This window comes from Dendrobates tinctorius, unplaced genomic scaffold, assembly GCF_039654945.1.
Source record: "Dendrobates tinctorius isolate UK_male_01 unplaced genomic scaffold, ASM3965494v1 ptg000219l, whole genome shotgun sequence".
Taxonomy (NCBI): Eukaryota; Metazoa; Chordata; class Amphibia; order Anura; family Dendrobatidae; genus Dendrobates; species Dendrobates tinctorius.
Genome location: NW_027361886.1, coordinates 5,470,078 through 5,758,435, shown reverse-complemented (window position 1 = coordinate 5,758,435; position 288,358 = coordinate 5,470,078). Strand labels below are relative to the sequence as shown.

General features: G+C 45.9%; 2 protein-coding genes across 3 annotated transcripts; one reads left to right on the top strand and one right to left on the bottom strand.

Moving 5' to 3' along the window:
* Positions 1–66,324: 66,324 nt before the first annotated feature.
* On the bottom strand, positions 66,325–163,069 carry MAU2 (MAU2 sister chromatid cohesion factor). Of its 2 annotated transcripts, none has more exons than XM_073555136.1 (19): positions 162,959–163,069; positions 124,822–124,839; positions 123,381–123,446; positions 121,533–121,628; positions 121,357–121,451; positions 108,078–108,105; positions 106,913–107,068; positions 106,126–106,272; positions 105,243–105,333; positions 94,519–94,622; positions 94,351–94,428; positions 88,479–88,544; positions 88,054–88,137; positions 85,406–85,455; positions 82,931–83,008; positions 82,484–82,595; positions 73,949–74,039; positions 72,871–72,998; positions 66,325–67,148 (listed from the first exon to the last, which is right to left on the bottom strand). In XM_073555136.1, the coding sequence occupies exons 1-19, from the start codon at positions 163,052–163,054 to the stop codon at positions 67,074–67,076; spliced, it is 1,659 nt and encodes a 552-aa protein (XP_073411237.1). In that variant the 5' UTR covers positions 163,055–163,069; the 3' UTR covers positions 66,325–67,073. The 2 variants fall into 2 exon arrangements, with proteins under 2 accessions (XP_073411237.1, XP_073411236.1); XM_073555135.1 differs by lacking the exon at positions 162,959–163,069 and adding an exon at positions 130,582–131,143.
* Positions 163,070–163,073: 4 nt separating this feature from the next.
* SUGP1 (SURP and G-patch domain containing 1) lies at positions 163,074–241,234 on the top strand. The gene is made up of 14 exons (XM_073555134.1): positions 163,074–163,200; positions 182,605–182,770; positions 186,737–186,834; positions 192,682–192,900; positions 195,457–195,580; positions 204,761–204,861; positions 226,430–226,547; positions 228,446–228,768; positions 228,856–228,962; positions 230,436–230,613; positions 231,020–231,126; positions 235,849–235,994; positions 238,964–239,093; positions 240,983–241,234. The coding sequence occupies exons 1-14, from the start codon at positions 163,074–163,076 to the stop codon at positions 241,007–241,009; spliced, it is 1,971 nt and encodes a 656-aa protein (XP_073411235.1). The 3' UTR covers positions 241,010–241,234.
* Positions 241,235–288,358: the final 47,124 nt, after the last annotated feature.

Genomic DNA, 288,358 nt, shown 5'->3' with positions numbered 1-288,358 from the left:
ACCAATGAAATGCAATCTTCCTTTGAATGGTAGTGTAATAAAATCAGAACAGCCCAAACTTCTAAGACACCTCATCAAAGAAGGAGGGTGAATCTAGAAGAAACACAACCTACTCCTCCTTCAGTGTTGCTTAAAATCCTTCAGCTGAAGTTGATCCTGATACTATCTTAGAAGCACTCTTTAAATCCTCAGGGTCATCATTATTCATCTAACCACCTGCATTTAAGATTAAGCTCTGATGACACCAACACATCTTGGAGATTATAATAAGAGAGATTCACAATTCACATATGGGCCCAGAGACTACTTTAAAAACAAAAAAAAAAAATCATTTTTTTTTTTTTTTTTTTAGCGCTGATGATCAACAGCAGGTAGTTGATGTTTGCAGGAGTCTGGCATGACAGTTTATACTGTTCCCAGCATTGTAGTACACCTTCGTTGTGGTGCATTTGCGCTATTGCATCATGAACTTCCATTTTCCCCTTGCTCTAGCATTGTGATACAGCATGATTATGGTTCTACTGTTCTGTCAAGGGAGGCTAAATAAATGTTGAATACCTTGTTTATTTTTCTTCAATAATCTGTTTCAACTCACAAGATAATGTTTGTTGTTTTGTAGTTTTAGTATCTGGATTCCTACAAAAGGATCTCAAGACCTTCATATTCCTTTAAATGGTTGGGGAATTACTAAGTGTCCACCTACCGTGTTTTAGACAAATACATTTTTTATGCCTAATTAATGTTTCACACTGTACAAATGTAATCCAGAACTGTTCAATCGTAGGCAGTGCTTATTGCCCTGCGGATGAAGCATTTTGTAACATCTGTGATCTGAAGACAGAGAAATGCTGAAGAGAAATAGATCACGGTAATAGTGATCTAACTACTGAGATGTGTACAGAGGAATGCTGGGAGGACACAGATTGTGGTTTTCTATCAAATTCATCTGCATTTAAATTTTTTTAGGTAATGCTGATACTTAAAAAAAAAAACTTACTCTAGTTTTGGCAGGGTGCAGTGCCATACCACGACTGTAATGGGGTCTTCCTATCTCGGGTACCTCTTTCAGTACCACCCCCGTGTTTCCGGACGTCCACTCTGCTTTGGCTGGAGTCTGAATGAAGGACGCTGGCTGGAATTCCTTGGTTACATAGGCGCATATAAAAGATCACTGCTTCTCCACGTATTTCCAGTCTGACAACACTTTACTCACAGGACACAGAATATATCACACAGATACAGAGGGCAGGCCAATAGAAAAGCGGCAGGTCAGACATACATCACAAAAGCCGCAGGTGGCCGGAGCCTGCCGATGTTTATTTTGGGAGTTACAAAGGTGGGGGAGGGGGGTGGCTGGGCGCAGCCTGTGGGCTGGTACATTAGGGACATGCATCTCCCATGGAACCTATTATACATACATATAACTGCACAACATAATCTGGGTGCCGAGTGGTTCTGTAACACGGCTCCCCTTTTCAGCGACGTGATCGGCATACACAGTCTGATCCTTAACGGATCGGTTTGGGGATGACCGAATTTTATGGGGTTGGTACAAGTTCCGTTTGTCGACTTAGTCCATCGGCGTTACCGTTTTGTTTGCCGCGTCGGTAGTGGATGGTGAAGTCCAGAGGTTGTAGGGCTAAACTCCACCGCAGCAATCTGGTGTTGTCTCCGGAGACCCGATTAAGCCAAACTAGGGGATTATGGTCCGTTAGGAGGGAAAACTGTCGTCCATACAAATATGGTTGCAACTTTTTGAGTGCCCATACTACCGCCAGGCACTCCTCGATGGCTGCATAGCTTACTTCACGGGGCAGTAGTTTCCGACTCAGGTAAGCTACCGGGTGTTTTTGGCCGTTCGGCCCGACTTGGCTAAGCACTGCCCCCAATCCAAACATAGAAGCGTCTGTGTGAACCAGTAAACGTTTAGTTGGATCGGGTGCGGCCAATACAGGGGTATTGGTGAGGGCAGCCTTTAGTTGGCGGAAGGCTTCCTCACACTCTGGGGTCCAGGTTACCTGGCGGGGTTGGTTCTTACGGGTCAGATCAGTGAGGGGCTTGGCTACGCTGCTGTAATTGGGAACAAATTTCCTGTAATACCCCGCTGTCCCTAGAAACGCCATGACCTGGGTTTTAGTGTGTGGGGTGGGCCATTTGGCTATGGCTTCAATCTTGGCTGGTTCTGGTTGCTGTTTCCCACTTCCCACCCAATGCCCTAAATACTGAACCTCTGCTTTGCCCACGTGACATTTGTTTGGGTTCAGGGTGATTCCGGCCTGGTGGATCCTGTCCAATACTGTCTCTAGGGTGATTTAGATGCTCTTCCCATGTCGCACTGTAGATGGCGATGTCGTCCAGGTAGGCACAAGCATAGTCCTGGAGACCATCCAGAAGCCGGTCAGCCAGCCTTTGGAAGGTCGCCAGGGCATTCTTCATCCCGAATGGCATAACTCGAAACTGGAATAAGCCGAACGGGGTGACAAATGCCAACTTGGGAATAGCGTCAGGACTAAGGGGAATCTGCCAGTAGCCTTTGCATAGATCGATGGTGGTCAAATACTTTGCCCCCGCCAGCCGGTCTAACAACTCATCCACACACGGCATGGGATATGCATCCGTCACTGTTTTCTCATTGAGCTTACGATAGTCTACACAAAACCGTGTAGTCCCATCCTTCTTGGGCACTAACACTACAGGGGATGCCCAAGGACTATCTGACTCTTCAATGACCCCTAAACGCAACATCTCTTGTATCTCTTGTCGCATCCCCTCTTGTACAGACTCAGGGACGCGGAAGGGGTTTTGTCGCAGGGGGGTCTGATCCTGGGTCTCAACCTTGTGTTGTGCCAGGCGAGTGTACCCTGGTCTCCCCGAAAACATCCTCTGTCGCTGCCTCAACAACTCCTCCACCTGCTGTCTCTCCCAGGGGCCTAGGTCTTCACCCAAGTGTACCTGGTCCCATGTTTTAGACTGAGTCCTTTCCCCTAAGACATCTGTCAAGGGAAGCCAGGATTAATCCTCTGCTTCAGGTGCACAGATGGCTACTACCTCTTCAGGACGCTCCCGGTAGGGCTTCAGCATATTCACGTGGAACATGCGGATAACCCTGGGGTCGTCACAATCGGCGACATTATAGGTTGTGTCGGCTATTTTCCCCACTACCTGGTAGGGCCCCTGCTATGCAGCTTGGAACTTGTTCTGCTTAGTGGGCTCTAACACCAGGACATTCTGTCCTATTTCCAAGGTGCGCTCTCTGGCCCTCCGATCATACCATACGCGCTGGCGCCGCTGGGTTGCCTGCATGTTCCCACGTACAGCCTGGGTCAGCTCCTGTAGGCGGTCCTGGAATTCCAGCACATAGGGTACAATAGGTACTCCTTCTATGAGGCCCTCCCCTTCCCAGTGTTCTAGCACTAAGTCTAGGGGTCCCCTTACCCGTCTCCCGTATACCAGCTCGAACGGGGAGAACCACGTGGATTCTTGGGCACCTCCCAATAGGCAAACAGGAGGTGTGGCAAGAATTTCTCCCAGTCCCTGTAGGTCCTGGTAAAAGTCCCAATGAACTGTTTTAATGTCCCGTTAAAGCGTTCACACAACCCATTGGTTTGCGGGTGGTACGGGGAGCTTCTAATGGACTTTACGCCGCACTTCCACAGTTGGTTGGTCACCTCTGCTGTAAACTGGGTAGCCTGGTCCGAGATAATCTCCCGGGGAAATCCAACTCGTGAGAAAACCTGGAGCAGGGCGGCCGCCACCGTCTCTGCCAGTATGTTAGGTAACGCAACCGCCTCTGGATACCGTGTGGCATAATCTACCACTGTCAATATATACCTTTTCCCTGACGGACTGGGTTTGGCTAACGGCCCTATCAGATCGACCACTACTCGGCTAAATGGTTCCTCCACAATGGGGAGGGGGCGTAATTTGGCCTTGCATCGATCCCCCCTCTTGCCAATGCGCTGGCAACTGTCACAGGTTTGGCAGTTCTGACGAACATCATAGGTTACCCCCGGCCAAAAGAAGTTTTGTGTCAGACGATGCCTGGTGCGACTGACGCCGAAGTGCCCGGCCAAGGGTATGTCATGAGAGATTCGCAATAACTCCTGCCTATACTTCTTGGGAACTATCAGCTGTCGTTTTATAGTGGAGCTCGTCCCTGTGTGGTGCTGCTCTGTGATCCGGTAGAGGAGTCCCTGCTTCCATACAAACTGTTCCCCTTCCAATACTCCTCTCCCCTCCTGTGCCTTCCCACGATATCCCTCTAATGAAGGATCCTCAAGTAACTCCCTCTTAAATTCATCTGGGGTGGCCCAAGAAATGTGTCTGGCTATGGGAATACGTGTAGGGCTGGGATGTCTTACCTGGGCCTCCTCTGAGTGTGATTCCGCCTCCGCAGCTCAAGCTTGTCTCCGGGTGGTCACAGGATATGTCTCAGCCAGAGGGGCAACCGAGAATGCAGACAACATGGGCCCCAAGTGGTTTCCCAGCAAGACGTCTGCAGGCAAATCCTCCATCAAGCCGACCTCAACAAGGCCATCCCCGACTCCCCAGTTCAGATGAATCCTGGCAGTGGGCAGTGAGATGTATAGCTCCCCCTGCTACACGGACTGCCACTGTCCGGTCCGTCTTCTCTTGGTCCCGGACGAGATGAGGCTTCACAAGTGTCAAATTTTCCCTGGAATCCAGGGCCGGCCCGAGAGATTACGGCGCCCTAGGCGAAACTATTTTGTTGCACCCCTACTATTCTTGGCAGTAGATGAAAACTTGGGATATAAATTTAGGAGCAAAATAAACCACAACAACAATGATTAATTAACTCTCCTAACTCTTTAATCTTCTGAGAAGTTGTATAGGACAAATACAGCGTCGGACTGGCCCACCGGAGAACCGGAGGATTCTCCGGTGGGCCCTGGCATCTGGTGGGCCCTGGCACCTGCTGGCATACAGGGCCAGCAGTTGCCTAGGCCCCCCGCTGCTCCAGGGGCCCCCAGCCAGTGGTGAGTCGCACACCATGCAGCTGCTATGGGGGCCCCTGCCAGCGGAGCAGCAGCGGGTGTCAGGAGGCAGGAGCCCCTGTCCCCGCTGCTAAAGAGAAATGAATATTCACTGCGAAGCAGTGAATATCATTTCAGGTCTCCACACCCCCAGAGGCCCCGCCCCCAGCCCAGTAAGCCGCTCTGCAGACTACAGCTGTAAATCAGGGCCGGCGCCGCCCTCAGTCCTCTCTGCTCCTGACTCACAGCCAGTGCGCGATGACGTCACTACATCGCGCACCCGCTGTGTGTCTGGCAGAGGGGGCAGCTCCTGACACTGAAGCCGGCTGCCGGAATCAGCGTGGGAGCGAGGAGGAGAGGTGAGTATTGTGTTTTGTTTTTTTTTTTTATATCTCTCTCGCTCTCTCTATCTGTCTCTCTCTATCTATATCTCTATATATCTCTCTATCTCTCTTATATCTATCTATCTTTCTATCTCTATCTATCTATTATCTATATCTATCTATCTCTATCTATTATCTATATCTATCTATTTCTATATCTATCTCTATCTATCGCTCTATCTTTATATCTATCTTTCTATCTCTACATCTCTCTCTATATCTATCTCTATATCTTTCTATATATATCTATCTATCTATCTATCTCTATATCTATCTTACTCTATCTATCTCTATATCTATTATCTCTATATTTATTATCTATCTAGCTACCATCTATATCTATCTTTATCTATATATATATATCTCTAACTAATATCTATATCTATCTATCTCTATACCTATCTATCTATTTATCTATCCGTTATCTATCTCTATATCTTTTCTCTGTATCTATCTATCTCTATATCTATATCTCTCGCTATCTATCGCTCTATCTCTATATCTATATCTATCTCTATATCTATCTTTATATCTATATCTATCTCTATCTATCTCTATATCTATCTCTATATCTATTTCTCTCTATATCTATCTCTATATCTCTCTCTATAGCTATCTATCTATATATCTCTATCTATCTCTATATCTATCTCTCTGTATATCTATCTATCCCTCTATCTCTATATCTATCTTTATCTATTTATCTCTATATATTTTCTCTGTATCTATCTCTCTCTATATCTATATCTATCTATCTCTATATCTATTATCTCTATATCTATTTCTCTCTATATCTCTCTCTATATCTATCTATTTATCTCTCTCTGTATATCTATCTTTCTATCTCTATATCTATCTCTATATCTATCTATCTCTATCTATTATCTATATCTATCTCTATCTATCTATCGCTCTATCTCTATATCTATCTTTCTATCTCTACATCTATCTCTATATCTATCTATCTATCTCTATATCTATCTATATCTATATCTATCTATTATGTCTATCTATCTAGCTATCTCTATTATCTATATCTACCTATCTCTATATCTTTCTATCTTACTCTATCTCTATATCTATCTGTTATCTCTATATTTATTATCTATCTCTATCTATTATCTATATATATATATCTATCTCTCTATCTATTTATCGATCTCTGTATCTATCTCTCTCTATATCTATCTCTCTCTATCTCTATCTATCTTTATATCTATATCTATCTATCTCTATATCTATCTATTATCTCTATATCTATCTACCTATCTATCTCTATATCTATCTCTATATCTATATCTGTTTCTCTCTATATCTATCTCTTTATCTCTCTCTCTATAGCTATCTATATATTATCTCTATATCTATCTATCTCTATATCTATCTATCTATCTCTATATCCATATCTATCTCTATATCTATCTATCTATCTATCTATCTCTATATCTATCTATCTCTATATCTATCTTTCTATCTAACACTATATCTCTATATCTATCTCTATATCTCATTATCTATCTATCTCTATCTCTCTCTTTATCTATCTATTGATCTATCCATCTATCTCTATATCTATCTATTATATCTATCTATTATCTCTATTATTTATATCTATCTATCCATCTATCTATCTAGCTATCTCTATCTATCTCTATATCTCTCTCTATATCTATCTATCTATCTTTCTAACTCTATATCTATCTATCTCTATACATATCTCTATATCTAGCTATTATCTCTATATCTATCTCTATATCTATCTTTCTATATCTATCTGTCTCTATATCTATCTCTATATCTATCTATCTATCTATCTATCTATCTCTATATCTATCTATCTCTATATCTATCTATCTCTATATATATCTCTATATCTATTTTTATTTATAGCCATCTATCTATATATATTTATCTCTATATCTATATATGTCTATATTATTATTATTATTATTATATCTGTATATCTCTATCTATTATCTATCTCTATCTATTAATCTATCTATCTCTATATCTTTCTATCTATAGCTATCTATCTATCTCTATATCTATCTATCTATCCATTATCTATTTTCTATCTATCTCTATATCTATCTACCTATCGATCTATCTATCTATCTATATTTCTTTCTATATCTATCTTTCTATCTATCTCTATCTATCTCTATGAATCTTTCTATCTATATCTATCCATTATCTACTTTCTATCCATTATCTACTATCTATCTCTATATCTATCTATTTCTACATCTATCTTTCTATCTATATCTATCTAACTCTATATCTATATATCTATATAGCATTATACCCTATGAGGGGGCAGCATTATACCCTATGAGGGGGTGCATTATACCCTATGAGGGGGGCAGCATTATACCCTATGAGGGGGTGCATTATTCCCTATGAGGGGGTGCATTTTACCCTATGAGGGGGTGCATTATACCCTATGAGGGGGCAGCATTATACCCTATGAGGGGGTGCATTATTCCCTATGAGGGGGTGCATTATACCCTATGAGGAGGCAGCATTATACCCTATGAGGAGGCAGCATTATACCCTATGAGGAGGGCAGCATTATTCCCTATGAGGGGGGCAGCATTATTCCCTATGAGGGGGGCAGTATTATACCCTATGAGGGGGGCAGTATTATACCCTATGAGGGGGGCAGTATTATACCCTATGAGGGGGCAGCATTATACCCTATGAGGGGGTGCATTATTCCCTATGAGGGGGGCAGTATTATACCCTATGAGGGGGGCAGTATTATACCCTATGAGGGGGCAGCATTATACCCTATGAGGGGGTGCATTATTCCCTATGAGGGGGTGCATTATACCCTATGAGGGGGGCAGCATTATACCCTATGAGGGGGGCAGTATTATACCCTATGAGGGGGTGCATTATACCCTATGAGGGGGTGCATTATACCCTATGAGGGGGTGCATTATTCCCTATGAGGGGGGCAGTATTATATTCTATGAGATGGCTGCATTATATTCTATGAGATGGCTGCATTATACCCTATGAGGGGGGCAGTATTATACCCTATGAGGGGGGCAGCATTATACCCTATGAGGGGGGCAGTATTATACCCTATGAGGGGGTGCATTATACCCTATGAGGGGGTGCATTATACCCTATGAGGGGGTGCATTATTCCCTATGAGGGGGGCAGTATTATACCCTATGAGGGGGGCAGTATTATATTCTATGAGATGGCTGCATTATACTATGTGAGGGGGCTGCTTTATATTCTATGAGGGGGCTACCCCAACTCCTGCTACATAATTAAGACATGTACAACCTTATATTATACCCGGATATTAGCGTGTTTTACCGCATAATTGGTGGTCTGGTATTTAACTCTATGCAGCTACATAGTGGGCCCCAAGAATGATTTTCTCTGGTGGGCCCAAGGTGTTCCAGTCCGACGCTGGACAAATATATAGAAAGTAATCAATAACACAAAACAAAAACGACCATAGGTAATTAAAATTTTTCTTTCCTTGCCTTTTTTTTTAAAAGGATGACACTAAGTCACCGAGATTAATTTGTTTAGCAACTTCAGATTCTATCGAAATTGTTGCCAACCCAACCAACCTCTCTTGCGTCATATTTGCCCTTAAATATGTACACTTTTCTTTCCATCCCTAAAACTTTTTGCCTTTTGAAAAGATTTTTTATAATTTTTTCTACTTTTTCTCTGGCGCCCCCTTTGGGTCGGCGCCCTAGGCGGCTGCCTAGTTCGCCTATACGTTCGGGCCGGCCCTGCCGGAGTCTCTTAGTCCCTGCATACGTTTCCCATTAACCCACACGACCTGTCGATGCTGTTGTCGATTATCTGCCCGGGCTGCCTGCACGGGGTCTACTTCATGCAGCACTTCCTCCATCTCTTCTACCCCTTGGTTAGTCGTTGCCCCCAATGCCGGGTCAGCTTCGCCTTGGTAGCAGTGTACAGCAGCCCGGCTGAAGGTAGCTGTTCCCGCCTTTGGCCACTGGGTATGCTGAGTCCGGTTGGGACATTGTCTTTGCAGGTGGCCCAGCTGACGGCAGGTGTGGCAGCGCGCCCCAGGGGGACTGTGGTAGGCCGGGTTTCTAGCTGGTCCCCCTACAATCTTCGGTGGTTTGTTACCCTCCAGATCCATGGGTGGGCCCCTAGTAACCATCTTTGATCCGGACAACTGAGGCCTCCTGGAATCATGATGTTCATCGGCCAGACGAGCGGCTTCCTCCAGAGTCGTTGGCCGCCTGTCCCGAAGCCATTCCTGTGTTTCGGGGGTTAGTCCATTAAAGAATCGTTCTAACAAGAAGAGCTGGAGGACGTCCTCCTTAGTGGTTGCTTGGCTCCCTTGTACCCACTGTAGCAGTGACCACCGTAATTTACAGGCCCATTCAGCGTGGGTATCGGTTACGCGTTTTATAAGTCCACGGAACCTTTGGCAGTATGCCTCTGGTGTCAGCGCATACCGGGCCAAGATCACTTCTTTGATCCGCTCATAGTCCATACAGTCCTCATCAGGTACCGTGCGATAGGCGTCCACTGCCCGGCCTGTCAGGTTGCTGACCAGAATCTGAACCTGTTCCTCCGGCTTTACTTGATGAAGGGCACACTGCCGCTCAGCGTCCTGCAGAAAGCCATCAATGTCTTCCTCTGCCTCCCCCAACTGTCGGAAGGCATTATACTGGATCTTTTTGTGTCTTACTGTTGAAGGTACCTGGGCGAAGGCCAGAGCTCCGCCTGCTCGCTGACTCTCCTCTCTCCACTCTGCCATCTCCATCTTGGCCAGCTCCACTTTGGTCCGCTCTGCCATCTCCATCTTGGCAAGCTCTATCCTGGTCCGCTCGGCCATCTTTTCCTTCAGATCAGTACGCACATCAGCTATCACCTCTCATATGATCTCTACTGCAGGGTTCGGGCCATAGAACGCCAGTCTGTTCTTTACCTCCCTCTGGAATTCAGTCTCCTCCATGTTCACACTGGGGGGCGCTGCACTGTCGTGTTCCATGATGGCTGCTATAAAATCCGCTTTTGTTTTGTTGCTGGCGATCAACCCTCGGGCTTCCACCAGATCTTTTAATGTAGTCCTCTTTAACTTCTGGTAGTTATTTTCCATTCATTCCTTTCCTCCTCTAGAAGGGGTATCATATCCCGCTGGCTGCCACCAGTGTAACGGGGTCTTCCTATCTCTGGTACCTCTTTCAGTACCACCTCGTGTTTCTGCTTTGGCTGGAGTCTGAATGAAGGACGCTGGCTGGAATTCCTTGGTTACATGGGCACATATAAAAGATCACTGCTTCTCCATGTATTTCCAGTCTGACAACACTTTACTCACAGGACACAGAATATAACACACAGATACAGAGGGCAGGCCAATAGAAAAGCGGCAGGCCAGACATACATCACAAAACCCGCAGATGGCCGGAGCCTGACGATGTTTACTGTGGGAATTACAAAGGTGGGGGAGGGGGGCGGCTGGGCGCAGCCTGTGGGCTGATACATTAGGGACATGCATCTCCCATGGAACCTATTATACATACATATAACTGCACAACATATTCTGGGTGCCGAGTGGTTCTGTAACACGTAACAACGACTATCTATTTGCTTTTCCTGTCCAACCCTATAATTTTTTAAAATTGATATTTATTTGGACTCCTCATTGGGAGGGGGGAGACACAAGAAATGATAGGTGAACTCTGCTGAGACCACAAACACCCCTTTGCAAACAATAACGTGGCTGTTGTATCACGGAACACGTTCACCCTGGTGTTCTAGTGGTGTTGTCTGAAGAGACGTGGAGGATGTGTGGTATCCCACAAAGTGACCATTTCTACTGGATACTGGATATATTGTGTGTTTTCATACAAATGCTGTGCATTTTTATGTGAACTCTGCCTTTTAAATACTTCGTGAGATTTGCTGACAAGCAGCACAAAAAGGGTTAATCCTCTACTCCAAGGCTTGATCAGGTGACCCAGCTCTGTTTTAATATGCAGAAGGTTTCAGGCCCCCATGGAATTGTTTTGGTTGTGTCTTAGCCTTATTATTCCCACAATTTCTCGGTGCCCAAAATAAAAAAAATACAGGCAAGATAATTGAAAGTGGGCTATCTCCATCAGACGCCTCACCTATCTGTGGGCTACAAATTGTGGCATTTGAGTCCTCCATTGAACTGTTTTTCCTCTGTCTTACCCTAGTTATTGACACCAGCTTGCTGAAAAAATTTTTTTTTACCAACAGGATAGATATTTTAAACTGTGGTTTACATGACAACGGATCACATATCAGCCATTTGTAGTGAACGTGGAAAATATTGTAGTCCATTTAAAATGGCCAAGGCATGTGGCAAGGGACGGGGAAGGGGACGTAATGGTGATGGTGCATGCAGAGGCCGAGCTGAAATTGGGCAACTTTTCCATTTATAGATTTGGGCCTATCGCCTGGTCCACTTGAAGCGGGGCAAGATGATATTGCATGTAGCGATGCCCAAATATTTGAGCATCCACCATCACACTAAGGCGACGGTGGGAATGTGTCACAAGAGGTGGACAATGATGAGACACAATTTCCAGAAAGTCAGGAGGAGGACCAGGGTACGTAAGTGGAAGACGAGGTGGTGGATGATATTATTATTATTCATTTTTATAGCACCATTTATTCCATGGTGCTTTACATGTAAAAAAGGGGCATACATTGACAAGTACACTAAACATAAGCAATACAAGGCACACGCAAGTACAGAAGGAGAGAGGACCCTTCCCGCGAGAGCTCACAGTCTTCAGGGGGTGGGTGAGGATAGACTAGTGGAGGGTAGAGCAGGTCGTGCGGCGGTTCAGTAGACTGAGGATTACTGCAGGTTGTAGACTTGTTGGAAGAGGTGGTTCTTCAAGTTTGTATTGAATGTTTCCATGGTAGGCAAAAGTCTGATGTGTTTTGGTAGAGAGTTACAGAGTATGAGTGAAGCATGGGAGAAGTCTTGTATGCGATTGTGGGAAGCAGGGTTCCCTAACTCCAGTCCTCAAGGCCCACCAACAGATCATGTTTTCAGGATTTCCTTAGTATTGCTCAGGTAATAATTGCATCACCTGTGCAATACAAAGGAAATCCTGAAAACATGATCTATTGGTGAGCCTTGAGGACTGGAGTTGGGGAACCCTGGTGGGAAGAATAGATAAGAGGGCAGTAGAGAAGGAGATCTTGAGAGGATCGAAGGTAGCGTGTAGGTAAGTACCGGGAGACCATGTCACAGATGTATGGAGGAGACAGGTTGTGGATGGCTTTGTATGTCATAGTTTTACGGTTTAGAGAGAAGAGGATGGGGAAGAACGGTGAGACAGGTGGATTAGTCGTGCAGCAGAGTTTAGGATAGATTGGAGTGGTGCAAGAGTGCTAGAGGGCAGGCCAGAGGGTAGAAGGATGCAATAGTCGAGGCGGGAGATGATGAGGGCGTGCACAAACATTTTTGCAGTTTCTTGGTCAAGGAATGTACGGATCCGTGAAATGTTTTTGAATTGTAGTGAGCAGGAGGAGGCAAGGGCTTGGATATGTGGCTTGAAAGAGAGGGAAGAGTCGACGATCGCCCCGAGGCACCGAGCATGCAGGACTGGTGAATGTGAGCAGCCATTGACACTGCTGGATAGGTCTGGTGGAGGGGTAGTGTGAGATGGGTGAAAAAAAGATGGATTTTTGGTTCTTACCATAAAATCTCTTTCTTGGAGCCTTCATTGGGGGACACAGATTACCATGGGTGTATGCTGCTGCTGCTAGGAGGCTGACACTATGCAAAACAAGAAAATTAGCTCCTCCCCAGCAGTATAAACCCACCGACAGGCACCAAGTACTTCAGTTGGTGAGAAAGCAGTAGGAGAAGCAACGAAAAACTCTAAACATATGTACCAACCCAACAAGGGACTCAAAGACCCAACACAATACAACTTAAACAGGGAGGGAGCTGTGTCCCCCAATGAAGGCTCCAAGAAAGAGATTTTACGGTAAGAACCAAAAATCCATCTTTCTTTATCGCCTTATTGGGGGACACAGATTACCATGGGACAATCCAAAGCAGTCCCAAGGGCGGGAACAGCAATAAAGGAACGAAAGAACAGGAAGGGCTTAGGTCGGCCGGTGCGCCACCGCCGCCTGCAGAACCTTCCTACCAACAACTGCATCAAACGAGGCCTTGGTATGAACCCTGTAGAACCTCGCAAAAGTGTGCAAAGATGACCAGGTCGCGGCCCTGCAAATTTGTAAAGCCAAAGCCTGGTGTCGAACGGCCCACGAAGCTGCTACAGCCCGGGTGGAATGAGCTCTCACTCCCGGAGGGGGCCGTTTTTCCTGAAGTCGGTACGCTTCCAGAATGGTAGAACGAATCCAGCGAGCGATTATTGATTTGGATGCCGGAAGCCCTTTCCGGCGACCTTCAGAGATGGCCAGCAAGGAATCGGACTGACGAAGTGAAGCGGTCCTGGCGAGATAGACACGCAAGGCAATAACTACATCCAGTTTGTGGAGTGACTTCTCTAGAGGGTGAGAAGGAGCAGGACAAAAGGAGGGGAGAACGATGTCCTCGTTAATGTGGAAAGAGGATACCACCTTTTGAAGAAAGGAAGGAACGGGCCTGAGGACGACCTTATCCTGATGGAGAATCAGGTAAGGGGAACGACATGATAAGGCCGCCAATTCGGAAACTCTTCTGATGGATGTAATGGCAAAAAGGTTTCTTTCCATGAGAGAAAGGATAAAGGAATGTCCAGGATAGGCTCGAACGGCACCTTTTGGAGAGCGCTAAGCACGAGATTGAGATCCCACGGGTCTATCGGCGAATGATGAGGAGGAGCCATATGGGCGACCCCTTGGAGAAAGGTCTTAACCTGCGGTAAGGAAGCAAGCTCTCTCTGGAAGAGGATAGACAGAGCGGAGACCTGGCCCTTGAGGGTACTGAGGGACAGACCCGCATCTAAGATAGACTGGAGGAAACCAAGTATAGATGGAACAGAAAATGACATTGGAAAGACTTTTTTATCGTCGCACCAACGGAAAAAAGCCTTCCAGTACCTATGGTAAATGCAGGAAGAGGCTGGTTTTCTGGCTCTGATCATAGTCTGAATGACCTGGTTGGACAAACCTGATTCTCTCAGGATCGCGGCCTCAACGGCAATGCCGTTAAACTCAGAGACTGAGAATTCTCGTGGTAAAGGGGGCCTTGCGAGAGTAGATCTGGACGGTCTGGGAGCCTCCAGGGGACGTCCGCGAGCATGTTCACCAGCTCCGCATACCAAGGCCGTCTTGGCCAGTCTGGAGCCACCAGAATCACTGGGATGCCTTCCGATTTTATCATCTTGACCAATCTTGGGATTAGGGCAAGAGGCGGAAACAGATAAGGAAGTTGGAACTGAGACCACGGAATTACTAGGGTGTTGCAAGCGACGGCCAGAAGGTCCCTAGACCTGGCTACGAAGCGTGGAACCTTGTGGTTCATCCGAGATGCCATGAGGTCGACATCCAGTGAGCCCCAGCGCTGGCATATCTGATTGAAGACTGTGGGATGAAGAGCCCATTCGCCTGATTCTAGGCCTTGATGACTCAGGAAGTTGGCCGCCCAATTTTCCACCCCTAGAATGTTAACGGCGGAGATCGCCGGAACGTAACGTTCTGCCCAGCGCAATATCTTTGCCACTTCTGACATTACTTGCCTGCTGCGCGTGCCCCCCTGGTGGTTTATGTACGCCACAGCCGTGGCGTTGTCCGATTGAATGCGGACTGGCTTGCCCACGAGGAGAGGCTGCCAGCGGAGAAGGGCAAGGAAGATTGCTCTGATCTTCAGAAGATTGATGGGGAGGAGAGCTTCCTGTGAATTCCAGCGTCCTTGGGCCGTTTTCTGATGGAAAACCGCTCCCCGTCCTAGAAGCCTGGCATCGGTGGTGATGACTTGCCACTGAAGCGGAAGAAAGGACCTCCCTTGTAGAACTGACGCTGGCAATACCCACCAAGTCAGGGATTGCCTCACTCTGAGAGGGAGGAGAATGGGGCGGTCCCGAGACAACGTGGTTTTCTCCCAGGCTGAAAGAAGGGACAGCTGGAGGGGGCGAAGGTGAAATTGTGCAAAGGGCACTGCTTCCATGGAGGCTACCATCTTCCCCAGAACCTTCATGCAGGATCGAAGGGGAATGGGCGTTAGTCATTTTAGGGTTCAAATTCCCTTGGAAAGAGCTGCAAATTTTTCTCTCGGAAGAAACACCCGGGCTAGATTCGTGTCGAATTCCATGCCCAAAAAGGTCAGCCGCTGGGTGGGGTTCAGGATGGACTTCTCTTTGTTGACTATCCATCCGAGACGTGCAAGAGTATCCAGAGTTGTGTGAAGGCTTTGGAGGCAGTCTCGGCGGGACGACCCCTTGATCAACAGATCATCCAAATAAGGGATAATGAGAATCCCCCTGGAACGAAGAATGGCCATGACAGATGCTATCACCTTCGTGAAGACACGGGGAGCGGAAGCTAGACCGAAGGGTAGGGCCGTGAACTGGTAGTGATTTTCCTGAATCGCAAATCGAAGATATTTCTGATGTTGGAAACAAATAGGGATGTGAAGATAGGCATCCTGTATGTCCACAGAGCAGAGAAATTCTCCGGGTTCCATTGAGGCTATCACCGATTGAAGGGACTCCATTTTGAAATGGAGAATCTTCACGTGACGATTGAGCAATTTGAGGTCCAGGATTGGACGAAGGGAACCGTCTTTCTTTGGGACTACGAAAAGATTTGAGTAGAACCCTGAAAACCATTCGTGTGGAAGAACGGGAACTATAACTCCGGCGGAAAGAAGGGAGGAGACGGCCTGAAGGAACCCTGGAATCTGGGACCGCTGTCTTGGAGGTCGAGACCGGAAAAACCGTCTGTTTGGGGGGGAAGCAAATTCGATCTTGTATCCGGAAGCGACGATCTCCCTGACCCAAGCGTCGTCAACAACAGACAGCCAAGCGTCCATGAAAAAGGAAAGTCTGCCTCTCACCCTGGAAGAACTTCCAGGTGGGGGTGACCCGTCACTTGGAGGAAAACCTACCGGCACAGGAGCCTGAAGACCTGGAGTACTGTCCTCTAGACCTCCAGTGGGGAGCGGGTTTGTACGAAGGTTTTTTCTGCTCTCGCTCCCTAGAGGCGGAGGGCCGGTCTTGCTGGGCAGATCTGTCTGTGGAAGAAAAGGAACGAAAGGGCCTAAATGGCCTAAAACCTTTTCTGTTAAAAAAGCGTTTAGGCCGAGACTGGGGAAGAGAAGTGCTTTTACCGCCAGTGGCATCGGAGATTATCTGATCCAGCTTGGCTCCAAAGAGGCTCGAACCATGGAAAGCCAGGTTGGTAAGCGACTTCTTAGAGGTGGTATCTGCATTCCATGACTTAAGCCAAAGGACCTGGCGTATGGCTACTACTTTATGTTGCTGTTAGCCCTTGCTAGGGGCCCGGCCGCATCCAAGGAGGCGGCCAACAGGTACTTACCCGCTTGATTAAATTGATCTTATAGATCTGTCATCTCCTCTTGCGGGGCTGTCGCTAAGATGCCCTTGCGAAGAATTTTTGCCCAAGCCGAAATGACTTTCGCCACCCAGGAGGATGCGAAAATAGGACAGAGGGAGGCGCCGGATGCCTCAAAAATTGATTTGGCCTGCGATTCTGTCTGTCTGTTGGATCTTTAAGCGATGCCCCATCTGGAAGGGATAGAACCTCTTTAGAGGCTATTCGGGAAACTGGGGGATCCACCTCGGGAGCCTTGGTCCACTTTGAGAGCAGGTCCGCATCAAAAGGGTACAGCACATCTAAGTACCTGCGGCCTGAGAAACATTGCTCAGGGTGCTCCCAGTGTTTGGATAGGGTAGTATCGAACTCTTTGTGATTGGGAAAGGTTCGAGATAGAGGCCTTGCACATTTAAAGAGAACAGAGCATTCCTGAGGGGGAGCCTTATCTTGCTTAATTTTAAGGGTTTGGAAGATAGCCGAAATGAGACTATCGACCATGTCCCGTGTTTTAGATACATTGTCTGCTTCTGAGCTAGATCCAGATTGAGAATCATCGCCTGACCTAAGGTCGTCTTCTGAGGAAGGAGAAGGAAACTTGGGTGAAGCAGAAGGACCCTGCGAGCTGGAGGGCGAAGTAGACAGAGCTCGCTTCCTAGAACTCCTGCCCGGTCTGTCCCTCTGAAGGTCGCTGTCAGGTGCGGACGACTCACCATGAGAGGCTGTCGGTGCACAGATGGCTGTAGATAGCTGAGGTAAAAGTTCTAAGACCTGGACCAGGGACTGACAGACTTTAGTCAGATCAGAGACCGACAGACATTACAACGGCCCACTCTGGGGGAGGTGCAGTGTCCTCATCCCGGGACTCTGTGTGCTCCTGAGAGGCAGACATAGTTGAAGGACTGCAGGACGGGCAGAAGGGGGACGACTGACCTGATGCCCACTTCTTTTTACAGCGTGCACAGGCGTAGTGGTAGCGGTGGGCCTGAAACAGAGATCCCTTGAAGGGTTGGGCATAAGTAAACTGCGTTTTATGGCCGCACGAGTTAGGAAGGAAACTGCAGAGGGGAGCTAATTTGAGCCTCAGAGCATAGCCTACCGAGTTTCAGACGTGCAGCAGGACGCTGAAGTGTCCCCCAAGCAGCGCAGGGAGAGAAGTGAAAACCAGGAAAGGGTGGATGATGGACTTGGTGGGCGGAGCTTAGCGGCTGTGCCGCGATTGGATAGAGGCAGCAGGGGGGAGCGGTAAAGAGGGGGCTGACATAGCAAAAGAGAAAGGAGCCCTGTGATGGGCTAGTAAAGGCGCAAAGAAAGCGCGCTCAGAGAGGAGGAGGGAGCGCGCTGAGAGCGGGAACTTTGAAAACGAAAGTGAAAGTAAAAAAGCGCTGCAGCCCCGTGCCTGAGATCTATTCGGAGGAAGAATAATGCCGATAATCTAAAGGTACTATGCCCATAGATTCCCCGCTGTGGACCCCTGGAATAATAAAAGCATTGTCCTGTGTCCCCCTGAATGGTGGGCACTGTACTGCATAAGGAAAGTGCCCCTGACTGGGGTGCCTTTCCTCCCCTCCCCTTCCCTTAGGGTTAATAGAGCTGGCCCACCCACGTCATGGTCTGGGGTGGGTACTTAATGTTATAGGGCCAATAGGGATAAGGAAGGGGTTAGTACAGCCCCTTCCTGTAGTTATAATGGACCAGATCCGAGGCCGCCCTCCCTCTTTCCTCCTGGCAGCAGATTCTGGAAGTGCTTGTGGAGCACTGTCCATCGGTACTATGGCAGACCCTCTTTTGGAGGCCCTGCGCTTGCGTGTCCTGCAGGAGGGAGAGTCATGGCTACAGAGTTTCCTCGCGGGGATCGATGCTCACCTGGCGTCCCCACGGGCTGCAGCTTCTCCAGAGGTGCCCGGTCCTGGAGCGGTTTCACCGCAGTCAGGTCTGGCCGCTGCCGCGGTGTCACAAAAGCCGGCGGCGGTGGGGGAGGTGGGAGGCAGGCGGTCCGTGCGGCGATCCCACCCTCCTGTTCGGCTGCGCGATGCCTCGCCGGCGCTGGCCGGAGTTTCTCGGTGGCGCGCGGCTAGGCAGAAGTCGCCGCCCCCAGACTTCCGGTCTGGAGAAGCTGAGCGCGCAGCCGCGCCAACACGTGGAAATAGGGGGCGCCGGTCCAGCGTTAGGCAATCGCGGGGGGTTAGGGAATCTAGAGGCCCCATTCAAGCACTTAGCGGAGCGGGAGGGGTTGGGAGGGATCTGGGCCGGGCGGTGAGGGGGATTACGAGCAGTGGGATATCCGGTGCCATTATGGGAGGGAGGAATAGTGCAACCTCTTCCGGCTCAGCAGAGGAGCAGGGCACTGAGCAGCCGGGGGTGGGAGCTCAGGGGAGGGGCAGTCTGTCACCGGCTCCTGTTGCGGGGGCGGTCCACACATCATCCCCCGCAGATTTGATTGCGCCGGGTACTATAGTGCCTGCGGCGGCACAGCAGCATGGCGGCACGCAAGGGGTTGGGGGTCAGAGCCAGGCCCCTGCTTCTGCTTTAGCTGGGGGTAGTAGGGAGGCTTCAGTTAGTGCGGCAGTGGTTGATTCCCCCGCGAGGAGGAGGCAAAGTAGGCGTAGATGCCGGGGATCCTCCTCCTTCTCTTCCTCTTACTCATCATCCCCTCAGTCGCGCCGTCACGGGCACCACGCATCACAGCGTCGCCATAAGAGATCAAGGCACTCAGGCCGCAGGGGTTCCTCTAGTGGTCGTCGCCGTCCCCGGTCCTCGAGACGTGGCTCTCCATCTTCAGTGTCAGAGGTGTCCAGCGCGTCTGTGAGTCCCGAGCGAGTCCGTGGTCCTCCTTCCGAGCACCGGGAGTCAAGGGCCCAATCAAGGACTTCCAGCCTGGTCGAGGCGAGAGCAACTCCCGAGGCTACAAGTCGCGGCGTCATCATTCCGGCGGGTCATCCGGGAGCCGGAGTTCCTCCATCTATGGGAGTCCCTCCTCCGACGGTGAATCCGGGTGAGTGTTCCCTGTTGGGTTCTCCAAGTGTGGATACTACAGCTATGTTATCTGTGTTGCAAGCGTTGCTCGGGCAATTGCCCCCCGGAGCTAGTACGACGAAGGAGTGTCAAAAGGGGGTTGCCCCGTTGGCGGGGGTGTATAAGGATACCATGTTTTGTGGGGTTAGTGCACTTGGGTCGCACATTGATGATGATACTAAAAAGAAGATTTGGAGTAACGATTATATAGATATTTGGTCGTTGGTTTCGGTGGACCAACACACAGTGGACAAAGAAAGGAGGCCGGGTGAGAGGTTTTCGGAGAGAGTGCGTCCAAAGGTGGCTAAAACTATGAATAATTGGTTGCAAGCTTTCGCTGTACTGGGTTGCATTATAGGACAGGAGCACCCGAGCCGCTGTTCTGAGTTGTTTATCTACCAGGATATGATCTACAACTCATATAAGGCTCACGGGGGTTCAGCTTGGTGGAGGTACGATGAGGAATTTAGGAGGCGGTTAGCCCTTCACCCGGAAATCGGATGGGGGGTGAAGGCGACTGAGGTTTGGTTGCGCCTTATGATGACTCAGAAGCAGTACCCCTTTCCGTCAGCGGCTGCTGGACAAGGATCAACAGGTTCCAGTTCAGTGGTCGTGCGGAGACCCGGTACCTGTTGGTTGTTTAATGATGGACACTGTCGGTTTTACGGCCTCTGCAAATTCCGACATGAGTGTTCGGCATGTGGAGGTTCTCACCCGGCGTCTAAGTGTTCCCGCCCTGCGGGAAAGCTGCCGGTCAAGCCACAGCAAACTGAGAGGAAAGACGCCGGTGAACATAGTCGCGATGGCACCATGGTTAGACCGTTATCCTAACAAGGAGGCTGCAGGTATGCTGCGTTTTGGTTTTTCGGAAGGTTTTTCATCCCGTTTAAATTGCACAGGTCCCCCGGTTTTGCGGCAAATTTGAAGTCTGCTCGCGAACACCCAGATGTTCTGGTGGCAAAAGTGCAGAAGGAGGTAGCCCTGGGTAGAATGGCCGGTCCGTTCGTATCCCCGCCTTTTCAGGATTTTAGAGTATCGCCTCTGGGAGTGGTGCCTAAAAAAGATCCTGGTTCCTTTCGATTGATTCACCATTTGTCTCACCCAAGAGGGACTTCAGTGAATGATGGTATTTCGCCTGATGATGCGTCGGTATCTTATGCATCCTTCGACAGGGCTGTGGCTTTGATTAGGACCGCGGGGGAAGGAGCCTGGTTGGCGAAGTCTGATATCGATTCGGCTTTTCGTTTGTTGCCGGTTCATCCGGATTGCTTTCATCTGTTGGGTTGTCAGGTAGAAGGAGAGTTTTATTTTGATATGTGTCTTCCCATGGGATGTTCTATTTCGTGTTATTATTTTGAACTTTTTAGTTCGTTTTTGGAGTGGGTAGTGAGATGGGAATCGGGCAGTAGATCCGTCACTCACTACCTGGATGATTTTCTTTTTGTCGGCCCGAACGACTCTGAGATGTAGTAATTTGCTTTCCACATTTACGTCAATCGCGCGGACGATTGGTGTGCCTTTGTCACCAGAGAAGACCATCGGTCCGGTTCACACTTTGTCTTTTTAAGGCATCGAAATTGATACGGTAGCAATGGAGTACCGACTGCCGGGGGACAAGGTTCAGAAGTTGGTCTCGTTGATTGAGGGTTTCATGGCAGTTCGGAAGGTTACTCTCTTGCAGATGCAATCTCTGTTGGGGTTGTTGGTATTTGCGAGTAGAGTAATGCCGGTTGGTAGGGTTTTTTCACGTCGGCTGTCGTTGGCTACGAAAGGGGTCTCCAGCCCACATCACAGGGTGCGGGTTACAAGGGCCATGAAGGCAGATTTGGAGGTTTGGCTTTCCTTTTTGAACACATTCAATGGTCACACTTGCTTTATGTTACCGTGCCGGACGGCACAGGATTTGAATTTGTTTACGTCTGGGGATGGTGGCGCTGGTTTTACGTCGGGATTTGGGAATCGCTTGTGTCAGGAGAATTGGCCGGAGTTTTGGGTCAGGTTGGGTTTTTGTGATGACAGGACCATGTGTGCGATTTTTCCTATCGTTGTTTTGATTGAGTTGTGGGGTGATTTGCTGTGCAATCAGGAAATTCATTGGAGGACGGTTAATCCTGGGGTGGCTCGTTGCCTCAATCATTTCTCGTCTAGGTTTCCGCCGGTCTTGTGCCTTCTTCGTAGACTGGCTTTGCGGCGCTGTTTGAAATTCAACATTTGGCTTCGGGCTCAACTGGTACAAGGCCCCGATGTTTTGCTGCTTAACGATACTGATTTTTCTGACTTGCAGGTTTCCAAGGATCCTGGTCCCAATCTCCGTTGGGAAGTTTTCAGTTGCCCGCAGATTCTGTGGGACGTGGTCAGGAACAATTGATGTCCCTGGTTCGTTCCTCTGTGTCCCAGTCGACTTGGCGAGCATATGGTAAGGCATGGATGGAATGGTGTCAGTTGGCGGGTCACAGGCCTGTTCAGATGTGTGAGTGTTCGAGATTGCAAGTTACGGTGGAGTACGTGTGTCATTTGCATAGTAAGGGTCTATCTGGTACGTCAGTGCAGCAGCGCTTGTCCGGTGTTGCTTTCCACTTTCAGTTATTGGGTTGGTCCGATGTTACAAAATGTTTCATTGTTCGGCAGGCTATGAAGGGTTGGAGGAGGGTTCAGACTAGTAATGAGTGTAGGCGTCCGGTGTCCCTTGCCCTTCTTAGCCAACTCATAGGTATTACTGATAAAGTGTGCAATTCTGCGTTTGAGGCAGCCCTTGTGTCTGCCGCTTTTGGCTTGGCATTTTTGGGGCATTAAGGGTTGGGGAATTGGTTCCGCGTTCGAAGCTGCATTTGGGGTGTGGTTTGCGGTTTGCGGATGTGGTGTTCTTGGATGAGTCGGTGCGTGTGAGAATACGTAAATCGAAGACTGATCCTTTGGGTAGGGGTTCATGGGTTTTGCTACGGGCGGCCAGATTCCCACTGTGCCCGGTCGCTTTGCTTAAGGAGTATGTGTCTATGCGAATGGGAGGTAGTTTTTTCTTTGCGCATGCTGATCATTTACCTTTAACTAGGTATCAATTTCAGGCTGTGTTCAATAGATGTTTGAAGGGGTTAGGAGTTCCAGCTGGTGAGTATGGCACCCATTCTTTCCGCATTGGGGCAGCTACAGAAGCGGCTAAGGAGGGTCTTCCTGATGCTGAAGTTCAGAGGATTGGGAGGTGGAAATCAGCATGCTTTGCTCGTTACATTCGTCCAGATTTGTTATATTAACTATTTCTTTCTCTGCAGATTCCGTCAGACCGACTGTATGGTTGCTGGGACATTCCTACATTTTCTGGGCTGCGCAGCGTGCGGAGTGTCGCCCAGGTGGACGGCACCTTGGATTTCGGGACGTGGCTTTCATGTGGAGAGGCATTAGGGGCCTGCAGTGGCCGCAAATTTTACCGGAGGTTGTTTCGATCGCAAGAGGAGCTCGGGGGCCGAGCATTTTGGTGTTACATGCGGGGGGCAACGATCTGTGCTCGTACAAGGTGGCGGAGCTGCTAACTATGATGCGGGCTGATATGGAACGGTTTCATAGTTTTTTCCAGGAAATGGTGCTGGTTTGGTCGGAGATTGTTCCGAGGGCGGTGTGGCAAGGGGCTCGTGATGGTATGGCAGTTGAACGTTCAAGGAGGTCTATCAATGCCCGTATCTCTAGGTTCGTGCGGGAGAGGTTCGGTGTGGTTGTTCGCCACAGACAACTTGAAGGAAATAACAGTGCTCTGCTAAGGCCTGATGGGGTACATTTGAACGAGATCGGGCTTGATATCTTTCTATCTGGTCTGCAGGATGGAATAGAGCAAGCTTTGCTATTGATGGGTGGGGGTCGGAGTCCTGTTTAGAAACAGGATCCTCCGTGGCGGTGAAAGAAGCAATGGCACAAAGCTACGGCTTGCTGGCCGACTTGCCTGCGAATACAGAACAGGGAATTTGGCAGCGAGCGCGTGTTAAGAGAAGCTAAGTGCCTCTAAAATGTTTGTTTGAGAAAACATTCAATAAAGCTGTGACCGACTTTCACCCATCATTTGGTTTCAGAGTTTGATTTTGGTTAAGTGGGGTAGAGGAAACGTTATTGGGGTTTTAGCCCTGAGTCACAACAGTCTGGTGGGCACTGTACTGCATAAGGAAAGTGCCCCTGACTGGGGTGCCTTTCCTCCCCTCCCCTTCCCTTAGGGTTAATAGAGCTGGCCCACCCACGTCATGGTCTGGGGTGGGTACTTAATGTTATAGGGCCAATAGGGATAAGGAAGGGGTTAGTACAGCCCCTTCCTGTAGTTATAATGGACCAGATCCGAGGCCGCCCTCCCTCTTTCCTCCTGGCAGCAGATTCTGGAATGGCTTGTCCCACCCTCCCTCCCCTTTTGTTATGATTGTTTACTGATGTTCATTCTGTTCTGTTTATTGTAGTTTCAAGTCACAGCGGTGAAAGAAGCAATGGCACAAAGCTACGGCTTGCTGGCCGACTTGCCTGCGAATACAGAACAGGGCATTTGGCAGCGAGCGCGTGTTAAGAGAAGCTAAGTGCCTCTATAATGTTTGTTTGAGAAAACATTCAATAAAGCTGTGACCGACTTTCACCCATCATTTGGTTTCAGAGTTTGATTTTGGTTAAGTGGGGTAGAGGAAACGTTATTGGGGTTTTAGCCCTGAGTCACAACAGTCTAGAGAGGCGCGCGGCTGAGGACATCGGCGCGTGGCAGGAGGGGGAAAAGGGCGGTAGATTCAAAACAGGGAACGCTGTAGCTGCTACTGGAGCTTCTCTGGTGAAAATGCGGGGCTGGAGGGATCGTACAGACACTCACCTGACGTCCCTGAAGATGATGACCACAGGGGCCCACGAGTAGAAGGCAAGCCGCTGGGGAAGGTCCTCTGTACCCGCATCCTGCAGAAGACGGCATTAACTCCTTGCTGGGAGAGAAGATTGCACCACTTGTGACCGACGTCTTCCTCTCAGCCCTGACCCGAGAGAGGAGTGATGAGGGGGATTGGCAAGGACCGGCCACCTGTCAACAGCCCATAGCAACAGAAGGTGATAGGGAAAAGGTCCTGCCTGCGGTACTGAGAGTTGCGATGTGGGTGACACCACACTGCTCGCTCAGCCGCCTGATATGGGAAAGCAGGGTGAGACTTACACCCTGTTTCCCGACGTGAATCTGAAAAATAAATGAGAATTGATTAATACGTTCAACTAAAAACCTAAGGGAAAACTTAACTGCGGATCTGGGGAGATCCCGGTCCGCCTCCTACAGACACTAAGCAAAAACTGAAGTACTTGGTGCCTGTCGGTGGGTATATACTGCCGGGGAGCAGCTAATTTTCTTGTTTTGCATAGGGTCAGCCTCCTAGCAGCAGCAGCATACACCCATGGTAATCTATGTCCCCCAATAAGGCGATAAAGAAAAAGCGAGCAGAAAAGAAGGATAAAATAGCGGACAGACATTGTGGCATTTTGGTCAGGAAGGAGGTGATGTCAGGTCCAGATAGGTCGATCTGCGTGTCATCGGCGTAGAGCTGATATTGCAAACTATGTATTCTATGAGCTTTCCCAGGCCAAAGGCGTAGATGGAGAAGAGTAGGGATCCTAGAACTGAGCCTTGGGAAACACTGACAGACAGGGGGAAAGGTGAGGAGGTGTGTGGGAGGAGAAACTGAATGTCACCGTAACACAACGGAAGTTGGCAGTACAACTGTTAGGTGTTCCCCAGTCTGTTTTTTAAAGACTCTGCCAATAACTCCAAACAGTCCATTTTCACCACCTACCATGTCCGCATCAGCAGGGATAGCAAAAATACCAGCCTGACCACCACATCAGGCACATAGTAGCAAAGCACCTGACTTTTTTAGCCGAACCCCAGGGTCCATTAATAGTGTCTGCGGGTGATACCACTACTTGTTCCACTGTTGTGCATGCAAGTCAATCCCCTGTGCATGTTGCATGCGAAGATGCCTCCTGCAAAACACATTTGAAAGGTTGACTCACCAAAACCCTGACTAATGCACTAGCAGGATGCAGCAGACCTCCATTGATAATAGCCGGGGCAGCACAGGTGCAAACCACTGATGAGAACAGCCAGTAACCCAAGAGGGTCTGGCTGCCTAGTGGAAAAAATGCACACAAATAGGGCTTGCATAGGACATCAGTCACACAGATAAGTGTGGTGCAAAGTTTTTGCAGATCATTTTTGTAGGATGCAGCTATACCTACCTCTTCATGTTGGCTTGGTTTTCTCTGTGTGATGCATATATATAGTGCTGAGCAGCCCGCCTGCTAATACTATGGGCGTCGATAATAGTCTGTTCAGACACTTTGCACCTCACTTATCTGTGTGACTGATGTCCTATGCAAGCCCTATTTGTGTGCATTTTTTCCACTAGGCAGCCAGACCCTCTTGGGTTACTGGCTGTTCTCATCAGTGGTATGCACCTGTGCTGCCCCAGCCTTTATCAATGGAGGTCTGCTGCATCCTGCTAGTGCATTAGTCAGGGTTTTGGTGAGTCAACCTTTCAAATGTGTTTTTTTTTTAATTTTTGGGAATTTTTTCCTTATGTGGCCAGCGAAAATGCCTCCTGCCCTGCATCTGTAGTTGCACACAGTCAACTAGCACCATCAACAAGCACGTCCATGTCCTTGTCCCAGCGCAACATTCATTTGTCCCTACCCCAGTCCTTGGAACGCAAGCGAAAATACGCAGCCAACGCCCCACTTGCTACACTACTAAATTCCCACATTACTCAACTGCTTGCGCTCTAAATGTTGCCTTTTAGGCTCGTGGAGACGGACGTTTTCCCCAACATTATTGCGGTGGCAGTCCCAAAGTAGTCGGTCCCCAGCCGCTTCTATTTCTCCCGCTCTGCCGTCGCAGCATTACACAAGCACGTGTCCCACAACATTACCCGGGCCCTCAAGCATGCTGGGAAAGTCCACCTAACCACGGACACATGGACAATTGCTTGTGGGCAGGGACGGTACATCTCGCTGACGGCACATTGGGTTAACATAGTGGAAGCCGGGACTCAGTCAGACCTTGTGAGACCATGTCACAGATGTATGGAGGAGACAGGTTGTGGATGGCTATGTATGTCATAGATAGGGTTTTGAACTGTAGCTTCTGGGCGATAGGAGGCCAGTGAAGGGCCTGGCAGAGAGGAGAGGCTGTGGAATAACGGTACTTTGGATGGAACACGTCCTCACGACGCCGAGGATTGTGGGCGTTACATCAGTCTGGGTTGTCACCACAGTCTACAGTTCCTGCACCTCCTCCTCTTCAGCCTCCATCTCCGAAATGACCACATCAGTCACAAGCTGGAAGCACTGCAGCACTGCCTCAACCAAGCGGCAACAGGCTGTGCTGAAGCTAATATGCTTAGGTGACAAACCGCACAATGCTGAAGAGTTGTGGACAGCTCTGAAAGAGCAGGCAGATCTGTGGCTGATACCGCTGAACCTACAGCCAGGTATGGTCGAGTGCGACAATGCCGGCACCTGTTGTTGGCTTTGAGGCGAGGCGAGCTCACACACGTACCATGCCTGGCCCATGTGCTTAACCTCATTGTTCAACGGTTTCTCAAAAGCTACCCGGAGCTGCCAGATCTGGTTGTGAAAGTATGCCTGTGTGCCCATTTTAGAAAGTTAGCACCATCTTCAGCCGCCCTTGCCGTGCTTCAGCAGCGTTTGCAGTTTCCGGCTCACCGATTGGTGTGTGATGTCCCCGTGCGTTGGAATTCTAAACTGCATAAGTTGGAAAGGATTTATGAGTAGAAGAGGGCAGTTGTTGACTACCAGCCTCAACAAGGATGGCGGTATTCAGTTCATACTCTGAACAAAAGACCTCAGGAGTGGACATGGATGTCAGACATATGTACCATCCTCCAAAACTTTTAAGACTCCACCAAGATGGTGAGCAGCGATAACACCATAATTAGCGTCACCACCTGCTTCTTTCTCTGTGTTCTAATAATAATAATCGTTATTTGTATAGCGCCAACATATTCCACAGCGCTTTACAGTTTAACAGTTTCAAACATTACAGTCATAAGTAACAACGTTAACAATAATACAATAATTAATTAAAGCAAAATAAAAAGACTCTGCTTGTGAGAGCTTACAATCTACAATGAGGTGGAGGATATACAAAGTACTGGTGTGTATTTACAATGATGTATTTACAATGATGGTCCAGCCATCTTGAGGGAGTAGGGGGTAGATGGATATAGTGAATGGGCTACACACACACATAAAATTACTTTGATTAGAGAACGTGATAGGCTGCTCTGAACAAATGTGTTTTGAGGGAGCGCCTAAAACTGCAAGTTGTGGCTGGTCCTAATTTTTGGGGGTAGAGCATTCCATAGGATTGTATCGCAGGAGATACACTCACTGGCCACTTTATTAGGTACACCATGCTAGTAATGGGTTGGACCCCCTTTTGCCTTCAGAACTGCCTCAATTCTTCGTGGCAGAGATTCAACAAGGTGCTGGAAGCATTCCTCAGAGATTTTGGACCATATTGACATGATGGCATCACACAGTTGGCGCAGATTTGTCGGCTGCACATCCCTGATGCGAATCTCCCGTTCCACCACATCCCAAAGATGCTCTATTGGATTGAGATCTGGTGACTGAGGAGGCCATTTGAGTACAGTGAACTCATTGTCATGTTCAAGAAACCAATCTGAGATGATTCGAGCTTTATGACATGGCGCATTATCCTGCTGAAAGTAGCCATCAGATGTTGGGTACATTGTGGTCATAAAGGGATGGACATGGTCAGCAACAATACTCAGGTAGGCTGTGGCGTTGCAACGATGCTCAATTGGTACCAAGGGGCCCAAAGAGTGCCAAGAAAAAATTCCCCACACCATGACACCACCACCACCAGCCTGAACCGTTGATACAAGGCTGGATGGATCCATGCTTTCATGTTGTTTACGCCAAATTCTGACCCTACCATCCGAATGTCGCAGCAGAAATCGAGACTCATCAGACCAGGCAACGTTTTTCCAATCTTCTACTGTCCAATTTCGATGAGCTTGTGCAAATTGTAGCCTCAGTTTCCTGTTCTTAGCTGAGAGGAGTGGTACCCAGTGTGGTCTTCTGCTGCTGTAGCCCATCTGCCTCAAAGTTCGACGCACTGTGCGTTCAGAGATGCTCTTCTGCCTACCTTGGTTGTAACGGGTGGCAATTTGAGTCACTGTTGCCTTTCTATCAGCTCGAACCAGTATGCCCATTCTCCTCTGACCTCTGGCATCAACAAGGCATTTCCGGCCACAGAACTGCCGCTCACTGGATTTTTTTTCTTTTTCGGACCATTCTCTGTAAACCCTAGAGATGGTTGTGCATGAAAATCCCAGTAGATCAGCAGTTTCTGAAATACTCAGACCAGCCCTTCTGGCACCAACAATCATGCCACGTTCAAAGGCACTCAAATCACCTTTCTTCCCCATACTGATGCTCAGTTTGAACTGCAGGAGATTGTCTTGACCATGTCTACATGCCTAAATGCACTGAGTTGCCGCCATGTGATTGGCTGATTAGAAATTAAGTCTTAACACAGTTGGACAGGTGTACCTAATAAAGTGGCCAGTGAGTGTAGTTATCGCAGGAGGTTAGTCGAAAGTCATTTGCAGAGTGCAGCGATTTGCTAGGAAGATAGACAGAAATGAGGGAGGAGATGTAAGGGGGTGCCGCACTGTGGAGAGCTTTGTGGGTGAAAATAAGTATTTTGAATTGGATCCTATAAAGAACAGGCAGCCAGTGTAATGAAGCAAGAAATCATACAAGGTGATTACACACAGCCCAGCCTCATCTTATCCCAACGTGGATTGAGTGACAATGAGGAAGAGGAGGAGGAAGAACAGGAGCTAGTTTCATGTGCTAAAGATGGTTCTACAAGCACAACAGTCATACCGTCTGTTCAGCATGGATAGCCTGAGGATAGGGAGGAGGAGAGCATGGTCAGTCTTCCTCTTGGTGAGGATACGGAAGTCTTGCCTGTTAGCAGTCTGGGATGCATGGCTGAGTTTGTTACACTGCCTTTCCCGTGACCCTCGCGTTCTCCAAATTTTGGTTGACAGGCAATACTGATTGATGACACTTCTAGACCCACACTACAAGGAGATTTTATATTTCTTATTCCAGAGGCAGACAGGTGTTCTAAAATGTTGGAGTACCAGAGGGCCTTTCTTGTGGAGTTATTAAAAAAATTCCCATCTGAAAACACTGGCGGTAGAGGTCACAGTTCGTTGAACAACCAAGGAGTACAGGTGAGAGACACAACTCCAATCCAGCAGAGGCAGTGGCAAAATTCTGGGACGGTTTTCTCAGACCCTCCCATCGCCTTGGCCCTGAGGCGTGGGGTACTCTCACAAGGAGTGCAAAGTTTTGGAAGATGCTGAGGGAGTACCTTGCTGACCGTACCAACGTCCTCCATGATTCCTCTGTGCCTTATAATTATTGGTTATCCAAGCTGGACATGTAGCATGAACCGGCTCTCTCTACTGCGCATGTGCACTGTACTCACGGTCACAGAGCACACAGCACCTCGCTCTCTGGTGGTCACTGGGCACACAGCGCCTCGCTCTCTGGCAGTACCACTGTTAGCAGCGGGAGCCAATGGAAACAGTCCTTCGCGGCGCAAGGACGGAGCACGCTGACATGTGACCAAATATTCAAGTGCAAATTGTACAGTACATCCAGAACAGTTTCACGTTGAAGGACTTTGTGGCTCACATCAATCCACAAGATGACATTAGTCTTATACTTAAAAATTTTGGTGGTAAATCATTGCCACACAGATAGGTTGTGTGTTCTGACTTCTGTAACATCATTTAAGTGATAATAATTCATACCTATTAGCTTCATATTCATCATCTTCTTCAGGCTTTGGAATATAATGTAAAAATGAAAGCAAGTTGGTGAAGTTGGTGGTAAGTCATTTGTGAAAGTAATTGTAATCTTTACTATTTCTCCATTGCATGTGTGGCTAACCACCTCATTGATATTGTATAATTTCTTTGGCAAGAAAAGAACAGCTCCATCAAAACCACGTGCTTTTCCTATTAATTCATCATGCTAGTAAAGTAGAGGTGACATTAGGGATCTAGATAACATTTATAAAACTCAAGGAAAGTGCAATATTAAAATAACTGAATTATATAAAATATGCACACAAGGAGAGTACAAGGACTACTCGGATAATAAAACCAAAACAACGAAAGAAACTGACAATGTCCAATTCTAATAATTTTATTTAAATAAAGTCTCAAGCAATAAATATAAAATATCAAAAGAGGGGAAGGCCAATGCCATGGAATGGGCACTTCCGGGGACCGCTCAATGCTAACAAAGTGAACAAATAATGTTGGAGGCAAAATAGAAGTGCTAAAATATATACTGAGTGCTATACCTCGTGTGCTGCTGGGGTCCCTGGGATGTGCCAGCCCCGACGCGCGTTTTGGCGTACCTTCGTCAAGGGGTCTATTTTGCCTCCCGCATTATTTGTTCACTTTGCTAGCATTGAGCAGTTCTAATTGCTTCCTAATTGCACTGCACTTTAATATTGTTTCTGCTGCACCTATTGGAGTATTTGCACTTCCATTTGTTTTTCCACATATATTGTATTTATTTAGCACTGGCATTTTTTATACCTCTTATTGTGTGGTATTTATTCATACATGGCATGAAAAACAATTTTGTCCCTGGAAGTGCCCATTCCATGGCATTGGCCTTCCCCGCTTTTGATATTTTATATTTATTGTATGAGACTTTATTTAAAAAAAATTATCATTGGACATTGTCGGTTTCTTTCGTTGTTTTGATCTAGATAACATTTGTGGACTGTAGTCAACATGGTACTGTGAGAAGACCCACTTGGGTCTAGCTATCAATTTGACATAGTTTGAGCACAGTTGAATAGAGTTCCAAAAAAAAAAAAAAAAAAAGATTTTGATTCAATGCCATGTTGGATGGATTGCCTAGTGGAAACACTCATATCATGGAAGTCCCGTCTACAACTACAATGCTCTCCAATTGACACATCTTGAAATCCAGCCAAAATGTCAAAATCTCTAGTTTCTGTCCTAGAAACTGCAGGGGCTCCTTTTGACGTCCTCATCCAATAAGTTCAGTATTAGTAGGTGATGGATTGTCAGAATCCAGCCCGGGAACACCAGGCTTGGGTAGTTGAGAGTACTGGCCCCGTGCTCTTCCTCTTCCAGTCAAGATTTAATCTAGAAGTTGTCGCCTTTGTAATTCGCTGACAGAGTACAACACTGCCCAAGCGTTCACCCTCTGCTCCTCAGACTTTCTATCTGCGCAGTAACTGCCTCTACGCAGAAGATGACGATGGTTTTAGTTGTTTGTGCATTTGTGACGCAGTCATGAAGCAGCCATAAGGGTGTGTGCACACGTTGCTGATTCTGCTGCGGATCCGCAGCGGATTTGGCCCTGCGGGTCCGCAGCGGTTTCTGCTGCGTTGTACAGTACCCTTTTAGTCTATGTAAATCGAAAAACGCAGTGCCCACAGTGCAAAATTTTCCATGCGAATTTGCTATGGATTTAAATCCGCAGCATGTCACTTTGTGCGGATTCCGCAGCGGTTTGGCACCTGCTCCATGACAGCTGTCAAACCGCAGGGGAAAACCACAGGCTAATCCGCATTAAATCCGCAGATAAACTGCAGGTCTTTTGACCTGCGGATTTAGTTAAATCCGCGGGAAAATTCTGCAGCAGAATCCGCAACGTGTGCGCACACCCTAATAATTTGAAACAGAAGTAGTTTTACCGAGATACCACACTGTTCAATATGTGGCCTGTATTTTTTTTTTACTACAAAATATTGTATAGAAATAAGGTAAGACACAGCAAAAACAGTTGAATGAAGACCTGAAATGCCACAATTTTTAGCCCACAGATAGATGAGGCATCTGACGGAGATACTACACTGTTAAATATGTGGCTTGTATTTTTGTACCGCAGAATATTGTATAGACACAGCAAAAAAAGGTGAATGTAGGCTTGAAATGCCACAATTTGTAGCCCACAGAGAGATGAGGTGTCTGATGGTGATACCACACTGTTCAATATGTGGCCTCTATTTTTGCTTTTTTTTAACAGCAAAATAGTCTACAGAAATAGGGTAAGACACAGCAAAAAACAGTTGAATGGAGACCACAAATGCCACAATTTTTAGATGAGGCGTCTGACAGAGATTGCCCATTTTCAAATATCTGCCCTGTATTTTGTTTTTTTTTTTGGCCAGCAAAATTGTGTCAATAAGTAGGCTATGACACAACAAAAAAAAATTCTATGGCGGCCTGAAATGGCACCATTTTGAGCGCAGTGATATGCGATCCGTGTGGTGGACAAAACCCAGTGTAAAACATCTGCCCTGTAGCTAAATATTTTTTGGCAGCAAAATGGTGTCAAAAATTTGTATAAGACACTCCAAAAAAATTCTAAAGTACCACACAAAATGGCAGAATTTTCTGCGCACTCAGATGTGATGGCTAGGACGGGCAAACCAGCTTAAATTGCTGGATTTTCACGATGTACTATGAAAAGAATCTGGCTGTAGTCTGCAGTGTCAACAAGCATAGGGAGAAAAAAAAGTGCATTACAGTGTGTGGCAGACAATCCCTGCATGTTGATTGGCTCTCTAAAGAGCGAGAAACATGCAGGGCGGAGACCCGAGCTCCCACTGTGCAAACCCGGAAATGCTCTGCGCTCGCCAAGTACCACGAGTACAGCGATACTCGGGCGAGCAACAAGTATTACCAAGCATGCTCGCTCATCACTAGTTTCTGACCACATGTAGTGTATTGCCTCGCTCAGAATAAAGTGGATAACAAACTGAGTGGTCCATTTTATCATGTTACTTCTTGCAAAAGTGAAAAAAATTGGTGCTAAAACATATATACAAAAAGGAATGCGAATCCCTGCTATTCAATAAAAATATACATTTTATTGGAACAATTCATAAAGAATTTTAGACATACAAACATATAGACAAAAATGGGCAGAGTTACAGGTGAAACAGTGACAATAGAACCAGAGTAAGCGGATCATGGGGTGCTTTATACACTGTTGAAAAAAGAAGGTATCCAGCTCCGGAGACAAAATACAAAATCTTTATTGAAACAAATTAAAAGGTAATAAGCAATAAGCTGCTTGATATCCAGTGTATACTGGAGGAAGGAATGTCCTAGATAACTGGACGCGTTTTGAACACATGTAGTGCTCTTAGTCCTCAGCTTCCTCAGAATATAACTCCAAGTAAATCAAACTTCTGTGAAATCAAACTGTCCACTTAGGAAGCAACACTGACTGACAATCAATTTCACATGCTGTTGTGCAAATGGAATAGACAACAGATGGAAATTATTGGCAATTATCAAGACACCCTCAATAAAGGAGTGGTTCTGCAGGTGGGGACCACAGGCCACATCTCAGTACCAATGCTTTCTGGCTGGTGTTTTGGTCACTTTTGAATGTTTGTTGTGCTTTCACACTCGTGGTAGCATGAGACGGACTCAACAACCCACACAAGTGGCTCAGGTAGTGCAGCTCAACCAGGATGGCACATCAATGGGAGCTGTGGCAAGAAGGTTTGCTGTGTCTGTCAGCATAGTGTCCAGAGGCTGGAGGCTCTACCAGGAGATAAGCCAGTACACCAGGAGACGTGGAGGGGGCCATAGGAGGGCAACAACCCAGCAGCAGGACCGCTACCTCAACCTTTGTGCAAGGAGGAACAGGATGAGCACTGCCAGAGCCCTGCAAAATGATCTCCAGCAGGCCACAAATGTGCATGTGTCTGCACAAACCGTTAGAAACGGACTCCATGAGGATGGTCTGAGTGCCCGACGTCCACAGATGGGGGTTGTGCTCACAGCCTAACACCGTGCAGGACGCTTGGCATTTGCCACAGAACACCAAGATTGGCAAATTTGCCACTGGAGCCCTGTGCTCTTCACAGATGAAAGCAGGTTCATACTGATCACATGTGACAGTCTGGAGACACCGTGAAGAGCGAATTTTTGCCTGCAACATCCTTCAACATGACCAATTTGGCAGTGGGTCAGTAATGGTGTTGGGTTGCATTTCTTTGGAGGGCCGCACATTGTTGGGCTGTATTTGCATAACAGCATGTGAAATTGATTGTCAATCAGTGTTGCTTCCTAAGATGACAGTTTGATTTCACAGAAGTTTGATTTACTTGGAGCTATAGTCTGTTGTTTAAGTGATCCCCTTATTTTTTTTGAGCAGTGTATATAAAGTAAACCTAGGGTAGAAGCCAGCAAAGTAATCAATAAAGAGTATATATGATAGCAGTGGCGTAGCGTGGGGGGGCGGCACATGTGTGGGGGCGGCGCGGCGGCAGCAGCAGCGATTCCTCTCTGTGGGAGAAGCGCGGAGGCAGTGAGGCACAGTGCAGTGCAGCGGCGGGCAGGGAGCAATCACAGCAGCTCCGCTGCCTGCAAGCGGGAATAGCAGGAGCGGAGCTGCAAGGGTCCGTCCTGCTTCCTGCCCGGATGCTGCGCCTCCTGTTTGACACAGAGAAGCGCCGCTGAATGACGTCATCATTCAGCGGCCGCTGCTGTGTGAGCGAGGAAGCATGGGCGATGCTGCGGACAGGTGAGAGGTGGTGTCTGTATGTCTGTGTGTATGTATATGTATGTGTGTATGTCTGTCTGTGTATGTGTGTGTGTGTGTGTGTATGTATGTCTGTGTGTGTGTGTATGTCTGTGTGTATGTCTTTGTGTGTGTGTCTGTGTTTGTCTGTGTGTGTAGGTTAGCCTAGCCCTGGAGGAGATGGGGACATGAGAAGACCGTGATGGGGAGAGAAGGCCATAATGCCTGGGGTGATGGGAGAAGGCCATGAGGGGGTAATGGGAGAAGGTCATGATGGGGGTGATGCAGAGAAGGCAATGATGGGAGTGATGGAGCAGGCAATGATGGGGGTGATGGGGTGATGGAGCAGGCAATGATGGGAGTGATGGGGAGAAGGCAGTGATGGGGTGAAGGAGAAGGCAATGATGGGAGTGATGTAGCAGGCAATGATGGGAGTGATGGAGCAGGCAATGATGGGAGTGATGGGGTGATGGAGCAGGCAATGATGGGAGTGATGGGGAGAAGGCAGTGATGGGGTGATGGAGAAGGCAATGATGGGAGTGATGGGGAGAAGGCAGTGATGGGGTGAAGGAGAAGGCAATGATGGGAGTGATGGACCAGGCAATGATGGGAGTGATGGGGTGATGGAGCAGGCAATGATGGGAGTGTTGGGGAGAAGGCAGTGATGGGGTGATGGAGAAGGCAATGATGGGAGTGATGGGGAGAAGACAATGATGGGGTGATGGAGCAGGCAATGATGGGAGTGATGGGGAGAAGACAATGATGGGGTGATGGAGCAGGGAGTGATGGGGAGAAGGCAGTGATGGGGTGAAGGAGAAGGCAATGATAGGGAGAAGGCAAGGGTGGAGGTGATGGGGAGAAGGCAATGATGGGGGTGATGGAGAGGGCAATGATGGGGTGGTGGGAGAAAAATAAATGATGATGGGGTGGTGGGGGAGAATGCAATGATGGTGGTGGTGGAAAGGGCAATAAATGGGGGTGGTGGAGGAGGAGGAAATGATGGAGGTGGTGGAATGGGCAATGATGGGAGTGGTGGGGGAGAAAGCAAAGATGGAGGTGGTGAAGAGGGCAATGATGGGGTGGGGGAGAGGACAATAATGGGATGCGAGGGGAGGAGGACAATGAGGGGTGTGGGGGATTGGGATTGGAGGAAGGGGGACTTATAATGGCCTTAGGAACAGGGGGAGGTGGAGGAAGACATTATCGTTTATTATGTCTAACACAGTCCCTTAGTATATAGTGTACTCACTATTTCTAACACAGTCCCTTAGTATATAGTGTACTCACTATGTCTAACACATTCCCTTAGTATATAGTGTACTCACTAATTCTGTGTAACACCATCCTTAGTTACATAGTTTCCTCTTTTATTATGTATAACACCATCCCTTATTACGTACCATCCTCTCTAGTTCTATATGATGCCGTCCCTTATTATATAGTTTCCTCTGCTGTTATGTATAGTGCTGTCTCTTACATAGTGTATTCTTGTTAATTTTGTTATTTACAGTGCCCTCTTTTATTACATAGTCCCCTCTCTTTTTAGATATAAAATGACTGCTGATCGAGGAGCCGGTGACCAAACTACCAGTCCATCAGCTCCTCCATTAGAAAGGAAGCTTTCCCATGCTTCATCAGCCATCATTGCATTATACAGCTTAACAAGACAGGACGGTATGTAATAAAAAACAGGGCTCTATATAATCCAATATGTAAGGTCTGTCACATTATTAAAAATTATTATTAAAAAAGCCATTAGGTCTTCATCCAGCATCATCAAGCTAATACATACATATACTGTATATAGAGAACTGCAAGAAGATGAAAGTCTAGAAATAATAACAGCAGAGTTAGTAGCAGACTAAAAATTAGATCTTTGAGTGTAGTGTGGGCTCTTCAGATGCTTCCGGATTATCAACGACCAAAGGGGCGGCAAATTTTTCGACCGCCCCGGGCGCCACAAACAGTTGCTACACCACTGTATGATAGCCATCCTATTGAAAGCCAGGGTGGCAATGCATGTAGTAGTTATACATATATCATTAAGTATTCAGTGCAGTGTTATAAATATGTACTGGTGTAAATGTAATGCTAAATCAGATATAATTTGCACATCCATTTTAACCCCCGCACTAGAAGTAAAATAATTATATGCATAATACTACCCCTGACATGTAGTTATATACAGTTAGGTCCATATATATTTGTACACAGACAACATTTTTCTAATTTTGGTTCTAGACATTACCACAATGAATTTTAAACAAAACAATTCAGATGCAGTTGAAGTTCAGCTTTCAGCTTTCATTTGAGGGTATCCACATTACAATTGGATGAAGGGTTTAGGAGTTTCAGCTCCTTAACATGTGCAACCCTGTTTTTAAAGGAACCAAAAGTAATTGGACAATTGACTCCAAGGCTATTTCATGGACAGGTGTGGGCAAACCCTTCGTTATGTCATTCTCAATTAAGCAGATAAAAGGCCTGGAGTTGATTTGAGGTGTGGTGCTTGCATTTGGAAGGTTTTGCTGTGAAGGAAACATGCGGTCAAAGGAGCTCTCCATGCAGGTGAAACAAGCCATCCTTAAGCTCCAAAAACAGAAAAAACCCATCCGAAAAATTGCTACAACATTAGGAGTGGCAAAATCTACAGTTTGGTACATCCTGAGAAAGAAAGAAAGCACTGGTCAACTCATCAATGCAAAAAGACCTGGGCGCCCACGGAAGACAACAGTGGTGAATGATCGCAGAATAATCTCCATAGTGAAGAGAAACCCCTTCACAACAGCCAACCAAGTGAACAACACTCTCCAGGAGGTAGGCGTATCAATATCCAAATCTACCATAAAGAGAAGACTGCATGAAAGTAAATACAGAGGGTTCACGGCACGGTGCAAGCCACTCATAAGCATCAAGAATCAAAAGGCTAGACTGGACTTTGCTAAAAAAACATCTAAAAAAGCCAGCACAGTTCTGGAAGAACATTCTTTGGACAGATGAAACCAAGATCAACCTCTACCAGAATGATGGAAAGAGAAAAGTATGGCGAAGGCGTTGTACAGCTCATGATCCAAAGCATACCACATCATCTGTAAAACACAGCGGAGGCAGTGTGATGGCTTGGGCAAGCATGGCTGCCAGTGGCACTGGGTCACTAGTGTTTATTGATGATGTGACACAGGACAGAAGCAGCCGAATGAATTCTGAGGTATTCAGAACCATACTGTGTGCTCAGATTCAGCCAAACTGATTGGTCGTCGTTTCATACTACAGATGGACAATGACCCAAAACATAAAGCCAAAGCAACCCAGGAGTTTATTAAAGCAAAGAAGTGGAATATTCTTGAATGGCCAAGTCAGTCACCTGATCTCAACCCAATTGAGCATGCATTTCACTTGTTAAAGACTAAACTTCAGACAGAAAGGCCCACAAACAAACAACAACTGAAAACCACCGCAGTGAAGGCCTGGCAGAGCATCAAAAAGGAGGAAACAGCGTCTGGTGATGTCCATGAGTTCAAGACTTCAGGCAGTCATTGCCAACAAAGGGTTTTCAACCAAGTACTAGAAATGAACATTTTATTTACAATTATTTATTCTGTCCAATTACTTTTGGTCCCTTTAAAAACAGGGTGGCACATGTTAAGGAGCTGAAACTCCTAAACCCTTCATCCAATTTTAATGTGGATACCCTCAAATGAAAGCTGAAAGTCTGAACTTCAACTGCATCTGAATTGTTTTGCTTAAAATTCATTGTGGCAATGTCTAGAACCAAAATTAGAAAAATGTTGTCTCTGTCCAAATATATATGGACCTAACTGTAGATCAAAAGTCTACATAAAGCATGGCAATATATCATAAAGATATGTGAAATACAGCAGTCATTACCCAATGGTATAGGTGGAGCAGCACCCCAACTCTCTATCCCCAAAACATGGTGCTGAAACATGGTCGTGATAAAAATTCAAAAATTTCTATATGACGAGCTATTATCATCAAATTGTGTGTTCAACATCCTTATTATATCGCTGAATAAAATCTTTGCGAGGTGTAGTTTCCAAAATGGGGTCACTTGTGGGGGCCTCTCCAAAGACTACATGGCGTATGCTACCAATTCCAGCAAATTTTCCAAAAGTCGAATGGTGCTTCTTTCTGAGATAGACCATGCGCTCAAACAGTAGTTTTCCACCACATATGGGGGTATCAGCGTACTCAGGAGAAATTGCACAACAAATTGTACAGTGCATTTTCTCTTTTTACATTTGAGAAAATACAAAATTTGGGGCTAAAACATTTTTTGTGGGAAAAATATGATTTTTTTATTTTCTCAGCTCAGTGTTCTAAAATTCTGTGAAGCACCTGGGGGTTTAACGTGCTCAGTACACATCTAGAAAAATTTGTTTAGGTGTCTTGTTTCCAAAATGAGGTAATTTGTGGGGGGTTTCCACTGTTTAGGCAGATCAGGAGCTCTCCAAAACGCAACATTGAATCCGATACAGATTCCAGCCAATTTTGCGTTACAGAAGTTAAAAGGTGCTCCTTCCGAGCCCTACCGTGCGCCCAAACAGTATTTTTCCATCACAAATGGGGTATGAGCGTACTAAGGAGAAATTGCATAACAAATTGTATGATCCACTTTCTCCTGTTACCCTTGCAAAATGCAAAATTTTTAGCTAAAGTAAAATTTTTGTGGGGAAAAAGTAAAATTTTCATTTTTTCCATTTGCATTGCTTTAGTTCCTGTGAAGCAACTGATGGGTTAATAAACTTTTTGAGTGTGGTTTTGAGCAGTTTGAGGAGTGCAGTTTTTAGAATGGTGTTACATTTGGGTATTTTCTGTCATATAAGCCACTCAAAGTCACTTCAAATGTGATATGGTCTGTTAAAAAAATTGTTTTGTAATTTTTTGGGGGAAAAATTAGAAATTGCTGATGAACTTAATTTTTTTTGTTCAGAAGTTGAGTTATGGTTAAAAAATGACTGATGTACACATAGCCAATGTTATTTATTAACTATTTGTGTATTATCACCATCTGGTTTAAGTGCATAAAAATTAAGTTTGAAAATTATCAATTTTAACAATTTTTTGATATTGTCATAAACCTAAGTAATATTTACCATTAACATGAAGTACAGCATGTCACGAAAAAACAGTCTCAGAATCACTGAAATACATTCAAGCATTCAAGAGATTACCACATAAGACTGATCAGATTTAAAATCATATATCATAGACTGTAAGCTTGCGAGCAGGGCCCTCATTCCTCTTGGTATCTGTTTTGATCTATGTAATTATTGTTACGCTGTAATGTCTATTGTCTGTACAAGTCCCCTCTGAAATGTAAAGTGCTGCGGAATATGTCGGCGCTATAGAAATAGAATTTATTATTATTATTTAAAAAAAAAAAAACGAGGCTCGGTCATTAATGTACAAAGTGGCTTGGTCCTTAAGGGGGTTAATGTGAGGCTGGTTTACATATACCACCTAGGAGATACTGAGGCTAGTGTAAATACATCACATAGGATACACTGAAGCTTGTGTACAAACATTGCTTAGAATAAGTGAGTACAGTCACTTTGAAAAGTAAGATTTTGATCAATATCTCACCGAACACAATAGCAATTTCCAAAATTTTGACGACTGAGTGTCATAGAATATTTTTTTAACCCATAAGATGAAAGTAAAGTTACTGTAACTTCCATTACAAAATCTTTAGTTTGTCTCAAATCAGTTATTGCAAAACTGAATACACATAACCACATTGAAAATTACTACAGTCTAGTATTTTATATGACCTCAATGCTTTTAAAGACAGCACAAAGTCTTCTATGCACGGAATGAAAATTTTGGCGACATTTCAACATCTATATTTTTTTCATTCTTCAAGAATTCCAACACTGATCCAAAACCTACATCTGTTGCATTGCTAAAGAAGAACAGGGTGAACGTGATTCCGTGGCCAAATATATCTCCTGTTCTGAACCCAATTGAACACCTATGGGAAATTCTGAAGAGGCACCTTTCTCTATCCATCATGCAAGCTCTGAAAGAGCTATTTGTTGAATAAATAAGATAGATGTAGTAATATGTCACCAATGTTCTGGGCCCCATTGACTAGTCAAAGCCCTCATTAGCGTAGGGAAAGCAGAGGTTATAAAATGCTTTTTTAAAGCATTTAACTGAATTATGTTATACAGAGCTGGTTAGGGAGGTAGCTTTATCCATCACTCAGTCTCATCAAAATGTTGGAAATTCAATCAATTTCATTTAATACAATCTTACTTTTCAAAAGAGACTGTACATCACATAGGCGACACCAAGGATGGTGTACATACACATGTGGTCAAAATTGTTGGTACCCCTCGTTTAATGACAGAAAAACCCACAATGGTGACAGAAATAACTTGAATCTGGCAAAAGCAATAATAAATCAAAAATCTATGAAAATTAACAAATGAAAGTCAGACATTGCTTTTCAACCATGCTTCCACAGAATAAAATAAATAAATAAAACTCATGAAATAGGCCTGGACAGAAATGATGGTACCCCTGAAAACAGTGTGACAAAATGGACATGTTAAACCAAGGTGTGTCCACTAATTAGCATCACAGGTGTCTACAATCTTGGAATCAATGAGTGGGCCTGTATAGAGGGCTACAGATACTCACTGTGTTGTTTGGTGACACGGTGTGTATCACACTCAACATGGACCAGAGGAAGCGAAGGAAAGAGTTGTCTCAGGAGATTAGAAAGAAAATTATAGACAAACATGTTAAAGGTAAAAGTTATAAGACCATCTCCAAGCAGTGTGATGTTCCTGTGACTACAGTTGCACATATTATTCAGAAATTTAAGATCCATGGGACTGTAACCAACCTCCCTGGACAATGGTCACATGAGGAAAATTGAGGACAAATCAAAGAGACAGATCATACGAATGGTAACAAAAGAGCCCAGAAAAACTTCTAAACAGATTAAGAGTGAACTTCAAGCTCAAGGAGCATCAGTGTCAGATCGTACCAACCACCGTTTTATCACCCAATTATCTTTTTTCCAGGGGTCGGTAACTGCCAGGTACTCTAGGAGACATCTCCTAATGTCTAGAGTGTGTAATTTCCTTTCCTTATCGTTTGTGGGATTAGAGAGGAAGGAAGGAAGGGCTATCTTCTGAGTTCTATGGAAACTAGAGGTTACTTTAGGCAAGTATGCTGGATCGGGTGTAAGAATTACCCTGTCGTCCCTGAATTGTATGTAAAGAGGAAATCTAGATAACGCCTGGATGTCACTTAAGGCCCTTTTACATTTAGGGATGCACCAGCGATCCAACCAGCGATCCGACCCGGTCAGGATCGCTGGTGCATCGCTAAATGATCGCTAGTGAGCTTTCATACAGAAAGATCTCACAGCGATGCAGCAGCGACGCAGCGCACGATACTTACCATTCACACACAGCGATCCTGTGTCCTCCCACCCACCTCCACGCGTCGCTGGACGTCACAGCAGGAAGCCCAGCAGGAAGCGCCCGACGAGAAATGGAGCCGGACATTCTCGCGCGATCAGCGATGGACAGCGGGGGAGCCGGTCGCTGGTAAGTATCACACATAGCGATATCACTAGCAATATCGCTATAACGTCACAAAACCAGTGACGTTTTAGCGATATTGCTAGCGATATCGCTTAGTGTAAAACCCCCTTTACTCTTCGGGCTAATGTCAATGCTAACAAAAGAGCCACTTTAAGTGACAGATTTTTGGTGGAGGCTGATGAGATAGGCTCAAACGAGGCCTCCGTCATGGCCGTGAGGACTAGGTTTAGATCCCATGGCATAAATTTATTTGTTACTACCGATCTGGAACTGCCTGTTGCCTTAATAAATCTATTGATCCAATAGTTACTGGCGATGTTGCATTTAAAAAGCGCCCCTAAGGCCGACACCTTCAATGGTGCTGGTGGAGAGCCCCATGTCCAGACCTCTTTGTAAGAACTCTAGGATCTGCGCTATGGGAGTGGACTGCCCAGCTACTACCCCTGAAGGAATCTTTTCCAGATCCTAACGTAGATTTTGGTTCTAATTGGCTTTCTGCTTTTGAGCAGGGTGTTGATTAGGGCTGGGGAGAAACTTTTCTCCTTTAGCAGTGTCCGTTCAAAATCCACGCCGTCAGATGTAGGCCAGCCACCTGAGGATGGTAAATTGGGCCCTGGGATAGGAGATCTGGGATGTTTGGTAGGACCCAAGGGTCGGACACCGACATGGTCCTGAGACATGAGAACCATGCCCTCCTGGGCCAAAACGGGGCGATCACTATAATCCTCGCCTTGTCCTTCCTGACTTTCCTCATCACCAGGGGTAGTAGAGACAGGGGAGGGAAGGCGTATGCTAGCCCGAAGTCCCAATTGATCAGAAGAGCATCTACTGCCAGAGGGCTTTCTCTGGGATTTAGAGAGCAGAACTGAGGCACCTTCCTGTTCTCTCTGGTGGCGAAGAGGTCCACTTCTGGCTGCCCCCATTTTTGTACGATCAGGTCGAAGATGGAGGTTTTTAAAGACCATTCCCCTTGCCTTAGAAGGTTGCGGCATAGGAAGTCTGCTGTGTTTTCTTTTCCTTTTATGTGCAGAGCTGTCAAAGACAGGAGATGTTGCTCTGCCCATTGAAACAGCCGCTCTGCTACCTTCATCAGGGGTCTGTAACGAGTCCCACCTTGGTGGTTGATGTAAGCCACGGTGACCAGATTGTCGGAGAATATTCGAACATGGTGACCCTGTAGATACATAAGAAGGTTTTTAACTGCCTTGCCTACGGCTGTTAGCTCTTTCAGGTTGGAGGACATTTCCAACTGATGTTACTCCCATAGGTCCTGGATTAAGACCTCCCCCATGTGGGCCCCCCAACCCATAGGGCTTGCGTCTGTGGTGACTACCCAGTTTACGTTATATTCCCAGGGCACCCCTCTGGCTAGATTATTTTAGTCTAGCCACCAATCAAGGGACTTCAAAGTATGTTGGGACAAAGTCAACTGGCCTTCTAGATATCCGCCCAGGATTTTTTGAAGACGTAAAACCTCGCCCTGTAGCACCCTTGTATGGAACTGGACCCACCGGACCGTGGGGATGCAGGATGAGAGAAAACCTAGGAGGGACATCGCCTTCCAAAGAGACATGGTGGGGTTATTGGAGGCGTTCAAGACCTGAATGACGTAGGCAAACTAATTTATCGGGTGGAAGACGACACTCCTGATTCCGGGAATCTAGGGTTAGGCCCAAGAACTGCTTGTTACGTGTTACAGAACCACTTAGCACCCAGAATATGTTGTGCAGTTATATGTATGGATAATAGGTTCTATGTGAGATGCATGCCCCTAATGCATCAGCATTCCCCTTTTGTCCGCCCTCCCCCCACATTTGTAATTTCCACAGTAAACATCGGCAGGCTCCGGCCACCTGCGGCTTTTGTAATGCATGTCTGGCCTGCCGCTTTTCTATTGGCCTGCCCTCTCTATCTGTGTGATATATTCTGTGTCCTGTGAGTAAAGTGATGTCAGACTGGAAATACATGGAGAAGCAGTGATCTTTTATATGCGCCCATGTAACCCAGGGATTCCAGCCAGCGTCATTCATTCAGACTCCAGCCAACGCAGAGCGGACCTCCGAAAACACGGGGTGGTACTGAAAGAGGTACCCCAGCTTGGTAGACCCCGTTACACTGGTGGCAGACAGCGGGATATGATAACCCTTCTAGAGGAGGAAAGGAATGAATGGAAAATAACTACCAGAAGTTAAAGAGGACTACATTAAAAGATCTGGTGGAAGCCCGAGGGTTGATCGCCAGCAACAAAACAAAAGCGGATTTGATAGCAGCCATCATGGAACACGACAGTGCAGCGCCCCCCAATGTGAACGTGGAGGACACTGAATTCCAGAGGGAGGTAAAGAACAGACTGGCGTTCTATGGCCTAAACCCTGCCGTAGAGATCATACGAGAGGTGATGGCTGATGTGCGTACTGATCTGAAGGAAAAGATGGCCGAGCGGACCAGGATAGAGCTAGCCAAGATGGAGATGGCAGAGCGGACCAAAGTGGAGCTGGCCAAGATGGAGACGGCAGAGCGGAGAGAGGAGAGCCAGCGAGCAGGGGGAGCTCTGGCCTTCGACCACGTACCTTCAACAGTAAGCGACAAAAAGATCCAGTATAATGCCTTCCGACAGTTGGGGGAGGCAGAGGAAGACATTGATGGCTTTCTGCAGGACTTTGAGCGGCAGTGTGCCCTTCATCAAGTGAAGCCGTAGGAACGGGTTCAGATTCTGGCCAGCAAGCTGACAGGCCGGGCAGCGGACGCCTATCACACGGTACCTGATGAGGACTGTATGGACTATGAGCGGATCAAAGAAGTGATCTTGGCCCAGTATGCGCTGACACCAGAGGCATACCGCCAAAAGTTCCGTGGACTTATAAAACGCGTAACCAATACCCACGCTGAATGGGCCTGTAAATTACGGCGGTCACTGCTACAGTGGGTACAAGGGAGCCAAGCAACCACTAAGGAGGACGTCCTCCAGCTCTTCCTGTTAGAACGATTCTTTAATGGACTAAACCCCGAGACGCAGGAATGGCTTCGGGACAGGTGGCCAATGACTCTTGAGGAAGCCGCTCATCTGGCCGATGAACATCATGATGCCAGGAGGCCGCAGTTCTCCGGATCAAAGGTGGTCACTTGGGGCCCACCCATGGACCTGGAGGGCCCCAAACCACCGAAGATTGTAGGGGGACCAGCTAGAAACCCGGCCTACCACAGTCCCGCTGGGGCGCGATGCCACACCTGCCGTCAGCTGGGCCACCTGCAAAGACAATGCCCCAACCGGACTCAGCATACCCAGTGGCCAAAGGCGGGAACAGCTACCTTCAGCCGGGCTGCTGTACACTGCTACCAAGGCGAAGCTGACCCGGCATCGGGTGCTACCACTATCCAAGGGGTGGAAGAGATGGAGGAAGTGCTGCATGAAGTAGACCCCTTGCAGGCAGCCCGGGCAGATAATAGACAACAGCACTGACAGGTCGTGTGTGTTAATGGGAAACGTATGCAGGCACTAAGAGATTCCGGAGCAACTTTGACCCTTGTGAAGCCTCATCTCGTCCAGGACCAAGAGAAGACGGACCGGACAGTGGCAGTCCGTGTAGCAGGGGGAGCTATACATCGACTACCCACTGCCAGGATTCACCTGAACTAGGGAGTCGGGGATGGCCTTGTTGAGGTCGGCTTGATGGAGGATTTGCCTGCAGACGTCTTGCTGGGAAATGGGTTGGGGCCCATGTTGTCTGCATTCTCGGTGGCCCCTCTGGCTGAGACCTATCCTGTGACCACCCGGAGACAAGCTCGAGCTGCGGAGGCGGAATCACACTCAGAGGAGGCCCAGGTAAGACATCCCAGCCCTGCACGTATTCCCATAGCCAGACACATTTCTTGGGCCACCCCAGATGAATTTAAGAGGGAGTTACTTGAGGATCCTTCATTAGAGGGATATCGTGGGAAGGCACAGGAGGGGAGAAGAGTACTGGAAGGGGAACAGTTTGTATGGAAGCAGGGACTCCTCAACCGGGTCACAGAGCAGCACCACACAGGGATGAGCCCCACTATAAAACAACAGCTGGTAGTTCCCAAGAAGTATAGGCAGGAGCTACTGCGAATCTCTCATGATATACCCTTGGCCGGGCACTTCGGCGTCAGTCGCACCAGGCATCGTCTGACACAAAACTTCTTTTGGCCGGGGGTAACCTATGATGTTCGGCAGTACTGCCAGACCTGTGACAGTTGTCAGCGCATTGGATCGATGCAAGGCCAAATTACGCCCCCTCCCCATTGTGGAGGAACCATTTAGCTGAGTAGCGGTCGATCTGATAGGGCCGTTAGCCAAACCCAGTCCGTCCGGGAAAAAGACTATATTGACCGTGGTAGATTATACCACACGGTATCCAGAGGTGGTTGCGTTACCTAACATACTGGCAGAGACGGTGGCGGCCGCCCTGCTCCAGGTTTTCTCACGGGTTGGGTTCCCCTGGGAGATTATCTCGGACCAGGCTACCCAGTTTACAGAAGAGGTGACCAACCAACTGTGGAAGCTGTGCAGCGTAAAGTCCATTAGAAGCGCCCCGTACCACCCGCAAACCAATGGGTTGTGTGAACGCTTTAACGGGACATTAAAACAGCTCATTGGGACTTTTACCAGGACCTACAGGGACTGGGAGAAATTCTTGCCACACCTCCTGTTTGCCTATCGGGAGGTACCCCAAGAATCCACGTGGTTCTCCCCGTTCGAGCTGGTATACGGGAGACGGGTAAGGGGACCCCTAGACTTAGTGCTAGAACACTGGGAAGGGGAGGGCCTCATAGAAGGGGTACCTATTGTACCCTATGTGCTGGAATTCCGGGACCGCCTACAGGAGCTGACCCAGGTTGTACGTGAGAACCTGCAGGCGACCCAGCGGCGCCAGCGCGTATGGTACGATCGGAGGGCCAGAGAGCGCACTTTGGAAATAGGACAGAAGGTCCTGGTGTTAGAGCCCACTAAGCAGAATAAGTTTCAAGTTGCATGGCATGGGCCCTACCAGGTAGGGGTGAAAATAGCCAACACAACCTATAATGTCGCCGATTGTGACGACCCCAGGGTTATCCGGATGTTCCACGTGAATATGCTGAAGCCCTACCGGAAGCGCCCTGAAGAGGTAGTGCACATCTGTGCACCTGAAGCAGAGGATTTAGCCGGACTTCCCTTGCTGGATGTCTTAGGGGAAAGGACTCAGTCTAAAACATGGGACCAAGTACACTTGGGTGAAGACCTAGGCCCCCGGGAGAGACAGCAGGCGGAGGCGTTGTTGAGGCTGCGACAGAGGATGTTTTCAGAGAGACCGGGGTACACTCGCCTGGCACAACATAAGGTTGAGACCCAGGATCAGACCCCCCTGCGACAAAACCCCTTCCGCGTCCCTGAGTCTGTACGAGAGGGGATGCGACAAGAGATGTTGCGTTTAGGGGTCATTGATGAGTAAGATAGTCCCTGGGCATCCCCCGTAGTGTTAGTGCCCAAGAAGGATGGGACTGCACGGTTTTGTGTAGACTATTGTAAGCTCAATGAGAAAACAGTGACGGATGCATACCCCATGCCGCGTGTGGATGAGTTGTTAGACCGGCTGGCGGGGGCAAAGTATTTGACCACCATCGATCTATGCAAAGGCTACTGGCAGATTCCCCTTAGTCCTGACGCTATTCCCAAGTCGGCATTTGTCACCCCGTTCGGCTTATTCCAGTTTCGAGTTATGCCATTCGGGATGAAGAATGCCCCGGCGACCTTCCAAAGGCTGGCTGACCGGCTTCTGGATGGTCTCCAGGACTATGCTTGTGCCTACCTGGATGACATCGCCATCTACAGTGCGACATGGGAAGAGCATCTAAATCACCTAGAGACAGTATTGGACAGGATCCACCAAGCCGGAATCACCCTGAACCCAAACAAGTGTCACTTGGGCAAAGCAGAGGTTCAGTATTTAGGGCATTGGGTGGGAAGTGGGAAACAGCGACCAGAACCAGTCAAGATTGAGGCCATAGCCAAATGGCCCATCCCACGCACTAAAACCCAGGTCATGGCGTTTCTAGGGACAGCGGGGTATTACAGGAAATTCATTCCCAATTACAGCAGCGTAGCCAAGCCCCTCACTGATCTGACCCGTAAGAACCAACCCCGCCAGGTAACCTGGACCTCCGAGTGTGAGGAAGCCTTCCGCCAACTAAAGGACGCCCTCACCAATACCCCTGTATTGGCCGCACCCGATCCAACTAAACGTTTCCTGGTTCACACAGACGCTTCTATGTTTGGATTGGGGGCAGTACTGAGCCAAGTCTTTTGTAATGCATGTCTGGCCTGCCGCTTTTCTATTGGCCTGCCCTCTCTATCTGTGTGATATATTCTGTGTCCTGTGAGTAAAGTGTTGTCAGACTGGAAATACATGGAGAAGCAGTGATCTTTTATATGCGCCCATGTAACCCAGGGATTCCAGCCAGCGTCATTCATTCAGACTCCAGCCAACGCAGAGCGGACCTCCGAAAACACGGGGTGGTACCGAAAGAGGTACCCCAGCTTGGTAGACCCCATTACACTGCTTAACTCTCATGGGCTGTAGACGGGACTTCTTAATGTTTAGTAGCCACCCTAACCGTTCCAGAGCTGATTTTGCTTTTTGCAATTGATCCCGACAATGGTCTGCTGTTATGCCTACAATAAGGAAGTCATCCAGGTAGGGGGATTACCAGGATGTCTGCTTCTCGTAGATGGGCCATAACCTCCGCTATAACTTTAGTGAACACCCGGGGGGCGACAGCTATAACAAAGGGAAGGGCGATATATTGGAAATGCTGCAACGACCCCTCTAAATGAACCGCCACTCTAAGGAAACGTTGATGAGACGCATGGATGGGTATATGGTAGTAGGCGTCTTTTAAATCCAACACCACCATAAAGCAGTCTTCAAACAGTAACTTTATTGTGGAATTGATCGTTTCCATTTTAAATGGCCGAATGACCAGGTATTTGTTGAGTGCCTTTAGGTTGATTATGTATCCTGTAAGAATTATCCGCTGGTCATTGGGGAGGTTTCTTGGCCTCACTGCATGCTTCCTGGCGTCCCCCTCCAAACATAAACCCGATACCTTTTTTCTTTTTATCTTCCCATCTGCCCCGGTCTCTGGATGATCTTCTACGGAAAAATCTCTTCCTAGCAAAGGGACGTCTATAGGAAGGGGTGGGCAGGGAAGGGAATTTCTTTTTATCGTCGCCTGATTTCTCCAGGAGCTCATCTAGGACTGGTCAGAATAGATATTCCCCCTCACACGGGATGGAGCAAAGTCGGGATCTGGCCTGGATATCCCCGGGCCAGCACTTTAGCCATATAGCCCTTCGGGCTGCATTTGATAGACCTGCGGCTTTGGCCGCCATTCTTGCCGAATCTGCTGAAGCGTCGGCTAAAAAGGCTGCCGCATTCTGGATGGTAGGTAGGGTCTTCAAGATAGATTCTCTCGAGGCTCTGTCCTTTAATTGTAATACCAGCTGGTCCAGCCAGACCATCATAGATCTGGCTGTGCAGGTAGCTGCTACTGCTGGTCTTAGGGCGCCAGCTGACATTTCCCATGTCCCTTTCAGGTAGGAGTCTGCCTTCTTATCTAGTGGATCTTTTAAAAAAACCATGTCATCAAAGGGAATAGCAGATTTTTTTGGATGCTTTAGCCACTGCTGCTTCCAATTTCGGGACTTTGTCCCATTTGTTCACCACGGGGTCCTCAAAGGGATATCGCTGCTTAAAAGCTGGTGGTAGGGAGCCTTTCCTTTCTGGTTTCTTCCATTCCCTATTGATCAGGTTTTGGACCTTGTCGTTTAACGGGAACGACTTACATTTCCTGGGGTTTAAACCACCGAACATTAGGTCCTGCGCTGACCGTTCTGGTTTTGTGTCTGTTACCCCCATGGTAGCCCTAACTGCCTTGACTAGTTTGTCCACTTGTTCTACGCCCAGGCAGAAACGACTGGCGTCTTCCTCTGAAAATGATGCTGATGAGGAGGTCGAGGGCTCTGAGGAATCTTCATTTCCTCTAGGGTCAGCTGAGGAGCCCGACCCTGAGAAACTTGCTCTTTCTTTTCCTAGATGACTCCCCCTGGGATACGGACTTTAGGGCTTTAACTTCCGTCCTGATAATTTCCCTTAGACTCGTAGCGAAGTCAGAGGTTTCTTCCGCCACCTGTAGGAGTGGGGAAAGGGTAAGTTAGTATGTATGGTAAATTTTTGGGACTACTCCCTCTTTTTTTTTTTTTTTTACCGTCTGCCGTATACATGACTGGCACAGTTTTTTAGGATAGGCGTCCGGCAAGGGGCATTTGCAAAGGGCGCACTCCCTGTTTTTTGCTTGGTCATCGCACTTCTTCCCCTATAGGAGGAAAACATAAGGGGAACAGTGCATCAGGGCACATTCACGAAGATCTCTTACCCTGAGCAGAAGGCATAGGTACCAGATCACGGGGGTGGGGGGGGCGAGCTGGAACCTTCGGCCTGGAGGAACTTCTGTGGCCGGATTGTCCAGTTTGTTTTTTCTTTTGCTGGGAGCTGGCCTGGGACCTCTCTGAGGTACGTTCCTGCTCTTGGTCCGGCTGGGTCACAGGAGCTTTTGGCTCGTCCATTGCTGCACATGAGCTAAAGCCACTCTGCAGCGTTTCTGTGCCCTTTTTTATCCTCCCCCCCGGAAATCCGGGTTAACAGGTGTCATGACCAGCGCCAAACGCAACAGGTTGCAATTTGGTGCACTCGGCGCAGTGTCAAAAGAACGCATGCGTCGCCAAACACATACTGCGCACGGCCTGCGTCCCCAGTGCTAAAGACAGTGGACGCAGGACGCATGGAGCGTCATGCGTCCGTAGGCGGAGCTACCGGCGGAGGCACGACAGGGGGCGGGGCTTAGTGGCGGCCGCGCGCAGCCCGACGCTGCGACCGTAAACGCTAACGTGAAACTAGCCTTAGAAAACTGATTGACAGGTTGGTCACACTCATCAGTGTTTGACAAGTGTGACCAACTTTTTACTATTGAGGCTGCCTATGCAGCCTCAATAGTAAAAAGATATAAAGTTAAAAATAAAAAAAATAAAAATTGTGTTTTTCTCACCTTCCGGCGTTCCACGCAGCGCTCCCGATCCTCGCGATGCTCCTGGCAAGTCCCGTTCCCAGGGATGCCTTGCAACAATGACCTTTGATGACGTCAGACCACTACGGTATCGCAAGACCGTGACATCATAAAAGGTCATTGTTGCAAGGCATCACTGGGAACGGGAGTTGCCGGGAGCATCGCTGAGGCCTAGTGACGCTGCGAGGACCGCCGGAAGGTGAGAATATCATGATTTTTTTAGTTTATTTTTTAACAGGGTTATGGTACCAAGGGACACTCTACTCTCCTCCAGACCGTTGGTACCATCCGCAAATGTTTCGCTTACTTTTCGCATGGTGGGCATAGCCACATGCAAAGTAAGCAGAACAATGCAATCCCGTGTGCGGATTTTCCCGCGATTCCGCACAAAGAATGAACATGCTGCGATGCAATTCCCCTGCGGAGAAATACGCATTAGCACAGCATGTGCTGAATGCCATAGGATTGCATGGGATGCTTTTTTTGTGTTTTCGTGGCAAAATCGCGTGTTTTAAAACGCCGGGAAAACACAGAAAAACGCTATGTGTGAACTCAGCCTTGCAGGAATCGTTTCATTGCAGTGATTGCCTCAAAAGGTTGTGCAACAAATTATTAAGTACCATCATTTCTGTCCAGGCCTATTTCATGAGTTTTATATTTTTTTTAATTCCATGGAAGCATTATTGAAAAGCAATGTCTGACTTTCATTTGTTCATTTTCATAGATTTTTGATTTATTACTTGTCAGATTCAAGTTATTTCTATGACCATTGCGGATTTATCTGTCATTAAACGAGAGGTACCAACAATTTTGACCACGTGTGTACATCACATTGGATACACTGCATCTGCTGCATACATCCTACAGCAGACTGCGATAAAAGGTGAAATAAGGAGCAGGGCATGGGAACACCAAGCATGCCAACTCTGCCCACAAAGGACATCCTGATGCTGGAAATAGCCAGCATCAAGATGTAATCCAGTGTTGCGTGTGACACAACATTCAGTAGTGACTGCATGTACACTCTAGATGGCAAAAAAAAGCCCCAAATACAAAATATGGTACCTAGGAAATGGGAGAGTTCAACCCACAAAAATCCTGCATCCTTAGCAAAAAGCTCAAAAGGACTTGTATGAACAAGAGGAGAAAAACAGAGCAAGCAATGCAAAATACATGTAAAAATATCAAAAATCTTTATTATGCATTTATATAGCGCCATTTATTCCATGGCGCTTTACATGTGAAAAGGGGAAATATAGACAAGTATAATAAACATGTGTAAGACAAGGGACACACAAGTACATAAGGAGAGGGGACCGTGCCCGCGAGGGCTCACAGTCTACAGGGACGGGTGAGGATGCAGTAGGAGGGGTTAGAGCAGGTCGTGCGGTGGTTCAGTAGTCCGAGGATCATTGCAGGCTGTAGGCTTGATGGAACAAGTGGGTCTTCAGGTTCTTCTTGAAGGTTTCCATTGATGGTGAGAGTCTGATGTGTTGCGGCAGAGTTCCAGAGTATGGGGGAAGCACGGGAGAAGTCTTGTATGCGGTTGTGGGAAGAAGAGATAAGGGGAGAGTAGAGAAGGAAATCTGGAGATGATCGAAGGTTGCGTGCGGGTAGGTACCTGGAGACCATGTCACAGATGTATGGAGGAGACAGGGCCAGGCATAGAGGGGAGGCTGGGGAATTACGGGGAGACAGGTGGATTAGTCGGGCAGCAGTGTCGGATGGACTGAAGCGGAGCCAGAGTGCTAGAGGGGAGGCCTGAGAGTAGGAGGTTACAGTAGTCGAGGCGGGAGATAAGAGCATGCACTAGTGTTTTTGTGGTTTATTTTAGGATATTTATTTTCTCTGTGTAAAGGTCATGTGTTTATATGCATTTACATTTTGCATACACATTAATTTACTTTTCCAGCTCAGACCTAGTTTCTCTTTTTGCCATAGATTCAAAAAAATTTTACAAAAAAATGTACATAATATTGTCATGGTAGTAAAGTGCAAGTAAGACAACGCAGATAACAGGCCCCCAAACCTCACCATCTCCTCCCACAGAGTTGGAACACCTCCAAAAAGAAGGGAAGCCCAAATGTATAACTAAATGTATCTAGTAGTTCAAAAACCCCCCTGTGGAAATTTATGTCAAAGCCCAGTGACCATGTGAAAACATTAAACAGTCTGCACTAAATTATGAAGTGCACACCAGTGCTCTACACAGGGAGGTCATGTTAGTAATATTTGGCATGATAATGTCCGAAAAAGGGGACAATAGCAGGCTCACCAAGGAGGGCTGAAGGGAGGAAGAAGGGACGCCCGGCAGGAACACCCCCGATGCGTGTTTCGCGGCGCAAAGGGGCCGCTTTGTCAAGAGGAAGTATACTTCTTCTTGACAAAGCGGCCCCTTTGTGCCGCGAAAATGCACACATAGCCACTGGGCTTTATGGCATACATTTCCACAGGGGGATTGCACTTTACTACCATGACAATATTATGTACATTTTTGGTAACATTTTTTGAATAAAGAGTTTTGATATTTTTACATGTCTTTTGCATTGCTTGCTCTGTTTTTCTCCTCTTGTTCATACATGTACACACTAGAGAAGAATTAAAGGGCTGACAGCCCAAGCACTTCGGCCCCTGGGAATTTGTAAGAGGGCCGCAGCAAGTGAGGTTGCGGGCCATTTATGGCCGGGGGGCGGAAATTCCCTGCTTCTGCTATCGAGAAAATAAATAAAAAACTACTTTAAATCCTCTTTGATGTGAATTTTGAAGCAGATCGGGATCAATTTTTTCATTCTACACAATAATTTAGTTCCATTAGGGGAGTAGACTATGCAATGCCATGATGCCACAGATAATTATTGCTGTGCATTATGTAAATCTGTGCTTTTTGCCTCAGTTTTACACGTCAATGCCATCTAGTAGACACCGGAAGGGTATTTCTGATGTGATCACAAGGTAGTTGCCGCAGGGTAGTAGCTGTCACAGTGCAACACTACTGCGCTTACGTGGTCAAAGTTTTGTAAGTGTATTTGACTGTCTACAAGCTCAGCAGCCATTGTGCTACAATTGTGATGTGAATGAAGTGGTTAACTACCGGTGGGGCTTCAGTTTGCGCAATAAAATTTTAATAATCGTAGGGCATATGTAATCACATTTTGGAAAGAGCTATATACTGTTAAGTAAGTAGACATGTAGGCAAATGAAAGATACAACTTAATCTTTATTTTCTATACAAACATCTTTACACTATCTACAGAAGAAAATATAGTTTTCATTCCATAACAGAGCTAAATTAAAAAAACAAATGCAAACTGTACAGAAAGTTGAGGGATAGATGAGGTTTTATTAAATAAGAAAAACAGTTCAGTATCATTCCACATTCTGACTATTGGATTACTCCCTGTCATTTATGTTTGTTGGTGTCCTGTGGTAAGAGTTACAAGAAGGGGTAAACTGCACTTCAGACACAAAATTACCTCCTGAACCAAACAAAACCCCCCAGGCAGCCTCAAAAAGAGGGCACCCATCTGCAACTTTCATAAAATGCAATTAGTTGGAGGCATGTTTTTGTCTTTCTAGCAGTGTGATACCTTTGAAGAGTCAAATTTCTCCCTGCTTGAATCAGTTTAAAAGGGAATTGGGTGTAGACAGACGCAACTGCACGCTGAGCGGTACCATTACTATGCATGGGTCCTAAAATTAATCCCTTACTGACATTGGACGTACTATTACGCCGATGTCAGTATCCCATCCCCCGCTTTGATGTGGGCTCCAGCGGTGAGCCCACATCAAAGCCAGAACATGTCAACTATTTTGAACAGCTGACATGTGCCCGCAATAGCCGCGGGCGGAATCGCGATTAGCCCATGGCTAGTAACTAGTTAAATACCGCTGTCAAACTCTGACAGCGGCATTTAACAAGTGCTTCCGGCCATCCCATGGAGGCTATTGAAGCATGCTATAAGTAAAAAAAAAAAAAAGTTTTTAAAATATGAAAAAAAAATATAAAAGTTCAAATCACCCCCTTCGTCCCGTTCAAAATAAAATAAAATAAAGTCAAACATACACATATTAGGTATTGCCCGATCAATAAAAAAGGATTAACCTGATCGCTAAACGGTGTAGTGAGAAAAATAGTCAATCTGCCAGAATTATGTTTGTTTGATTGCCGTGACATTGCATTATAATGCAATAACGGGCGATCTAAAGATCGTATCTGCACAAAAGTTATCATTAAAAACGTTAGCTCAGCACGCAAAAAATAAGCTCCTACCCAACCCAAGATCACGAAAAATGGAGACGCTACGGGTCTCGGAAAATGGCGCAATTTTTTATTTTTTTTTGCAAACTTTCTAATATTTTTTCACCGCTTAGATAAAAGAGGACATAGACATGTTTGGTGTCTATGAACTCATGATGACCTGGAGAATCATAGTGGCAGGTCAGTTTTAGCATTTAGTGAATCTAACAAAAAAGCCAAACAAAAAACAAGTGTGGGATTGCACTTTTTTTTTCAATTTCACCGCACTTGGAATTTTTTTCCCGTTTTCTGTTACACGGCATGCTAAAAACAATGATATTGTTCAAAAGTACAACTCAGCACAAAATAAGCCCTCACATGGCCATATTGATGGAAAAATAAAAACGTTATGACTCTGGAAAGAAGGGGAGCGAAAAAAAAAAAATCCGACAAAAGCTCTGGTCATGAAGGGGTTAAAATAGGACTTGTGCCTGATACTGGCTGGACATCTTACGTTTGCCTTGTCAGCTGTATCGCCAAGTGTGCAGTTGCATCTCTCCATGCACCATGACAGGTCGTCAGGAGAATACGCCTGAAGATACACTTTAAAAAAAAAAAAAAAAAAACAATTCTGCACACATAATTCTTTAATATGATCATGACTATCAAATGTGTATTTAAGCTCTAACCCTGGGCTCGACTTCTGAGGTAAGTTATAACTCTGAGGTGAGGTTTAGAATATCTTTTACAGTATCAAAAAAATTACATAATTTGAATCTAAAAACTTTCTTTTTTAAAAGATGAAGAGCACCATTAAAGGGGTTGTCCGGGCTTTTCACATAATCTCAGTACATATCTGGGCTGCAGAATGCTGACAATAAGTAATTTACCTTCTGTGGCCAGTTTGCAGGGTTTGCTAGATATCAGCTCTTGCTTGTAAGAAAAACGTCCAGGGGGGTGTGTTCCGGCATTGAAATGAGAACTGGTCGTAACCTCCTACTCTACTCCAAACATGCCCTCTATAGCAACAACCCCACCCTCCATAGCAACAGGCCCTCCCCGACCACATGAAGAAGCCCTCATCACACAGTAACAAATCCTCCCCCTCTAGCAGCCTCACTGCAGAGCAGCTGCTCCTCCCCCAGACACACGCTGAACAGTGATCTATGGAAAGTGAAACCAGTGAGGAGGTAACGACCAGTTCTCATTTCAATGCCAGAACACCCCCCCCCGGACGTTTTTCTTACAAGCAAGAGCTGATATCTAGCAAACCCTGCAAACAGGCCACAGAAGGTAAATTACTTATTGTCATAATTCTGCAGCCCAGATATGCACTGAGATTATGTGAAAAGCCTGGACAACCCCCTTAAGTGTGATTAAGAGGATAGGAAACATTATGAAAGTATACATGTTCAGCTAGAAAAGTCAATGTTAACTCACAAAACTTCTTTAGCGGTTTGGAAAATATTTTAAAATGATCTTTTAATGTAGTATGGCCATTACTATAATTCTGGAACTCCAATGAACTTGGCCAAATCCACACACTCAGAAAAAGGCTTTAAAAAGGTGCATTCCCATCTCAAAGATCCTATCCCAATATGTAGTGGGTGTAATAGCAAATACCACCAATGAGAAATGTAGTGTAATTCTTCAGATTCGCTAGATCTCTTGCCTCATGTGCAGGCATTGCAGGACCTTAGGTATACATGGGTAATGTGCAGGCATTGCAAAACCTTGGGAATCCATGGTTATGACCACTAGCAACCAGCTCAGTGTCACTATGTCAGTGGATGTAACGATGGATACCTACGAGCACTGATATAGTGACAGCTGGTTTCTAGTGGTTGCAGCCATGGATACCTGCAATGCCTGCACATGAGGAAAGACATAGCGTATCAGAAAAACTATGTCACGTGTCTAATTGGGGGTATATGCTATTATTACACCTACTACATATTAGAATAGGATCTTAGAGATGGGAATACCCCTTTAAGCTTCAAACTGGCTAATATCTTAGGCCTGTTTCACATATAATTTTTTTTGGTCAGTCAAAATCCGCTAAAATGGCGGATAACGGATCCGTTCCTGTACTGACCACAACGCTTAGCACCGGACCGTTATTTTAACGGATCCGTCAAAGGAAGAATTTTAAAGGAACCGCGGGTGGGGGGGAGAGAGAGAGAGAGAATTTTTCACCCACCAGGACAGAGTTTAGGGCTAAATTTGCGGCTGAGTGAAGTCTTTCGGGCATGTGCAGTGAGAAATGCGGATCCGGCCGCCCGAAAAAACGTTGCATGGTCCGTCCGGGCATGTCGGCGGACGTCAAAATTTTGGCGGATCCGCAAAAAAACGGATCCAACGGATGGCCATCCGTCAAGATCCACCGATAATGCAACTCAATGGGAAAAAAAACGGATCCGCCAAGCAAAACGGCAGATTTTGACTGATGGTAAAATACGGATGTGTGAAACAGGCCTTAGATTAAATGAAAGTACATTAAAAATTCAAAATCATCTCAATGTTTGAAACAGTAAATATTATGGTGGTCATACTGCAGCTGATACTAGTGTACGGATCAGTGGGCTGGTACTCACATTAGTAGACAAAGTGGATAGATCGAGCTCCAATAAAAAATATCTTAAAGGTCCAAATTTATTTCATCTTCATAAAAGCATATTTGTTAAGAAAAAAAACAATGGTTAAAAAAAAAAAAGTCTACGTAGTTCAAACCCATTGTGGATTCTTATTCATAGCCAATGATTAAGGATCTGTTACCCATCCTGTATGTCCTATAAATGAATATATGTCTTAAAAGCTGGCATAGCCATCCACCTAACATGATTTGAATCCATTGAATCTTTAACATTATGCATATGTGGCCTAATGTTACTGAAGGGGACGCATGCAGACTTCGGACCAATCAGACCAACTGAAATATCTGTTGGCTTGTCTAAAAACATGAGAAATTTTCATGCAGTCCATTGGCAGATCCAGATAAATGTAAGAATTTACCAACAATCAGGTGTCTATGCCAACAGAAGATGATCCTAAAATAAGTTGGATCTGATAATATCTCTCATATTTCCAGGTAACTAGTGATGAGCAAACATCATCGGATAAGGTGTTATCTGAGCAGGTGCTAACCGAATGACTTCGGCGTGCTCTAATATGTTCGAGTCCCTGCCGCTGCATGTCTCGGGGCTGTCCGGCCGCAGCAACACATGCAGGGGATTGCCTGTTTGTTAAGCAGTCCCTGCATGTGTTGTGGCTGTCTAACAGCTGCGAGACATGCAGCGGCAGGGACTCGAACATATTAGAGCACGCCGAAGTCATTCGGTTAGCACTTGAGCATGCACTGGTAACACCTTATCTATGCACGATCGCTCATCACTAGTAACTACCTTAAGCTGTCGGCCTAATGAGCCAATAGCTATTCCTCCTTAGGCTGGGGTAACACTAGCGTATGGCATTGGATGCGAGATGCTCATGACTATCGGCTCCTGCTCTGCTGTGAGCGGGAGCACGGTGTCATGCTACTGTGCTCTGAACCTCTCGAGAGGATAGGCACATAGCTGCTGAGGAGACAGAAAAAGTAATTTCTCCATCTCCTCCGCTGCCGGCATACATCGAACTGCTCTTGAGCAGCATCCGAGTGCGGTGTGATATTTCACGCACCCATAGATTCTGAATCGGCTTGAGAAAATCGCAGATCCGAGCTGCCCCATTGTATAAAACTGGGCCGAGTGCTATGCAATGTTTTATCACCTAGCACTCAGCTGTGTTATGCGGTAGTGTAACTCCGGCCTTAGCCCCAACCTCCGCCCATACACATGCATGCTCAGTTCGGCTGAGTATGCATGTGTTCTAAATGGAGAGAGGGCATTAAACTGTTACCAGATACCTCTGCAGGCAGATTATCTCCCTTGACAATAAATCAGGAATGTTGATTTCAACATGCTTTTTTTTTTTTTTTTTTACAATTTAGTGGGTTAGTCAGTACTTCCAAAATCTACATCGTAATCCAGTGTTAATCTGTGGGCATGTTGTGGCTTTAGATTGGTCTGAGTTGGCCATTTGCACACATTATATTTAGCAATTATCTTCTGCGGTACTGTTGGTAAGATATAACATCGCTATTCCCTGTAATGGAGCCGTGAGTTCGATATCTTCAGACTGTGCATATTGGCAACCAAGATCGGTTACAAGTTTTCTGCCAATGACAAGAAGTGCCTCCTTATCCAGTAACTTTACTTACACAAGCTGAAGCGTCTGTTCTACAGGTCAACTATACCTATTCTATCCGCAGAGAATGGATAAGGGAGAACGTCAATGCTTCTTGTAATATTCTACACTCTGCTTCAGCAATATTCATCACAAACCCAAAAAGTGAAGTCCAGGAAGGTAACATCTTTTATCAAGATTGAATATGATGAAGCAAATTAGTCACTAAGAGTAATGATTTATAAAAATACATTTCCTATGAAAAAAATGTTTGCTATACAATAGTCTACTTTATGTACACAGGCATAAAATGTGACAACTAAGGTTACCACCTAGACAGTATCTTGTGACCTACCCTATCGGAACATATCGCAACCTTTATTGATGTTAGTAAGTAAAATGATAGAACAAACATCCTCTCTCACACATTCATCGGCAAACTCTACACTGACTAGCCACTCAAAACTGATCCACCCATGCCCCAGGTCAGCACCCTGTTCACACAGGCAGTACACACACATTTCATATCTCTAGTTCTGAACTCAAACACATGAATACCCATTAGCGACTATTAGCAACTTTTTCAGGACTACACTTGTAAGTTGCCAATGTTAAATACAGAGTCCTATAAAAAGGATTGGGACAGGTTTGTCAAGACGCTTTAATCGTAGACAAAGGTGTATGCCGCACTTACTGGGAAGGAGGAAGGTCTGCCTGATCACTCTCCAAGGTAACTATGTAACTGAAAACGTGGCCATACACCCAAGAAAGCTTGTGAGGTAGTTATTCCTCATGCCCCTTCTCCATTACCCAAGCAAGCTCACTGTATGTGTTTTCTATGGGAAGAGAGGCAAATGCAGCTGCCAGACCCAAACAATCAGGCATGTTGAAATCCAACATATCCAATCCTACTTTCCTACCCGACATCTAGCAACAGGCGAGAGTTGTCTGATCCCATTGAAATCAGCACATTCAGGCAACGTGCAAAGGTGTCTGGCCACGGCAAGAACACCAGCACATTCTGGACTTGTGTCTGCTGATTCTGCTATTTAATCGGAGACTGCATTTACAGACACTGTACAGTAACACTATCCTTGAAATTGACACTACCACCCGTAAGTTAAATTAAAGATAATGCATTACAATCAAACTTGTTAAAATACTGAAGTCACAATTCATTCTAGAAAAAAAAAGTAAAAAAAAAAACAAACAAAAAAAAGCCTACAGTGGCTGTTCCTGGGAATGTGGCGAAAATTATTTTGGAACATCAAATTAGCCAGTAAAAGTCTCATAATTCTGAGTATCAGCCTCAAATCCAAGAGCCCAAAACACATCAGAAATCTGAATTTGCATGGATTTAAAGAGGTGGGACTGCGTATTTGCAGACAGCAGCTGTAATAAATAATGCTGTAAAGATGTATATATGGGACTAATTGCAATCTAAAAAGTACCTAAAGCTGTCATTAAATGCACTTTAAAGGCTTCTTGCCACCTTTAGATGTTATCACCTATAAATGGCAACTTACTGATTGGAGGGGTCTGACCGCTGAGACCCCTACCGATCTGAAGAACAGGGCTGCACAGAGCCCTATGTGAATGGAGTATTGGCCAGGCCTGTGCATCACCGCTCCCATTCACTCTCTATGGGACTAGCAGAAAAAGCCGAGTGATGCACTCATTCCAGCAGTCCCATAGAGTGAGTACAGAGCCCAACAGAGAGCTCATTTATGATGGGTAGGGGCCCCAGTGGATTGGGGATAACTCCTAAAGATGGGAATTGCCCTTTAATACAAGTCTGTACAATTAAAATCTACTCAACACATTTGGTATTATGAAGAGCGAAATATATATATATATATATATATATATATATATATATATATATATATATATATATATATATATATGAATATGAGATTTTTCTTCCTTCAGTCACATCCAAAACTCCAATGAATTCTATGTCCCGTTACAACATGAATGTCTTTGTAGTGTAGGTATATAGTCAAAATGATGTCACAGCTCTGGATATGAATGCAGAAAAAGACAAAGTGGTACAATTCAAAAAAGATAAAACTAAATATTTGCATGATTACTCAATATTAACGTAGGTCGACAATGGACTATTGTTGGAAAAAACACCTTCTGTCAAATAAATGGCATCAGAACAAGCCGAGTTCAGCATAGTTTAAAGAGACAAAAACTGGAGGCACAGTTGTAAAAGAATACACCGGAATTGATATTACGTTACCATATTCATTAAAAGAAAAAAAACATGAGTGACTGCCATCATTATTGCATTATATACTACTGTAAAAAGTGCCCATTTTATCTTATGTTGGTTTAAAGGGAACCTGTCACCATGAAAATGCAGTCCGATCTGCAAGCACCATGTTATGGAGCGGAGTAGACTGTTATATTGTTTTGTGAGTAAAGTCTCAGTATAACCAGGGCCGTGGAGTCGGAGTCGGTGCTCATTTTGGTGGAGTCGGAGTCGGTATAAAATGGACCGACTCCGACTCCTAAAATATATAATAAATTGGGTACAGTAATTCAATGCAGGATGTGCTGAATATTTTTTCATAGGAGTTTGGGAAAGTTATGAAATGTCCTATAAATGGCTGTTCTATTCCTGATCTAAGGCTACATTCACACACAGCGTTTTTCCTGTGTTTTTTGAGGATACATTTTTCAGCTGCAAAAGTTGATCATCTTTTTAAAAAACTGCATCACCTGAAAGGTTTTTGAGCTCATAGATAATGTTACTCAATAGCAAAAGCAGATTAGAAATCTGCTCTATCTATCCATATCTGTCTATCCATATCGTATCTGTACCAAAAAGAATGAAAACCGGGTAGTACACCAATATATATTCTGTTCTATCTAAATATCTTGATTATTGGATCATAAAAATGATTAAATGTCTGAGGTTCACATTGTACTACAATAAATTTTTCACTTAAATATAAGCAATATGTGTGGGAGTCGGAGTCGTGGAGTCGGAGATGGAGTCGGTGTAAGGGAAATTGAGGAGTCCGAGTCGGAGTCGCAGGTTTGGTTTACCGACTCCACAGCCCTGAGTATAACCCATGTGTTTCATCATTAATTCCTATGCTCTGCGGGATTTTTGGTCCAGTGGGCGGTAGTCATCAGTGATTGACAACTGTCCCTGGATGCACACTTCTAAAAAAAAAAAATAAAGCTGTCAGTCACTGATGGTCCAGTGGGTGGTCGTATCAGAGACTGACAAGTGTTCCTGTGTGTGTGTGTATATATATATATAGCTGTCAGTCACTGATGTCCAGTGGGTGGTCCTATCAGAGACTGACAACTGTTCCTGTGTGTATATATATATATATATATAGCTGTCAGTCACTGATGTCCAGTGGGTGGTCCTATCAGACACTGACAACTGTTCCTGTGTGTGTGTGTGTATATATATATATATATATATATATACACAGTGGGGAAAAAAAGTATTTAGTCAGTCAGCAATAGTGCAAGTTCCACCACTTAAAAAGATGAGAGGCGTCTGTAATTTACATCATAGGTAGACCTCAACTATGGGAGACAAACTGAGAAAAAAAAATCCAAAAATCACATTGTCTGTTTTTTTTTCATTTTATTTGCATATTATGGTGGGAAATAAGTATTTGGTCAGAAACAAGCAATCAAGATTTCTGGCTCTCACAGACCTGTAACTTCTTCTTTAAGAGTCTCCTCTTTCCTCCACTCATTACCTGTAGTAATGGCACCTGTTTAAACTTGTTATCAGTATAAAAAGACACCTGTGCACACCCTCAAACAGTCTGACTCCAAACTCCACTATGGTGAAGACCAAAGAGCTGTCAAAGGACACCAGAAACAAAATTGTAGCCCTGCACCAGGCTGGGAAGACTGAATCTGCAATAGCCACCCAGCTTGGAGTGAAGAAATCAACTGTGGGAGCAATAATTAGAAAATGGAAGACATACAAGACCACTGATAATCTCCCTCGATCTGGTGCTCCACGCAAAATCCCACCCCGTGGGGTCAGAATGATCACAAGAACGGTGAGCAAAAATCCCAGAACCACGCGGGGGGGGACCTAGTGAATGAACTGCAGAGAGCTGGGACCAATGTAACAAGGCCTACCATAAGTAACACACTACGCCACCATGGACTCAGATCCTGCAGTGCCAGACGTGTCCCACTACTTAAGCCTGTACATGTCCGGGCCCGTCTGAAGTTTGCTAGAGAGCATTTGGATGATCCAGAGGAGTTTTGGGAGAATGTCCTATGGTCTGATGAAACCAAACTGGAACTGTTTGGTAGAAACACAACTTGTCGTGTTTGGAGGAAAAAGAATACTGAGTTGCATCCATCAAACACCATACCTACTGTAAAGCATGGTGGTGGAAACATCATGCTTTGGGGCTGTTTCTCTGCAAAGGGGCCAGGACGACTGATCCGGGTACATGAAAGAATGAATGGGGCCATGTATCGTGAGATTTTGAGTGCAAACCTCCTTCCATCAGCAAGGGCATTGAAGATGAAACGTGGCTGGGTCTTTCAACATGACAATGATCCAAAGCACACCGCCAGGGCAACGAAGGAGTGGCTTCGTAAGAAGCATTTCAAGGTCCTGGAGTGGCCTAGCCAGTCTCCAGATCTCAACCCTATAGAAAACCTTTGGAGGGAGTTGAAAGTCCGTGTTGCCAAGCGAAAAGCCAAAAACATCACTGCTCTAGAGGAGATCTGCATGGAGGAATGGGCCAACATACCAACAACAGTGTGTGGCAACCTTGTGAAGACTTACAGAAAACGTTTGACCTCTGTCATTGCCAACAAAGGATATATCACAAAGTATTGAGATGAAATTTTGTTTCTGACCAAATACTTATTTTCCACCATAATATGCAAATAAAATGAAAAAAAAAACAGACAATGTGATTTTCTGGATTTTTTTTTCTCAGTTTGTCTCCCATAGTTGAGGTCTACCTATGATGTAAATTACAGACGCCTCTCACCTTTTTAAGTGGTGGAACTTGCACTATTGCTGACTGACTAAATACTTTTTTCCCCACTGTATATATATATATATATCTGTCAGTCACTGATGTCCAGTGGGTGGTCCTAAAAATCCCACTAAGAGCAGACGATTAAATGATGAGAAGACATGTTGTACCATTTTCCCACAAAACTATATACCAATCTACTCCGTTCTATAACATAATGCCTGCAGATGGGACTGGATTTTCATGGTGACAGGTTCATTTAAGCTGCAATGGATTAGAAAAACACAGTGGATTCTTACAGAAACTGGACACCTGTGTATGGATTGTGACCAGTATTGCAGCGCTCATCCAATGGAGAGAAGAATGGGCAGGGCTAGCGTAGTTAGTGGAAGAATGCAGCCACATTTTTCTAATCCTGGACAACCCAGAGTAACACAACACAGTTGTAATGATACACTGAATTTAATGAGCAGGAGTCACTGTGTCGGGGAATGTGAGCTTTGGAAAACACAATAACTAAAATCACTTTAATATTGTGTGTGGAGGAGTGGTGGAATAGTGAGAATATAAGGGCTAGAAGAATAACTTTAAACATTTCATGAGTAATATAAGCATGATAAATAAATTGTGTAAAATATTTAATGGTAATTAAAAGAGGACAGGCTTTGATGAGTTTAAAATTACTTGGGTCACAAGACATAATGGCTAATCCTTTGGCCGCCTCTTTGCTGCATCGAGGGGCTGTGTAATGCTTGCCTATAAAACTATATCAAATATCAAAACCATTCCCGTGAAAATATAATTTATCCAAAAATGGGTATGAAAGAGGGAAAGTATAAACCTTCCCTACCCCAACAAAACCGTATTTTTTGTGCGCAGAAAAGTTTTAAAACATTGATAAACTTAAGTATTATATATATATATATTTATGGATATAAAATTTAAAAAATGCCCTTCTCTGTTAAATCTATTCAGTAGAGGGAAACAAAGCTGAAGGCAGATATTAAATATAGCACAAAAATATTGTTCCAAGGTAATTTAACCCCTTATCGTGCTGTAGGAAAAGCTTGACCTTTTCCACGCACCGTACACATGGGGAGGGGGCAAATATTACTTGCAGGTAAGGGAGTGTCAAAATTTTGCAGCATGTGGCTTGATTGGTCTCCAAGTTCCGGAGTCACTGCACAGAGGACAAGGCTCCTTTCCATCCTGTTGGCATGTCCTGAACACAACATCCCCTCGACTCTACCATAGGCATCAAATGCACTGTGCATTTTCTTGCAGTTGTAAACCCTCCACAGTTTTGGATGCAGAGAAGAATCCTCTACAGCGAGTACTGTGTCTGTCCATGTCATACTTAAGGACTGTCTTCACAAGAGGCTAGCCAGGCTGGTAGTAGGTCCATTCTGAGCCTGAAACTGTACAGGTGGAGACCCATCGGTCCACTGCAAAGGAAACAACAACTATAAGTTCAAGTCCTTGAATTAAAAGAAAAAAAACATCACAACACAAAACATGCTTTGGCTCACAAGATCTATCATGAATCTCTGCTGTACAACATAAATACTAACCCCTTCACCCCCAACCATTTTCATTTTTTCCCTTTTCCCTCCCCTTCTTCCAAGAGCCAAAACTCATTTTTCCAACCATATAGCTGAATGAGGGTTGGTTTTTGTGAAACGAGTTGGACTTTTGAATGACACCATTCATTTTACCATACAGTGGTGAAATGGCAAAAATGAAAAAAGTGCAATTCCACATTTTTAAATTTATCATGATCAATATATGGTAAAATTGACCTGTCAATATGGTTCCCCAGTCAGTACAAGTGTGCAGATACCAAACATGCATAGCTTTTTAATTTTTTTTTTTTTATTATTTAAGTGGTGAAAAATAATCCTGAAATATGTAAAAAAATTAGTATATATATATATATATATATATATATATATATATATATATACACACACACACACACACACACAAACACACACACACACACACACATATACATACATACATACACACACACACTAGCTGAAGAGCCCGGCGTTGCCTGGGCATAGTAACCAACTGTGGTTAGTTATGACAAATTATAATGATTATATTGCACATAAGAACATTTCACATCATATATTCAACACTACAGATTTGCAACACAAATTAACTAAACGATTACCCAAGTATTGATAGTATTTTATTTTCAACTCATTCAAGAGCCTTTTGATAAACAACATGTGTATCTAACCCTATCCTGTGTGATAATGTCTGCTGATCTGTGTATCTATTCCTATCCTGTGTGATACTGACTGCTGAGCCGTGTATCTAATCCTATCCTGTGTGATACTTTCCGCTGAGCTGCGTATCTATTCCTATCGTGTGATACTTTCCACTGAGCTGCGTATCTAATCCTATCGTGTGTTACTGACTGCTCAGCCGTGTATCTAATCCTATCCTGTGTGATACTGACTGCTGAGCAGTGTATCTAATCCTATCCTGTGTGATACCATCTGCTGAGCCGTGTATCTAACCCTATCCTGTGTGATACTTTCTGCTGATCTGTGTATCTATTCCTATCCTGTGTGATACTGACTGCTGAGCCGTGTATCTAATCCAATCCTGTGTGATATTTTCCGCTGAGCTGCGTATCTATTCCTATCCTGTGTGATGTCTGCTGAGCTGTGTACCTAATCCTCTCCTGTGTGATAATGTCTGCTGAGCTGTGTACCTAATCCTCTCCTGTGTGATACTTTCTGCTGAGCCGTGTACCTAATCCTATCATGTGTTACTGACTGCTCAGCCGTGTATCTAATCCTATCCTGTGTGATACTGACTGCAGAGCCGTGTATCTAATCCTATCCTGTGTGATACTGACTGCAGAGCCGTGTAACTAATCCTATTCTGTGTGATACTTTCTGCTGAGCTGTGTATCTAATCCTACCGTGTGTTACTGACTGCTCAGCCGTGTATCTAGTCCTATCCTGTGTGATACTGACTGCTGAGCAGTGTATCTATTCCTATGTGATACTGACTGCTGAGCCGTGTATCTAATCCTATCCTGTGTGATACTGGGCTCCCCCAGCAGTCTGTGTCAGAGGGTGGTCTGTGTTGGCAAGGTAATAAATTGTGTTATTTCCAGCTTTACAGAAGGACGATAACACCATAGAAATGATAAGAATAATAGGCAAAACTGTTTGGTGAAATGGAATGCGCGGGGTTAAAATTTCGCCTCACAACATAGCCTATGACGCTCTCGGGGTCCAGACGTGTGACTGTACAAATTTTGTGGCTGTAGCTGCGACGGTGCAGATGCCAATCCCGGACATAGACACACACACACATTGAGATAGATAGAGATATATATATATATCTCTATCTATCTCTACTATATAATTGTCTACTATATAATTGTCTAATTCTGTCTGTCTCTCTGTAATGGAAATCCTGCCTTGCTGATTGGTCGTGGCTGTTAGGCAGCGACAAATCAGCGACAGTTGCTTAGTCGTCGCGGCAACACGGCTGCATTGCTTATTGTACAGGCACATTACAGCCGTTAAAGGCATCAATGCTGCGTCGCTCATTACACAGGCACAGTCCTGTACATATTCTGGAGTACAATACATTAGGTAACAGCAGAAAAGTGACTGCAGCTCTGGGTGTAACTGGAGTACAATTCTTTAGCTAACAGCAGAAGTGTGACTGCAGCTCTAGGTGTAACTGGAGAACAATACATTAGATAACAGCAGAACAGTGACTGCAGCTCTGGCTGTAACAGGAGTATAATACATTAGGTAAGAGCAGAACGGTGACTGCAGCTCTGGGTGTAACTGGACTACAATACATTAGGTAAAAGCAGAAGAGTGACTGCAGCTCTGGGAGTAACTGGAGTACACTACATTAGGTAACAGCAGAACAGTGACTGCAGCTCTGGGTGTAACAGAAATACATTAGGTAAGAGCAGAACAGTGACTGCAGATCTGGGTGTAACTGGAGTACAATACATTAGGTAAGAGCAGAACAGTGACTGCAGCTCTGGGTGTAACTGGACTACAATACATTAGGTAAAAGCAGAACAGTGACTGCAGCTCTGGAAGTAACTGGAGTACAATACATTAGATAACAGCAGAACAGTGACAGCAGCTCTGGGTGTAACTGGAGTACAATACATTAGATAAAAGCAGAACAGTGACAGCAGCTCTGGGTGTAACTGGAGTACAATACATTAGGTGACAGCAGAACAGTGACTGCAGCTCTGGCTGTAATTGGAGTACAATGCATTAGGTGACAGCAGCTCCGGGTGTAACATGAGTATAATACACTAGATGGTGGCCTGATTCTATCGCATCGGGTAGAGTCTCTGTTAAAATAGAAAATAGTTATATACTCACCTTTCGACGGCCCCCGGACTCTGTCCCGCCTCTCACCACACTCCCGGCATCCTCCGGTCCCAGTAATGATTGGCGAGAAGGGCCGGACATGACGTCACTCTTGCGAGAGCGCGACGTCATCAGCGGTGTTTCGCACAAAGCATTACTGGGACCGGAAGATGCCGGGAGCGTGGTGAGAGGAGGAACAGAGTCCGGGGGCCGTCGGAAGGGGAGTATATCACTATTTTTTATTTTAACGGAGACTCTAGACTACCCATTATATATATATATATATATATATGTCGCTATTTTCTGAGACCCGTAACGTTGTCATTTTTCGAGATCTGGGGCTGTGAGGGCTTATTTTTTGGGCCTGAGCTGACGTTTTTACCAAGACCATTTTGGGGTAGATACGAAACAATATCATCCATCAAGTGAGGGCTCAGTGTGTGAGCCTGCATCAAAAGTCAGGGACACAATATAGGACGTAAATCTAAGGGGGTTAACAAGATGTTGCCCAATTTGAACAATTCTAGTTCTGCTCCAGTAACTGGAGGATGAGTACTCCCCATTACACAATCAGCTTCCGACACTGATGAATCCAAGTAGAGCGAATCTGGTCTGCTGCTTATTAAACAGTAGGGCCAATTAATAGTTATTCCATGTAGAGTAAAGCGATGATTTAATTTTTATTTTTTAAAAGAATATTACACAATTTAGTTCTATAGCACCAACATATTCTGCAGCACTTTATATTTTAAAGGTGACTTGCACAAAGACATTACAGAAAAATATATAAAATCAACACATACTAAGAGGAGTGAGGGCCCTGCTCGTAAGTTTACAACCCATGATAAAAATGGCAAAAAATGTTTGTATTGTACCGTGCAGCCATCAATAAAATACATACGGGGATTCACAACACTGCATGAACCGGTGACCAGCCAGTGTAATTACAAGTACAGACACAGAGAGCTTTAAATGTATGTAGGGTGTGTCAACAGATGCCAAGAGAGTCTTGCTTTGGAAGAAAATATTGCATGAACAAAACAGGGTTAGTTAAATATGTGAAGTGAGCTGATAGGCCAGTCTAAAGAAATGCATTTTTAGGGAACACTTAAAACTGTGGATGTTAAGGTACTGTCACACTTAGCGATGTACCAGCGATCCCGACCAGCGATATGACGCGGTCAGGATCGCTGGTACATCGCTAAGTGGTCGCTAGTGAGCTGCCACACAGGGAGATCTCACCAGCGACAACGCTGGGGACGGGGGTCGCTACTTACCTGTCACACTAGGCGATCCTGCGTCCTCCCGCCCGGCTCCACGCGTCACTCGCCTTCACAGCAGGAAGCGCCACAGGAAGCTGACGACGAGAAGCGGTCCTGGACGTTCTCGCGCGATCAGCGATAACCAGCGGGGGAGCCGGTCGTAGGTAAGTATCAGACACAGCGATATCGCTAGCAATATCGCTATAACATCACTAGTTATAGCGATATTGCTAGCGATATCTCTTAGTGTGACATGCCCTTTAGTCTTCGGTCATTAGCAGAATGGAGGGCATGGGAAGTGTGGTAGACTGAGACAAGGGAGGAGATGTAGGGTAGTGCTGAACTGTGGAGCGCTTTGTGGGTGAGAGTGATAAGTTTATACTGGACTCTGTAGCGGATGGGTACCCAGTGTAATGTCTGGCACTGGATGGAGGCATCGGTGTAACGGTTGGAAAGGAATATGATCCTGGCTGCTGCATTCAGGAAGGATTGGAGAAGGCAGAGTTTAGTGATAATGATCAGTAGAGAGTTGCAATAGTCCAGACGAGACTAGTTAAGAGCTACAGTAAAGGTTATCGGAGAGTCGCAGGTAAGAAAAAGAAGATTTCTAGAAATATTTTTGAGGTATAGGTGACATGAGCAAGTGCATAATTGGATGTAGGGGGGGATGAAGGAAATATCTGAATAAAGAGGGACCCCAACACAGTGGGCATGTTGTAGGAGAGTAAAAGTAAAACCCCTTTTTTATGGGAAATTAAGTTTTAGATAGTGGGAGGACTTTATGTTAGAGACAGCAGAAAGACAATCACTGGTATTTTGTAGTAACGCTGGGGTGATGTCAGGAAACTGTCCTATTGGAACTGATGGTTTATCAAATAGGGGCAGTATCAAGAGAAGAGGAGGGGGCCTAGGATGGAATCTTGAGGAACCCTGACAGGAAGAGGAGCCAGCAAAAGACACAGAAGGAGTGGCCAGTTAGAAGGAGAACTAGCAGAGAATGGTATCTTTGACACCAATAGAGTGTAGCATAGCGAGGAGCAGTTGGTAATCCAGTGTCAAATGCTGCTGAGAGATCCAAGAGAGTCAGCAGGAGTAGTGTCCATTAGATTTAGCTGTTCATTAGAGACTTTCGTGAGGGCAGTTTAAGTAGAGTGTAAGGAGAGGAAACAAGTGATCTGAGAAATAGCAGATTAGACTGGAGTGGACCAAACATTTCAGGAATTAAAGATGAAGGAAATTTTAAAGACTGGACTGTAATTAGCTGCGCAGAAAATCTTATTATACATGAAAATAAGCAACATTGTAATATATCCACAGAAAGATGACAGAAGTGCTCTGTACAGGTTAAAAAAAAGTGAATGGAATGCAGCACTAAAACAGTAATGCACCCATTTCACTCTCAAGATCAGTGGGGGTCCTAGAAGTTAAACCTGAACATATGAAGCTGAGCGAATGTCCACGGTTTAAAAAAAAAAAAAAAATAATTAAGATAACCTCTTTAATAAAGGATATGCTAACAAAACACTAACCGTTGTGAGATTGTGTTCTGGAAGACTGCAGGCTTCTATGTGGTCCTGTAGCAGCTGTTGGGAGAAGTTTTGGTGCATCTGTGCAGCCTCATGGGCATCAATTGTATTTCCACATGCTTTACTTAGGTCTGTTCGTAAAAAAAAAATAATTTAACATGAAGACACAAATTCTTGTAAAACTATTTACTCCTGAAATTCTAACAAAGAATGGCTTTGTTTTTCCATTAAAATTAATGGTTACCATTCCTGAACCCTCTGCCACCAACAACCTCTAGCAAAATAAAAGGGTTAATTCAATATATAGAATACAGTTAAGAAACCTTAGGAGAAGAACCTCCTGCAGACCATGAATGATAAAGTCTATCCATAAATCACTGCAGAGCTCATTTACACAGATGAATATGACATTGGACTGCATGTGCCCCCCAATTACAGCTAGCACACACTTTCTTTGGCACATTTTTTCAACCATAGTAGTTCGTCCATGTGTAATAGGCCTTGTACATACAGTAGCTTGTGATATTCACCCCCTGGAATTTTTTGTCTTTTGCTACCTCACAACCTGGAATTTCACTTTTATTTTTTGAGTGTTTGCATCAGTTCATATAGAGAACATACCTACAACTGTGAACATTTGGTTTTCTTTTTATTGTGAAGCAAACAACAAATAGGACAAAATAACTGAAAACTTCAGTGTGCATAACTATTCACCTCCCTAAAGTCAGTACTTTCTAGAGCCTCCTTTTGTGGCAACTACAGCTGCAGGTCGCTTTGGATAAGTCTCTGAGCTTTCCACATCTTGCCACTGGGATTTTTGCCCATTCCAAAACATTTACACATTTCCCCTTAAACCACTTGTTACAGCTTTAGCAGTATGCTTTGGGTCATTATCTTTTTGGAAGGTGAGCCTCGTCCCGGTCTCAAATCACTGACAGACTATATTTCAGCTTGGAAACTGGCAGAAAGTCAATAACTGATTCACTATCTTGTGCATCTCCAAAGAAATCGCTACCAGGTCTCAGTAGCAAATTTAAAAACAACCAACCTGAATACAAGAACAATGAAAAGTTAATGTTACCTCTAAGCAGCGCCGATGACCAGAGCTGTACAGACATATCTGGGATCTTGCTTGCCAGCTGCATGGCTGGAACCACCATATTGTTGCTCTCCTGATGGTACATTTGAAAATTATAGATTGTAGTACAAGTATAGCCGATATCAGAATATACATAATGACGGGAGTGATAGAGGACTATACCATGACAAGATTGGTATTTGACCAGTCAGTAGCAACTAAAATAAATATAAAGAACTTCCTGCCCCCGTAACCATGGGCATTTCATGAACACTCATGGCACTATGGACACATTATGCAATGATGCTATAGTATAAACTCATTGGTATATGGTATAAGTCCATAATAATCTTTATGTTCATATAGCGCTAACATATTCCGCAGCGCTTTACAGTTTGCACACATTATCACTGTCCCGGATGGGGCTCATAACAGTTAAAGGGAAACCTGTCACCACAGAAAATGATATTCACCTGCAGATATAGTGTTAAAATGCAGCCCAGTCACTGTAGTGAAAGTGCATCTAGCGGGAGAAAATGAACTTATTTCCTACGGAGAGCCAGTGGCTATCAGTTAAGGGGGCATGCACAGAGCAGCTCAGTCACCACTCTTCATACTGTGAGCGGAGGCTGTAGGCATGTCCCGAAACTCTGATTGACAGCTGACTTTGCATCGCATCTGTTCATAAAGGAAGTCAAACTGTCGGTGGGTGCTTGCAGTTGCTGCTAAGGGTATAGTGAGAGGTGACTAAACCTGCTCCGCACACCCCTCAATGACTGAAAGCAGGCGATCCTGGGAAAGAAATATTTTCCCCAGGTAGCTGCATCTTTCAGTAAGGTAGTCAGGAAGCATTGTAACCAGGGCTGTGGAGTTGGTAAGCCAAACCTCAGACTCCTTAATTTCTCTGACCACAACTCAGACCCCACAGCACTGCCTCACTACGGAGTATGTGCATATAGTGCAGCACAGATTCAGCTCACCTAAAAGCCTAGATCATTAGATCAGGAACAGGACAGACATTTATAGGACATTTCCCTGACTCCTGACCCCACAGCACTGGTCACTACTGAGCCTGTACATAAAGTGCAGCACAGATTCATCTCACCTAAAAGCCCAGATCATTAGATCAGGAACAGAATTGACATTTATAGGACATTTCCTTGATTCCTGATCACACAGCACTGCCTCACTACTGAGCATGTACATAAAGAGCAGCACAGATTCATCTCAGCTAAAAGCCCAGATCATTAGATCAGGAACAGGACAGACACTTATAGGACATTACCCTGACTCTTGATCCCACAGCACTGGTCACTACTGAGCCTGTACATAAAGTGTAGCACAGATTCATCTCACCTAAAAGCCCAGATCCTTAAGGTACTGTCACACTTAGCGATCCGCCAGCGATCCCGACCAGCGATATGACGCGGTCAGGATCGCTGGTGCATCGCTAAGTGGTCGTTAGTGAGCTGCCACACAGGCAGATCTCACCAGCGACATCGCAGGGGTCGGGGGTAGCTACTTACCTGTCACACTAGGCAATCCTGACGTCCTCCCGCCCGGCTCCATGCTCGTCTCTCCACAGGAAGCGCCGCAGGAAGCTGACGACGAGAAACGGTCCAGGACGTTCTCGCGCGATCAGCGATAACCAGCGGGGGAGCCGGTCGTAGGTAAGTATCACACACAGCGATATCGCTTAGTGTGACAGGCCCTTTAGATCAGGAATAGAACAGACACTTATAGGACATTTCCCTGACTCCTGATCCCACAGCACGGCCTCACTACTGAGCACATACATAAAGTGCAGCACAGATTCATCTCACCTAAAAGCCCAGATCATTAGCTCAGGAACAGGACAGACATTTATAGGACATTTCCCTGACTCCTGATCCCACAGCACTGCCTCACTACTGAGCATAGCATGTACATAAAGTGGAGCACAGATTCATCTCAGATAAAAGCCCAGATCCTTAGTTAAGAAATAGAACAGACATTTATAGCACATTTCCCTGACTCCTGACCCCACAGCACTGCCTCACTACTGAGCCTGTACATAAAGTGCAGCGCAGATTCATCTCACCTAAAAGCCCAGATCATTAGATCAGGAACAGAACAGACATTTATTAGGACATTTCATAATTTTCCCAAATTCCTATGAAAACATTTACAGCACATCCTGCACTGTACTACTGTAACCAATTTTTTACCATATATATTTTAGGAGTCAGAGTTGGTCCATTTTATACTGACTCCACCAAAATAGACATCGACTCCACAGCCATGATAGTAATGCTATTTACCTGCAGAAAAGAGGGATTTTGGGTCCTTACCGTAAAATCTCTTTCTTGGAGCCTTCATTGGGGGACACAGATTACCATGGGTGTATGCTGCTGCTGCTAGGAGGCTGACACTATGCAAAACAAGAAAATTAGCTCCTCCCCGGCAGTATACACCCACCGACAGGCACAAGGTACCCCAGTTGGTGAGAAAGCAGTAGGAGAAGCAACCAAAAACTATGAACATATGTACCAACCCAACACGGGACTCGAAGACCCAACACGGTACAACTTAAACAGGAAGGGTGCTGTGTCCCCCAATGAAGGCTCCAAGAAAGAGATTTTACTGTAAGAACCCAAAATCCCTCTTTCTTTATCGCCATATTGGGGGACACATTACCATGGGACGTTCCAAAACAGTCCCGAGGGTGGGAACAACCATAAAGGAACGAAAGAAGGAAGGGCTTAGGTCGGCCGATGTGCGACCGCCGCCTGCAGAACCTTCCTACCAAGAGCTGCATCGGACGAGGCCTGGGTATGAACCCTGTAGAACCTCGCAAAAGTGTGCAAAGACGATCAGGTCGCGGCTCTGCAAAGTTGCAAGGCCGAAGCCTGGTGTCACACAGCCCAAGAAGCCCCTACAGCCCGGGTGGAGTGAGCTCTCACTCCCGGAGGGGGGCCGTTTTTCCTGAAGTCGGTAGGCTTCCAGGATGGTAGAACGAATCCAGCGAGCAATTGTGGATTTGGACGCCGGAAGCCCTTTCCGGCGACCTTCAGAGATTACAAGCAGGGAATCGGATTGGCGAAAAGAAGCGGTCCTGGCAAGGTAGACACGCAAGGCTCTCACTACGTCCAGTTTGTGGAGCGACTTTTCTAGAGGATGAGCTGGCGCAGGACAAAACGATGGAAGAACGATATCTTTGTTAATGTGAAAGGGGAATACCACCTTTGGAAGGAAGGCAGGAACTGGCCTGAGAACGACCTTATCTTGGTGAATGATAAGGTACGTGGAACGACAGGATAAAGCCGCCAGCTCAGAAACTCTCCTGATGGATGTAATGGCGATTAGAAAAGCCACCTTCCATGAATGAAGGGACAGAGGAATGTCCTGGATTAGTTCGAACGGCGCCTTTAGGAGAGCGCCAAGAACGAGATTGAGATCCCACGGATCTATCGGAGAATCATGAAGAGGAGCTACATGGCGACTCCTTGGAGAGAAGTCTTCACCTGCGATAAAGAAGCCAGATCCTTCTGTAAGAGGATTGCCAGGGCAGACACCTGGCCTTTGAGGGTACTGAGGGACAGGCCCGCATCCAAACCGGATTGGAGGAAACCAAGCATGGAGGGAATGGAGAATGACAATGGAAAAACATCGTTATCGCACCAACGGAAAAATGCCTTCTAGTACCTATGGTAAATGCGGGAGGAGGCTGGCTTCCTAGCCTTGATCATGGTTTGAATGACCCAGCTGGAAAACCCTGATTCTCTCAGAATTGCGGCCTCAATGGCCATGCCGTTAAACTCAGAGACTGAGAATTCTGGTGGTAAAGGGGCCCTTGTGAGAGAAGATCTGGACGATCTGGAAGCCTCCAGGGGACGTCCGCGAGCATGTTCACCAACTCCGCGTACTAAGGGCGTCTCGGCCAGTCTGGAGCCACTAGGATGACTGGGATGCCCTCTGACTTTATCGTTTTGACCACTCTTGGGATTAGGGCAAGGGGAGGAAACAGGTAAGGCAGTTGGAACTGGGACCACGGAATTACTAGGGCGTCGCAACCGACGGCTAGAGGATCCCTGGACCTGGCTACAAAGTGAGGAACTTTGTTGTTCATCCGAGATGCCATGAGATCGACGTCCGGGGTGCCCCAACACTGGCATATCTGACTGAAGACTGTGGGATGAAGGGACCATTCGCCTGACGCTAGACCCTGTCGACTTAAGAAGTCGACTGCCCAATTTTCCACCCCTGGAATGTGAACGGCGGAGATCGCCGGAACGTGACGCTCTGCCCAACGCAGTATTCTTGCCACTTCTGACATCACCTGCCTGCTGTGAGTACCGCCCTGGTGGTTTATGTACGCCACGGCCGTGGCGTTGTCTGACTGAATGCGGACTGGTTTGCCTACGAGGCGAGGCTGCCAACGAAGGAGAGCAAGGAAGATTGCTCTGATCTCCAGAAGGTTGATGGGAAGAAGAGTCTCCTGGACGTTCCAGCGCCCTTGGGCCGTTTTCCGATGGTAAACCGCCCCCCATCCTAGGAGACTGGCATCGGTGGTGATGACTTGCCACCGAGGCGGAAGAAAGGAACTTCCCTGGAGAACTGACGCCGGCAAAGTCCACGAAGACAGCGATTGTCTGACTCTGAGCGGAAGAAGAATGGGGCGGTCCAGAGAAAATGAGGTCTTGTCCCAGACTGAAAGGAGGAACAGCTGGAGAGGGCGAGAGTGAAATTGTGCGAAAGGCACTGCTTCCATGGAAGCTATCATCTTCCCCAGAACCCTCATGCAGGACCGAAGGGACATGATTCTCGAGAGTTTTAGGGATCGGATCCCCTTGCAAAGGGTTGAAAATTTGTCCCTCGGTAGAAACACCCGGGCTAGATTCGTATCGAATTCCATGCCCAAAAAGGTCAGACGCCTGGTAGGCTGCAGAATGGACTTCTCCTTGTTGACTATCCATCCGAGGCGGCCAAGGGCATCCAGGGTTATCTGAAGACTTTGAAGACAGTCTTGGCAGGACGAGCCCTTGATCAGGAGATCGTCCAGGTAAGAGATGATGAGAATCTCCTGAATCGCAAAGCGGAGATATCTCTGATGTTGCAAACAAATAGGGATGTGGAGGTAGGCATCTTGTATATCCACAGAGCAGAGGAACTCTCCGGGTTCCATCGAGGCTATTACCGAGCGCAGAGACTCCATCTTGAAGTGGAGGATCCTCACGTGGCGGCTGAGCAACTTGAGGTCCAAAATGGGACAAAGGGAGCAGTCTTTTTTCGGGACTATGAAGAGATTCGAGTAGAACCCTGAAAACCGTTCGTTTGAAGGAACGGGAACGATAATCCCGGCGGAAAGGAGGGAGGAGACGGCCCGAAGGAACCCTGGAATCTGAGACCGCTGTCTTGGGAGTCAAGACAGGAAGAAGCGACTGTTTGGAGGGGGAAGAAAATTCGATTTTGTATCCGGATGTGATGATTTCCCTGACCCAAGCATCGTCGACAATGGATAGCCATGCGTCCTTGAAAGAGGAAAGTCTGCCTCCCACCCTGGAAGGATTTCCAGGTGGGGGTGACCCATCACTTAGATGAAAATCTGCCGGAACGGGGGCCTGAGGACCTGGAGGGCTGACCTCTTAGTTTATAAGATGGTTTTCTCCGGTCTCTGGAAGCAGCGGGCCGGTCCTGCTGGGATGAACCTTCTGCGGAAAAGAAGGGGCGAAAGGACCTAAACGGCCGAGAAGCTTTCCTGTTAAAAAACCTTCTAGGCCGGGACTGAGGAAGGGAGGTATTCTTACCACCAGTGGCATCTGAGATTATCTGATCCAGCTTGGCGCCAAAGAGCCTAGAGCCGTGAAACGCCAGGTTGGTGAGCGACTTTTTCGAGGTGGTGTCCGCACTCCACGACTTCAACCAAAGAATGCGGCGTATGGCTACTATGTTGCTGCTAGCTCTTGCTACGCACCCAGCCGCGTCCAAGGAGGCGGCCAAAAGGTATTTACCCGCATGATTAATCTGGTCCGCTAAATCTGCCAGCTCGTCCTGAGGAGCTGCCGCTGAAATGCCCTTGCGAATAATTTTTGTACAAGCTGAAATGACCTTCGTCACCAAAGCGGAGGCGAAAATAGGACAGAGGGAGGTGCCGGATGCCTCAAAAATTGACTTAGCCAACGATTCTATTTGCCTGCCTGTTGGATCTTTAAGCGAAGCTCCGTCCGGAAGGGAAAGAACCGTCTTAGAGGAAAGATGGGAAACTGGTGGATCTACCTCGGGAGCTTTAGTCCATTTCGTGACTAGATCCACATGGAAGGGATATAGCACATCTAAGTACTTGCGGCCCGAAAAACGTTTCTCAGGATGTTGCCAGTGATTGGCTAAGGAAGTGTCGAACTCTGTGATTAGGAAAGTTCTAGAGGGAGGCCTCGCTCTCTTAAAAGAAACAGAGCATTCCTGAGGGGGTGCCTTATCCTCCTTTATCTTGAGAGTTTGGAATATAGCCGATATGAGACTATCCACCATGTCCCGAGTTCTAGCTATGTTGTCCGCCTCTGAGTCAGAACCAGATTGGGAATCATCGTCTGACCTAGGGTCGTTTGCTGAGGAGGGAGACGAGGAGCGTAGCCTGGGAGAAGCGTAGCCTGGGAGAAGCGGAAGGACCTTGCGAGCTGGAAGAGCCAGACAGAGCCCGCTTCCTAGAGCCCCTACCCGGCCTGTCCATCTGAGGGTCGCAGTCAGTTGCAGGCGACTCACCGTGAGGGGCGGTCGGCGCACAGGTGGCTGTAGAAAGCTGAGGCAACCGCTCTAAGACCTGGACCAGAGACTGAGACACTTTAGTCAGATCAGAGACCGACTGAGACATTGCAACAGCCCACTCAGGGGGTGGGGTGCTCTCAATCCGGGGCTCGGAGTGCTCCTGAGGGGCAGACATGGAGGAAGGGCTGCAGAACGAGCAGAAGGGAGACGACTGACCTGATGCCCACTTCTTTTTACAGCGCGCGCAGGCGTAGTGAATAGCGGTGGGTCTAGAACAGGGAGCCCCTGCAGGGCTGGGCATATGTCTATGCGGTAGAAGCGCTACCAGATAGGGAACTGCCATGGAGAGCTAATTCTAGCGTCAGACTGAAGCAGCGCCGAGCCTACCGAGGTTCAGATGCGGAGCAAAACACCGTTGTGTCCCCCAGGAAGAGATCCGGTAAAGAGAGAGGATGATATCCAGCAAAGACAGGAAAACCGCCGAGCCGCGTGATTGGAAGAGAACCGAGGGGGGGCGCGGCTAAGGAGACTGAGAGGGTTGAAGTGAAAGCAGCCCTGTGATGGGCTGAAAAAGCGAGCGAAGAAACGGGGCGCAGGGAGAGGGGAGGAAGCTTTCAAAATGAAAGTGAAAGCGCTTCCCTCTGCACTCACAAGCGACGGTGCGCCCGGAGCCAGTGAAGCCGCAGGGACAGGGAAGGCACCGGGTAGGATGCTGCCCATGGACGCCACCGCTGGACCCCCTGGTGATAGCAGAAGAGGCGCGCGTCTGACAGAGCACTCGGGGGGGGAGGCGGGAAATTCAAAAACGGCAGTGAGAGGTACCGACCCTGATAGCATGTGGGGAGACTGCAGGGCGGGTATTTCAAACAGCGCTGTACTGCCTGTAATGGCTGCAGGGCTGAGTGGGTCAGCTTGGGTCCATTTTTGAGAGCGGGGCTGGAGGGGACATCCAGATCAGCTTACCTGACGTCCCTGAGGAGGATGACCGCAGGGGCCCACGATAGAGAGCAGGCCGCTGGGAGAGGCGATCCTCTGTACCCGCACCATGTCCGTATGGTGCAGAAGACGGCTGCAGTCTCATGCTGGCAGGGGAAACGTCACCGCTGGCGACCGCCATCTTCCTCTCAGCCCTGTCCCGGGAGAGGGGTGAGGAAGGGGAATCGACTAGGACCGGCCAACAGTCAATAGCTCATAGCACCCGAGGGTGATAGGAGAAGGTCCTGCCTGCGGTCCTGAGAGTTGCGATGTGGGCAATACCACATTGCTCGCTCAGCCGCCTGAAATGGAAAAGCAGGATGAACTCACATCCTGTTTCCTGATGCTGTATCTGAAAAATAAAGTGAAAACATTAATACACACAACTAAAACCCGAAAAGAAAAAGACTTCGCTAAATGCAGATCTGGGGAGATCCCGGTCCGCCTCCTACAGACACTAAGCACAAACTGAGGTACCATGTGCCTGTCGGTGGGTGTATACTGCCGGGGAGGAGCTAATTTTCTTGTTTTGCATAGTGTCAGCCTCCTAGCAGCAGCAGCATACACCCATGGTAATCTGTCCCCCCCAATAAGGCGATAAAGAAACACTATTACTGCATTTAAATAGCATTTTCTGAGGTGACAGGTTCCTTTTAACATCATATTAACAAAGAAACTTATTATTGAAATCTATTAAACCTATGCCTATTTGGGGCTTGCCAGGTAAGATTACATTTAAAAAGTTGGGAGAACCCCTTGAATGTATGCAATATAAAAACCTAGATAAAATACTCAGCGAGCTTACACACTATCTCATCGTACCCTGTGATTTCCTAGTACATAAAAGATGTGGCCAAGAAGCACCAAAGAGCACGCTGTGAGCCGATTCAGATCCTCAGCATTTGACATCTTTAAAGTTTCTCGCAGAAATCGCCTGTAATGTAAAGTAACATTTAATATCCAGTATATCATATGGCTGTGCGCCACGCATTACAAGACCCAGCCATGTTGTATGATAAAAGAGGTACAAAAGGGAAGAAGCCTTACTATAAAGACACATAGCGACAGGAATTTCTGTTAAGAGAAAATAGGCCACGTAGTTCTCAGAAAGAAAGTCTCATGAAAGACTTTCCTATAGGTCAATGTCCGACCCTTTAACAAGCCTTTCAACATGACCAGGGATTACGAACAAGCAAAATGAAAAATATAAGGCTTCCTTAGGTAGTTTACTAGTCAACAGATTAAAAGACAAATAAAAATGCCACTTACTTTGCTTCATTGTATCTGCCTTGAAAGAAAGAAAAGAGCCCCCGTATATAGAAAGCAGCAGCACGGAGACAATGTGAGCTAAAGGAGTGAAGAGAAATGATGTTATGTGGTAACTTCAACAACTAGAAACACTGGAAGGTTTAGAATCTGTGGATATTTCTTCTCTATCTCTTCCTTATTTGTTTATCCGTCTCTACACAGAATAGACTTGAAAGGGTTAATAATTAACAAAAAATATTATGTGGACCACCACACAGGTTATATGACATTTCTAAAGAGCTTCCCACCTGGGCATTCATTGGCAGCAGAGGCCTGCATGCCACTAACCTGTATACATGGTCTGGCCCCAGCTCTGGCCTGACGACCTGCAGGAAAGTTACTAGTGCACAGTCTAAGTTCCATCATTAAAGATGTATTCCCATTTCCAGGATCCAATGCCAATATGCAGTAGGTGAGAATAATATCAGCAAATACCTCCAATTAGAAATGTAGTATAGTTCTTCTGATTCGCTATGTCTCTTTCCTCATGTGCAGCCATTGCAAGACCTTATGCATCCATGGTTAAGACCACTAGTAACCAGCTCACTGTAACTATGTCAGTGGATATAACGATGCATACCTAAGGTCCTGCAATGCCTGCTCATGAGGAAAGAGACCTAGCAAATCTGAAAAAAATACACTACGGTTCTAATTGGGGGTATTTGCTAATATTATTATTACATCTACTATCTATTGGGAAAGGATCTTGGAGATGGGAATATGTCAAGTTTAAAATGGCACCTGATCTGTAGGCACTATGTTACAGAGCAGGAGCCGTGACCAGGCTGATATACAGTAAATCTTGCATTTTATTTATTGAGATCCATGGTGCAGTTTAGTAAATGTGAGTCCACTGGACCCATATACATATAAACAGCAGGGATTTACACAGAATCTTTTCTAACAAATCCATGCACCATTCTGCTCAGCTGCTTCTCTATAATACTGGCCACAGATTGGACTGTATATACAAAATCCAAAACCTCGCAAGACAGGCAAAGTGGACTGCCTCCAATAGACGTACGATGCCGAAAATGAACTGCTTTTAGACATAAAGGGTTGAGGTTACTGTTCCAGCAATAGTAGACCCGCAGTGGATGGTGATAGGCAGCTGAACTAACATGATCTGCAGCAGCCAATCACAGGCCACAGGTGTCCTCCTGCTACTGGAACGGTGACAACTTCCTTCCAGTGTAAACTCTGACCACAGAGCCTGTGCTGGATCCAGGGGTGACTATAGCTTTTGTTTGTGATTTTTTTTTATATACCAAGCCACTGGTAACATTTTAAAACTTGCACCTATCATTTCAGGTGACTTCAGAATAAGCTATACTGTGTGGACATGAGGAAGAACACCTTTCTTAGTCACTACATGACACGTATTCTACATTTTTAGCAGTGTTTCCTCTGCACTAAAAGTCTCAGGAGTTTCTTGTACCATTTGGCTGGTTTCCCTCCAGCTTACCCCCATCTCACGATAAGAGTTTTATAGATTTGATCCCTTACTGAAAGCAGATCTGTAGACAGATTGGAGCAGTTTGAGAGTAAAGGGCCTGTCACACTAGGCGATATCGCAAGCAATATCACTATAACGTCACTGGTTTTGTGACGTAGCAGCGATATTGCTAGCGATATCGCTATGTCTGATACTTACCTCCGACCGGCTCCCCCGCTGGTTATCGCTGATCTCACGAGAACGGCCTGGGCCGCTTGTCATCATCAGCTTCCTGCTGTGCTTCCTGTGGCGCCGACGAGCGACGCGTGGACGCGGGCGGGAGGACGTCAGGATCGCCGCATCTGACAGGTAAGTAGCAAAACACAAGCCGCGGAGACACCATCACGTGTTTCTCAACGCAAGCAATGACTAGCCAGGTCTTTCCCCGGGAAGGAACAACCACGGGAAGGGCAGTCTCCAATGAAGGAAACCACCTATGCCAAAACATTGTATCCATCCACAGACAGCTGTTTCGGGGTATTGCCCCTCATCAGTGTGGAGTAGGAAACTGGCTAGTAGGAGCAATGCCTAGTAAAAGACTGTGAAAATGAGGATGAATGACCTCTAGAATCACTGCGTTGAGAAACATGTGATGGTGTCTCCGCAGTGTTGGATGTTGATCTCCATGAGGTCACTCATCCTCATTTTGACAGGTAAGTAGCGACCACCGACCCCTGCTATGTCGCTGGTGAGATCTGCCTGTGCGGCAGCTCACTAGCGACCACTTAGCGATGCACCAGCGATCCATATCGTTGTTGGGATCGCTGGTGCATCGCTAAGTGTGACAGTACCTTTAATGGTCAGTGCTGGGAGATAAATAGAAGAAGAGGCATATTTCTCCAATAAGACATTTTACACATTCTAACACTTGCTTATACTGTTTATTTATATTAAAAAATATTAAAACTGTCCAATAAAATTAAAAAAAAATAATGTCTTACCTCACTGGGAAATTATGATCTGGGTTAATTCTTTCCAGTAAACTATAAAGCTGCAAGAAAAGAAAAATGTAAATATCACCAAATGTGATTTTGAAATGTGTGAATACAGAATATAAAAAGGGCTGCAATTTACAAAGATCTACTAGTAGCAAAAGCTGGAGCAAGACCTCAGCTACCAGTGCTATACCATAACCATATCTGATGTATTATGCATTAGTGTAGTGTAGGGGCAGAGAAACAGCAGTTGACCCCTCTACATGTCCAGCATGGGTCCTCATCTCACCAGAAGCTCTCTGAAACGACCATCTATTCCAAATAGAATTAGACAGCCAAATTCACAAGCATTTTTAAAGTAATCTCTCAACCTCATCAGGTCTAAAAGCACTATTATAATTAAGTATACAGTATGTATTGGGAAATCTGGTGACCAATTTAGCTTTAAAGTACCAGTGTGCTGTATAGTATATTTAGTACTGTCCACACTGGCATGATAGTTTTTCTTTTTATCCTCCCTGATGTATGACGACTTACAGTGGCATGTAAAAGTTTGGGAACCCTTGGTCAAAATTACTGTTACTGTCTTCAGTTAAGCAAGTTTAAGATAAAATGATCTCTAAAAGACCTAAAGTTAAAGATGACATTTTCTTTGTATTTTAGGCAAAATGTATATATTGTATATAGTGACTCGTTGCGCGCGAGTGAGGGGCGGGTTTGAAGGCCGGCTTCCTGCTCTATCGCTGAGAGGGAGAACGGTCTTGTTGGGAGGAGGTCGGTTGAGGGGGGAGGGAGGTGATGAAATGGAAGAGAACATCTCCTGTGACAGGGCATTTAGACTTAAGGCCCTTTTACATTTAGCGATGCACCAGCGATCCAACCAGCGATCCGACCCGGTCAGGATCGCTGGTGCATCGCTAAATGATCGCTAGTGAGCTTTCATACAGAAAGATCTCACAGCGATGCAGCAGCGACGCAGCGCACGATACTTACCATTCACACACAGCGATCCTGCGTCCTCCCGCCCGCCTCCACGCGTCGCTGGACGTCACAGCAGGAAGCGCCCGACGAGAAATGGAGCCGGACATTCTCGCGCGATCAGCGATGAGCAGCAGGGGAGCCGGTCGCTGGTAAGTATCACACATAGCGATATCACTAGCAATTTCGCTATAACGTCACAAAACCAGTGACGTTTTAGCGATATTGCTAGCGATATTGCTTAGTGTAAAACCCCCTTTAGGCAGGGAGGGGAGGTGCTCTTACCGCCGGTAGCATCCAAAATGATCTTATCCAGCTTAGACCCAAGCAGACTTGAACCCTGGAGTGGAGATTAGTAAGGGACTTCTTTGAAGCTGGGTCCATATTTCAGGTCTTAAGCCAGAGAATTCTTCGTATGGCAACAATATTACTGGTGACACAGGCTGACCAACTGGTGGTGCTCAGGGACACGGTGAGTAAATATTTTCCTGCATGGGCGATCCGGTAGACTTGGTCAGCCAGCTGATAATATGCCCTGCTGGAGGAGTTCTGCCCAGGCGGAAACAGACGTGGAAATGAAGGCAGGGCAGAGGGATGCACCAGCAGCAGAGACCGTTATGCAAGTTGAAGATAAATGATCTCTAAAATGCCTGAAGTTAAAGATGACATATTTCCTTTGCACTTTAGGAGAGGGAAAAAAAAATTATATATATACCCACACATTATTTATATATATATATATATATATATATATATATATATATATATATATATACACACACACACATACACACATTTTGTGTCATCTTTAACTTCAGGCATTTTAGAGATCATTTCATCTTCAACATGCTTAACTGTTCGCAATAACATTAATTTTGACCAAGGGTGCCCAAGCTTTTACATGCCACTGTGTATCTTGGGTTAAATAACAGAACACACTGTTATTCGGAGCATCAAACAACAAACCAAAACATGGCAAAATATATAACAAAAGAGTGAAGAGAGCGCTTTAAAGGGAACCTGGCAGCAGGGTTAGTACAGTAACCTACACACAGTGTCAGGTTGGAGCCGTTATACTGATAACAATGATACCTGGGTGATAAAATCTGTCTTATGGTTGCGGTTTAATCTTTATTTTTAGTTTTGAGTTAATGATATGCTCATGCTCCGGAGCAGCCTGTGGTCATGTGGTGCTCAGATTAGGTATTCATGATGCAGCCTGCTGACAGGTCACTGATCCCTCACTGACCTGCCCCCTAGTTTACATAATGCATATCTTAATCTTTTTCTCTTTGTGCTGTTTACCAATTGATTTTATATTTTGATAAATTGGACTTTCCCCAAACACAGTGATACCAAATGTGTATTATTTTTTTCTTTGAACAGTTAAAATTTTTAATGGGGGTGATTGTGTATTTATTTTTAAAAAAAACTTTTCACTGTATTTACATATCCCTTTAGGGGACTTGATTGTCCTATCGCTTGTGCTAAACATAGTAGTGCATCAGGAGGATCATAATGACAGCCCTCAGCAGACCCCGGCTCTCATGACAACCCATTGGCACCCCATAAGTTTACGTCATGCTGTGAAGGGGTTAAATGTCAAAATGCAGTCTAGTCTATGAAGGGTATAAAGTTGTGATATAAAAGGTGTTATTGCTTTTCAGACTATTCACCTCTTGATGTCGGTTTCCTTCCCGAATATAAACACTCGCCAGGTTTGTCACTATAAACGTCCATAACTCTTGGTGTGTGGTTAGCTGTCAAGGAATTAAAAATCTACAATAAAAGCAGTCTTTACATGAAATTTTATATATATTTATAAAATATTTGCATACATATATTACAACAGCAAAGAAGCCCAAGCTGTCCACACTTATGCACATGCCAATGTATATAGATCGGCAGCGTGGACCTATAGGCACTTCATGTCATATTCTGCGATATGGCAAAACATTTTATTCCTTTGTTCCACAATTCCTAAAGTATTCAGTGAGAAAAAAACCCTATCTGTGAAACTAATATTGGAGCTATATATCCACACAAATATTGGAATCCTTTCAGAATCGTGATATTGTTCATGTGGCGAAACTATACTCACCCTCAATGCGGTCGTGAACTGTGCCTCTGCATTGTCCATACAGTTCACAGAGATGCAATATAAACCCTGTGTAAAACAAAAAGTGGTTGCAGTCATCAGAAATATTGATAGCCATACTAAAAGGGAAAAAATGGAAACCTAATGCAGTTATACGGACTAAAGAAATTATTTTTTTCATAAAAAAAAAAAAAAAATATAACGTATAAGAACACGTCGTACACACGTTGAGAATTTGGCGAGTTTTTTTCACATTAGTATTTGAAAGCCAAAAGGAGGAGTTGAATAGACAAAGGGAAAATATAACAGAAAGGTAAGAAAAAAAACCCCCCACAAATACTCAATGTGTGCATGAGGTTTAACCCCTTAACCGGAGGCATTTTCATTTTTTTGCTCCCCTTCTTCCTAGAGCCATAACTTTTATTTTTTAGTCAATATAGCCATGTGGGGGCTTGTTTTTTTGCGGGACAAGTTGTACTTTAGAAAGACACGATATGTTAAAACCAATTGTGTACTGGAAAACGGGAAAAAAATTCCAAGTGCGGTGAAATTGCAAAAAAAGTGTAATTCTACACTTGTTTTTTTTGCCATGTTGACTAAATGCTAAAACTGACCGGCCATGAGGATTCTTCAGGTCATTACTAGTTCATAGATACCAAACATGTCTAGGTTCGTTTTTATCTAAGTGGTGAAAAAAAATTCCTAAGTTTATTAAAAATAAATAAATTTGTGCCATTTTCCAATACCCGCAATGTCTCCATTTTTCGTGATCTCGGGTTGGATGAGGGCTTATTTTTTGTGTGCCAAGCTGACGTTTTTTTTATTAATTCTTGCATTTTGATTTTTTTTCTCATTACGCCATTTACCGATCGGGTTAATTCTTTCTTTATATTGATACATCGGGTGATTCTGAACGCAGCGATACCAAATATGTGTATGTTTGATTTTTTTATTTATTGTTTCATTTTGAATGGGGCGTGATTTGGGCATTTTTTATCTATAATAATAAATGCGCTAAGCAGCTTCCGGGTTGTAACAACTTCCGTCCAGTTGTAACTGGTGACGTCACAGCACACCTCTTGCCATGTTAACCCTCAACACACCACTCCTCAACACACACTCCTCTCACCTTTCACCATCTTCACTCACGTCCACTGACTCTTTCACTCCACATACGACCCTTTCTCTCACTCCGTCTCTCATACTCACGCCGTCATCGCCGCTGCTCCACGATCCCCGACATCTTCTTCCGCCGGCGCCATCCTGGATCCAGACGTTGTCCACGCCGCCGACATGTTCTTGTGGCGACGCCATCTTGAGTATCGCGGGATTTCACAATACTCAAGATGGCGTCGCCGCAAGAACATGTCACTGGCATGGACGACGTCGGGATCCAAAATGGCGTCGGCGAAATCTCACGAGATTTCGCTCACGCCATTTTGGATCCCGACATTGTCCACGCCGGCGACATGTTCTTGCGGCGACGCCATCTTGAGTATTGCGGGATTTCGCGATACTCAAGATGGCGTCGCCGCAAGAACATGTCGCCGGCGTGGACAACGTCTGGATCCAGGATGGCGCCGGCGGAAGATGATGTCGGGGATCGTGGAGCAGCGGCGATGACGGCGTGAGTATGAGAGACGGAGTGAGAGAAAGGGTCGTATGTGGAGTGAAAGAGGGGGGGGGACGTGAGTGGAGATGGTGAAAGGTGAGAGGAGTGTGTGGTGAGGAGGTGTGTGTGTTGAGGGTTAACATGGCAAGAGGTGTGTCACTATCCTCCCGATGCGATAGCATCAGGCCTTAATCTATATATATATATATATATATATATATATATATATATATATATATACAGTGGGGCAAAAAAGTATTTAGTCAGTCAGCAATAGTGCAAGTTCCACCACTTAAAAAGATGAGAGGCGTCTGTAATTTACATCATAGGTGGAACTCAACTATGGGCGACAAACTGAGAAAAAAAAATCCAGAAAATCACATTGTCTGGTTTTTTTTCATTTTATTTGCATATTATGGTGGAAAATAAGTATTTGGTCAGAAACAAAATTTCATCTCAATACTTTGTGATATATCCTTTGTTGGCAATGACAGAGGTCAAACATTTTCTGTAAGTCTTCACAAGGTTGCCACACACTGTTGTTGGTATGTTGGCCCATTCCTCCATGCAGATCTCCTCTAGAGCAGTGATGTTTTTGGCTTTTCGCTTGGCAACACGGACTTTCAACTCCCTCCAAAGGTTTTCTATAGGGTTGAGATCTGGAGACTGGCTAGGCCACTCCAGGACCTTGAAATGCTTCTTATGAAGCCACTCCTTCGTTGCCCTGGCGGTGTGCTTTGGATCATTGTCATGTTGAAAGACCCAGCCACGTTTCATCTTCAATGCCCTTGCTGATGGAAGGAGGTTTGCACTCAAAATCTCACGATACATGGCCCCATTCATTCTTTCATGTACCCGGATCAGTCGTCCTGGCCCCTTTGCAGAGAAACAGCCCCAAAGCATGATGTTTCCACCACCATGCTTTACAGTAGGTATGGTGCTTGATGGATGCAACTCAGTATTCGTTTTCCTCCAAACACGACAAGTTGTGTTTCTACCAAACAGTTCCAGTTTGTTTTCATCAGACCATAGGACATTCTCCCAAAACTCCTCTGGATCATCCAAATGCTCTCTAGCAAACTTCAGACGGGCCCGGACATGTACAGGCTTAAGCAGTGGGACACGTCTGGCACTGCAGGATCTGAGTCCATGGTGGCGTAGTGTGTTACTTATGGTAGGCCTTGTTACATTGGTCCCAGCTCTCTGCAGTTCATTCACTAGGTCCCCCCGCGTGGTTCTGGGATTTTTGCTCACCGTTCTTGTGATCATTCTGACCCCACGGGGTGGGATTTTGCGTGGAGAACCAGATCGAGGGAGATTATCAGTGGTCTTGTATGTCTTCCATTTTCTAATTATTGCCCCACAGTTGATTTCTTCACTCCAAGCTGGTTGGCTATTGCAGATTCAGTCTTCCCAGCCTGGTGCAGGGCTACAATTTTGTTTCTGGTGTCCTTTGACAGCTCTTTGGTCTTCCCCATAGTGGAGTTTGGAGTCAGACTGTTTGAGGGTGTGCACAGGTGTCTTTTTATACTGATAACAAGTTTAAACAGGTGCCATTACTACAGGTAATGAGTGGAGGAAAGAGGAGGCTCTTAAAGAAGAAGTTACAGGTCTGTGAGAGCCAGAAATCTTGATTGCTTGTTTCTGACCAAATACTTATTTTCCACCATAATATGCAAATAAAATGAAAAAAAAACAGACAATGTGATTTTCTGGATTTTTTTTTCTCAGTTTGTCTCCCATAGTTGAGGTCTACCTATCATGTAAATTACAGACGCCTCTCATCTTTTTAAGTGGTGGAACTTGCACTATTGCTGACTGACTAAATACTTTTTTGCCCCACTGTATATATATATATACACACACACACACATACACATATATATATATATATACACATATATATACATATACACATACATACACACATACATACATATTGCATGCTTCAATTGTACCAGCTGCAGTTGTCTGATTGGCTCTGTTACATACAGGCGATGATCAGACTGCCTGTATGTAGCAGAAATGCTCACTTGCAATCCGGCAGTGACAACCATAGAGGTCTGCTGGACTCCTCTGGTTGTCATGGCAAATCATCAGTGATCCGCAATCACATGACGGGGTCACTGGAGGGCTGGATTTCCGGCGTGCTTATGGGAAGTGCACGTTAAATGCCACTGTCAAAGACTGACAGTCATTTAACAGGTTAACAGCCACGGGTGGTTTGCGATTACACCCGCGGCTGTTAGTGGCACATGACAGCTAATCAAGACAGCTGACATGTGCCAAGTAACATGTGGGTTCAGTGCCGGAGCCCATATCAAAGGGAGGGATTCCGACGTGGAAATACCATTACGCCCAACGTCGGAATGGAAAATATATATTTAGAATTGCGTGTCCTCAGTGGTTGATACGTCTTAATGGCTACCTGAAAAGATGGTATCAAATTGCAAGCTTTCCAGACTACTCAGGTCTCTTGAGTAGTCTCGAAAGCTTGCAATAGGTTACCATCTGTTCAGTTAGCCATTAAAACGTATCAACCACTGAGGACTCTCAATTCTAAATATTTTTCTACCTACTGGCTAACACTGCTTGAGAAAGGCTCAGTTGAGCCGAAACGTTGCCTTGATATGTGGGCTGAATAAAAACTCACCTACCACTTTGAAAAAAGTTACTATGGAGTGCTGCCTTTTTTGGAATGAATACTGGCTAACACGGATATACACATACACAAAGGTGCTGAGAAATAAGGGTATAGCGCCCCCTGTCAGAAAATCTCCAGGCTCTCAGTTACCGGGGATAGCCGAGACCCCAGAAAACATGATCAGGGCCAGTTTTTATGGTTCCCTGTTATGTGATCGCTGTTATTCACCAAATAACGGCAATCATAAAAAATCCAATTTACAATTAATTTCTCTTTCCTCTGATATGATCTAACATATCAAAAGAGAGAAATGCCCGCCGAGATCTGCCGGCCAGTACCCGGCAACAATAGGGAATTTTTCCTATTGGTTTCTTTTGATCAATGTGATAGACCCGATCACAGTGATCAAAAGAAAAAAAACAACAAATCAAATCTCCCTTTGTCACCCCCCTAGTTAGATAACAATTATAAAAAAACAAAACTAATTTTTTTTCCACTCTTTGCAAATAATGATGAGGTTAGAATTGAGGTTTTTTCAAAAGATCATATAAAAAAAAAAAAAAAAAAATATGCTGCTGCTGTGATGGCTAAGTGTTGAGCGCAACTGCTCCCTACTCTAGTCTGCATCGGGTTTGCATGGAGTATCGCAGATCCCAGCATGGTTTTAATGTTTTTTTTTTTTTTGAGTGTCTAACAGCGAAACATTCGGGGTGGGGATACTAATGACAACATATTCAATATGACGACCCAATGTTATCAAATTCTGTGTCGTACCTGTGGGTTCGAAATGCTCACTATACAGCTCTATAAAATCCTTGAGGGGTGTGGTTTTCAAAATGGGGTCACTTGTGGGGGAGTTCCACTGTTTAGGCACATGAGGGCCTCTCCAAACATGACATGGTGTCCACTCTTGATGCTAGCCGATTTTGCGATCAAAAAGTCAAATGGTGCTCCTTCCCTTCCGAGTCCTGCTGTGCGCTCAAACAGTGGACTTCCCCCACATATGAGATATCGGCATAATCAGGAGAAATTGCACAACAAATTTTGGGGTCCATTTTTTTTTTTGGTTACCCTTGTGAAAATAAAAAAAAATGGGGTCTAAAGTAAATTTTTTGTGAAAAAGTTAAATGTTCATTTTTTCCTTCCATGTTGCTTCAGTTCTCGTGGAACAACTGAAGGATTAATAAACTTGTTGAATGTGGTTTTGAGCACCTTGAGGGCAGATTTTAGAATGGTTTCACTTTTGGGTACTGTCATATAGGCTCCAAGTCACTTCAAATGTGATGGTCAACTAACCATTCTAACTTAAAAAAAAAAAAAAAAACTGTTTACAAAATTGTGCTGATGTAAAGTAGACAAGTGGGAAATTTTATTTATTATTTTGTGTGACATAACTTATTTTAAAGGCACGAAAATTAAAAGTTTTTGCCTAATTTCTGTTTTTTTCATACATAAAGGCAAGTCATATTGAAGAAATGTTTACACTATCATGAAGTACAATGTGTTCTAACCACATAAAGTGGCAATGATCGGAATTGTAAAATTTGGCCTAGTCACTAAGGTCAAAATTAGCTTGGTTACTAAGAAGTTAAAGAAACCCGTAAGTGGCCCTTACTTACCAGTAATGTGTGTAGCTGAGCTGCATGGTTAGAAAAAAGCCTGGGTGACTGCTGACATAACTGACAGACTTGAGAGATCTAAAAGGAAATAAAAGAAAACAAAATAAAGACGTTGTGATATGCCTAGTCTCAAAGAATGAATTTAAGCGCCTGTGTTTGATGCATTACCTCTTGTAAGGCTGTGGCTTTGTGGCCTGTGACCAGGCGGCACATGATTATGTGCTCCAGCAGAATTACTTGGAAGGAGGATAAGATTGGGCTGCTATCCAACACTGCAACAGAAAGGTGTAAAAGCAAATACGTTAGATAGCCTGTGGTGCATTGCAGCTGTATAATGGATGAACTGTAGGCGTTAACTGGTGGTCGGCTGTACAGAATACACTGGCACCAAGCATGGCCAAATATTGGTATATTTTAGTCACAGAGCAAAGCTTAAGAGTTATGGGAACTAAAAAATACAAAAAAAAGGACACTGTGGTGTTTATCAAATGCAAAATAACTAATTTAGTGCCTAATAATCGTATAAGGAGAAAATAAAAATTAATTTAAATACTACTATTTAGACAGCTTTAGCATTTTCCACAGGTGATGTGGATACAATTACGGAAATGGTTAAGACATATTAGAGTTTTAGGTTTTGAGTACAAACTTGTAATGGAGGAAATAAACTATTTTCTTCATTGACGTTTGGTACATATATCTTAGGATGCAATTCTGTCACGGCAAAATGATTCTATTCCTGTTCTTACAAGGTGAGAAGAGGCAGCTGCTATTACTCCTTACTACAATGGACAGTACTATGAATGACAAAGTTAGGGCTCATGCATGCAGATGTATTAGAGCTCTACAACAATTGGCAAATCAGACCTTTATTGTACCATTTGTACGTCTCCAGCTGCTCACACACTAATGACTTTTCTGTGTAACGTTGTATTAATTAAAAAAAAACAAAAAAAACAACACTATTTGGCTGTAACATGATATAAAGTATTGCAGTATTCTTCCATAGAAACACCACTTCCTGAATAGAATGCAGTGTCAGACAGAGCCAATACGGCAGAGGCAATGGTGTTCCTGAACAATACGCTAGAGCCCTGTAGGCTTCTTGTATTATGGCATGGGCTCGCTCAGTGTACAGGATTGTTTTGTTTATGACCCTTTAAAGGGAACATGTCATTTGATTCAGCTCCATGAACAGCATTATTTAGAGCCTGGCTGTGCAAACAGGAAAAAAGCTACATTCAGACAAAAACAGGATTTTTGGTTACTCACTGTAAAATCTGTTTCTCGGAGCCTTCATTGGGGGACACAGGAAAACAAGGGTGTATGCTGCTGCCACTAGGAGGCTGACACTATGCACAAAAACATAGCTCCTCCTCTGCAGTGTTGATCCCATCTACTGGCACTATGTTAATCAAATACTGAGAAAGCAGTAGGAGAAGCACAAGTAAAAAGAAACAAACAACTCAAACTGTAATAATATAACACAGTAAGTAGAGCTGATAAATATAGGAGGGTGCTGTGTCCACCAATGAAGGCTCAGAGAAACAGATTTTATATCGAGTAACGAAAAATCCTGTTTTCTCTATCGCTTCATTGGGGGGGACACAGGAAACCATGGGACGTCCCAAAGCAGTCCCTGGGGAGGGAACAGCAGAAACTCTGTTCAGGTAGGAGAACTCACCAATTCCACCTGCAAGATCCTTCAACCTAGGCTGGCGTCCGCCGAAGCGTAGGTATGGACCCTGTAAAATCTGGCAAACGTGTGGATGGAAAACCAGGTTGCCGCTTTGCAGAGTTGCAGAGCGGATGCCCTATGGTGTATCGCCCAGGAGGCGCCTATTGCCTGGGTAGAGTGTGCCTTACTTAATCCCAGGGGGGAGGCACTCTGTTCTTGACCTGGTATGCCTCCAAAATTGCATTCCGGATCCAGCGAGCAATCGTAGCCTTGGAGGCTGGCAGGCCAAATAGACCTGTACAGCCCTGATCAGGTCTAACCTGTTCAGTGAATGCTCCAAAGGATAAGTCGAAGCCAGGCAAAACGAAGGGAGGACAATACCCTCATTTAGCTGAAAAGCGGACACCACCTTGGGAAGGAAAGAAGGTAGAGGCCACAAAACCACCTTGTCCTGGTGGAGAGCAAGGAAAGGGGGGGGGGGCACAGAAAAGAGCCACCAATTCAGAGACACGCATAATGGAGGTGATGGCCACAAGAAACATCACCTTCCAAGACAGAAAGGATAGAGAGACTCTCGGAGACGTTCAAAAGGAGAACTCCTAAGGGCCTCCAGGACCAGACTTAAGTCCCAGGGGTCCACAGGTGTCCGGTACGGGGGCACAGCATGCTCTACTCCTTGGAGAAAAGTTCTGACCTGAGAATGGGAGGATAGGTTTTTCTGAAAAAGAATAGAAAGCGCTGACACCTGGCCCTTTAGCGAACTAAGAGCCACACCAGCGTCAAGTCCCGACTGGAGAAACGCCAGAATGGAAGGGAGAGGAAAGGACATAGGCGGGGTATAATTAGATTCACACCAGCTGAAATAGGCTCTCTAGGACCATTAATAGACCGAGGACGACGAAGGCTTTCTAGCCTGGCTCATGGTCCGAATCACCCGATCTGAAAATACGGACGCTTTCAGAACTGCGGTTTCAACAGCCACGCCGTTAAATCGAGCAACCGAGAATTATGGTGGCAGATCAGTCCTTGGGACAGAAGATCCAGTGTCTGGAAGCCTCCAGGGGGCGTCCGCGAGAAGATTGATGAGCTCTGCGAACCAAGAACTCCTGGGCCAATCCGATGCAATCAGAATGACTGGCACCCATTCCATCTTGGTCTTCTTCAACATCCTTGGAAGAAGGGGGAGGGGAGAAAACAGATAGGGAAGAGCAAACTGTGACAAGGGTATTGCCAGAGGATCAACACCCTCCATGAGAGGATTGTGGGACCATGAAACGAACCGTGGAACCTTCCTGTTCAGCCGGGACGCCATGAGGTCCACATCCGGAGTACCCTATTGAAGGCAAATTTGATGGAAGGCTTCCTGATGCAGAGTCCACTCTCCCGCCGCAAGACCCTGACGGCAGAGAAAGTCAGTGGCCCAATTGTGCACGCCAGGGACATGTACTGTGGAAATCACCAGAACTGTCGCCTCTGCCCTGAGGAGAATCTTGGATATCTCAGCTATCGCCAAAGGACTCAGAGTTCCTCCCTGGTGATGAACATATGCCACCACCGTGTCATTGTTCGTTTGGATACGGATTTGCAGATCCCTGAGAAGCCTTTTCCAGTGGAAGAGGGACAGAAGAATGGCCCGTATCCTAAGGATGTTGATCGGCAGAGAAGATTCCTCTGCCGACCAACGACCCTGTCGTCCTTCTTTGGCACAACAAAAAGGTTCAAATAGAACCCTGTGAAACATTCCTCGTCTGAGACAGGAACAATGACACCTGAACGGAGAAGGGAGGCAATGGACGCAAAGAACCCCGGAACCATAGAACCATCTCTTGGAAAAAGAAAATTTGAAGAATTGATCTCGGGGCCGCAAAACGAAATCTATTTCGTATCCTGAGGATACAACCTTCCTGACCCATGCGTCTCCTACCAAGGCGAGCCAGAGGTCTCTGAAACACCAGAGACGGCCGCACATCCTGGAAGATTCCCTGGAATCTGGAGATGAGTTATGCAGAGGAAGATCTGCCAGGTCTAGACTTGGTAGATCTACCCTGCGCGTTACCGGGAGGCCAGGAGGGGGTGGGTTTAAAGAAAGCTCTTTTCCTATCCTGGCAGGAAAAATCCTCCGAAACGGCAAAACCTACGCTTCAGAGGAAGCTGGTGAGGTTTGGACTGAGGAAGGAAGGAGCTTGTCCCTCCGGTGGCCTCCTTAATAATTTGGTCCAACCTGGAGCCAAATAGACGGGAATCCTGTAAAGGTAAGCTGGAAAGTGATTTTTTTGAAGACAAGTCCGTCTGCCACACCCTAAGCCAGTGGTCCCCAACCTTTGTGACCTTGAGAGCCACATCCAGCTCTGAGAGAGCGTTGCTAGCTATATCTAGCTCAGAGAAGGTCACGAGCCATGTTCAGCTTTGAGAGATGGTCGCAAGCCAAATCCAGGTCTCACACTCCCTCACATTAGTGGCAACCAAAGCCTCTATTATGGGTATAATGACACCCAAAGCGTTTCCACAGAAGCACTATACAAAGATCCAATGGTTCCCATATTCCCCCCTTCAGTATTCTCCCATCAAGCACTCCCACCACACTGTAGTATCCAGCTTCAAGCACCTCCTCTGACCGATCATCCTGTCTCCAGTGTACCATCATTAAATTATCTCTTACCCCTAACACCAGTATATGTGCATCCAGATTTACTCTTCTGTGCCGGACTACTCACAAAATTCACCATTTTGAGAAGCGCTTTTCATAGCTCTTTGCTAGACCTGGACCTAATGCACCAAGCTAGCAGACAGCCGCGAGCCACAATTCATGAGATCGCGAGTCACATGTGGCTGCCGAGCTACAGGTTGGGGATCCCTGCCCTAAGCCAAATAGCCCGTCGCATGGCCACAATATTGCTGAACGACTGAGCAGCGCACGAAGCGGCGTCGTAAGAGGTAGATACCATGTACTTTCCCTGCATGAGAAATTCGGCACGTGAGGTCGGCCAATTCCTCTGGACGGGCTCCAGCAAGAATGCCCTGATGGAGTTGCTTAGCCCATGCAGCTATGGACTTTGATACCCAGGTGGTGGCAAAGGCAGGGCACCATGTAGAAGGAGTCACTTCGAAGGAAGACTTAGCAAAAGACTCTATGATCCTGTCATTGGAGTCATTGAGGGATGCTCCATTCGTGAGCGGGAGGACCGTGTTGGTGGATAATCTGAAAACTGGAGGGTCCACAGTTGGAGAAGCGGTCCAATTCACCGTGAGCTCTGGGGAGAAGGGATATAGGATGACGAGGCACTTCACTCTTTGGAAGCGTCTGGTCGGGTTATTTCGTTCTCTGGAAAGTGCCTCCTCAAATTTTCTAGGTGTGGCAAAGACCTTGACAGCTGGTCTCGACCGTCTAAACGAAACCGCCTGTTCTGCGGGTTCTGTAGCAGTTTCCGCTCCTCGAAACCGCCTGTTATTCGGGAGGAGAACCTAGAACGATGCTCCTGCCTGGATTTCTTACAGCCCATGTTGGTAGGCACAGTTGGTGAGTTCTGCGATCCACTAACAACAACGGAGGCAGGAAGGGACAACTGGTCAAGAGCGGACACCGGGATCTGCGAAACCTTGGTGAGGTCCGCCACAGATTGTGACAGAGGTAGCCCACAATGGGATAGGGGCACCACTATTTCCTGCAGTAGGGGACTCCTGGGTGGCAGGCACGGGGGGGCTGCTGCAGTCCTGACAGAAGGCCGAGGACTGTCCTGAGGGGAGCTTGCAATTACATGAAGAGCAGACAAAGTGGGCGAGAGCGCTCTCCTTTAGGATTAGGAATGATAAGCAGACCCACTAATGTCAGAAGGTTAGGGGACAGAAAGTTATATATGCTGAAGAGCGTGTCAGTCTGTAGAGCAGAGATACAAGAAGATGCTCGGTCCTGTCTGTTTCCAGGTTGTAGAGCAGGGCTCTCAAACTCGGCAGAGTAAATGGGCCGCACATTAAAAAAAAAAAAAAAAAAAAAATTTGAGCTGTTGGGCCACATTCCTTTTAAACTTAATACACCTCGTACATGCGCGGCTCCACACACCTCGTACACACGCGGCTCCGCTCCGTACACCTCGTACACACAGGGCTTTGCTCCATCCACCCTGTACACCCCCCTCCTGACCCCACGCATAAACTTACCTTCATCTAGTAACATGACAACCAGCACACAGACAGCAGCGTCCGTCCTGCACACACTGAGGCTCCTGATCATGTGACCCCTGACTCCCCCCCTCATGTGACCTCATCACAGGTCCTATGCAGTGTGTGCACACAGAACAGCCAATGCCATCACCGCTCCTGAATGCGTGCCTTCCCCCTGCTCAGGGAGTGAGACATGTGGTGCACCGTGGGCCGCAGATGCCTGCCTCAGGGGCAGCATGCGGCCCGCGTGTTTGGGACCCCTGCTGTAGAGGGAGTTCCAGGATAGTTGCAGGAGTAAATGCAGAACTTCCTGCAGAGAAAACCACCTTCCGGGTTCCGATGGTGGGAAATGGTGACCACAGGGAGGAAGAGGAGGGCCCACAGTGAAAAGTGCAGGGAGATTCCACACCACTGGAGGAAAGGGAGACATGTGCAGAAGAACTTTTACAATGAGGCCAGGAAAAGGGGGCGGAGCTGCTCCGTGAAGGGGTGGAGCTAACAGCGGAAGCCCCAAGAAGGGGTGGAGCTAATTGTGGTGGCTTTGAGAAGGGTTGGAACTAACAATGGGCACTAGGAGAAAGGGAGGAGCTATTAAGATGAGGGGGCACGTCTACAACCGGCGGGAAAAGCATTCGCCCGATGATGCAGGGAAGAGGGGCGGAGCTAGATAGACGTCCAAGCCTCTTAGATTAAGGGACATCCATCCCTCCTGAAACCGACAGGCTCTGGTGGGCGAGTGGGTAGGAGACAGGGGCTATGACCAGTTAGACATAACCTAAACCAGGATTCCCCAACTGGTCATGTTTTCAGGATTTCCTTAGTATTGCTCAGGTGATAATTGCTTCACCTGTGCAATACAAAGGAAATCCTGAAAACATGATCTGTTGGTGGGCCTTGAGGACTGTAGTTGGGGAACCCTGACCTAAATACTCTTCTGTGTTGGGGTCCTGACGACTAGACGTATGAGGATATGGGGTGGCAGTACAAGCTGTACTCAGTCTCTACGTGAGTACAGTTGTGACCGTTCACACCGTATCCCTCCAGAGGTAAAGAAGATCCATCTGAAAAAGAAGAAACGTTACTGGAAAAACAACAAAAACCGAGGTAGATATGGGTCTAGTGAAAAACCTGTGTCCACCTCCTACTAACCAGGGCTGTGGAGTCGGTAAGCCACAGTTGCGACTCCGACTCCTGGATTTTATCAGGCTCCGGCTCCGACTCCGGCTCCGACTCCTTCATAAATGGCCAATTCATAACAACAAATTTACTGTTGTAAAATATTAAACATCGTGCTTATTTAGTTTCTCACCATCATATAAGTAATCAGACCACTTAGAGCAAAAACTACATTTATTAGAATACAATTAGAATATAGCAAATAACTTTTATAAACTTTTCTAAACTGTAAGTAAATATGCAATAAACACTTTTATGCAGTTAATAAGAAATCTATAAATTTGTCCTCAGAAAAAGTATTGCCTCTGTCAGATCCTCCTTCATGGATGCCCTCAAATCTGATCTAATTATTTTGAGAGCAGAGAACAACCTCTCTACACTAACTTGTGTTGGTGGCAAAGCAGTAATCACTCGGGCAACATCTCTGACAATGTCAGGATACAAAGGAATCGCTTATTGCACTGTTATTTTTGATGAACGGTCAAATTTCTCAATTTCTTTTAGTGCACATGAAAAATTCTGCTGAAATGTACTGGCTGTGTTCCTTGATGGGGATGACTCTTCTTCTATGTGGGAACGCTTTGCACGGTCCTTGTGATCCAAATATTTTTCGAAATTAAATTCTTCATCAGTTGATGATGAGGGTGAAGATGTGGCAGGACGACCAAATTCTTCTTGTTCCTCCTGACTGTTCTGCAACCCTTTCATCCTTACTGCTATTTCAAACAGAGCTTCTTTTCCTTTACTTAGCTGTTGATCATCTAGAAGAATCCGATGCATTGGGTCTACATAAACAGCTGCCAAAAGAATGTTATTTTGTAATAGTAGCTCCTCTCTCCGTTTCATTGATGTAGCAATGCCACTTGCAATTAACCCTCCTCTTTGGGACAGGCGAAACATCAGGTTCTTCCACTCCTTTAAGAAAATACCTGGAGTTAAGTCCTCTGCTTGTAATTTTTTAGTCACTGTAAATGGGTGCTCTAGCAATTTTTCCAGCTCAGTCACCTGATTCCACTGACTTTCATTTAGCGTCAGTTGAGGGTTAGCCATGTCTACAAGAAAGGTTTTCAGTTCAACCAAGCGCTGAATCATTAAGTAAGTACTGCCCCATCGTGTGGCTTGATCAATAATTGCCCCTTTTCCAGCACGTCTCTTCAAAATTGAGTCAACTTTAGGGGTTCTGGCAACAGTAGCCAATTTTCTCACCTTGCCAATCAGTGCAGCAGCATGTCCTTCTTGCAGACTGTCTCTTATAGCCAGCTGTAGCGTATGCACAACACAGCGCATGTGATGAATGAAAGAACATATTGACACAGTTTCAACAAGATCATCTAAACTATCATGTTGCTGTTCATCTGAAGCAACTTCAGTTTGCTCCTCAGTTACAATACTGTGTTCCTCTATTTCAAACATTTCTGTGTCTGTGGACCCAGAATGTTCTTCTAGCTGCTGGTCACCATCATTACTCTCATTCATTAGCTTAATAGTACTTATCATATTTGAAGCATTGTCAGTTACGACAGAAAGAACTTGCTCTTTTTTAAGTTCATAGTCTTGCAGAACCTTTTCCACCAAGACCTGGAGAAACTCACTGGTGTGATGAGCTTTGGTGTCTTTTACTGCCAATGTCTTGGTAACTATTTCATTTTTGTCACAAACAAATCGGACATTGATGGCAAAATAGTTCACTCTGTGACGTGTGCAGGCATCCATTTTGAGAAACAGAAAGCGTCCCTTGAGAGTTTTTTTAAGTTCTTCCTTTTGTTTAAAAGCTTCTTCGATTACTAATTTTCTAATACTCTCTCTCTCCAGAGAAACACCAAGCTTGCGGGCCATTTCCCCATTCAGACACACAAAAGCTGGTCGTGAAAATAATGAAATAGGCACACTATCCTTTACAACAAGCTCTATGATCTGTTTTTTAAATGTATCTACTGTCATTGTCACAGTAACTTTGTCACTGACAAAATATCTTGCAACTGATGGCTGCAAAGTTCTCTGCTCCTTTGTTTGGCTGGAAGAGCTGGGCACTGGTTCATTGGTTTGGATGCAGTCTTTCTCATCCACTGCTTTCAGTACTTCTGGATGAAAGTGCTGTAAATGTCTCTTTAGATTAGAAGCTCTGGTAGGAGCATTTTTATTTTTGCCTGAATATGCACTCATCTTGGCTTCACAGCATTTGTTTTCGTCTGGATCATTTGTCATACACTGACAGACATAATGTTTTCTATCTTGAGTGATGGTGAAATGTTCAAATACAGCTGATTTAATGTGATGCTTCTTTGACATTCTCAGGTTTTTAATTCTGCATTCACAATCCAAATGACAATTGTTTTTCCTAAAAACAATTGTACAAAATTATTGCCAGGTCGTACAACTGATATAGTGGTCAGTAATACTGTTATTATTCCTCATGTACTCACAGTTAACTGATGCAAAGTTTGTTGAAAGGATAATACTTCTTACAGTCTTCCTCTTCTGAGTAGCAGGCAGCTGTGAGATGCTTGGAAGACGCACACCTAGTATGATCTAGTCTAGAGGAGGAGCTTTACTACTAAGAATTTGCAACACATTTTCACTTTCATACATTGTAAGTAGGGGGGTTGGGGCAGCATGAGGTTAACCAAGTATAAGATTAGATAAGGGCAGTGGAGAACAGTGACACACAAGAAGTAAGAAATGTCTCTATCTCCAGCAGAACTGCTTATCACTGTTGTTCATTGTTTGATAGAACATATATATTTGAGTAACATTTATAAAATTCATATGAAAGTTCAATTATGAAATATTAATACATTTTTTTTAAAGCTGGAGTCGGAGTCGGTACATTTCTACCGACTCCAACCAAAACTAACTCCGACTCAGACTCCACAGCCCTGCTACTAACACTAAGCCAAAACTGACTAACCTAGTGCCAGTCAGTGGGATGTACACTACAGAGGAGGAGCTAACTTTTTTATGTGCATAGTGTCAGCAGCATACACCCATGGTTTCCTGAGTCCCCCAATGAAGCGATAGAGAAAAGTAGTTTGAAAAGCCAGGGCATTAGGGAGGCCTATTTAGTCCTATGCAGCATACTACCCAAGACTTGACATTCCACTGGAGGAGGGCAGGAAGAAGCTGAATTGGACTAGTCAGGCCCCCCTCTACAGTGTCTGGTCAGCTTCTCAGACTGTTTTCCCTAAAATACTACAAGGTGTCAGAGTGAATAACAGCTGGCTGCAATGCAGTCAGACTCCAATTCATGCTGCCTCTTACGGATTTAGGGTTAACGTAAGAAGAAAGCGTTCCAAAGCTGGGAAGCTACCAGAAGAAAATGAACTTATTTCCTCCTGGAAGTGAATGGCTTTCAGTCATAGGAGCATTACAGGGAGTAATTACATTCACACTATACTGTGAGGTGGCTGTAAGCATGCACCAGAATTTTCATTGTCAGTTCCGCAGTTCATCTGTGCAGATCACATGGTCAAACTGTCGTGTTGTACTTACAGCTGTTTCTCACAGTATAGTGAACGGAGGAGATATGAGTGTTGATTTATCACTTCCTGTACCCACCACTATGACTGAAAGCCAGCAGATTCTGGGAGGAAATTTGTTTATTTACTCCCGGTAGCTGTACTTTCAGTAACGAAGCCAGGGCAGCTGGTTTATTGGTCTTCTAGTGATTATAATCTACCGATAAAATCACTTATCAAACTACAACATACTATAATTAGCAGCACAGTAACAGACCTCGCTGGAAGCATGGTGGTCTCTTTCTCTACATTATGATGCTCACACATTAGGTGGCAAAAACTATTCGACAGATTCCCTTTAATAAAGATCATATAAGACTGGCTTGCATTACAATTTAACAGCTGAAACATGCAATAATACCAACTTTTGAGCTTTTCCAGCTGCATTAGAGCCTTGTCTGTGTATTTCTGAGCCTTCTCAAGATATCCTGCTTGCATGGAGTGCATAACTGTCACCTAGTGAACAAACAAGAATAATACACTATCAATAAGCCCATCAATCTTTTGCCAGATACATAACACATCAATTTCACATGGTCTGAAAGGTATGGTTCTGACCAGTGGGACCCAACTCACTCCTCCAATGAAGGCGGACTGGTTGCTTCTTCAAAGTTAAAGTGCTGATAAAAGAATGTGCGGATTTGAACTCGGCGTAAAATAAGTTGCGGCAAGGGATTAGGACATTATAAAAGTAGAATTTAGCTTTGACAACCACTCAACTATCAGAAGACGAACTAATGAAGGTGGGTTAAATAAGGAAAAAGAATAATCTTTTTTGGCCTTACATTTGCTAATCTAGGATGCTCAGTATTTTGTATCATCATTTGTTAACCAAGGCATTTTGTAAAAATGTATACCCATTTCTAATATTTAGACCCAATTCTAGTTTAGCTTTCAAATACTGGACACATTGACCAAAATCCAACGGAGTGAACGAGACCTAAATAATTGAACATTGTAACTGATGCATGAGGGTTCGATCCGGAAACAGTACTGAAACCTACAGACGAGAGCAATAGTGATAGTAATGGTGGGTTCAGATGAGCATCTTTCATGGTCCATATATACGGACCACAATGCCCCGACTGATGAGTCTCCAAACCTAAACTAACAGCCTCACATGCGGACTGGGAAACTCACGGTCAGTCAATTCATTGCGGCTTGTATACGGCCCATGAAATATGCCCCTCAACCAGACCTTTTACCAATGACAGCAGTACAAACAGACATTTTACCATTTCAGCTTACCAGGTAAACCAGGACACACATGTGCTCTTTAGGTAGCCAGTGGAAGAGATCAGCAGAATTGCTGGGTAAAATTTCATCATCATGAAGAGTTGAAATTGTTTGGATGCATTGCTGCAGTTGCTTGAGACATGGCTTCACACTTTTCACCTGCAAGACAGCCACTCAATGTAATATACCGGTGACACAAGCCCAGTATCCATCAAGGTCTACAATTGTGACCGACTTTATAATGCCATGGGACAGTTACAGTTTTACACACATTACTACTACATAGCAATACTGGAATAAGTATTCAGAACCTCCTTGATAAGCATATACTACTTGGATACACTTCACACACAAAACTCTGAAAGTAACTTATAAAAAGAAACATTGGACATGTCAAATTGGGCATTTCAGAAGTTTTAATCCATGCGGTGCAGAGATCCCAACCAGTCTAATAGACTTTCTATATGCCTGTCTTATGCTAACCCACCACTCCAAGGAGGGCAGGACTTGGCTCTAAGCCTTGGATCCTTCCTATGAGTGACAGAGGAGGAGAACTTGAGCAAAGGCACAAATGCAGTTTAAAGCTTTAAAATAATCACATGACATTTATTGTTAAAAAAAACGCTAAATAATTCATGATGGTGGATAATGCTATTTAAGTAACCTGATTCCCCTTGTTTTCAGCAGTCTTAGAAATGAGTAAGTCTGAGCTTTTAATGTGGTGTGATTTTGCAGCACCCTACCACCCAGCAGAAGTTACATGAAAACGGCCTAGTGGGGTTAGTTCTTTCATTCATACCTGTCCTGCATCCAAATAATGTGTGACTTGTAGTACCAAGAAGAAAACCCGTAACGACTCTTTCTGGATTGGATTGCCCTGCCAATTCTCCACAATCTGTCCACACAAAGTCAGCAGGGGGTGGACTTCTTGTAGCTTCCGCTCCATCAGCAAAAGCTAAAGGTGGGAATTGAGAAAGGATAAGTCATTTGACAGGATTGGATTATTTGCCATGCCGTGTTGTATACGTTATAAGAAAAGGATTTTAGCATTCTAGTTGTATGGCACAATTACCAAACTTTTACAGATTTTGCTCATATTTTATTACCAATGCTGCACCGAGTAGTCAGTTTTTTATAAACCCATCAAATGGTTCCAGAGATCATGGCCTTTTTATTCAATGCCATGTTTTATGGTCATTACAAGGGGGCAACACTCAGAATTCTGGGAGATTGTAAGGGTCCTCTTAACAGATTAAAGGAAATCTGGGTAATCACAGACCTAAAAACACAACTGTTCACTTGGATAATTATTTAATCACAATAACATAACTTTTCAACCCATTGAAAACCATTAAACTTGAATGTAGCCATCACTTACTAAAGCTTACTATACACTTTGGCCACCAGCCGCACAGTAAGATCCTATGTGACCATGGAATAGTCTAGAAGAGTGACACTAGTATAACATTAAACTTGAGGACCAAATCATCGAGCCCGACCAACCTTGAAGTCCAGTGAAGTAATATTTGCCAAATTCATGAGTTTGCTGTCACTCTGACTGCAGACTTGCAAATCCTCACTCTGGGCGCTGTGAATATTCTCCAGTGCAGTGGTAATGTGACCATGGAGTATGTGATAAGCATACTCCTGGCCACATTCCAACTAGACTGTATCCAGCCTCACTCAACACACTTGCAATTGAGCACATTCATGCATCTAGTCAGATTGTGGCGGGGAGTATGCATATCACATATGCGCAGTCACCTGAACGCCACTCCTGGCACCACAGAATCCTCAGAGCGCAGAGCACACAATGTGAGGATTCACAAGTCTGCAGACACATTTTTATTTTAGTATGACAAATAATTATTTTGTATTCAGAGGATTTGCATTAAACTGACTAAACTCATCCAAGCTAGGAATGAGGATATAAGAAAATATCTGACTAAAACAAGCAAGCTTACCATTCCTTTACTTAGCAAGAATAAGGCTCTGCAAAGAAAGCAAAATATGGTTAGCATCCATAGGGAACTAAAACAAACGTTTATAGAAATCAAAATATTTTAAGAATTTCAAAGCACTCATAAGTTTATGTAGAGGGAAAAAAAATAAAAGTTATGGCTCTTGAAAGCCCGTTAAGGCAAAAAAATAAAAGCACAAAAATGCAAAATTCCTTTGTCCTTGAAGAGATAAACAGCCCCCATATTGTGCAGTTTAAAAACACAATTTTTGGGCTTCTACAGATGAAAACAGTAGCGGACAGTATATTAAAGTTTGGTTGTGCCACAGAATTCTTTGTGATGTATTCTACAGTCATCATCTCTTAAAATATTAGGAAGAAAGCTTCAATAAAACTGAGGGTACAAGATACCTATGCACAGTACTGATTCAATAAAAATAGTGCAGCGAGGCAGAGGAACGAGGACATCAGCGCCTCACAGCCACAAATCAATTCCTAGGCCTGCAGCATGGGCACACCTCTCTCTATGATTGAAAATCTGGACGCAACTCAGGAGGCAAATATTCAGCTGGCCTACAGCCATCAATACTCACTATCTAGTATTAGAAAAGAATGACGCTACAGATCTCACCTCTATATAGCACCCACATCCAGGATGATCAGGCCATTATGGGGTTAAATGTCAATAAGGCATCAAGCACGGTAAACTCAGACTAATACATAAGACCTCATCTGATCCAACATGAGTGCAGGACAGGAGTAAGTGGGGAGACAACTACTGTATGATATCTCAGCATCTTGGTGAACATGTCCAAATTGTCTGTAGGTGTCTACTAAGAGTGTGTCCTTTTGATTTATGCTGGACTGATATGCATAGGCATAACCCTCAATGTAGAAAACTATACATCCTATGGAGAAGGACACAGTATGTCTGGTGGCAGCTCTCAGAAAACAAAGGAACACTTGGACCAAATGAGCTCTCCTGTGTATGGGAGATGGCTCGGCAGACAACCATCTAGTGTGTAAGGCAGGCTTTTCATTACATCCAGTTTGCCACCCCTTAATCACCACTTATGATTCTTCGGATGTCTGTGCTGGTATGAGGGATGAGATACCTGCAATTCTGAATGTGAAAAAGCTGCTGTGTATTATAGTAGCAGAAAATGTCACTGACGCACTGCTGAGACAGACTGAGCATAATGCTGTGGATATACCATGGATTCTAGCCTTTACAGTGCAAAGGGTCAGATGTTTGGTATACATGGACATTTACAACACCAGATTTCACGGCACTTTATCTGCTATAGAAATTATGCCACAAAAAAAAGTCCCATGGGAACGTACCTTAACCCCTTACCTACAAGGGACGTCATATTCCGTCCATGTGACCCTGGACCTAATTACCATGGACGGAATATTACGTCCCAGCGATCAGCGGCACCCACGTGGTGAGCGCCGCTGATCGCGGCTGGGTGTCAGCAGCTGACACCCGGCACAATGTGTCAGGGGCGGTCACGGACCGCCCCCGACACGTTAAACCCTTGTACACCGCGATCAAACGCGATCGCGGTGTACCGGGGGTTAAAGGGAAGCATCAGCAGGGAGGGGGCTCCCTCCTTGCTTCCCTGAGCCCCCCACGGCAGCGCAATGTGCAGCGCTGCTGCGGGGGTCTCTTTCCCTACAGGCCCCCGGATCCAAGATGGCGACGGGGGCCTTCGGGGGCCTGTAGGGAGCCGACTTCCTCACTGCCTGCAAAGCGCAGGCATGAGGAAGTCTGCAGAACTGCCTGTGACAGATTGCTGATCTGTGATGTGACAGATCAGCGATCTGTCACAGGACAGTGATGTCCCACCTGGGACAAGGTAATAAAGTAGTAAAAAAAAAAAAAAAAAAGTTAAAAATAATTTTAAAAAAATCACTAATTAGTAAAAAAAAATAAAAAAAAATATTCCCCAATAAATCCATTTTTTCAAAATAAAAAAAAAACAAAACAATAAAAGTACACATATTTGGTATCGCCGCGTCCGTAGCGACCCGCCCTATAAAACTGTCCCATTAGTTAACCCCTTTAGCGAACCCCTTAAAAAATAAAAAACGAAGCAAAAAATAATGATTTATTATCATACCACCGAACAAAAAGTGCAATAATGCGCGATCAAAAAGACGCATATAAATATCCATGGTACCGCTGAAAACGTCATCTTGTCCCGCAAAAAAACGAGCCGCCATACAGCGTCATCCGTAAAAAAATAAAAAAGTTATAGCTCGCAGAATAAAGCGATACAAATATAATTATTTTTTATATAAAATTGTTTTCATTGCAAAAAACCGACAAAACATAAAAAAACGACCTAAATGAGGTAACACTGTAACCGTACTGATCCGAAGAATAAAACCGCTTTATCAATTTTATCGCACGCGGAACGGCGTAAACGCACCACCCAAAAGAAATTCATGAAACGCTGGTTTTTGTTCATTCTGCGTCCCAAAAATCGGAATAAAAAGCGATCAAAAAATTTCACGTGCCCGAAAATGGTACCAATGAAAACGTCAACTCGTCCCGCAAAAAATAAGACCTCACATGACTCGGTGGGTCAAAATACGGAAAAATTATAGCTCACAATATGTGGTGATGCAAAAACTATTTTTACAATAAAAAGCGTCTTTTAGCATCTGACAGCCGCCAAACATAAAAACCCGCCATAAATAGTAAATCAATCCCCCCGTTATCACCCCCTTAGTTAGGGAAAAATAATAAAACTAAAAGAAAATGTATTTATTTCCATTTTCCCATTAGGGCTAGGGTTAGGGCTAGGAGTGTGCTGGGGTTAGGACTAGGAGTGTGTTGGGGTTAGGGTTGGAGGTATAATTGGGGGGTTTCCACTGTTTGGGCACATCAGGTGCTCTCCAAAGGCAACATGGCGTCTGATCTCAATTCCAGCCAATTCTGCGTTGAAAAAGTCAAATGGTGCTCCTTCCCTTCCAAGCTCTGCCATGCGCCCAAACAGTGTTTTACCCCCACATATGGGGTATCAGCTTACTCAGGACAAATTACAAAACAACTTTTGGGGTCCAATTTCTCCTGTTACCCTTAGGAAAATAAAAAATTGGGGGCAAAAATATCATTTTTGCGGAAAAAAATGTTTTTTTTATTTTCACACCCAGGCGTTATAAACTTCTGTGAAGCACTTGGGGTTTCAAAGTGCTCACCACACATCTAGATAAGTTCCTTGGGGGGGTCTAGTTTCCAAAATGGGGTCACTTGTGGGGGGTTTCCACTGTTTAGGTACATCAGGGGCTCTCCAAAAGCAACATGACACCCGCAGACCATGCCATCAAAGTCTGCATTCCAAAACGTCACTACTTCCCTTCCGAGCCCCGACGTGTGCCCATACAGTAGTTTTCTCCCACATATGAGGTATCAGCGTACTCAGGACAAATTGGACAACAACTTTTGGGGTCCAATTTCTCCTGTTACCCTTGGGAAAATAAAAAAATTGGAGACTAATTGATCATGTTTGTGGAAAAAAATACGATTTTTTTATTTTCATGCCTGGGCATTATAAACTTCTGTGAAGCACTGGGGGGTTCAAAGTGCTCACCACACATCTAGATAAGTTCCTTGGGGGGTCTAGTTTCCAAAATGGTGTCATTTGTGGGGGGTTGCTACTGTTTTGGTACATCAGGGGCTTTCCAAACGCGACATGGTGTCCGATCTCAATTCCAGCCAAAAACGTCAAATGGTGCTGCTTCCCTTCCAAGCTCTGCCATGCGCCCAAATAGTGGTTTACCCCCACATGTGGGGTATCAGCGCACTCAGAATAAATTTCACAATATCTTTTAGGGTCCTGTTACTCTAGGAAAAATAAGAATTGAGGGTGAAAAGATAATTTTTGTGGAAAAAATATGATTTTTTAATTGTACGGCTGTATGTTATAAACTTCTGTGAAGCCCTTGGGGGTTCAAAGTTCTCACCACATATCTAGATAAGTTCCTTGGGGGGTCTAGTTTCCAAAATGGGGTCACTTGGGGGGGGTTTCCACTGTTTAGGTACATCAGGGGCTCTCCAAACGCGACATGGCGTCCGATCTGAATTCCAGCCAATTTTGCATTGAAAAAGTCAAACGGTGCTCCTTCCCTACTGAGGTCTGCCATGCGCCGAAACAGTGGTTCCCCCCCACATATCAGGTATCAGCGTACTCAGGACAAATTGCACAATAACTTTTGCAGTCCAATTTCTCCTGTTACCCATGGTAAAATAAAGAAAATTGAACCTGAATTATTTTTTTTGTGAAAAAAAAGTTAAATGTTCATTTTTTTTTAAATATTCAAAAAATTCCTGTGACGCACCTAAAGGGTTAATAAACTTCTTGAATGTGGTTTTAAGCACCTTAAGGGGTGCAGTTTTTAGAATGGTGTCTCTCTTTTGGGTATTTTCTTTCATATAGACCCCTCAAAGTGGCTTCAAATTTGATGTGGTCCCTAAAAATAAAATGGTGATGCAAAAATGAGAAATCGCTGGTCAATTTTTAACCCTTACAACTTCCTAACAAAAAAAAAAATGTTGGCTCCAAAATTGTGCTGATGTAAAGTAAACATGTGGGAAATGTTATTTATTAAGTTTTTTGTGTGCCGTATCGCTGTGATTTAAGGGCATAAAAATTCAAAGTTGGAAAATTGCGAAATTTTCAAAATTTTCGCCAAATTTCCGTTTTTTTCACAAATAAACGCAAGTTATTTGAATGAAATTTTACCACTAACATGAAGTACAATATGTCACGAGAAAACAATGTCAGAATCACCAGGATCCATGGAAGCGTTTCAGAGTTATGACCTCATAAAGGGACAGTGGTCAGAATTGTAAAAATTGGCCCGGGAGTTAACGTGCAAACCACCCTTGGTAGTGAAGGTGTTAAAGAATTAACCAAGCGAGTAAAATGCAAAGCCACATTTGAAGGTTTAGCTCTATGTGCCACAGCCATGACAGATGCCAGGCAATTACTAAAATAATGCCTTTGAAGTGAAAAATTTGGAAACAACAAAAGCCCAAAATCATGGTCTGGTCACCAACAATAACTGTAACCTATGTTAACCCCTTAACGACCAGGGGTATTTTTGGTTTTACATTTTCATTTTTCCCTCCCCTTCTTTCCAGAGCCATAACTTTTTTAATTTTCCGTTTATATGGCCATGTGAGGGCTTATTTTTTGCGGGACGAGTTGTACTTTTAAATGACATCATTGGTTTTACCATATCGTGTACTCGAAAACGGGAAAAAAATTCCAAGTGCGGTAAAATTGCAAAAAAAGTGCAATCCCACACTTGTTTTTTGCTTGGCTTTTTTGTTAGGTTCACTAGATGCTAAATCTGACCTACCATTATGATTCTCCAGGTCATTACGAGTTCATAGACACCAAACATGTCTATGTCCTCTTTTATCTAAGTGGTGAAAAAAAATTCCAAAGTTTGCTAAAAAAAAAAAATTTGTGCAATTTTCCGAGACCCGTAGCGTCTCCATTTTTCATGATCTGGGGTCGGGTGAGGGCTTATTTTTTCCGTGCCGGACTGACGTTTTTAATGACACTACTTTTGTGCAGATACGTTCTTTTGATCGCCCGTTATTGCATTTTAATACAATGTCTTGGTGACCAAAAAAAATGTAATTCTGGCGTTTTGAATTTTTTTCTCGCTACGCCGTTTAGCGATCGGGTTAATGCTTTTTTTTTTTTTTGATAGATCGGGCGATTCTGAACGCGGCGATACCTAATATGTGTATGTGGGATTTTTTTTTTACTGTTTTATTTTGATTGGGGCGAAAGGGGGGTGATTTGAACTTTTAGGTTATTTTTTAATTTTTTTTTATTTTTAAACATTTTTTTTTTTTTTTTTTACTTTTGGCATGCTTCAATAGCCTCCATAGGAGGCTAGAAACATGCGCAACCCGATTGGCTCTGCTACATATGGGCGATGAGCAGATCGCCCATATGTAGCAGATTTACTGCTGTGCTTTCAGCGCCGACCACTGGGTGGCGCTGAAAGCCTTATGCCTGGAACAACCATAGAGGTCTCATAGAGACCTCTGGTTGTCCAGGCAACGTGACGCCGACCCCCGATCACGTGACGGGGGTCGGCGATGACGTCATTTCCGGCCCGGCGGCCGGAAATTCTATTTAAATGCCCGCTGTCAGCGGCATTTAACTAGTTAATAGGCGCGGGCGGACGGCGATTCCGCTCGCACCTATTGCGGGCACATGTCAGCTGTTCATAACAGCTGACATGTCCCGGCTTTGATGCGGGGTCAGCGCCGGAGCCCTCATCAAAGCAGGGGAAATGTCTGATGACGGACTGTGTCCGTCATTGGACATTAAGGGGTTAAATCAATGTGTGTCCTGCCATAGTTTGTACACAGAGCAGTTTTGCATCTTCCATAGATATCAGTGGGGGTCCCCAACAGCTGGACTGAAATCCATTTGATCACCTATCTTTTGGGTAGGTGCTTCTTACAATAAAGGGAACCAATCACATCCCTAAACATGATTAACCTTCAGCTACTCTGGTTAGCTGCAAGTAAATAGTGTTATAATACTGTCTGGTCATCTTACTGAGAATGTGCCTACCAGGAGAAAATTAACTTTGTTCTTCAAGGGAGTTGCAGGATTTCAGTCACAGAGGTGTGACCGCAATGGCTACAACCACCCCTTGGTATATACAGTGAGCAGCGGTTGTAAGCACACCCCAGCGTTCGATTGCAGACATGTTGCAGAGTGTTTTGTCAAAGTGCGGGTGTCCACTTCTAGCTACTGCTCACCGTATACTAAGGGGTGACTGTAACCACTCTGTGTACACCTTTGACTGAAAGCCGGAAGCTCCCAGGAGGAAATACATGGATTTTTATGATAACTCACCGTAAAATCCTTTTCTCCGAGACGCTCATTGGGGGACACAGGTACTGTGGCGTGTATGCTACTGCCGCCTGGAGGCTGCCACTAAGTGAAAAAAAAGAGGTTAGCTCCTCCTCCGCCGTATACACCCTTGCCCCGATTGCAGGCGGAAACCAGTTTGGTGCAAAAGCAGTAGATCAACAAAAATCAGACAACATCAACCTTAATGAAGGTAACATGTCTAGAAAATAACCACGCCAATTTCGTACAGAAAGCATATTAAATAAACAGAAGCCAATTTGGCTAATAGGGTGGGTGCTGTGTCCCCCAATGAGCGTCTTGGAGAAAAGGATTTTACGGTGAGTTATCACAAAAATCCATGTTTCTCCTTCGTCTCATTGGGGTACACAGGTACTGTGGGACGTCCTAAAGCAGTTCCTGGGTGGGAAGTTGACTCACCGATCCAAGCTACATGCACCTCTTGTCTAAAGGTGCGCCACTGCTCTTTGGAGAATCCTTCTACCCAGGCTCGCATCCACCGAAGCCTGAGTATGGACATTGTAATGTTTAGTAAACGTGTGCAGGCTGGACCAGGTTGCTGCCCTGCAACACTGTTCCGCCGAAGCCTGGTGTTGAAGCGCCCAAGAGGCGCCCACTGCCCGAGTAGAGTGTGCTCTGATCCCTGCTGGAATCGGCACGCCTCTGACGCGGTAGGACTCCTGAATAACCAAACGAATCCATCTGGCTATGGTCGATTTTGAGGCAGCCAGTCCCTTCCTGCGACCCTCAGGGAGCATGAACAGCGTGTCTGACTGACGAAAGGGTGCCGTCCGTGACACGTACCTCCTGAGAGTTTTCACCAGGTCCAACGTATGAAGAGCCCTTTCCACACGGTGCACCAGTGCTGGACAGAAAGAGGGCAAGACGATATCCTCATTAATATGAAACGAGGAAATGACCTTTGGTAAAAAAAGAGGAGCTGGTCTAAGAACCACCTTGTCTTTGTAAAAGGTCAGGAACGGGGCTCGGCAAGATAATGCTGCCAGCTCCGAGACCCTCCTGATTGATGTTATGGCTACCAGAAACACCACCTTCCAGGAAAGGTATGACAAAGACATCCTGTAGTGGCTCAAATGGAGCTTCCTGCAGAATACTTAGGACCAGGTTAAGGTCCCACGCATCCATAGGCGCCTTATAGGGAGGTACCAGGTGGGAGACCCCCTAGATGAAAGTCTTAACCTGCAAGTTGGTAGCAATCCTGCGCTGAAAGAGGACAGATAAAGCCAATATCTGTCTTCTGAGAGAACTGGGAGCCAAGCCTGAGTCTAAGCCCGACTAGAGAAAAGCCAAGATAATAGGGATGGAGAATCTCAGTGGCGAACAACCTTTGCCCCGACACCATGCAAAGAAAACCTTCCAGTTGTGGTGGTAAACTCGTGCCGAGGTAGGCTTTCGGGCGCGAACCATCGTAGCAACCACCTTGCGCCCGAACCCCGCCTGCGTCAGAATCCAGGATTCAACGGCCAAGCCGTCAAACACATGGCTCCTGAGTTTGGGCGGCAGATCGGGCCTTGAGACAGTAGATCTGGGCGCTCTGGCAGTCGCCATGGCACGTCGACGAGCAGCTGCACTAGATCTGCGTACCACGCCCGACGAGGCCAGTCTGGGGCCAGAAAAATCACTGGCACCCCCTCTGCCTTGATTTTCTTGAGGACCCTCGGAAGTAGAGGCAGCGAGGGAAATATGTATGGGAGGCGAAACTGATTCCATGGGAGAACCAGGGCATCAATGGCGATTACCTGCGGGTCCCGGGACTGGCGACGAACATGGACACCTTGGCGTTCCCCCTGGATGCCATCAGATCCACATCCGGTGTTCCCCACCGTTGGCAAATCTGCTGAAAAACCTCTGGGTGAAGTGACCATTTTCCAGACGCAAGCCCCTGCCGGCTGATAAAGTCTGCCGTCCAGTTTTCTACCCCCGGGATGTGGACCGCCGATATCAGTGAGCGGTTCCTCTTGGCCCAGCGAAGCACGTGCCCTACTTCGCGCATGGATGCCCTGCTGCGGGTGCCCCCCTGGTGATTTACGTAAGCCACCGCCGTGGCGTTGTCCGACTGAATCCGGACGGGGCGGCCTGCTAGAAGGTGATGGAATCGATGCAGAGTCAGCCGGATTGCCCGTATCTCTAACAGGTTGATCGGGAGGCATGCCTCCTGCGGCGACCACCGTCCCTGGGTTGTGTGGTGGCGAAAAACCGCTCCCCAGCCGAGGAGGCTGGCGTCGGTTGTGACCAACAGCCACTGATCTGGGAGAAAGGGTTTCCCCTGAAGAAGAGATGAACTGATTGTCCACCACTCTAGTGACTGTCTGACCTGAGAGGACAACCGGCACCGATGATCGAGCGTGAATGGATTCTTGTCCCAGGCTGACAAGAGGGCGTGCTGCAGGGGACGAAGATTAAACTGGGCGAACAGGATCGCTTCCATCGCTGCCACCATTTTCCCCAGAATCCTCATGCCGAAACGGATGGTGTAAGGGACTGGTTGGCGCAGTACCCGCACCCCCTGCCGGAGGGCTAGGGCCTTGTCTCGAGGGAGAATTACCAACCCTCGGCAAGTGTTGAAGGTCATCCTTAAAAACTTAATTCTCTGAGCTGGAACAAGGGATGACTTATTTACATTGACCAACCACTCTAAGCGGGCAAGAGTATCTAGCATAATGCTGACACTATCTTCGCATGCCTGCCTTGAAGGGGCCTTGACCAAGAGGTCATCTAAGTAGGGGAATACTACTATGCCCCCGGAGTGCAGGATGGCCATGGGGACTTCCATGACCTTTGTGAACACTCTGGGGGCAGTGGCTAGCCCGAAGGGTAGCGCTGCAAACTGAAAATGTAGACCGTTGATGACGAAGCGTAGAAACCTTTGATGTGGAGAGAAAATGGGGATATGTAGATAGGCGTCCTGGATATCGATAGAGGCCAAGTACTCTCCCTGCCCCATTGCCGCTATGATTGAACGGAGAGATTCCATCCGGAAATGTCTGATCCTGATAAATCTGTTCAGGAACTTTAGATCCAAAACGGGCCTGACAGTCCCGTCCTTTTTGGGGACTGCAAACAGGTTGGAATAGAAGCCCTGCGCCTTCTCGTTCTCAGTTACTGGAATAATAACTCCGTTGTGACTGAGCGAATCGATGGCTTCTAGTAGAGCCATTGCCCGGGTATCCACTTTGGGAAGACAGGAAAGAAAAAAAAAAATAGTATTGGGGGGGGTACCTGAGAAATTCTATCTTGTACCCTGTGGACACCAGCTCTCTCACCCATGTGTCGTGTGCAAAACTGAGCCAGGCGTGGTGAAACCAGAGTAGGCGGCCGCCTAACCTGCTGGTGCCGCCTGACAAATGCCCGAGTCATTTGGCTGAAGATCTTTGGGACCTGGATCCTCTCGACCTAGACTGGTTTGCACGCATCCTCCCCAATGGGTTGGCTCTATATGAGACCCGTCGGTCCCTATTGTGATTGGGACGCCCTGATGCAGCGGAATTAGCCACTGTCGTCCACCCGGGGTTGCGAAAGGCCCGAAAACGCGCCTGCAACTGGTGACGAAACGGCGGTTTGGCCTTTTGCTGAGGAAGGAAGCCGCTACTGCCTCCTGTGGAGTCGGAGATGAGCTGATCTAACCTCTCTCCGAACAGACGGCCACACTGGTAAGGTAGCGCTGTCAAGGACTTTTTTGAGGCTGAATCAGCCCGCCATGTTCTTAACCATAGCGCTCTCCTAATGGAGATCGCATTTGCGGCTGCAAGTGCCATGCAGTTGACCGCATCTAAAGATGCATTAATCAAGTAGTCCCCCGCCATGGCTATCTGATTTGGGATTTCTGATACTTCCACTGGTAGGTCTAGGTCCTGCAAGGCTCTATTCAAAGTCTCTGACCAAGAAATCTCCCTCGTTGCTGCGAGCGAGGGAGAGAGCGCCGATCCTGATGCCTCAAACACTGAGCGAGCCAAGTGGAAGAACCACTAGGCACAGATAGTAGAGATTTTGTAGCCAAGCTCGACACAGGTGGATCCACCGTTAGGGATTCCATCCACTTCTTACGGAGATCCAGGGGAAAAGGGTACTTCGCCTCGAGTGCCCTTTGACCCGAGAACTGCCTGTCCGGCCGTTCTCTGTGTCTTTGCACTACGTCCTCAAATTCAGGCTGAGTGCAAAATACTCTATGGGGACGCTTGACACGCTTAAATGACACCCTATGGCCCGCAGCCAGAGTGGAATCATCCTCCATCCCCAGAGTCTGGTTGACGGTTCCTATGACACTGTCAACAGTTTCCTGACCACCTGGCGTATCTAGGTCAAGGGGTATATGCGAGTCGTAGTCCGAGCTTTGCTCGCTATCGACTGCTGGCGACAGGGAGCGGGAAGCAGAGCTCATGGATGCCGAGGCACCGAATGGACCGGGAGACATCGTGTGAGTTCACTTCCCATGCGCCTGCCTAGAGTGAGAGCGGCCCCTGCAGCCCGGAGGCTCCTGTGAGGTAGAGGACCCCTCTAAGACAGTAGAGACACTGTCCCTGCCCCTATCTGGGGCCCGAAGGGACTCGATTGCTCTCGTAAGTAACGCCATAGACTGTGACAGTGATAACGTCCTTTCCGGGGGACCTGTTACACTGGGCTCGGTTGCAGGGGAAGGTTCCAGAAAACGTTTGGACTCGCAGGCTTCGCATATCCGTTTGGTCTGCGCCCGCGGAAAAGCCGACTGACAGGAGATGCATGCAGCGTATAAGAACGTATGTGTCTTAGATTTTCCTGACATGTTGTACCTGTCAGGTTTCCGTGCTGACAAAAAGAAAAACCCTGGGGGAGGGCGCTCCTTGTTCCTGAAAGTGTGGTCTCTCCGTGGGGCTGGGGGGCAGCACTTACCCCAGTCCTGTGTCCCCCGTGTCCTCAGCGTGCGAGGCGTCGCTTTAATCTGCGCGCTAGTACTGCAGGCTGGCCCCCCAGAAGAAAAAAAAGGATCCTGGAGGCGGTCTTTTCCTTGCGGCCTAAATTTCCTCCGGCGTCCGCCCAGGCCACGGGGGGCGGGGCCACCGTGACACGATGCCGGGGACTTCCAGCCGCGGCCTAACGCCGGCTGAAGCAGCGGCATTGATTTATCCCTCCATCCACCCGAGGGGGGGGGGGGGTGTTTTGGCGGAACCGCCGGACCTCCAGAATCACGCCGGAACTGGATCCCCGGACGCTACAGGAGCCCTCCCTGGCCATCGCTCCTCAGGTAGAGGGGCCCTATTCCATAAGGACGGTGCAGGCACCCTAGCTCTATCTGACCCCTTGCAGGGGTGAGGAGAGGGACCGTCCGCCACCTTGCCCCCCGCAGTCCTTAGCATTGGTGTGGCAGCGGGGCCGCACGGACTACGCTTGTGCCTCTGTGCAGCCTAGGGCTTCAATACCCTGGGATGGACAGGACTAAGTCCGGCATCATGTCCAACGGTGTGGGAGAGGATACGTGGAGGAACACTCACAAGTGCTCGCCCGTTGTTGGTTTTTGGAGATCGGACCCCTTCCATAGGGTCCGTCGCCCGTATCTCACCTCCGTGGTCTGACAATATCCCACGTGGCGGGAGAGGATACGTGGAGGGACACTCGCATGTGCTTGCCCGTTGCTGGTTTGGGGAGATAGGACCCTTTCATAAGATCCGTCACCCCTATCTCATCTTCATTGTGAAAAAATGGAACATCCGGAAAAAAAACCCCCGATGCGGGAGAGGATACGTGGAGGGACACTCGCACGTGCTCGCTTGTTGTTGGTTTGGGGAGATCGGACCCTTTCAATAGGGTCCATCGCCCCTCTCTTATCTTCATGGGGAAATAAATAAATAAATCTGTCTTGAGACAGACCGACGTGTGCCTCCAACAGACACTAAGCAAAAAACTGGTTTCCGCCTGCAATCGGGGCGAGGGTGTATACAGCGGAGGAGGAGCTAACCTCTTTTTTTCACTTAGTGTCAGCCTCCAGTCGGCAGTAGCATACACCCCACAGTACCTGTGTCCCCCAGTGAGACGAAGGAGAAAAGTTCATTTTCTCTTGAGAGCCACGCTTTCAGTAAAGTGGCCGGACAGCACTGTAACGCTATTAACCTGCAGACAGGTACTGGTCAACATGAAGATCCGGGTACCAATGACAAATAGCCCACATAGGTTACAATATGAAGCCACATGTAGCACGTGATCTGTCTGCCATCTAGCTTTTTTTTAGCCTAATCACAGCTTTAAAATAGTTGCATCACATCAAGTTGCAATGACTCGGACAATTCACTGTCGCAAGGCTTGTTTAGCAGTCTCCTGCTGTATATGACCCATTTACATACGTGGTTATAACATGTAATGTAGACATGTTACCTGGTATACTCGGAGCCCACTACACGGGCATACTCTGCTCCAACTCCAAGTAGGTCACATGCCGACACTAGATCTTTTTCAAGCGTATGAAGTTGCTGAAAATTGTAATAACAGGATTTAATAGTGGGCTGCTTCACAGTATGACTGCATTCATGTTATCTATATGTTTCACTCACCGCGAGCTGAAAGAGCAGCCTGCAATGCCAGTATGGAGTTTGCTGAGAGATTTGGATGGCCTTACGTAGGAGAGGCTTTGCTGCATCCACAGAATTCTGCAACAGAACATGCAAAGTCAAAGATTTGGCATATTGCACTCCTACCTCCTACTAAACATTCTCATATGTGCACACGCCAAAATCGTCATTTGAAATTAAGTACCATAATACACATGGGAGAACACCTACCCCACCACAGGAGACACCATAAACATATTATAATACAAAAGCCCCTTTTTTGATGGAAGCCTCATACAATTCAATAACTGTACATAATGCAATATATCTAAAAAGGACCTGTCAACAGATAAAATGTGGCCATATTTTGTTCTTATTTTATTACCGCTGCTCTGCTGAGTAATCCGTTTCTTGTGTTTTTTCTTTAAACCATATGGTTCCGGCAATATGGGCCTTTATATTTACTACTAATTTTTATGGTCTTTAATATGGTGCCCAGAGAATCTTGTGAGCCAGGCACCATTGTAAAGACTATAAATATTAGGCCGGGATCACACATGGAAGAAACTTGGACGAGTCTCGCATCTTAATACGTTAGACTGCCGCCAGCACTCGGGAGCGGAGCATGCGGTTGCATGTATTTCTATGCAGCCGCACGCTCCGCTCCCAAGTGCCGGTGGCAGTGCCAGGTATTAACATGCGAGACTCATCCATGTTTCTCCCAAGTGTGATCCCAGCCTTTACGTTGAGTAAAATAACCCAATCTCTGGAACCTCAGGGGTGTAGAGGCATCAGATCAAAAGCTGGGAACATGTCCTCTATAGAGCCCATTCAGTCAAACACATTAAAGGTCACTGTGCGGTGCATACACAAAACTGAAAGCATACGGACAGCACACTGACCAATGTGTTAGGTCACTTTTTTATTCTTCTTTTACACAACCTGACAAATTGTCTGCACTGACATAAAAAAACGGCAGCGTAACACACAACCGTGAATTGTATTCCAAATCAGAGCCACCCACTATAAGTCAATGTGGGTGCAAAAACGGATCACATACAAGTTACCATCCATATGTCATACGTTTTTCACTGTATTTGCCCTTATTTCTTAAATTGTTCATGCAAATCTGGATTTCTAAGTACTGGTCCAGGAAAATGCATAAAATATTCAGAGATGTAGTGTGGGGGAAAAAAGGGGTCCCCAGGACAAAACTGGAAAAGCTGCAGGTATCTAAAAATCATCTAGTTCTGCCTCATATCTGGGGGTATGACTTAGCCTCCCAATTCCAGCATTTTAGGGGATGGGCACGGGAGTGGTCGACAGTACGCAAACATTTGAGGGGTGGTAACAAGTGTTCCAATTTGTTGGAATCCAATAAATTCAAGGATATTTTGAGATGTTAGCCCACTCTCTCTTTGGTACGTAAAATTTGGAGGAAAGGATGCTTCAGAAAATGCTCCTTCTGGAGGGAGATTTTGTTTAACAAAAAAGTTTAGAAGAGTTTTCGAAACCTTTTTTCCCTAAAGTGATTTTTGCAGCCTTTTGATTGGACAGTGCCCAATTTGGAGCGCTTTTCCTATCAGAAGGCTCTTCTTTAAAGAGATATACTCAAACCCACAAGATGATTTTAGACAACTAAGAGTGGAAGAAAAAAGCTCAAAAGACTGAACATATGAACAGCAAAGTTGCTTGACAACAAAAATTAATTAAGAGAGTCATTTTTTTTTTTTTGGAGAGGACCAGAATTAACAGACTCCTCGGTATAACTCCATGTGCACATCCCCTAAGTTAGGACACATAATATAGAATAATGTGTAAATCAGCTTTAGTGCAGTACTTGTAACTCACCTCCTGGCAATATAACTCAGACAGCAGGCTTGCAGCTTCAAACTTAACATCTTCGAACTGAGGAATCTGAAGACAGTGAGTTAAGCTTGAAAACATAAGAACAATTTTTGTGCCAAATCTCTGCCAATATTCCATGCATCGGACATTCATATCTAGAAATTCTCTTCAGAAACAGCTCCATTCAGATCTACAGAAGTCTGCCACGTGTGAACGTACCCTAAGACACCTACTACTAAGCAAGACAATATTGTTTAGTAACCTTATCCTGGTAGGACAACTGCACCACTTTCCTTTGTGGCCCTTTAACCAATCCTCATCTTTGGCTCTTAAGCTCACCTGATAATCGTCCAGTAAACAATTGTAAGTTCTTAAGGCCCCGTCACACATAGCGATCTCGCTAGCGAGATCGCTGCTGAGTCACAAGTTTTGTGACACAACAGTGATCTCACCAGCGAGATCGCTGTGTGTGACAGTGACCGCCCCCCCCTGCCAGTATCGCTGATCGCTCTTGGAAACCTCTGGACATTTCTTCCATCGCTGGTCTCCCGCTGGTCAGCACGCATCTCTGCGTTTGACAGCCGGGAGACAAGCGATCAGCTGGTAACTAACGTACACATCGGGTATCCAAGGGACGTGCATCCCTTAGAAACACGATGTGTACATTAGTTACCAGCGCACTGATGCAGGGTGCTGGTAACTAACGTACACATCGGGTATCTAAGTGACGCACGTCCCTTGGATCCCCGATGTGTACGTTAGTTACCAGCTCCCTGCATCAGCGCGCTGGTAACTAACGTACACAGCGACGCCGCGCGCTCGGCGTTGCTGTGCTGATCGCTGGTGAAGCTGTCTGTTTGACAGCTCACCAGCGATCATGTAGCGACTCACCAGCGATCCTGACACGTTGATATCGTTGTCGGGATCGCTGGTGAGTCGCTATGTGTGACTCCAGCTTTAGAGTACACCTGCACCTGGCGACTCTGGTAGTTTAACGACTGCTGATTGGCTTTCATGCAAACCGATCAGTAGTCGTGGTTAGACAGGCCGACCTCCCCTCCATGTGCACTAGGGAGCGGAGCGTGTGGCTCCAAGTATTTCTATGCCGCTGCACGCTCCGCTCCTGAGTGCCGGCGGCAGTGCCAGGTATTAAGATGCGAGACTCGGGCTGAGTTTCTCGCATTGTGATCCCGGCCTTATCTATACTATAGGAGGCAAAAAGTAGCCAAAGATGGTATTTTTTACCCCAAAAAATGGTGCATATATTCAAAACTTTAAGGTCTACTTTTTTGGGGGAGGGGGAAGAATTTGAACTTTTAATGGTACAAACTAACAGATTATTGGAATAATTTGATCTCCAACAGCTTACAGACAAGCAAGAATATACCTGGGGGCCATCATCAGAAGACTGAACATCTGTATCGCCACTACTGAAAAAGGATACTTGCTGTGAAATTAACCACTGAAAAACAATAAAAGAAAACTTGCATAAATTGCAGCTCATACATATAAGCCAACACCGCTTCATTACAACGCATCAGACACAAGGCAGGACAGCATATGAGATTGTTCCAAAGGCGGCCAGTAATACATAAATGAAGAATGGACCCCCATCACATAAAGGATCCGCCACCTTATTCTTTGTTCAGTGGACGTCTCGACATATCCTCAGATTGCCATGTACAGTTGTGGCCAAAAGTATTGACACCCCTGCAATTTTGTCAGATAATACTCAGTTTCTTCCTGAAAATGATTGCAAACACAAATTCTTTGGTATTATTATCTTCATTTAATTTGTCTTAAATGAAAAAACACAAAAGAGAATGAAGCAAAAAGCAAAACATTGATCATTTCACACAAAACTCCAAAAATGGGCCAGACAAAAGTATTGGCACCCTCAGCCTAATACTTGGTTGCACAACCTTTAGCCAAAATAACTGGGACCCACCGCTTCCGGTAACCATCAATGAGTTTCTTACAATGCTCTGCTGGAATTTTAGACCATTCTTCTTTGGCAAACTGCTCCAGGTCCCTGATATTTGAAGGGTGCCTTCTCCAAGCTGCCATTTTTAGATCTCTCCACAGGTGTTCTATGGGATTCAGGTCTGGGACTCATTGCTGGCCACCTTAGAAGTCTCCAGTGCTTTCTCTCAAACCATTTTCTAGTGCTTTTTGAAGTGTGTTTTGGGTCATTGGCCTGGAAGACCCATGATCTCTGAGGGAGACCCAGCTTTCTCACACTGGGCCCTACATTATGCTGCAAAATTTGTTGGTAGTCTTCAGACTTCATAATGCCATGCACACGGTCAAGCAGTCCAGTGCCAGAAGCAGCAAAGCAACCCCAAAACATCAGGGAAGCTCCGCCATGTTTGACTGTAGGGGACGTGTTTTTTTCTTTGAATGCCTCTTTTTTTCTCCTGTAAACTCTATGTTGATGCCTTTGCCCAAAAAGCTCTACTTTTGTCTCATCTGACCAGAGAACATTCTTCCAAAACGTTTTAGGCTATTTCAGGTAAGTTTTGGCAAATTCCAGCCTGGCTTTTTTTATGTCTCGGGGTAAGTGGGGTCTTCCTGGGTCTCCTACCATACAGTGCCTTTTCATTCAGATGCCGACGGATAGTATGGGTTGACACTGCTGTACCCTCGGACTGCATTGCAGCTTGAACTTGTTTGGATGTTAGTCGAGGTTCTTTATCCAACATCCGCACAATCTTGCGTTGAAATCTCTTGTCAATTTTTCTTTTCCGTCCACATCTAGGGAGGTTAGCCACAGTGCCATGGGCTTTAAACTTCTTGATGACACTGCGCACGGTAGACACAGGAACATTCAGGTCTTTGGAGATGGACTTGTAGCCTTGAGATTGCTCATGCTTCCTCACAATTTGGTTTCTCAAGTCCTCAGACAGTTCTTTGGTCTTCTTTGTTTTCTCCATGCTCAATGTGGTACACACAAGGACACAGGACAGAGTTTGAGTCAACTTTAATCCATGTCAACTGGCTGCAAGTGTGATTTAGTTATTGCCAACACCTGTTAGGTGCCACAGGTAAGTTACAGGTGCTGTTAATTACACAAATTAGAGAAGCATCACATGATTTTTCGAACAGTGCCAATACTTTTGTCCACCCTCTTTTTTATGTTTGGTGTGGAATTATATCCAATTTGGCTTTAGGACAATTCTTTTTGTGTTTTTTCATTTAAGACAAATTAAATGAAGATAATAACAAAGAATTTGTGTTTGCAATCATTTTCAGGAAGAAACTGAGTATTATCTGACAAAATTGCAGGGGTGTCAATACTTTTGGCCACAACTGTATCAGACCTGTACCAAGATTATCCTTACGGTTACTAATAATTCACTGGCATAACCTAATAATTATGTGTATTGGAAAGTAGAGTCAATTTCAAGTAGTGGGGTATCCTCCACAGGAAACAAGTTTTTCTCAGCACCTCTTTAGGCCACGTTCACAGTCACACGTTCAAGTATTTTACCTCAGTATTTGCAAGTCAAAATCAGGAGAGGAACAATCAGAGGAAAAGTATGATAGAAACACGTCACCACTTCTGGATTTATCACTCACTCCTGATTTTGGCTTACAGATACCGATGTGAAAAACTGACCAATTACTGAGTGTGAACATGGCCTTACATGACTGATAGGTTTCTCCCGATTCAAGTCCAGCCACACCTTTACAAAAGACAGTTCATTCCTCAGAAATCAGTGTTTGAACCCATGTGCAAATGAAACTTAAGTGCTATTGACAGTGGAAGCTCTTCCCAAGCCTCTGTCACTCCAGCTCTATACCCTGCCCAGTGCTGCCTCCTCCGGCTTGACTGACAGTTTCTTTTCTTAAAAGTTACACAGCAAAAGAGCTGACAGCCAAGTAGAAGAAAGCAACACTGAGCAGATAATAGAGCTGGAGTGACATAGGATTGGGAAGAACTTCCAAGAGCCAGAAGCACTTCAGCTTCATTTGCATATTGGTTTAAATTCACATGCTGCAGACATGTAGCAACATAAAAATATTTAAAGGATTTCCCACCCGGATTTAAAGCATGTAGCAGTAGCCAAGTGTATGAGAATTTACAAACGCTCATTCAAATAATTCCAAGAAAAAAAAACAAAAAAAGCTTTAATTGTGGAAGTTGGCTCACAGGGTAAAATCTGCAACATGTCAAATCTTTCTGCAGATTTGTGCCAGTATCCGTTACAGAATTTCTCAGTTATGTGGGGTCTCACACTAAGATGTTGAAAAATAGATTTGTTTCCCCCACTGCAAAAAAAAAAAAAAAAAAAAAAATTATTTATATTGCAGATTACACTTCCTCTGCATGCCAAAAAATATAATGGCAGAGGAGAGATTCCTGGGTACGGATTGCAAAACACATAACTCTCAGTATAAACACAGCCCTATGACAGATAATCCGGGATGGGCCACCTCTGGCGCAGGACGGACGACGGCGACGCACGGGCCACCTCCGGCGCGGGACGGACGACGGCGACGCTCGGGCCACCACTGGCGCGGGACGGACGACGGCGACGCAAGGGCCACCACTGGCGCGGGACGGACGACGGCGACGCACGGGCCACCTCCGGCGCGGGACGGACGACGGCGACGCTCGGGCCACCACTGGCGCGGGACAGACGACGGCGACGCTCGGGCCACCACTGGCGCGGGACGGACGACGGCGACGCACGGGCCACCTTCGGCGCAGGACGGGCGACGCACTGGCCACCTTCGGCGCAGGACGGGCGACGCACGGGCCACCTTCGGCGCAGGACGGGCGACGCACGGGCCACCTTCGGCGCAGGACGGGCGACGCACGGGCCACCTTCGGCGCAGGACGGGCGACGCACGGGCCACCTTCGGCGCAGGACGGGCGACGCACGGGCCACCTTCGGCGCAGGACGGGCGACGCACGGGCCACCTTCGGCGCAGGACGGGCGACGCACGGGCCACCTTCGGCGCAGGACGGGCGACGCACGGGCCACCTTCGGCGCAGGACGGGCGACGCACGGGCCACCTTCGGCGCAGGACGGGCGACGCACGGGCCACCTCCGGCGCGGGACGGGCGACGCACTGGCCACCTCCGGCGCGGGACGGGCGACGCACTGGCCACCTCCGGCGCGGGACGGGCGACGCACTGGCCACCTCCGGCGCGGGACGGGCGACGCACTGGCCACCTCCGGCGCGGGACGGGCGACGCACTGGCCACCTCCGGCGCGGGACGGGCGACGCACTGGCCACCTCCGGCGCGGGACGGACGACGGCGACGCACTGGCCACCTCCGGCGCGGGACGGACGACGGCGACGCACGGGCCACCTTCGGCGCAGGACGGGCGACGCACTGGCCACCTTCGGCGCAGGACGGGCGACGCACGGGCCACCTTCGGCGCAGGACGGGCGACGCACGGGCCACCTTCGGCGCAGGACGGGCGACGCACGGGCCACCTTCGGCGCAGGACGGGCGACGCACGGGCCACCTTCGGCGCAGGACGGGCGACGCACGGGCCACCTTCGGCGCAGGACGGGCGACGCACGGGCCACCTTCGGCGCGGGACGGGCGACGCACGGGCCACCTTCGGCGCGGGACGGGCGACGCACGGGCCACCTTCGGCGCGGGACGGGCGACGCACTGGCCACCTCCGGCGCGGGACGGGCGACGCACTGGCCACCTCCGGCGCGGGACGGGCGACGCACTGGCCACCTCCGGCGCGGGACGGGCGACGCACTGGCCACCTCCGGCGCGGGACGGGCGACGCACTGGCCACCTCCGGCGCAGGACGGACGACGGCGACGCACTGGCCACCTCCGGCGCGGGACGGACGACGGCGACGCACTGGCCACCTCCGGCGCGGGACGGACGACGGCGACGCACTGGCCACCTCCGGCGCGGGACGGACGACGGCGACGCACTGGCCACCTCCGGCGCGGGACGGACGACGGCGACGCACTGGCCACCTCCGGCGCGGGACGGACGACGGCGACGCACTGGCCACCTCCGGCGCGGGACGGACGACGGCGACGCACTGGCCACCTCCGGCGCGGGACGGACGACGGCGACGCACTGGCCACCTCCGGCGCGGGACGGACGACGGCGACGCACTGGCCACCTCCGGCGCGGGACGGACGACGGCGACGCACTGGCCACCTCCGGCGCGGGACGGACGACGGCGACGCACTGGCCACCTCCGGCGCGGGACGGACGACGGCGACGCACTGGCCACCTCCGGCGCGGGACGGACGACGGCGACGCACTGGCCACCTCCGGCGCGGGACGGACGACGGCGACGCACTGGCCACCTCCGGCGCGGGACGGACGACGGCGACGCACTGGCCACCTCCGGCGCGGGACGGACGACGGCGACGCACTGGCCACCTCCGGCGCGGGACGGACGACGGCGACGCACTGGCCACCTCCGGCGCGGGACGGACGACGGCGACGCACTGGCCACCTCCGGCGCGGGACGGACGACGGCGACGCACTGGCCACCTCCGGCGCGGGACGGACGACGGCGACGCACTGGCCACCTCCGGCGCGGGACGGACGACGGCGACGCACTGGCCACCTCCGGCGCGGGACGGACGACGGCGACGCACTGGCCACCTCCGGCGCGGGACGGACGACGGCGACGCACTGGCCACCTCCGGCGCGGGACGGACGACGGCGACGCACTGGCCACCTCCGGCGCGGGACGGACGACGGCGACGCACTGGCCACCTCCGGCGCGGGACGGACGACGGCGACGCACTGGCCACCTCCGGCGCGGGACGGACGACGGCGACGCACTGGCCACCTCCGGCGCGGGACGGACGACGGCGACGACCCACCTCTGGCGTGGGATAGACGGCGACACACGGGCCACCTCCGGTGCGGGACGGACGGCGACGCACAGGCCACCTCTGGCGTGGGATAGACGGTGACGCACGGGCCACCTCTGGCGCGGGACGGATGGCGACGCACGGGCCACCTCGGTTGCAGGTCCTGCCGCAGAGAGCCACTTTTGGCCCTCCCATGTGTCCACCTGGCCAGTCATTGCCCCTATCGGTTGGAATAGATGCCCAGCAGTCACTATGTCTGGCTGGGATCTGGCGAGAGCCGAGTCCATTAAGGACATCGGATGCGGGGGAGCATGGCGCCGACTGCTGGCTATGCTCTCAGCTGCAGCCCCTTTACTGCCACCCTCCCCTGCGTGGGACTCACCGCCTTCTCCAGATGCTGCCGGGCCAGGTCGCTGTTCTTCGTGTGATGGTACAGGACCGAGCCGAGCTGCAGGTGAGTCCGGGCCTCGATGCGCTGCGGCGGCTTGAACTGGAAGACGGCCTGCAGGCAGTGCACACACAGGCGGATCTTCGGAGGACTAGAGGTGCGAAAGTGTTCCGCAAACCCCAGCAACGCCAAATACCAGGACTCCGAGGCCTCAGCCTGTGGAGCGACCACCGCCGCAGCCGCCATCACTGACACCAACAACAAGGCCCTGGCCACTCCCCCGGCCGGCCGCCCAAAGCTCGCGAGACCGCTGCGCCTTCTGGGAGCTGTAGTCACGGCATTGTCTGATGCAGCCCAGCGGCACTGGCTGTCGGTTGCGTCTAGAATGGAGGAGCTCTTTCCGGCAGCTCCACTCTAGACTCTGGTGAGGTGTGCTACCATGGAATGGAGTGTCTGTAGTGAGGATCTCACCGGAGCCGGCACTCTACACTCAGTGCAGTGCTGAGGTGACCGGAGCTGCTGGAGCGAGGTCCTCACAGGACTCCTCTGTAGACGGCTCAGCACTGAGGTGACCGGAGCTGCTGGAGCGGGGTCCTCACAGGACTCCTCTGTAGACGGCTCAGCACTGAGGTGACCGGAGCTGCTGGAGCGGGGTCCTCACAGGACTCCTCTGTAGACGGCTCAGCACTGAGGTGACCGGAGCTGCTGGAGCGAGGTCCTCACAGGACTCCACTGTAGACGGCTCAGCACTGAGGTGACCGGAGCTGCTGGAGCGAGGTCCTCACAGGACTCCTCTGTAGACGGCTCAGCACTGAGGTGACCGGAGCTGCTGGAGCGAGGTCCTCACAGGACTCCACTGTAGACGGCTCAGCACTGAGGTGACCGGAGCTGCTGGAGCGGGTTCCTCACAGGACTCCTCTGTAGACGGCTCAGCACTGAGGTGACCGGAGCTGCTGGAGCGAGGTCCTCACAGGACTCCTCTGTAGACGGCTCAGCACTGAGGTGACCGGAGCTGCTGGAGCGAGGTCCTCACAGGACTCCTCTGTAGACGGCTCAGCACTGAGGTGACCGGAGCTGCTGGAGCGAGGTCCTCACAGGACTCCTCTGTAGACGGCTCAGCACTGAGGTGACCGGAGCTGCTGGAGCGGGTTCCTCACAGGACTCCTCTGTAGACGGCTCAGCACTGAGGTGACCGGAGCTGCTGGAGCGAGGTCCTCACAGGACTCCTCTGTAGACGGCTCAGCACTGAGGTGACCGGAGCTGCTGGAGCGAGGTCCTCACAGGACTCCTCTGTAGATGGCTCAGCACTGAGGTGACCGGAGCTGCTGGAGCGAGGTCCTCACAGGACTCCTCTGTAGACGGCTCAGCACTGAGGTGACCGGAGCTGCTGGAGCGAGGTCCTCACAGGACTCCACTGTAGACGGCTCAGCACTGAGGTGACCGGAGCTGCTGGAGCGGGTTCCTCACAGGACTCCTCTGTAGACGGCTCAGCACTGAGGTGACCGGAGCTGCTGGAGCGAGGTCCTCACAGGACTCCTCTGTAGACGGCTCAGCACTGAGGTGACCGGAGCTGCTGGAGTGAGGTCCTCACAGGACTCCTCTGTAGACGGCTCAGCACTGAGGTGACCGGAGCTGCTGGAGCGGGGTCCTCACAGGACTCCTCTGTAGACGGCTCAGCACTGAGGTGACCGGAGCTGCTGGAGCGAGGTCCTCACAGGACTCCTCTGTAGACGGCTCAGCACTGAGGTGACCGGAGGTGCTGGAGCGAGGTCCTCACAGGACTCCTCTGTAGACGGCTCAGCACTGAGGTGACCGGAGCTGCTGGAGCGAGGTCCTCACAGGACTCCTCTGTAGACGGCTCAGCACTGAGGTGACCGGAGCTGCTGGAGCGGGGTCCTCACAGGACTCCTCTGTAGACGGCTCAGCACTGAGGTGACCGGAGCTGCTGGAGCGAGGTCCTCACAGGACTCCTCTGTAGACGGCTCAGCACTGAGGTGACCGGAGCTGCTGGAGCGGGGTCCTCACAGGACTCCTCTGTAGACGGCTCAGCACTGAGGTGACCGGAGCTGCTGGAGCGAGGTCCTCACAGGACTCCACTGTAGACGGCTCAGCACTGAGGTGACCGGAGCTGCTGGAGCGAGGTCCTCACAGGACTCCACTGTAGACGGCTCAGCACTGAGGTGACCGGAGCTGCTGGAGCGGGTTCCTCACAGGACTCCTCTGTAGACGGCTCAGCACTGAGGTGACCGGAGCTGCTGGAGCGAGGTCCTCACAGGACTCCTCTGTAGACGGCTCAGCACTGAGGTGACCGGAGCTGCTGGAGCGAGGTCCTCACAGGACTCCTCTGTAGACGGCTCAGCACTGAGGTGACCGGAGCTGCTGGAGCGAGGTCCTCACAGGACTCCTCTGTAGACGGCTCAGCACTGAGGTGACCGGAGCTGCTGGAGCGGGTTCCTCACAGGACTCCTCTGTAGACGGCTCAGCACTGAGGTGACCGGAGCTGCTGGAGCGAGGTCCTCACAGGACTCCTCTGTAGACGGCTCAGCACTGAGGTGACCGGAGCTGCTGGAGCGAGGTCCTCACAGGACTCCTCTGTAGATGGCTCAGCACTGAGGTGACCGGAGCTGCTGGAGCGAGGTCCTCACAGGACTCCTCTGTAGACGGCTCAGCACTGAGGTGACCGGAGCTGCTGGAGCGAGGTCCTCACAGGACTCCACTGTAGACGGCTCAGCACTGAGGTGACCGGAGCTGCTGGAGCGGGTTCCTCACAGGACTCCTCTGTAGACGGCTCAGCACTGAGGTGACCGGAGCTGCTGGAGCGAGGTCCTCACAGGACTCCTCTGTAGACGGCTCAGCACTGAGGTGACCGGAGCTGCTGGAGTGAGGTCCTCACAGGACTCCTCTGTAGACGGCTCAGCACTGAGGTGACCGGAGCTGCTGGAGCGGGGTCCTCACAGGACTCCTCTGTAGACGGCTCAGCACTGAGGTGACCGGAGCTGCTGGAGCGAGGTCCTCACAGGACTCCTCTGTAGACTGCTCAGCACTGAGGTATTTAGTAGATAGGTTTTTTTTTGCAAAAAAGTGTATACCAAGCCACTCCACCTCCTCAAGGTAACCCTTATTGGAGCAGTCCCTATCTAATGTATTTAAAACCTGAACATGTGAACAGTGTCTAAATGAACAGGATTCTATACATTAGATAGGGACTGCTCAAATAAGGGTTACCTTGACGAGGTGGAGTGGCTTGGTATACACTTTTTTTTGCAAAAGAAGTATCGACTAAATACCCTGTATTTGTTGTCATCTTTTTACCAGCACTTAGTGATTACTGTCATATTTTTTACTGCAGGGTATTTTTTGCACATTAGTCGTTCTGTGTTTTCTTTTTGTGTTTCAGTCAGTGGGTGGTGTGAACACTGTCCGACCGACTTGTTCACATTTGTGCATGTCACGTGTTTTTAATTAATTTTGTAATGCAAATGATGCTGTGCTCCATCATGGACACGACCCACCCTGCAAAACTTCGCCTACTGTTAAAAATGGTGGCGAAGGCCGAAACTTGTGTACATACAGGAAATGTTGAATTCTATCAAAACTTTACATTCAGCGCTATGTGTAATGTTTAATATTATTATGAAAAGCGATAATAAAATACATATTTTATTAATTGCACAAAGTGCAACTTTCCAGCTAACCCTTCCTTAAGAATGGCATGCATGTAAAATGCCAGTGTTCATTTATCAGGGCTGTAATCTTGTATAAGGCTGAGGTCACACTAACCAACAATAAATATGGAGAAATGTTCCCTAAATAGTGATCCGTATGTCATTCGTTGTCAAGGCGTGGCCATGTATTTTGCGCATGTAAGCATCCGTATGCCAAGATTTTCTTGCAGGCTTGAAAAATGGACATATAATGGATCCCTATGACAGGTTAAAACCCAAACGAAAGAATAGATATATACACATAGAATATATATATATATACACACACGTCATTGAGAGATATATATATAAATTCAAACAATGTGAAAAACATATAGCCAGCTCACCATAAAGGAGTTCCTCTTGATGCAGTAATCGGTGTTCACCCTATACTTTGCACGGATCCAGGCAGGGAGTATGCCCCAACAAATAGAAATATGAGGAAATTGGGATCCAGCAAAAGGATGAAAGTTCACCAGATTTGTAAAAACTTCTTCTTTATTAATCCATTATGTCATAAAAAATATAAGGAACTCCAATCAATTAATAGCATTCCAGCAAGGGACTACATGTTTCAGCACTATGTGCCTTCCTCACGGTCCTATCAGGACCTGAAAGATGACATTGCCCTGTAGCGGTGGCTAATGGGTTAATGTCATCTTGCAGTGATTTAAACACCGGGCCATCCGGGTGCTTACAAGAACATACACCAAGTGGCACTGCATCCCTCAAGCACCCGTGAAGGCCGATGCGCAGACCCTAGATCAGTGATAGCGAACCTTTCTGAGACCGAGTGCCCAAACTGCAACCTAAAACCCAATTATTTATGACGAAGTGCCAACATGTGCCCAATGCCCCATCATGATCCCCTTCATGCAGAAATATGCCCCATCATGATCCCCTTCATGTAGAAATGCCCTGTCATGACTCTCTTCATGCAGAAATATGCCCAATCATGATCCCCTTCATGCAGAAATATGCCCCATCATGATCCCCTTCATGCAGAAATATGCCCCATTTTGATCCCCTTCATGTAGAAATATCCCCCATCATGATCCCCTTCAGGTAAAAGTGCCCCATCATGATCCCATTCATGCAGAAATATTCCCATCATGATCCCCTTCATGCAGAAATGCCCCATCAGGAGTAGGGATCTTTGGTTCTGCAACAGATGATTGGGCAAGATAAGCAGAAATTCTCCGCACTTCAGCAGCGAGCTGCTCAACACGATCGGACAATTGCCTAGTCTCCATTAAGGAAAAAAAAATCCTACGGCCCCAGAGAAAAAAAAAAGAGGAAAAAATATCAAAAATTCTGACACTTTTTTTTTTGCAATTCTTTCCTTCTTTTGAGTACCCTAGAATCTACAGTTTGGCCGGTGATTCTGTTACGAATGGGTCACCGAGGAGGAGAGTGCAATAGACTATGCCACCAGAACACCAGAGAGGTTGGTCACTCAGCGGATTGCAGACCCCTGATCTTAACAACACAACTAGCGGTAGCCATGGAGCATTCCTACGATGCCCTAGACACCTCGTCACAGCCAGAGGACTAACTAAGCCTAAAGACAGAATGGTGAAATCTAAACCGCCCCGGAGCAGATCCCCAAAGGAATAGACAGCCCCAAACATATATTGTCGGTGAGACAAGATGAAGCACAAACACAGACAGAAAATAGACTGAGCAAATGATGGGGCCCACACTGACTAGGTAGGACAGGACAGAAAAGGCAATCACGCAAAAACCCTAACAATTCCAACACAACTGATGTACAAAAAATACTGAGGTTTGCACAACCTCGACCCCACTATATCAGCACTCAGGTGTGAACTGGCGGCTAGCAACAGGCTAATACAGCAGGGGACTGAGCAAACAAACACAAGATACAAAAATACAGGGCAGGACCCAGCAGCCCCTAGGGGAGCAAGCTGACCCCTGACAGCAAGGCAAAAACAGATGCAAAGGGTTTAGCAAATGACACTTAGCTGAAAAAATGCAGGATCAGGCAGCAGACAGAAATCCTCAATAAGCAAAGGAAGGGGTATCACCGGCAGCGACTGAGAGAAGTCTGCTCGCTTATTTAGTCCCAGTCACAACCCCCACTCCTCCAATTATCTTCTGCAGCTGTTGGCTTAACATCATGTTGACCAGCTCCGCTACCAGCATTATCCACCTGAGGGAACCTTGCCTCAAAAGTCGGACCAAGAGAGTTCACAACAGTACCCCCCCCCCTTTGAGGAGGGGTCACCGAACCCTCATTCACACCACCAGGCCGATCAGGATGGGCCAGGTGAAAAGCACGAACCAATCTCTCGGCATGAATATCGGAAGCAGAGACCCAAGAATTATCCTCCTGGCCATAACCTTTCCACTTGACCAAGTACTGGAGTCTCCGTCTAGCCAGACGAGAGTCCAATATTTTCTCTACCTCATACTCCAAATTACCCTCAACCAATACAGGGTCAGGGGGCCCTGCCACAGGAACTACTGGCTCCACAAACCTTTTCAACAATGATTTGTGAAAAACATTATGAATCTTGACCGTACCTGGAATAGCCAAACGGAAAGAAACGGGGTTAATGATTTCAAAAATCTTATTGAATTTTTCAGACGCAACCTTCATCAGAATATTTTTTGAGGACAACCAAACCATATCACCCACTTTGAACCGGGGACCAAAGGTCCTAAGCCGGTTGGAAAACCGTTGGGCCTTTTCCTGAAAGTGGGACAACTTGTCCACTACATGGTCCCAAATCTGCTGCATTCTGTACACCACAGAATCCACACTTGGGCAAGCAGAAGCATCCACCTACCCCGAAGAAAATCGAGGATGAAAACCAAAATTACAGAAAAACGGAGACATCAAAGTGGCGGAACTAGCTCTATTGTTTAGAGCGAATTCGGCCAATGGCAGAAATGAGACCCAATCATCCTGAATAGCAGATATGAAACATCTCAAATAGGATTCCAAAGTCTGGTTTGTTCTCTCAGTTTGTCCATTGGTCTGAGGATGAAATGGAGAGGAGAAAGATAAGTGAATTCCCAGTTTAGAACAAAAGGCCCTCCAAAATCTGGAAACAAACTGGACTCCTCTGTCTGACACAATATTCTCAGGAATCCCGTGCAAACGAACCACCTATTGTAAAAACAGTGGCACCAACTCAGAAGAAGATGGCAACTTCAGGAGTGGTACAAGATGGACCATCTTGGAAAATCTATCATTAATCACCCAGATAACAGTCATTCTCTGAGAGACAGGGAGATCAGAAATAAAATCCATTGAAATATGGGTCCATGGCCTGCTTGGCACCGGTGGGGCATCAACAAACCACTAGAACGAGAACAGGACTTGGACCTGGAACAAGTCCCACAGGACTGCACAAAATTCCTGACATCACGAGATAAGGCAGGGCACCAAAAAGACTGACTCACCAAATCTCTGGTACCAAAAATACCCAGATGACCAGCCAGCGCGGAGCAATGAATTTCAGCCATCATTCTTTTCCTCCATTGGTCAGGGACATACAATTTCCCCACAGGGCATCGTTCAGGTTTGTCCTCCTGAAATTCCTCCAGGCATGTCTCAAATCGGGTGAAATGGCGGAAAGAACCACACCCTCACCTAGAATGGTAGTAGGCTCGGTCACATCAAGAGAATCCACAAAGAAACTCCTAGAAAGGGCATCCGCCTTAACATTCTTAGTGCCAGGGAGAAAGGTGACCACAAAATTAAAACGCGTGAAAAACTAGGCTCACCTAGCTTGTCTAGGATTCAAGCGCTTGGCTGCTTCAAGATAAATCAAATTCATGTGGTCGGTAAGGACCACAACTTGATGTCTAGCTCCCTCCAACCAATGTCTCCACTCTTCAAATGCCAACTTCATGGCCAACAATTCTCGATTCCCCACATCATAGTTACGTTCAGATGGGGAAAATTTTCAAGAAAAGAAGGCACAGGGATTCATCTTAAAGGTTACCGGATCCCTTTGAGACAAAACGGCTCCTGCACCAATCTCAGAAGCATCTACCTTCACCTGAAATGGGAGTGAAACATCTGGTTGCCGCAGAACCGGAGCAGAAGTGAATCTCTGCTTAAGCTCCAGAAACGCCGAGACTGCCTCTGGAGGCCAATTCACCACATCAGCGCCTTTTTATGGTCAAGTCCGTCAGTGGTTTAACAATACCAGAAAAATTACTTATAAATTTACAATAGAAATTAGAAAAACCCAAAACCTTCTGAAGAGCCTTCAAAGAAGTGGACTGAACCCAATCATAGATGGCCTGTACCTTGGCCGGGTCCATTTCAATAGCAGACGGGGACAAAATGAATCCCAAAAATGAAATTCTCTGTACACCAAAGAGACATTTCGATTCCTTAACATACAGAGTATTTTCTCTCAAGATCCGGAACACAGTCCGAACATGTTCCACATGAGAATCCCAATCACTGGAAAAAAATTAAAATATCATCCAGATAAATGATCAAAAACTTATCCACAAAGTCCCAAAAAATATCGTTCATAAAAGACTGGAAGACGGAAGGTGCATTAGTGAGCCCAAAAGGCATCACCAGGTACTCAAAGTGTCCCTCCGGAGTATTAAAAGCCGTCTTCCATTCATCCCCGTGCTTGATGCGAATAAGATTATACGCCCCCCTAAGATCAAGTTTGGTAAACCAACAAGCACTTTTGACCCTGGAAAATACATCAGAAATCAGGGGCAACGGATACTGATATTTAACAGTGATCTAATTAAGGGAGCGATAGTCAATACAGGGCCTTAATGAGCCATCTTTCTTGGCCACAAAAAAACCCAGCACCTAAAGGTGAAGAGGATGGTCTTATATGACCCTTCTCTAATGACTCCTTGATATAAGATCGCATGTCATCATGTTCAGGTACTGATAAGTTGAAAAGCCGACCTTTGGGAAATTTACACCCGGGCATCAACTCACTTGCACAATCATAACTCCTATGAGGAGGCAAAGACGCAAACTTACTCTCACTAAATACATCAGAAAAATCAGCCAAATAATCAGGAATATCATGAGACTGGGGAGAGGTGGAGAAAACAGGAGTGTCACCAAGAGCACATTGACAACCCCAACTCACCACAGACACAGATTTCCAATCCAACACAGGATTATGGGTCTGCAACCAGGGAAAACCCAGTACAATAATATCATGAAAATTGTGCAACACCAAAAATTTACAATTCTCTTGGTGGTCCGGGGTGACCCGCATAATTACCTGGGTCCAAAACTGGGATTTATTCTCCGCCAAAGGGATAGCATCAATACCCCTCAAAGAAATAGGGGTCCACAGGGGTACCATAGGAAAACCACAACGCTTAGCGAAGTTAAAAATCCATCAGATTCAAAGCTGCTCCTGAATCCACAAATGCCTTAGTGGAAAATGTAGACAAGGAGCAGATCAAGGCAACAGCCAAAAGGAACTTAGGTTGCACACTGCCCATCGCAAATGAGTGAGCAAAACATTTCTCTCATTTAGGGCAGGCTGAAATAGCATGAGAAGCATCTCCACAAAAGAAGCATAACTTATTACGCCTTCTAAACTCTTGACGTTGCGCCTTAGACTAAACCCTATCACATTGCATGGGTTCAGAGGTTTGTTCGAAAGGCGGCACCGCCTCTCGCGTAGTTTTACGTTCTCGTAAACGTCGATCAACTTGAATGGCCAACGACAGAGTTGTCAAGAACAGAAGGGACAGGGAATCCCACCATAACATCCTTTACGGATTCTGCCAGATCTTTCCGAAAGAGAGCTGCTAGGGCATCATCATTCCATTTAGTAAGGACCGCCCACTTTCAGAATTTTTGACAATATAACTCAGCAGCATCTTGACCCTGTTTTAATGCCAATAAGGTTTTCTTAGCTTGATCAATAGCATTAGGCTCATCATACAATAACCCCAGGGCTTGAAAAAACGCATCTACATTAGCCAGAATAGGATCTCCAGGTGTCAGAGAAAAGGCCTAGTCCTGGGGATCGCCGCGCAGCAGGGAAATGACAATTTTAACCTGCTGCACTGAGCTCCCCGAGGAGTTAGGCTTCAAAGCAAGAAATAGTTTATAATTATTCTTAAAGTTCAGAAATTTAGACCGATCCCCAGAAAACACATCAGGAGTAGGGATCTTTGCTTCTACAACAGATGATTGGGCAACATAAGCAGAAATTCTCCGCACTTCAGCAGTGAGCTGCTCAACACGATCAGACAATTGCCTAGTCTCCATTAAGGAAAAAAAAAAAATCCTACGGCCCCAGAGAAAAAAAATATAAAAAATTCTCACACTTTTTTTTTTTGCAATCCTTTCCTTCTTTTGAGTACCCTAGAATCTACAGTTTGGCCGGTGATTATGTTATGAATGGGTCACCGAGGAGGAGAGCGCAATAGGCTATGCCACCAGAAGACCAGAGAGGTTGGTCACTCAGCGGATTGCAGACCCCTGATCTTAACACAACTAGAGGTAGCCGTGGAGCGTTCCTACTATGCCCTAGATGCCTCGTCACAGCCAGAGGACTAACTAAGCCTAAAGACAGAAAGGTGAAATCTAAACTGCCCCGGAGCAGATCCCCAAAGATATGTTGTTGGTGAGACAAGATGAAGCACAAACACAGACAGAAAATATACTGAGCAAATGATGGGGCCCACACTGACTAGATAGGACAGGACAGAAAAGGCACTGTCTGCAATCACGCAAAAACCCTAACAATTCCAACACAACTGATGTACAAAAATACTGAGGTTTGCACAACCTCGACCCCACTATATCAGCACTCAGGTGTGAACTGGCGGCTAGCAACAGGCTAATACAGCAGGGGACTGAGCAAACAAACACAAGATACAAAAATACAGGGCAGGAGCCAGCAGCCCCAGGGGGAGCAAGCTGACCCCTGACAGCAAGGCAAAATCAGATGCAAAGGGTTTAGCAAATGACACCTGGAAAATGCAGGATCAGGCAGGAGACAGAAATCCTCAATAAGCAAAGGAAGGAGTATCACTGGCAGCCACTGAGAGAAGTCTGCTCGCTTATGTAGTCCCAGTCACTACCCCCACTCCTCCAATTATCTTCTGCAGCTGTTGGCTTAACATCATGTTGACCAGCTCCGCTACCAGCAGTATCCACCAGAGGGAGCCTTGCCTCAAAAGTCAGATCGAGACTTCACAGCATCTCCCCATCACAAACACACACCAGCGGCCACACTCAACACACACACCAGCGGTCACACTCAACACACACACCAGCGGCCACACACACACCACAGCGACCACACTCACCTCTCCGCGCGACGGCAGCTTCCTTCCTCTCACACATTGAGCGGCGCGGCAGCGGCTGGGTAACTGTCATGGTCACTGCCTCCAGTAGGGTGAATTTAAATAATAAAATGTGCAGCTGGATACACCGCCTCCAACTGGTGAATTTAGGTAATACACGTTATATATACAGTAGTCTGGAAACCCCGCCTCCAGTAAGGCGAATTTAAATAATAAAGGGGAAACCTGGGTAACAATAACAATAGGGACGTGGAGACCTCCTGCACTCCCCTGAGCCAGTGTCCCCGCACTCCCAACGTTCCCTATGCCGGTTCCGCACCGGGCGACTCACACCTCAAACCCTGACTCATCCTGCACCTAAACCCTCACTAGGGAATTGGTCGGTGCGGAAACTAATCCCAACACTGCACCAAACACACATAAGGGAAAATGACAAAACAGGGGGACACCTGTTATGAATGGGAAACCGAGGATGAAAAAAAGCTAACTCTCAGAAAACCAGAGAAGTTGGTAACTATGCAGATTGCAGATCCCTGATCTTACCCGCACAACTAGCAGCAGTCGTGGAGCGTTTCTACTTTGGTCCTAGACGCCTCGTCACAACCGGAGAACTACATAAGCCTAAAGCAGGAAAAGAGGAAAACTAACTGCCCCAGAGCAGACCCCAAAGGAAAGACAGCCCCCCACATGTGTAACAACTAGTAATGGGAATGTGGACAGAGCAGGAGACATTGCCGGACACACATCAGGGGATCAACTGACGTGACTGAGCCCCAGGAACACAGGAACAAGTGTGGATTGTGCAGACGCCACTTCGGAGCAGCAAATGGTGAGGTTGAAGGCCAGGGGAAATAGTAGAGACAGTGGAGCCAGAGGCCTAAGTGGAGCGCGGTTAAAAATCAGTAGTAGTGTGACTGTGTAGGCAGCAGGAGACTTTGCCATCCACACAGCAGGGGAGCAGCTGGCGTTACTGAACCCCACTGATACAGGAGCTATTGTTTCTCTCTGTGCGGATGGCACTTCCAAGCAACAACTGGCTGTGTTGAAGCCCAGGATCAATCATGGAGCAGGCTGAGGCCTACTTGGAGCAAGTAGAAAGTAAGATGTAGTGTGATTTTGGAGGTAGCAGGAGACTTTGTCGTCCACACAGCAGGGGAGCAGCTGGCGTTACTGAACCCCTCTGACACAGGAGCTAGTGTTTCTCTCTGTGCGGACGGCACATCCAAGCAACAACTGGCTGTGTTGAAGCCCAGGATCAATCATGGAGCAGGCTGAGGCCTACTTGGAGCAAGTAGAAAGATGTAGTGTGATTTTGGAGGCAGCAGGAGACTTTGTCGTCCACACAGCAGGGGAGCAGCTGGCGTTACTGAACCCCACTGACACAGGACATAGTGTTTTTCTCTGTCCAGACGGCACTTCTGAGCAACAACTGGCTGTGTTGAAGCCCAGGGATTACAGTTCAGGTGGTAGAAACATGAACTCAGCATGAGACCTGGATACTGTTGCCAACCAATTATTTATTCTGGTAGAGGACTGGCAAATTCTGGCGAGATCCAGGCCTTGTTCATTTTCAGAAAAGTAAGTCGGTCAACGTTATCGGAGGATAGTCGTGTGCGACGGTCTGTTAGTACACCACCTGCGGCACTAAAGACGCGTTCCGATAATACACTGGCAGCAGGGCAAGCCAGCACCCCCAATGCATACTGTGATGGGCTCGGCTTCTGCTGAGCCCATCTTCCTTTTTAGAGTGGACCCTCTGGGCCGTGGCACCCACCCACCTAGGGCGAGCTGACCTAGTGAGAACCCACCCCCTGTACAGGGAGTGTCAAGGGCAAGACCAAGGGGGTGAGCCACCATGGCAGCTGGACCAGACGGCCGGCTCAAGGAGACACTATTAAGTGTCTGACAACAGGACGGACAGGATACCAAACATAAAGCGAAGTCACATAGTTTCTTCCTCAAACGTGGATTCACACTTTATTCAGGTGCAAGGCATAACAGGGAATCAGGTGCAGGGCACAAACAGTGAAACACGGCAGGATGCGTGCAAGGGCACGCCAAATGTTCCAGGCATAACACGTGCACGAAAACATACCAGGGTCCAGGACAGGATACATGATAGGGATCACACAAGAGTTCCTAGAAGGGATGCATGCTAGGACACGCCAGGATCCAAGACAGGGTGCGATGGCATCGGACTCCGGACTACTGGCAACGACCGACAGGGTCCAGGCATCAGGCTGCAGACATCAGCTCCGGACATCTGGCTCCAGACCTCTGTTAACGGTCGGCAGGTTTCGGGAATCCGGCAGGCAAGCCAAGGTTCAAGGCAGGGTGCGTGCTTGGAGCCACACCAGGGTTCAAGGCAGGGTGCGTGCTCGGAGACACGCCAGGATCAGGTTCCCAGGACGGAGGCCTGCGCATGCCAAGGGGCATGCCAGGGTTCAAGGCAGGGTGCGTGCTTGGAGCCACGCCAGGGTTCAAGGCAGGGTGCGTGCTTTGAGACACGCCAAAGCACAAGGTAAGACAGAGTGCATGTGTAGAGACACGCCAAGGCACAAGATACTAGACAGAGTCCTGCACGTGCAAAGGGGCACGTCAGGGTCAGGCAAGGCAGAGTCCTGCGCGTGCAGAGAGGCACGTCAGGGTCAGGGTTCCAGGACAGGGTTAGGGCCTGTGCGTGTAAGAGGGCACGACAGGGGTCATGGCAAAGCCTGCGTGTACTTTTACAAAAGCACGGGGAGGTATGCCATGGGCAGGTGAGGGACTGCGCATGCTTAAGAGAGCACGCAGAGCACAGTGCGGAAACAGCGTGAAGTGCAAGGGAGCACAGAGGGCACGGCTGGGGCACTGGCTAGCTGATCGGGCTGCGGCACTGACAGACGGGCAAGACTCCAGCGAACCCGGCTGAGGCATGGCAGGCGACACAGCTGTCACTGACCGACGAGCACGGCTGAGGCACAAGCAGGCGGGCACGGCTGAGGCACAAACAGGAGGCTAGGAAGGCCAGGCGCATGCAAAGAGCATACGAAGCCGCAAGGGAAGACAAGACAAGAAACCAGGGAGAGCTTAGACAGAGTACAGAACCAGGGACAGAAGCATAGGCAGAAACACGGAATCAAGTCAGAGCAAGAACAGAGCTAGCAGCGGAGCGTAGGCCGAAGCCCAGAGCCAGGCCAAGGAAGAACCTTGGGACTAGCCTAGAAACGTGCAAGAGAGCATAATAGGAAAGAGTCTAGCAGCGGAGCATAGGCCGAAGCCCAGAGCCGGGCCAAGGCAGAGCCTTGGGACTAGACATGGAAGAGAGCACAAACGGAAAGAGAGGAGGGGTGGTGCATGTGCCAGGGAGCACTACAGAGCACCATAGGAGAGAGCGAGGCAGAGCAAGCAAACACTGAGACCATAGGGAGGAACAAGGCAGAGCAAGGCAAGGTACGAAACAAGGCATAGCGAAAACAGGCAAGGCAGAGAATAACAGAAGGACTACAAGTCCAAGCAGGACAAAGACGAACATGGCACAACGGACAAACATAAGACAAGGCACGAGACAAGAGATGGAGTACGAGCACGGAGCGTGTGCAGAGATGCACGACAGAGCAGAGTGCAAGGGCACAGAATAGAGGGACCACCCCACAGACCAAGCAGCCATGCAGGGACACCACACAATACTCAGGCCCTAAGCATAGGAAGGGGCGGCCTGATATAGGGCATAGCACCTCCTCTTCCAGGTCAGGACCAGGGGAGAACGTCCTAGTTCAGATGCTCCAGGATCACAGAGCGCAGTCACATGATCAGGGTTTCAGACATGACGAGATGATCACCGAACCAGACAGTGCAGGATCCTAGGAAAGGTCACATGATCAGAGTTTCAGACATGACGAGATGATTGCAGAACCAGACAGTGCAGGATCCTAGGAAAGGTCACATGATCAGAGTTTCAGACATGAGATGATTGCAGAACCAGACAGTGCAGGATCTTAGGAAACGTCACATGATCAAGGTTTCAGACATGACGAGATGATTGCAGAACCAGACAGTGCAGGATCCTAGGAAAGACACATGATCAGGGATTCTAGACATGACGAGAAGATCACAGAAGGCAAAGCAGAAGCGCAGGCATCTTGCAGCTCAGCAGACATGAGGTGAGTGTGCACACTGCTCTAGGGAACAAGCAGGATAGCAGACATGAGATGCGCGTGCACACCGCTCCAGGGTCATGAGGCAAAACAGACATGGCGGACATGGCGAGCATGAAACATACTGGCTAAGCTCTGGCCATGTATCCAGCTTTGAGACCCAAAACTTGAAGGGGGAAGAGCCATCTGGGAGTACACTAACAGGGCAAGACATGTAGTCTGTCACCATCTGACGGAAACGTTGCCTCCTGCTGACTGGAGCCGTCTGTGATGGTGTAGACATTTATGGCGGACACACAAAACTTTGCCACATTTGGGCCATAGTGGTCTTGCCTTGGGCTGAGGCGCTGCCTCTGCTCCCTCTTTGTGCCAAGCTTCCTCCACTGCATCGACGCACAGAGCTGCTTTGTAAAGCACTAGCAGCACTGCTGTTGGTTGGAATGGAGAACATGATGGACTGCACCAGTGTGTCTTGGTACTCCCGCAGTTTACGCTCCCGGTTCAACGGTGGTATGAGGCTTTGTAAGTTGTCCCGGTAGCGAGGATCTAGGAGGGTGTACACCCAATAATCAGTCGTGTTGAGAATGTGGGCGATGCGGCGGTCGTTTCTCAGGCACTGCAGCATGAAATCAACCATGTGCTGCAGACTCCCAACTGCCAAAGAAATGCTGTCCCCTGCTTGAGTCATCATCTCTGCCTGCTCTGCATCACCCCACCCTCGCTGTACATACTGACTAGAGCATTGTGTACCTCCCTCCTCTGGAGAGATGTCTTCCTCCTCCATTGACTCCTCCTCATCCTCCTCACAAAGTGTCCCCTGCCTAGGCCTTTGTGAGGAACTACTTAGCGCAGACTGTCCAGAAGCAGATGGCATTTGTGACTCTTCATCCTCCACCTCTTCCAAAACCTCCTCCCTTAGTGCTTGCAGTGTTTTTTGAAGCAGGCAGATAAGGGGGACAGTCATGCTAACTAGTACATCATCTGCACGGAATCATCGAAGGCACGCAAAACGAGGCAGATGTCCTTCATAGAGGCCCACTCAGTGGTGCTGAAGTGTGAACAGTGCACAGTGCGACTTGTTTGCGCCTGCTGCAGCTGGCACTCCATGACTGCTGCCTGCTGCTCACACAACCGCTCCAACATATGTAACGTTGAATTCCACCTGGTGGGTAGGTCACATATGATGCGATGTTCCGGAAGGCGTAATCGGCGCTTCAGAGCAGCAAGGCGCGATCTTGCCATGCTGGAACGCCGCAAGTGAGCGCACTCTATGCGGACCTTATGCAGCAGTGCATCAAGATCCGGATAGTCCCTCAGAAAGCTCTGCACGACCAAGTTCAGCACATGTGCCAGACACGGGATGTGAGTGAGGTTGCCTAGGCCAAGAACTGCCACCAGATTTCGGCCATTGTCACACACTACCAAGCCCGGCTGGAGATTCGCTGGCACAAACCACACGTCGCTCTCCTGCTTGATGGCATTCCAGAGCTCCTGCGCTGTGTGGCTTCGATTCTCCATAGAAATTAATTTGAGTACGGCCTGTTGACGTTTGGCCATGGCTGTGCTCATATCGGTCGTAACAGGCTCCTGCAGCGCTGTTTCTGAGGAACTTGAGTAGGAGGAGGAGTCAATATGTACAGACTGGATTCCTGCAATCCGTGGAGTTGGCAGAACACGTACAGCGCCACTCTCCAGATCTGTACCCGGCTCCACAATATTGACCCAATGGGCAGTGAGGGAAAGGTATTGTCCCTGTCCATGGTTACTGGTCCACACTTCGGTGGTCAGGTGGACCTTGCTACTGACGGCGTTTAGTAGCTCATGTTTTATTTTTCCCTCCACATGTTTTTGCAGGGCAGGGACGGCTTGCCTGCTGAAATAAAAGCGGCTGGGCATGGTGTATTGTGGGACTGCCAATGACATGAAGTTCCGGAAGGTGTCAGTCTCCACCAGCCTGAATGACAGCATTTCAAGGGCCAGTAGTTTGGCAATGCCAGCATTCAGAGCCTGTGCTCGGGGATGTTTTGCCAAGTATAGCCACCTTTTATCCCAGGCCTGTGCTACCGATGGCTGTAGAGTGGCCTGGGAGTGTGAGGATGACTGGGAACGTGGTGCTGTGGGTGGAATGTCACTGGGTCTCCGGACAACAGTGCCAGAGGTTCTTCCTTGGCGATCCTGTGAGGAAGCCGAACCAGATGTGTGTGAGCTGGAGGAAGAGGCCCCAACACGAGCTGAAGAGGTGGTAGGTTGTGCTGTACGTTGGCTTACGTCTTCAGTGTGTCTGTGTAACTCCACCTCGTGCTTGGTCCGCACGTTTCCACATATTTGTGGTATTGAGGTTGCTGACACTTTTGCCTCTTTTAACTTTCTGACGACACAGCTTGCATTTACAAAGCAAATGTCATCTGCAACTGTGTCAAAAAAGGACCACGCACTGCAAGTCTTGGGAGCGCCCGTTGTGGCTTTTGAAAGAGGAATGCTCCTAACGGGTGCCGAAGTGGAGGCTACAGGCAACCAAGTCTGCCCCCTCCCTCCTGTTTTGGCCGTTCGGGGAATCTCTTCCTCAGAGCTGCTCCCACCACCTTCCTGTTCCTCACGCCATGATGGGTCAAGGACCTCATCATCTACACTCCCCTCTTCAAACACCTGCTTCTCCTGGGTTGTCTCGCCAGCACCGTACGCACCAGAAAGTGGCACCTGAGTCTCGTCATCATCTGATGCGTACTGAGGTGTGCTGACCATAGGCACTGGCCCACCCGCCTCTTCAGATTCAGAGGGACAAAGAAGTTGCGCATCACTGCATACTCCCTCTTCTTCACATTCTTGAATGCTGCTTGGCTGGCCGCCTCTTTCCAAGCCAACATATTCAGAGAACAGAAGTAGAGACTGTGATGGCTCCTGTCCAGGGCTCTCTGACTGCCTGGGCACTTTGGCAGGTGGTGAAGAGACAGATGGTTGCTCTTCAGTGCTCTGACCCTGAGAGGACGTGGAAGTCATTTATGTCGATGCGTTAGCTGCCATCCATCCGACAACGGCTTCAATTTGTTCCTCCTGCAGCAGTGGGGTACGGCGAGGTCCTACAAAACTGCGCATAAAGGACTGTTGCCTGGTGAAACTGGGGGATGCTGACTCACTGGTGCCAGCAGCAGGCACAGGATCCCCACGTCCTCTCCCTGCAGAATCCCCACGTCCTCTCCCTGCTGAAACTCCATGCCCACGTGCTTTACTCCCTGCCTTCTTCATTTTGGTAGACTGATAAAGATAGGCAGAAAAGTACAAAGGGGGGGCTTAGTGAGCTTATTCCTGAACAGCTGGTAACAGGTATAAGAACCATTAATTTTATGAAGTGTGTGTGTGTGTGGACTACACTTTAATAGGAGCTAATGTGGCCTATACAACTGTGAAATGGAGTGTTTGGTGAACTTTATTTATTTTTTTGAAAAAAACACTAAAAGGATGTGACCAAAGATTTGAAAGCGATAGTATCACTAACTTTTTGGAGATATTACAATGCAGGAAGGTAACCTACAATGCAAAAGATGAGGCTCCAAAAAATAGGGTAATACTAATCTGGCTGCAGATGAAGGGCACAAGCCAGAAAAAAGGCTCCTCTATCTACTCCTATATAGTGTTTGCAACCAACCAATTTAGATGGATATGGATGGATGCACACTAATAGAATAAAAAATGAGCTGCAATTAAAGAAAAATATGTGTGAGGCAGTGATGCACGCTGAGCGGCCTACAACCAGACGTAGCTGAAGGACACACTACTCAGCGTGAGCTGCACTCACACACAGTCAGAGACCTCGCAGACAGCCGTGAAGAGTGCAGCAAACTGGGCACTAGCACTGAAAGGCTGCAGAGAGGCTCCACTGTCTACTCCTATAGTGTTTGCAACCAACGTATATAGATACGGATGGATGCACAGTGCACACTAATAGGAGAATGAAAAATGAGCAGCAAAAAATGAAAAATATGTATGAGGCAGTGACACACTGAGCGTCCTACAACCACACGTGGCTGCAGGACACACTACTCAGCGTGAGCTGCACTCACTCAGACCTTGCAGACAGCTGTGAACACTGCTGCAAGGCAAAAGAAAGCTACACTTATTGAGAATGTAGCCTGGGTAAAGCACAATGTGATTGGTAAAATCGCTATCTCTAACTGTCCCTCACAGTCTTGATCTGTCCCTAACTGAATTCACAGCAGAGTGAACCAGAAATGGCAGCTGCGGCGGCTTTTATAGTGCATCATGACATCATTTCAGCAGCCAATCACAGCCATGCCATTAGTTAACATGCCTACATGCCTATCAGGATGTGCCCACACTTCTGAGGATTGTCATTGGCTGAATCAAATCAAACTGGCTCATAGCATTATGGGTACTTTCGATTCCGGTATTTGATATGATAAAAGTATCGGAACTCAGTATCGGAATTCCGATACAGTGAATATTGGCCGATACCCGATACTTGCAGTATCGGAATGCTCAACACTACTCGCCACACATGGATGTGTGAACACAGCCCATACAGAAGGCTGTCCAGTGTGGGTCTGGAGACTAGCAGCAGGGCTCGCCACACATTGATGTGTGAACACAGCCAATACAGAAGGCTGTCCAGTGTGGGTCTGGAGACTAGCAGCAGGGCTCGCCACACATTGATGTGTGAACACAGCCCATACAGGAGGCTGTCCAGTGTGGGTCCGGAGACTAGCAGCAGAGCTCGCCACACATGGATGTGTGAACACAGCCCATACAGCAGGCTGTCCAGTGTGGGTCCGGAGACCAGCAGTAGGGCTTTCCACACATGGATGTGTGAACACAGCCCATACAGGAGGCTGTCCAGTGTGGGTCCGGAGACTGGCAGCAGGGCTTGCAACACATTGATGTGTGAACACAGCCCATACAGGAGGCTGTCCAGGGTGGGTCCGGAGACTAGCAGCAGGGCTAGCCACACATGGAAGTGTGAACACAGCCCATACAGCAGGCTGTCCAGTGTGGGTCCGGAGACCAGCAGTAGGGCTTTCCACACATGGATGTGTGAACACAGCCCTTACAGGAGGCTGTCCAGGGTGGATCTGGAGACTAGCAGGAGGGCTCGCCACACATGGATGTGTGAACACAGCCCATACAGCAGGCTGTCCAGTGTGGGTCCGGAGACTAGCAGCAGGGCTCGCCACACATGGATGTGTGAACACAGCCCATACAGCAGGCTGTCCAGTGTGGGTCAGGAGACTAGCAGCAGGACTCGCCACACATGGATGTGTGAACACAGCCCATACAGCAGGCTGTCCAGTGTGGGGCTGGAGACTAGCAGCAGGGCTCGCCACACATGGATGTGTGAACACAGCCCATACAGGAGGCTGTCCAGTGTGGGTCTGGAGACTAGCAGCAGGGCTCGCCACACATTGATGTGTGAACACAGCCCATACAGGAGGCTGTCCAGTGTGGGGCCGGAGACTAGCAGCAGGGCTCGCCACACATGGATGTGTGAACACAGCCCATACAGGAGGCTGTCCAGTGTGGGGCTGGAGACTAGCAGCAGGGCTCGCCACACATGGATGTGTGAACACAGCCCATACAGGAGGCTGTCCAGTGTGGGTCTGGAGACTAGCCGCAGGGCTCGCCACACATTGATGTGTGAACACAGCCCATACATTGATGTGTGAACACAGCCCATACAGGAGGCTGATCAGTGTGGGTCCAGAGACTAGCAGCAGGGCTCGCCACACATGGATGTGTGAACACAGCCCATACAGCAGGCTGTCCAGTGTGGGCCCGGAGACCAGCAGCAGGACTTGCCACACATGGATGTGTGAACACAGCCCATACAGGAGGCTGTCCAGTGTGGGTCAGGAGACTAGCAGCAGGACTAGCCACACATGGATGTGTGAACACAGCCCATACAGCAGGCTGTCCAGTGTGGGGCTGGAGACTAGCAGCAGGGCTCGCCACACATGGATGTGTGAACACAGCCCATACAGGGGGCTGTCCAGTGTGGGTCTGGAGACTAGCAGCAGGGCTCGCCACACATTGATGTGTGAACACAGCCCATACAGGAGGCTGTCCAGTGTGGGTCCGGAGACTAGCCGCAGGGCTCGCCACACATTGATGTGTGAACACAGCCCATACATTGATGTGTGAACACAGCCCATACAGGAGGCTGTCCAGTGTGGGTCCGGAGACTAGCAGCAGGGCTCGCCACACATGGATGTGTGAACAGAGCCCATACAGCAGGCTGTCCAGTGTGGGTCCGGAGACCAGCAGTAGGGCTTTCCACACATGGATGTGTGAACACAGCCCATACAGGAGGCTGTCCAGTGTGGGTCCGGAGACTAGCAGCAGGGCTTGCCACACATTGATGTGTGAACACAGCCCATACAGGAGGCTGTCCAGGGTGGGTCCGGAGACTAGCAGCAGGGCTCGCCACACATGGATGTGTGAACACAGCCCATACAGCAGGCTGTCCAGTGTGGGTCCGGAGACCAGCAGTAGGGCTTTCCACACATGGATGTGTGAACACAGCCCATACAGGAGGCTGTCCAGGGTGGGTCTGGAGACTAGCAGGAGGGCTCGCCACACATGGATGTGTGAACACAGCCCATACAGCAGGCTGTCCAGTGTGGGTCCGGAGACTAGCAGCAGGGCTCGACATACATGGATGTGTGAACACAGCCCATAGAGCAGGCTGTCCAGTGTGGGTCCGGAGACCAGCAGCAGGGCTTGCCACACATGGATGTGTGAACACAGCCCATACAGGAGGCTGTCCAGTGTGGGTCAGGAGACTAGCAGCAGGACTCGCCACACATGGATGTGTGAACACAGCCCATACAGCAGGCTGTCCAGTGTGGGGCTGGAGACTAGCAGCAGGGCTTGCCACACATGGATGTGTGAACACAGCCCATACAGGAGGCTGTCCAGTGTGGGTCTGGAGACTAGCAGCAGGGCTCGCCTGTGTGAACACAGCCCATACAGGAGGCTGTCCAGTGTTGATCCGGAGACTAGCAGCAGGACTCGCCACACATGGATGTGTTAACACAGCCCATACAGGAGGCTGTCCAGTGTGGGTCTGGAGACTAGCAGCAGGGCTCAACACACATTGATGTGTGAACACAGCCCATACAGGAGGCTGTCCAGTGTGGATCCGGAGACTAGCAGCAGGACTCGCCACACATGGATGTGTGAACACAGCCCATAAAGCAGGCTGTCCAGTGTGGGTCCGGAGACTAGCAGCAGGGCTCGCCACACATGGATGTGTGAACACAGCCCATACAGGAGGCTGTCCAGTGTGGGTCCGGAGACTAGCAGCAGGGCTCGCCACACATGGATGTGTGACACCAGCCCATACAGGAGGCTGTCCAGTGTGGGGCCGGAGACTAGCAGCAGGACTCGCCACACATTTATTGTGTGACCCCAGCCCATACAGGAGGCTGTCTAGTGTGGGTCTGGAGACTAGCAGCAGGACTCGCCACACATGGATGTGTGAACACAGCCCATACAGTAGGCTGTCCAGTGTGGGGCCGCAGACTAGCAGCAGGACTCGCCACACATGGATGTGTGAACACAGCCCATAAAGCAGGCTGTCCAGTGTGGGTCCGGAGACTAGCAGCAGGGCTCGCCACACATGGATGTGTGAACACAGCCCATACAGGAGGCTGTCCAGTGTGGGTCCGGAGACTAGCAGCAGGGCTCGCCACACATGGATGTGTGACCCCAGCCCATACAGGAGGCTGTCCAGTGTGGGGCCGGAGACTAGCAGCAGGACTCGCCACACATTGATGTGTGACCCCAGCCCATACATGAGGCTCTCCAGTGTGGGTCAGGAGACTAGCAGCAGGACTCGCCACACATTGATGTGTGAACACAGCCCATACAGGAGGCTGTCCAGTGTGGGTCCGGAGACTAGCAGCAGGACTCGCCACACATGGATGTGTGAACACAGCCCATAAAGCAGGCTGTCCAGTGTGGGTCCGGAGACTAGCAGCAGGGCTCGCCACACATGGATGTGTGAACACAGCCCATACAGGAGGCTGTCCAGTGTGGGTCTGGAGACTAGCAGCAGGGCTCGCCACACATGGATGTGTGACCCCAGCCCATACAGCAGGCTGTCCAGTGTGGGTCAGGAGACTAGCAGCAGGACTCGCCACACATTGATGTGTGACCCCAGCCCATACAGGAGGCTGTCCAGTGTGGGTCTGGAGACTAGCAGCAGGGCTCGCCACACATGGATGTGTGAACACAGCCCATACAGGAGGCTGTCCAGTGTGGGTCCGGAGACTAGCAGCAGGGCTCGCCACACATTGATGTGTGACCCCAGCCCATACAGCAGGCTGTCCAGTGTGGGTCAGGAGACTAGCAGCAGGACTCGCCACACATTGATGTGTGACCCCAGCCCATACAGGAGGCTGTCCAGTGTGGGTCTGGAGACTAGCAGCAGGACTCGCCACACATTGATGTGTGACCCCAGCCCATACAGGAGGCTGTCCAGTGTGGGGCCGGAGACCAGCAGCAGGACTCGCCACACATTGATGTGTGACCCCAGCCCATACAGGAGGCTGTCCAGTGTGGGTCCGGAGACTAGCAGCAGGACTCGCCACACATTGATGTGTGAACACAGCCCATACAGGAGGCTGTCCAGCGTGGGTCCGGAGACTAGCAGCAGGACTCGCCACACATGGATATGTGAACACAGCCCATACAGTAGGCTGTCCAGTGTGGGGCCGGAGACTAGCAGCAGGGCTCGCCACACATGGATGTGTGAACACAGCCCACACAGGAAGCTGGCCAGTGTGGGTACGGACACTAGCAGCAGGGCTCGCCACACATTGATGTGTGAACACAGCCCATACAGCAGGCTGTCCAGTGTGGGTCCGGAGACTAGCAGCAGGGCTCGCCACACATTGATGTGTGACCCCAGCCCATACAGGAGGCTGTCCAGTGTGGGTCAGGAGACTAGCAGCAGGACTCGCCACACATTGATGTGTGACCCCAGCCCATACAGTAGGCTGTCCAGTGTGGGGCCGGAGACTAGCAGCAGGGCTCGCCACACATGGATGTGTGAACACAGCCCACACAGGAGGCTGTCCAGTGTGGGTCTGGAGACCAGCAGCAGGACTCGCCACACATTGATGTGTGACCCCAGCCCATACAGGAGGCTGTCCAGTGTGGGTCTGGAGACCAGCAGCAGGGCTCGCCACACATTGATGTGTGAACACAGCCCATACAGTAGGCTATCCAGTAGGGTGACCGGATCTCATATGGGGGGGAAAAAATGTCAGAATCTTGTTCGTCTGGACCCCACAAAACGATTCCCCTTTCCAGATATTGAGAGAGCCAAAATTTGAGCTCGATCAAACGACGTTAACCCGTGCCGCTCGTCGCTCAAAGTTTGAAAAAATCCAAATTGAGGTATTTTAAGATTTAGGTATTTTGCATAGTCTGTTAGACTATAAAGAATGTGACAACAACATTGCAGAAATAGCCCTGACCAAATTTTCGAACCATTTGTGGTATTTGAATGCAGAGTTGGTGGGATTATCGTTTTTTGATCCCACCATTACAGACAATGAAAAGTTGTTAATGGCTAATAAATTGCTCAGTAGCACAGATGAACCATCAGATCACGCTAACCTACATGAGTTGATAATTTTACATAGTTATCTAATCTATTCTAGAGCTTTTGTTAAAGTAGTTTTTGAAACGTCAGAATATAATGATCGGCATTTGCTTACAACTTGCAGGACATATTGCTTTTGTTCTTCATCTTTTGTCAGAAGGTCGTTAAAGTCGGTTACTTCCTACGTCTTTTAATTTTTCTTTCCTAACTTTTAGATTTACAACCCTAGCGTGCTCTGATGGTTCATCTGTGCTACTGAGCAATTTATTAGCCATTAACAACTTTTCATTGTCTGTAATGGTGGGATCAAAAAACGATAATCCCACCAACTCTGCATTCAAATACCGCAAATGGTTCGAAAATTTGGTCAGGGCTATTTCTGCATTGTTGTTGTCACATTCTTTATAGTCTAACAGACTATGCAAAATACCTAAATCTTAAAATACCTCAATTTGGATTTTTTCAAACTTTGAGCGACGAGCGGCACGGGTTAACGTCGTTTGATTGAGCTCAAATTTTGGCTATCTCAATATCTGGAAAGGGGAATCGTTTTGTGGGGTCCAGACGGACAAAATTCCGACATCGATTTTTTGCGGTCACCCTACTGTCCAGTGTGGGTCCGGAGACTAGCAGCAGGACTCACCACACATGGATGTGTGAACACAGCCCATACAGGAGGCTGTCCAGTGTGGGTCCGGAGACTAGCAGCAGGACTCACCACACATGGATGTGTGAACACAGCCCATACAGGAGGCTGTCCAGTGTGGGGCCGGAGACTAGCAGCAGGACTCACCACACATGGATGTGTGAACACAGCCCATACAGGAGGCTGTCCAGTGTGGGGCCGGAGACTAGCAGCAGGGCTCGCCACACATTGATGTGTGACCCCAGCCCATACAGGTGGCTGTCCAGTGTGGGGCCGGAGACCAGCAGCAGGACTCGCCACACATGGATGTGTGAACACAGCCCATACAGGAGGCTGTCCAGTGTGGGTCCGGAGACCAGCAGCAGGACTCGCCACACATGGATGTGTGAACACAGCCCATACAGGAGGCTGTCCAGTGTGGGTCCGGAGACTAGCAGCAGGACTCGCCACACATGGATGTGTGACCCCAGCCCATACAGGAGGCTGTCCAGTGTGGGTCCGGAGACTAGCAGCAGGACTCGCCACACATGGATGTGTGAACACAGCCCATACAGGAGGCTGTCCAGTGTGGGTCTGGAGACCAGCAGCAGGACTCGCCACACATGGATGTGTGACCCCAGCCCATACAGGAGGCTGTCCAGTGTGGGTCCGGAGACTAGCAGCAGGACTCGCCACACATGGATGTGTGAACACAGCCCATACAGGAGGCTGTCCAGTGTGGGTCTGGAGACCAGCAGCAGGACTCGCCACACAAGGATGTGTGAACACAGCCCATACAGGAGGCTGTCCAGTGTGGGTCTGGAGACCAGCAGCAGGACTCGCCACACATTGATGTGTGAACACAGCCCATACAGGAGGCTGTCCAGTGTGGGTCCGGACACTAGCAGCAGGGCTCGCCACACATTGATTTGTGACCCCAGCCCATACAGGAGGCTGTCCAGTGTGGGTCCGGACACTAGCAGCAGGACTCGCCACACATTGATGTGTGACCCCAGCCCATACAGGAGGCTGTCCAGTGTGGGTCCGGACACTAGCAGCAGGACTCGCCACACATGGATGTGTGAACACAGCCCATACAGGAGGCTGTCCAGTGTGGGTCCGGAGACTAGCAGCAGGGCTTGCCTGTGTGAACACAGCCCATACAGGAGGCTGTCCAGTGTGGGTCAGGAGACTAGCAGCAGGGCTCGCCACACATGGATGTGTGACCCCAGCCCATACAGGAGGCTGTCCAGTGTGGGTCCGGACACTAGCAGCAGGACTCGCCACACATGGATGTGTGAACACAGCCCATACAGGAGGCTGTCCAGTGTGGGTCAGGAGACTAGCAGCAGGGCTCGCCACACATGGATGTGTGAACACAGCCCATACAGGAGGCTGTCCAGTGTGGGGCCGGAGACTAGCAGCAGGGCTCGCCACACATTGATGTGTGACCCAGCCCATACAGGAGGCTGTCCAGTGTGGGGCCGGAGACCAGCAGCAGGACTCGCCACACATGGATGTGTGAACACAGCCCATACAGGAGGCTGTCCAGTGTGGGTCCGGAGACTAGCAGGACTCGCCACACATGGATGTGTGAACACAGCCCATACAGGAGGCTGTCCAGTGTGGGTCTGGAGACCAGCAGCAGGACTCGCCACACAAGGATGTGTGAACACAGCCCATACAGGAGGCTGTCCAGTGTGGGTCTGGAGACCAGCAGCAGGACTCGCCACACATTGATGTGTGAACACAGCCCATACAGGAGGCTGTCCAGTGTGGGTCCGGACACTAGCAGCAGGGCTCGCCACACATTGATTTGTGACCCCAGCCCATACAGGAGGCTGTCCAGTGTGGGTCCGGACACTAGCAGCAGGACTCGCCACACATTGATGTGTGACCCCAGCCCATACAGGAGCCTGTCCAGTGTGGGTCCGGAGACTAGCAGCAGGACTCGCCACACATGGATGTGTGAACACAGCCCATACAGGAGGCTGTCCAGTGTGGGTCTGGAGACCAGCAGCAGGACTCGCCACACATGGATGTGTGACCCCAGCCCATACAGGAGGCTGTCCAGTGTGGGTCCGGAGACTAGCAGCAGGACTCGCCACACATGGATGTGTGAACACAGCCCATACAGGAGGCTGTCCAGTGTGGGTCTGGAGACCAGCAGCAGGACTCGCCACACAAGGATGTGTGAACACAGCCCATACAGGAGGCTGTCCAGTGTGGGTCTGGAGACCAGCAGCAGGACTCGCCACACATTGATGTGTGAACACAGCCCATACAGGAGGCTGTCCAGTGTGGGTCCGGACACTAGCAGCAGGGCTCGCCACACATTGATTTGTGACCCCAGCCCATACAGGAGGCTGTCCAGTGTGGGTCCGGACACTAGCAGCAGGACTCGCCACACATTGATGTGTGACCCCAGCCCATACAGGAGGCTGTCCAGTGTGGGTCCGGACACTAGCAGCAGGACTCGCCACACATGGATGTGTGAACACAGCCCATACAGGAGGCTGTCCAGTGTGGGTCCGGAGACTAGCAGCAGGGCTTGCCTGTGTGAACACAGCCCATACAGGAGGCTGTCCAGTGTGGGTCAGGAGACTAGCAGCAGGGCTCGCCACACATGGATGTGTGACCCCAGCCCATACAGGAGGCTGTCCAGTGTGGGTCCGGACACTAGCAGCAGGACTCGCCACACATGGATGTGTGAACACAGCCCATACAGGAGGCTGTCCAGTGTGGGTCAGGAGACTAGCAGCAGGGCTCGCCACACATGGATGTGTGAACACAGCCCATACAGGAGGCTGTCCAGTGTGGGGCCGGAGACTAGCAGCAGGGCTCGCCACACATTGATGTGTGACCCAGCCCATACAGGAGGCTGTCCAGTGTGGGGCCGGAGACCAGCAGCAGGACTCGCCACACATGGATGTGTGAACACAGCCCATACAGGAGGCTGTCCAGTGTGGGTCCGGAGACTAGCAGGACTCGCCACACATGGATGTGTGAACACAGCCCATACAGGAGGCTGTCCAGTGTGGGTCTGGAGACCAGCAGCAGGACTCGCCACACAAGGATGTGTGAACACAGCCCATACAGGAGGCTGTCCAGTGTGGGTCTGGAGACCAGCAGCAGGACTCGCCACACATTGATGTGTGAACACAGCCCATACAGGAGGCTGTCCAGTGTGGGTCCGGACACTAGCAGCAGGGCTCGCCACACATTGATTTGTGACCCCAGCCCATACAGGAGGCTGTCCAGTGTGGGTCCGGACACTAGCAGCAGGACTCGCCACACATTGATGTGTGACCCCAGCCCATACAGGAGCCTGTCCAGTGTGGGTCCGGAGACTAGCAGCAGGACTCGCCACACATGGATGTGTGACCCCAGCCCATACAGGAGGCTGTCCAGTGTGGGTCCGGAGACTAGCAGCAGGACTCGCCACACATGGATGTGTGAACACAGCCCATATAGGAGGCTGTCCAGTGTGGGTCTGGAGACCAGCAGCAGGACTCGCCACACATGGATGTGTGAACACAGCCCATACAGGAGGCTGTCCATTGTGGATCTGGAGACTTGCAGCAGGACTCGCCACACATGGATGTGTGAACACAGCCCATAAAGCAGGCTGTCCAGTGTGGGTCCGGAGACTAGCAGCAGGGCTCGCCACACATGGATGTGGGAACACAGCCCATACAGGAGGCTGTCCAGTGTGGGTCCGGAGACTAGCAGCAGGGCTCGCCTGTGTGAACACAGCCCATACAGCAGGCTGTCCAGTGTGAGTCAGGAGACTAGCAGCAGGGCTCGCCACACATGGATGTGTGACCCCAGCCCATACAGGAGGCTGTCCAGTGTGGGTCCGGACACTAGCAGCAGGACTCGCCACACATGGATGTGTGAACACAGCCCATACAGGAGGCTGTCCAGTGTGGGTCCGGAGACTAGCAGCAGGACTCGACACACATTGATGTGTGAACACAGCCCATACAGGAGGCTGTCCAGTGTAGGTCTGGAGAATAGCAGCAGGAGTTGCCACACATTGATGTGTGACCCCAGCCCATACAGGAGGCTGTCCAGTGTGGGTCAGGAGACTAGCAGCAGGACTTGCCACACATTGATGTGTGACCCCAGCCCATACAGGAGGCTGTCCAGTGTAGGTCCGGAGACTAGCAGCAGGGCTCGCCTGTGTGAACACAGCCCATACAGGAGGCTGTCCAGTGTGGGTCAGGAGACTAGCAGCAGGACTCGCCACACATGGATGTGTGAACACAGCCCATACAGGAGGGTGTCCAGTGTGGGTCAGGAGACTAGCAGCAGGGCTCGCCACACATGGATGTGTGAACACAGCCCATACAGGAGGCTGTCCAGTGTGGGTCCGGAGACTAGCAGCAGGGCTTGCCACACATGGATGTGGGAACACAGCCCATACAGGAGGCTGTCCAGTGTGGGTCCGGAGACTAGCAGCAGGGCTCGCCACACATGGATGTGTGAACACAGCCCATACAGGAGGCTGTCCAGTGTGGGTCCGGAGACTAGCAGCAGGGCTCGCCTGTGTGAACACAGCCCATACAGGAGGCTGTCCAGTGTGGGTCCGGACACTAGCAGCAGGACTCGCCACACATTGATGTGTGACCCCAGCCCATACAGGAGCCTGTCCAGTGTGGGTCCGGAGACTAGCAGCAGGACTCGCCACACATGGATGTGTGACCCCAGCCCATACAGGAGGCTGTCCAGTGTGGGTCCGGAGACTAGCAGCAGGACTCGCCACACATGGATGTGTGAACACAGCCCATATAGGAGGCTGTCCAGTGTGGGTCTGGAGACCAGCAGCAGGACTCGCCACACATGGATGTGTGAACACAGCCCATACAGGAGGCTGTCCATTGTGGATCTGGAGACTTGCAGCAGGACTCGCCACACATGGATGTGTGAACACAGCCCATAAAGCAGGCTGTCCAGTGTGGGTCCGGAGACTAGCAGCAGGGCTCGCCACACATGGATGTGGGAACACAGCCCATACAGGAGGCTGTCCAGTGTGGGTCCGGAGACTAGCAGCAGGGCTCGCCTGTGTGAACACAGCCCATACAGCAGGCTGTCCAGTGTGAGTCAGGAGACTAGCAGCAGGGCTCGCCACACATGGATGTGTGACCCCAGCCCATACAGGAGGCTGTCCAGTGTGGGTCCGGACACTAGCAGCAGGACTCGCCACACATGGATGTGTGAACACAGCCCATACAGGAGGCTGTCCAGTGTGGGTCCGGAGACTAGCAGCAGGACTCGACACACATTGATGTGTGAACACAGCCCATACAGGAGGCTGTCCAGTGTAGGTCTGGAGAATAGCAGCAGGAGTTGCCACACATTGATGTGTGACCCCAGCCCATACAGGAGGCTGTCCAGTGTGGGTCAGGAGACTAGCAGCAGGACTTGCCACACATTGATGTGTGACCCCAGCCCATACAGGAGGCTGTCCAGTGTAGGTCCGGAGACTAGCAGCAGGGCTCGCCTGTGTGAACACAGCCCATACAGGAGGCTGTCCAGTGTGGGTCAGGAGACTAGCAGCAGGACTCGCCACACATGGATGTGTGAACACAGCCCATACAGGAGGGTGTCCAGTGTGGGTCAGGAGACTAGCAGCAGGGCTCGCCACACATGGATGTGTGAACACAGCCCATACAGGAGGCTGTCCAGTGTGGGTCCGGAGACTAGCAGCAGGGCTTGCCACACATGGATGTGTGAACACAGCCCATACAGGAGGCTGTCCAGTGTGGGTCCGGAGACTAGCAGCAGGGCTCGCCTGTGTGAACACAGCCCATACAGGAGGCTGTCCAGTGTGGGTCAGGAGACTAGCAGCAGGACTCGCCACACATGGATGTGTGAACACAGCCCATACAGGAGGCTGTCCAGTGTGGGTCTGGAGACTAGCAGCAGGGCTCGCCACACATGGATGTGTGAACACAGCCCATACAGGAGGCTGTCCAGTGTGGGTCCGGAGACTAGCAGCAGGGCTTGCCACACATGGATGTGTGAACACAGCCCATACAGGAGGCTGTCCAGTGTGGGTCCGGAGACTAGCAGCAGGGCTCGCCACACATGGATGTGTGAACACAGCCAATACAGCAGGCTGTCCAGTGTGGGTCCGGAGACTAGCAGCAGGGCTCGCCACACATGGATGTGTGAACACAGCCCATACAGGAGGCTGTCCAGTGTGGGTCCGGAGACAAGCAGCAGGGCTCGCCTGTGTGAACACAGCCCATACAGGAGGTTGTCCAGTGTGGGTCAGGAGACTAGCAGCAGGACTCGCCACACATGGATGTGTGAACACAGCCCATACAGGAGGCTGTCCAGTGTGGGTCTGGAGACTAGCAGCAGGGCTCGCCACACATGGATGTGTGAACACAGCCCATACAGGAGGCTGTCCAGTGTGGGTCCGGAGACTAGCAGCAGGGCTTGCCACACATGGATGTGTGAACACAGCCCATACAGGAGGCTGTCCAGTGTGGGTCCGGAGACTAGCAGCAGGGCTCGCCACACATGGATGTGTGAACACAGCCCATACAGGAGGCTGTCCAGTGTGGGTCCGGAGACTAGCAGCAGGGCTCGCCTGTGTGAACACAGCCCATACAGGAGGCTGTCCAGTGTTGATCCGGAGACTAGCAGCAGGGCTCGCCTGTGTGAACACAGCCCATACAGGAGGCTGTCCAGTGTTGATCCGGAGACTAGCAGCAGGGCTCGCCACACATAGATGTGTGAACACAGCCCATACAGGAGGCTGTCCAGTGTGGGTCCGGAGACTAGCAGCAGGGCTCGCCTGTGATCGCAGATACAGGGGGCGGCTGAGACCAGAGGGGTCTGGCTGACCAATGGATCGCACTTCTGCCAGTAATTCTGTCTCCCCTGACTCCACCTCACTTCCATCATATTCCAGCCTTGCTGCATGAAGAAAAGTTGTTTTTTCTTCCTAGGTTGCTTTTATCAACCGCCTTACTTGTTCACACGCTGCAGTCCTTACAGGAAGCTCGGGCTTATGGCGGTCCGGTACTGGCCCCAGTGACTGCGGAGATTGGATTATTTCACAGCACATCCATAGACCGCAAGCATAGATGACACCGCAGGGACTACAATTCCCGGCATGCCACGCTCCGGAAAGGCCGTGTGCTGTTGGAGGAGGAGGAGGAGGAGCCGGCGTTGGAGAGAGAGCGAGCAAGATGGAGAGTAGGAAGTCTGCAGGTATGCTGCTGGGCTAGGGAGGGTAGCGGGGCTACTAGCCGAGCACAGCCGGCGCTCTGCGGCGTGTAATGGAGCCGCCGGGTCTGTAGCGTGTGCTGAGGTAATTGTGGCAGTGACTGCTCGGTGCGCGGCCGGTCCAAAGGAGACGGGTCAGCTGTACTCGGCACCTCCTTGTATCTCCGCTAACACTGAGGTCCTCCAGGGAAGGCCACGCTGCTGGTAGGAATTGGGGGGCACCTTACACCGCAGAGGAAATGGCTATGATGATGGTCCTGCTGTAGTCACTGCATGGTCTCTAGCACTGCAATTCAGCCGGTGTAACATCTACAGATCATGTTGGAAACAAACTACTAATCTGCGGGGGTGCGCCCTACTGTTCCCTAATTTGCTGGGACGTGCGCTACTGTGCAGGGGTGTATGCTAATAATAGAATGTTAGATTTGGAAGGAACCTCCTGGGCCATCTGGTCCAACCCCCTGCTCAAAGCAGGATTCGCTAAATCATCCCAGTCAGATGTCTGTCCAGCCTCTGTTTGAAGACTTCTATTCAAGGAGAACTCACCACCTCTCGTGGCAGCCTGTTCCACTGATTGATCACTCTCACTGTTAAAAATTTTTTTCTAATCTGTATCTTCTCCGTTTAATTCCATTGCATCTCGTGTTTCCATGTGCAAATGAGAATAAAGATGATCCCTCTACACTGTGACAGCCCTTTATACATAAACAGCTATTAAGTCTCCTCTTAGCCTTCTTTTTTGCAAGCTAAACTTTCCAAGATCTTTTAATCATTCCTCTTAGGACATACTTCACAGTCCGCTCACCATCCTGGCCGCTCTTCTCTGAACTTGCTCCAGTTTTTCAATGTCTTTTTTAAAATGTGGTGCCTAGAACTGGACACAGTATTCCAGATGAGGCCTGACCAAAGAGGAGTAGAGGGGATAATTACTTTGCGTGATCTAGACTATACTTCTCTTAATACATCCTAGAACTATGTTTGCCTTTTTGCTTCTGCATCACACTATTGACTCATGTTAAGTCTGTGCTCTATTAGTATATCCAAGTCTTTTTCACACATGCTGTTGCTTAGTTCTATTCTTCCCACTCTGTAGATATAATTTTCTTTTTTCTTGCCCAGATGTAGAATCTTGCATTTTTCCCTGTTAAAAACCATTCTGTTAGTTGCTGCCCATTCTTCAAGCTTATCTAGATCCTTCTGAATCCTTTCCATGTCTTCTGTAGTGATAGCCATCCCTCCTAGCTTTGCATTCTCTGCAAATTTGATTAGTTTACCTTCAGTTCCCTTATCTAGATGAATTATAAAAATGTTGAACAACACTGGGGCCAGGACCGAGCCTTGTGGTAGCCCACTTGAAACACTTTTCCAAATGGATGTGAGACCATTTATTACCACTGAGTACAATCACTGAGCCAGTTATGAATCCACCTAACCATAGCCTTGTCAATCCCATACTTGGTCATTTTTTTCAATAGGGATAGTATGAAATACTTTATCAAATGCTTTGCTGGAGTCGAAATATACTATATTTACTGCATTTCCCTGATCCACCCAGTCAGTGATTCCATCATAGAAGGAAATTAATTAGTTTGGCATGACTTGTTTGCTGCAAACCCTTGCTGGCTCTGTTTAATTACTGTATTCTCATCTAAGTACTTAAATACATGCTGTTTAATAGTTTGTTCAAAGATCTTCCTAGTATAGAAGTAAGGCTCACTGGCCTGTAATTTCCTGGCTCAGTCTTCTTTCCTTTTTTGAACATCGGGTCAACATTTGCCCTTCTCCAATCTTCTGGGACTTGTCCTGTTCTCCATGATTTTTCAAAAATTCTGGCTAGTGGTTCTGCAATTTCCTCTGTTATTTCTTTCAGTACCCTAGGATGTAATTCATAAGTACCAGGAGATTAAAAATTTATTTAAATTGGCTAACTGTTCCATCACAATCTCTCTGTTTATAGTGTGGATTATTTTATTCCTTTGATAGCACCATAAAGATCAGTTGATGTTACAATTGATGCTGATGTATTGATGTTAATATAAAGGGAGAGGTGCTCTAATATACACGGTGAGGCCCGCCAATATGCAGGGATATACACTAGAATTTACTAATATACATTGTTATCCTCCAATATAAATTTCTACACTGATATACATTGATTAGATTGTTAATCTGATGTTACAGCCCCAGGTCGACAGAGTCCATCAGACCCTCCATTGAGGCACACTGCAAGTGTGTTTTTTCCTGGACGACCAGGACTTACACGGCTTATTAATAAGATTTATTCAGTATATGTTAACAGTTCTGTTACATTAATGTGATAATGAATTCGCAATGCCTTGTCACCCTATATCACATATGTCAAACTCTGGCCCCCTGCCCGGCAACACACGTTTAACTGTATCTGCATCCTGGATGCTGATACGGTTGACAGCAATGATGGAGAAGGGAGCCCATCATTCTCCCTCTGCGTCTGACATCTCAGTGCAGCAGGCGTGATGATGTCATTACAACGCGCCCGCTGTGCAGAGCAGTGAAATGACTCAGAGCACTCACTGTATGGAGGCCCATTATACTGTATGGAGACCCGTGTGAGGCCCATTATACTGTAAGGAGACCTGTGTGAGGCCCATTATACTGTGCAAAGGCCCGTGTGAGGCCCATTATACTGTGCGAAGGCCCGTGTGAGGCCCATTATACTGTGCGGAGGCCCGTGTGAGGCCCATTATACTGTGCGGAGGCCCGTGTGAGGCCCATTATACTGTGCGGAGGCCCGTGTGAGGCCCATTATACTGTGCGGAGGCCCGTGTGAGGCCCATTATACTGTGCGGAGGCCCGTGTGAGGCCCATTATACTGTGCGGAGGCCCGTGTGAGGCCCATTATACTGTGCGGAGGCCCGTGTGAGGCCCATTATACTGTGCGGAGGCCAGTGTGAGGCCCATTATACTGTGCGGAGGCCAGTGTGAGGCCCATTATACTGTGCGGAGGCCAGTGTGAGGCCCATTATACTGTGCGGAGGCCCGTGTGAGGCCCATTATACTGTGCGGAGGCCCGTGTGAGGCCCATTATACTGTGCGGAGGCCCGTGTGAGGCCCATTATACTGTGCGGAGGCCCGTGTGAGGCCCATTATACTGTGCGGAGGCCCGTGTGAGGCCCATTATACTGTGCGGAGGCCCGTGTGAGGCCCATTATACTGTGCGGAGGCCCGTGTGAGGCCCATTATACTGTGCGGAGGCCCGTGTGAGGCCCATTATACTGTGCGGAGGACCGTGTGAGGCCCATTATACTGTGTGAGGTCCATTTTAATGGGTGTGTGGGGATTCCAGTTAGTGGATCTGTTATGATGAGTCACCGGAGGAAAAAACAAAATACTAGCTAAGTCCAGAAAAACCTGAGAGGTTGGCAGCTATCGGATTGCAGACCCCTGAACCTATCCACAACAACTAGCAGTAGCTGTGGGGGGTTCCTACGGTGCCCTAGACCCCTCGATCACAGCCGGAGAACTACATAGCCTAAAGACAGAAAGGGGAAAAACTAAACTGCCCCAGAGCAGACCCCAAAGCAATAGGCAGCCCCCAACATATAATGACGGTAAAGCAAGATGAAAACACTAACACAGATAGAAAGATAGGTTGAGCAAATGATGGGGCTCAAGCTAACTAAATAGGACAGGATAGGAAAGCCGCTGTCTGCCATCCGCAAAAACCCTATCCAAAATGTGCCAATCGACTGATAGGAAAAACAGGCCCTGAAGTCGCTAGGCTTCAAAAGACTATATCAGCACTCAGGTATATTCTGAAGACAGAGCAAAAGATCAACAGATCAGAGACAAAAATGGAATTCAGCTCACCCCCGGCCGGGGATGGCAGAACTCCCAAAAAACAAGGCAAAAAAAAACTGAAGTGTACAAAGCAGAACAGAAAAACTTAGCTTTGAGATGCAGGAATCAGACTGGTCTTCAAGAATCCAGCAGGATCACCAGCAAGGCAGAAGGGCGTCGGCTGCCTTATTTCCAGTCCTCAATTCCAGCCACCCAGTCATCATCTAGCTGCCCAGGTGTTTGGTAATCAGCCTCACTACCTTCCTTCACCAGAGGAGGGAGTTCATCAGACCTCAACGGTGAAAGGAAAAATGAACTCACAACAGTACCTCCCCCTTGAGGAGGGGTCACCGAACCCTCATCCATGCCACCAGGGCGATCCGGGTGAGCCCGATGAAAGGCACGCACCAATCTTTCGGCATGAATATCAGAGGCAGAGACCCAGGAATTATCCTCCTGACCATAACCCTTCCACTTAACCAAATACTGGAGTCTCTGTCTAGCCAGACGGGAATCCAGTATCTTCTCTACCTCATATTCCATGTTACCTTCAACCAATACAGGGTCAGGAGGTGCCACCCCAGGAACAACTGGTTCAACAAACCTCTTCAACAAGGACTTATGAAACACATTATGAATTTTAAATGTGACAGGAAAAGCCAACCGAAAAGAGACCGGATTAATAATCTCCAAAATCTTGTAAGGTCCAATAAATCTAGGCTTAAACTTAGGAGAAGCCACCTTCATAGCGATATTTTTTGATGACAACCAAACCATATCACCCACCTTAAACTGGGGACCAACGGTCCTACGCCGGTTGGAAAACCGCTGGGCCTTTTCCTGGGAGAGAGACAACTTATCCACTACTTGGTCCCAGATCTGGTACATTCTCTCCACCACAGTGTCAACACCTGGGCAGGCAGAAGGCTCCACCTGCCCTGAAGAAAATCGAGGGGGGAAACCCAAAGTTACAAAAAAAAGGTGACATCAAAGTGGCAGAACTAGCTCTATTATTTAAAGCAAATTCGGCCAAGGGCAAAAATGAAACCCAATCATCCTGATCGGCAGAAATAAAACATCTCAAATATGACTCCAAAGTCTGGTTTGTTCTCTCCGTCTGCCCATTGTTCTGAGGGTGAAACGCAGAGGAGAAGGACAACTGAATTTCCAGCTTGGAGCAGAAAGTCCTCCAAAATCTAGACACAAACTGAACTCCTCTGTCAGATACAATGTTCTCAGGGATCCCATGCAAGTGAACCACCTGTTGCAAAAACAAGGGCACCAACTCAGAGGAAGATGGCAACTTAGGGAGTGGTACAAGATGGACCATCTTAGAGAATCTATCACAAATCACCCAAATAACAGTCATTCTCTGAGAGACAGGCATATCAGAGATAAAATCCATTGAAATATGGGTCCATGGCCTCCTGGGCACCGGCAAAGGCATCAACTAGCCACTAGAGCGAGAACAAGGTTTAGACCGGGAGCAAGTCCCACAGGACTGCACAAAATTCCTGACATCATGAGACAAGGCGGGCCACCAAAAAGACCGACTCACCAGATCTCTAGTACCAAAAATATCTGGATGACCAGCCAATGCAGAGCAATGAACTTCAGACATCACTCTCTTCCTCCACTGGTCAGGAACATACAACTTTCCACTGGGACAACGCTCAGGTTTGTCCTCCTGAAACTCTTCCAGAGCACATCTCAAATCGGGCGAGATGGCAGAAAGAACTACCTCCTCGCCTAAGATGGTAACAGGCTTAGTCACAACAGGAGAATCAGCAAGGAAACTCCTAGAGAGGGCGTCTGCCTTGACATTCTTAGTGCCCTGAAGAAAAGAGACCACAAAATCAAAACGTGTGAAAAACAAGGCCCACCTAGCTTGTCTAGGATTCAAGCGCTTGGCCGACTCCAGATAAATCAAATTCTTGTGGTCAGTAAGGACCACGACTTGGTGTTTGGCTCCCTCCAACCAATGTCTCCACTCCTCAAATGCCCATTTCATGGCCAACAGTTCCCGATTCCCCACATCATAGCTACGTTCGGATGGGGAGAACTTTCGGGAAAAGAAAGCACAAGGATTCATTTTAGATGTCACAGGATCATTTTGGGACAACACCGCTCCTGCACCAATCTCAGAAGCGTCCACCTCCACCTGAAACGGGAGTGAAACATCAGTTTGCCGCAAAACTGGAGCAGAAGTGAATCTTCGCTTCAGCTCCTGAAAGGAAGAAACAGCCTCCGGAGACCAATTCAGCACATCAGCACCCTTCCTAGTCAAATCTGTCAATGGCTTGGCAATATTAGAAAAATTAGCTATAAATTTCCGATAAAAATTAGCAAAACCCAAAAACTTCTGGAGGGCCTTCAAAGAGGTGGACTGAACCCAATCATAAATGGCCTGTACCTTGGCCGGGTCCATTTCAATAGTTGACGGAGACAAAATAAATCCCAAAAATGAAATCCTCTGTACCCCAAAAAGGCATTTCGATCCCTTGACGTACAGGGAATTCTCCCTCAAAATCCGGAACACAGTCCGAACATGTTCCACATGAGAGTCCCAATTCTTGGAGAAGATCAAAATATCATCCAGATAGATAATCAAAAATTTATCCACAAAGTCCCGGAATATATCGTTCATGAAGCACTGGAAGACAGAAGGGGCATTAGTGAGCCCAAAAGGCATCACCAGGTACTCAAAATGTCCCTCCGGGGTATTAAACGCCGTCTTCCATTCATCCCCATGCTTAATGCGAATAAGATTATACGCCCCCTGAGGTCAAGCTTGGTAAACCAGCAAGCTCCTTTAACTCTGGAGAGTAGATCAAAAATCAGGGGTAACGGATACTGATATTTAACAGTAATTTTGTTGAGGGCACGATAGTCAATACAAGGCCTTAATGAACCATCCTTTTTAGCCACGAAAAAAAACCCAGCACCTAAGGGTGAAGAGGATGGTCTAATATGACCCTTCTCCAACGACTCCTTAATATAGGATCGCATAGCCTCGTGCTCGGGTACAGATAAATTGAAAAGCCGACCCTTGGAGAATTTACACCCCGGGTTCAGCTCAATTGCACAGTCATAACTCCTATGAGGAGGCAAAGACGCAGACTCATTCTCACTAAATACATCATAAAAGTCAGCCAAATAGTCAGGAACATCATGCGACTGGGGAGAGGTGGAGAAAACAGGAGCATCACTAAGGGCACACCGACAACCCCAACAACCCCAACCCCCACAGACAAAGATTTCCAATCCAGAAGTGGATTATGGATTTGCAACCAGGGAAACCCCAGAACAATGGTATCATGCAAGTTATGCAACACCAAAAATCTGCAATTTTCTTGATGGTCTGGGACGACCCGCATTACCACCTGGGTCCAAAACTGAGGTTTATTCTTTGCCAAAGGAGTAGCATCAATACCCCTCAAAGGGATAGGCGTCCGCAGAGGTGTCATAGTAAATCCACAACGTTAAGCAAAATCCAAGTCCATCAGGTTCAGAACTGCTCCCGAATCCACAAAAGCCTTGGCGGAAAATATGGACAGGGAGCAGTTCAGAGTAATTGCCAGAAGAAACTTAGGTTGAACACCACCCACAGAAAACGTGTGTGCACAACGTTTCTCTTGTTTAGGGCAGACAGAAATAATATGCGAGGCATCTCCACAAAAAAAAACACAGCTTATTACGCCTTCTGAACTCCTGACGTTGCGCCCTAGACAAAACTCTATCACATTGCATAGGTTCAGACATTTTTTCAACAGGTGGCAAGATCTCTCTTGTAGTTTTGCGTTCACGTAAACGCCGATCCTCCTGAATGGCTAATGACATAGAATCTTCAAGACCAGAGGGAACAGGAAATCCCACCATAGTATCTTTTACAGTTTCTGACAAACCCTTCCGAAAGAAGGCTGCCAAGGCACAATCATTCCAGGTAGTAAGGACCGCCCACTTTCGGAATTTTTGACAGTACAACTCTGCCGAATCCCGACCCTGGCTTAATGCCAACAGGGTCTTTTCAGCCTGATCAATAGCATTAGGTTCATCATACAACAACCCCAAGGCTTGAAAAAATGCGTTCACATTATTCAGAATAGGATCATCAGGTTTCAAAGAAAACGCCCAATCCTGGGGATCGCCGCGCAGCAGAGATCACAATTTTAACCTGCTGCGCGGAGTTCCCCGACGAGTTAGGCTTCAAGGCAAAAAAATTTTTACAATTATTCTTGAAATTCAAGAATTTAGACCGATCCCCAAAAAAACACATCAGGAGTATGAATCTTTGGTTCAGCAGCATGTGAATGAGCAAGATAGGCGGAAATTCCCCGCACTTCAGCAGCGAGCTGCTCCACACGATCAGACAATTGCTTCATCTCCATTGGGAGAAAAATTCCTCCTACGGCCTCAGAGATACAGAGGAAAAAATATGCACACAAAAAAAATTCTGACACACTTTTTTTTTTCTCTACAATTTTCTCCTGCTATTGAGTACCCTAGGATCTGCGGTATGGCTGGTGATTCTGTTATGATGAGTCACCGAAGGTGGAAAAAACAAAACACTAGCTAAGTCCAGAAAATCCATAGAGGTTGGCAGCTATCGGATTGCAGACCCCTGAACCTATCCACAACAACTAGCAGTAGCCGTAGAGGGTTCCTACGGTGCCCTAGACCCCTCGATCACAGCCGGAGAACTACATAGCCTAAAGACAGAAAGGGGAAAAACTAAACTGCCCCAAAGCAGACCCCAAAGCAATAGGCAGCCCCCAACATATAATGACGGTAAAGCAAGATGAAAACACTAACACAGATAGAAAGATAGGTTGAGCAAATGATGGGGCCCAAGCTAACTAAATAGGACAGGATAGGAAAGCCGCTGTCTGCCATCCGCAAAAACCCTATCCAAAATGTGCCAACTGACTGATGGGAAAAACAGGCCCTGAAGTCACTAGGCTTCAAAAGACTATATCAGCACTCAGGTATATTCTGAAGACAGAGCGAAAGATCAACAGATCAGAGACAAAAATGGAATTCAGCTCAACCCCGGCCGGGGATGGCAGAACTCCCAAAAAACAAGGCAAAACAAAACTGAAGTGTACAAAGCAGAGCAGAAAAACTTAGCTTTGAGACGCAGGAATCAGACTGGTCTCCAAGAATCCAGCAGGATCACCAGCAAGGCAGAAGGGCGTCGGCTGCCTTATATCCAGTCCTCATCTAGCTGCCCAGGTGTTTGGTAATCAGCCTCACTACCTTCCTTCACCAGAGGAGGGAGTTCATCAGACCTCAACGGTGAAGGGAAAAATGAACTCACAACAGGGATCATACTGTGATGGGGTCCCCATACTTTGCCAAGGGGGTGAGGGGGGATGGTCACTGTAATGTTTTCCACACGTTTGTAAAGATATGGCTGCCAACCCTTTAAGGAAGACCTTGATGTGTAGAGAATGGTATCGGATCTGTAGGCAGGATGTTCTAGAGCAGGAGGATCTGATCGATCTGATCATCAGATTGATAAAAGTTCCAGTAAAATTTGAATTTTATTCATTTAAATCCCTGGTGCTTGTGTATATATATGAAGATGGAAAACGGACACAAATGTATGGATAAGAACGAATATACCGTATTAGTTAAAATGAAATGGGGTAGGTGAAAATCTAGGTTCACAGTACAACATGTACTGTAAAGCCAGTGTTATTTTATACATTGCATGGCATAAAAGTGATGGAAATGCTGTTTTTTAGTTTGTTTTTTTTGTATTTTATTATGATTGTCAATAAACAAAAGCAAAATGAAAAATTGTTATTATACAGCCCATAATTTGTGGGAGTGCTAGGCAGGGAGCACTGAGATTGTTAAAGAATAAAAAGGAAAGGAAGGAAAGACAATAGACTTATAATAGAGGCAATAGAATACAATTAAATGCGATCCCTTGTGCGTTCTTGCGTCATGTGAGCATGAATTAGCCGAGGAAGCCCACACGAAACGCGCGTCAGGGTTGCTATTTTCACATATGGGTGAGATGCTTTTTGTCGATTTGTGTCTGCTTTGGTTAGCGTTTACTTTATGAGGACATTTTATCCTTATGTATTTAAACGGTCACTGCTGTGTCTGCCTTATTATATACTTTTGCGTACTGTAATTTTGTTTACTAGGTGGACATTCCATTACTGAATCTTTGACCATTTGTTATCAGACCTCTAGACATTTAACTAATGTTTTGAGTTCTTTTTTTCTACTAAAAACTTTTTTCACTAGGCCTCATGGTTATTTGTGTATCTTGCATCCCATACCCGATACGTATGTGATGTGGATTTGTGAATTATTGTTTGACACCGTACGCCATTGCCTTATCTTTCTTACTATGAAATTTATTGTTACTGGTCTATGTATTTTGTCATAAAATTGTTTTTATTTTTTTATATCTTGGACTCTGTACTCCATGTCTCTTGTAGGATATATATCTTAAATTAGGAGCACAAGTTGAGAAAAACCAAAACCGTGAGATTTTATGAAACATTGTTTCTGAACAAATGGTTTATATCTACTTAGAGCAAATAATTTGAATTATGCAGTGTGACAGCTGAAAAGATGAGTTTACATGTCGTAGTCAAAGGGCCCAGTTTTGTAACGTGATTTCACTAGAACGTGTACTGTATAAAGGCCGTTCTTAAGGCCCCGTCACACACAGTGAGATCGCTAGCAAGATCGCTGATTTTGTGATGCAACAGCGACCGGCCCCCCGCCGGGTATCGCTGATTGTGCACGAATGTCCTAGGCCCTTTTTTGATCGTTGGTCTCCCTCTGGCCAGCACGCAGCGCTGCGTGTGGCAGTGGAAGACCATCAATCAGCGAGCTGGTATCCAAGGTAAACCGCGGGTAACTAAGCGTGCGCGTCGCTAAGTTACCCGCTGTGTACCTTGGATACCATTGCGCTGGGAGCTGGTATCCAAGGTACACAGCGGGTAACTAAGCGATGGCGCGCTTGTTACCCGCGTCGTCACTGGTCCCGATCGCTGGTGAGATCTGCCTGTTTGGCAGCTCACCAGCGATCATGTAGCGACACCAGCGATCCTGACCAGGTCATATCATTGTCTGTCATTGTCTACTGAGACATCAGTAGGTTAAATGTTTTTGAATATCCATATTGAATCAGGAGCCCCATATAATGCTCCATACAGTTCATGATGGCCCCATAAGATGCTCTATACAAAATACCCCATATAATGCTGCACAAAGGTTAATAATGGCCCCATAAGATGCTCCATAGAATATGCCCCATACAGTATGCTGCTCCATAAAGGTTATGGCCCCATAAGATGTTCCATAGATTATGCCCCATATGCTGCCCCATAGATTATACTCCCATAAGATGCTCCATAGATTATGCCCCAATAAGATTCTCCATATATTATGCCCCCATAAAATGCTCCATAGATTATGCCCCATAGAATATGGCCCCATATGCTGCTCCATAGATTATGCCCCCATGTGCTGCCCCCACAAGATGCTCCATATGCCCCGATATGCTGCTGCCGTTGCAAAAAAAAAGCCATACTCACCTCTCCTGCTCAGGACCCGTCACCTGAGATATTCCTGTGTCAGTGGCTGTCCAGCCAGCAGAGGGCGCAGCGCACACTAACCACGTCACCACTCCCCCTGCTGGCTAAACGTCACTGACACAGAATGCAGCAGACAGCGGTGAGCAGCGATGGACCCCGGACAGGTGAATATCGCTATACTTACCCCCTCCTAGCGTGGTCTCTGCAGCCCGGCTTCTCCACGGTCTCCCTTCCTGCCTTCAGCGGTCACGTGATACCCCTCATCATACTCATGAATATGCGCATATTCTTGAGTTTAATGAGCGGTACCACGTGACTGCTGAAGGCAGGAAGAGAGACCGTGGAGAAGCGGGGGGGCTGCAGAAACCGTGCCGGGGGGTAAGTATGATCTCTGACACCCCCGCTCCCCCTCCGACCCCCAGGTATATGACTCGTGTATAAGCCGGGGGGGGGGGGGCCTGGGGACGTTCAGCCCAAAAAGATTGGCTGAAAAAAATCTCGGCTTATACTTGAGTATATACGGTATGCGTGTATAACAAAACATGTAATAGCAATAATTTTCTGGGAGAACATTTTTAAGCCGTTGCAGAAACCGCCCCATTCACATGCATGGCACAGATCTCTCCGTCTCAGAGTGGCATTTAACTCCTTTCTGACATCTAACGTAATAGTATGCCGATGTTGAACTCCCCCTGTTTGGTGCGGGCTCTGGCGTTGAGCCCGCACCTTTCCGGGCACAATTCAGCTGATGTATACAGCTGACATGTGCCATCAACAGCCGCGGGTGGAATGGCGATTCACACGTGGCTGTAAACCAGTTAAATGCCGCTGTGAACTTCTGACAGAGGCATTTAACTCGCTCTTACCGGAAGTGCATCGTAAATCCCGCCCATTAGTGACCTAGCAGGCCTCTATGGTTGTCCTTGCCGGATTGCTATGAGTGCCGCCCGGTGGTCAGCTCTCATAGCAGATCAGCATTTCTGCTACACACAGGCAATTTGATCATTGTCTGTGTGTAGCAGAGGCGTTCAAAGTATTGCAGCTTCTAGTCTCCCATAGAGACTATTAAGTATGCAAAAAAGTAAAAAAAAAAAAAAAGTACCGTATTTAAAAATTAAAGTTCAAATCACCCCCTTTAGCTCCTTTCAAAATAAAACAATAAAAAAAATCAAATGTACACATATTTGGTCTCATTGCATTTAGATTGGCCCAATCTAGCAATATAAAAAAAAAGAATCTGGTCGCTATACGGCGTAACGAGAAAAAAATTAAAAATGGCAGAATTACATTTTTTTTGCCGCTGCTACATTGCAATAAAATGTAATAACTGGCGATCAAATAATCGTATCTACACCAAAATGGTATCGATAAAAACGGAAGCACGGCGCGCAAAAAAATAAGTCCTCACCTGACCCGCGATCACGAAAAATGGAGATGCTACGAGTATTGGAAAATAAAAACATGCACACAAATGAACAGGTCAGTAAAAAACTGTTCACACCACCCAAAGACTAAGACACAGAAAAAGTATGACAAACGTGCATGAATACTCTCTTGTAAAATATATATATATATATATATTTATACAATAAGCAGCAAGTGCTAGTAGAAAATAACAAACACAGGGTATTTAGTTGATACGTTTTTACATTGTTTGCAAAAAATGTATACTAAGCCACTCCACCACGTCACGGTAACCCTTCACGGAGCAGTCCTATCTAATGTATTTGAAACCTGATCATGTGAACAATAACTACATGAGCAGTTTCTTACTGACCTGTTCATTTTTTGTGCATGTCTCATGTGTTTTTAATTCATTAATTTCTTGCTTATGCAAGGTTTGGGAGATTCCCGCCCCTCTCGTGTGACATGCACATAAAGAGCCATCTTACACAGCATGCCCACATCAGGCAGCACCTTTCTGAATCCTGCTCATGTAGGTATTGTGCACATTATCAGATTTTAAATACATTAGATAGGACTGCTCCGTGAAGGGTTACCGTGACATGGTGGAGTGGCTTAGTATACATTTTTTGCAAAAAAGTATCAACTAAATACCCTGTTTGTTATCATCTTTTACTAGCACTTGCTGCTTACTGTTATATATATTTTACAACAGAGTATTCATGCACGTTTGTCATATTGTGTGTTTTTTTTCTGTGTCTGAGTATTGGAAAATGGCGTATTTTTTAATACAAAGTTTGGATTTTTTTTTTCATCGCTTAAATAAAAAAGAACCTAGACATGTTTGGTGTCTGTGAACTCGTAATGACCTGGAGAATCAGGATGGCAGGTCAGTTTTAGCATTTAGTGAACCTCGCAAAAATGCAAAACAAAAAACAACTGTGGGATTGCACTTTTTTTTTTTGCAATTGCACCGCACTTGGACATTTTTTTTTCCCATTTTCCAGTACACTATATGTTTAAAACCATTGGTGTCGTTCAAAAGTACAACTTATCTCGCAAAAATCAAGCCCTCACATGGCCATATTGATGGAAAAATAAAAAAGTAATGGCTCTGGGAATAAGAGGAGCGAAAAAGGAAAATACTTCTGGTCGTGAAGAGGTTAAACTCACTAAAGAGCCTCTATCAGTGCAATGAGAAGGCATACTGTAGTATACTGGTGAAATGAGATCTGATGATTTTTGGATTGGGTTGAGGGAATTTTCTTTCTTAAGGCCCCGTCACACATAGCGATCTCGCTAGCGAAATCGCTGCTGAGTCACAAGTTTTGTGACACAACAGCGATCTCACCAGCGAGATCGCTGTGTGTGACAGCAATCAGCGACCGACCCCCCTTGCCGGTATCTCTGATCGCTGCAGGAAAGGCCAGGACATTTTTTTGGTCGCTGGTCTCCCGCTGGCCACCACGCATTGCTGCGTGTGACAGGCGGGAGACCAGCGATCTGCTGGTAACTAATGTACACATTGGGTATCCAAGGGACGGGCGTCCCTTAGATACCCGATGTGTACGTTAGTTACCAGCGCGCTGATGCAGGGAGCTGGTAACTAACGTACACATCAGGTATCTAGGGACGCACGTCCCTTGGATACCCGATGTGTACGTTAGTTACCAGCTTCCTGCATCAGCGCGCTGGTTACTAACGTGCACAGCGGCGCTGGGCTGATCGCTGGTGAAGCTGCCTGTTTGACAGCTCACCAGCGATCACATAGCGATTCACCAGCGATCCTGACACATTGATATCGTTGTCAGGATCGCTGGTGAGTCGCTATGTGTGACTCCAGCCTTAGTTTTGACAGATCTGATATTTATATCCTGTATAAGAACATCCAAAAGTTATACAGTAGAAATACGCATACAGTGGGCACAATTACAGATTGCATTTAACCCCTTTCTGCCATCCGACGTACTATCCCGTCCATGTGCCCTGGGCCCCTATGCCCATGGACGGGATAGTACGTCGGCGTGGTGAGCGCCGCTGATCGCGGCCGGGTGTCAGCTGATTATCACAGCTGACACCCGGCACAATGTGTCAGGGGTGGTCACGGACCGCCCCCGACACGTTAACCCCTTGCACACCGCGATCAAACATGATCGCGGTGTACCGGGGGTTAAAGGGAAGCATCTGCAGGGAGGGGGCTCCCTCCGTGCTTCCCTGAGCCCCCCACGGCAGCGCAATGTGCAGCGCTGCTGCGGGGGGCTCCTTTCCTCCAGGCCCCCGAATCCAAGATGGCGACGGGGGCCTTCGGGGGCCTGAGGAAGCTGGCTTCCTCAGTGCCTGCAAAGCGCAGGCATGAGGAAGCCTTCTGCAGTGCCTGTGTCAGATCGCTGATCTGTCACAGTGATCTGTGATGTGACAGATCGAGGACAGTGATGTCCCACCTGGGACTATTTAATAAAGTAAAAAAAAAAAATAAAAAAAAGTGTTAAAATAATTTAAAAAAAATCGCCAAATAAATTAGGAAAAAATAAAAAAATATTCCCCCAATAAATCCATTTTTTGGAAATAATAAAAAAAACAAACAATAAAAGTACACATATTAGGTATCGCCGCGTCCGTAATGACCCGCCCTATAAAACTGTCCCATTAGTTAACCCCTTTAGCGAACCCCTTAAAAAATAAAAAACGAAGCAAAAAATAATGATTTATTATCATACCGCCAAACAAAAAGTGTAATAACGCGCGATCAAAAAGACGCATATAAATATCCATGGTACCGCTGAAAACGTCATCTTGTCCCGCAAAAAACGAGCCGCCACACAGCATCATCAGCGAAAAAATAAAAAAGTTATAGCTCGCAGAATAAAGCGATGCAAAAATAATTATTTTTTATATAAAATAGTTTTCATTGCATAAAACCGACAAAAACATAAAAAAACGACCTAAATGAGGTATCGGTGTAACCGTACTGACCCGAAGAATAAAACGCTTTATCAATTTTACCGCACGCGGAACGGTGTAAACGCACCCCCCCAAAAGAAATTCATGAAAAGCTGGTTTTTGTTCATTCTGCGTCCCAAAAATAGGAATAAAAAGCGATCAAAAAATGTCACGTGCCCGAAAATGGTACCAATAAAAACGTCAACTCGTCCCGCAAAAAATAAGACCTCACATGACTCGGTGGGTCAAAATACGGAAAAATGATAGCTCTCAATATGTGGTGATGCAAAAAATATTTTTACAATAAAAAGCGTCTTTTAGCGTGCGACAGCCGCCAAACATAAAAACCGCCATAAATAGTAAATCAAACCCCCCGATATCACCCCCTTAGTTATGGAAAAATACTAAAATTAAAAAAAAAATATTTATCTCCATTTTCCCGTTAGGGTTAGGGCTAGGGTTAGGGCTCAGATTAGGGTTAGGGGTGTGTTGGGGTTAGGGTTGGAGTTAGAATTGGGGGGTTTCCACTGTTTGGGCACATCAGGGGCTCTCCAAATGCAACATGGCCTCTGATCTCAATTCCAGCCAATTCTGAGTTGAAAAAGTCAAATGGTGCTCCTTCCCTTCCAAGCTCTGCCATGCGCCCAAACAGTGTTTTACCCCGACATGTAGGGTATCAGCCTACTCAGGACAAATTGCAAAACAATTTTTGGGGTCCAATTTCTCCTGTTACCCTTAGGAAAATAAAAAATTGGGGGCAAAAATATCATTTTTGTGGAAAAAAAATGATTTTTTTATTTTCACGTCCGAGTGTTATAAACTTCTGTGAAGCACTTGGGGGTTCAAAGTGCTCACCACACATCTAGATAAGTTCCGTGGGGGGTCTTGTGTCCAAAATGGGGTCACTTGTGGGGAGTTTCAATAGTTTAGGTACATCAGGGGCTCTCCAAACGCACATGACACCCGCAGACCATTCCATCAAAGTCTGCATTCCAAAACGTCACTGCTTCCCTTCCGAGCCCCGACGTGTGTCCATACAGTAGTTTTCTCCCACATATGGAGTGTCAGCATACTCAGGCCAAATTGGACAACAACTTTTGGGGGTACAATTTCTCCTGTTACCCTTGGGAAAATGAAAAAATTGGGGACTAATTGATCATGTTTCTGGAAAAAATACGATTTTTTTATTTTCATGCCCTGGCATTATAAACTTCTGTGAAGCCATTGGGGGTTCAAAGTGCTCACCTCACATCTAGATAAGTTCCTTAGTGGGTCTAGTTTTCAAAATGGGGTCATTTGTGGGGGGTTTCCACTGTTTAGGTACATTAGGGGCTCTCCAAAGGCAACATGACACCCGCAGACCATTCCATCAAAGTCTGCATTCCAAAACGTCACTACTTCCCTTCCGAGCCCCGACGTGTGCCCATACAGTAGTTTTCTCCCACATATGGGGTATCAGCATACTCAGGACAAATTGGACAACAACTTTTGGGGTCCAATTTCTCCTGGTACCCTTGGGAAAATAAAAAAATGGTGACTAAAAGATCATGTTTGTGGAAAAAAATACAAATTTTTTATTTTCACGCCCGGGCGTTATAAACTTCTGTGAAGCACTGGGGGGTTCAAAGTGCTCACCACACATCTAGATAAGTTCCTTGGGGGGGTCTAGTTTACAAAATGGTGTCATTTGTGGGGGGTTTCCACTGTTTAGGTACATTAGGGGCTCTCCAAAGGCAACATGACACCCGCAGACCATTCCATCAAAGTCTGCATTCCAAAACGTCACTACTTCCCTTCCGATCCCCGACGTGTGCCCATACAGTAGTTTTCTCCCACATATGGGGTATCAGCATACTCAGGACAAATTGGACAACAACTTTTGGGGTCCAATTTCTCCTGGTACCCTTGGGAAAATAAAAAAATAGTGACTAAAAGATCATGTTTGTGGAAAAAATACGAATTTTTTATTTTCACGCCCAGGCATTATAAACTTCTGTGAAGCACTTGGGGGGTCAAAGTGCTCACCACACATCTAGATAAGTTCCTTAGGGGGTCTAGTTTCCAAAATGGTGTCATTTGTGGGGGGTTTCCACTGTTTTGGTACATCAGGGGTTTTCCAATCGCGACATGGTGTCCGATCTCAATTCCAGCCAAAAACGTCAAATGGCGCTGCTTCCCTTCCGAGCTCTGCCATGCGCCCAAATAGTGGTTTACCCCCACATATGGGGTATCAGCGTACTCAGGACAAATTGCACAATAACTTTTACGGTCCTGTTACCCTTGGGAAAATAAAAATTGGGGTGAAAAGATCATTTTTGTTGAAAAAATGATTGTTTAATTGTACCTCTGTACGTTATAAACTTCTGTAAAGCCCTTGTGGGTTCAAAGTTCTCACCACATATCTAGATAAGTTCCTTGGGGGGTCTAGTTTCCAAAATGGGGTCACTTGTAGGGGGTTTCCACTGTTTAGGTACATCAGGGACTCTCCAAACGTGACATGGCGTCCAATCTGAATTCCAGCCAATTTTGCATTGAAAAAGTCAAACGGCGCTCCTTCCATTCTGAGCTCTGCCATGCACCGAAACAGTGGTTCCCCCCCACATATCAGGTATCTGCGTACTCAGGACAAATTTCACAATAACTTTTGCAGTCCAATTTCTCCTGTCACCCTTGGTAAAATAAAAAAAATTGAACCTGAAGTATTTTTTTTATGAAAAAAAGTTAGATGTTCATTTTTTTTTAAATATTCAAAAAAATTCCTGTGACGCACCTAAAGGGTTAATAAACTTCTTGAATGTGGTTTTGAGCACTTTAAGGGGTGCAGTTTTTAGAATGGTGTCACTTTTGTGTATTTTCTATCATATAGACCCCTCAAAGTGGCTTCAAATGTGATGTGGTCCTAAAAATAAAATGGTGTAAAAATGAGAAATCGCTGGTCAACTTTTAACCCTTATAACTTCCTAACAAAAAAAAATTTTGGTTCCAAAATTGTGCTGATGTAAAGTAAACATGTGGGAAATGTTAGTTATCAAGTTTTTTGTGTGCCATATCGCTATGATTTAAGGGCATAAAAATTCAAAGTTGGAAAATTGCGAAATTTTCAAAATTTTCGCCAAATTTCCGTTTTTTTCACAAATAAACGCAAGTTATTTGAATGAAATTTTACCACTAACATGAAGTACAATATGTCACGAGAAAACAATGTCAGAATCACCGGGATCCATGGAAGCGTTCCACAGTTATGACCTCATAAAGGTACAGTGGTCAGAATTGTAAAAATTGGCCCGGTCATGAACGTGCAAACCACCCTTGGGGGTGAAGGGGTTAATGTACAGGATGGGCCATTTATATGGATAGACCTGGGTGGGCCATTTATAAAGTTGGATCCAAAATGGCCAACTTCAAAATGGCCGCCACGGTCACCACCCATCTTGAAAAGTTTCCCCCCTCCCATATACTAATGTGCCACAAACAGGAAGTTGATATCACCAACCATTCACATTCTCCCATTTTTTTTTTTTTTAGGTGTAGCCATATACATGGCCCACCCAGTATATTCTTATGACTGTTCAAGAATGCACACTGTGTTAATCTGGCATCCCTCAAGACAAATTAATGCCCGTAAGACATATTTCTACATTTTTTTTTTTTTTTACCTTAGGTATAGGTGGCAGAAGGTTTGCTTCTGCTCCTCCAAAACCTGCAAAAACAAGTACATATATTCAGTACCAAGAAGAACTTATTGAAAAGAAGAAAAAAGAAATTGAGGCTAAAGCACAGCAACAAGCCAAGCGGTCTCAGCAGAACATCCCGGCTCAAGGCACAGTGTAAGTTGAATGCCATCCTATAAAGGTTTTTATTTTCAAGGATTTTTAATAATTTTACAATGATCACAATTACTAACCCAGATAGTGACATACATTGCAGCCATCAAAAATATAAAAGAAAGTAGGTAGTTGCATGTCCATATGGGTACCCAGCAGTCATTGTTGAAGGGAGCAGAGGAAGTACTTCCCTTGTGAATTTGGATAACTAAGGGTTCGCTCACATTGGTGAGTAGTCCCGCATATAACTTGGACGAGTGCTATCTGATGTTTCATCGCACTCACTCCAATGTTATATTATTGAGCAGTGCCAACTAGCATTTATTTTCTCATGCCAAGTCAGCATGATAAAAAAAAATCATTGCATGCTGCAGTTGGCAGTGTATATCGGACGGTACACCCTCATACAAGTCTATGGGTACATGCAAAACATTGGACTGCACTCTGATGTCAACTGATTGCAGTACGATATACGCCGACTCACAATGGAGAAGATGGAGAAATTAAGCTCTCCATCTTCTCCACACCTGTGATCAGATTCTCAAATGCAAGAGAATCGAATCACAGGCTGTGTACCTACGTTGCAGAAATGCTGCGGAAATTTCCGCAACATTTCTGCACTCCCGCTGCGAGTAAAACGCATGTGAATTCGCATGCGTTTTTCCCGCGGAAAACAAGCATTTTGCAAGCCTTTTTGGACATTCCAAGTGATTAGCATCGCTTGGAATGTGATAGGTAGGATGTCAAAATACTAAAAAAAAATAAAAAATATTGTTATTCTCACCTTCCGACAGCTCCTGACCTGCTCTGCGGCACTCCCGGCATCTTCCGGTTCCAGTAATGCTTTGCGCGAAGGACCTGAGACGACATCACGCTCGCGAGAGCGCGACATCATCATGGTCATTCACGCCAAGCATTACTGGGACCAGAAGATGCCGGGAGCGTGGTGAGAGGTGGGAAGGACTTGGGGGGGATGGGGGGGGGGCGCCAGGGGGTGAGTATATCACCATTTTTTATTTTTATTCTATTTTATTACAGGATTATGGTACCCAGGGCCTGGAGGAGAGTCTCCTCTCCCCCAGACCCTGGGTACTATCCGCACATGATCCGCTTACTTCGCGCATGGTGGGCACAGCCTCATGCAGAAAAGTAAGTGGATCAATGCATTCCTATGGGTGTGGAATTGCCGCGATTCTGCAAAAAGAATGGGCATGCTGCAGATTTTTCCGCTATGTGATTCCGCAGCAGAAAAATCCGCAGCATTAGCACAGCATTACGGAATCCCATAGGATTGCATGGGATGCGGGGTTTTTTTGCGTTTTTGCGGCGATTCCGCAGCGGAAAAACGCAGCGAAAATGCAAAAAAACGCAACGTGTGCACACAGCCTAAAATGACACGCTGCTCAAGCTCGCAGCAGAGTTTGAGCCAAGGGTTATTTGTGCATAGCATCCAATTCTGTCGCAAGAGAGAATCGTCAAATGCTATATGCCAGTATGTGTAAGGTCTAATAGTTAAGTCTGCTGTAGTCTTTTAATGGCTCTTAGGCTACGTGCACATGTTGAGTAAATGGATGCAGACATTTCATTTTTTTTCGGCTGCTTTTTTGCTCTGCGTTTTTGATTAATTTCAGTGAAGTCAATGGTCAAAAACGCAAGGTAAAAACACACAGAATATTAACATGCAGCAGATTATTTTCTGCACCAAATCTGCAAGTCACAAATAAGCAACGTGTGCATGACGCTTAAGGTTTCTCGTTCACTTTGCTGGCATCAGGACTGCTTCAGGTTTTGCTAGCAAATTTGCATGGCTAAAACGCACAAAATCTGCAACATGTGCCTATACTAAAAAAAAAAATAAAAATTGTATTTTGTGTGCTGTTAAACCAGGTATTGTTGTATAATGACAGATCTGCTCAGGGAACTGAAGTATTCTAAAGTCAAACACCCAATTCCTGTTCTAACAGTAAGCATACATCGCTAGGGAAAAAAAGAACGGCACTCCTACGTTTTCTCGGTGCGCACTACAGCGTGGCAAGCAATGCCTCTGATCAGCTTAAAAATCATTACCACCAGTCGAACTGCCACGGTGATCACGCTGTCAAATGATGGCTTAAGTCCGCAGCTGTGATCAGCGGTAAAAAGTTACTACTCCCATCAGTTTACGCTTGCTGCCTCTAATAACAGCAAGGGCAGGCGGCAGCTGATTGGAGCATTCATTAGCCGACGCCTGCACTCTAAATAAATAAATAAATAATAATAAAAAAAAAGCGTTTGTTTCCCTGTATTTCTGATAACCAGCCAGGCAAAACTGACAGCTGCGGGCTGCAACCCTCAACTGTTAGCGTTAGCAAGGATGGTTATCAAGAATAGAGGGGGTACCCATGTCATTTTTTTTAAATAATTAAAAAAAATTGTTGTGAGTCCACCTCCTGTTTTGACAACCAGCCAAGTCAAAACAGACATCTGGGTGCTGGTATTCTCAGTCTGTTAAGGGGCATGGATATTTGGCCCCCCCAGCCTACAAATAGCAGCCCTCAGCCACCCAGAAAATTCTGGAGCTTTGCCTGGCTCTTCTGACTTGCCCTGTGGCGGTGGCAAGTGAGGTTCATATTTGTGGGGTTGATGTCACCCTTGTATTGTCAGGTGACATCAAGCCCACGGCTTAGTAATGCAGAAGCGTTTACAAGACACCTATCCATTACTAATCCTATAGTTGTATGGTAAATAAACACAGCCAGAAAAAAGTATTTTATTTGAAATAAACCAAAACACACTTTTACTTTTTTAAAAAAAATAAATAAATACAAACACCGTTATACTCGCCTAACACCCATTCCATTGAAGACGTCGTCTTCTGAAAAAAAAAAATCAAAAATTAAAACAAGCAATATCCCTCACCTGTCCGTTGTTCTGGCTTTCTCTGTAATCCATGTCTGAGAATAATCCGTTTTCAACCTTTACAGTGCCAAGATGTGACTGTCCCAGCTGAGAACCACTGATGAATGAGCTGCTGCGAGCTCCGCCTCAGTAACTAGCGGTGACGTCATCGAGGTTACCACAGGTCACTGTGGCTGCTTTCCCAGCCAGGCCCCTGAACTACGGTGACATAAACACTAGCACAGTGAGAAAAAGCCTCACAGTGCAGCCGTGAGTTCACTGGGAGAAATTTCTCACTTCTTGCGGTGAACTGCTGTGAACTCACCGCTGCACCGTAAAACTTTTTTTCTCACTGTGCTAGTGATGTCACTGTATTTCAGGGGCCCAGCTGGCAACGCAGCCTCCGTGACTTGCGGTAACCTAGATGACGTCACCGCTTGTCACTGAGACTGAACTCGCAGCCAGGGTTGCAACTCGCAGCTGTCAGTTTTGCCTGGTTGGTTAACAAAAATACAGGGGAACCCACACCGGTTTATTTAATAATTTATTTAGAGCATCGGCTGATGAATACTCCCATGAGCTGCTGCCTGCTCTCGCTGTTATTAGTGGCAGCATGCGTAGGCTGATGAGAGTAGTAGTCCCATCAGCTGGCGAGAAACACCCGGTGTTCAGGGTGCCCGTAGAGTAGGTGTTCGTTATGGACCCTGAACTTTACTGTTCGGGTTCTCCCATTTCTAGTAAGCATACATCCACATGAGATGAAATTCCTCTGGATATTACCCACAGGTTTGTGAAGCTAAAATCTACAGTTGAATACAGTAGGACTTGAGTGAATAAGATTTCAGAAATCTCATGTTGCAGATTTTGTTCATGTCAAATCTGTGCAAATTTCCAATCCTACTCCATCTTAATATTGCATATTTTCGTATTGAATTTCACCCCTTTCAATGTAGCAGTGGTGAAATAGACCAATAGCAGATTTTTTATTTTTTTTTTAACAATCCATTTTTCAACTTTGCCTAGATTTTATCAAATACCTGTATATTGTATTATGCATGCTGATTTTTGTCTGTGCTTTGCCTTCAAATGCAGCTCTGCAGTTGCGTCCCCCTCCACATCAAATAAATTTGCAAATGATGGCAGCTTTTTGCAACAGTTTCTCAAGTTACAGAAAGAAAAGACTGGCACAGGTAAGTAGTCTGTCCAGTAATGAAACTGTGATATGTTTCACTATAAAGTATCCTAAAAGGGTATTCTCAAGTTTGGAAGTTATCCCATACCATTGGATTCCCACCGGTCCGGAGAGCTGGGGCTCTTGTGAATGGAGCAGTAGTCTTCTGCTGCGTTCATTTTCATAGGAGTGACGAAGACTAGCGTATCGCTCGGCTGTGTCCTTAAGTTCCCATAAGAATGAATGGAGCGGCAGTGCGCTTGATCAAGTACGGATCCCTGCACACAGGGCTCTTTAGTCTTCAGGGGTCACAGCAGTTGGATCCCTTGTGATCGGGAGGTTATCTCCTATCCAATAGATAAGGAATAATTTGCAGACTTGAGTCATCATTCTCTTGCAATGTTTATATCTGAGCAAGACGTTCTATATGAGAATTGTTTCTTTATGATAAATATATTTTGTCAGAAATTCCTACATATCCACACATCTAATAGACAACTGTCACTGATAACATTTTCAGTGAAAAAACGTACATTTCCATTCAGCAGTTGGCAATAAGTGATGACTTTACCAGCAGTTTTAGATAATTGACCTAGTTATAGTTTGCTTCTTAGATTTGCTTTGCAATCCATAGTAAACACTCTTTCCAGGACGTCCTATCCTGACAGCACTATGGGGGGTTGTCCTTTCATCCTTACAGGGACAGGAAATGCGCGAGAGGTTTAAAGGTCCCCTCCCACACCACCCTCCAGTGTTTTTCCTGTCCCTGTAAGGACAGGCACGAGAGCGCCGCAGCCGCGGCATACAGCAACTTACCGGGGCCAGGAGGTTCGGGGTCCTAACTTCCAACTCCTCCGGTCGGACGGTTCTGCGCGGCACCCCCCTAAGGGGGGTTCTCCGCTGGCGGTCCCGTGGAGTGTCGCTCTGGGATTCGATACCGCTTCCCCACAGCACGGCTCCCGCGAGAATGCCCATGGTGGCGGCCACGTCACTTCCGGGCGCCCAGGGATGACGACTTCCGGTCACAGCAGGGCGCGTCAGCATGAAGCAGGGAAGGAGTGTTCCGGTGCAAGACAAGGTAGGATAAGAGCAGGGGCCAGCGGCAGATCGATAGGTGACGCTACAGACCTGTGATTTCTGTCAGCTCCGCCAGCATGGATGCCAGGACCAGTGACCAGCCAGAGCCAGCGTCTGTGAGTAAGGGGCATGGGGGCAATGATACCAGAGACAGGAGCCTTGAGTAAAAATGGACTCCTGTTCTTTAAGTTAGGATAAAACAACGCCGACCCCGACGGCAACAACGTCTAGGACATCGAGCAAACCCAAATGCCCCATCTGTGCCAGCAAACTACCGAGCACATGGAAGAAACCCCTATGTGAGGACTGCACCCTGCGGATCGTCAGAGGCGAGCAGGCCGCGTTCTTCACAGAGATGCGCACAATAGTCAGAGACGAAGTCCAGGCCTCTGTCTCTGGGTTACTACCCACTCAGTCCTCCGGCCGGTCCCAGGCCAAGAGACCAAGATGGGAGTCCGACCAGTCTTCAGAGGAAGAGATACGGGATACAGACTCGGAGGAAGAGGGCGAGATCACCTCTGAACCCCTGGAGACAGGGAAGAGGTACATCTTCACATCAGAAAACACGAATGAGCTTCTCAGTGCAGTAAGAAGTAGGATGCAGATCGAGGAAACCCCGAAGGAGCAATCCATCCAGGATGCAATGTTTGGGGGATTAAGAGCTAGAATTCGTCAGGTCTTCGCAGTTAATGACCATATCCGGGCAATGATCCTGGAAGAATGAGAAGATGACGCTAAAAGACTGATTGTGCCACGAGACTTTAAGCTGCGACTTCCATTTAACCAGGAGGACATCAACACTTGGGACGAAGTGCCTAAGATTGATTCACCGGTAGCCAAGGTGTCGAGAAAGACTTCAATTCCCTTTGAAGATTCGTCCATTCTCAAAGAGCCCATGGACAAAAAGGCCGACGTGCTCTTAAAAAGCGCTTGGGAGGCCTCAGCGGCGGTGATGAAAGCAAACATAGCTGCCACTTCAGTCACTAGATCCATGCACCTATGGATAGACCATTTAGGACAACAATTAAAGGAAAACACCCCTAGGGGTGATATCCTTGAGAGCATTCCCCTGTTAAAGATCGCAACCGGTTTTCTGGCAGCTGCTTCTGCAGAATCTGTACGGTTTGCGGCCAGAAATAATTCCCTATCCAACGCGGCCCGTCGAGCCATATGGATGAAAACCTGGTCAGGGGACTACCAGTCTAAAAATAAATTTATGTTCCATACCCTTCTCGGGCGGGAAGGTATTTGGGCCGGCTTTAGATAAGATTTTAGAGAGTGCCTCTGACGACAAAAGAGGTTTTCCAGAGGAAAAGCCAAAAAGGCAGTTTCCCTTTCAGAGATCCTGTCCTTACCAGAGGCAGGAATATAGGGGGAAAGGGAAATCTTCTCGCTGGGAGTACTCGAGGGGGGGAAGAAGTAAGGCTCCCCCGGCTCGCTCCGGACAAAGTTCTAGAAGCAGAAGGCAATGACGCCATACCTGTGGGGGGCGCCTCAGACACTTTGCAGGGGCATGGCAACGCAGCTCCCAGAACCCATGGGTCCTCAATACAATCTCCCAGGGCTATACCCTCGAGTTTACAGAAACCCCCCCCCCCCCCCCCAAGCACGATTCGTGGTTACAGAAACCCGTTCCAGAGCCATAATAGATCCTATATGGGCAGACATAAGGGACCTGTTAAAAACAGAAGTAGTGGTTCCAGTCCCAGATGTAGTGAGAGTCCAGGGCCACTATTCTACACTCTTCACGATAAAAAAACCGTCGGGGGAAAGCCGAACCATCATAAACTTAAAACCGCTAAATCAATGGGTTCGGTACAAAAGATTCCGTATGGAGTCCCTGAAGACTGCCATCCCTCTAATAGACCAGAACGCTTCCATGTGCACTATAGATTTAAAGAGCGCATATTATCACGTTCTTATCCATCCTCAATCTCAAAGGTTCCTACGCTTCGCTCTAAAAAAAGGAGGCAAATGCTACCACTTTCAGTTTCAGGCTCTCCCGTTCGGCTTGGCATCAGCACCTCGAGTTTTTACGAAACTGGTCGCCGAAGTCGTAGCGAACTTAAGACAGAGAGGCATAATTATTGTACCTTATTTAGACAACTTCCTGGTAATATCCCGTTCAGCGTCAGAGTTAAGAGAACAACTCATCTGAATTATTTTCAGCCTCGAGAGCCTAGGTTGGATCCTAAACAGAGAAAAATCAGACCTGCAGCCCAGTACCCAGAAGAGATTCCTGGGAGTCATGCTAGACTCCAAAAGAAGAGTCTCTTTCTTGCCGGAAGAAAAGAGGAAACCTATCATGGACAAGGTTCGTCAGTTTGGCCAGTACCAGGATTCAATAAGAACCGCAATGGAGATCTTGGGCACCCTTACTGCATGCATACCCTGCGTCATTTGGAGCCAGGCTCACACAAGAATCCTGCAGAGGGAGATACTGACAAAATGGGACAGACGGCAGTCCTCGCTGGACAAGAAGTTCAGACCATCCCCGGCTTTGAGATCATCCCTGAGATGGTGGGTCAGCCACAGAAACATCAGACAGGGGGTTCCTTGGATCCTGTCTCCATGCGTGACCATCACCACAGATACCAGCAGAAGAGGATGGGGAGCCCACCTAGAGGGAAGATACGTTCAGGGAACATGGCCCAAGAACATCAGCTTACAGTCCTCAAATTACCGAGAACTACGAGCGGTTTGGGAAACGCTGAAAAGAAACAGTTCCAGCCTACAGAACCAGCATATAAAGATCATGTCGGACAACGTCACCACAGTAGCCTTCCTATGCCACCAGGGAGGCCCAAGGCACAGGAAACTTCAGGATCTAGCAGCCCGCATCCTCACCTGGATGGAGAACAACTCTTACTCCCTGTCAGCAGTCCACCTAGAAGGCTCCCAAAACAATATAGCCGACTAGCTAACCAGGCAGGAAGTCTGGGCCACCGAGTGGGAGCTAAAGGAGGAGATCTTCAGAGATTTGTTCCATCACTGGGGGACACCCCAACTGGATCTCTTCGCGACAAGAAAAAACGCCAAGTTAAAGAGATTCTACTTCCTCAATCCGGCGGACCACGCTGAACCAGAGTTGGAGAGGGGGACTCCTATACGGTTTTCCACCGATCGCCATAATACCGAGGGTTCTCAGGAAGATCCAGGAGGAGAGAGCTCGGGTGATGCTAGTTGTACCCTTTTGGCCCAGGCGGAGTTGGTTTCCCCTCCTCAAGAAGTTTGCTCAGAGGGGGCCACTCCATCTGCCAACGTCAGACTTGCTTTCTCAAGGCCCAGTGCTACACCCAAACCCAGGAAGCCTAAAACTGGCAGCATGGATCCTGAGACGGACATCCTAAGGTCCATTGGCCTATCGGACCAAGTGATCTCGAAATTGCAGGCCAGCCGTAAACCTATTACAAGAGCAATATATTGTAAGATCTGGAAGAGATTCTGCTCGGAAAGTGGTAGTGCCCCCTTAGATTTGTCTCGGCCAAATATCCCTCAGATCCTGGACTTCCTACAAGCAGGGTTTGGTAAGGGCCTGACCCCGAGCACCAGATAGCGGCCTTAAGTACCTTTTTCAATTTCTCTCTATCCTCCCATCCATGGATAGCACGATTTACAAAGGCCACCCAGAGATTAAGACCCAGATTGAGGAAAACCGTCCCCCCCCCCCCGTGGGACCTAAATCTGGTACTCAACGCACTGTGTAGGCCCCCTTATGAGCCAATTTCAGAGTTAGACATTTCAAAGCTCACACAAAAAAACGCATTTTTGGTAGCCATCACCTCAGCCAAACGTTTAGGTGAGATACAGGCCCTCTCGGTCCAATATCCCTACATTCAGATCTTCGAGGACCACATAATGATCAAACTAGACCCAAGGTTTCTCCCTAAGGTAGTGTCTCTGCAGAAGCTAAACCAGGAGATAATCCTACCCTCATTCTGCCCAGCCCCAAAGACCGATAAAGAAAAGCTGTTTAATTCACTGGACGTTAGACGTATGGTCACCCGCTACCTAGAAGTCACCCGGGATTGGCGACAGGACACACAACTATTCATCTAGTACGGCGGTAAAAATAGAGGTAAAAGCGCAGCTACACATAGCCTGGCAAGGTGGATAACAGCAATAATTTCCTTGGCATACGAGGCCGAAGGCTTGCCCGTACCTGAAGGGCTTAGAGCCAATCCACGAGGTCTACACCGAACACTTTCTGTAGACGCTATAAATTGGACACTCTAACAGCTAGCCAGTCGACCTTCGGTCGTAAAGTGCTAAAAAGCAGTAGTCCCACCCTCAGCGAATTCCTACTTTGGTGTTCCCCATGGTGCTGTTAGGATAGGACGTCCTGGAAAACGGAGATTAGACCTACCAGTAATGTTATTTCCAGGAGTCCATCCTGACAGCACTGATAGTTCCCTCCCTATGATTTGTATTGGTATCATTATGCTTGTACTAAATCTAAATACATTTTAACTGCATTCATACTGGTGTGGTACTTGGAAAAATCACAGGAGTGTGGTGTGGGAGGGGACCTTTTAGCCTCTTGTGCATTTCCTGTCCCTGTAAGGATGAAAGGACAACCCCACATGGTGCTGTCAGGATGGACTTCTGGAAATAACATTACCGGTAGGTGTAATCTCCGTTTTTGCACATACATATATTTTTTATGTAACTTTATTAATGGCTAGAAAAATACAGGGAAATTGAGTCGTCGGAGGTTTGGCTTACCGACTCTACAGCCCTTTTTACTACAGTGTTTTGGTTTTGTTCGTTTTTTTTTTTTTTTTTTTAGAAAAATCACCAAGTTCGAGTTGCAGCTCATCGGCTACTCAGAAGAAGCCTGTTCTGACTGTAAAGCGGCATGGGTCCTCTGTTGAGAGCATGCTCAATCAAATGAAGACTTTTACTCGTACTAAGCAAACACCCAAGATAAATCGAAATAGTGTCTTTAAATCTCCTGAGGAAGATGATGATGATGACGAGGACTATGAGCAGTGGTTAGAAATAAAAAGTAAGTTGCAAGTGGGAGGAGAGTTTGTGCAAGACTGGATAAGTAATTTATTGTGGTGCAGTGTTAAATGAGATTTCTCATAATGATAAATGGAAAAAATTGCAAAGTGTGTAGAAACAAGCACCTTTGTAATTTACTTCTTATTGAAAATGCTCTCCATTCTCAAGAATTGAGGGATTTTTAATGTTATAGTTTACTCTTCAGTGCCTAGAATAGTGGCCACCTTTATCAGAGGTGGTCAGTTTCTAGTCAAGGAGCATGTGCTTGCAAGTGTTTTTCTATAGAGTTTGTGAGCGGTTTTCTATAGAGCGCTCTCTGGATCCACGGAGCTTTACTGACTGGTCGATTTGTCTATCTTCAGGAGAGGGACGGCTTCCCCGGCAAGCAGGATCCTCGGAGGCTGCAGCATGGTTCCCTCCTGAGTAGACATGTCGAAAATAACCCATTTATCATAATCACGTTACCTGCACTAGTTTTTGAGGTGGTGGTGTATTTTTCATGGGCTCCTTTTGTTGCAGTCTAATTATTTTAGTATATTGTATTGACGCAATAGAGGGTAACTTCTGCAACTGTTATATGGATAAATTTAGTTGCCGATCACCAAAAAAGAGCTGGAAAAAGATTACCGTAACCAGTCAAAGTTTTGCTCTGTTGAAGAAATCTTAGACCTTAGACACTGCTAGGCTGTGTGTATTTTTTGAGTGGTTAAAGTGGATGAAAATGTAAAATTTTCTACAGAAATTCTCATAATGGGGCAGATTATGAAAACAGTTAAAAAGAGAAACTGTCTTTTTTTTGTGATTGGTATGCCTTTTAGACAGTTTTGATAAATCTGCCGCTCCCTGAGAAATAGGCAATATAGTAGAAAGCGTATCAGTGTAGAGAGCTACTGGCCACAAGAGCTGACAATTAAGCAGTTGTTGCTCTCTCATTCCTTGGTTTGTTCCCTTCCTTTCCCTTTCTTTATCTAGCAATTACAGTGGATATAAAAAGTCTACACACACCTGTTAAAATGTCAGGTTTTTGTCATATAAAAAAAAATCACACCAAGAAGAATAATTTCATAACTTGTCCCACCTTGTAAGGTTTCCCATAATCTGTATAATTCAATTGTGAAAGACTTTGAAAACTTTTTGCATGGAAAATATAAAAATAAAGAACTAAAATAATGTGATTACCCAAACATGCATTCCCTTAAACTAATACATTGTTGATGCACCCTTTGGACTTATGACAGCATTCAGTCTTTTTGGGTGGGAGTCTTTCAGCATGACACCTCTAGGTTTGACAATCGTTTGCCCACTCTCCCTTGAAGTAGTGCTCCAAATTTGTCAGATAGTGAGGGCAAATCCTGTGTACAGTAGTCTCTTCAGGTCAACCCACTAATTTTCAATTGTATTCAGTTCTGGACTCTGTCTGGGCTGTTCCAAAATTTTTATCTTCTTCTGGGGAAGCAACTCTAGTTGTTTTGGAGTTATGTTTAGGGTCGTTGCCGTGCTGAAAGGTAACATTCATCTTCAGCTTTTTATCAACAGTCTGAAGGGTTTATAATAAAATTGACTGACTTTGTACTTTTCATAATGTTCTCAATCTTGACTAAAGCCCCAGTTCCAGCTGTTGAAAGCATCCTTAAAGCATAATGCTGTTCCACCATGTTTCAATGTAGGTGTGGTGTGGGTTTTGGTGATGTGGAGTGTTGAATTTGTAACAAACACACCTTTTTGAATTATGGCCTAAAGGTTTAACCTTGGTTTCATCTGACCATAATACGTTTCTCACATGGTTTTGGCAGAGTTAGATAGCTTTTCGCAAATCATAGCTGCCATCCAGAGGCGAAAAATATGAAGAATACACTACATTGTCACCTGCAGTACACAACCAGTACGTACCAGAAATTCTTGCAGCTTATATTAATGTGGTTGTAGGCCTATTGGCTGCATCCCAGACCAGTTTTATTCTTGTCTTTTCATCAATTTTTGAGGGACGTCCAGTTCTAGCTAATGTCACCGTTGTACCAAATTTATGCCACTTCTTGATGACTCTCTTCAGTGTGACATAGTATATCTAATGCTTTGTAATTTTTTTTGTATTCATCTCTTGACTGATGCCTTTCTGCAATGACAACCCTTTGCTGTGTTGTAAGCTGTTTACGGGCCAAAGCCTTTGCTGGAAAAGGAAACTAAGAAAATGTCAGGAAAATCCTCCTAGATCAGCTAAACTTTTTATGGGGTTAATTTGAATCACTGTAAATGATGGCAGCTATCTACTAACTACTACCTATCATTACTTTAAATGTGATTGGCTAATTCTGAACACAGCCACATCCCCAATTATAAAAGATTGTTCACACGTTTGCAAACATATTCCCTCAAAATTACTTAAGTGTGTTTCTCAATTGATTTGTGCAAATAATGCGTGACATTAAAGGTAGAAAAAATTATGAATTCTTCTTCCTCGCATTTTATCAGGGGTATGTAGACTTTTTATAACCACTGTAAATACCTGTTGACTGTTTACTGTGTGAATTGAATCCCAGTACTGACAGCCTGCTTAAAGTTTCACCCCCAGAGGACTCAGAAATACGCAAAGTGGTAGAACAGTTGGCTCGATTTGTAGCTGAAGGGGGCAGAGAACTGGAAAAAATGGCAATGGAAGATTACAAGGATAATCCATCTTTTGGGTGAGTGGTAAAACACAGTGCTTGCATATTGTAATATCAACATATCGGGCTTACAATTTTCAAACCATTATTAGATGGACTTCAAACCACAGCATCTGTCTATAACTTTGATAGCTTATACTAGGGTTTGCCATTAATTCTCTGCAGTACATTTTATAAAACACAGCAAATGTAGCGTTGGGTAGGGCAAAGATTTTCTCACTGATGTTGGTATAAAAAATTTTGCATAAATCAATTCCACAAGGAATATTAGAAATTTTTGTATTATCTTATCAGAAAAATCTTCTGCTTTCTCCACCTGTGAGCCACTTCTTCTCTAGCCTGCTCCTCCCCACCTCTTGAATTCATTAAATTACTTACAGGGCACAATCAGATGGCCGTATAAATCGAACTGAGATTGGAACGTAATGCTTGGACTGATAGTCAGGTTTCCCGACTCGAGCGTGACAACTTCACATATTTCTGTGTAGCTGTCACTGTGAGGATGGAGAGCCTCCGGCCAGTCTGTGCAATGCATTCTGATCTGTCTGTTTTTCCCGGCAGTCTGACTGTGCCCAAAAACTGTGAGCTCACTTAGGTGCTAATTGTTGAAATCTTTAGACATGGGATGGGGTGATGTGGAGAACGCAGTGAAAGTCCAGTTTAGAAGTCATGTTCAGTTTTGTGGAAAAGTGTTTGCCCCCTTCCTGATTTCCTATTCTTTTGCATGTTTGTCGCACTTAAATGTTTCAGATCACCAAAAAAATTTAAATATTGGACAAATAACAAAGTTTTTAAATTAAGATCTTTATTAAGGGGAAAAGAAATCCAAACCTATAGGGCCCTGTGTGGACAAGTGATTGCATCCTAAAGCTAATAACTGTTTGGACCACCCTTAGCAGCAACAACTGCAATCAAGTGTTTACTATAAGTGGCAATGAGTCGTTTACAACGCTCTGGAGGAATTTTGGACCACTCAGGTTTGCAGAATTGTTGTAATTAATGCCAATCGGATTAAGGTCAGGACTTTGACTGGGCCACTCCATAGTCTCAATTTTGTTTTTCTTAAGCTATTCAGAGGTGGACTCGCTGTTTTGTTTTGGATCATTGTCCAGCTGCATAATGCTGAATAACCCAAGTGAGCTTCAACTTGTGGTCACAACCAGATGGCCGGACATTATTCTTCAGGATTTTTTGGTAGACAGCAGAATTCATTGTTCCATTTACCCCAGCAAGTCTTCCAGCTTCTGAAGCAGCAAAACAGCCCCAGCCAATCACACTACCACCATCATATTTTACTGTTAGAAAAGGGTGAGGGAAGAGAGCCTCCAGAGATAAAATCAAAAAGGAAAGTAATCTTTTTGTAAAAAAAAATGAAAACTTTTATTCAGTACATTAGTACATTAAAAAAGACATGGATCCTGGTCACCACAACCAGGGATAAATAACCAACGTGTTTCAGCTAAGAGCCTTAATCATGGTATTCATCCAGCCAGTTGCTGCAACAGATGGTGAGCTGACATTTTTCCCCATTATTTTCCCTCTATATTTTACTGTTGGTATGATATTCCTTTTCTATAATTCTATGTTACTTCTACACCAGATGTAATGGGACATACACTTTCCAAAAAGTTCAACTTTTGTCTTGTCAGTCCACAGAGTATTCTCCCAAAAGTCTTGGGGATCATCAAGATATTTTCTGGCAAAATGGAGCGAGCCTTTATGTTCTTATAGCTTAGCAATGGTTTTCGTCTTGGAACTCTGCTATGCAGGCCATTTTTGACCTGTCTCTTTCTTATGATTGAGTTATGAACGCTGACCTTAAGTGAGGCAATTAAGGCCTGCAGTCCTTTGGATGTTGATGTGGGGTCTTCTGTGACCTCTTTGCCGAGTCGTCGCTGCGCTCTTGGGGTAATTTTGGTCTGCATGCCACTCCTGGGAAGGTTCACCACTGTTCCATGTTTTTGCCATTTGTGTATAATGGCTCTCAGTGTGGTTCACTGGAATCCCAGAGGTTGAGAAATGGCTTTAAAACCTTATCCAGACAGATAAATCTCAATTATTTTCTCATTTATTCCAGAATTTCTTTGGATCGTGGCATGATGTCTAATTTTTGAAGATCGTTTAGTCTACTTGAATTTGAACTCAGCTTCTCAAGGATAATGACAAACCACAGTTAATTGATGTTTTAAGGGGGGGGGTCACTTGTTCAAACAGGGCCCTGTAGATTTGAATGTCTTTTTCCCTTAATAAGAAAGGCCTTCATTTAAAAACTGCATTGTAGGTTTACTTTTGTTATCTTTGTCTAATATTTATATTTATTTGGTGATCTGGAACATTTAAGTGTGACAAACATGCAAAAGAATAAGAAATCAGGAAGGGGCAAGCACTTTTTCACACAACTGTAATTGTATTATTCTTCATAAACATATAATGGCCTATTCTGAGTAGTTACCTCATATTATAGTATGCTTTAAGGTGCTCATAAACCTAGAGTAAACCGTCACTTTAATTTTTGTTATATCAATAGTACATATGAAAATAAGAAACTGCGTAATATATCTTATCAGAAAGATCTGCTTCTTTCTCCTCCAGGACTAAATATTCATTCTCAAAATTCTCAATTGGGTAAAATCTGTATTCAGTGAAGACAGATTGTTACATTACTGAAATAGGAAATGAGGGAATTTATATTGTGAGCCCCAACTGGGACAGTGATGATGTCTGTAAGGCGATGAAATATGATGAGACTATATAAGTGAGTAAAATAAATTATGCAAGCAACTACAAATGTATATGACAAAAGCATATATATCGCTTTAAGTAGCGCACTGTTTTTCATGGGGTTTACTGTGCAGTTGGGAGCTTAAAAATGATATAGAGTATAAGCTACAGTGCATATAAAAAGTCTGCATACCTTTGTCAAAATGCCAGGTTTTTGCCATGTAAAAAAAAACATAACAAAAGGAATAATTTCAGAACTTTTTAAACCTTTTAATGTCACCCATATTCCATACAAATTAATTAAGCAAACTAAAATCATTTTGAAAGGGAAATTAACTCCATATAAAGTTTATCTGTTCTAGTAGGATCGTCTTGACATTTTAGTTGCAATTTACAAGTCCATGGTCAGTAAACAGCTTACAACACAGCAAAGGGATGTCATTGTTCAAAGTTAGAACTCTTTAGATAGAGCAAGGAACACTATGAAGAGTGTCATGAAGAAGTGGTTTAAATTTGGCACAACAGTGACATTACCTAGAATGGGATGTCCCTCATAAATTGAAGAAAAGACAAGAAGAAAATTGAACTGAAAGGCTGCAAACAGGCCTACAGCAACACTAAATTGGTTTTCCATTACTCAGACAGCCCTTTTTTCCATCCTTATGTTTCCCCTACCTGTAAAATAACACCTATACTCTCCTCGGGTGCAAGGGCCATTCCAGCGGTGTCTGCACTGGCTCTCCCAGGGCCCACCTGACATTATGTCTAACAATCCCTGAGGCCAATCGGTGCTGACTTCACTCTCCTCTTCTACGGACGTATTTAAGATCCGGAGAAAGTGAGAGAGCAGCCACATCTCTTACTTTCTCCATATGTCTAATTTGTTCAAAGTTTGGGAGTGTAAAGCCAGTGCTGATTAGCTGTAAGGATCATGTGACAGTCACGTGAGCTGTGGGAGAGCAAGTGCCAATACTATTAAAATAGCGCCGGCACCGGAGTTGAGTATAGGTGGTGGTGTTTTGCTGGGTGGAAACATAGGGATTGTGAAGGGGTTGTCTTGAGTAGTAGACAACCCCTTTAAAGGAACCGCAAAGATGTTTGGCAAATACTGGTTGTGTACTGCCTGCGCATAAAGATTCGGTATTCTTTATATGCCTATCTTGTGGGGTTCAGTGGCAGTACGGAAGCCTTTCCTTACAAAGTAAATTATCCAAGCCCAGTTACATTTTGCCAAAACCTACATTAAAGGAGTTGTCCCAGACTTGAACATTGATGACTTATCCTTAGGAGAAGTCATCAGTGTCTGATCGGTGTGGGTGCGACACTGGAACTGCTTGGTCCCGGAACTGCACAGCTCCATCTACTGCATAGTGGCTGTGGCCGTGTACTACACATCCCTAACTATTCAAATTAATAGGAGGGGGGGGGGGGGGTGGATGTGCAGTCCCTGGCCGTGGCCACTATTCCGTCAAGGGAGGTGTGCAGCTCCGTTACTGATCAATTCCAACCTCTACCAACACTGGGAACAGCTGATCGGCGGGGTGTCCCGGGTGCCAGAACCCCACTGATCGATCATGACCTATCTTAAGAATAGGCCATCAATGTGAAAGTCCCGGACAACCCCTTTAAGTCTGCCAAAAGCATGACTTAAAATGTGTTATGGACTGATGAGATCAAAGTTGATCTTTTGGCCATAATTCCAGAAGGTATGTTTGGTACAAAGCCAACTCTGCTCATCACCTAAAGAGCAACTTAACCACAGAGAAGCATTATGCCTTGAGGCTTTTTTTTTTTTTTTAGGGAATTATGACCAATTCCAAATATCAGACAATATGTGCAACAAAACCTTCAGGCTTTGGCTAAAAAGGTGACGATGAAGTGAAATTTCACCTTCCAGTATCACAACAAACCTAAGCATACCTCTAACTAAATCAACAAAACAATGGCTATCCAAAGTTTTGAAATTGCCCAGACCTGAATCTAATTGAAATCTGGTGGTTGACCTGAAGAGAGCTGTGAGATGTCCTCACAATCAGAGCGATGTGGAGCACTAATACAAGGAAGAGTGGACAAAGATGGCAAATTATAGATTTGCCATGTTGCATCACTCCTATCCAAAAACATTGAATACTGTCATAAATTCAGTAAGTATTTCCACACAATATTAACAGTATGCATATTTAAATCAAACAAATTTTATTTTTTTATTTTTCCACTCGAAAAGATTTCAGTTGGTGTGTACAGATTATGGGTGACATTATAGGTGGAAAATGTTCTGAAATTCTTGTTTATATGATTTTTACATGACAAAAACCTGGCATTTTAATCTGGATGTGTAGACTTTTTATATCAGTGTTTTTTTATCTTGATAGAGATGTAACACGACAAGTAGAAAAATATGTAATCACTATTTATCTGCATGCCACCTAAGTCCCTATATCAAAAATATGATGGTAATGATTGAGGTTGTAAAGGACCAATACTGAGGCCAAACCAACAAGGTAAAAGTATGTACAAGAAATACAAATGCATGTTATTGGACTGACAGAACCCATATTAACAGATATCCAGTATAGCCATTTTTTGGGAAGACTACTCTGTAATGCATTTAGCGTAAGAAAAGGCATAGCTCAAACATAAAGTAGAAGAACCCCACGCGTATTGCTGAAAATCACTGCTTCATCAGAGGAAGTGTTACATTGTATGTTCAGACTGAAGGCCACAAGGGAACATATGGAAACAATGAATAAAAAATGTGTGCGATACGCATAAAAATGTGTTAAACCACAGATTCCTCTTTTCTTGACTCTTCAAATTCTGGTTTCTGCTGTGTACTCTCTGCTGAAACTGCCCTTATTAAAGTCTCCAAAGTCTGATCTCCTAACCGTAACAGCTAAATCTAATGGTCACTACTCCCTGCTGTTTGTCCTGGATCTTTCTGCAGCATTCGACACTTTACCAGTTCCTCCTCACTATGCTCCGCTTTATCGAGCTCAGGGATAATGCTCTTTTGGTTCTTCTACCGCTCCTTCACTGTATTTTTGTCGGCTCCTCTTCCCCTTACTGTTGGGGTTCCTTAGAGTTCAGTTCTAGGTCCCCTCCTCTTTTACTTATACACCTCATCTATAGGACAAACCATCACTAAATTCAGTTTTCAGTAACATCTCAATGCTGATGATGCCCAACTATACACATTATCCACAAACTTCACTTCATCCCTACATTACGATAAAATACCAGGGATTGTCTGTCTGCTGTCTCTAACATTATGTTCTCCCTCTGTCTTAAAACTGAATCTGTCAAAACTAAACTGTGTGTTTCCTCCCTCTACCCAATATTGCCATTTTCATGTGTGATTCTACCATTACTCTCCAGCAACTTGCCTGCTCTTTTGGGGTCATATTTGATTCAGATCTTTCATTCACTCGCTACATCCGATCATTCGCTCGCTCATTTCACCTACAACTACTTAAGGGAATTGGCCGCTGGAGGCATTGCTTTCGCAGACTGAGATCTCAGCTGGGCCGAGATCCCAGTTTGTGCATGCCCTACCTCCAACGGCTTTAGGAAAATGACCACCGAGAAAGCAATGCACTCTGCTCTTCCTCATTGCCAACACCACTTTTGCCACCACTGACTTGCTGAGGAAGTAACCCTGCTTCCTGTGATCCTGCTCTACCACCTTCGCAAACCCACCGGTAAGCTACATTTGGACTATAAGACGCACCCCCCAAATTTTGGGGAAAAGTGCGTTTTATAGTCTAAAAAATACGGAAATCTGTGTCCTCTTACTAAACTCTCCCCTCTCCAAACTATCCTGAATGCAGCAGCTAGGATCATATTCCTCCTCTTACACCAATGACTCTACCTTGTGCCAATCACTCCACTGGTTACTCGTTGCCCTATCGACCAGTCAAAGGCCAAATTACCATAGGAAAAGCAAACTTTATAAAAACATTTTTAAACATGTATTTACTGTATGTGATAATCACTATAAAAGGCTGGTTGGGCAGGGTATTTAGCAACACATACACAAATGCTGTGGGTTGGAGGGCATGGATAACCCGTTTGATTCCCTTTAAGTGCCTCTTGAATTAGGAATAAATCACCAACCCTGTCACTAGCAAAGCCCACACACACACCATCAAACCTTCTCCGTGCTTCATGGTGGGTACCAAACGTGTAAAAAAAAAAAACAAAAAAAAACATCCAGTCACCTTTTCTGCATCTTTTAAAAGCATAGTGGTTGGTACCAGAAGTCTCTAATTTTTGATTTGTCATATCATAGTGCAGATTTCCTCTAATCTTATGTTGCTTTGCCGAAACAATTTGTCGTCTTGTTTGCAATCCTGAGTAGTGGCTTCTTTGCAAGAATCAAATGTTACGGTCAAATTGCTGCAATCTCCCCTGGGACAGTTGTTAAGAGTTCTGCTACTTGATGTCTGTGCATCATTTATGACAGATGTTATCTGAGGTGCTCTCAACAGTTTTTGAGGCTGGTAACTGAACTTATCCTCTGCAGTAGAGGTAATTCTTAGTCTTCCTTTCTTAGGGCTGTCAATATGAGAGCCAGTTTTAGCATACTGATTGATGGTTTTCATGATTGCGCTTCATGTCTTAAAGAAATGGACTGTCGTTTGCCATATTCTGATCTAGAACAGTTGTGGAATAGGGTTCCCCTGTTAGTTGGAAGCCATTTCAGGTGATTACCTAATGAAGCTACCTGAGAGAATGCCAAGGGGGGGGTGTAAATATGTCATCAAAAGAAAAGGGGGTACTCTGAGGAATTTAAGGCTTAACGCATATTCTGGTTTGTTTCACATATGTTCCTTTACGCCTTGTTTTCATATAGCTTACGTTGTGGTTTTGCTGCCTTCAGTCTGAATCTACAATGTGCACATCCAGAAGGAACAAGGAAAACTAATGCTTATACAAGTGTATCCAAACTTTTGATGGCATAATAAGATTATGGTCCTCTCTGAAAGACCATGTTATCCATACCTTTACTGATGCAATCTGTTACTACCTGACAGAAAAGTACGGTAGCTGTTTTGATTAATATGAAATGAGGCAAAAGTGTAATGATTGCAAAATATAAAGTAAGAAAATAAAGAAACTTTAAAAATATGAAGAGTAAAAAAATCTAACACTTTGAATTACCCTCATGCCTTTAAAAAAATAATAATTAAAGCAATTTAAAAAAATAAACATTTATAAAAATAAAAGTCCAATTTATCAAAAACGAAAAATAAGCCAACCCGTGAACACCGTATAGAGAGAAAAAAATCGAAACACCAAAATCAAGCTCTCGCATAACTCCTTTGACAGAAAATTGAGAATGTTACAGGTCTCAGAATATGGCGAAACAAGCCAAAATTCATAACAATATTCCTAACTTTCCCACCCATTTAATCCCTTCATGAGTGGGCTATTTTCATTTTTTTTTTTTCCCTGCTCTTTTTCCAAGAGCCATAACTTTTATTTTTCCATCCATATAATTGTATGAGGGCTTGTTCTTTGTGGGACGAGTTATACTTTTTGAATGACACCATTCATTTTATCATGTGGTGCGCTGGAAATTCCAAGTGTGTCGTAATGGCAAAAAAAAGTGAATTTCCCTAATATTTTGGTGTTTTTATTTACCATATTCACTGTACGGTAGAACTGACCTGGCAATGCAATTCTCTAAGTCAATGTGATTACGCAGATACAAAACGTGTATTATTATTATTTTTTTTTTTCTTTAATCTTAAGTGGTAAAAAATACATTTTTGCTTTTGTCGCCATTTTTTTGAGACCTGTACCATTTTTACGTTATAGGATATGGGTCTGTGTGAGGGCTTGTTTTTTGCGCCCTGAGCTGACGTTTCTAATGATACCATATTGGGGCATATATGATGTTTCATCACCCTTTATTGCAATGTTGCAGCAGCTCAAAAAATAATGAATAATAAAGCCATTATCTGCCAGAAAATATGCTGGCCCGGTTTGCAAGCCTACATCAAAGTCAGGGATCCGACATACGGCGTAACTGTGTGTCATGTCGGGAAGGGGTTAAAAAATATATACGGTAAGTTTGCTTTTGCTATAATCGTACAGACGTGAAGAATCCTAAATAACATTGCTAGATCATTTTTACCACACACTAAATGCTGACTAAACCAAGCTGAAAAAACTACTGCGGAATTGTGATTTTTTTTTTTTTGGCGCAATTTCGACATACTTGTAAATTTTTCTTGTTTTCCAGTACTGTACGTTGAATTGTGAAATCCAACAAAAAAAAGTCATCCAACGTCTATGTGGACAGAAAAATGAAAAACATTATATTACTTTTGGAAGAAGGGGAGGAAAAAAGGAAAATGGGCATTTCGGCAAAGGGTTAAGCTTATCTACTGTATATAAGAGAGTGTCCAAGAACTGTAGCAATTTATGTTGTAATACTAAATCTAAGAATATTGTACAATTCCTTTCCAACAGATTTCTCCATGATCAGAACAGTCGGGAGTTCCTGTATTACCGAAAGAAGATAGCAGAATATAGACAAGGAAGTCAGAGACAGAAAACTGCACCAAGTAAAGGTTTGTCCAGATTTTACATTTAAAGGGGCCAATTCATTAAGACTGGCATCGTTCACACCACACTTAACCCCTTCACGACCTATGACGCCTACGTAGGCGTCATGAAAAGCAGTGCCCAAACGACCTATGACGCCTACGTAGGCGTCATGCTATAAATAGCCCCCCTGCGGGTCGGGTGACCGGGGTCACTGAAAGGTCACCCGACCCGCACACAAAGGACCCTTCAGAGTTAACACCTGGGGGTGTGGCTTAGCCCCCACGTGCCTGCGATCGCTCTGATTGGCTGTTAAAAGTGAAACTGCCAATCAGAGCGATTGTAATATTTCACCAATGAAAATTGGTGAAATATTACAATCCAGCCATGGCCGATGCTGAAATAGCATCGGACATGGCTGGACACCGAGACCCGACCCCCCCCACACCGACTGACGGCACCGATCGGCTGCCGCCACCTGACGGCACCGATCGGCAGCCGCCGTCATGATCTGCCCCCCCCCGCCTTCTCTCCGCCCCCCCAGCCCTCCGATCATCCCCTCTCACCCTCCGATCACCCCCTCACCCTCCTTTGTGCCTCCGATCTCCCGCTATCCGTCCCGGTGTCCTGCCGTCCAGCGTCATGGGCGCCGCCATCTTGCAAGATGGCGGGCGCATGCGCAGTGCGCCGAATCGAATCTGCAACGCTGCAGATACATTCATTTATTTTGATCACTATGATAAACTTTCATAGTGATCAAAATAAATAAAAAGTAAATCACCGCCCCCTTTATCACCCCCATAGGTAGGGACAAATAATAAATTTTTTTTTTTTTTTTTTTTTCCATTAGGGTTAGGTCCAGGGCTAGGGTTAGGGTTAGGGTTGGACTAGGGGTTAGGGTTGGACTAGGGGTTAGGGTTGGACTAGGGGTTAGGGTTGGACTAGGGGTTAGGGTTGGACTAAGGGTTAGGGTTGGACTAAGGGTTAGGGTTGGACTAAGGGTTAGGGTTGGACTAAGGGTTAGGGTTGGACTAAGGGTTAGGGTTGGACTAAGGGTTAGGGTTGGACTAAGGGTTAGGGTTGGACTAAGGGTTAGGGTTGGACTAAGGGTTAGGGTTGGACTAAGGGTTAGGGTTGGACTAAGGGTTAGGGTTGGACTAAGGGTTAGGGTTGGACTAAGGGTTAGGGTTGGACTAAGGGTTAGGGTTGGACTAAGGGTTAGGGTTGGACTAAGGGTTAGGGTTGGACTAAGGGTTAGGGTTGGACTAAGGGTTAGGGTTGGACTAAGGGTTAGGGTTGGACTAAGGGTTAGGGTTGGACTAAGGGTTAGGGTTGGACTAAGGGTTAGGGTTGAATTTAGGGTTAGGGTTGAATTTAGGGTTAGGGTTGAATTTAGGGTTAGGGTTGGAATTGGGATTAGGGTTGGGGTTGGGATTACGGTTAGGCTTGTGGTTAGGGTTAGAGTTGGGATTTCGTTAGGGGTGTGTTGGGATTAGGGTTGTGGTTAGGGTTATGATTAGGGTTGGGATTAGGGTTAGGGGTGTGTTGGCGTTAGGGTTGGAGATAGAATTGAGGGGTTTCCACTGTTTAGGCACATCAGGGGCTCTCCAAACGCGACATGGAGCCACCATTTATTCCAGCCAATTTTGCGTTCAAAAAGTCAAACGGTGCTCCCTCCATTTCGAGCCCCGACGTGTGCCCAAACAGTGGTGTACCCCCACTTATGGGGTATCAGGGTACTCAGGAAAAATTGCACAACAACTTTAGGGGTCTAATTTCTCCTGTTACCCTTGGGAAAATAAAAAAATGGGGGCTAAAATAATTATTTTTGTGGAAAAAAAAGATTTTTTATTTTCACGGTTCTGCGTTATAAACTTCTGTGAAGCACTTGGGGGTTCAACGTGCTCACCACACATCTAGATAAGTTCCTTGGGGGGTCTAGTTTCCAAAATGGGGTCACTTGTGGGGGGTTTCCACTGTTTAGGTACATCAGGGGCTCTGCAAACGTAACATGACGCCCACAGACCATTCCATCAAGTCGGCATTTCAAAGCGTCACTACTTCCCTTCCGAGCCCCGACGTGTGCCCAAACAGTGGTCCCCCCCCATATATGGGGTACCAGCGTACTCAGGACAACCTGGACAACAACTTTTGGGGTCCAATTTATCCTGTTACCCTTGTGAAAATAAAAAATAGTGGACTAAAAATAATTTTTTGAGGGAAAAAAAAATATTTTTTTATTTTCACGGCTCTGCGTTATAAACTTCTGTGAAGCACTTGGGGGTTCAACGTGCTCACCACACATCTATATTAGTTTCTTGGGTGATCTAGTTTCCAAAATGGGGTCATTTGTGGGGGGTTTCCACTGTTTAGGTACATCAGGGGCTCTGCAAACATAACATGACACCCATAGACCATTCCATCAAGTCGGCATTTCAAAACGTCACTACTTCCCTTCTGAGCCCCAACGTGTGCCCAAACAGTGGTCCCCCCCACATATGTGGTACCAGCGTACTCAGGACAAGCTGGACAACAACTTTTGGGGTCCAATTTATCCTGTTACCTTTGTGAAAATAAAAAATAGCAGGCTAAAAATTTATTTTTTGAGGGAAAAAAAATATTTTTATTTTAATGGCTCTGCGTTATAAACTTCTGTGTAGCACCTGGGGGTTCAAAGTGCTCACTATGCATCTAGATAAGTTCCTTAGGGGGTCTAGTTTCCAAAATGGGGTCATTTGTGGGGGAGCTCCAAAGTTTACGCACACAGGGGCTCTGCAAACACAACATGGTGTCCGCTAACGATTGGAGCTAATTTTCCATTCAAAAAGTCAAATGACGCTCCTTCCCTTCTGAGTCATGCCGTGCGCTCAAACAGTGGTTTTCCCCCACATATGGGGTACCAGTGTACTCAGGACAAACTGGACAACAACTTTTGGGGTCCAATTTATCCTGTTACCCTTGGGAAAATAAAAAATAGCGGGCTAAAAAATCATTTTTGAGGAAAAAAAAATATTTTTTTATTTTCACTGCTCTGCGTTATAAACTTCTGTGAAGCACTTGGGGGTTCAAAGTGCTCACCAGACATCTAGATAAGTTCCTTCGGGGGTCTAGTTTCCAAAATGGGGTCACTTGTGGGGGAGCTCCAATGTTTAGGCACACAGGGGCTCTCCAAATGCGACATGGTGTCCGCTAACGATTGGAGCTAATTTTCCAATCAAAAAGTCACATGGCGCTCCTTCCCTTCCGGGCCTTGCGGTGCGCCCAAACAGTGGTTTATGACCACATATGAGATATTGATGTACTCAGGAGAAATTGCCCAACAAATTTTAGGATCCATTTTATCCTGTTGCCCATGTGAAAATGAAAAAACTGAGGCCAAATAAAATTTTTGTGAAAAAAAAAAAAGTACTTTTTTTTTTTACAGATCAATTTGTGAAGCACCTGGAGGTTCAAAGTGCATACTATGCATCTGGATAAGTTCTTTGGAGGGTCTAGTTTCCAAAATGGGCTCACTTGTGGGGGAGCTCCAATGTTTAGGCACACAGGTACTCTTAAAACAAGACATGGCAACCGCTAAACATTCAAGCATATTTTACATTCAAAAAGTAAAATGGCGCTCCTTGCCTTCTGAGCCCTGCCGTGCGCCCAAACAGTGGTTTATGACCACATATGAGGTATCAGTGTACTCAGGAGAAATTGCCCAACAAGTTTTAGGATACATTTTATCCTGTTACCCATGTGAAAATGAAAAAACTGATGCTAAAATAAAATTTTGGTTGGAAAAATTAAAATGTCCATTTTTTCATTCCATGTTGCTTTAGTTCCTGTGAAGCACCTGAAGGGTTAATAATCTTCTTGAATATAGTTTTGAGTAGCTTGAGGGGTGCAGTTTTTAGAATGGTGACACTTTTGGGTATTTTCTGCCATATAGACCCCTCAAAGTGACTTCAAATGTGAGGTGGTCCCTAAAAAAAATGGTTTTGTAAATTTTGTTGTAAAAATGAGAAATTGCTGGTCAACTTTTAACCCTTATAACTTCCTAACGAAAAAAAATGTTCCTTCCAAAATTGTGCTGATGTAAAGTAGACATGTGGGAAATGTTATTTATTAACTATTTTGTGTCACATAACTCTCTGGTTTAACAGAATAAAAATTCAAAATTTGAAAATTGCAAAATTTTCAAAATTTTTGCCAAATTTCCATTTTTTTCACAAATAAACGCAAAAATTATTGACCTAAATATACCACTATCATGAAGCCCAATATGTCACGAAAAAACAATCTCGGAATCGCTAGGATGCGTTGAAGCGTTCCTGAGTTATTACCTCATAAAGGGACATTGGTCAGAATTGCAAAAAATGGCCAGGTCATTAAGGTCAAAATAGGCTGGGTCATGAAGGGGTTAATGAAGAGGCGTGGTATACTGTGATGTGCCTTATTCATCAAAAGGCGTTTGCCACTTAATTCAGCACATCTTCGTGGTCTTGCATCTCCTTGCATCTTGCCAGAAGTGGCTTGAATAATACTTTTGTCAAGAGCGAAGAGAAAGGTCATGCTACACAAAAAGAGATCGCCAGAATGAAATATTCAAACAAGTTTTATTAATGCAGACTACCGATAACAAAAACAATTAAATGTCACACATGTGACTGAACACAAGACCCAGACAGTCAAAATGTATATACTATCAATAGCAAGTTCAAATGTGATTTGGACAATAAATCACCAAGCAAAATATTGCATCAGTCAGAAGACTAGCATCGCCCCATGGCTGATAGCTAAAAAAAGCCTCCTGCAGAACCTCATAAACACATGTAGCACAAGAAGACATCAAGATGTGAATAAAACAAAAGTATTGCTAGAGTTTTGTTGCCCATAATCAAGAAAAGGGTATGAGTATGGAGTGCATAATACTCAAATTGTAAAGTGATGCTAGTGCAATAGAGCACTGAAAAGAGCTAGCAAACATACCTACACATAAAGAGCTGAGATGCCAATGGTGTAAAATCCCAAAGCTAGCACGGTGGTCTGAGTCCAAAAAAGGTCCAGTACAAGGACAGGGCCCAACGCATGTCGCCACCAAAATGTGGCTTCCTCAGGGGCCTGTCTGGGTCTTGTATTACAATTGAATTTAATTCTGTGTAACATTATTAAGTCAGTATATTTCATATGTACTATGTGACAGGGCCCATCACCCTCATTTGGTGGGTATGTGTACAGTCACATGTGACTTTTAATTATTTTTAATTGTTTTTGGTACTCTGTATTAATAAAATTATTTTGAACATTTAATTCTGGTGATGCCTTTTTGTATAGCATGACCTTTCTCTTCGCTCTTGACACATTCTTATCACCATATATACTCGAGTATAAGCCGACCCAAGTATAAGTCGAGGCACAAAATTTTGCCACGAAATACTGGGTAAACTTATTGACTCAAGTATAAGCTGGGTATGCATTGTCCCCTCATCACTGTCCTGGTATGCATGGCTCCCCCGTCCCTGTCCTTGTATACATGGCTCCTCCGACACTGTCCTTGTATGCATGGCTCCTTATCCCCTAACTGTGTATGCATGGTTCCTATTAAATAAAAAAAAAAACATCCTACTCACCTTCCCGTGCATTCTCGCAGCATATCGTCCCGGCACCGGCAGCTGCTGTGGCAGAGCGATCACGTGGCCCCACTCATTAAGGTAATTAATATTCATTCCACTCCTATGGGAGTGGAAAGGCGTGCATATTCATTACCTTAATGAGCGGGGCCACGTGATCGCTCAGCCACAAGATGTGTACTGTAAGCTTGCGGCTGTAGCTGTGCGCGCTATAAGATAGGGTAAATTAATATCAGCGGCACATTCTTTAGCCATAGCCCCTAGCTCCTGCCTCTGTGACCCGCTGCTCCGTCACTCCCCCTTCCCCTCCAGCTCCTGCCTCTGTGACATGCCGCTCCCCCTCCCCTGCCGGCTTTTTTGAGACAATAACTTGTGTATAAGCCGAGGGGGGCGTTTTCAGCACAAAAAAGTGCTGAAAAACTCTGCTTATACACAAGTACATACGGTACATGCTATAGGTGATCCCGACTCTATATATAGTGGTGTCCTCTGTCTTTCTTATGGAATAATACTTTTGGCGCAAGTAATAGACTAACATTTCATGAATTTGGCGGCAACATGCCCACTTTGACTGAGCTGACTGGTGTGAAGGCTCCAAAAGTCGCAATAGTTAAATAACATGACAAAGATTTAGTCATAAGGAGCCAGTACCAATTGTGTACCACCTCATCAATTGTTTTTCTTTTTAATAATTATATTTAGATTCGTCAATATTGAAACTGAAACACCAAGATGTAAAAGTCGTGGTATTGTGAAAATCACAGAATCGATAGACATTGTGGAATAATAATAATTTCCACAATTGGATGTGTAAATTAAATGTTCCTGTGCTGAGATAATCTTATAAATGTGCCCCTACTGTGTAAAGGAACATGGTCTGCTCATAGCAAAAAGTGAAAAAGCAGAAAAAACGGCACCAAACTGTTGACTGCAGTCTGTATCAGTCGTTAGTATAAAGCATACCACATGATGGTGAGCTAGGAGGTGCATGAAAAATGTGTATAAGACCAAGTGCATTCAATATGGAAAAAACAACACTCATCAACAGCCGTTTTGCGCCTATCCCAACGGTTTGGACCCGCAGAAGCGCTGGGATAGGCGCGAAACGGCTGTTGTCCTCCTTCATTCCCCTGCATGTTAACCCCTTTACCACCAAGGGTGGTTTGCACGTTAACTCCCGGGCCAATTTTTACAATTCTGACCACTGTCCCTTTATGAGGTCACTAGATGGTGGCCCGATTCTAACGCATCAGGTATTCTAGAATATGTATGCAGTTTATTTTTGAAGATTTAATAATAATGCAATAATGCACCCCCCCAATCCTGATATGTATGGTTCTTTCACCCCCAATCCTGATATGCATGCTACCCCTCAACCCCCTATCCTGGTATGCATGGTCCCCCTGACCCCCCAATCCTGGAATGCAAGGTCCTCTCACCCCCCAATCCTGGTATGCGTGGTCCTCTCGCCTCTCTCTCCTGGTATGCATGCTCCCCTCGCCCCCCAATCCTGGTATGCATGGTCCCCTTCACCCCCCCCTTTCCTGGTATGCATTGTCCCCCTCACCCTCCTTTCCGTGTAGCCGCGACCAATCACTGTCGCGGCCCTCTAGCATGTAAAAAAAATGTTAAAAAAAAATTATTCTCACCTTCCGACGGCCTCTTGTCTTCTTTCCACGCGCCCAGCCTCGCATTCACAGTAATGCTTTGAGGCTTAGACCGCTGATGGTCTTCTTTCTCGCTCTTGCGAGAGTGACGTCGGTCTTTCTCGCTCTCGCGAGAGTGACGTCTGTCTTCTTTCTCACTCTCGCGAGAGTGACGTCATCAGCGGTCAAAGCTGCAAAGCATTACTGGAAACGCGAGGCCGGGCGCATGGAACGAAGACTGGAGGCAATCGGAATGTGAGAATAACCCTTTTTTTTTTTTTATTTTAATTCTCTTTTTTACAGATTAAGGCCTGTGCCCTATTGAGCGCTGCGCAGCTTACCGTTACAAACAGCTGCGCCTGTCGCTGATTGGTTGCGGCCTGGCGGTCGCGACCGATCAGCGGCCCGCGATTTCGGTTACAGACAGACATAAGGTGTATATATGTATGTATGTGTGTGTGTGTGTGTGTGTATATATATATATATATATATATATATATATATATATATATATATATATATATATATATATAATAACTCCGGAACGCTTCAACGGATCTAGGCGATTCTGATATTGTTTTCTCGTGACATATTGTACTTCATGTTAGTGGTAAAATTTCATTCATATAACTTGCGTTTATTTGTGAAAGAAAACGGAAATTTGGTGTAAATTTTGAAAATTTCGCAATTTTCCAACTTTGAAATTTTATGCCCTTAAATCACAGAGATATGGCACGCAAAAAACTTAAGCAACATTTCCCACATGTTTACTTTACCATCAGTACAATTTGGGAACCAAAATTTTTTCTATTAGGAAGTTATAAGGGTTAAAAGTTGACCAGCGATTTCTCATTTTTACAACACCATTTTATTTTTACGGACCACATCACATTTGAAGTCACTTTGAGGGGTCTATATGATAGAAAATACCCAAAAGTGACACCATTCTAAAAACTGCACCCCTCAAGGTGCTCAAAACCACATTCAAGAAGTTTATTAACCCTTCAGGTGCTTCACAGGAATTTTTTGAATGTTTAAAAAAAAAAAAATGAACATTTAACTTTTTTTCACAAAAAAAATTACTTCAGGTTCAATTTTTTTATTTTACCAAGAGTAACAGGAGAAATTGGACTGAAAAAGTTATTGTGCAATTTGTCCTGAGTGCGCCCATACCTGATATGTGGGGGGGGGGGAACCACTGTTTTGGCGCATGGCAGAGCTCAGAAGGGAAGGAGCGCCGTTTGACTTTTTCACTGCAAAATTGGCTGGAATTCAGATCGGATGCCATGTCAAGTTTGGAGAGCTCCTGATGTGCCTAAACAGTGGAAACCCCCCACAAGTGACCCCATTTTGGAAACTAGACCCCCCCAAGAAACTTATCTAGATATGTGGTGAGCACTTTGAACCCCCAAGGGCTTCACAGAAATTTATAACGTACAGCCGTACAATTAAAAAATCATATTTTTTCCACAAAAATGATCTTTTCACCCCCAACTGTTATTTTCCCAAGAGTAACAGGACCCCAAAAGTTATTGTGCAGTTTGTCCTGAGTACGCTGATACCCCATATGTGGGGGTAAACCACTATTTGGGCGCATGGCAGAGCTCGGAAGGGAAGCAGCGCCATTTGACTTTTTTGGCTGTAATTGAGATCGGACGCCATGTTGCGTTTGGAAAGCCCCTGATGTGCCAAAACAGTGGAAACCCCCTCAATTCTAACTCCAACCTTTTACCCCAACACACCCCTAGCCCTAATGGGAAAATGGAAATAAATAAAAATTTTTTAATTTTGTTATTTTTCCCCAACTAAGGGGGTGATAACGGGGGGTGTTTGATTTACTATGTATGGCGGGTTTTTATGTTTGGCAGCTGTCATACGCTAAAAGACGCTTTTTATTGTAAAAATAGTTTTTGCATCACCACATTTTCAGAGCTATAATTTTTCCATATTTTGACCCACAGAGTCATGTGAGGTCTTACTTTTTGCGGTGCGAGTTGACGCTTTTATTGGTACCATTTTCGGGCACGTGACATTTTTTGATCGCTTTTTATTCCGATTTTTGAGACGCAGAATGAACAAAAACCAGCATTTCATGAATTTCTTTTGGGGGGGTGTGTTTACACCGTTCCGCGTGCGGTAAGATTGATAAAGCGGTTTTATTCTTCGGGTCGGTACGGTTACAGTGATACCTCATTTATGTCTTTTTTTATGTGTTTGCGCTTTTATGCAATGAAAACAATTTTCTATAAAAAATAATTATTTTTGCTTCGCTTTATTCTGCGAGCTATAACTTTTTTATTTTTTCGCTGATGATGCTGTGTGGCGGCTCGTTTTTTGCGGGACAAGATGACGTTTTCAGCGGTACCATGGTTAATTATATCCGTATTTTTGATCGCGCGTTGTTGCACTTTTTGTTCGGCGGTATGATGATAAAGCTTTATTTTTTGCTTCGTTTTTTATTTTTTAAGGGGTTCAATAAAGGGGTTAACTAGTGGGACAGTTTTATAGGGCGGGTTGTTACGGACGTGGTGATACCAAATATGTGTACTATTATTGTTTTTTTAATCTTTTTAAGGAATTTTTTTTTTTAAATTTATTTAGCAATTTTTTTATATAAATTATTTTTACACTTTTTTTTTTTTTTTTTTTTTTTTTAACTTTATTACAATGTCCCAGGGGCGACATAACACTCGTGACAGATCGCTGATCTGTAACATCACAGATCACTGTGACAGATCAGCGATCTGTCACAGGCAGTGCTGCAGGCTTCCTCATGCCAGCGTTTGCAGGCAGTGAGGAAGCCAGCTCCCTGCAGGCCCCCGAAGGTCCCTGCCGCCATTTTGGATTCGAGGACCTGCGGGGGGTCTCAGGGAAGCACGGACGGAGCCCCCTCCCGATGCTTCCCTAAACCCCTGGTACACTGCGATTGTGTTTGATCGCAGTGTGCCAGGGGTTAACGTGTCGGGGGCGGTCCGTGACCGCCCCTTACACATAGTGCCGGGTGTCAGCTCTGATAATCAGCTGACACCCGGCCGCGATCAGCTACGCTCCCCCCTTGAGCGCAGCTGATCGCACTAGACGTACTATTCTGTCCTTGGGAATTAGGTCCCAGGTCACATGGACGGAATAGTACGTCTAATGTAGGAAAGGGGTTAAAGGACTGTCCGGCCACATGGAATAAAGGCCATTAACCTTTTTTTTAAGAAGCAATGTTGAGTGCTGTTTGTTTTTTCAATATTGAATGCACATGGGCTGCTCTACTGGGTGGGGGGGGGGGGGGAGAGAGGATTATCTTAGCACAGGAACATTTTATTTAAACACATTCATTTGTGAAACTTATTATTCAAAGATCTATTGTTTAAAATGTTGATTTAGGATATGTGCCCACGTAGCGTTTTTAAAGCGTTTTTTTCCTGAGCAGAAACGCATGCCCTTGCCAGGGAAAACGCATGCGCTTTTTGACACGTGTTTTTGGCACGATTGTCAAGCGTTTTGACATGCGTTTTCCTATGCGTTTTTCCAATTACAGTGTGTGTATGCGGAATGGCGTGCGATTCCGCACAATTAATGAACATGCTGCGTTTTTTTCCGTTAAGCGTTTCCGCAGCGGAAAAAAACGCACCCATTAGCACTACATGTGCGTTTTCCATTCTATTACATTAGATGCTTTTCTTAAGCGTTTCTGCAGCAGAAACTCTTGTCTAAAAGCGCTGCGGAAACGCTTAAAAAACGCAACGTGGGCACACAGCCTTAAGGCTATGGGCCCACGTAGCGTTTTAAAACGCACAATGAAAACCAGACTCCTTCCCAAAAATCGTGCGTTTTTTCCTCGCGATTTCACCGCAATTCTGTTCGCGATTTTGCCGCGGTTTTCTCAAGCACTTTCCAAGCGATTTGAAGCATCGCTTGGAAAGTGAATGACAGGTTGGTCACGCTCGTCAAACATAGTGTTTGACAAGTGTGACCAGCTTTTTACTATTGAGGCCGCCTATGCGGCATCAATAGTAAAAGATAAAATGTTAAAAATGATAAAAAAAATAAAAAATCGGTCTATATTTACCTTCCGACGTCCCGCGCTGCATTCCCGGGCCTCAGCGTTCCCAGTAATGCCTTGCGAGACCTGTGATGACGTTGGTCTCGCGTTACTATAGCTATCTCGCGAGACCACGTCATCACAGGACCTTGCCGCAAGGCATTACTGGGAACGCTTAGGCCGGGAATGCATCGCGGGACGCCGGAAGGTAAATATACACCGATTTTTTTATTTTTTATTCTTTTTTTACAGGGGTATGGTACCCAGGGCCTGGAGGACAGTCTCCTCTCCTCCACACCGTGGGTACCAACCGCACATGAGACGCTTAACTTCCCGCATGGTGGGCATAGCCACATGCAGGAAGTAAGCGATTCTCATGCATTCCTATGGGTGCGGAATCGCGGCAATTCTTTGCGATTCCGCCCAAAAGAATGATCATGCTGCGTTTTTTTCCGCGATGCGATTCTGCCTCGGAAAAAAGCGCAGCATTAGCACAGCATGTGTGGAATGCCATAGGAATGCATGGGGTGCGTCATGTACAAGATTTTTAAACGTTATCGCAGCGTTTTCGCTCCGAAAATCGCGGCAAAAACGCTTAAAAATCGCATCGTGGGCACACAGCCTAAAATTAACTTTGTTCATGGGAAAACACCTTTATTAAACTCTTCACCCAGAAGCCTGTTTTCACCTTCCTGACCAGGCCAATTTTTACAATTCTGACCACTGTCAATTTGTGAGGTCATAACTCTGAAACGCTTCAATAGATCCCACTGATTCTGAGAAAGTTTTCTTGCCACATATTGTACTTCATGAAAGTGGTAAAATTTCTTCGATATGACTTGCGTTTATTTGTGAAAAAAATAAAAATTTGTCAAATTTGGAAAATTTCGCAATTTTCAAACTTTGAATTTTTATGCCCTTAAATCAGAGTCATATTGCATAAAATTAGTTAATAAGTAACATTTCCCACATGTCTACTTTACATCAGCACAATTTTTGAAACATAATTTTTTTTGTTAGGAAGTTATTAGGGTTAAAAGTTGACCAGCGATTTCTCATTTTTATAACAAAATTTGCAAAACCATTTTTCTTAGGCCTGTTTCACACATCAGTTTTCCAGGTCAGTCCTAAATCTGTCAAAATAGCGGAAAACGGATCCGCAGGCGGACTGACAGGAAAGGGTGTCACCGGATTGGCGGATGTACTGATCCGGCAAAGGTAAAATTTAAAGGAACCCGTGCAGAGTGGCGCGAAATAGCTGAGTACCTCCATGACCGAGAACGAGCGTGCGGCATTGCGTGTCAGTACAATGTGAGGAGAATGGTCGCGTGATCCTGATCAATAGGCAGGCATGGCGCGTCGCGGGAACCTGATTGATCGGCAGGCATGGCGCGTCGCGGGATCCAGATCGATCGGCAGGTATGGCGCGTCGATCGGCAGGAGAGAGAGATCCAGCAGCCAGAAGGAATTGCGGGTTAAATCTGTAGATAAACAAAATGCGGATCCGGCCAGAGAAAAAACGTTGCATGGTCCGTTCGGTGATGTCAGCGGACGCCAAAATTTTGGCGGATCCGCAAACATATGGATGCAACGGACGTCCATCAGTCAAAATCCGCCGATAATGCAAGTCAATGGGGGGAAAAAACGGATCCGCCAATAAAAATGGCGGATCCGTTTTTTTCACAAAGCGGCGTATCTTGACTGATTGTGAAAAACTGATGTGTGAAACAGGCCTTAGGGATCACCTCAGATTTGAAGTGACTGAGGGGTCTATATGACAGAAAATACTCAAAAGTGACACCATTCTAAAAACTGCAGCCCTCAAGCTACTCAAAACAACATTCAAGAAGTTTATTAACCCTTCATGTGCTTCACAGGAAGTTTTGGAATTTGAAAGGAAAATTAAACATTTACCTTTCTTTCACAAAAAAAATTCCTTTAAACCATTTTTTTTTTTACTTTTGCAAGGGTAACAGGAAAAAATGGACCATACAATTTGTTGTGCAATTTCTCCTGAGACTGCCGATACCCCATTTGTGGGGGAAATTTAATGTTTGGGCACACAGCAGAGCTCGGAAGGGAAGGAGAGCCATTTCACTTTTTGAATGCAAAATTTGCTGGCTTAATTTGCGGACACCAAGTCATGTTTGGAGACCCCCTGATGTGCCTAAACAGTGGAAACCCCCAAAAATGACCCCATTTTAGAAATAATAACCCTTTGGCAATTTATCTACAGATGTAGTGACAATTTTGACTCCGTGGGTGTTTTCCAGAAACAAGCAGCAGTGAATGTTGCCGAGTGAAATTTGAAAAATGCCGTTGTAGTGGACAGCACGTTTTAGTGACCAGTACATTATGCCCAGTTCATATTTCTGGAGACACACACCCGTAACGCGGGCTCTCATCACTACAGAAATGCCAAATAGTTGGGCACTATTTGTGTTTTAGGCACTCTGGGGCTCTGAAGGGAGGGGGGACACTTGGATTTGAGAGCAGAGAATTTGCTGAATTTCTTTTGGGGGGCGAGGAGCCATTTCGCTTTTCCAGAGCCTATGTGCTACCAGTAACGTGGAAGCCACCTATATTTCTTTTAACTAATGATGGCCCTTGATTTTTTTGTGGATTGAGTTGAAGCTTTTATTGGGAACAGTTTACATAACATTTATGATCACTTTGTCCGGCGCTCTACACTGAGCACTTACGGTACATTGGGGTTTCCATCTTAATCTCCAAGTGATGTGAAAAATGAAACCCCCCCCCGATGGATCCATTCACTATAATGAGGCAGTACAGTTACTCTGGGCTCCGTTTGGCCTCTGTTCAGCAGTGTCCTTCTTTTCAGAAGAGCACAAAACTTCTGCCCATCAGAAGTAAGGACAGCTGACGACCCCCCACGCTTGTCTTGGCAGAGGTTCAAAGGAGACTGAGTTTTTGCTATGTGCAGCGATGCTGAGACATTGCTGTATATAGCACAAGCGATCGGATGAGGGAGATAACAAAATCAGTGAAAAGGGGAAAAAAAAAAAGTTCAAATCACCCCCCTTTTCCCACCATTGAAATTAAAAATGTTATGACTCTTGGAAAATGGTGACACAACTCTAAAAAATGTTTTTTTGTAAACTTCAGATTTTTTTTTTTGTCACCTCTAAAATAATAAACTGGAACATGTTTGGTATCGCTGTTATCGTATTGATGAGGAGAATCATATTACATGGTCATTTTTACCACAAAATGTACACTGTAAAAACAATTCTCAAACTGTCAGAATTGTTTTTTTTCTTAATTTCACTGAGATTTTTTGCCTGTTTTCGAGTACACTATGTTGGTAAAGTGAGTGGTTTCATTCAATAGTACAACTCGTCCCACAAAAAGCAACCCTCATATATCTATGTAGATGGACAAGTGAGTTATGGCTCTGGGACGAAGGGGAGGAAAAAAAGGAAACAAAAATGGGCTGCGTCATGAAGGGAACCTGTCACAAGAAATAACGCCATTAACCTGCAGATATGCGGTTACTCTCCAGGTTAGGCCTGTTTCACACATCAGTTTTTTTGGTCAGTCAAAATCCGCTAAAATGGCGGATAACTGATCCGTTCCTGTACTGACCACAACGTTTGGCACCGGACCGTTATTTTAACGGATCCGTCAAAGGAAGAATTTTAAGGGAACCGCTGCCTGGGGAACGAGAGAGAATTTTTAAGCCGCCAGAACAGAGTTTAGGGTTAAATTTGCAGCTCAGTGAAGTCTTTCGGGCATGCGCAGTGAGAAATGCGGATCCGGCCGCCCGAAAAAACGTTGCATGGTCCGTTCGGGCATGTCGGCGGACGTCAAAATTTTGGCGGATCCGCAAAAAATCGGATCCAACCATCCGTCAAGATCCGCCGGTAATGCAACTCAATGGGAAAAATAAACGGATCCGCCAAGAAAAATGGCGGATCCGTTTTTTTTTTGCAAAATGGCGGATTTTGACTGATGGACCCAAACGGATGTGTGAAACAGGCTTTAATGGCGTTATTATGCAATAGAATGGTTTGGACGTTATATTGATGACCTCCTGTTAAGGGGATTTGTTTCTTACATCAATAATAAGACATTTAACTTATAATTTACGTATGTCTATGAGACGCAAATACATTTTTTGGATGTTGCTTTACATGGCGATATACATAATCGCATGGTTATTGTTTTCCCCATATAGGAAACCGACCGATTGTATTTCCATTTTGCAGGCAGAAACATGTCATTCACCTTACATTATAAAAAATATTCCAGACCGGGAACTTATTCGTATAAAGATACATTGCACTAAAACTGATAATTTTCTTTAGGGAATCAAAGTTTTCTCTCGATTACAAACTATGGGTTATAAAGAATCACACTTAAATAATGCCAATAAGCTAGTAACAAAAATTGGAAGATGTGATTTACTTGATAACTATTACACTTACAATGGCAGATTGGTCCTAGCAAGCGACATATTGGATATTAACCCCTTCACCCCCAAGGGTGGTTTGCACGTTCATGACCGGGCCAATTTTTCCAAATCTGACCACTGTACCTTTATGAGGTCATAACTCTGGAACGCTTCCATGGATCCCGGTGATTCTGACACTGTTTTCTCGTGACATATTGTACTTCATGTTAGTGGTAAAATTTCATTCAAATAACTTGCGTTTATTTGTGAGAAAAACGGAAATTTGGCGAAAATTTTGAAAATTTCGCAATTTTTCAACTTTGAATTTTTATGCCCTTAAATCACAGAGATACAGCACACAAAAAACTTGATAACTAACATTTCCCACATGTTTACTTTTACATCAGCACAATTTTGGAACCAAAATTTTTTTTGTTAGGAAGTTATAAGGGTTAAAAGTTGACCAGCGATTTCTCATTTTTACAACACCATTTTATTTTTAGGACCACATCACATTTGAGGTCACTTTGAGGGGTCTATATGATAGAAAATACCCAAAAGTGACACCATTCTAAAAACTGCACCCCTTAAGGTGCTCAAAACCACATTCAAGAAGTTTATTAACCCTTTAGGTGCGTCACAGGAATTTTTTTGAATATTTAAAAAAAAATGAACATCTAACTTTTTTTCGCAAAAAAAATACTTCAGGTTCAATTTTTTTTATTTTACCAAGGGTAACAGGAGAAATTGGACTGCAAAAGTAATTGTGCAATTTTTCCTGAGTACGCTGATACCTGATATGTGGGGGGGAACGACTGTTTCGGCGCATGGCAGAGCTCAGAATGGAAGGAGCGCCGTTTGACTTTTTCAATGCAAAATTGGCTGGAATTCAGATCGGACGCCATGTCACGTTTGGAGAGTCCCTGATGTACCTAAACAGTGGAAACCCCCTACAAGTGACCCCATTTTGTAAACTAGACCCCCCAAGGAACTTATCTAGATATGTGGTGAGAACTTTGAACCCACAAGGGCTTTACAGAAGTTTATAACGTACAGCGGTACAATTAAACAATCATATTTTTTCCACAAAAATGATCTTTTCACCCTGAATTCTTATTTTTCCAAGGGTAACAGGACCCTAAAAGTTATTGTGCAATTTGTCCTGAGTACGCTGATACCCCACATGTGGGGGTAAACCACTATTTGGGCGCATGGCAGAGCTCGGAAGGGAAGCAGCGCCATTTGACGTTTTGGACTGGAATTGAGATCGGACACCATGTCGCGATTGGAAAACCCCTGATGTACCAAAACAGTGGAAACCCCCCACAAATGACACCATTTTGGAAACTAGACCCCCTAAGGAACTTATCTAGATGTGTGGTGAGAACTTTGAACCCCCAAGGGCTTCACAGAAGTTTATAACATAAAGCTGTACAATTAAAAAATCATATTTTTTCCACAAAAATTATCTTTTCACCCTGAATTCTTATTTTTCCAAGGGTAACAGGACCCTAAAAGTTATTGTGCAATTTGTCCTGAGTACGCTGATACCCCACATGTGGGGGTAAACCACTATTTGGGCGCATGGCAGAGCTCGGAAGGGAAGCAGCGCCATTTGACGTTTTTGGCTGGAATTGAGATCGGACACCATGTCGCGATTGGAAAACCCCTGATGTACCTAAACAGTGGAAACCCCCCACAAATGACACCATTTTGTAAACTAGACCCCCCAAGGAACTTATCTAGATGTGTGGTGAGCACTTTGAACCCCCCCAGTGCTTCACAGAAGTTTATAACGCCCGGGCGTGAAAATAAAAAATTTGTATTTTTTCCACGAACATGATCTTTTAGTCACCATTTTTTTATTTTCCCAAGGGTACCAGGAGAAATTGGACCCCAAAAGTTGTTGTCCAATTTGTCCTGAGTATGCTGATACCCCATATGTGGGAGAAAACTACTGTATGGGCACACGTCGGGGCTCGGAAGGGAAGTAGTGACGTTTTGGAATGCAGACTTTGATGGAATGGTCTGCTGGTGTCATGTTGCCTTTAGAGAGCCCCTAATGTACCTAAACTGTGGAAACCCCCCACAAATGACCCCATTTTGAAAACTAGACCCCCTAAGGAACTTATTTAGATTTGAGGTGAGCACTTTGAACCCCCAAAGGCTTCACAGAAGTTTATAATGCCAGGGCATGAAAATAAAAAAATCGTATTTTTTCCACAAACATGATCAATTAGTCCCCAATTTTTTCATTTTCCCAAGGGTAACAGGAGAAATTGGACCCCAAAAGTTGTTGTCCAATTTGTCATGAGTACGCTGACACCCCATATGTGGGAGAAAACTACTGTATGGACACACGTCGGGGCTCGGAAGGGAAGCAGTGACATTTTGGAATGCAGGCTTTGATGGAATGGTCTGCGGGTGTCATGTGCGTTTGGAGAGCCCCTGATGTACCTAAACTATTGAAACTCCCCACAAGTGACCCCGTTTTCGACACTAGGCCCCCCACGGAACTTATCTAGATGTGTGGTGAGCACTTTGAACCCCCAAGTGCTTCACAGAAGTTTATAACGCTCGGGCGTGAAAATAAAAAAATCATTTTTTTCCACAAAAATGATATTTTTGCCCCCAATTTTTTATTTTCCTAAGGGTAACAGGAGAAATTGGACCCCAAAAATTGTTTTGCAATTTGACCTGAGTAGGCTGATACCCTACATGTGGGGGTAAAACACTGTTTGGGCGCATGGCAGAGCTTGGAAGGGAAGGAGCACCATTTGACTTTTTCAACTCAGAATTGGCTGGAATTGAGATCAGACGCCATGTTGCATTTGGAGAGCCCCTGATGTGCCCAAACAGTGGAAACCCCCAATTCTAACTCGAACCCGAACCCCAACACACCCCTAACCCTAATCTCTGCCCTAACCCTAGCCCTAACCCTAACCCTAATGGAAAAAGACGCTTTTTATTGTAAAAATAGTTTTTGCATCACCACATATTGAGGGCTCTAATTTTTCCGTATTTTGACCCACCGAGTCATGTGAGGTCATATTTTTTGCGGGACGAGTTGACGTTTTTATTGGTACCATTTTCGGGCACGTGACATTTTTTGATCGCTTTTTATTCCGATTTTTGGGACCCAGAATGAACAAAAACCAGCGTTTCATGAATTTCTTTTGGGGGGGTGCGTTTACACCGTTCCGCGTGCGATAAAATTGATAAAGCGGTTTTATTCTTCGGGTCAGTACGGTTACAGCGATACCTCATTTAGGTTTTTTTTATGTTTTGGCGCTTTTATGCAATGAAAACTATTTTATATAAAAAATAATTATTTTTGCATCGCTTTATTCTGCGAGCTATAACTTTTTTATTTTTTTGCGGATGATGCTGTGTGGCGGCTCGTTTTTTGCGGGACAAGATGACGTTTTCAGCGGTACCATGGATATTTATATGCGTCTTTTTGATCGCGCGTTATTACACTTTTTGTTTGGCGGTATGATAATAAATCATTTTTTGCTTAGTTTTTTATTTTTATTTTTTAAGGGGTTCGCTAAAGGGGTTAACTAATGGGACAGTTTTATAGGGCGGGTCGTTATGGTCGCGGCGATACCTAATATGTGTACTTTTATTGTTTTTTTTTTTTTTATTTCTAAAAAATGGATTTATTTGGAGGAATATTTTTTTTTTTTTTTTTTTCTAATTTATTTGGCAACTTTTTAAAATTTATTTTAACTTTTTTTTTTTTTTACTTTATTAAATAGTCCCAGGTGGGACATCACTGTCCTGTGACAGATCAGCAATCTGTCACAGGCACTGCAGAAGGCTTCCTCATGCCTGCGCTTTGCAGGCACTGAGGAAGCCAGCTTCCTGCAGGCCCCCGTCGCCATCTTGGATTCGGGGGCCTGCAGGAAAGGAGCCCCCGGCAGCAGCGCTGCACATTGCGCTGCCGTGGGGGGCTCAGGGAAGCACGGAGGGAGCCCCATCCATGCCGATACTTCCCTTTAACCCCCGGTACACAGCGATCATGTTTGATCGCGGTGTGCAAGGGGTTAACGTGTCGGGGGCGGTCCGTGACCGCCCCTGACACATTTTGCCGGGTGTCAGCTGTGATAATCAGCTGACACCCGGCCGCGATCAGCGGCGCTCACCACGTGGGCGCCGCTGATCGCGGTAGACGTACTATCCCGTCCATGGGCATAGGGGCCCGGGGCCCATGGACGGGATAGTACGTCTCATGTCAGGAAGGGGTTAATACACAGTGTCTAAAAATTAAAAGAATATAACCAAAATTTGTTTTGAAAAATCAATAACTATATTACGTTCTCAACACAAGTATAGTCCCCAGTACTATGATATATCAACTAACAATTTTTTTTTACAAATCTTGAATTAAGATCAGAAACTCTCTACAATTATGTAAAACGCAGACATAAGGTTTGTAGCAAAGAAAGCACCGACAGTAGGATGTATTTTATCCCCAAGTTTATTTCAGCAAAATAACAGAATACACAGAAGCTTGGCTTACTTTAAAGCGTTTCTTCAAATGCCGCAATACTAGATGTATTTCCTGGGAACACGCACATAAATCAAAAAAGCTTCCTCTCTTGAACAGGACAGACATAAATAATTTCATTAACTGCAATATCCCTGGTGTAAAGTAATAGCGTGCACAGTGTGCCAGATCTGGCTAGTCCCGTGTTTGAGACTCTTAATTGAGGCTCCACTGACTTTATTTGCATATTCATATTTCCCAGGGAGCATTGCACCTAGGATTTCACTGTGATTGAGCGCCTTTGCCGGCTGCCGCAGTGTTTTCTTTGACTGGTCTCCCTGAGGTCAGTGATTGTTTCGTGATATTCAATAAGTGGTCTGTCCTGTAGGACCCTTAAAAGGATGAATCAAAAGACATATGTCTGATGCGGTTAGTACTACTGTTTTCAATATATCCACGGTACCACGTCATTTTTCACAGTTGCACAAAGGCAATTTGTCCAAGTTCACATTTAAAGGATTAGAAAAGGTCCACAAACCAGTTACGGGAGGCAATTTCAAAAGAATCCTAATCGGAGAGTCCTTTTGAATTTTTATGCTAAATACTAGAACCCCATCAGGCCTTAATGTGAGACAAGACATGATTTTACAATGTAAGGGTTCGTGTTATGGTCATGTTTTTCCTTCTACCTGCTTTTTGTTCTAATTGTATATGTCCCCAGGTGTTGTAACTCGTTGAGTAAATTCTATTGGACTAACCAGCATGTGATCAGTTTTATATTTTATGTATAGACATTGTGTATCCATGAATAAGGCTTGTTAAGCCGAAACGCGTTGGTACAGTGCCACTGGAGGAACTGCCACTGTTTTTAATATTTTAATATCTTCAGTCAATCGGGGATTTTATTCTACTTACCTGCCACTTCGCTGGATACCTTTTTTTTCCTGCTCTCCATACAAAATAAATGTCACCTGATTGATGCTAAAAAATAAATGTCACCTGATTGATGCTTTGGCCAAAGCATCAATCTCTCGCAATTACCCCATACGCAAAAGTGAGAGAGCCAGAATCCTTATCTCCCCCAACATCATCTGTTAAGCAAGAGTTTGGACGCCCCCCACACATATATGACTGTCGACCGATATTGGCGGGCTCAGCCATTGTATGGCAGAATATAAGCCCCCATACACATTAGACTAACATCGGCCGAACCTGTCAATATCAGCTGACAACCCATGTTAGGGGGGCTTTTGTTTGCTAGTCAACTGAGTTAAGAATAGAGAGTGATAGAAACCATTTATTAGAGCAACCATTTAAAGAGGTTCTGCCTCAAATATTTAAGATTAAAACATTTAAGGTGTGCAGTATGATTGTTTTTGCCTTCTCTTACCTTTTAGTTCCTGAGGATGAAGAAACAAAGATGTTTGCAGAGAAGTTAGCTAGCTTTGTGGCAGATGGTGGTCCTGAGGTTGAAGCCATTGCTTTACAAAATAACAGAGAAAACCCTGCCTTCAGGTAATTTATGTGTAATATATACAGTTGTGATTAAAAGTTTACATTCCACAACAGATTTTTTTTGCTTTGTTGGCCTTTTTTGAGAGATTGAAAATTTTTTTCTCCACTCATGGTTAGTGGTTGGGTGAAGCCATTTATGGTCAAACTACTGTGTTTTCTCTTTTTAAATCGTAATGACAACCCTAAATATCCAAATGACCCTGATCAAAAGTTTACATACCCTGGTGATTTCGGCCTGATAACATGCACAGAAGTTGACACAAATGGGTTTGAATGGCTACTAAAGGTAAGATCCTCACCTGTGACCTATTGACTGTAATCTGTGTGTGTGCATAAAAGCTGAGTCCGGTAGACCAACAAAAATTTCATCCACAACTGCCAGGAAAATTGTTTGGGATGCAAAGAAAAGGGCACCAGAAATATCAGCTGAAATACTGGACTTTCAGAATACTAGCGGTGTGGCTGTTTCAAGGTGCACAATAAGGAGGCACTTGAAGAAAAATGGGCTGCATGGTCGAGTCGCCAGAAGAAAGCCATTACTGTGCAAATGCCACAAAGTATCTTACCTACAATACGCAAAACAGCAGAGACAAGGCTTAAAACTTCTGGAACAAGGTAATTTGGAGCGATGAGACCAAAATTTTTACTTTTTGGCCACAATCATAAGCGTTACATTTGGAGAGATGTCGACAAGGCCTATGATGAAAGGTACACCATTCCTATTGCAAAGCACGGAGGTGGGTGACTGATGTTTTGGGGATTTGTGAGCTACAAAGGCACAGTAATCTTGGTCAAAGTTGATGGAAAGATGAATGCAGCATGTTATTAGCAAATACTGGAGGCAAATTTGCAATCATCAGCCCGGAAGATGCGCATGGGAGGTACTTGGACGTTCCAACATGACAACGATCCAAAACACAAGGCCAAGTTGACCTGTCGTTGGCTACAGCAGAACAAAGTGAAGGTTCTGGAGTGGCTGTCTCAGTCTTCTGACCTCAATATCATTGAGCCACTCTTGGGAAATCTCAAGCGCGCAGATCATGCTAGACAGCCCTGGAATTTACAGGAACTGGAGGCTTTTTGCCAAGAAGAGTGGGCAGTCACTACAAGTGCGCTCGTTACTAGAGATTTCCCGAGCATGCTCGGGTGATGTCCGAGTATTTAGATGTGCTCGGAGATTTAGTTTCTGTTGCCGTAGCTGCATGATTTGCGGCTGCTAGCCAGCCTGAATACGTGTGGAATGCCTGTTTGTTAGGAAATCCCCACATGTATTCAGGCTTTATAGCAGCCACAAATCACGCATCTACGGTAATAGAAACTAAATCTCCGAGCACATCTAAATACTCTGAGATCACCCTAGCATGCTCAGGAAATCTCGAGTAACGAGTATACGCTCTCATCACTAGTGGGCAGCTTTACCATCTGAGAAAATAAAGAACCTCATCCACAACTACCACAAAAAGTCTTTGTCAAGCTGTCATTGATGTTAGAGGGGGCAATACATGGTATTAAGAAATGGGTTATGTAAACTTTTGATCAGGGCCAGTTGGATGTTTTGGGTTGTCATTATGATTTAAAAGAGAAAACACAGTAGTTTGACAATAAATGGCTTCACCCAACCAATAACCATGAGTGGAAAAAGTTTTGGTGTTATCATTCATATTCTCTGACAAAAGCCCAAGAAAGCAAAAATTCTGCCCTGGTATGTTAACTTTTGAACACAACTGTATAAAGCACATTTAGACAATATGTACAAATTGACGCAAATATTGAAAAATGTAAATTCACAACCCTATGGAAACTCAACTAAAGAGTTGATGAATTGGATATTGTCTGATCTAGATTTGTGTTTTGTCAGACTTAATACACAATATATTTCTTTTTTTTTTTTTTTGAAGATTTTTATATGACACAAATGGCAAAGGTTACCAGTACTATAAAATGAAGGTGGAGGAATTCAGACGAGCCAAGCAATCTTCAAGAGACAATCATACCTTATCAGATCTTAAGCGTAAGTTCACCCCAGCTTCCTCACCGATGACGTCTACTACTCACCCCCCCGCTTCCTCATATACTACTAGTCCACCAACACCGCCACAGTCCACAGAGCAAGCATCTGTAAAAAAGAAGAGAAAGAGTCGGTGGGGGCCTGAGGAAGACAAAACTGAGTTGCCTCCTGTTGCTGTGATTAGTGAACCCCCCGATACCAGTCTTCTAACAGGTGAGATGGCTTTAGAAAGCATATATGAATGCTGCCCAGGTACTGGACTCGGAGCATAATTTACAATTCCCCTTGCTTTATTTTTAGTCCAGGATTTGAAAGGCTTAGGATATGAGAATAGAAAACCAGTGGGATTGGTTGGGGTCACGGAATTATCTGATGCCCAAAAGAAACAGATAAAAGAACAGCAAGAGGTAGGAAAGTTTACTCTTCTGTATAGTGAACTGTGAAGAAGCGAATCTCCTGACAAATGATGGTTCTTCTCTTTAACTGTAAAATAGGAAAGCTATCCTTCCCATGGTGTGATTCTTTTGTAATGCAACCAGATCCAGGCAGCCACAGAAATTTGCTGTCTTCAATTGTCAAAGGCATAAAAGAGTGAAAGTCAATTTTAGACCAGCTAAATATATTGTGCAATTGTATTGTGTACTACATTGGAAATGTCAGTATACATATCTTTGTATGTGGGTAAACTACAATGCTCAATTAATATGTCCCATTACGTTTCAGTGTGGTTTTTTTTGTCTTCATATTTATGCTAAGAGACCCTTCATGTAGTCTACTACTGATGCCATACTGTGCTCCTGTAATCCTAATTCTCTTTATACAGATAATAATGAGCTGCAGCAAGTCTTTTTCTAATACTTTTATTAAAGGGCGTTTCCAGACTTGGGGCAAAAGTCTGTAGTCACTCCAGACTCATCTGGCTTCTGTCAATTCACTTCTCTTGCAGGGCTGTGGAGTCGGTAAGCCAAACCCTCTGACTCCGACTCCACAGCACTGCCTCACTTGTACATAAAGTGCAGCACAGATTCATCTCACCTAATAGCCTTAGATCAGGAACAGAACAGACATTAATAGGACATTTCATAACTACAGAGTTGGAGTCGGTCCATTTTATACGGACTTCACCAAAATGGACACCAACTTCGACTCCACAAATCTGACTACACAGCCCTGCTGTTGAGAGGAGCTGAACACCTCTAATCAGCACATGACCACAAGTATGCAATTCACATACATGCGGACACATAACCGCACACTCACACTATTACTAGGAAATTGTAACAGCGCGCAGACCATACGCTGTCACGAACTGGCAGTCTGCAATTCCAAACTTGGACAAACCCATTAATGGATGCCTTTTCTTTTCCAGTAAAACAAAAAAAGCAAAACAATTAGTGCTGCCCGCTCGGATGACGCCACTGGCCTCTGCCGGGTGTAGTGACACCTCGCTGTTGCCGACTTATTCCTATTCATAAGAGCGAACGCTATGCACAGGGATGACAGCAGGACAGCACTTTGCACAGGGGAGACACTGCACAGACAGCCCAGCCCCTGAAATGAGCGTCACTGATGACACTTGGTTTCAGGGAGGGGGCAGGGGCTGTGACAGTGACCACGGAGTCTACCCCCCCTGATGATGCTTGGTTTGAGTATCCCATAATGCACTGGTGATACTCAAACAAATCGTCAGACTAGAAATAGAAATTAAAATACAGTAGGTGTTAGACAGTGTAGTTCGGGAATGGTAGAGTATTTTTATAGCAAGTATGTTAGAAAATAGCTTAGATTATGGAACTAAATAGATATAGAGTTAGAAGCCAATTGTATTTGCCTTTGGACTACCCCTTTAATGATTGCATGACTCGTCATTTTCTGTTCAGATGCAGCAAATGTATGACCTGATAATGAAACACAAGCAGGCCATGCAGGATGTGCAGCTCTTGTGGGAGAATGCTATGAAGCAACATCAGCATGACTATGACAGTGATGAAGAAGTTGATAATGAACTAGGCACCTGGGAACACCAGTTGAGAAGAATGGAAATGGGCAAGACAAGGGGTAAAGTATATGGCCAGGTGTCATCTTGGAATTACTGTACATGTAACCGCACCAAACAGCGATACAGTGGCTCAGTGGATAGCACTGCATACTTGAAGCACTGGAGCCCTGGGTTCAAATCCCACCAAGGACAACCTCTGCAAGGAGTTTGTATTTTCTCCCTGTGTTTGCAGGGGTTTCCTCCGTGTACTCCGGTTTCCTCCCACACTCCAAAGACATACTGATAGGGAATTTAGATTGTGAGCCCCATCGGGAGCAGCGATAATAATGTGTGCAAACTGTAAAGCGCTGCGGAATATGTTGGTGTTATATAAAAATAAAGATTATTATTATATACAAAATGCTATGTAGCAACGCAAATCGATTGAAAGCACATATGTGTGATCAAAATTTTCTTTTCTGACAGAATGGGCAGAACAGCTGACCGAAATGGGTCGTGGTAAGCATTTTATTGGGGATTTCTTGCCTCCAGATGAACTAGAGAAATTTATGGAGACATTCAAGGCTCTTAAGGTAACAGTGTGAGACAACTTTGTAGGACGTTGCTACAACTTGTTGCTCAAACAGCGATTTATCAAACATGCAAAACTTTAATAGATAATTGAAAAGTCATAAAATGTGGTATTTTTAGCTATATTTGCACTCAAATTATTCATTGTGGTGAGGACTGAAGTCTGGCTCAATGACATAATGTTGTTATGGTCTCAGATATGGAGCAGCTGATTACTGTAATATACTGTTGGCATCCCTCTGAGGTTGGCATTAAACAGAACACCTGTCCCTGCTGTTTGAAGGGATCTTTCACAACTTTTTACATGCTAAACTGACTACATATTGCTCAAGTGGCTCTAGAGCTGAATAAAATGTAGTTTTTTTTTTTATTTCTCATATTTGTTGCAGAGATATTGACTTGTAAAATTTAGTTGCTCTTTTTCCCCTGTATGAAGTTGCCCAATTATATGGCACCGTCATACAGGGGAAAAAACAAGCGTACTCCTCCCAGAGAAGGCTAGAATGTGATTTTTCAGTGTAAAGTGGAAGACTCGCATGTCTAAACTTATCACACTGAGAGTTCACTGCTGACACTGTCATTACAAGCACCAGGAGAGAGGGGGAGAGCTCTGCTGTATTGTCATTAATAAGAACACACTGCATCTATCCCTCGCCTCAGGGAATAATGCCATGCTACCTAGCTTAGATAGCGAACGGTGTATATAACACTGCTCGCACATCCTGCTCATCTCTCCCTGCACTGTTGTCATTACATTATGAATGATATTAAAGAGGAGAGCTTCAACGTGTGAGGAGCTGGTCACATACACCTCTATGGATCTATGCCAGCTATAGGGGCATTATTACCCAATGCCTGGCATAGATATGAAGCATTGTATGTAATGACACACAGCACAGCTCTCCTCTCCCGGTGCTTGTATTGATAGTAAGCAGCTGTGACATCTCAGTGTGATAATTTGACATATGAGGCTTACCACATCACACTGAAAAAGCCAGTTCCGATTTTCTCTGGGGGAGTTTGTGTATTTTTTCCCCCTCTTTTAATTAGGCAACATCATATAGAGGTAAAAGAATGAATCCAGAGAAAAATCTGTCAAGGCCCCTTGGTAGAAAATGACATTTAACATTAAACTTTAAAACACAAAATCTCTGCAATGAAGATGGGGAAAAAAAACAGCATGCATGTAAAAACTGGTGCAAGGTGCTACAGACAACAGTAATCAAGGCATTTAAGAGAATGACAGAGGAAAGGTACTCTTTATTCCTGCATTGATCTTTCCCTGTAGTGTAATCATTGAGTGCCGATGAGTTGCTGTGGAAGATAGGGGACTAAAAGTGGCCCCAGGTCTTACTATGTTAGTACACCTTTGGTCAGACGTAGGATGCCTGTCTGTTTTATGATGAAGTATTGCACTTTATTTTAAGAGCACTTGAGCTCAAATATTGAACCATAAAATTGTAAAAAAAAAAAAAAGCGCAAAACCACTTTCCTCATTTACAGTTTTTTCCCTTTTTTGGCTAGTATTTATTAGCGGGTGCTCGCACATTTATTTTCACCTTAATACTGACTGCTTATGTTGGCCCATAATGACATTACCCTTCATTTTACGTTTTTATACCATTCTAATATGTCTTGTTTAATATTTGTATTCCTTTGTGTTGCTGAGAATTATACAATGCCTACAAGTAGTATTCAACCCCCTGCAGATTTAGCAGGTTTAGACATTCGGAATTAACTTGGCATTGTGACATTTGGACTGTAGATCAGCCTGGAAGTGTGAAATGCACTGCAGCAAAAAAGAATGTTATTTCTTTGTTTAATTTTTTTTTTAAATTGTGAAAAGTTTATTCAGAGGGTCATTTATTATTCAACCCCTCAAACCACCATAATTCTGTTTGGTTCCCCTAAAGTATTAAGAAGTATTTCAGGCACAAAGAACAATGAGCTTCACATGTTTGGATTAATTATCTCTTTTTCCAGCCTTTTCTGACTATTTAAGACCCTCCCCAAACTTGTGAACAGCACTCATACATGGTCAACATGGGAAAGACAAAGGAGCATTCCAAGGCCATCAGAGACAAGATCGTGGAGGGTCACAAGGCTGGCAAGGGGTACAAAACCCTTTCCAAGGAGTTGGGCCTACCTGTCTCCACTGTTCGGAGCATCATCCGGAAGTGGAAGGCTTATGGAACTACTGTTAGCCTTCCACGGCCTGGACAGCCTTTGAAAGTTTCCTCCCGTGCCGAGGCCAGGCTTGTCCGAAGAGTCAAGGCTAACCCAAGGACAACAAGGAAGGAGCTCTGGGAAGATCTCATGGCAGTGGGGACATTGGTTTCAGTCAATACCATAAGTAACGTACTCCACCGCAATGGTCTCCGTTCCAGACGAGCCCGTAATGTACCTTTACTTTCAAAGCGTCATGTCAAGGCTCGTCTACAGTTTGCTCATGATCACTTGGAGGACTCTGAGACAGACTGGTTCAAGGTTCTCTGGTCTGATGAGACCAAGATCGAGATCTTTGGTGCCAACCACACACGTGACGTTTGGAGACTGGATGGCACTGCATACGACCCCAAGAATACCATCCCTACAGTCAAGCATGGTGGTGGCAGCATCATGCTGTGGGGCTGTTTCTCAGCCAAGGGGCCTGGCCATCTGGTCCGCATCCATGGGAAGATGGATAGCACGGCCTACCTGGAGATTTTGGCCAAGAACCTCCGCTCCTCCATCAAGGATCTTAAGATGGGTCGTCATTTCATCTTCCAACAAGACAACGACCCAAAGCACACAGCCAAGAAAACCAAGGCCTGGTTCAAGAGGGAAAAAATCAAGGTGTTGCAGTGGCCTAGTCAGTCTCCTGACCTTAACCCAATTGAAAACTTGTGGAAGGAGCTCAAGATTAAAGTCCACATGAGACACCCAAAGAACCTAGATAACTTGGAGAAGATCTGCATGGAGGAGTGGGCCAAGATAACTCCAGAGACCTGTGCCGGCCTGATCAGGTCTTATAAAAGACGATTATTAGCTGTAATTGCAAACAAGGGTTATTCCACAAAATATTAAACCTAGGGGTTGAATAATAATTGACCCACACTTTTATGTTTAAAATTTATTAAAAATTTAACTGAGCAACATAACTTTTTGGTTTGTAAGATTTATGCATCTGTTAATAAATCCTGCTCTTGTGTGAAGTTTGAAGGCTCTAACTTATTTGCATCTTATCAAACCTGCTAAATCTGCAGGGGGTTGAATACTACTTGTAGGCACTGTAGTTTCTGAGAATTATAGTTTCTGAATGATACTCTATGGTGGTATAGATTTGCCTTGATTGGGATGAGGATGGCTCGTCCCTTATCACACACCACGTTGGTTCTTGGCTATTATTGCAAAATGTGAAGGATCCCATCATTGGTCAGTAGGGTTTGTCTGGTGCCACTGGTTGATGCACCTGTCAAAGTTCTGTGGCTTCTGTTACAGTGGGGAAAAAAGTATTTAGTCAGCCACCAATTGTGCAAGTTCTCTAAAAATATGAGAGACGCCTGTAATTGACATCATAGGTAGACCACAACTATGAGAGTCAAAATGAGAAAACAAATCCAGAAAATCACCTTGTCTGATTTCACAAGATTTATTTTTGAAATTATGGAAAATAAGTATTTGTTCACCTAAAAACATGCAAGATTTCTGGCTCTCTTAGACCTGTAACTTCTTTAAGAGGCTCCTCTGTCCTGAACTCATTACCTGTAGTAATGGCACCTGTTGTGAGCTCATTTTCGGGTTTGCCTCTGGCTTCTGGTGAGGGTTATGGAGCTGGCTGTGCTGACAGAGGAGTAGAGAGTTCTCTATCTGGACTCCCTCTGTTGGTGAAGGGACGTAATGAAGCTGATCTAAATGGCAGAGACCGGCCACCTGAGGAAGAGGAGTGCGATTGGACATCAGGAGTTTCTGATTGGATTTAATGCAGCCGACTCCCTAGTTTCTTGCTGGTGATTTTTCCTGACTGTGGCTCCTGGTTTCCAGTTTGGTTCCTGCCTTCCTAAAGCTAAGTTTTCTCTGCTATTGTTCATATGAGTTTTTGTCTGGTTTACTTAGTTTTTGTGTTCAGCCAGCCCTGCTGGGACTGGGCTGAATCCCCATTTTTGTCTTTGATCAGTTGATCTCTCTTGCTCTGTCTTCAGAATATACCTGAGCGCTGATATAGTGATTTGAAGTCTAGCGACTTCAGGGCCTTTTTCTATCAAACGTGTTGGACATTCTTTTTGGCAGGGTTTTTTGCGTGATTGCAGACAGCAGCTTTTCTTTCCTGTCCTTTCTAGTTAGCGAGGGCCCCATCGTTTGCTCAGCCTATCTTTCTACCTGTGTCTGTGTTTTCATCTTGTTTCACCAACAATACATGTTGGGGGCTGTCTATTGCTTTGGGGTCTGCTCTGGGGCAGTTTAGATTTTCCCTTTCTTTCTTTAGGCTTGTTTAGTTCTCCGGCTGTGACGAGGCGTCTAGGACCACCGTAGGCACGCTCCACGAGTACTGCTAGTTGTTGTGGATAGGATCAGGGGTCTGCAATCCGCTAGTTACCAACCTCTCCGGATTTCTGGGCTTAGCTTGCGTTTTGTTTTTTCCTCCTCGGTGACTCATTCATAACAGGCACCTGTTTGAACTTATCAGTATAAAAGCAAGGAAATCATGTCAGTAAAGTTTTACTTTTCTCTGGCCTCTGATATAGGAGGGACGTGAGCCTGACTACTCAGAATACAAGGAATTTAAACTGACAGTGGAGAACATTGGATACCAAATGCTTATGAAGATGGGCTGGAAAGAAGGAGAAGGGTTAGGTTCCGAGAGCCAAGGAATTAAGAACCCTGTTAACAAGTAAGTTTTTAAAGATGTTTTACAACTTAGAACTTATGCTGACATAGTAGCAAAACAAATTCTTCTAGGTTAGTTCTGTTGTGGTTGCTATATCCTGAAACGTTGTGAAAATTAGTATGTCCTCCAAAAGCGGGCCATAATGTTGGGTTTAATGTGACGCTGGGATACAGTTACTGTTCTGTGATTCTATATGGCTGCCTCTTGCACTAAAGATTGAAATTTGGGAGACTGCACAGACCACATTGCTGCTTTTGGAAAGACAATGAGCCTGCACTTTAAGTACACAAAGGAAACTGAGGCTCATGAGGACTATATTCCTTACCATATTAAATACATAGGGAACTGTGCTCTGATTTAGTGTATTAACCTAATGTTAATAAAGCGTCTCTTTATACAACGAATAATATACCTACAAAATGAATCAGGCGTCATTCAAGAGAGAAATCGATCACATGATGAGAAATGCATGCACCTGTTCATACTTGACTTGTTCTGTTTGGAGGTGCTGGTCAGTCTTTTTGGCTTATGATGAGAAAAGCGACATCAGTAGTGGGGCAGGCTTAATTCATCAAGCGCGCAGCCCAGGCTAAGGCTGTCATCTGCAGCACAAGGGGTACCTGAACTTCTGCGACAGCAGAGAGCAGGTTGAAGCCAGCACCCCATAACGTCATCACGCCAGAGCACAGTGTGTTAGAGCCGAGGTGTCTCTTACCTGCGCTGCTGGTGGCAGGTGAATATAGAGAGGAGGAATTTTTAACCCCTTCCCAACATCCACCGTGCATGTTTGATGCAGTGGGAGTTGATTCCCGCAAACGAACATACATATACAGCGCAATGATGGCACCATTCTCTTCTGTTTTCATCTGTATAACATACCTGAGGATGGTGGCTCCCTATTTAAGCCTATCTGCTCTCCACAGTGGCAACCCAAGACTTTTGGGTCAATGACCAATTAGGTGAAGTGTCAGTAAAAAACTGACAGATCTATTATCTTGCTGTACAGAAGTATTGCATGATCCGCAATTTCTCACGTGTATGACGGGTATATGGGCACGGGACTATGGGATGGAGGATGTGTGATGGGTATATGGACACTGGACTATGGGATGGAGGATATGTATGACGGGTATATGGGCACCGGAGTATGGGATGGTGGATATGTATGATGGGTATATGGGCACTCGACTATGGGATGGCGAATATGTATGATGGGTATATGGGCATGGGACTATGGGATGGAGGATGTGTGATGGGTATATGGGCACTGGACTATGGGATGGAGGATATGTATGACGGGTATATGGGCACCGGAGTATGGGATGGTGGATATGTATGATGGGTATATGGGCACTCGACTATGGGATGGCGAATATGTATGATGGGTATATGGGCATGGGACTATGGGATGGAGGATGTGTGATGGGTATATGGGCACTCGACTATGAGATGGAGGATATGTATGATGGGTATATGGGCACGGGACTATGGGATGGAGGATGTATGATGGGTATATGGGCATGGGACTATGAGATGGAGGATATGTATGATGGGTATATGGGCACAGGCCTATGGGATGGAGGATATGTATGATGGGTATATGGGCATGGGACTATGGGATGAAGGATGTGTGATGGGTATATGGGCATGGGACTATGGGATGGAGGATGTGTGATGGGTATATGTGCACAGGACTATGGGATGGAGGATATTTATAATTTGTTATAACGAACCACAGTTAGTTACTATGCCCGGGCAGCGCCGGGCTCTTCAGCTAGTAAGGAATAAATAAGTAAAAAAAGGAAAATCTAAAAAAGAAAAAAAAATCTGAAATATGAAATAATAAAAAAATCATTGAAAATGCTGTTTTATGTAAAAAAAAAAATAAAAATAAACCACTTTTGGTACCACCACTGAAGCTATAAAACTATTCTACATCCCATATGATTAAGACTGTAAAAAAAACAAAACACTATTTAAATTTAGCTTTTTCATTATAGTGGCGCAAAAAATGGAATGCAAGGTGATCGAAAAGTTGTATAGAAAAAAAAATGCTATCACTGAAAACATCATCTCGTTCCGCAAGGAATGCAGACTTTAAACTTCACATTCTTTTCTGTGTGTTACATCATGACAATTATCGCAACAAATAACCTGTACATGTATAGAAACCTACAATGAATACTTCTATAACTACACAACAGAAAAGCTTGAAGGTCCAGTGTGAACGATAAAGGTGTGTAGTCCACGTAACTCAATTTTAAGGCTATGGAACTTATTCTAAATAATAACTCATCTTGCCACTAGGGGGCAATGTAAAATAACATTTACCGCAAATGTAAAATTCCGTGGCCCATATTTATAAAAAATGGCATAGTTTGTGTCCAATCTTTCATGCACTCACTTGAACACCCTCACACCATCTTTATCAAACATTGCACTTTAATGAGCACAACTTTTAGCAATGGCTGCACACTTCCCAATATTAAGAGCCGAAGACCAATGTGTCAGATTTTTCATCATAGCGTAGAGATTTTAAAACAAATTAATTCCATGCTTTTTGGTAAGACAACTATGACTTATCTAGAATATACAATTTTTTTTTTTTTTTTACTTTGTTTAAGAGCAATTATAAATACGTGGTACTTTACTCCAAAAATGTTATCCACTTTGTTTTGTAGTTTTTAGATTTTGGCCCAGGTAATAAAAATTATGTAATGTCATATAACTATAAATTTTCTACACACATTTTTACACTAAAATTTGATCGCAAATGCTTTCAATACAAATCTCCAGGACAAGACAAGACCTGTTTTTGAATATTTATCTACTCTAAGCTGTCAGAGATCGTAAAAACAGTTTTCATTATAAAATGTATAAAAACTGTGCTGGTTAATTTGTTTTCTATTAGTGGATTCATAGGCCATCAGTTTCATTGTTGATCTGCAAACTCACTTATGCCTATATTGCAGGGGCTCTACAGCAGTTGATGGGGCAGGTTTTGGCATTGATCGTCCAGCAGAGTTAACGAAAAGTGATGATGAATTTGAAGCTTTCCGGAAAAGAATGATGCTGGCATACCGCTTCCGGCCAAATCCACTGGTGGGTGACATGACAATATTGTGCTAATAAGCTGATTTCTGTGGGACAGACTGAAAAAAATTTTTTGTTTATAGCAAACTTTGAGCAATTCCCACATCACATGATGGGATGACATGGATAAAATATATGACAAATACACTAGCCTTCACCAAGGTATCGTCTTGCCTTATATCCAGGCCATACCAAAATCTCCTGATTTAAAACTTTGAAACGGGAAAATGAAAGAGACTGAGACTATCCTGTACGTAACTTGCTGTAAAACGCATTCGACGGATCTGGTACTTATGTTGTGGTCAGGTCTCAGGTTGGAATGTTTCTGGAATGAATGGGATGGTTGAATTGGTGAACGCCATGTACCATCTTTTCATAAATCGGTTACATTACGTATATATCTTTGGGCGTGTGGAGGATCTGCCCACCACAGAGCTCCAAAAATTAGCAGGGGTGAGGATGCCCATGGCCAGAAAATGCATTGCCAAGAAATGATTACAATTCCAGTGTACACTAGGAGACTTCAGTGACTAAGTAAATTGGCTTATATCTGTATTGGCTATTAGTGATGAGCAAGTATACTCGTTGATCGGGTTTTACCGAGCATGCTCGGCTGTCCTCCCGAGTATTTTGACATGCTTGGAGATTTAGTTTCTATCGATGTAGCTGCATGATTTGCGGCTGCTGGACAGGCTGAATACATGTGGGGATTGCCTGTTTGTTAGGGAATTCCCCACATGTATTCAGGCTGTCTAGCAGCCGTAAACCATGCAGCTACATCGATAGAAACTAAATCTCCAAGCATGTCAAAATACTCGGAGATCACCTGATCATGCTCGAGAAATCTCGAGTAACAAGTATACTCGCTCATCACAATTGGCTATATCTATGCCTGTAAGCGGATTTATACAAGATGAGAAGCTCCAAAAAGCTTAACTGTTTATGGGCTAGATTAATAAATTTGGCACTGACTATACGAGAGACCGGATAGTTTTGTAATAATGAGGAGTGAGAGTCGAAAGGATGGAACCTACAGGCTGCCAATAACAGTTTGAGAGAAAAATGGTTGATCACCTATTCGTTCTGACTACACGTTGAATCGTGTTGACAGCACATTTGCCGATTACACAAGACTTGTGCGGCTGAAAATCCTGATTTTATGCTGTTTTTACTCATTCATGGATGATTAGTAGCATGTTTAAATGGCCAATTGTCAGCCTGTGTTAAAAGGCCTTTACTGTTTTTCTGCCTGAAAGTAAAATACATCAAAAGGCCGAGTCATGAAACAGTTTTCACCAGAATTCTGGTATAAAGCTGCTTGAAATTTTTGCTACACTTGGGCCGCGTGAAAAATGCCATTCTTGGTGAATTAAGGTCTTGACGTTTTTAGGCCAGTCAGGGCCAGGGAGTGGGCATGGTTGAGCACAGCCAGTATACAAAACAAGAGTGTTGATGCATCTGGGCCCAAATCTATTTCAGGACAAACCACTTTATGAATGACTCCAGTATAATTTTAGCAGGAATTGTGCTATTTGGACCTTGAAACTAATTACCTGCTTTTGTATTGTGTTGGTGTCCCATACTTTTTGGGTTTGGGAGAGTTTATAGGGACTTTGTCTTGTTTCTGTTTAAAGCAAAAAAAACATCAATGAAAATTACTTGAAAAATTTGTAAAATTTTTTGGCCCTTTTTTTCCCTTCAGATCAATGGGGGTCCCAAAACTCCTACTGATCATACAAAACTAGTGAGCAGGGCAGAGTTCAGGAGGTAGGAGCGCCGACCGCCTTTCTATTTAAGCCGCTCCTGCCTTCTGAGCTGCCCAATTTACAGCAATTTTTTTGCAGAAGTTTAGTTACTTTTTAATGCTGCTTTCTAACTTTTTCATTTTCTATTTGTAGAATAACCCAAGACGCCCCTACTACTAGAGTGTTGATCCCATCGGTTTCATACTGTGAGAATGTCGTGCAAGAGCAATTTGATTCATCAGTTATATAAAATACATTCATGTTTCAGGTGGCAATCACTTGTTTGTCGCGTTTACAAACCTTCATCACTTTGGCTTGTAACTTACATCCACTTTTACCTTAGTTTATAGTTCATGGAAGGATCTTCAGTGAAAACATAGACTTTAATAAATCTGTTTAAGCCATTATGGTCTTTTTTTTTTTTTCTTTTTTTTTAACTGTAAGGTTTTATTAAAGTTTTACAAATTTTAACAAATGGACATAAATTCGGACAATTACATTCAAAAACAAAAGAAATAAAAGAAATTACATTGGCAAGGTAATGTGGGGAACAATAGAGGAAGGAACTCTCTAGAATAATAGATTGCTCAGATGTGAAATATACAATGGGTCAATGAATACCTATTATACCGAGGGAAGCTAGGTACCAAAAATCCCCCAACATTCCCTAGCTAGAAATTTCCAACAATAACACTGTGTTAGGCTAGTTTCACACTTGCATTGTGTAGCACTGCTGATGGCAGCCTACTTCCTCCTTTCTTCCTCCGTTAAGCCCCGCCTACTGCCGCACCTCTTCCTTCAGCTCTGCATGCATTCTGTGTACCTATTTTTAACATTGGGTATGCTAGGCCATGCGGATGTATGCTGACGCATCCGCATGCATCATTTTGACGCGCCTGCCGACCGCATCAAAATGCAACATGTTGCATTCGCCATAGCGTCAAAACGAAGCATGCGGATGCGTCAGCATGCATCCGCATGGCCTGCGTACCCAATGTTAAAAATAGGTATGCAGGGTGCATGCAGTCGTAGGCGGAGCTGAAGGAAGAGGTGTGGCAGTGGGCGGGGTTAACAGGAAGAAAGGAGGAAGTAGGCTGCCATCTGCAGCTCTACACAACACAAATGTGAAACCAGCCTTATCAAGGTTTTGTCCCTCCGCCAATTTTGAGTGTTCCTGATAGATTTTTTCATGCTGATTTCAGAAATGACTTCAGATTTTTCCTATCACGTAAGGTTTTTGAGAAATGATACAAAACATAATCTGTTATAATTCTAAAAACTCATATGAACTTTTTCTGAAACAGTATATTCAGTATTTTCCACTGAAATAACATAAATCACTGATCTACACATATGCAAGCACTTATTATGCGAATTCCGCGCAGGTGCAGTGAATCATTTGGCTGACCGTGTACAGAGCATACCACATCTCCTGGGCAGGGGAGGAATCCAAAGACAATACTGACATACTTAGAGCATTGCTGAATGGATCACGACCATCAATGCCAGTCACTGTCCCAATGATATGGAGAGAGCAGAGAGATCATGTAGCAGATTGCTACTTCTACCTTACAAATGTAACAGGATATTCAGCAAAGAACAAGAAATCAATAGAATATCCTAGTCTTATTTCAGCTATAAGACCATTGCCACACAATGAAAGTCTGTGTTTCAAAGCCGCCCAAAGTATGGACAATGGAGGACGACGAAGATGAACTAACAATGTCAGTGGAAAATGAAAACTGCTGCAGACCCAGACTTTGAGCCTTCTACATCTTATTCACATCTATTCAGTCAAGCTGATCTGAGTGACTTTGTCAGAGTTTTGAAATTGTCAGAGGCAGGCAGAATTATTGGCATCAAGGCTACAAGAACGGAATCTCTTATCACCAGGAACAAGAGTTTGTTTTTCGCAGTCGTCAAGAAGACCTTAATCAATTTTTCAACCATGTCGACAGTTTAACCCCTTACTGCCAGCTGTTGGAATAGTACGTCATCTGGCAGTATCCCACCTCAAAGCCGCGACATGTCAGCCGTTTTTAACAGCTGACATGTGCCCGCAATAGGCGCGAGCAGAATCGTGATCCACCCGCGCCTATTAAGTAGTTAAATGCCGCTGTCAATCTCTGACAGCAGGCATTTAAATGCACTTCCAGACGCCAGTCCGGAAATACCCGCAGCGACAACCCCCGTCACGTGATCTGGGATCATCGCGTTGCCATCACAACCAGAGGTCTCGAGACCTCTATGGTTGGTGATGGCAGATTGCTATGAGCACCACCCTGTGGTCGGCGCTCATAGCAAGCCTGTAATTCTGCTGCATAGAGGTGATCTGGGCATCATCTCTATGTAGCAGAGGCGATCGTGCTATGGCAGCTTCTAGCCTCCTATGCAGGCTATTGAAGCATGCCAAAAGTTAAAAAAAAAGTGTTTAAAAATCTAAAAAAATAAAATAAGTTCAAGTCTCACCCCCCTTTCGCCCCCATCAAAATAAAACAAAAAAAATCAAACCTACACATTTGGTATCGCAGCTTTCAGAATCGCCCGATCTATCAATAAAAAAAAAGAATTAACCTGATTGCTAAACCGGCGTAGCAATAAAAAAATCTAAACACCAGAATTATGCTTTTTTTTGGTCGCCCCGACCTTGCATTAAAATGCAATAACGGGCAATCAAAAGAACGTATCTGCACAAAAGTGGTATCATTAAAAATGTCAGCTCGGCACGCCAAAAATAAGCCCACATCCAACCCGAGATCACGAAAAATGGAGATGCTATGGTCTCAGAAAATTCAGCAATTTTTTTTTCTTTATTAAAGTTTGGAATTTTTTTTCACCACCTAGATAAAAGAACCTAGACATGTTTGGTGTCTATGAACTCATAATGAACTGGTGAATCATAGTGGCAGGTCTGTTTTAGCATTTAGGGAACCTAGCAAAAAAAAAACAAGTGTGGGATTGCACTTTTTTTTGCAATTTCACCTCACTTGGAATTTCTTTCCTGTTTTTGATTACAAGACATGGTAAAACCAATGGTGTCGTTCAAAAGTACAACTCGACCCTCAAAACATAAGCCCGCACACGGCCATATTGACGGAAAGATAAAAAAGTTATGGCTCTGGAAAGAACGGAAGCGGAAAATCGAAAAAAGCTCCGGTCATGAAGGGGTTAACATTTTGCAATTATGACTGAAACATATGTGGTGCTCTAAACCTTGGCTATACCAAGTATTGTTGCTTTATTTGTGAGTGGGACAGTCATGCACGAGAAATGCACTATTTCAGAAAGGACTGGCCACTCCGTGAAAACCTGGTTGCTGGACAGAAGAATGTTAAACACAATCCTCTCGTTGATCCAGCAAAGATATTTCTCCCTCCTTTGCTTAATAAGCTTGGGCTTATGAAGAATTTTGTCAAAGCAATGAACAAAGAATCGGAAGCCTTTTCTTACTTGCGACAGAAATTTCCAAGAATAAATGATGCATAGATAGAAGGTATTTTTATTGGCCCACAGATCAGAGATATAATGAATGACAGTAGCTTTGATGGTCTTTTGCAAAGTGCTGAACAAATGGCATGGAGAGTCTTTAAAGATGTGACATTCAACTTCCTTGGCAACAGCAGGGCATCGAACTTTGAACAACTTGTGAACAACATGCTCACAGCATATCATTTGATGAAATACAATGTTACTAAAAATGCATTTTATACATTCTCACTTGGACTGTTTTCCAGCCAATCTTGGTGCCGTTGGCGATGAACCCGGTGAAAGATTTCACCAAGACATTGCGCTGATGGAGAAAAGATACCAGGGAAAGTGGAGTACGTCAATGCTGGCTGACTATTGCTGGAATCTTATTTGAGAAGCATCTGACACGGATTATAAACGAAAGTCGACTCCAAAAGACTCTTGAACAATTGCTTTTGCTACTGACATTGATGCAAATGTATGTAGTGTTTTGGACATCATAATGTAGACTATTACCTGTTTCTTAACCCCTTACTGCCATTGGACAGAATAGTACGTCCAATGGCAGTATCCCCGCTTTGAAGAGGGCACCGGCGGTGAGCCCGCATCAATGCCGGGATATGTCAGCTGTTTTCAACAGCTGACCTGCCCGCAATAGACGCAGATGGAATCGCGATCCACCCGCATCTATTAACTAGTTAAATCCCGCTGGGATTTAGCCAGCGCTATCGGCCGCCGGGCCGGAAATACGTCACGTAATCTGGGGTCGGCCAAGTGTTGCCACATCACAACCAGGTGTTTCCTCGAGACCTCTATGGTTGTTGATAAGGCATTGCTATAAGCGCCACCAGTGGTCGGCACACATAGCAATGCTGTAATTCTGCTACATATAGGTGATCTGTTTATCGCCTATATGTAGCAGAGCCGATCGAGTAGTGGATGCTTCTAGCCTCCCATGAAGGCTGTTGAAGCACGCCAAAATTTAAAAAAAAAATAAGTAAGTTTTAAAAAATATGAAAAAATATAAAAGTTTAAATCGCCCCTCCGCCTTCGCCCCATTCAAAATAAAACAAAAAAAAAACCACATACACATATTAGGTATCGCCGCATTCAGAATTGCCTGATCTATCAATAGAAAAAAAAATTAACCCGATCACTAAACAGCGTAGCGGGAAAAAAAATCGAAACGCCAGAATTACGTTTTTGGTCGCCGCAACATTGCATCAAAATTCAATAACAGGCGATCAAAAGATCGTATCTGCACATAAATGATATCCTTAAAAACGTCAGCTCGGCGCGCAAAAAATAAGCCCTCCCCCAAAAATGGAGACGCTATGGGTATCGTAAAATGGCGCAATTTTTTTTTTTTAGCAAATTTTGGAATTTTATTTCACCACTTAGATAAAAGAGAACCTAGACATGCTTGGTGTCTATGAACTGGTAGTGACCTGGAGAATCATCATGGCAAGTCAGTTTTAGCATTTGGTGAACCTAGCAAAAAGGTGTGATTGCACTTTTTTTTTTGCAATTACACCGCAGTTGGATTTTTGCTCCTGTTTTCGAGTACACGAAATACTAAAACCAATGATGTCGTTCAAAAGTACAACTTGTCGTGCAAAAAATAAGCCCTCACATGGCCATATTGACGGAAAAATAAAGTTATGGCTCTGGGAAGAAGGGGAGCGAAAAAACGAAAACGCAAAACCGAAAAAAAGCCGGTCATTAAGGGGTTAAAACCCTTACGCGATACTGATATTTGGAGCACATATTCGTGTTGAGCATATCAAAATCTTTAAGATACAATAAACTTTTCTCAGGGGACAAGAACTTACCTGAAATTCGTTCCTCAGTGTAGGCAGACAAAGAAAAACAAAATCAAGTTATCATAAATATACCGTAACCTCGTACAGACGGACAAAAAGACAGGACACACATCAAGTAAGGGAAGAAAAGGAATATAAAATCTGAAAAAGGGGGGACCAAATGGTTAAAAGATGACCTAAGCGTTTCTCTGAGCCCAGAAGTAATCCCACGGGGCCCAAACGGAATCAAAACTCTCCACTCTCGCGTTCAAAAGAGCCATGATATCCTACGAATGTCATTAATGCTATATAATAAGTGTTGATGTGAAGGAGCAAAGGTCCGTTTCCAGACACCTAGCTGCTGTAGGAATAAACATTCCACAGATATACTGTATAATCTGATCAAGTCCCCACCTCAACATAAAGAACCCTGGAGATTTCGGGTACCGTTACACCTAGCGATGCACCAGCGATCCCGACTAGCGATATGACGCAGTCAGGATCGCTGGTGCATCGCTAGGTGGTCGCTAGTGAGCTGCCACACAGGCAGATCTCACCAGCGACATCGCTGGGGACGGGGGATCGCTACTTACTTGTCAGACGCGGCGATCCTGCGTCCTCCCGCCCGGCTCCACGCGTCGCTCGTCGTCACAGCAGGAAGCGCCGCAGGAAGTGACCGACGAGGAATGGTCCAGCAGCTTCTCGCGCGATCAGCGATTACCAGCGGGGGAGCCGGTCGGAGGTAAGTATCACACACAGCGATATCGCTAGCAATATCGCTGCAACGTCACAAAATCGGTGACTTTGCAGCGATATTGCTAGCGATATCGCAGTGTGTAACGGGGGCTTATCAGTCTCACTTCCTCCCAAAAACCTGTGATCATAGGGCAAGACCAAAAAATGTGTTACTGTGTGCCCACATCGGAGCCACAACGCCAACACATATTTGAAATTAAAGGGTTTAGTCTGTGAAGGAGATCAGGAGTGTGATACCAGAACATTAATATTTTATGCTGATTTTCCCTGTAAAGAGTACAAATAGAGGACTTGGATGCTTTTTCCCAAATAATAGCCCTACTTTGAGGTGAATAAGAGTCAGTGATGAGTGGTCATAAAGGAGCGCTTAGGAAGCAACCCAGGGATGGACAGGATGTCGGGTCTCCACCGCAGCTCCAGCCGAGAACCTCCGATGGAGGATGGGAGCAATGAGAAAATGGAAAACGGTCTTAGGCGTGCAGGAAAGAGACTCAATGAATCCAATTAACCTGATTACAAGCAATACCACAAAGAAACAGTAGAAGATAAATAATATAACAAAATACAATTTAATAGGTTACTATTTCCAACGTTTTTAAGTGGATGCTAATGGAAGAATGGTAGACCATTCGAGAAAAACTTAGTCATGGCCAAAAGTTTAGAGAATGACACAAATATTATATTTTCACATGATCTGCTGCCCTCTGGTTTTTATGTGTGTTTGTCAGATGTTTTTATCACATACAGAACTATAATTGCAATCATATTATGAGTAACAAAAGGTTATATTGACAGAATGAGTTAATGCAGCAAGTCAATATTTGCAGTGTTGACCCTTCTTCTTCAGGACCTCAGCAATTCTCCCTGGCATGCTCTCAATTAACTTCTGGATCAAATCCTGACTGATAGCAGTCCATTCTTGCAAAATCAATGCTTTTATTTTGTCTGAATTTGAAGGTTTTTGTTTGTCCACCCGGCTCTTGATGTTTGACCACAAGTTCTCAATGGGATTAAGATCTTGGGAGTTTCCAGGTCATGGTCCCAAAATCTCTATGTTTTGTTCCCTGAGCCATTTAGTTATCACCTTTGCTTTATGGCAAGGTGCTCCATCATGTTGAAAAAGGCATTGTTGATCGCCAAACTGCTCTTGGACGGTTGGGAGAAGTTGCTCTTGGAGGACATTCTGGTACCATTCTTTATTCATGGCTGTGTTTTTAGGCAAGACTGAGAGAGAGCCCATTCCCTTGGCTGAGAAGCCACCCCACACATGAATGGTTTCAGGATGCTTGACAGTTGGCATGAGACAAGACTGATGGTAGCGCTCACCTGGTCTTCTCCGAATAAGCCGTTTTCCAGATGTCCCAAACAATCGAAAAGGGGATTCATCAGAGAAAATGACTTTACCCCAGTCCTCAGCAGTCCACTCCCTGTACCTCTTGCAGAATATCAGTCTGTCCATGATGTTTTTTCTGGAGAGAAGTGGCTTCTTTGCTGCCCTCCTTGAGACGAGGCCTTGCTCCAAGAGTCTCCGTCTCACAGTGCGTGCAGATGCACTCACACCTGCCTGCTGCCATTCCTGAGCAAGCTCTGCACTGCTGGTAGCCCGATCCCGCAGCTGAAACACGTTTAAGAGACGGTCCTGGCGCTTGCTGGTCTTGGGCGCCCTGGAGCCTTTTTGGCAACAAGGGAACCTCTCTCCTTGAAGTTCTTGATGATGCGATAGATTGTTGACTGAGGTGCAATATTTCTAGCTGCGATACTCTTCCCTGTTAGGCCATTTTTGTGCAGTGCAATGATGACTGCACGTGTTTCTTTAGAGATAACCATGGTTAACAGAAGAGAAACAATGCTGCCAAGCACCAGCCTCCTTTTAAAGTGTCCAGTGGTGTCATTCTTACTTAATCATGACAGATTGATCTCCAGCCCTGTCCTCCTCAACACCCACACCTGTGTTAATGGAGCAATCACTGAAATGATATTAGCTGGTCCTTTTAAGGCAGGGCTGCAATGATGTTGAAATGTGTTTTGGGGGATAAAGTTAATTTTCTAGGCAAATATTGACTTTGCAAGTAATTGCTGTTAAGCTGATCACTCTTTATAACATTCTGGAGTATATGCAAATTGCCATTAGAAAAAATGAAGCAGTAGACTTTGTAAAAATTAATATTTGTGTCATTCTCTAAACTTTTGGCCATGACTGTACATACCGAACCAAAAGAAAAACCTGAATTTACGGTCAACAATAGGAATATTAAAAATAAATAAAATATTAACATAAATGAGATTAAAATACCTTTATTATACAATAGTGGTACATATATATAGAAAAGCAATGTGTGCTCAAATTGATTAAAATATATACCTATATAGGTTTAATAAACAACATACACAACGGTCCACATGTATGAGAAAAATTGTAATTACACCCTCTTTATACTTGCCCTATGAGAAAGTGACATAAGGTATAAAGAGCCAAACCTAATATATCTAGGCTCAAAAAAAGTGTCTGTGTACCAAGGACAAAAATACAAGAGTGTAATATAAACCAACAGCGTTGAAATTTCATCCAATTATATAAAGTGCAAAGTGCTGAGTGCAAAAAATAGCAACAAGGGTGGAAAAGGACAAATGATGGTGTATACCTTTTAAGGACCGCTGGTAAATGAGCAACACAGCCCCGACGCGCGTTTCGAAATGAATCCTTCGTCAGGGGGTCTACTAACCTGTTAATAATTTTATTTATTTTTTATCTATATTTATTTTATTGTTCCTTTTTGCATATTTTATACATTTAAAACATGGTTAACTCATGCTTTTTTATATGGGTTGTTTTTATCTCCTTTTTGATTATAATATGATGTCATTTTGTAACGTGACTGTCATAACATTTGACTTTTTTGACTGTTGTGATTGGCTGCTTCCCATTTAAATACCGTATCCCCTTTGTCTTTAATAAACATCCACCTGATGAAGACTGATCCTCCGTCAAAACGCGATGTGGTTTAACCCCATCTCTCATCTGAGTCTTTCCTGCGCGCCTAAGACCATTTTCCATTTTCTCATCAACTTTGAGGTGAAAGCCTTTTCCCAGAATAGACTCCCATCTGCACATGTAGGAATGTTTTAATTGTTGACCTTCTTGAGGAGAACCCAATATTTTATATATTTCTGATATTAGTCCTTTAGTCGACGGCCCTCTCCTGCAGATCCTCTCAAAGTCAGTCGGTATGGATACCCCATAAGATCCATAAAGTGAAGGGAAGTGTTTGATCTGTAAATACTGGTGGAACTCTTCATTAGAAATAGCAAACTTGGACTTGACAGCATCAAATATGAGAAGCTTCAGCTTCTCCCCGTCTAGAAGATCAGCAAACCTAAACAGACCTGCAGAGGACCATGGGTGAGCCCTCGCATGATCCATACTATTTGGCAACAAGGGCTGAAATATGAATGAAATCATTGGCGAGTTAGGAGAGGCCAAGTTAAACCTCTTCATACAAGAAAGCCATTTCTCCCTCATGAACCGTATAGGGGGGAACAGACACTCCGGGATTCTAATGGTCCTATTTGACCATAATAGCGAATTCGGATGAATTGCAGTTAACCATAATTTTTCTATTTCTGTCCATTTGTTGTCGGCCCATAACAAAGCCCACATGGGAATTCTACGTAGATGAGCTGCTCAATAGTATTTAATGTCAGGGACTGACAAGACACTTGTGATTTATGAGAGACGACGACATTCTTGGAGATCCGATGACGCTTATCATTCCTAATGAACCTCAACATGGCTGTCTGGAGGGATTTAAGTTCACTCATGGGAGCCCTGACCGGAAAGGTCTCAAAAAAAAATAAAGTAACTTAGGAAGGAGGGACATTTTAACTGAAGTAATCTGGCCAATTAGAGCGAGAGGGGTTTCCATTTATCCTTTAATTGCTTTGTCACTCAAAACAAAAGTGATGAAAAGTTAGAGCTATATAGGTTACCATAGCAAGAAGACAGGTTAACCCCCAGATACTTAATTGCATCAGACTTCCATCTGAATTTAAAGTTTAGTTTTAAATGATCCAGTACGTCAGGAGGGATATTTAGTGGGAGGGCTTCAGTTTTTGAAGAATTCAGTTTATACCCCAATAATTCCCCATACTTTTTAAGATCTTCCATCAGGTTAGGCAGTGTAATATGGAGGTTGATTAGGGTTAAAAGGACATCATCCGCAAATATGGAGATCTTAAACATTTTGATCTGAACCTCTACTGCTGATATGTTTGGATTTTCTTATCGCCGCTAAAGGTTCTATACATAAAACATATAATATGGGCGATAAGGGGCAGCCCTGATGGGTACCATTTGATATTTTAAATGAGGGAGAAGTGTTGAAGGGAAGCTTAATAGAGGCCGAAGGGGAACTATACAGTGCTCCTATAGCTGTTAGAAAAGGCCCCGAAATGCCAGAAACCATCAATATCTCAAATAGGAAGGACTAATTAAGACAATCAAAAGACTTCTGCATCCAAATTCAATATGATGGACTAATTTACTAATATTAGCAACCTCTTTAGTCTATAACCCATCTTATGTTATCTCCCCCCTGACTGTTAGGGACAAGTCCCACTTGATCCTTATTAATAAGTTGAGGTAGCCAACAGTTTAGGCTATGAAAAAGATACTCCAAAAAGACATTTTCAATCCATCATCTGTAAATACCTAAATGTGCCTCAAAAAACATGCAATAGAGACGACTCCAAAGACTTATGAAGAAAAAAGGAGAAAAAATAGAGTCCAGAACTATTTAAATATCATAAATGCTTTAATTATAGCAAAAAAGACACATATAAGAGAACACGACAAATGTGTGTGTACACATAGATAAGGCATCATGTAAGTGAATAGCCCATAACCAATATAACAAAACAGACCAGCTACTGAATAACAATTGTAATATTCAAATGGATGGCCTACTGACGGGTAAATAGATTGAAAAATATACTTCCATGCACAAAGGCTATAGATACATAATCCCTCTCTTACTGGTTTTTGTACAAAATTAATATTATTACTGCACTATGCCCAATGTAATAGATCAATACCATCTAATGAAAATGGTATGAGTGGTCAAAAAAGGCATCAAAGAGCCTGATTGTGAGTGCAAAGTGCCGGCACAGGTCTCATGATGCCAAAAAATGGGCACAAAATACCACCACAGAAAAGAGGATCAAGTCCTAATGCACATGTAAAAAAAAGAACGGACAAAGGTGCACATAATTAAAAGGTAATGTTAGAAGGGGACTGAAAAAAGATAAAGCTGCGCTAATAGTGCATAGTAAACTGCCCAAAGAGGCTATGAAGACATACCCATCATGGCTTGTTATGGCTTCCTGACCTCACATGTGCTGATCAGGAATACCCCAGTTTAGGCTATTAGCCAATATACGAGTGAATATTTTAAAATCAGAATTTAATAACGCAATTGGACAATAATTTGAACAATCCAAGGGATCCTTCCCTGATTTTGAGATGATAAATTAGATAAGAATGTGTTAGTGTATCTGGAACGGGGGAGCCCTCCAGAAATCAGTTAAATAGTTTAAAGGGAATCTGTCACCCCATTTTTCAACTATGAGCTGCCGACACCGCCATCAGGGGCTTATCTACAGCATTCTGTAATGATTAAAAACACATGTGACATGCACAAATGTGAACAAGTCGGTCGGACAGTGTTCACACCACCCACTGGCTGAAACACAAAAAGAAAAAACAGAATGACAAATGTGCAAAAATACTCTGCAGTGAAAAATATGACCGTAATCAGCAAGTGCTGGTAAAAAGATAACAAATAATAGAATTAGACTTACCGGTAATTCGGTTTCTAGAAACCTTCCATGACATCCACCTTGGAGGTTGTGTCCCCGCCCTAATAGGGGACAGGAACACAAAGAGGTTAAATAACCCTCCCCTTCCTGCTACCTCAGTGTTTTTTCTGAATGTACTAGCATGAATAGTTACCGCCAGTAGAGCAGGAATCATCAGATGATATATAGGGAGGGAAATTAGTGCTGTCGTGGAAGGTTCCTAGAAACCGAATTACCGGTAAGTCTAATTCTATTTTCTCTAGTCACCTTCCACGACAGCCACCTTGGAGTCATGCCAACGTTAATTTTTTAGGGAGGGACTACGGCTTGCAAGACGCATCTGCTGAACGTCAGATCCCTATTGTAATCTAGTCTATAGTGTCTGGTAAAGGTGTGCACAGAGGACCAGGTGGCCGTTCTGCATATCTGCTCCGAAGACGTATTTCCTCTTGCTGCCCAGGACGTAGCGACTGATCGAGTGGAGCGGGCTTTTAACGATCCAGGAGGAGAGAGATGTCTTGAAGAATATGCCAGGGAGATGGACTGCTTGATCCAACCCGCTATCGTGTTCTTTGCCGCTTTCTTCCCCTTATTTCTTCCCGAATACTGAAGGAACAGGTTCTGATCGATTCTCCAATCCTTGGTTGCCTCGAGGTAGCGGAGAACTACCCTGTGGACATCCAAGGTATGAAATTTTCATTCTTTCGGATTAGAGGGATTTGGGCAAAATGAGGGCAACACGATATCTTGACTTCTATGAAAGTCTGACACCACTTTGGGCATAAAGTAGGGGTCTGGACGCAGTACTATACTGTCTGAATTGAGTAGGAGGTAAGGTTCCTGTACCAAAAGGGCCTGTAGCTCCCCCACCCGTCTAGCCGATGTGATTTCCACCAGAAACACCGTTTTAAGTGTGAGAATTTTTAATGGGGACTTCTGACGGGCTCAAACGGGGCCTGTGTTAGGCTATTGAGTACTAAATTAAGATCCCAGGGAGGAACCCGATTAGGGAGCGAAGGGCGAATTCTGCCTGCCGCTGTCATGAACCGCTTGACCCAGCGGTGTTTGGCTAGGTCTTGGTCAAAAAAAGAACTAAGGGCAGATACCTGTACTTTCAACATACTTGGAGTAAGCCCTAGATCTAACCTTTTCTGCAGGAAGTCTAGTATTGGCAATATTTGGGTGGGTGGGGTCAGGGGACCCCGGAAGGCACCAGGAGTAAAATTTTTTCCATACTTTGCCGTAAATTGCATTTGTTACTGGCTTTCTACTTTTTTGAAGGGTTTGGATTACCTCATTCGACAACCCTTTGGCCCTCAGAATGTTGGCCTCAATAACCAAGCTGCTAGACATAACTTGGTTGGGTTCGGGTGTAGTAATGGACCCTGAAAAAGGAGGTCTGTCTTCTGGGGTAGAAGCAAGGGACTTTCCTGGGCCATGTCCAACAGAGTGCTGTACCAGCTTCGTCCTGGCCACATGGGAGCCACCAGGATTGTCGTGACCCCATCCGCTCTGATCTTCTGTAACGTTTTTGCCAGCATCGGGATTGGTGGAAAGGCGTAGGCCAGTCTGAAGACCCATGGATGGGCAAAAGCATCCGTCCCCTGGCCTCCGTACGTGGGACTGAGGGAGAAATAGGTCGCTGCTTTTGTATTTTGCGCATTCGCGAACAGGTCGACCTCTCGGTCTCCCCATCTCGATGCTAGAGCCTGGAAGACCTCTTGGCTTAGACACCATTCTCCTGGATGGACGTCCCTCCTGCTCAGGAAGTCTGCCTGGATGTTTTCCGACCCCTTCAAGTGTACCGCAGAAATGGATAACAGGTACTTCTCTGCCCAGAGGAAGATCCTTGCTGCTACCTTCTTTAGACTGGCGTACCTTGTGACTCCCTGGTGTCTGAGATATGCCACCGTGGTCACGTTGTCGGAGTATATCCGAACATGATGGTTCTTGACAAGGGTTGATGCAGCCTTCAGTGACTCTTCCACCGCCATCAACTCCCTTAGGTTCGAAGATCCGGATCTTATGTTCTGGGGCCACTGCCCCTGGAAGTATGAATCTTCGACCACGGCTCCCCAGCCTCTCAGACTGGCATCGGTACATAATATTCTTAGAGGAAGCTGATCCCAGTTACTTGCCTCAGGTTTCGGTAGCTCAGCCACCACCAGAGGGTCGATTTTACATGTCCTGGAAGTGGAACCCTTTTTGATAGGTTGTTTGGGTGCTTCCTCGCGTTTATCAGGACGAACGACTGGAGGACTCGCGTGTGAGCTTGTGCCTAGGATACCGCCTGAATGCACGCTGTCAGGGAACCCAAGATGGACATGGCGTCCCTCAGCTTCGGTGCCCTTTGGTCTCTGAACCAGATTATTCTTTGCAGAAGGTCTTTTTGACGATCTTCGGGAAGAAAGGACGTCCTCTTCTCTGAATCCAAGAGGATCCCTAGGAATTTTTTCCTCGGGGAAGGATAGAGGGCTGACTTCTGGAGATTCGGTATCCACCCTAGGGTTCTGAGTATCTGTAGGGTTCTTGATACGTCCTGGTTCAGCCAGGTTACCGATGGGGCGACGATCAGTAGATCGTCTAGATACAGCACAATGCGTATCCCCTGAAGCCGAATGGAGATGACTGCTTCCTTCATGATCTTCGTGAACACCCTTGGTGCTGGGGATACCCCAAATGGCAGGGCTTTGAACTGGAGGTGGCCGATTCCTCGGTCGTGGGAGATCACGAACCTCAGGAACTTCCGGTGGTCTGGATGATGGGAACATAGTAATACGCATCCCTTAGATCTATTGTAGCCATCTGCCAGCCTCGTCCAATAAGAGGGATCGCTGATTTCACTGACTCCATCTTGAACCTTCAGTACTTGATGAAGTGGTTCAGGGGCTTTAGGTTTATTATGAGCCTGTGCTCTCATAAGGGTTTCTTTATCAGGAACAGGCGAGAGTAATGTCCTCTGCCCGCCTCTTGTGGAGGTACATACGAGACCACTCCTTCCCATAGAAGTTCTTCTATATGAAGCAACAGGACTTTTTGCAGGCTTGGGGACTGTGCCAGGGTAATTCTTAGGGCATGCGGGGGGGGTGCTCGAACTCAAGTTTCAGCCCAAATTGTATAGTGTGCAGGACCCACCGGTTCGCGGTCGTGGCCTGCCATTGGGCAAGAAACTGTGTGAGTCGACCCCCGACCCAGGAGTCACTGCTTCTCCGGGTGCTGCTGCTGTTGGGGCACAAGGATGTTTCTTCCTTATCCCCCTTTCGGGTAGCTCCAACAACCCATCTTGCCCTTCCCTCTGAATGCCTTCTGAGAGGTCTGTTCTCTTGAAGGATGAAAAAACCGCCTTTTGATGGATTTCTGTTCTGGCAGTGACTTATTCTTGTCGGAAGCCTTCTCAAGGATATCATCCAGGACAGGCCCGAACAGTGGTGCCCCTGGAAGGGGATGGCGCAGAGTTTCATCTTGGAGGTGATGTCGCCCCCCCACGACTTCAGCCACAAGGCTCTCCTGGCCGAGTTTAAAAGGACCAGGGACCTTGCTGCCCACCATACCGTTTCTCCTGAAGCATCAGCTAAATAACCTGTTGCCTTCTGGAGGATTGACAGGGAGTCTAAGATTTCCTCTCTTGGGGTACCCCCCGATAGGTGGTTTTCCAACGTATGTAGCCAGAAAAACAAAGATCTGGCTACGCAGGTGGAAGCAATATTTGCCTTGAGCAGGTTCGTAGAAGCTTCCCAGTACTTTTTAAGGTGGCTTTCTATTTTGCGATCCATCGGATCTTTCAATTGGGAAGCATCCTCAAAGGGCAAGGACGTTTTCTTACTTTCCTTAGACACTTGGATGTCTATCTTAGGGATCTCCCAAATAGAACTATCACCTTCTAGGGGAAAACTATTTTTTAGCTCAGAAGGCACCGTAAGTGACTTCTCGGGGGAGGACCACTCCTGAGCTATTAGGTCCTGTATAACCTCATGAACCGGGAAACCCTTTCTACCTCTGGGTTTCAACCCTCCAAACATCTCATCCTGGACTGAGAGCCTGACCTCCTCCATCCCCATGGTATTTCTTACCATGGAGACTAACTCCTCCATATCCTCCGAGGAGAAATAGAATTTTCTTGCAACATGACTGGAGGCGGACGTGGAGCCCTCATTTTCCCAAATATCCTCTGATCCTGAGGAACGGACTTCTCCCGAGTCTGAGTCTGCTTCCATAGGAGCCCTTTTCCTCTTTTTTGGGGCAGGGCCCTGGGCCACCAGGGTTTGGGCTGCTATGGAGGTTTGAACCTCCTGCCTAATGAGAGTTTTTATGCTGTCAAACAGGGAGGGTTGCTAGGTGCACAGGATATTTTGCGTACAAGGTTGGCATAACTTCTTTTTGTAGTCAGAAGGAAACCTGGCACCACATATACCACACTTGCGGGGGTTTTTAGGGGTGGAGGCCTTGTCTTCCTGCAAGAAGAAAAGGCTTACTCAGACCTGTGCCTCCAACTATTTGATAGGCAAGGGACCGACCTTGCTACTCACTGTAGGAGGGGGAACGCTGGGCTCCGCAGATGCTGCAGTTGAGGGCTTCTCACCATCCATGTCTGCACACACCACAGACACACTGCGCTTACCTGGAGCTGCTGCACCCTTTTAAGGATGATGCTGCGTTCGTTTGCTGGGTGCTCCTCCCTCCTCCCCTGTCCCTGGGGAGGATACCACTCGACCCTCACCGCCATTGGATTCATTTCCCAGGTCCCCCGGGTGCCGGCGCGCGTTTCCCCCTCACAGGACGCTGGAGACTGCAAACCGGAAGTGCGCGTCACCGCAACTTCCGGTCAATTGCCCGCCCCCTCTGACGCGCGCGGGGCCTCCAATGCAGCACTAGGAGGAAGCCAGGGAGCTATGCAGGACCCCGGCAGGCACCATACCGCCCCGCTTTAACCCGGAGGGTGGGGGAGGGGTGGCAGAAGTCCCGAGTCACACCGCGGTGGAGACGGGAGCAGCCCATGTAGGAGGAGAGGCAAACCCCCTGACCTCGGCTGCCCAGATCGGTGATGTATACTATGAGTTATTTTTATATGGTTTCAATAAGTTTAATATAATATACACTGAGAAGAGGTAAGCAAAAGGTCACTGAAACCTACTTAAGATAAAGGAATGTAAATTACTGGTCATTTGTTTATCCATCAACAAAGGACCATTGATATTTCAAGGCAACTACCCTAATTAGTTGGGTATTCAAACATTCCCAAGGATGTTATCTTGTGCGCCGAAGCCCCTCCTCCAGCTTGCTGTATTTCTGCCATGTGGCACACATGAGGACCCTTCCTCCAGCTTCCTGTATTATGTACTGGTTAAAACAGGTATTGAAGGGATGTGTTATAGCCAATGGACAATAGACTTGTGACATCATTCCCCACATGGTGGGGCTGGACACACCTTTTAGCTGGACATTTAAAAGAACTAGGACACATGTTCTCTCTCTCTTGTCTCCTGGAGGATGAGTGGTCCACATCTATCTGAATAATGTAACGTATGAATAATGCTTGTTTCTGATAAATGCATTTGTATTTATAGTTTTATATTGTTCATTTATTAAGTAAATCAATTTAGTAAATTCAATTCTTGTGTGAGCATTTTCTTATTCATTACAATCCATTGGAACCCTTACAATACAAATTGGTGTCAGAAGTGGGATTGTTTTGAATAAAATTGTTTGCAAAATTGAATAAGTTTGTTAAGAGTAGGAAAGCAGTTGAGAGTAGTGTCAGATCTTTGCCAGAATGGGTGTTACCAGGAAAGTGGACCGAAATGGCACAGGAATGTAACAAATATATGGAGGGACAGCATTTATCAAATCCTCAGGATGTGGCTGGCAAATTTGATCTCTCAAGGTATGATGCAAAAGAGCAGAAAGCTGCAGCAGCCGTTGGATCTGTTTGCAAGTGTCCCAAAGATTACAGGAGGAGATAGATAATGTGTTTAGAGCTACATACAGCTATAGAGCAAAGGATTAGCTTGCAATCAGCCTTGAGAGACCAAATGAAACAGCATGACAATATGCAAAGGAATTTTGAAGCTTATGTAATGAAAAATGTGAATAAGAATAGGCGCAGGAGGAGACAGCGGCCAGTGTCAGATATTTGTACTTCACAGATTAGAACCATGATTGCACATGAGAAATGGTCAGATTTGCTACAATGGGATGGCTCTGACAGCAAGACAGATGAGGAAGAAAAGCAAGCCAAACCAATTGTGACTACTAAAACTAGGAGAGAAGTCACACAGCGTAGTGGAGATAGGATGGATGCAGTAAACGCAGCTACAGAAGCTTCAATGACCGAGGAAACTAGGAATTATACAGCTGGAGAATTAACAGAATTAGCTACCAGGTACAGGCAGCAAGCAGGAGAACCTTTGTTAGCATGGATTCTCAGATTATGGGATCAGGGAGCCGATACTATAATCTTGAACCGTCTTGAGGCAGTAGGACTCTGTAGTATTTGTATTGATCTTATGGTGTGTCTAAAAATGAGGCGTGCAAGGGACACTACAGAAACTTTCTCTTTGTTGCATTTGGTGAGGGATTCTGTGGCACAAGTGTATGACTCTCCCATGGAATTAATACCACAGACACGATGGGAGACTCTTGCAGATGGAGTTCAGAGATTGAGAGAAATCGCAGGTATAGGTGGCATAACTCGCAATACTTTGCCAGATCTGAATGATCACTTTGCTGTTGTAGAGGATTGGAAGGGACCAGATGCTGCAATATTGACAGTATTGTTGAAGAATAAGTTCATAGAAGGTGCCCCAGCTGCTTACAAAGCCCCATTGTTCACTATGTTCAGTGCACTTATGGGAAATTCCACTACTGTATACACAGCATGCAATCTAATCTCTCAGCTATCTGCTCTAGAGAGAGCAAAAGTATCAAAAAATAGTACAGTAAAGAAAGTAGATCAAGAAAGGAGAAAAGAGGATGATACTCAAATTAGAAAGAGCAGGACGGAGTTGTTTTGTGACCTGATAGCTAGTGGGGTTCCATTCCAGGAGATAGATGGGATCTCTACAAGTGACCTGTTGAGAAGATGGCAAGATCTGAGAGAAAAGGTAAATTGCAATTCGCCAGACCCAAGAAGGTGGCGACAAATGAGATAGGGGGTTGGAAAGATAGAGGTGGGACACCTGATGGAGGCATGCAAAGCCCCCACTGTAACCGCCCCTTGCACTCTTACACCCCCTGCCATGATTCTCTCATGGACTAATTTTAAATGCAGATTTTAGATAAAAGTTCTTGAATATCCCTAAACATTGTTGTTTGAACAGTTTTGACATTTTTGATGTCTAATGATGTTTGTTTTCCATCTAGAGTTTCTTAGAGAAATATTCCTGTGAGCATACTGTGACGTATGCACTGGCTGATATATGATGAATTGGGTTTGGTCTTGGTGATGCATAAATGTGCATTCCTCACCTGAGGGTTTGTAATATACCTTGATGTTTTAAAAGACCATAGCAGGTTTTAAAAGACCATAGCAGATATAAGATGATTCTGTATGTGGGAGCCATGTGAGAGAACATACAAGGAAAAGAGGGAGTGGCAGTACAGACAATGAATTTAAGACTGACCTAAAGTTAGATGACTGATAATATACTGGGGGGTTGACAAGATAAATAGATGACTAATTTGTACTAAGTGTTGTATTGTCATTGTATGTGCTTTGTGTATTTATCATGGATATCCCTTGATAAAATTGGTTCACAGCCAAAGAATCCACGTGGTATTTTTATTTTTACTTTTTATTTGGTATATTTTTATTTTTTATGAGCTCATTTTCTGAATTTTAATTGTACTGTGTTTAGCATTCTTGGTTTTTAATGGAATTGTTTTTTCACTTTTCAGTCCACTATATGTTGGATTGGGGTGTGGGGTGTGTAATTAACCTTTTGTTTGTTTGCAGGAGTGAAAGAAGAAACCTTGGCCATTTAATTAACATGTAAATACAGTGCACAGTAAAATAGTTCATTCCTACAGTAGTGAAAAAGGAGTCCATCTACCTAATATAAGATTATATTTTATGACTTATTTTTGAGTTTTAACATTTTTTACTTTTTGGGAGCTCCCGTGCAAATTGGGTTTTGAAGAATATATATGTTAAATGATTTCAATGAATGCTAGTTTGTTAATGTCTTGATATAGCTTTGTTCACCTACACCTGAGTCATGCAATGCAAATGTGTGGGTACCCAAAGTGTGTGTTTGTCTATATATAAATGAGAATCTCTCCGGCTTACTGATTGAATGCATTAGGTGAAGCCAGAGTGTGTGTTGATGTAATGTATATATTATTATGAAAAAATAATAATTTGCTAGAATTGGGTTAATAGCAAATTGGTTTGGGTTCGGTTTTCCTTAACATGTAATTGTATTGATTCTGATTAGTAGTAAGTTACATTATTTTGTGATCTCCATGAACATGATTGTACTGGTAATTATGATCATCGTTATTATGCAAATGTGATTGACATGAATTTGATGTATTTGATCAGTGTATAAGACCATACACATGATATATATTTTATGTAGTATTTTTATCTAGAGTAGAAATATTTGCTACAGTAGAAAATTTCAAAGGTCATTCTGGGCACAATTTGGACCAACAAACTTACAGTAATTTTGTTTGATTCATTTGATCAAGGGGTGGAAAACAAGCCACCAGGACTGAGTTATATTGAACAAGTTAATCTATCTTGGACTGTGAATTTATCATGGACTGAGTTATTTTGGACTGTTGCTTTGGACTGAGTTAGCTCTGCCAAGACTTTGGAACTTTCAAGTATGATTGTGAACTTCACTTTCCCTCAGTTCAGGCTGTGTCTTTTATGTAGACTGAAGATGTCCAATTGAGCGATGAGACTGAGCCCAGATGCTGCTAAAGCGTCACCAGGGTGAATAAGGCCTTGAACAGCTGCAGCAATAGAAGATAAAGGTACTCTTATGCTCAGTCATGGACACCTGCACTTCCCTCACCCATTCCTTTGGAGAAACGAGGGGTTAATGTCATGAAGGGCAGGGACAGATTGCTCTTTAGAGTCTGTTCTTTTGCTAACCAGGGAAAGTAGTGAAGTCACCCAAAGTGATGAGGGCATAATAATCCCCGTGCTTCCCTGCAACAGAGACCCATTTAAAAATTGCGGTCAAGAAGATCCGAAGAAAGAAGATTTCTACAGACATTTGATATTTCACCACCTGCTGATCCAATGTTGTTTATGTTTTGATTTTTTCCGTTTTAAGCACAGGATGTTTTTTTTTTTTTTTACCAAAGCGGTTTTCTATTGGTAGCAAATAATATATATAGGAGCAATGCAAATAATGATAATTGGTATAGTTTAGTGGCAGGTTAATTAATTAAAGTGATTGAATCCAAGGGGTGGATTGTATAGTATGAGTTATTTTTATATGGTTTCAATCAGTTTAATATAATATACACTGAGATGAGGTAAGCAAAAGGTCACTGAAACCTACTTAAGATAAAGGAATGTAAATTACTGGTCATTTGTTTATCCATCAACAAAGGACCATTGATATTTCAAGGCAACTACTCTAATTAGATTGGGTGTTCAAACATTCCCAAGGATGTTATCTTGTGCTCCGAAGCCCCTCCTCCAGCTTGCTGTGTTTCTGCCATGTGGCACACATGAGGCCCCTTCCTCCAGCTTCCTGTATTATGTACTGGTTAAAACAGGTATTGAGGGGATGTGTTTATAGCCAATGGACAATAGACTTGTGACATCATTTCCCACATGGTGGGGCTGGACACACCTTTTAGCTGGACATTTAAAAGAACTAGGACACATGTTCTCTCTCTCTCTTGTCTCCTGGAGGATGAGTGGTCGATGTCTATCTGAATAATGTAACGTATGAATAATGCTTATTTCTGATTAATGCATTTGTATTTATAGTTTTATATTGTTTATTATTTAATCTTATCATTTATTAAGTAAATCAATTTAGTAAATTCAATTCTTGTGTGAGCATTTTCTTCATTACAATCCATTGGAACCCTTACAATACAGGTGAGTACATAGGGTCTCCTCTCGCTGGCCACGGCAGCCCCTTGTGACCTCTTCATGCCCCGATAGGGGACAGGAAAAACACTGAGGGAGTAGGAAGGGGAGGGTTATTTAACCTCTTTGTGTTCCTGTCCCCTATTAGGGCGGGGAGACAACCTCCAAGGTGGCTGTCGTGGAAGGTGACTAGAGAAACGGTATTTAGTCTATACGTTTCTTTGCAAAAAAATATATACCAAGCCACTCTACTTCGTCAAGGTAACCCTTAATAGAGCAGTCCTTATCTAATGTATTTAAAACCTGAACATATGGACAGTGTCTAAATGAACAGGATTCAGACAGGCGCTTCCTAGTGTGGGCACGTGGTGCAAGATGGCTCTTTATGTGCATGTCAAACAAGAGAGGGGTGGGGTCTCTCAAACCATGCATAAGCAAGGAAAAAAATGGATTAAAAGCACATGTGACATGCACAAATGTGAACAAGTCGGTCGGACAGTGTTCACACCACCCACTGACTGAAACACAAAAAGAAAACACAGAATGACAAATGTGCAAAAATACTCTGCAGTGAAAAATATGACAGTAATCAGTGTTGTGAGTTCATTTTCCCCTTCGTCACTGGATTCTGGTGAACTCCCTATTCTGGTGAAGGAAGGTAATGAGCCTGATTATCAGGCACCTGAGTCTAATGAGGATGACTGGCTGAGTGGAGTCACAGACTGGATATAAGGCTGCCGACGCCCTTCTGCCCTGTGGGTGATTTCTCTGTGGACTCCTAGGACACCAGTCTGATTCCTGCTCCTAAAGCTAAGTTTTCTGTTTTGGCTGTTAGCCTTTTTGTTTTGTTTTTTGTTTTCCTTGCTTTTCAGTATTCTGCCATCCCCTGCTGGGGTGAGCTGAATTTCCTTTTGCCTGTAGCTCTGTCTTCAGTATATTCCTGAGTGCTGACATAGCTTTTTGAAGCCTAGCGTCTTCAGGGCCTTTTTCACTGTCAGTTTGTTGGCTCTTATTTTCATAGGGTTTTTCATGGATTGCAGACAGCAGCCTTCCTGTCCTTTCCTATGTAGTTAGCTTGGGCCCCTCTTTGCTCTGTCTATCTTTCTGTCTGTATTAGTATTTTCATCTTGCTTCACTGTCATTATATGTTAGGGGCTGCCTATTGCTTTGGGGTCTGCTCTGGGGCAGTTTAGATTTCTCCTTTCTTTCTTTAGGCCTATTTAATTCTCCGGCTGTGATCGAGGGGTCTAGGGCATCGTAGGAATCCCCCACGGCTACTGCTAGTTGTGTTGATAGGTTCAGGGGTCTGCAATCCGATAGCTGCCAACTTCTCTGGTTTTCTGGACTTAGCTAGCATTTCTGTTTTTGCCTCCTACGGTGACTCAATCATAACAGAATCACCCGCCATACCGCAGATCCTAGGGTACTCAATTGCAGGAAAGAATTGTGTTTAAAAAAAAAAAAAAGGGTGTGTGTATATTCTTTCCTCTATATCTCTGAGGCTGTAGGGGGAATTTTTTTTCTCTCAATGGAGATAAAGCAATTGTCTGATCATGTGGAGCAGCTCGCTGTGGAAGTGCGGGGAATTTCCGCCTACCTTGCTCGTTCGCATGCTGTTGAACCAAAGATCCCTACACCTGATGTATTTTTTGGGGATCGATCTAAATTTTTGAGTTTCAAAAATAATTGTAAATTATTTTTTGCCTTGAAGCCTAACTCGTCAGGTAGCTCCGCGCAGCAGGTTAAAATTGTCATCTCTTTGCTGCGTGGCGATCCCCAGGATTGGGCGTTTTCTTTGAAACCAGATGATCCTATTCTGACTAATGTGAACGCATTCTTTCAAGCTTTGGGGTTGTTGTATGACGAACCTAATGCTATTGATCAGGCTGAAAAGACCCTGTTGGCATTGAACCAGGGTCGAGATTTTGCAGAGTTGTACTGTCAAAAGTTCCGAAAGTGGGCGGTCCTTACTACCTGGAATGATAATGCCTTGGCTACTCTCTTTCGGAAGGGTTTGTCAGAAGCCGTAAAAGATACTATGGTGGGATTTCCTGTTCCCTCTGGTCTGGACGATTCTATGTCATTAGCCATTCAGGTTGATCGGCGTTTACGTGAACGCAGGATTTCACGAGAGGTGTTGCCACCGGTTGAACAGACGTCTGAACCTATGCAATGTGATAGAGTTTGGTCTAAGGCGCAACGTCAGGAGTTCAGAAGGCGTAATAAGCTGTGTTTTTTCTGTGGATATGCCTCGCATGTTATTTCTGTTTGTCCTAAACGAGAGAAACGCTTTGCATACACGTTTTCTGTTGGTGGTGTTCAACCTAAGTTTCTTCTGGCAATTACTCTGATCTGCTCCCTGTCCACATTTTCCGCCAAGGCTTTTGTGGATTCGGGAGCAGCACTAAACCTAATGGACTTGGATTTTGCTAAACGTTGTGGATTTCCGATGACACCTCTGCAGACGCCTATCCCTTTGAGGGGGATTGATGCTACTCCTTTGGCTAAAAATAAACCTCAGTTTTGGACCCAGGTGGTCATGCGGGTCACCCCAGACCATCAAGAAAATTGCAGATTTTTGGTATTGCATGGTCTGCATGATGCCGTTGTTCTGGGGTTTCCCTGGTTGCAAATTCATAATCCAGTTTTGGATTGGAAATCTGTGTCTGTGGTGAGTTGGGTTTGTCGGTGTGCCTTTAGTGAGGCTCCGGTTTTTTCCACCTCTCCTCAGTCGCATGATGTTCCTGACTATTTGGCGGACTTTTATGATGTATTTAGTGAGAATGAGTCTGCGTCCTTGCCTCCTCATAGGAGTTATGACTGTGCAATTGAACTAAGCCCGGGGTGTAAATTTCCCAAGGGTCGTCTCTTCAATTTATCTGTACCCGAGCACGAGGCTATGCGGTCCTATATTAAGTAGGCGTTGGAGAAGGGTCATATTAGACCATCCTCTTTACCCTTAGGTGCCGGTTTTTTTTTGTGGCCAAAAAGGATGGTTCTTTAAGGCCTTGTATTGATTATCGTGCCCTCAATAAAATTACTATTAAATATCAGTATCCGTTACCCCTGATTTCGGATCTATTCTCTAGAGTTAGAGGTACTTGCTGGTTTACCAAGCTTGACCTCAGGGGGGCGTATAATCTTATCCGCATTAAGCAGGGAGATGAATGGAAGACGGCGTTTAATACTCCGGAGGGACATTTTGAGTACCTGGTGATGCCTTTTGGGCTCACTAATGCCCCTTCTGTCTTCCAGTGCTTCATGAACGATATTTTCCGAGACTTTGTCGATAAATTTTTGATTATTTACCTGGATGATATTTTGATCTTCTCCAAGGATTGGGATTCTCATGTGGAACATATTCGGACTGTGTTCCGGATCTTGAGGGAGAATTCCCTGTATGTCAAAGGATCGAAATGCCTTTTTGGAGTACAGAGGATTTCATTTTTGGGATTTATTTTGTCTCCGTCAACTATTGAAATGGACCCGGCCAAGGTACAGGCCATTTATGATTGGGTTCAGCCCACTTCTTTGAAGGCCCTCCAGAAGTTTTTGGGTTTTGCTAATTTTTATCGGAAATTTATAGCAAAATTTTCTAGTATTGCCAAGCCATTGACTGATCTGACTAAGAAGGGTGCTGATGTGTTGAATTGGTCTCCTGAGGCTGTTGCTTCCTTTCAGGAGCTGAAGCGAAGATTTACCTCCGCCCCGGTTTTGCGGCAACCTGATGTCTCACTCCCGTTCCAGGTAGAGGTGGATGCTTCTGAGATTGGTGCAGGAGCTGTTTTGTCCCAAAAGCATCCTGTAACATCTAAAATGAATCCCTGTGCTTTCTTTTCCCGAAAGTTCTCTCCATCTGAACGTAACTATGATGTGGGGAATAGGGAACTGTTGGCCATGAAATGGGCATTTGAGGAGTGGAGACATTGGTTGGAGGGAGCTAAACATCAAGTTGTGGTCCTCACTGACCACAAGAATTTGATTTACCTAGAGTCGGCTAAACGCTTGAACCCTAGACAGGCTAGGTGGGCCTTGTTTTTTACACGTTTTGATTTTGTGGTCTCTTTTCTTCCTGGAACTAAGAATGTAAAGGCTGACGCCCTCTCTAGGAGTTTCTTTGCTGATTCTCCTGTGGTAACCAAGCCTGCTACCATCTTAGGCAAAGGGGTAGTTCTTTCTGCCATCTCGCCCGATTTGAGACTTGCTCTGCAAGAGTTCCAGGAGGACAAACCTGAGCATTGTCCCAGTGGAAAGTTGTATGTTCCTGACCAGTGGAAGAAGAGAGTGATGTCTGAAGTTCATTGCTCTGCATTGGCTGGTCATCCAGGTATTTTTGGTACTAGAGATCTGGTGAGTCGCTCTTTTTGGTGGCCCACCTTGTCTCATGATGTCAGGAATTTTGTGCAGTCCTGTGGGACTTGCTCCCGGTCTAAATCTTGTTCTCGTTCTAGTGGGTTGTTGATGCCTTTGCCGGTCCCCAGGAGGCCATGGACCCATATTTCAATGGATTTCATCTCTGATATGCCGGTCTCTCAAAGAATGACTGTTATTTGGGTGATTTGTGATAGGTTCTCTAAGATGGTTCATCTTGTACCACTCCCTAAGTTGCCATCTTCCTCTGAGTTGGTGCCCCTGTTTTTGCAATAGGTGGTTCGCTTACACGGGATTCCTGAGAACATTGTATCTGACAGAGGAGTTCAGTTTGTGTCTAGATTTTGGAGGACTTTCTGTTCCAAGCTGGGAATTCAGTTGTCCTTCTCCTCTGCTTTTCACCCTCAGACCAATGGGCAGACAGAGAGAACAAACCAGACCTTGGAGTCGTATTTGAGATGTTTTATTTCCGCTGATCAGGATGATTGGGTTTCATTTTTGCCCTTGGCCGAATTTGCTTTAAATAATAGAGCTAGTTCTGCCACTTTGATGTCACCTTTTTTTTGTAACTTTGGGTTTCATCCTCGATTTTCTTCAGGGCAGGTGGAGCCTTCTGCCTGCCCAGGTGTTGACACTGTGGTGGAGAGAATGCACCAGATCTGGGACCAAGTGGTGGATAAGTTATCTCTCTCCCAGGAAAAGGCCCAGCGGTTTTCCAATCGACATAGGACCATTGGTCCCCAGTATAAGATTGGTGATATGGTGTGGTTATCATCAAAAAATATTGCTATGAAGGTGGCTTCTCCTAAGTTTAAGCCTAGATTTATTGGACCTTACAAGATTTTGGAGATTATTAATCCAGTCTCTTTTCGTTTGGCTCTTCCTGTCACATTTAAAATCCATAATGTGTTCCATAAGTCCTTGTTGAAGAGGTTTGTTGAACCAGTTGTTCCTGGGGTGACACCTCCAGACCCTGTATTGGTTGAAGGTAACATGGAATATGAGGTAGAGAAAATACTGGATTCCCGTCTGGCTAGACGGAGACTCCAGTATTTGGTTAAGTGGAAGGGTTATGGTCAGGAGGATAATTCCTGGGTCTCTGCCTCTGATATTCATGCCAAAAGATTGGTGCGTGCATTTCATCGGGCTCACCCTGATTGCCCTGGTGGCGTGGTTGAGGGTTCGGTGACCCCTCCTCAAGGGGGAGGTACTGTTGTGAGTTCATTTTCCCCTTCGTCACTGGATTCTGGTGAACTCCCTATTCTGGTGAAGGAAGGTAATAAGCCTGATTTTCAGGCACCTGAGTCTAATGAGGATGACTGGCTGAGTGGAGTCACAGACTGGATATAAGGCTGCCGACACCCTTCTGCCCTGCGGGTGATTTCTCTGTGGACTCCTAGGACACCAGTCTGATTCCTGCTCCTAAAGCTAAGTTTTCTGTTTTGGCTGTTAGCCTTTTTGTTTTGTTTTTTGTTTTCCTTGCTTTTCAGTATTCTGCCATCCCCTGCTGGGGTGAGCTGAATTTCCTTTTGCCTGTAGCTCTGTCTTCAGTATATTCCTGAGTGCTGACATAGCTTTTTGAAGCCTAGCGTCTTCAGGGCCTTTTTCACTGTCAGTTTGTTGGCTCTTATTTTCATAGGGTTTTTCATGGATTGCAGACAGCAGCCTTCCTGTCCTTTCCTATGTAGTTAGCTTGGGCCCCTCTTTGCTCTGTCTGTCTTTCTGTCTGTGTTAGTATTTTCATCTTGCTTCACCGTCATTATATGTTGGGGGCTGCCTATTGCTTTGGGGTCTGCTCAGTTTAGATTTCCCCTTTCTTTCTTTAGGCCTATTTAATTCTCCGGCTGTGATCGAGGGGTCTAGGGCATCGTAGGAACCCCCCACGGCTACTGCTAGTTATGTTGATAGGTTCAGGGGTCTGCAATCCGATAGCTGCCAACTTCTCTGGTTTTCTGGACTTAGCTAGCATTTCTGTTTTTGCCTCCTATGGTGACTCAATCATAACAAATCAGCAAGTGCTGGTAAAAAGATGACAACAAATACAGGGTATTTAGTCGATATGTTTTTTTGCAAAAAAATATATACCAAGCCACTCCACCTCATCAAGGTAACCCTTAATGGAGCAGTACCTATCTAATGTATTGAGAGACCCCACCCCTCTCGTGTGACATGCACATAAAGAGCCGACTTGCACCACGTGCCCACACTAGGAAGCGTCTGTCTGAATCCTGTTCATTTAGACACTGTTCATATGTTCAGATTTTAAATACATTAGATAGGGACTGCTCCATTAAGGGTTACCTTGATGAGGTGGAGTGGCTTGGTATATATTTTTTTGTGCCCTGTTATATTGGTCTCTTTTTGCTTTGCTTTCAGAATATACCAGTGTGCTGATATTGTGGGGGAAAAGTCGTGCGACTTCAGTGTTTTTTGTGCATCAGACGTGTTGGACTTTTTGCAGGGTTTTTTGCGTGATTGCAGACAGTGTCTTTCCTTTCCTGTCTAGTCAGTGTGGGCCCCATTGTTTGCTCAGTCTATTTTTCTGCCTGCGTTTGTGTTTTCATCTTGTCTCACCAACAATATATGTTTGGGGGCTATCTATTCCTTTGGGGTCTGCTCCGGGGCAGTTTAGATTTCCCCTTTCTTGCTTTAGGCTTGGTTAGCTCTCCAGCTGTGCCGAGGCATCTAGGATCATCGTGGGTACGCTCCACGGCTACTGCTAGTTGTGTGGATAGGATCAGAGGTCTGCAATCCGCTTAGTTACCAACCTCTCTGGTTTTCTGTGGCTTAGCCTGGGCCTGCTATCCTCCTCGTTGACCCATTCATAACAGAGCAGCATATGGGGGCGTAATGTATTGAGCAGCATATGGGGGCATAATCTATGGAGCAGCATATGGGGGCGTAATCTATGGAGCAGCATATGGGGCGTAATCTATGGAGCAGCATATGGGAGCATGATCTATGGAGCATTTTATGGGGGCATAATCTATGGAGCTTTTTATGGGGGCATAATCTATGGAGCAGCATATGGGGGCATAAACTATGGAGCATCTTATGGGGCAGCATATGGGGCATAATCTATGGAGCATAATCTATGGAATATCTTATGGGGCCATAACCTTTATGGGGCAGCATATGGAGCATTATTAACCTTTGTGCAGCATTATATGTGGCGTATTTTGTATGGGGCCATCATGGACTGTATGGAGCATTATATGGGGCGTATTTTGCATGGAGCATCTTATAGGGCCCATCATGAACTGTATGGAGCATTACATGGGGCTCCTAATTCAATATGGATATTCAAAAACATTTAACCTACTGATGTCTCAATTAATTTTACTTTTATTGGTATCTATTTTTATTTTTGAAATTTACCAGTAGCTGCTGCATTTTCCACCCTAGGCTTATACGCGAGTCAATAAGTTTTCCCAGTTTTTTGTGGCAAATTTAGGGGCGTCGGCTTATACACGGGTTGGCTAATACACGAGTATATACGGTAACTCTTTTTTTTCTTCTCTTTCAGGTTACATCGGGGGCTTGTCTACAGCATTACAGAATGCTGTAGATAAGCCCCTGATGGCGGTGCCTGCAGCTCATGGTCGAAAAATGGGGTGACAGATTCCCTTTAACCATATGGGGAGAAAGCTCCACTGCAAAGGTTTTGTAATATAAATATGTCAGCCCATCCCGACCCAGAGATTGTGTCTTCTTTTTTAAGTTGCATCTGAAGCACATGCAGATTGATAATGTATCAAAAGTTAAAAAGACCATACACCAAATTGTTCATGTTGAACTGGACACACAATGTAATAGGTGCTGCAAAAAGTTGTTTCTTTTCTTTAATTTTGCCTCTTAGTTGTGGAGATATAAGCAATCAAAGCATTTGACAACTAAACAGTTTAAAAGAAAATTTAATTCCAAGTGGGCATTACTAAAAAGATTTCACAGTTAGTATATACTTCTATGGCTGGGATCACACATGCGAGAAACTCGAACGAGTCTCGCATCTTAATACCCGGCACTGCCACCGGCACACGGGAGCGTGCGGCTGTATGTATTTATATTAAGATGCGAGACTCGCCCGAGTTACTCGCGTGTGTGATCCCGGCCTATCTCTGATGCTGACCAATCATAAGCAGGCAGCAACACGCTGGGGAAGTAGAATACTCACACCCAAAATCTTAGAACAGGCTCAGCTGAGACATGGATTGACACCCATCTGCTCTCTTTACTGTAGAGTGATGATTTGCGGGAGCACCACAGATCTGAGTGTGAAAAACTCATAGCTTTAAGCTCTCATCTCAAGCAGGCTGTATCAGGGGAGAGACTCATTACAAACACTCATCTACTTTCCATACAGACCTACGCATTGGAAGCGCCCTGTCTCCCCCTTTTCTTTTCAATGATTGGTCAATGTGAGAGGAAGCACATGTCCCCATTGAAATTTCTCTGTTAATGCCCACTTGGAGTATAAAAAAAAATTGTTTAGGCACCAAATACTTTGATCGCTAATATCGTCCCAAGAAAGAAGTGAAATTTAAAAAAAACAGTAGGTTTTCTTCTGTTCTGTAGCGTCTACAACATTTATATGTCCAGTTCAACATGAAAAATTTCGTGAAATGTCCTCTTTAATGCATACATTACTGGTCATGAAAGCAGTTGGACAATGGCATACGCCATTGGCAGGAAAATGTAATCATTGGGGGGGGGGGAACTCTGGGTGTCCAACCTGGATGGCAGGCGATTCCTCAATTCATAGCCTGTCCCTTTTATTTTGTTCAGTTTCATATTGCAATATAAATACAGATTTTTTTTCTACCAGCTCACAATTCTGTGTCTGTCTTGAAGTCTCTTAACTGCACAAGGGACGTTTCCCAACTTCTACCATGAACAATAAGCAATTTATACTAAAATGGTATGTACCGTACTTTATCTCAATACCCAGTCTGAGAGCTGGTGTGGAGAAATGCTGCAACACGGAGTGTGCCCGGCAAGTATCATGCATGCATCATATTCTAGGTTTAGTGCTTTTTTTAAAGGATTTATCAGGATTTACTTTATTATAGGGCTTCCCCTACTTTAAATGTTGTTCTGAATGAACCCAGGATGGAATGTTTAACAAATAAATAAATAAAATGCTGTACTCACCTCCTCACTAGAGATTTCAATGTTCGGTTCGGATTACAGTCGCCGAATTTGCAATATTCACCATTTGTTCCTTGGTTCTTGCACCTTCGATAAAAGTTTGTTATCACCAACAACCCTCGATCACAGTAATTCATCCTCCCTTGGCACCCGCCTGTGTGACGACAGTCTTGAACTTAGAGACAATGTTATGCCTTCCGCATCCTCCTCTGCTTCCTCCTTTTCTTCTCGGACCACCATCTCCTCCCGCAGATCCAGCATATAGATGACCGGAATAGTGATGCTGATGACTGTGTAGTCAGCGCTAACCATTTTGAAACTGTGCAGAAGAATTCAGAGGTCCTTAATCTGTGCCCATTCTGTAAACATGATATGCGCCATGTCCATACTGTGTTGGCCCAGGCTACACGACATGGTATACTGCATCAGGGCTCATTGCTGCTGCCACAGTCACTGCAACATGTGCAGCGTGGAATTCCACCATGTTGGGACATTACATATCAAACTGGCATGGACAAAAACCTCTGTATCTATGCAAGTCAATGACCAGAGGGGTGCGAATGGCAGAAATGAGCAAACAGCTTACGTGTTTTCTGGAGCAGGTCACCCAGGCCAGGATAGTGGCGGAGAAAATGCTATACTATCAGGTTGAGGATGTGAGCCATGCAAGGCACTTGTGTGAGCTTGCCTCGCTGTAGGGCCGCCACAAGGTTCGCACCGTTATCGGAGGCGGAGATGTTAGAGTGGATCGAGAAACTTGTGGTGAGCTCATTCTCAAAAACAGCAGGCATGTCCGCTTCCGTAACAGCTGAAGGCGGGCTCTCAGTTAGTGTGACAGGAGAAGGTAAAGAACCCGGGGTTCTGTGGTTGAAGACCTGTGTCTCAACAGTTGGCACGGTAACAGAGAAGGAGGAAGCAGCAGATGCGATTGATGGGGCGGCTGATGGTTGTTGAGGTCCGCATTTCTGTGCAGTGGGATTCCCACAGTAAAGCATGTTGATTGCGTATGTGAAGGTTCATACATGTAGTAGTCAAATTATTGCACTTTTTACCTCGACTCAGTTTCTTTTTTTTGCAGTTTGCAGATTACATGAGTTGGTTCATCCTTTGCAGTGTCAAAAAAGGCCCAGGCTAGGCAACCCTTGCCACCCCTATGAGCTGCAGACCCGCGGACGCTGCTGGTCACAGGCACAGTTGTGGCTGAGGATGCATTGCTCATCAAGGCTGCATCACTATGTGTCTGCGATGTACGGCGCAACGTAACCGCTTTGTCTTCCTCCTCAGCTTACCTACTCAGCTGTGTGCCTCTATGTTCATGCCAACTGGGATCTATCACATCATCATCATCCTCCTCTGTTATCACATTCCTCGACCTTGGAGTCACACTCCTCTTCTTGCCCTGACAGCACAGTACAATCCATGTGAGCATTAGATATGAGTCTCATCAGGATCACCTCCCCCCAGGGGTTAATGTCTGATGACGAGGGTCAAAATGCTGTTCGGACCGTACTTCATCCTGCACTGGATCCAAGCTAAAAAAATTTTGGGCATTGGTGTGGGTCGCCCTCCCAGGGCCGTGGGGTACTCGGTACCGGGCCGGTATCAGTGGGATGTGTCACAGCAGCGGTGACCCAGACCGTGGCCCTGGGCACCCAAGTAATAGGAAGATGTGAATGGTGGAATGTAGTTGGATGAATAGTTCGTGACGCCACCTGTGTGATCCTCTGGGACAGATGGTGTGGTGCAGCAATGGTGGTATAGCCCTTCACAGGCAGGGCTGTTGTCCCAGGGCAGTGTAGATGCGGAGACACTTAGATGGTGTAGTGTCTGGCGCAGGGGAGGTAGGAGTGTCAGGCGGACGGACGCAGGAAGGAATGGAGGACACCAGGGCTTGTACTTCCAAAGCTTTACTCACAGTCTGTAGTGCCCGCTTCTGTGCCGTGTCCTCCGGGTCAGGGACTCAGTCAACCTCCAGGCAAGATGGAAAGCTCCCTTCCACACTCCGCCAACTTATGTGCCTTTCCTGAACATCTCCTCTATAGCGCCCTTAAGTGTGAAGATCTCCAGTACCGTGGTACTCCGGAGTTCCTCCTGACAGATGTTCCCAAGAACTCTACTTGCACGGCAGACAGCTGTAGCCTGCTTTGGGGTCTCTCTAGTCCTAAGTCCCGACTCTCTATCCGTATTGCTGTTGTGTCCTCAAGTCTTAGATGGGAGTAGTGCATTTACAGCCCACTACTCCACCGGTGTCTGCTGCAGAACCATTAGTGTTCATACAACCTCGCGGACCGGGCCCCGGCATTGCGCTTAGAACTTCTAGGCAGGGTTCTTCCTCTAACCCACGTCCTCTGTGTTCCCTTTTACTCCTTCGTTAGGAACTTGTCCTTTCCCTTCTATGGAAGCTCAGGCTTCAGGTCAACGTCCTTCTTCTTTCCTGTGCCAGCTAGCTCAGGTTCTTCCAGGGATCCCCACTCCTCCCGAGTGGCTTCCTCTCTCAGACTCTCCGACTGACTGACTGACTTCTAATCCTAAACCATCCCGCTCTTTTATGTATTCTCAACTCCACCCACCTCCCAGCACGTCTAGTGTTCCAAGCAGGGAACCACCAAAGGTGCTCTGCTTCTCTCTAAGCTAAGAGCCGCAATGTGGTTATGCTGAACTACCCTATTGTGTGGGGTGCGAGTGTTGGAGCGTTGTCAGGAGCTTCTAACTTACCTGGAAGGTGGGGCACCACACCTTAGGAGAAGGTGCAGTACCTCTGTGGCGACTGAGCCTCAGGGACGCCACAGGTGCAGATTTCCTCCTCTTGACTCCCAGAAGCTTTTGAGTATACTTCTGATGAACGTGGCATCGAATGTGTGAACAGCTTTTCAGACTCACCCATCTGTGGTTCAGTACAGTCAGTTGAACGGCTGAATAGTCGGGACGCGGGGTGAAGCAAGGGGACTTTGGGTGCCACCTCTGTGGACTGTACTGGGTGTGATGTTGGGGAGGAGAGGCCAATTGAAGCTGCGCTTGCCATCCACTCGAGTACATGCTCTTTCTGGGCATCATCGACAGGGCGTACCGCTGTGCTGCCAAAGAAAGGTAGTGGTGTAACCTGTCCAGTAACATAAGTTGTCAGTTGTCTTTGCATAGAACGTGATGTTGCTTCACTAGTGCTCTCACAAATATTACCACCTACCCCACATACATCTTGAACACCAAGCTTAACTCCCCTTCCACCAGGGCCGTGCTTTTTCCCAGTCATGCTGCTAAGATAGTGTGGTAAGAGCACAGTGTTAGCAACAAAAAAAATTAGATTTTAAACACTGTACCACCTCTGCAAACAGCTGAATTTCATCGACAGTAACTTCCAAGTTGAAATATGGCGTGCTGTATTGTGTTAGTCACAGATAAAAAAGAATTCTTTGAGTGTGGATGAGGCCTGTATGACAAAGAAGTTATGCTACAAACTCAGTCAGGTCCCCTACTGTATGACACTAGGAACAGAAGAATTTTTTAGTGGAGTATGGATCAGGCCTCTATTAACACATTAGATGCTACAAACTATTTTAAAGTCAGGTCCCCTACTGTATGACACTAGGAACAGAAGATTTTTTTGTATCCTCTGGACCAGGCCTCTACAGCTTAATAATTTCAACCCAACCAAATGACAAAGTGTGATATGGCGGGTTGTCTAACTTTTTGCAACTGAAACATTTTAACTTTTTTTAATGTGCCTTAGGTTTGCAGACAGTTTTTATATCATCACAGCACTAAATGCCAAGGTGGGATACAGCAGGCTGTTTCACATTTAGCTAGTGAAAAAATATTAATTAGAATGCTATACTCGTGCATGGAGCACAATAAAAGATTGCACAATACACTTGTAGGATATATGCCCTGCTGGCTTTATCTGTGGACCTCAGTAATGACAAACAAAAATGCTGGATGGTAAATTTAACAGCCACACTGGACAGTAGCTCGCTACAGTATCTGACTCATATACAACCACCTAGCTAATTAGCTAAAATGTGGGATACAGCAGGCTTTTTCACATTTAGCCAGTGAAAAAATATTAATTAGAATGCTATACTCGTGCTGGCTTTCTTTGTGGACCTCAGTAATGTAAAAAAAAAAAGTGGTTTATGGTAATTTATCAGCCTCACTGGACACTAGCTAGCTATACTGTCTGATTGATATACCACCGCCTAACTAGCTAAAATCTTGCTGTTAAAAGTGCCAGCATCAGGAGTAGCCTCTGTTGCAGTGTCAAAATGGCACTAAAACAAGACGTCCGCTATTTATATGGAGAGCGACGTGATTTCAGCAGCCAATGACACAAGCCGTTGTGTCAGGACATTGTTGGTGTTTCCTGCACCCTGATTGGCTAGCCGTAATGTTCACACATAAAGTTAGGAAAAAAAAATGACTGTTTACAAGAATGCCGTGCCTCTGAGCTCTGCAAACCCCCTCCGCTCATCAAACACGTGACAAACGTAACGGTGACCACTCTCTGCTCATTCTTCTTGACGTATCTGCAGCTTTCGACACTGTTGACCACCATATCCTACTCTCTAGGCTCCCGTCACTAGGCATTAAGGACACTGCTCTCTCCTGGTTCTCTTCCTATCTTTCTGACTGCTCCTTCAGTGTTTTGATCTCTGGCTCCAAGTCATCTCCTCTTCCTCTCGCTGTCGGGGTACCTCAGGGCTCAATCCTTGGCCCCCTTCTCTTCTCTCTCTACACGGCCCCAATTGGACAGACCATCAGCAGATGTGGCTTTCAGTACCATCTTTATGCTGATGACACACAACTATACACGTCATCCCCCGACCTTACCCCCGCTGTACTACAGAACGCCAGTGACTGACTGTCCGCAGTCTCCAACATCATGTCCGCTCTCTATCTGAAACTCAACCTCTCCAAAACTGAACTACTTCTGCTCCCGCCGTCTACTAACCTAACTAAATCTGACATTTCACTCTCCGTGGATGGCACCACAATAACACACCGGCAGCAGGCATGCTGTCTGGATGTTATGTTTGACACCAAACTCTCCTTCACATCCTATATACAATCTCTTGCCCGCTCTTGCCACTTACACCTAAAGAACATCTCTAGAATCTGCCCTTTTCTCACCATGGAAACAACAAAAACCCTCACTGTAGCATTGGTCCACTCCCACCAGGACTACTGCAACGCTCTATTAATTGGCACCTCCCCATTACTCGACTATCCCCTCTCCAGTCCATACTTAATGCAGCAGCCAGGCTGGCTAATCGGTACTCGGACACATCCGCTCTTCGCCAGTCCTTACATTGGCTGCCCATTCATTATAGGATCCAATTCAAAGTACTTGTTCTCACCCACAAAGCTCTCCACAGTGCAGCACCCCCCTACATCTCCTCCCTCATTTCTGTCTATCGGCCTAGCCGACCGCTGCGCTCTGCAAACGACTTTCGGCTAACCTCTGCACTAATCCGTACCTCCCACTCCCGACTCCATGACTTCTCCCGCGCTGCGCCAATCCTCTGGAATGCTGTACCCCAAGAAATTAGGACTATTCACAATTTGCATAGTTTCAGGCGCTTCCTCAAAACACATTTGTTCAGAGCGGCCTATCACGTTCACTAATCAAATTCATTCTATGTGTATGTGTGCATGTTTAGTGAATGGGCTATCCATCCCTCATTCCCTCAAGATGGCTGGACCATTGTTATGAATGAGTCACCGGAGGAGGAAAAAACAAAAACACAAGCTAAGTCCAGAAAACCGGAGAGGTTGGTAGCTAGCGGATTGCAGACCCCTGATCTAACTAACTAACAGTAGCCGTGGGGGATTCCCACTGTGCCCTAGACCCCTCGTCACAGCCGGAGAGCTACATAAGCCTAAAGAAAGAAAGGGGAAATCTAAACTGCCCCAGAGCAGACCCCAAAGCAATAGACAGCCCCCAACATGTATTGACGGTGAAAACAGATGAAAACACAAACACAGACAGAAAGACAGGCTGAGCAAACGATGGGGCCCAACTAACTAGATAGGAAAGGACAGAAAAGATGCTGGCTGCAATCCGCATAAAAACCCTGCCAAAAACAATGTCCAACACGTCTGATAGAAAAGGCCCTGAAGTCACTAGACTTCAAAATCACTATATCAGCACTCAGGTATATTCTGAAGACAGAGCAAAGAGATCAACTGATCAGAGACAAAAATGGAGTTCAGCCCGTCCCAACCAGGGCAGGCTGAACACAAACACTAAGTAAACAGACAAAATCTCATGGAAAAATAGCAGAGCAAAAAACTTAGCTTTTAGTAGACAGGAACTAAACTGGATGCCAGAGCTCAGAGCAGAAAGGATCACCAGCAACCCTGCAAGGGCGTCGGCTGCCTTATATCCACTCAGAAATTCCGGATGTCCAATCACACTCCACATGTTCAGATGACAGGTTCTTCCCATCCAGATCAATTTCACTACCTCCTTTCACCAGCAGAGGGAGTTCATCAGACATCAGAGGTGAAGGAGAAAATGAACTCAACAGACCATTATTGTAAATACACCATTGCAAATACACACCTGTACTCTGTATCTCCCCCAACTCATTGTAGATTGTAAGCTCTCACGTGCATGGTCATCTTATTTTGCTTTATTTAGTGTATTGTTAACATTGTTACTTATGACTTGTGTTTTGAAACTGATAAACTGTAAAGCGCTGCGGAATATGTTGGCGTGATATAAATAAAGATTTATTATTATTATTATTATTAATGATACCCCACCATTATCGTTACTAAAGTGCTGAAAATATTTCTGTGGCAATGCAAATATGTTCCCGCACTTTTACCGAATGTTACCGATTTTATAAAATTTTGCTTGTGTTTCCGATCACATATCCGCATGTGCCATATTTGTTCCAAATTTATGTTTGGCGATCATTTTCCGAATAAATTCGCTCATCACTACTCCTCACCCAGCCTCGGGGCATCATATGATTACGGTAGCCTTTACATTTTGCTCCAGTTGGTTTCTTTCACTCAGAATGTGAAGTCTGCAGCGGTCCCATGACACCCTCGCTGGGTGTTGGTGGCCAGAGAGCATCGGGGAACCCAGTACCTAGTGTAGAGTAGCAGCAGTTAGGGAAAGTACTGTCTTCCAAATCTTGGATGAAACTCACCCATTCAAGTCCATGGGTGCAGGAAAAAAGAAAATAACATGGAACATCTGAGTGGCATCCCATTTTTATGGATACATTTCTGTTGTAAACCTAGGAAACTATTTGATCCTGTATATTCTTTAATGTACAGTCAGGTCCATATATATTTGGACAGAGACAACATTTTTCTAATTTTGGTTCTAGACATTACCACAATGAATTTTAAACAAAACAATTCAGATGCAGTTGAAGTTCAGACTTTCAGCTTTCATTTGAGGGTATCCACATTAAAATTGGATGAAGGGTTTAGGAGTTTCAGCTCCTTAACATGTGCCACCCTGTTTTTAAAGGGACCAAAAGTAATTGGACAATTGACTCCAAGGCTATTTCATGGACAGGTGTGGGCAATCCCTTCGTTATGTCATTCTCAATTAAGCAGATAAAAGGCCTGGAGTTGATTTGAGGTGTGGTGCTTGCATTTGGAAGATTTTGCTGTGAAGGAAACATGTGGTCAAAGGAGCTCTCCATGCAGGTGAAACAAGCCATCTTTAAGCTGCAAAAACAGAAAAAACCCATCCGAGAAATTGCTACAACATTAGGAGTGGCAAAATCAACAGATTAGTACATCCTGAGAAAGAAAGAAAGCACTGGTGAACTCATCAATGCAAAAAGACCTGGGCGCCCACGGAAGACAACAGTGGTGGATGATCGCAGAATAATCTCCATGGTGAAGAGAAACCCCTTCACAACAGCCAACCAAGTGAAAAACACTCTCCAGGAGGTAGGTGTATCAATATCCAAATCTACTATAAAGAGAAGACTGCATGAAAGAAAATACAGAGGGTTCACTGCACGGTGCAAGCCACTCATAAGCATCAAGAATCAAAAGGCTAGACTGGACTTTGCTAAAAAACATCTAAAAAAGCCAGCACAGTTCTGGAAGAACATTCTTTGGACAGATGAAACAAAGATCAACCTCTCCCAGAATGATGGAAAGAGAAAAGTATGGCGAAGGCGTGGTACAGCTCATGATCCAAAGCATACCACATCATCTGTAAAACACGGCGGAGGCAGTGTGATGGCTTGGGCATGCTTGGCTGCCAGTGGCACTGACTGGGTCACTAGTGTTTATTGATAATGTGACACAGGACAGAAGCAGCCGAATGAATTCTGAGGTATTCAGAGCCATACTGTGTGCTCAGATCCAGCCAAATGCAGCCAAACTGATTGGTCGTCGTTTCATACTACAGATGGACAATGACCCAAAACATAAAGCCAAAGCAACCCAGGAGTTTATTAAAGCAAAGAAGTGGAACATTCTTGAATGGTCAAGTCAGTCACCTGATCTCAACCCAATTGAGCATGTATTTCACTTGTTAAAGACTAATCTTCAGACAGAAAGGCCCACAAACAAACAGCAACTGAAAACCACCGCAGTGAAGGCCTGGCAGAGCATCAAAAAGGAGGAAACACAGCGTCTGGTGATGTCCATGCAGGGGCATATCCAGGGGGGGGCAGCCGGGGCATTTGCCCCGGACGCAGCCCACAGAGGGGCGCCATCGGGCTGTCTGAAGCGGAGGTCCAGAAGGAGGCTCCCCGTCGGCGGCATTCTGCCGCCCCCCACACTTAGATTCTCCCGTTCTCTAAGCCGGCTGTCAAACTGACAGCCGGCTCAGAGAAAGTGCTGCGCGACGGTTCCCAAGGATTGTACTAGCATCTTCATACGCTAGTACACTCACTTATTGCTCTCCAAGCCCTGACGCCGCCGGCACTTCTGCATCAGTGCCGGCGGCGTCACATGATCACGCTGCTGACGTCACTCGCTGGCTCTTCAGAGGGGAAGACACAGGGCAGGCAGTGAGGTTGAGGCAGCGTTGGGGTTGGTGGTAAGTGCTCCAGCTCCATACGGGGCAATGGAGCTGAAGAAATATGAGGAACATATGGGGGGCGAGGGGGAGAAATATGAGGAACATATGGGGGCGAGGGGGGAGAACTATGAGGAATATATAGGGGCAAGGAGGGAGAACTATGAGGAACATATGGGGGTGAGGGGGGAGAAATATGAGGAACATATTGGGGGCGAGGGGGGAGAAATATGAGGAACATAGGAGAGCAAGGAGGGAGAACTATGAGGAACATATGGGGGGGCGAGGGGGGAGAAATATGAGGAACATATGGGGGCGAGTGGGGAGAAATATGAGGAACATATGGGGGCGAGTGGGGAGAAATATGAGGAACATATGGGGGGGAGAGGGGGGAGAAATATGAGGAACATATGGGGGGGAGAGGGGGGAGAAATATGAGGAACATATGGGGGCAGAAATCTGAGGACATTATGGGGGCCAGAGGCATTTCTAGGGGGGGGGCAACCGACAGAGAGGCACATTCGGGCCACCTAATGCGGTGGTCCGCAGTGTCTCCCCTGGCGGCTGCGTTCTGCAGCCCCGCAGCCTGGGAGTCGGCCGTTCCTTGTGTCGGTTGTCAAGCTGACAGCCGGCGCAGAGAAGCTGCAGTGCGCCGGCTCCCAGGGATCAATTGTACTGGCGCCTGTACAGAATCCAGTACAATTGAAGCTCTGACAGCCGGGTCAGAGCAACGCCAGCAACGTGATCGTGTCATGTGATCACGCTGCTGACGTCATTTGCTGGCGCACAGAGCGAACACTAGTGGTAAGGGCTGATACTCACCTGTGAGAGACTCGCAGGATTCTTGTGCGAGACTCTCGCATGAAACCTGGGACTGCTGCCCGCACTCAGACCAGAGCGAGCGGCTACATGTATTTCTATGTAGCCACACACTCCGGACCCAGTGCCGGTGGCAGTGCCGGGTTTTCATGCGAGTCTCTCACAGGTGAGAGTGAGAGCCCTAAGTGTGCTCCACTGAAGAGATAAAGAAACCACTGAAGATGGGAGGGCAGGATTTGGAGTGGGGGGGTACATAATGTGTGGGGATATATAATGTGTTTGAGGGATTTGGAGTGGGGATGGGGGTTATTTGATGTGTGGGAAGATTTGGAGTGGGGATTGGGGGGATTTCATGTCTGGGGGGATTTGGGGTGGGGATGAGGGGTACTTAATGTGTGTGGGGGATTTGACATGGGGATGGGGGGATTTGGCATGGGGATGGGGGGATTTGGAGTGGGGATGGGAGGATTTAATGTGTGGTGGTATTTGCAGTGGGGATGGGGGGATTTAATGTGTGTGGGGAGATTTGAGGACACAAAATGAAGAGTATGTATGAGGGCATGTATGATGATACAGTATGGGGGATGGGTGCAGACAGTATGGGGAGCAAACGGGTAAATGTATGTGGACACAGTATGAGTAGCGATGGGAAAAATGTATGTGGACACAGTATGGGGAGTGAGGGTGATGGGATGTGTGCAGACACAGTATGGGGAGTCAGGGGTATGTGTGAGCAGACAGTATAGAGAGTGAGGGTGTAAATATATGAGGAGACAATATGGTGAACAGGTGGGATGTTAGAGGAGACAGTATGAGGAGGGAGGGGAATAGTGTGAGGCGACAGTATATTGCAGATATTTTTATTTAGGAGCATTATAATGACATTTCTATCTTTAAAGGCATCGCGTGGAGAGTTGGTGCAGAAGACCAGAGAAGATGGAGGTCTGCAGAGATGAGATGTGGATGAGAAAACTCATCATGGGTTCTAGACAAGAAGAAGAAAAGGAGAATGACTCCAGAGACGACGTCATCTATGAGGTACTTGGATGTAAATGTTATTAGTGATACTGACTTATTCTCATGCTTTTATTTATGTTAGGGACATTAAAGGGGTTGTCCAGGTTTATGCTGAGTATGCAGACATTCTATGTGACTGCAGACTTCTGAATTCTCACAGTGCTTGCATTGAACGCTGTCAGGATTCTCTCATGCCGGTAATTTACATACCTGCGGTCACATGCTGACTAGACATGTGTAGCCTCACTCAATGAAATGAACGGAGCGAGGCGGGCACGTCTAGTCGGAATGTGGCCAGAAGTATACAAATCACATGCTTGTGCTGACATGACCGTGTACTCTTACCACCGGTACGGGACAATCCTAAAAGTGTGCAGTGCATTAATTGTGAGAATTCAGAAGCTGCAATGTCAGGATTCAGCTCTGCAGGTTCCAGTAGTCATCACATGGACACTTCACTCATGTGCGATTTTAATACTTATGGTCCTGTGACAACGAGATTCTCTTCCTTTTTTCAGTTTTTCACTGAACATTGAGAGCATTAGGGAGAGCATGGCTAAGTGTGGAAATCATGTGGGGGGGGGGGGGGGGGGGGCGCCGAACCAAATTCTTGCCCTGGGTGCCAGAAAGCCTAGATACACCTCTGTGTCCATGAGTTCAAGACTTCAGGCAGTCAGTGCCAACAAAGAGTTTTCAACCAAGTACTAGAAATGAACATTTCATTTACAATTATTTAATCTGTCCAATTACTTTTGGTCCCTTTAAAAACAGGGTGGCACATGTTAAGGAGCTGAAACTCCTAAACCCTTCATTCAATTTTAATGTGGATACCCTCAAATGAAAGCTGAAAGTCTGAACTTCAACTGCATCTGAATTGATTTGTTTAAAATTCATTGTGGTAATGTCTAGAACCAAAATTACAAAAATGTTGTCTCTGTCCAAATATATATGGACCTAACTGTAGTTGTATGAAAACGGATGTCACACAGACTTAAAATGCAGACATGATTGTAAATTAGGAGAAAATTGTCAGTGTTTTGGATGACTTTGGCGATTTCTCTACGGCATATAAACTTAGAGAAAATCGGTTCCCTTGCTTTCCCAGTAGCACCCGAGGCAGATTCTTTGTAAAGAATTGTACGATTTGAATAAGGGTTTTCTGGATATTAAATAAGTCTTTATTACTTCCCTTTAGAATATTTAATTTGCCACTCTTTAATCTCTTGTCACAACTTTATGCTATTGCAGAATGGAGTAGTTACATTTGTCACATGGACATTTTTTCTTGGTAACATGGTAGGTCTTAATAGGGCTTCTACAGATTTGGTCTAGTTGCACTCCGCTTTCACCCTTTAAATCAGGGGTGGGGACCCTTTTTCCATCCGGGGGCCATTTGAAAATTTCTACCATCATTCGAGGGCCACACAAAAATGATCTCCTTGCAAATTATCCCGGTATATTTAGTCAAACAATTAATTACGATAACTCACCCTTAATGTGATGGCTGGAGCTGCTTCTCCATCACTGGGGGCTATATATATCACAGGTGGTCACTGGGGGCTATATATATCACAGGTGGTAGGATATACAGTACTTGGGGGGGATATATAGCACTTTCGGGGTAAATGCAGCACTGGGAAATATACACATCACTTGTGGGGCACATACAGCTGTGGGGGGATATATAGCACTGGGGGGGACAGGGATTGTCGGGGAGGCTCAGATCAGGGGGGACAGATCACAGAGGGGTGACATGAAGATCACAGGGGTGGGGCACAGAGATCACAGGGGTGCATATAGCTGGGGGGCACATAGCTTTGGGTGACAGATCACAGGGGGCACATGGGAGCACAAACATCACAGGGGGTACATAGCAGGGGGGCACATAGATAACAGGGGGCACAACGCTGGGAGCCACAGATATCACAGGGGTGCACATAGTTGGGGCACAGAGATCACGGGGGGGCATATAGCTGGGGTGCACAGATCACGGGAAAAAAATCACAGGGGGCACATAGATCACAGGGGACACAAAGCTGGGAGCCAAAGATATCACAGGGGTGCACATAGCTGGAGGGCACAGATCACAGGGGGGGGGTATATATAGGTGGGGGGCACAGATCACATATGGAAATGTAGGGTGGGGGCACAGAAATCACGGGGGGCATATAGCTGGGAGGCACAGATCACAGGGAGCATAGATATCACATGGGGAAACAGCTGGGGGGGCACATAGATGGAGGGCACAGAGATCACAGGGGGGCATATAACTGGGGTGGCACAGATCACAGGGGGGCACATAGCTGGAGGGCACAGATCACAGGGGGCACATAGCTGGAGGGCACAGATTACAGGGGGTATATATAGGTGGGGGGCTCAGATCACATGTGGAAACATAGCTGGGGGGCACAGAGATCACGGGGGGCACAGAGATCACAGGGGACACATAGCTGCATAACTGGGGGGAACATAGCTGCATAACTGGGGGGGGGCACATAGCTGAGGGGCACAGATTACAAGTAGAAAAGCACACAGCTGCCAGCACAGAGATCCCCGGGGAAGCACAGAGCTGCGGGCACACACAGAGATCGCTGTGGACTCTCTGGCAGCATCTCCTCTTCCGGGACATGTGGACGGGAGAGCATTGGGCGCTAATCCCGCCCACCCAGATGCTAACCCCGTCCACCCAGACGACGTCATCATTCATGTGCAGGGCAGACAGCGTTTTGTAATGAACATGCACTTGGGGGTTAAAGGGCCGGCAGCTGACAGGATACAGCTGCCGCCCGAGCATTGGGGACTCCAGGGACCTTCCCGCGGGCCGCATGAAAAGCCATTGCGGGCCGGAGGTTCCCCACCCCTGCTTTAAATCCTGTATAACTATCTGGATTTACATATGGGCCCCTGGATTGTGGCCACAGAGTAGGCTAGTAGCACAAGCTGGCGGCAAGAAAAGGCACACTGAGTTGTTACCATGAGGAATCGATAAGAAGCAGGTGGTCAGCATACGAACCAAAGTCAGAAAACCGATGAGCAATCGTGCTCAGATAAAGTGTTATCAGAGTATGCTAATGTGCTGAGTGTCTTCAGCGTGCTTGAATAATATGGTTGAGTTCCCACACCTGCATGTCTCGCGGCTGGTAGACAGCCACAACACATGCAGGGATTGCCGGGAGACATGCACCCGCGGGGACTCGAACACAATTGATTAGCACCCGAGCATGCTCGGATATAACACCTTATCCGACACGTTCCCTCATCACTAGAGAGCAGATATCTGGACATGGTCAAGCTGAATTTAATAACTGGCACTGTGGAATCCGCAACCCGGATCTTAACCTTGGGACAGCAGGAATCCAAAACAAAAGGTAACCCTAAGGCTATGTGCACACGTAGTTTTAGGTGTTGCGGATTCGTCCCTGCGGACTTGACCTGCGGTTTCACACCTCTACAATGGAGAAGGTGTGAAACCGCAGCGGAATCCGCACAAAGAATTGACATGCTGCAGATTTGAACCCACAGCAAATCCGCGTGGAAAAATCCACAGCATGTGCACAGCGTTTTTCAGTTTACCATTGAAAACAATGGTACTGTACAACGCACCTAAATCTGCTGCGGACCCGCAGAGCCGGAAACGCTGCTGATCCGCAGCAGAATCCGCAACGTGTGCACATAGCCTAAGGCTCCTGGCCAAGATAAAACCACGATTCCCAGAATCCTACAGGATCACTTCAATGTCACTTTGCATCAACCAGAGAAAACAGAACTGGAGCGGGCACCGACACATATGTCAGTATTGAGGTGAAACAGGCTGAACTGCAGTACCAGGTACATCCACACTTGTATGTGAGGTGTTGTAGCTGTGCAATGACCTATGACACTCATTGAAGCACTGCAGGCATAGAAGTGATCTGGGTCCTCTCCCTATGCCTCACATTTAATACAGATGTTCTATTGGCTTTAATATGGCTCAGTAAAAAAAAAAAAATGATGGCAAACTCCATCAGATTCCGGATGCACTGAGCTTTTTTTCCATACCAGAATGTCCCTGTACAAAGAGCTGTATGAGACTCTGGTTGCCACTGCACAGTCTGTAATGCACACAGGATGTGCTCACACAGAGCCATAGGGTGTGCTCACACAGTGCCAGAGGGTGTGCTCACACAGTGCCAGATGGTGTGCTCACACAGTGCCAGATGGTGTGCTCACACAGTGCCATAGGGTGTGCTCACACAGTGACACAGGATGTGCTCACACAGTGCCACAGGGTGTGCTCACACAGTGCCATAGGGTGTGCTCACACAGTGACACAGGATGTGCTCACACAGTGCCATAGGGTGTGCTCACACAGTGCCATAGGGTGTGCTCACACAGAGCCATAGGGTGTGCTCACACAGTGCCAGAGGGTGTGCTCACACAGTGCCAGAGGGTGTGCTCACACAGTGCCAGAGGGTGTGCTCACACAGTGCCAGAGGGTGTGCTCACACAGTGCCAGAGGGTGTGCTCACACAGTGACACAGGATGTGCTCACACAGAGCCATAGGGTGTGCTCACACAGTGCCATAGGGTGTGCTCACACAGTGACACAGGATGTGCTCAGTGACACAGGATGTGCTCACACAGTGCCACAGGGTGTGCTCACACAGTGCCATAGGGTGTGCTCACACAGTGACACAGGATGTGCTCACACAGTGCCATAGGGTGTGCTCACACAGTGACACAGGGTGTGCTCACACAGTGACACAGGGTGTGCACACACAGTGCCACAGGGTGTGCTCACACAGTGCCACAGGGTGTGCTCACACAGTGCCACAGGGTGTGCTCACACAGTGCCACAGGGTGTGCTCACACAATGCCATAGGGTGTGCTCACACAGTGACACAGGATGTGCTCACACAGTGCCATAGGGTGTGTTCACACAGTGTCATAGGGTGTGTTCACACAGTGCCAGAGGGTGTGTTCACACAGTGCCAGAGGGTGTGCTCACACAGTGACACAGGATGTGCTCACACAGTGCCATAGGTTGTGCTCACACAGTGCCAGAGGGTGTGCTCACACAGTGCCAGAGGGTGTGCTCACACAGTGCCAGAGGGTGTGCTCACACAGTGACACAGGGTGTGCTCACACAGTGCCATAGGGTGTGCTCACATGTTTGCACTTTTGCAGTGTTTTTTTTCCTGCAGCCAATACCCTGATGCTGAGCAGCAAAAATACTGCATATAACATGCAGCTATTTA

What these genes read in the sequence shown, in the direction of transcription:
- SUGP1 (XM_073555134.1), top strand. Translation starts at nt 163,074, where the DNA reads ATGACACCGCAGGGACTACAATTCCCGGCATGCCACGCTCCGGAAAGG. An exon ending in ATCCCGGCTCAAGGCACAGT is followed by an intron (nt 182,771 to 186,736) that starts GTAAGTTGAATG and finishes CTTCAAATGCAG; the next exon opens with CTCTGCAGTTGCGTCCCCCT. An exon ending in AGAGAAAACCCTGCCTTCAG is followed by an intron (nt 226,548 to 228,445) that starts GTAATTTATGTG and finishes TTTTTTTTGAAG; the next exon opens with ATTTTTATATGACACAAATG.
- MAU2 (XM_073555135.1), bottom strand. Translation starts at nt 130,833, where the DNA reads ATGGCGGCTGCGGCGGTGGTCGCTCCACAGGCTGAGGCCTCGGAGTCC. An exon ending in TCTTGCTAAGTAAAGGAATG is followed by an intron (nt 107,069 to 108,077) that starts GTAAGCTTGCTT and finishes TCCCACCTTTAG; the next exon opens with CTTTTGCTGATGGAGCGGAA. An exon ending in GTCATCGGCGCTGCTTAGAG is followed by an intron (nt 72,999 to 73,948) that starts GTAACATTAACT and finishes TTTTACGAACAG; the next exon opens with ACCTAAGTAAAGCATGTGGA.